General features: G+C 38.9%; 1 protein-coding gene across 1 annotated transcript; it reads right to left on the reverse strand.

Moving 5' to 3' along the window:
• Nucleotides 1-11,949: 11,949 nt before the first annotated feature.
• On the reverse strand, nt 11,950-209,619 carry LOC122808215 (immunoglobulin superfamily DCC subclass member 3-like). The gene is made up of 12 exons (XM_044079178.1): nt 209,577-209,619; nt 188,270-188,575; nt 174,137-174,281; nt 171,292-171,422; nt 163,657-163,794; nt 162,929-163,087; nt 31,410-31,575; nt 29,361-29,611; nt 27,324-27,488; nt 19,614-19,802; nt 18,939-19,043; nt 11,950-12,086 (listed from the first exon to the last, which is right to left on the reverse strand). Exons 1-12 carry the CDS (start codon nt 209,617-209,619, stop codon nt 11,950-11,952), a joined length of 1,935 nt encoding a protein of 644 aa, XP_043935113.1.
• Nucleotides 209,620-288,358: the final 78,739 nt, after the last annotated feature.

The raw sequence follows: 288,358 nt of genomic DNA on the forward strand, positions 1-288,358 counted from the left end.
CACTGCACCTAATATTCACCTGTACTTTTCTCTGTAAAAAATATACGAACACTGGATTAATCCTGCTTCAAATAACTTCAGTTTAGCACAGGCCACATCATTAATCTCCCCCCAGTCAGAATAAAGAAGAAAATTTGTTGGTGAGGAAACCACTTGTGTCTATCTATATATCCTATGTGGAAGGGGCTATGCTCTCTGAATGCACCTAAATACATTCACCTCAGGTTGCTATGGGTTAAAGACAGTAAAAATTCTGACCTGCACCAACCTCCACAGAAAATCTTGCTGAGAGATTTCTAAATTTTAACCATTTCTGCCCTGTACATCCTTGATGCTGGGAGTCGCTACTGTGCAGTAAGTCCAGAAGTGTACCTTATCTCTTTGGCTTCCTGCACAAAGTGTTTGATGTCAGCTTTAGCACATCTAGGATGTCCTAGTTCCAGAGCTAGCAGCTGCTGGGATAGGCCAGTCCACATGGACATGTGACTGATCAACAAATGTAACACCTCCCCTTCGAGTTTTAGCCTGTGGATGTCCTCCCAGTGAGTCCATGCCATATAAAATATCTTAAGGTATACCAGAAGGATAAGCACCTGGGTCTGTCTTTGTCTAATGTTACATACCGATCCCCCTTTTCTAAGTATGTAATATTTATACCACCATGCACACATGATAGTGTCTTGAGTAAATTTTAATACCACTAGTGACCAACAGCACAAGCCCTAAATAGTGACTTAACTCCAAGACACGACTCTTACATTCTGACAACACATAAGTAATATATTAAGTTCTGTCCCAGAACCCGGTAAAGTCCCATTCATCTAGCACATCCTCTTTCTTTGGTTTGTTCCAATAAAACCATACCATATTTTAAATACCTAGGAATTTGGTCTGATCCCAGATTCTTTTATCTCAGAACTCTTGGAAAGATTGCAGTCTATACTTGACAAGGATGCTTAGTAACTAATCAACATTAATAAGACTAAAATAAAAGGAAAATACTGGCAAAATAAAGTTGATTCTGTAAAAAGCCACCCCTCACAACACAAACATGAAAGTGTTTTTATAAATGGGGGGGGACAAAGTCTGTGAGGAAGGATCAAGTTGAATATGAGGGCTGGTGAAATATGCAAAGGATAAATCATCTTTTGTTTTATTAGCTATATTGCCTGTAAACTAGAACATACAGCTGAAATGTTTCTAACTGGGATTCAAATTAAAAAAATAATGAGTCCTACCTATAATAAATCAGTGTGCATAAAACCATATATCCTGAGGAATGTATACAGAAAATACAAACATACCAGTAAATACAGTATAAGCAATCGTAGATATAAGCTGGTAAGTTGCTGATGACATTAAAAGATTGCATGATTTCTTCTGTTGCTGGCCTTGTTCTGCAAAACTGCGTGTCCATTTAGAATAGTATGAACAATGAAGTAGTAGGTTTGGAAGTATGGACGTTAAACTAGGGATCAGTACTGGAGAAACACAAACTGATGAAGTTAGAAAAATGAAAAAATCTCCAAATGATCTGACAGCAAAGGGGGAGCTAATGAAAATGTTCGACCCTATAACTGATACAGACTTTGTGGTAACTTGAGGTGTGCAGCTAAAAACAAATGTGTAGTAGAAACAGAAGACATAGTCCAGACCAGGACGTTTTGTGTGTGTGTGTGTGTGTGTGTGTGTGTGTGTGTGTGTGTGTGTGTGTGTGTGTGTGTGTGTGTGTGTGTATGAGTGTGTAGAATAGGAGAGTAGTTGAGCTAGCATTCTTAGATATAATTTATCAGCCTGCTGTTTCAGAGTTAGGGCAATGAATATGGAAAATATGTGGTAACTCTTCCAGTTCTATTTTGTAATCCTGTCTGGATTGCGTGTAATCATTTGTAATAGATGCAAGACAAGCAATGTCAAATAATATTTGTCTGATTGCTTAGCTCTCTATTTATTATCAGAGATTGTTTAGAGATTTTCATTTAGTTATATTTATTAATTGGGAACTTCTATCTGAACATAACCCAATTCCAACAGTGGCACAGGGTAGAAAAACCCCATGCAAGACTTTTACAACCTTGAAAAGCAAATATATACAAATAAAGTCCATAATAAGGTAATGCTTCCTATAAAGAAAATTAAGAAAAAACAGATGCATTAAAATCTCGCAATGTGAGGCACAGAAGCACTGAATTTTCTCAGTGGAATTATAATTCAGTTTAAAAGTAGGATGGACATTAATAACTATGGATATTTATGTGAAACTAAAGTACAGTAGGGCATTCTGAGAAAACAGAAAGGCTTTGAGACGAGTTACTAATAGCAAAGCTATCATATAACACAGTTTCCACAACAGATGTAAAGATATTTGGTCCACCCAAAGATTTAATTATTTATTTTATTTTAATTTGCATTTCTTTATCGAGATAGTTTGACTGGGCAACATAGCCCCTTTTCAGTGGAGGCACAGGGAGAAAAAGCTCTAAATACAAAAATTAAATTAAAATTATAGCAATGGATAGAATAACACATACAAGAAAATATATAATAATAACTTGTGCACCACTATGCAAATAGATTTAAATAGTAAGTAAAGCAGTATAATAATGAGTAACAGAAATTGTGCTATAAATAAAATAAATAAAAATATCAACATAAGAATAAGCAGCAAAAGAACAAATTAGAAAAATACAATATTTCCCGATACAGAGAAAGATATAGTAAAATAGATGAAAAAATAATTTTTGTGATAAAAAGGTGAGAGATTAAAGGGAAAATGGTAAATTATAGTAGTATAGAAAACATAAAAACGAAATATAACAGAAATTCTTGAAGGGTAATAAATTAAAAGAAATAATTATCAAGATTTGTAAAGAAAAAGAACAGATGGGGCATAAGCTGAGGAAAATGGAAGTTAACAAAAGTAGTCTTGGCATTTGGGTAATTATGCAATAACATAATCCAGTGTATGATTAAATAATAACGTGCTTAGATAAGAAGCTGCTAGCATATGTGGACTTCTCACCATTAAAGGAAGCTTATTTCAAAAACTGGCTAGACCAGGGCATATCAGCCTAATTATTTTAGTTGTTTTGGCAACATAATTAATAGAATAGAAAATAGAGTATAGAAAATTACATATTACCAGGAAATACTTATATAGCAACAAGTATATAATTACACATGAGCCAGAGGCTGTACATGGTAAAGTTTGAGAAAGGGTTTTACCAGTTCAGTATCTGTGTACAAAAAGATCTGTGATATGGAGGGAGACAAGATGACATAAGAGAAGAGCTGGTACATTCTGCTAGTTAACTTGATGATACATTGCAGGATCAATTCAAGATACACACACAAGCACACACATATATCCCGGTAAACAGATGTAAATGTTCAGTAATATATGAGTGTAGTATTTGCCATAAAACAAAGATCTAACTATTGCTATAATTAGATTATTTACTACTTCTATACTGTTATATTGTGATTAATACTCTAAACTGTTTATTTTTTGTTTTAGTGTTGTGGTATTTCACAATTGTCTACTGTTCTCTAAACTGTATTTTTAATTTTTTTTCTGTGATAAAGCTGTAGAACTTTACAACTGCTCACTGTTCTCTACCATCTTTTACTTTCTTTTTTCCTCAGCCCCAATGTCTTATAGAGCTCGCTCCATTGGCAAATAACACCACTAACATAAGTAAAGCCAGTGGGACTTCCAACTGTATTGAAGAACCTTGCAGAACTTAAGTGTATGTCTCATTATAATATAAAAGGCATTAGTAGGTTGTGTTTTTTACTGTAATCCTTAATGTACTGAACATAAATACATGACCCAGCAGCAGGGATTTCAGCCCCTGCCATGTAGAAACATTCTGATTGCTACCCTGCAAGTCTGTAAAAACACTCCACTCTAAACTGTAATTCTAGCCCTTCCGGTCTCTAAAGAAACATTTATACATCTTTTTTATATGTGTTATATCCCCACTACCCCACAGGTACACACATTCTGGTTCCTACACTTAAAGTCTGTAAAACACTCCACAATGAAGTGTAATTCTAGCCCTTCCAGTCTCGAAAAAAACATTTACCTGTTTATTTTTTCTTCTTCTATGTGATGTATCCCCACTACCCCCCCAGTCTGCCTCTGATTCAACAATAGTTGAGTCACTCTCTTTCAGCCCTCAGACAAGGTAATTTCTTGGGGCATCCAACTGGTAAATTTAAAAAGGGCTTTCACTTCTTTAAAAAAAAGCATTGGTAACAAGGACTAACATTGTAGATGTGACTTCTGAGCAACTGTTAGTTTATTTTTGAATTGCACATAACTTGATTGGCTCATCCCAATCTGTTCGTCCTACAGGCTTACTCCGCTCCCCTACCCTGCCCCCAATTCCCACCCACCCCTGCATACAATGAATTTATAGGTAACCTCCTTTACTAAGACCCTCCCTTCATCCTCCCATTATCCAATAATTACATCCATCAGCACCATCTACACATGTCCTTCACTTCCCACCACTCTAGTCCACCTACCAGTTCAATATCCACACCCATATCTCCTACTCTCCCAACTCACACCCTCATCAAATATAAATACCTCCTCTAACTCCACAACCTCACTCCCACTATGTCTCATTAACCCCAGTCTCATCTCCACTATACCCTCCTGGGATTAATCTCCCTATTCACCAGTCTCTCCATAGCCATCATCTGCACTTCTTATCTCCTCACAGTCACTCACTCTATCCACCACAAATCCTTCACCCTAACCCACAACATTACTATCATCCCCACTCATGCAAGCATATACCCCACCATATACACCCCACTCCCCATATCTCATGCCCCTCCCATGTACCACTTCTATCCATCTAGAAACCAACCACGTCTACAACTTCACTACCTAATTGTCCAATACCTAAAAACTATCACCTGTATAACTACCCAGCTACTACTAGGAGGAGACATTCACCCCAACCCCGTGCTAGTAACTGCTAATAAGCCCTGCACCCATCACTATCCAGCTAAACACAAACCCACCGACTTACTGATACTAAATATGAATACCTACAGTATCATGAATAAAACAGAAGACCTTCACGCTGCCATCTCCTTATATAACCCTGATATTATTCTCATCACAGGACATGGCTTAAACCACATATTAAAGATAATTCCATCACCCTACCTGGGTATAACATTCTCAGAGCAGACCGACTACATAAAGGAGGTGGAGGCTTAGCTCTACTTTACAAAACCAACCTAAAACTACAACTCCTCAAAATGGATTCCCCCAACTTCAACAATGCAGAGACTCTTTTTGCAAAACTCTCCCTTAACCAACATAAGCACCTAAACCTACTGGGTATCTATATCCCCCCGGGTGACAACCTAACCACCCTAGAATCCATACTTCACTGTGCGTCACACTCCCTCCCACAAGAAACTATCGTGTTAGGTAATGTAAACATTGACTGGAACTCCATACATTCTCCCACCCCCACCCACCACATTAATCTATATAACTTCACTCAACTTATAGATACTCCCACACACATTGATAAGGCCACAAAAAGAGAATCTATACTTGATTGGATCCTGACAAATCAACCAAATACTGCCTATCAATGTGGCACCCTACCAAACTCTCTGAGTGACCACAGCCCCCACTTTTACCCTTAGGCACAAACTTAAAATAATTAACTCTTTCCTAGAGACCACTTCATAAGAGCCTTGCAACATTGCAACTGGTCTCCCATCAAAACCCTTTCATTAGACAAAGCAATTGATTGCTTCAACTCTGCAATATTAAATATCCTCAACCAACTAGCCCCCTTAAAAACTATCAGGATATGTAGCAACCCCACCCCTTGGCTCCAGAAAACCACAAAAGCCCTACTTAGAGCCAGGGATAAAGCCTGGAAAACCTAGCACCACATCAGATCACCTGGAGCTAGGCAAACTTTTCACGAGCTCTGGAACAAAGCAAAAAAGCTGGTTAAGCTCGATAAATAAAATGACTATATCACTCAACAAAACAAATACAGTACCAAACTGCAAAAATTCTGGGCAACAATAAATAACATCCTACAGCCAGGAAGAACCACTACTCCTTCCCCCAATATAACAGGTACAGACCTGGACATAACCTCCACCTTTAATAACTATTTAATCTCCTCAGCACTCAAAATCTTAAACAACATAACTTCCTCCAACACCCCACAACCACCTCAGGCCCAAATCAATACCATACCTTTCACACTTAAGTCTGTTCCTACCTCCACTATCCAAAAACTCCTAGCCAAACTCAAATCAACCACCCTTACAGCCGATAACCTTCCTGCTGAATACCTCCAAATTGCATCCACAGCTATAGGCTATCCCATTTCACTTCTAATAAATAGATTCATCACTGAACACACGGTTCCATCCCTGTGAAAAACCTCATATATCATACTACTCCACAAAGGTGGTCCCTCCCTAGACCTTTCCAACTATTGACCAATTGCAATTTTCTCGCCTCTCTCTAAGATCCTAGAAAGATGTATTCATCACCAGTTCCTCTCTTATTTCCTCACTTACAACCTTCTCTCCTCAACCCAACACGGATTTCGCTCATCCCACAGCACCACCACTGCCCTACTTAAATTCACCAATATTGTAAACTCCCACAGGAATCTAAGTAAATTTGTCTCAGTTACCTTCCTAGATTTATCCAAGGCATTCGACACAGTCTCACATAATAAACTACTGTCTTGTCTCTCTGACCTCAACCTTAACAACCCCACCCTCCTCTGGTTTAAAAGCCATTTAAATAACTGCCAACAAGCCGTCAAATGGCATAACTCTCTATGCCCCCCACTCCCAACCTCCTGAGGCATGCCGCAAGGATCAATCCTAGGACCTCTTCTTTTTAACATTTTCACAAACCAACCGTACTCAGCTACTTCTAAAGCCAACATAGTCCAATACGCCGATGACCCAACTCTCATATGCTCTGCACCCAACATCCAACTTCTCCAACAAAAAGCCCAAGAAGCCTTCTCTGAAATAGAGAACTGGCTTAACAACTCACAACTCTTACTAAATCCCAAGGAAACACAACTAATGCTATTCCACTCTAGTAAAACGAGCAACCTTACCGTCTCTATACTCTCCACCAGCAAAACCCAAATCACCCATCACTGAGGCTAAACTCCTAGGAGTTACCACTGACCAGCAACTCAAATTCACAAAACACATATCAACAACCATCACTTGTTGTTGTTGTTGTTGTTTGTCTTTCGGCTTTTTCCTGATAAGGGGACACCACAGCGGAACTCCGGTCCGCTAATGATTGGCAGTAGATTTTTACGAAAAGTCCAAAAAAAGCTAAATTCCCTCTATTGCTGTAAAAGTTATCTAACCACCGAATCTTGAATTGTAATAGCCAGGACCCACATATTATCTAGTCTACTCTACTTTATGCATCCCCAGTTCAAACTAATTAACTAATCTTTACAAAATTGACCTTAACAAATTTTCCATCTGTTACAACAAAATCTCTAGATTTGTTACCAATGCCAAATCATGATCCCACCACTGCCTTTCCCTACAAACCTTGCACTGGCTTGAATTTCCGAACCTATTATGGTACCATCAACTCAGCCTAGCTCATCTAATTCTGTACTATCCCAAGAAAACCCCCGACCTGACTGGCATGCTTAACTTCTACAATTCAAATAGACAACTTTGGTCCTCCAACAAAGCCTTAATCAAAAGTATCACATGCAAAAACAACTCCGGGGAATCACTATTTGCCCATGAAATAGCAAAAATATGGAACAACCTTCCCCTGACATCAGACTACAAAACTCCACACACTCCTTCAAAAGCCTACTTAAAACATACCTCTTCACCAATCATCTATGCAACTGTAATTGACCCTGTGAAGCCTTGTCCACTCACTATTTCTACACCCCATCTGTCCTAGACAACACAACACTCTCTAACTATACCTATGTGAGCAGAGGTGGGCATAGAGCTTTATCTGGCTATACAACTGGACCTGACCTCAGAAAAACAATTTTGATCTGCAAAGTGAATTCTGGATATTGCTCAGAGATTATGCCATGTAAATTTACTGAGCTGACTACCTCTGCTGGGGGTGAGGTATATTCTCTTGGAATAGTATTTGAAACTAATTTATTTGGCAACCTAGCATTTTTGCAGTAACCAGCCTGGCTTTAGTTATAGTCATGTTATCAATCAGGATATAGAGAATCTCCAAACACTGGACCCATCTCAGGTTTGATTTGTCAAGGGCAGATCAAGCTGACTCAACCTTTTGAATTTTTTGAAAAGGTCACCAAAGCAATGAATGAAGTTAAAATTATACACACCACATACCTAGACCTGAACAAAACATTTGACACAATTCTCTTTTCAGGCATAGTAGAATAGCTAAATAAACTGGGATTAAACCCCTCTGTCACCTGCTGGATTGCCAATTGGCTTACAGATAGGCTGCAGGAAATCCAAATAGGGGAAGTGGCCTTCACAAAGAGACCAGACACCAGTCGAGTCCCCCAGGGTTCTGTGATGGGACCTCTCTTGTTTGGCATCTACTTTCTGAAGTCAAATACTCTGGATGACTAAGTTTGCAGAGGACTGCAAGCTAGGAACAGTCATTGAATCCCCAAATGACTTAGCCATCCTGCAGGAAGGTTTGTCCCAAATAATTAACTGGGGCCAAAAATCATAGACTGAAACTAAATGCAAAAAATATGTTATTGTATCCTTTGGGAAGTCATCTATTCCAGGGAATTACAACATTGACAATACTCCCCCTAAGAGTTGACAAAGTTGTTCGGGATTTGGGAACTGCGGACAGTGACCTAACTTTTGACCAACATGTGTCCATTGTTGTAATAAAGGCATTTTATATTGCACAGCTTATAAAGAAAGAGATTGTGTCTAGATCTAGAAATGTCACTGTCCCCCTTTACTCAGACATCATTAGGCAAGTCATTGAATATAATGCCCCTTTGGCATGCATCTGTCCAGACACATGCAAAAACTGGAACATCCACAGCGATAACCTAACTAAAAAGATACAAGGCCTAAACAACATGTCCTACACGGACTGACCCAAAGCTCTATCACTATACTGGGTATCCTACAGACTGCTAAGAGGTGTCCTTTGTCTGGCATAGAAGGCATCCTCCAACCTGATGGATTTACTGCATATCAGCAAGTCATGTGGGCTCAGAAATACTTGTTCTAGAGATCTAAACCTTTTCTGTAACATCAACAGAGCAGTTTGGAGAGTCAGATATATCTCAGAGAGGATACCACTGCTCTGGAACAGACCCCCCATCTACATAAAACAAAGTTTATGCCTGTCCATATTCATTCATACTTTGATACAACTGTTTTTGTAGACCCAGCTGATTTCAAAACCTAAATAACTAGGCAAAACTGTCAACACTATAAAATGTCATCTAGAAATGCAGAGCAGTGATTAGAGTAGGGCAAAGGGGTGGTTGCCCCAGGCACAAGTTGTTAGGGGGCACAATCAACAGGTGCCAGTGATACAGGAATACAGAACTTGAATTAAATTCTGAAGCTGAGAGAACATTGCAGCTTCAGAATTGAATGACAGTATTGCATTTTCCAGCTGAAGTGCTCTGCGTGGTAAATTGACTGTAGCGAGCTGCTTCTTACATATGTCAGAAACAGCTTGCTTGCTACATATTTTGTGTGTGTGTGTGTGTGTGTGTGTGTGTGTGTGTGTGTGTGTGTGTGTGTGTGTGTGTGTGTGTGTGTGTGTGTGTGTGTTCCTAAACAGAAAGCTGATGGGGTGCCAGTTCAGGGAACTTCACAGGGCTCCAAATGGGCTAACTACAGTTATGAAGACATGGAGTATGCAATTTATCTGAGATTAAAAATATTCTCAGATTACTTGATCAATAACATTTAAAAAACTCACCGACTCACTTTGCACACTGTTGCAATTAAATCATGTTTAGTATTGAAATGCAGAAAGCAAATGCTGCATGGATCACTTAATAGATTTACTCATAATATTTGAAATATGGACAAGGATTGCCGTATTTTGTGTAAAAATTTGCCGCACATAATGGAAACTATTAAAGAACTTGTAAGTCCTGGAAAAGTGAACCCATGATTTTGATTTCTTTCTACTGTGTTTCCATTTCTCTTGGTGTATGACTGATTAATTAATATAAATAGATATACTCACATTGCAGAAAACTATCTAACATGTTAAAATCACATTTCTCCAGGATACAAGAGTTACATTTCTTTTCTAGTTAAATAATGAAGCATACTGTAGCCTAAATGAATGTCTTCTTGTACTATGAAAAAAGGACCAATTTCTTACCTGGTTGACAAGTTCGATCAGTTCTGCTGGCTTATTTCTGCTTTCCTTATTCCCAGTCTGTGACCGCCCATTGCAGTGTGATCTCTCAGAATTTGCATGGACACTATCATTCCTTTGCGGCACACTCCAGCTATCTTGTGCTCCCTTTCTACAGAAGAGACTAGTACAAAAAAAAAACATAAAGATGTCAGCTATAGATAACGACTACAGGAAATTACAACGAAAACAAACACATAGCCTGTAGTCCAAACACTTATGCTTATTTGGTTGTAACCCTAGCAAGCAATTCGCTCGCAGTATGTTTTGGTTCCTACCTATTATAAGGCAAAGCAGATGTAACTCATATGTAAAGCAAAAAAAATGATGTGGTTATATAATAAAGATATTCACAAAGCTATGCCCCTGCACATTTGTTTAAATGCAGAATTTTAACAGGATCGAGAACAACAATATTAGGTGTCCTATGTTCATGGAAAAATGGCATTTTTTGGTTATTTGACAGAAGTCCCCTGAGAGCTTTATACGCTACTGAGAGGTAACAATTAAAAGCTGACAAAATAGTAAGACACTTGTAGATGGATGATGAGCTTTAATTTGATACCCATATAACCCCTTCCACTCACAAAGCATATGGAGTTGCCTGCTTGATCCTTACTTGTAGATGGATGATGAGCTTTAATTTGATACCCATATAACCCCTGCCACTAACAAAGCATATGGAGTTGCCTGCTTCATCCTCCATAGTGTCGAGTCATGCCAGAGAAGGAATTGTCCCCCCTGTATACAGCTCTTATTAGACACTGTACCACCCTTACCATGTATGCTAACACTAGCCCAGTCACTGCCCCTAACCTCAACTTTACACATAACCTTATGACAAACCTTTTCTCAAATGGTACCACTGCACAAGGCACTAGCGCACACACACACACATTTCATGTACAAGAACATGCACACATTTCACATAAAGCATCACACACGCTCACACACAAAACTCTAAATCTATCCCATTACCAAGACCTTACTCTAACCACTCCAACCACCAACCTGGAAACATTAGCGCGCAAACTCCAATACCTTAACAAACATAAACACGCGCAAATACACAATACTAAATCTATCCTTTTTCCTAGTTCTTATTGTAACCCTAACAATCAAACACTTGCAGACACACTTCTACACCTAATACTGAAACTTGTGGTATACTTATAAGTTTTGGATTAGAAGAAAAAGCACATTTCCTTGACAGAAAAAATCAGGCAACAAAACATTGAAGTCCAATCAGTCAAATCACCACAATGAGCTGTAACATGGCTCCTGCAGGGGGTAAACATATCCTATGCAAAAAAAAAAAAAAAACACATTAAACATCTCTGGAACAATCTTCAACATGGGTCAATGACAAACTGTCAGACTTCTATTACATGGTTATTGGTGCATTAAATGCTACTTCCTTTGATAATTTAGAAAGCCCAGAAATTGTTTAACTTCTGTGTGCTGTCTGTGTTCACTAGTAGTGCAAGCGCTATGATTGCATCCTGTTTTCAAAATGATTTATTGCAGTTTTACCTCTTGCGATAGCCGAACATGAGGAAGAGGACACAGAAGATGATGCAGGCCATGCCAATGTGAATTCCGACAACAATTCCAGTCAGTGATGTCTCACCTCCCTGGTTACAGTGGCAGATGGGATCCGTATCTGCTGGGACATACAATACAAATTGCTAGTGTGCATTCATTGCTTATGATTTGCTAATGACTCCACAAACATTTGTTAGCCCCATAAAACTCTCATCCTTACATTTATTATCTGTGCAACATTCATCAGTATACAGAAATAATATTATCATTCTTGTGGCATGTGATACCTATCAGTCATGCTATTACAAACTATTCCATTCCTGTTTTTAATAAGCATAAAGAAATATACTAGAATTAACTATACTGAATTACAATGAATATTACATAACCACATACAGACAGTAACACAGCTTTATTGATTATTTTAGTTATGTGACTCACAGCTCAACAGCTAGAAATAATCATACATTCCCCTTGTCACAGGTAATCTCTGTTAATCCCCCCAAAGTCCAAAACTGTCATCATTTATCTTTCATTTTTGTCCTGGTTATACCTACCAACTGATACACCTGGCCATTTACAGAGTATCATGTCACTGATATTTGCGAGCATCACTTATCATCCGTAAATTGCCATGAATTCCTTACCACTACCCGGTTAGGAAGTGCATCTACCACCCTTCCTGTGACTGAATGTCTCAACCTTCCTTCACTCACTCAGCTAAAACTCTAAACTGCCACCATCCAGGAACTGCCACATTCACATGAGGTTATAACTGTCACTCATCTGATACTACCCACTACCCATTACTGTCACATACATACACTTTCATCTTTCAGTTGTCCATTAGTAATCACACCCAGAAACTTTTACACACACACACACACACACACACACACACACACACACACACACACACACACACACACACACACACACACACACAGACACACACAGAATTACACATACTCATACACATATTCGCACACACACACACACACACACACACACACACACACACACACACACACACACACACACACACACACACAAATATGCATGTGCACGCACACACACACACACACACACACACACACACACACACACACACACACACAAAAAACACAAACACACACACACACACACACACACACACACAAAACACAAACACACACACACATATATATATATATATATATATATATATATATATATATATATATATATATATATGGGTACACTTCACATAATCGAATTACGGAAATCTCGAATTTTGTATGGTCGAGACCATATGATCGAGATTTCAGTAAATCGAATATGTGTAGTGTTGAAAAATAAAAGTTTACTTACCTTAATACATTGCGTACACACAGAGGCAAGGATTCTTGTACGCTCTGTGTGTACGTAATGTTTTATTTTTTTGTGTGGTGTTGACAGGAAATGAGAAATCTCCTGTTTTGCTTCGCATACAGCAAGACGGAGATTTCCATTTCCCACTGTAGCGATCTTGGAGTTGGTATATTTAAGTATGGGGTGTGGGGCACAGCCCCCACATGGGGGTGCAGTAAGCCCCTGCAAAAGCGAAGTTTGTCTTTTTTTTTTTTTTCATTTCATTTCAGAAGTTCGAGTTTACAAAACTCGATGTTTTGGTTTCGGTTATTTGAAGTTCGAGATTTTGTAAATTCGAGCTTCTGAAGTGAATCCATATATATATATATATATATATATATATATATATATATATATATATATATATTTATTTATATGGCTAAAACTGCTTCATCCACTAGTACTCTGAAGTGGTCACATTTAGATATGTACCCTTATTCCTATCACTCAGTACCCACAAAATGTCAAATCCACCTTCACATTCCTACAACTACCACTCACCTGCCAGCACTTTGAAACTGTCACATCCAGCCACTCTCCCTTACAATGTTGTCTGAGCTACCAGTATACAGAAACTGTTGTATCCACAAACCTACTCCTATACTTACCCAACATTATCTAGAAAACTGGCATCTACATTGATAGTCTGCCATTGTGTCCATCAGACACTTGTCAGTACCCAGAACAATGGTATCTGCTTACATGCATGCCTTTTTGTCATTCTGCAATCAGTAGTCATACTTTTACACCTCTCATGCAGTGGTGAGAATCTATGAAATGTCACATCCTTTTATGTACCCTTATACCTGTCATGTACCTATTGCTTTCAAAAAATCATTATACTTACATAAATATTTAGTGCACATATCATTCACTCACTGCAATCCTAAACTCCATCACAAATTTGCATTTCCTTACATTTTTCACACATTTTGGTATCTACAAACTATCCACATACGTACCATTATATCTCACAAACATCGGTACCCAGAAACTCTTATCCACGTATGTACCCTTACCCTTCATGACCATCAGTACCCACAAGCAGTCTCAAACACGTTTGCCCTCACAAATCACAGCCATTGGTGCTCCCACAATTATACTTTTCCATATCACAAACATCAGTACCCAGAACCTGTCTCACTTACATTTGTACACTTTCACTCAGCATCATTAGAGCATGGAAACTATATATAAAAACTTAGTATACCCCCAAGCACATTCTTAATAAAGTATTAAAAACTGGCTATGACACTCATATCTAGAAGCAAGCTATTGTGGTCTTGATCCCCAAAGAAGGTCCTTCCACATACCTCCAAAACCTATAGAGAGATCGGCCTGAGGAGATATTCTATAAGGTGGAGGACAGAATCATCATAACAATTATTCATACAGACACTGGAAGCCTCTTTCTTTGTAAGCCCTGAGCTTGATAAGCAAGCCTATGAAGCTATGCCTAATGACCAACTTCAATGTGAAAGCCCAATGGTGTTATGATTGCCTGAAATCAGAAAACCTAGGAAACATCCAGATGTGTAGCACATTTGAAACTAAGAAAACACTAATAAAATATTTGCATTTTTTTACAGGTAGCACCCCATACACCCTACTAGTTTTAAAAACTCTAAGACTGCAGTATTTTAGCACTATTCGCCCATCTTTTATTAATACTATTCCATGATCACTGCAACTTTCAAAAGAACATTAAATAAATAAAATAAAATAATAACCACCGTGAAAAACTTTTCAAAAGCAAACTTCATGTTACTTAAGACCGAGGTGGAAAGTTTCAAGGCCCCCATGCTAAAGGATAATGCTGTCCTAGCTGCAAAATCCCTTACAAATGCATTCTACGGGCACCTACAAGAATGCATGGATTGTGCTATCCCAAGCAAAACCAAGACTCACTCCTCCAAGAAAAGGAAACCAGTCTGGTGGACCCCTGCCATAAACAAGCTATACAATAGAAGGAGGAAACTAGTACAGAAAAGAGTAAAATTCCAAGAAGGGAAGACATCCCTGATCAGTATCAGCAAGAAACTACGATCCCTCATAAAATCATCCAAGGTGAGCTTTAAAAGAAAAATTGCCAGGGACTCCAAAGATAACCACGAGGCATTCTTTAGCTATGTCAAGAATCTAAGTAGCAATGCTCAGATCTGCCCGGAGTTAGTGCAGAATGGAACAAAATACACTGAACCGACTGATCTCGCCAACATCCTGGCAGACAGGTTCAGTGCAAACTTCAACCCCCTCTCACCCCCAAAAGGGCCCATAATCATATCAGAAGAATGTAGAGCCCCTGAAATCACAGACACTCAGGTTAAAACAGCCCTCTCCAAAGCCAAAAACACAGCATCAATGGGACCAGACGGTGTTCCAGGCTGTGTCCTACACAAGCTCAAAGATGAACTATTCCCTCACCTAAACACACTGTTAAAACTCAGCCTCTCCACAGGCTACATACCCATAGAGTGGTGCACAGCAATGGTTATTCCGCTCCACAAAGGTGGAGCCACAACAGACCCTGGGAACTATTGCCCTATAAGCCTGACTAGCTTGGTCTGCAAGGCTATGGAGCGCATCATCATGGAACTCATTAACAGAAACATTGGGAACCTCCAAACACTGGACCCTACCATGTTCAGCTTTGTTAAGGGCAGATCATGCCTCCTAAACCTGATGGATTTCTTTGAGACAGTTACCAAGGCTATAGATGAGGGAAAGGTTGTACAAACAGCCTACCTATACCTCGCAAAGGCCTTCAGCACCATACCGCATTCTGGTATTATAGACAAGCTCACCAGCCTGAACATAAACCCCTATGTCACAAGATGGGTTGCCAACTGACTCATGGACAGAACCCACATGGTGAGAGTTGTGGGAGCTAGGTCCGACTCTAAACCGGTTACAAGTGGCGTTCCCCAGGGCTCAGTCCTAGGACCCATCCTGTTCGGCATATACTTCTCAGAGGTACAGGCAAGCACAGGAGGACTATGGCTGACCAAGTTCACAGATGATGCAAACTAGGGACTATAATTGACTCTCTGGCTGACACAGACATCCTCCAAAAGGGTCTCAATGAGACAGATACCTGGTGTCAGAATCATGGTCTCAAGCTAAATGCCAGAAAGTGCATAGTCATCCCCTTTGGAAAAAAACAAAGTACCCACAAACTACCACATAGGTGGTAGTCCCCTAAATATGGAAGACGTACTAAGGGATCTGGGGACTCAAGTAGATAGTAATCTCTCCTTTGATAATCACATTGCCAAAGTGGTTAGAATATCCTTTTATGTGGCCCACCTTATCGCAAAAGGGTTCGTATCCAGATCAAAAGAGGTCATTGTGCCCCTCTACTCATCACTCATCAGACCCATCATAGAGTACAATGCCCCATTTGGGATATACCTTACAAGACACCTGCAACAGCTGGAAAGACCATAGGATCAGATGCCCTATGCAGCTCGACTGAAGAAACTCCAGCTGTACTCGGTTGCATACTGCCTACTCAGAGGTGATTTTTGCCTGAAATACAAGGCCATGTCCAACCCAGAATTGATGGACATGCTCCACCTAAAGAAAACCATATTCCCTTGAGCCACATACTCTAGGGCTCTAAACCTCACCACAACAATAAATAGGACATGCTGGAGGGATAGATTCCTGTCCCAGAGACTTCCCATGCTTTGGAACAAAATTCCAGTCTACATTAGATAGAGCTCCTCACTATCACTCTTCAAGAGAAACCTTGACCATGGATGGGAAACATAAAGTTTACCCCAGGGATCACTTCAGTGGCTCTGCTGGACAGAGGCACAAGGAACTAATCTAAGGGGGCAGCGAAAGCCAACACATTTTGGCTAGGCTTATAAATGCCTTCGGGCAGATAGCCTAGTACCTACCTATGAACCTATAGGTTCATAGGTTAGTACTAGGCTAACTGCCTTGGTAGCCATTTTAGGCCTAGCCCAATTATCCCTTGTGAGACTCAAACCCTGTACTTTGTGTTTTTAAGGGAAATACCTTAACCATTAGGCCACCCTCCCAACCCCTATTTACTTTTTTTTGGAGACATTGAGGTATCAACATAGTAATAATGTGTACAAAAACATATGTGTGTGTGTGTGTGTGTGTGTGTGTGTGTGTGTGTGTGTGTGTGTGTGTGTGTGTGTGTGTGGGTGTGCGTGTGTGTGTGTGTGTGATGACGAGCTACATTATTATATGCCTGTGTGTGTACTTCATGTCCTTTAAAGAAAAACAAATCAAAATGGAAATCTTGTGTAACTGTATATGTATGTCTACACATAAATACACACACACACACACACACACACACACACACACACACACACACACACACACACACACACACACACACACACACACACACACACACACACACACACACACACACACACACACACACACACACACATATGATGTGTGTATAAAAATGTATGTAGCATATACAATACAATATGTAGGATGCAGTACTGTGTTTAAATGCATGTCTGTCTGTGTGTGTGTGTGTGTGTGTGTTAACTACTTCTGATTTCTTTTTCTTAGTGTTTTAGCAAATAGTAAACATACATTAAAGTAAATTCAGCTGTATATTGCGGTTACCATCAATGGGCACATTTCATTTATGGACTACAAAATGCTCATGCACTCTAACAGCATAAGGACTGACTCAAAGTCAGTGGGTAACTCTTATCATGGATCTGCATGTCCCCCTCTGTAAGGATGTCACAAAAAAGCATAAAATACCTTTTTATGAACATTATCAGTGCACCTAGTTGACAGGGTTGCCACTTGTCTCTCTCTTTCTGCAGTTCTGTCCTGTGTGTGTGTCTGTGGGGCTTGAAAATGGTAAATGTGTTGATACTTTACAATAAAAAATATTTTCTGAGTTTTCTGTAAATATCACAGAAATCTTTGATACTACATTTAAGTTATCTTAACGTATAAACTATTATAAATAACCAACACTTAAAGCTTAGCATTTCAATAATGTGTTGCTGTAAATTTGTCAAAAGAGGTGACAACTGTCTTTAAACCCCCTGACTAATCTAATTGCTTTGTTTTGCTATGAAAGGGGAGTGTTAAGTTCTCCTCCCCTCTACAATAAAAACAGTGAAAAACAGTTTAACAGTTTTCTACCTTTTTTATATCAGCTGCTGTGTTCCAGACATTAGCAGGATTAATTGCCCATCTAAGATTGACAGCAGTACCTGACAGGGTAAACTACGGATTTAACTGTGTCGATGATATGTCATGCAGGTGGAGACGAATTCCTCTGCAAAGTATGTGAGACGTTGAGCTTAAAAAAAGTGGGTGCGCTTTCCCTTCCTTTGATTCCAATACAAAGAAATAAAAGTTTTAAGAAGTACAAGCAGGTTTCTGGTACCTACATAATACTGGAACCATATTGCAGGGAGAAAAGAAACCTAATGATTGTCCAGAGTGAGCAGAAACCACTAGAATCTTATCTTTCTTCTTCCGTCTTTGTTTAGTACTTTGCAACAGCCTAAAACATACCTCTCCTACACTGCATAAGTTACACCATTTCAAAGTTACTTACCAGTCTTACCCGTATTCCCCTTCAGAGAAACGAAGCGCACTGTACTATTCCCATCACCATTTCCGTTGAAGGCCTGAAGTTTGATCTCATAGAGCCCTAAGGTATCTGGAAGGCAGTCGAAGGAAAACAGATGAAAAAATACATGCAAATGAGACACCAGGAATATTATGTACATCATATATACATTATTTAAAAACAACTCATAAAGATGCTTGACATCCATTGCTTTTATTATCATGCAGAACACAGAGCACTGTGATTGTGCACTGAAGTTTGGAACCAGGCAAACTAATTAAGCACCTTTCTGATATAAGAAATGCCCTTAAAAATGTTATTAAGTACCTTTCAACACTGTTAAGCTCTAGTCTTGTGCTATAGCATTGAAAGTGATCACTGCAGAGCAATGGAGATAGGCTCACAGCTTAAGAAGCAGTCTGGCACACTTTGATGACTTTGAAACAGTCAACAAACACAAGTCACTCACTCACCTCAGAATAAGTGAGCTGGCATTTGCCATTCACTCCTACCCTCCCCTGCGCGCCTCTTTCAGTGCCCAAAATGCTAAATAAACTTGGGTCAACTGGATCATAGGGCTTTATTCCTCTAAACAAAATAGTTTAGATTTTTTTCTGTAGAAAGAATTCCTGGCTTAAAAAATACACATTTTGAACATACCTAGGTCAATAAATATGAAGGAATTGGTGGTACTTGGCAGGATCTCTGGACCATCAAATTCTGTTGCTGGCATCTTCCTGTGGTACAGCTTAAATCCTTCGATTTTACCAGGTTTGTGTGGGAGTTCCCAAAATGCCTGTACTGCTGTTTCATTCAGGACTTTGGTGAAAAAACCCAATGCAGCTGGAACTGAGTACATAAAACAAAAAAGGTGCCACTAAGCCTTAACAGAAATAATAACTTTTATGTCTAATGAAATTATTTTTATGTACAATTTCTTGAAACCTGAATTATTCTAATTCCAGTAACCAAAAGAAGTTCTGTATAGAAAACTGAACAATTTATGGGAATTGTTAGAAATTTGTGTACCTTACATTAAAACTGAGGTAGTATTGGGTAGAAAATAATATTGTAGTTTAGACTGACATTCACATTTGTAATTGTAGTACTCTCTTTAGAAAGAGTAACCATTTCTTTTTTAATTAATTATATAATAGGCAATCATTTTTTCAGTGCAGTCTAATTGCTATGTTTCTGTTAGAGCTGCCTAAGGGAGACACATAAAATAATTTGGCTATAGCCATCTTTTCCCCATTCAATATGTGCAATAAGACAATCCAGAGGTGTGCACGAGTACATTAGACATTTGTAATGTATTGCCAAAACAGCTATCAGACACTCAGATGTTACCCTCATACCATACCATGTGCTGCCAGTAAGTCATTAAAATATTTAGTATGCATTTCATTATAAGCCAAATCACGAACTAAGTCCCAACAACCAAAAGGAAAAAAGCAGTAAGCACCGTGGTAGTCCAATGAACCTCTCCAAGCTGTAACTGTAGATAAATCCTTTATTAAACACGAACAACACAATAAGGTAAACGAAACACTGATAAATCAAGCGCTTTCACCTGCATAGATGTCAGGCTTTTTCAAGATGAAACAGCAGGGTAACCAAGTTCATTTAAATAGAGACTTTCAGTGGTGATTGTTTCGATTAAACAATTACATTAATTAAATTAATTGAATTAAATTGATTGAAATACTTTGACCAACACCAAGATGCTTGATTTATCAGTGTTTCGTTTACCTTATTGTGTTGTTCGTGTTTAATAAAGGATTTATCTACAGTTATAGCTTGGAGAGATGCATTTCATTATGCCCAAGTACTAATATAAACTGTTGCCGTTTATAATTAATTATTCCTGAATTAAAATGTTTCATGCATTAATCTGGATGCTCACATATGACAATGCTTGCAGTTATTATTAACATTTTTAATTTAGATAGTACCGCTGGAAAAGTGAAGTTCTATTTATAAAGGATAATCAAATGAACACAGATAATGAGTACATTACGCAACAAAAATTAAATAAAAAAGCAGCAATATATTCAGATAAGGGAATACCTCCTGAGGGAAGGGTAAGATATCAGGAAGGTAGTGAAAATGACAGAACTGTCATATGAAGGCAGAATGGGATATAGAAAACCTGCAAGATAGGTGAACAAATTAGTAACATTTGGAGGGAGGCACTATGAAAAGGCAGTAAATGATAGAAAGGGGAAAGGCAAACAGAAAATGAATGCATAAATAAATATGACAAGGACTGTATCAAAGGAATGACATGGAAGTGAAAAGAGATGAAAAAAGGAACTCAAATGAAATGGTTAGGTGTGGCAGGAAATCATAGAAAGACAGAAATGGAAAAGACAAGTGGCCTTGGGAGCAGGAAAATGAAGAGAGGAAGAAACAGAGTCAGGGTGGTTCTCAGCAGTGCCAGAAACTTAGGAAGGAAGATGGCTGAGCTGAACACATTAACAGTGCAGATTAATGCCAGTGTGGTTGTGGTAATGAGTGAAGGGGAATAGGATAAAGTATGTTAATACTAGGGTGCAGATTTTTTAGGAACAACAGAGTAGGCAAGGAAACTAGAGGGGTATCAGTATGTGTGCAGCATGGGAGAGAAACGCTAAAGGAAAAAGAGATGGGCAAAGAAGACAGCAGAGAGAGACAGAAACAAAAAGGAAGGGAAGAAAGGAAGGGGGGAGAATTTGAAGAGCCAAAAGAAAGCTTCCTAAAAATAAAGTTAACACAAAAAGGGAAAGCTTGCACATTCATACTCTTTATAGGCCACCTAGTGTAAGCACAAGGAAAGATGGCAATTGTGAAGAACACTGGACCTAAAGTGCTATTCCAAAACAGCACTGACCTCATAAGAATAGTCATGTTCATCAGTGACCAGTATTAACTGCTGTGTCCTTCACAATCACCAAAGGCTGAAGTGCATTAAGTGAAAAGCATATGAAACCTAGTTGTCTTTGATGTCATTCCTGAGCAAAAGTAAGTCACCATCTGCCTTTTTGCTTCCTCCTGCAGCTGACAATTAGCTGCCTCCAGCACTTGTCCTTGTTCACTGGGTATTCCTGAACTCAACCGGACCATAGGTGAGGAAATCAAGAATGCTGGTGCAGTAAGATGCTGCTTGCCAGGGAGTGTGTCCTAACTCTCATTCCCTCGAGGCAGTCTTGCCGGCTCCATGATTGCTGCCCTTGGAATGTTCCTCCATGCTTTTGTGCATGCACAACCTCCAGACTGAGCTGCTCACCACTCATGCAGCACGGAGCTGGCCTGGCCTGTATGCTCAGCCGCTCACTCCTATCCTCCTCCTGCAGCCTCTCCAGTGCCCATGCTGCTAATCAAACATGGGTCATGTGATTACACAGGAGATGATTACAAAAAATAAGGAGGTTGTAAACAGTCTTCTGAGGAGGTGGCGAGAAAGAAAAGAAGTGGAGGAGCTAAGGGTGAAAAAAAGCATTCTGAGGAAGTGTGTAAAATGGGTTTAAAATGGCAACATGACAAAAAGAAAACCAGTCTGGTTCACTAGGGAGATCAAAGTAGTTAAAAGACAGAACGTGAAAAGTATACATGGAATGAACAGATAAGAGCAAGGAAACACTGTGAAGTTAAACTGGAGACTAAATACAAAGTAGGAAAGTATAATTAGAAACAGGACATGCAAAAAAGGTAATAATAAACATTAAAAGAGAAGAAGACCTTCTTTAGGGGTGTAGAGGAAAGTAAAAAAATCAGGGAGTAGAAACTAGCTTTTTTCACTACGGAAGCAAAAGGTAAATTATAAGGGAAGTCATAAGTCTGGAAAAGCACGCCCAGGCCAGAAGAAGAAGAAGGAGGGACAGATGAGAAGTTAACAGCGAAGGATTTGGAAGGGAAAGTACAAAGACTGAATGAAGTTAAGGCACAAGTGCAAAATGAGATTTCAAACAGTATGCAGAAATGAACTTTGAGATTTTTCAAATCCCCTGACAGAACTAATCAAAAGGGTCATTAATGGTAGTGGCCATGACTCCCCAACCCCAAGTAAAATGTGAAAAAAAAGGGGAATTGCTAATAATGACTGGGAACATCATCCAGTAGTGGTAGGAATGCTTTACAGAACTGTGAAATCAAGTGTATACACACTCTCTGAGGAGGCAGTCCCAGAAGTAGATTGTGGAACTGGGTCAATTTTGGTAGATGAAGTCACCACAGTAATTTCACTGTGGCAAGGTTGTGTGAATAGATGAAGTCTGAAAATAAATATTTAAGGTGCTGGATGCTATTAAAGAGTCATGATTATTCCCCTTAATGATATTTATGGAAAGTGTGTGTAGTACCCCTGGTTTAGCAAACTGGGGTTGCGGTTCCCATTTTTAAAAACAGAAAATGATGGTATGTTCCATTTATAGAGGAATTATGCTCCAAAGGCCACCATTGGAAAGTCTATGTAAGGTTGTTGGAAAGAAAAATCTGTCCTATAGTTAAGCTTGTGATTCAGGAAGAGCAATGCAGTTTCTGTTCTGGCCAGTGAGAATGGATTAACTCTTTGTCCTTGTGCAGATTCATAGATTCATAGACTGTTACTAGGATAATGACCTGCGGGGGGGGCTTTTCTAAGCCTAGCCAAACATTTTCTGAAAGAATAATGATGATGTCCTGCATCCAAATAGGACATTGAGGTCTAGGCATTTATAAGCTACCTCTGTCCATAAAGGACATGGGTGCCAGGCCTGCTGGAAATTTCCTATTCCCCATTCACTTATCTAGGTTGTTGTTAAACTGAATAACAGATGATCTCAGCTGCACATGAATGGGAAGCCTGTTCCAATAGGAGGGACAGTCTCTGGGACACATAGCTGTCTTTCCAGCATGTTCTGTTTAAGTCACAGACAAAATTTGGGTCCTTAGACCTCACGAATATGTAAAAGATTCATAAGTGTGGGGTTTGTGGATGCCTTGTAAGCCAGGCATAGATCACCCCTCAACAACCTATAGGATACTCAGTCAAGGGAAAGGGCTTTAAGGAGCTCTTCATAAGGCAGGTTTACTGTGCCTTGTATTCTTTTTGTAAGGAACCTTTGAGGTCACTCTAGCTGTTGCAAATGCCTGATCAGGTACATACCAAAGCAAGTACTGTACTCTGTGATTGGTCTCATAAGGGTGGAATACACTAGAATAATAACCTCTTTGGACCAAGATGCCATGCCCTTACTTATAAATTGCGAAACATAAAAGGACTTCCTCACCACTGTAGCCACATGGTATTTGAAAGTAATTCTACTGTCTACCTATGTACCCATATCCCTGACCACTGGGCTGTCTCTTAGGGAAGTATTACCAACATGGTAATTAGCTGAGATGGTTGATTTCCCAAAGGGTACAATTATGCATTTCTTAGCATTGTGTTTAAGACCATAGCTTTGACACCATCTGTTAGTCAGAGATAAACCAGATACTGGAAAGGCTATGGAAGCTTGCCATTACTGTCTACATGTGTTTTATGGGTTATGACCGAGTAGTCTAGAATGTCTTCTGGGAATTGTTGAACCAGTATGGGTCCCAGGATGTCTGCTGCATGCCATGCAGTCTCTCTATGTGTGGAATGAAACTTCATCTGCAGTGTCAGTGATAGGTCAAATATGTTCAAAGTACACATAGGAATCTGGCAAAGGTGTGTCTTCAGCCCTTCCTGTATGACATTTTCATGGACAAGATATCAAGGGACAACATTATCCAGTTTAGACACATACATGCTATGGATGATATTGTTCTCTTAGTCTCAAGTGACTATGATCTTTAAAATGTACTGGAGCCATTTGCTGCTGAGAATGAAATAGCTGGGATGAAAATTGCATCTCAAAATCAGAGGTTATGATTCTGTTTCAGAAAATAATATATTGTTCTCGCAAATGAGGTGGAAACAGCTACTTCTAGTGGAACAGTTTAAGTATGTCATAGTCTGCTCAGAAGTGAGGTGTTGGGGAGGGTTCTGGGAGACTGACCAACTGAACGGTGCAACAGCAGTAGTAAATGAGGGTGGGGGCTGGGTGATTGACCTGATGTGTGCTGCAGTAGAATATTGGGGGGGGGCATTGAGAGACTGACTGTCTGATGGATGCAACAGCAGCCACAGAATGAGTATAGGGGGCTGGGAGGATGACTGGCTGATGGGTGCAGCCAGTCAATTTCCCAAACTTCCACTTTCCATTATCCAGTCATCCCTTATGCTCCTAAAGTGGACATTCTCCAAACCGCAGCTGCACCTTGATGTCTAGTCCATGAACATCATGAACAGAAGGTGAGATAAAGATGCTCCCTTGGTAAAGTCTTACATCCACCTTAAATGTATCTGACTTAGCACTGAGTATGTGGACACAGCATATGGTCTGTAAATACAGGGACAAAATGGTACACAATAGCAGTGTCAGAACCCCATATTGTTGTAGCATCTCCCACAAGACATTCCAAGTTACTTGGTCATATACCTTCTCCAGATCCACAAAACACATGTAGACAAGACTGGCAAACACCCATGACATCTCCAATATTTGTACAAGGGCAAGGAGATGATCTACTGTTCCATGCCCACTATGGAATTTATATTGCTCCTCCACTTTCAGATGAAGACTCCTTTGTAGAAACAGATGGACTCTACATTGCTGCTACACTTTCAGATGGGGTCTCATTTGCAGAACCAGATGGACTCTGCATTGCTGCTACACTTTCAGATGGTGTCTCCTTTGCAGAACCAGATGGACTCTACATTGCTGCTACACTTTCAGATGGAGTCTTCTTTGCAGAACCAGATGGAATGAATTTACATTGCTCTTCCACTTTCTGATGGAGTCTCCTTTGCAGAACCAGATGGACTCTACATTGCTGCTACATTTTCAGATGGGGTCTCCTTTCCAGAACCTAGTGAGTGTGACCGCTATCATGCACTGAACCACTTCACTGAGGAACATGAAGCTGCTAAGACGAGAATCATAATTTTTAAATCTTCCCAGAAAAGACTGGTTTGTTGTCTATAAGTGGGAGGGGAACAGCCACCTAAAGTGGATGTGTTTAAGTATCTTGGGGTCTTACAAATTACAGTGGAAGAGACTGGGAGATCACCCAGCAGATGGATAAAGAAACAACACTGGACTGTAATGGGTAAGCAGGAGCTGAGTCCCAGGATGAAGTTCTCAGTTTAGCAGTCAGTCTGTGTCTCCATCCTCATTTACAGTCATGAACTGTGGGTACCAAAAGGATGAGTTCAGAGATATATTCAGCAGAAACTAGGTTTCTTTGAATGGTTATTGTCTCACTCTCTGTGATGCAGTGAGGACCTCAGAAATTTGTGAGGATCTTGTAGTAGAAATGCAGCTCCTTAGGCTTGAGAGGAGTCAATTGAGGTGGTTTGAGCACCTAGTGAGGATGCATCCTGGGTGCCTCCCACTAGAGGTGTACTGAATGGATTATATATCTCAGGTATGTTAAGTTCTCTTTGGCCTCCTCCAGGAGGACCTAGAGATTTTTTGTGGTGATGGGAACTCTGGTCTGCTCAACTCAGCTTGCTGCCACCACAATTTTCACCAGAAAAATGATTTATAAAAATGGGTGGATGGGTTTTGATTTTTATTCATGAATGTTGTAAATGTAGTTATTTGTAATTAATCTTTTATCCATTACTGGCACAATAATAATTAATTTCCTTTCTTAAATTTAGTCCTCCTTCCCTGTGGGATATTAAATCTTGTGTGCGTATTCATGCTGAATTATTTTATCTGCTGTTGCATCTGCAGCTAGTGCAAATTTATAAAGGTAAACTTTAGAAAGACATTTCTGGAAACAATGCTCACATTTTAGGGGGTGAGCTGTAGTTTAACACAATACAGTCACTGTGTAGTAGTGCTAGTTATGATGTACAGATCATAGTTAACACAACTACCTAATAACCATCATCCACAACATATTTAATACATGCTAAAGCAGCTTCACCATAATACTACCAGTTTCAGTTTCATGCACTGTTTATATGTCAATCTTGTCCCTAGTACATGTTCAAATATGAATTATGTTCAAATAAGCAAAACGGATCTGAAACGTGACCATTCATCTATATAATCTGATGCAGGCTCAAGTAATTTATTAAGGCCAATCAAACTATTTTTTTATAATTCACATTTTAAGATCTAATTCAAAGTACAAATAATCAATAAGTACATGTTAATGCTTTAATTAAGATAATACATTTAATAAATGAACAACCTGAAGGCCAAAGTAATGACTCATTTGTGCAATTGGTCCTATTTAAGTGGCTCATAAGGTTCCACCAACTTAGATGTTTCAGATCCAGTTCACGCTTTGTAGGAGAGGACTCACCACTTCCCAAGGTTGTTGCTACAACAACCTCTGATTCCTTGCTTGCTCCAAGGGGAGAGTATGCTTTGAGGTAAATGGAATAGGTGGTAGAGGGTTCCAAGCTTGTGAACGAGTGTTGAAAGGTGGTCTTACTGACGGCCTCTTGTAATTCCCTGCTGTCTGGCTCTGGAACAGATGAGATAAATGGTATTACAAAACAGAGGGCTTCTTCCTCCACTCACTACAGACACAAGCAATAAAATAATGTATTAGAAAAGTGAAAAAAATGCTGTGCATATACTGTCAGCAATCCAAGTGCATCCTGGATTATAGTCAGTTAGGTAGTTTACATTTCCCCATACATTTCCCTGTACTTTCTACCACCCAACAATCATCATGAGAGTCACAGCATGATGGGTGGCTACCCAAATCTCTGTATTTATCTTCTTTAACAAATATATGGTTATAAATAGATCTGTAGGAAGGGAGTTTGGTACCCATAGCAGCATACCCATTTCTTCCTTTTAATCATACCACAGCCTATATCACACACAACTCCCAGCCCAGAGTCCACTGCCAGCTCTAACCCTGCAGCCCAAGCCAGACCATGTTAAACCCAATTAGTGCTCTGTTCCCACAAAAGCTGTGTGGTTGTATCATTACCTGCATGCCAGAAAAGCATGCAAAAATATGCCAGGCAATAGAAAAGATTCCAGGGGTACAGCACCTTATATGTCAGCAGAAATTGCCCTTGAAGCAATTCCTTTTGCTAAATATGGTTCTTGGTCATAATGCCAAAAACTACAATACAGAATGGTACTCCTGTGTATAAACTGTAAATAAATGTACAACAATGTACAACAAATAAACTAAACAGAAAACCTGAACCGTGAGAAAAAAGGGAGAAAGCAGGGATAATACTTGTCTCATGAAACCGCTTAGTAACCAAAGGCTCCTAAAACAAATAAATTCATGCACTCAGTTATTAGCAATTAAATTAAAACCACTTTACTGTATAGTCCACTTCATCAGTTTTGTCAGCAAACAAAATCTAAAACTAAAATCATAAATGCCAGAATAATCATAAATACAGGACAGGGTAATTTTTTTGTAGTACCTGACTTCAGATAATACAACCAGTGTTCGATAAGCAGAATTTCTTGAAGCATTCAGTCTTTAGGGGACAGCAAGACACATAAGGTTTAGCTGAGAAATAATAATGATGCTATCCCACTTTTTTTTGGTTCCAAACAAGGGGCTACCACTCAAATCATAACTCAGAGCATGGCAACAGTACAAGTCTGAGCTTATAATGAAATCTGAGCTTTTGTCTTCTCTGAAAATCTTTTTTTTGTTTTGTGACCTGCCTCTAAGTTGGTAGTGACAGTTTTCATTTATGAAGACAAGTTAAAAGATCACGTTTTTCAGGTTCTCCTTGCCCCCCGGTTGCATCAAGTACCCATATAAAGTTTGAGCTCCAGACTCCTGAGGGCCTTAATCCAGCACTGCCAAGGGGGGCTAGAGAAGGTGGGGTAAACTGTAAAAAGAAAAGAGTGAAACTACACATTATAAAAAAAAAATATTGTTTTCTCTTGTCGATTCCCCTCCATAACCTAGCACCCATGACAGCAGATTCATCCCCACTGCCCTTCCTGCATCTCTGACTTTAACCTTTGAATATTTCCATAGTGTGAAAAAGTACCCCAGAGATGTCTCTGCAGAAATTCCATTATTCTGATAAACAAAATGCTGCAAGGGTTGATTTCATTAATTGCAATGAATAAGTCCTTATTTATGATGTACGAAATGTTGTGGGTATGAGAAACTGATTGACTACACAGCTATATAAATACAAAGGAGAGATGCCATTTGAGTACCTGGCAAAAGAACAGGTGGCTAGCATAATGCTGAATTCTGCATAAATTTACGTAATGTGGAATTATACTTAGGACTGGTTTCTTAGTGTTACACAACATGGAAAAACACAACAAACAGCACTTAGTACAATATTGCATGATGCTCTCTGTCTTTGTCTCTTTTCTCCTCGAAGCCACTTACCTCCCATTTTTCGAATATGCAACACATATCCAATGATGCCCTCTGTCACCTCCATTGGTGGCTCCTTCCATGACACTTCGATGGAGGTGGTAGAAAGTGGCACTGCCTTCACTCCCTCTGGACTGTCTGGTAGCTCCTTGGAAAGTGCAACAGCCAATCGTGCGCTTGCCTGGTTGGTTCCAGCACTGTTTTCTGCTATGCACTGATAAATGGCTTCATCTGCTGATGTGATCTTCTGAATTGTTAATGTGCTGAAATTTAATAAAACAAATCAGTCTGATGCACAGGAAATATGTGGCAATAATGACCACGTTGTATGAATGGGCACATTTCAAAGAAATAGCTAATCTGTTTAATGTATCCAGCTTTAATAGCCTCATTCTACTTTTAATTACATCACTGCACATCTGAGCTCACAGTTAGCGCAGTAGCAATAACAGCTAGACTACCAGGAATAAATCTTGTGTTTTCAGTCTCACTGCTATATTTCTAAATGTCATGAAAAATGTCTTGCTAGTTTGAGGTTCTATCCATCAATGTTGCATTACTCTTCATTTTAAACATGGCTGCAATGTACTTATGCTACATTTTTGCATAAATTTGCATATTTACATCATTGAGGTACAAATCAGCAAATAATGACTAAGCCCTTCCAATAGCCACAAGTACTAAAAATCAGATCACATAAGACAGTTTGTAAGAATTTAGCTCAGTCGGACTATTTCGGTCAACAAATGTCAAATAAATAAATAAATACTCATACTCATTTTATCCCTTTCCATTTCTCTCACTGTTTCTTTTTATCCAGCACTGATGTGACAGCTACTATTCTGAAATTAATATTCCTTTAGTAGCAAAAAGTTAATAACACCATATCTCCAACCTGTAGTCATTATCTTAAGCCTTTCTTTTCTCTCTCTCTCTCTCAGCTTTCACTTCTCTTATAATCTTCTTCCTAGCTCTGTTCTTGCAAAGGCATGCTCCTCTCCTCAGCAAATGCATATGCAAGTCATGCCAACACTACACCTTTTAACTCTTCTCACCATCTCTTCATTGTTTTTCTTATCCATCTGCCACCGTCACGTAAGCCTTGCTTTACTCACTTTTCCCATGACAGTACATAGTAGCATCAGACCAACAGTAGGCAAGTGGTCACAGCGATCCTAAAAGGCCTCTCTATATACACTTTTAAGTACAGTACTTAATAATACATTGCCAGTTTTATTATAAACCCTCTTTGTATAGCCTTGACTTTTTGATCTATAATTAACCAGCCCTCTTTACTAGTATCAGATGCCACTTGGTTTGCTACAGATATAAACTTCATTATCTCCCTAAGCATAATAGTTATTTCCTCAAACCTAAATTATTCTCTGCTTTTATTAATTAAAAATAAAACCTGTATATTTCAGTATCCTTCCTAAGCATTTCAACGGCTCTCCTTTTGATAGTTAGCAATATTGACTATAACCCCAATAATCTCCCTTTCCACTCACTGTGAACTTTTTTCCTCCATGTAATAAATGTCTCTCTCTCTCTCTCTCTCTCTATTTTACACCTTAAATGATTAAGTATTAATAATAAAATGGATGCACTTGAACCACAGATATACAAATAAACATACCTGTGATGTACTTTCAGTGTCTCTGAAAGTGACTCCTCAGCCAAAGGCATTCATTTTCTGATAAATATCTCAGTGGGGATGCAGAGAAAACTTGCTTACAAAACTGAAAAGCAGTTCCCATGAGGGTATAATTCTAGTGTAGGGCTTGTTAAAAGTCATGTAGTGAACTTGGGGCAATAAGGAATATTACCCAATATCACCAATATCATTTGCTGACCAGAAACACCATGCATATTTCCTCTTAATATGCACACAGCAAGATTTGATAACTTCCTTTGACTGAGAAAAGCCCACTTGGGCAATAACGTACCTTTGTCAGGATTGTATGTATGTTAAATATCAGTCACCATTATCCCCTTAGAATGTGAATCTGAGCTTTGGGCTTCATTTGTTGTAGTTCATGCACAGGTGTATGTTTACCATACCTGTTATTGTCTGAAATTTGGATGTTTTCTCCAGGAGTTAGGATCTTGCCATTTTTCAGCCAAATGAGGTGGGGTTCTGGCACTCCCTGTGCCACACAGCTGAACACAGCACTGCTTCCTGGTGGCTTTGAGATGGACTGAGGCCACTGGACAAACTCAGGTGGTGCTGAAACAAAGTAAGACAAATGAAAAATGGATAAGCAGTATCACATAAAACTTTCTATCCTATAACTTTCAAATGATGTCATCAGGTGTTTTAAATTCTGTGCATAACTTCTGTCAGTATACCATAAGCTTTATCAAGGTGTAGCTACCCTCACATGGGAAATGCTGAGGTCCAGGTAAATCACTATTATCAGGCTTTGCATTCTGCCTGTCTACTTATCTCCAATAATTGTTATAGTTAATGGGAATTATCAGTTCAGTTTTCAGAAACCACAATACTACAAAAGAGGAGTTTATAGGTGTCAAGGCATTCAGAACATTTATTCAGCACAAGTGAAGTACAGGTCTCAATAAAGAACGGGAGCTTTTATGATGGAAATCTGTGTACTCTACAAACATGCATATATAAAATTTAAACAGCTACAAGAAGCTATAAATATGTATTTCAGTTTATTCAGTGGAATACTGACACAATTGGTTACGTGCAAGTTAGACACGCATCTGTGGCAGGTCATGAAAATAACTGCAGTTTATGAAAACCTAAATGAGCTACAATACCAGGGTCGAGACAATTTAAAACCTAAATAATTTCAGTCATCAGCTGGACATTTTTATATAGCTAAGAAAAGTATTACACATCTTATGAAATATGCAATATATCTGCTTCAGAAATCATTACAAGTAATACCATGCAGAATGCATCATGGATGTGTGATCAATTGATTTCCTTTCACTACTTTCCATCCAATATGTCACGTCCCTACCAGTATCACCCTTGCTACAAGTCACTCGATATCAGTCAATACAATTGTGTGCCCAGAAAAATCTAATTCTTATCTTCAAGAGAAGACTCTGTCCCTATGCATGGTGGACAAGCAGAGAACAAAGCTGAACACTGAGAATGCCAGGAATAGAGTAAGTGCATTTTAGAGGTAGTGATTTAGGGGGATCTAGACTGCTATCTTTTCATCTTTTTGTCATACACTTCCTCCAGTATTTTGTTCAGGCTCTAGCTTACACCCTAAAGTGGAAGGTCAAGTGTGTGGTCCCTTTAGTGTCAGAACATGAAAAATCGGTAACATACCCCTGTTAGCCCTGTATGAAAGAAAAAAAAACACTAAGGGGATGCTTAAGATAACTTCAGTGTCTGCCTTTATTCTTCATTTGTAGTTTGAGCTGATACAGCTTCAGGTTAATTAACAACACAATAACCAAACAAACATTAAGTCATTCCTTAGTGCCATGAAGTTAGTAGCCAGTGCTTATCCAGCTGATATGGGCATGTGAATGAAGCCAAACAGACATGCCAATAAAGATCTTTGCTAATGCTTAGTCAGTATCAACAGCCAGATTCACTTATGGATTACAAGATGGAGACATTAGGACCACAATGGGAAAATATGGTCATTTGGAGCTGTGTCTGGGACAAGCACTGCCCAAGCATGTTGCTGGAAGATGGGATACTGTAGACCATACACAATGCTGGCAATAGGCTGTAATTGGCTTGGCACTTTTTTAAAACTAAAGTAGTACATTATAAAATGACAAGCGTCTTACAATTCTGAAGCATGCTCTTAGTCTACAGACGACAATCACTTATTCCTGTTGCTTCTAATATCCTACTCAATGCACTTGACTCTTCCCTTCTTATCCCCTGTTCCACCAAAGACATTCCAGTCCTTTTTGACAATGTACATTTACTCCACTGAAGACACCACATTATTTTCCTGTAGTGTACCAGTGTGTGTCAACCTACTGGTTATTAACTTGACCGTTGCTCATTTTGTTATGCAGAATTATTATGTTGACTTGTAATTCTGACCACGTATTATATTCTTTGTAAATTATTACGGAGAATGCAACGTAATGTTAATAAGCAGCCTCTGACCTATAAATCTAGTAACTATAATGCATAAATATAACGTCTTTTCTGCTATTACATATTCCGCACAGACGTGCATTTTATGTTGCTTTGTACAGGAAGCAGCAATTCATACTTCAAGGCATGACACTGACTATGTTTCAGTTCCCATAACCTCCCTACAGTGAAAAAATGGGCAGGCAGAACACTGTCTTAATGTCATAATTGCAGATATTGGTAATCTGCTTTCTTATTAGTGACATCATTACTCATAGGGACCTCAGAAACAGTGCCAATAAAAAAGATTTACAACAAAGAATATTGTCTAACTATAAAATAGAAAAAGTAAAGATTATGAAACAATTGTTTTGGTCTGGCTCCCAGTGACAGATTGACTTTGGCACTGAAACTTGCATGATAATAGGAAAAGGAAACTGAGGTAGACATAATTTAATTTATTAATTTTTTAGTTGGGTAGGTGAGCAAACATCATCACCTCCTTTCAGCCATAACCAAGGCCACATGGGCAAGAGTAAATGCTATGTACATGGACAGTTTTGACTAGCCAGTTAGCCTGAATGTTTTTGAAATGCAACATGTAACTAGGTTACCTGGAGAAAATCCATGCAGGGACCGGAAGAGCATGCAAACTGCGGTCAGGATTGAACCCCTGGAGCCTTGAGGTAGACATCTTAGGCATTCATTCTGGTACTAAAGGGCAACACCATCATATGGATACTCACACAACATCCTTTTTCATGGTGGTATGGTCCATGCTTTTTTACAAGTGCTTACACAGTCACTAGGACCATTAAGAGACTAGCCAAAGAAGCTGCTTAAATTACTGTTATTCACCCCTTTGTTGAGAAGGGCTATGCAGTACAACCCAGAGATTTATGACCGCCCATTCAATTATTGAGATTAACGTTGGAAGCAGCCATAGTACTGTTTTGTATGTTAATTATGGAGAGCTTATTCTACAGGTGTGAAATTCATTTGTGGTAAGTACATATCCCACCAGCAGATCTTATCTGTTGATATAGATTGAGATCCTTGGTAGAGGGGTGTGAGGAGTATTGATTATGGAGAGATGAAATGAGTAAAATACGGCAGGGTATTTCATGGCTCAAAAAAAGTAAAACAAAGGTCACCACAATGGACACAGTAGGAAAATAAGTACAAGGAGAGGGCTACTAGTCTATGTGAGTAGCTAAGGGACCTGAGACTGGTGATCTTTTTATTTAAGAATCTCTTGATGCATTTCAACTTGAGCAATCTGCATGGAAAAGTGCATGCCAAATGGACTGTTTTATTCAGTGATAGTCTTGGACTTTACAAAGGATGAGTACATATGAACTAAAGCTTATTTAGCTCTATAGGAGATGGAAATGAGATGTGCCAGGTAGAAGGATTTACAAACTATTGATGTAAAAGTGATGGCCAAATGATCTTGAGCTCTCAACGTATGTTTTGAAGTCCATGATAAGAGTATCAGTTTAGAAGGGTGTTGGTTATATGATAATGGGGGGGGTGTTTGCTTGCCAAACAGACTCACGCTACATTTCTTAGCACTTAGCTTAAGAACATTTGTTAATTTACCAGCAGTTGGCAGTCAAGCTTTTGCTGATGTAAGGCTATATATCAGAAGGCGAGCTCACAGCTGCACCCAATTTGCTGTGGTCAGCAAACTTAGATCATTCCACACTGGAACATTAGAATGGAAATCAGAGCAACACATTCTGAAAAGGAGGGGCCAACAGTGAATCATCTGGGATATCACTGGTAATATTTTTATGTTCAGAAGATGCTTCTGCAACTGGTTACCCAACAATTAGCTATCCAGTAGACAATGTGCACATTTACAGTATGACTGGTAAGTTTATCAGTAATACCTGCAGAGGGTATTTATAGAAGGTTTTGGTAATGCCAAGGTAGGCAGTGTGAAGAGAGTGATCACTGTACACACTTTCAGTGTTGTTTTGAAGAGGTGAACAAAATTAAGGAAGCAGTATCTTCCATTGACAAATCCAAATTGGTTTAGGTCAAAGGCTAGGAGTTTACTTTAGTTTCTTTGTGTAAAAGGTAGCATATTTTTAACTGAATTTTGTAACTCCTGGAAGGTTTTGTACCAAGGCGCTAGAGAATAAAATACTTTTGGGTCTGAACCAGTGGTCTTGATTTTCTTATTGTTGCTAGTTGTATGGACTAGTTGTCTTTATGGCTTCAGACCGTAACAGAGACATTCCATGAATTTTTGGAGAAGATTATCTGCCTGTACTGGGTGCTGCTGGTGTTTCTGGACATTCATCTGGGTCACAGAGAACAATGGAACAATGTATCCAGACTTCACAGATTCCTACTGGTGAGAACAATCATGGTATGTCCAATTTTGCCCAGCTGTTTGATCAGTGTATTGAGGAGAGATAGAAACGTGTGAATAATCCCTTTTCTGCGATGGGACAGGTGCCCAATTCTGTCCCTTTGGGTATAAGAGAACTGTATGATAAATTTGAAATGGTACTGCAGAAGGAAACTAAGGTACATTTTAACATTTTGGGCTTAAAAAGATATATGGAGTTGAACGTTACACCTAGAGGTCTTCGGTTTATAAAGAGCCCTAGTGAACCTTTTGATGTGCAGTGTGATTCTGATAAAGTATTTAAAGAACATTGGGTTGCAGCAGCCCACAGATGTGTTATGGACTGGCTTGCTATTTTTCTTGAACATGACCAACTTAAACAAAAACTTAAGCAAGAACTGCAGTCCTTATCTTTACAGATTTAAAGTTCTCTGAATTCCTCTAGTATGAATTCTTTGATGGAAAATGTAAATATGAAGTTAAATTCATTAGAAAAAGATTTAGTGGAATACAAAAAAAAAAACCTTTAAGGGACATCAGAGAGTATGAAAATGGGTGGGCTTTTGTGTCTTCAACTAAACAGCAGTGTGGGAAGGGATGAAGTAACAGCAAAGGTTTTAAAAAACTCTTGCAGTTTCTTTTGCTTCCTCAGAAGAAACAGACCACAATGGCGGCATAAAAAGCGACGAGCATGATTATCTGGCTTTGCTAGCAGCCAAACAACTGGAGGAACATGAACACCAGTTTTGGAGGGAAGGAGAGAATGATAGGGAGCAATTTAATCAGAAAAGAAACCAAAATGGCTTCTACACCAATGGCAATGGGTCTGGACAATTTTCGAAATTGGCACCATGGCATTTTAACAACAACAGAGGCAGGTGGCAATGACTTTGTTAATATGAACTGTAATATGGTTGTAAATCTCTTTGGATGTATTTTGTCAGATGAACAATTTGCCATTTTGAATTTGGGGCTGAAATATGTCCCTATTGTGCTACCTAGGGATCATATTTAAAACCAGGAAATTTTCTGTTTGGTTCGTAAGTTGCACCTTTAGGTTTTTTATGCTAATAGTGATGTTAAGTTACCATGTGCTGATATCTCTATGGAAGAAAGTTTTCATTCTTGTTTTTTTTTTCAGATTTGAATATGTCTATGGAACATGTGAAAAATAATGCTTATTGTTCTATTGACACTTCTGTTGTGCCTATGAAAAGCAGATATATTACCCCAATTCTAATGAAAAAATTATACATTTTAATTCAATGTTAAAATTTGCCATGAATGAAATGTGTGATAAGTTGTTATATAATAAGAACAATAAACTGTCTTTTGGCTTTTCTTGGTTAGGGGTCGCCACAGCGGAACTCCGGTCCGCTAATGATTGGCAGTAGATTTTTACGTACTGGCTTGCCGGGCCTAACGCACAACCTTCAATGAAGGAATGCCCATTCACGCATGTCGACACACAGAAGACGCTCTAACTGAGAATCGAAAGTGCAACGTCTAACTGTGAGGCGACAACGCTACCACAGCACCACCACCGCAGTTTATATTATATAATAAGAACAATATTTATTATAATTTGAAATTAAGAGAGTGGAAAGCAAAATGTGCTTGGAGCATTTACAGAATAAAGATGTATATGAAAATAGTGACATGAAAAGTTATAAACAATCTATAACTAAGTTTCAAGAACTGCTACAAAAAGGTGTGAGGCTAGGGTATTTTACAGATGATGAAATATGTAAAAAATTTAACAGTGAAGGCTGTGTTCTACCTATATTTTTCTGTTTGCCTAAACTGCATAAAGACATGAATAATCCACCAGGATGTCCCATTATTTCAGCTTGCAAATATTTCTTACATGGAGTTGGGCTTTTGTTACATAATATTTTTTACCGTATGTCTTGAAAATTCCATCCTATATTAAGGATAGTTTTGATTTTTTTGGATAAGATTTCTCATGTTAAGTGGAATAAAAACATGTATTGGATAAAGTTGGATGTTAAAAGTTTATATACATCAATCCAACATAAGGATGGACTTCATGCTGTAATGTATTTTGTGGGGGATATTCCTTTAACAAATTATTTGGTTGATTTAACTTATTTTTGTTTAAGTAATAATTATTTTGCATATATTAATGAAATTTTTAGCCAAAAACAGGGGCACCATTTTTGCCCATGTATGCAAACTTATTCATGGTTTATTTTGAATTAGTATGTGTGTATAAATGTAATTTTGTTAAGAATTATGTAAAATATTATTTTTGTTTTATAAATGATTTAATTTTTATATGTGAAAGGTGCAAGACTGAAATTTTGCAGTTTGTTGCTGATTTACAACAAAATACATTTGATTTGTCTTTTGATGGGCTACAATATGGAACCCAGGTCTCTTATCTAGATCTGACACTTAAGGGTTTGGATAATGGCAAACAATTTACTGGGATACAGAGGAAACATGTAGATGGAAGCCAGTATCTGTATGCTACTGGTTGTCAGCCCCTCCATGTTCTATCACCTTTGTCATATTGTGAATTTCTAAGATTATCTAGAATATGCAATGTTGAGAACAATTTGTTGGAAGGAATATACAATGCTTCCATTGTGTCTTACAATAGAGGTTATAGTAGGAAATCAATAGAAGAAGCTAATCAAAAACCTTTTGTGTTAAAATCAAAAAATAGTGACAGATTGTAGGTCAATGGGGGGGTGGAGAGACTGATGAAAACAAGAATGAACAAATGTATTTTGTTAGCACATATAGCATTCAAAGTGAAGAAGTTAGTAGTATTGTAAGATATTATTAGAATTTTCTCCACAGGGATCGGGATTTGAGTACAATTTTAAGTAAGCACCTTATGATGTCATACAAACGGGGAAGAAGTTTGAAGGACATGCTTGTTCATGGAAATTTTGTCTTACCGAAAAGTAACTTACGTGTTTGTCCAACATCTATGGGCACTTACAAATGCAATGTTGTTCAATTTGCAAATATATAATATGTTCCTTTGAATATATGAATAAAATCAAATATGTACCAAGGGGTCATTTTTTCATGTAACAGCAAGGGGGTTATTTATGCCTTAAGATGCCGGTGTGTTTTTTTTCATATTGGTGAAACAAAAAGAATTTTTAAAGTGAGGTTAATGGAAAATATCACGGACATAAAAAATCAGAAGGAAGACGATTTTGGCATGTCATTTCAGAGATGTACATGGCAGTGATTTTTATATGCTTCAAGGTTGTATTTTAGAGCAAGTATTTGTTGAAAATGATGATGAAATTATTTTGAAATAAAAACTTATATACAAAGAGTCTGTCTTTATTCTTAAATATGATACTTTGGTCTCTATGGGACTGAATTGAGAGGTTAATTGGAAGTATTTTATTTAATTGTGTGATTATATTATTGAGTGATTGAGTTTGTGTTTTTTGTACAAAAGGTAGCATATTTTTAGCTTAAATTTGTAACTCCTGGAAGGTTTTGTACCGAGGCACTAGAGAATAAAATACTTTTGGGTCTGAACCAGTGGTCTTGATTTTCTTATTGTTGCTAGTTGTATGGGCTAGGAGTTTACTTATGTCTGTATTAATGAGCACAGATATATTGTTCTCCATAGCCTTGTATATAAGACTGATGAGACTAAGGGGTCTCTTAATAGCCTGGACAAGTGGTATGGCCACCTTTACATAGTGAGGTCACAGTAGTAGTGTTCCAGTTGTCATTCATGTTACCTATGATGAGAATGAGATTAAAAAAGTTAAGAAGTGATTTGGCCAGGTAACATTTACTTCTTATAAGAAAGAGACCAAGTACATTATCAGTTTTGGATAAAGCTAATAGAGCTTGGTCTGTAGTAATTTTGGACAGCAGGATTTGGGGGCTAAGGACAATAAATGAGTGGGTGGGTGTAATATAGTTAGAGATAAATGTATTTGCCAGATTTGTGATGCCCGTGCCCTGGCCCAGCAATCAAGGAGCCTCAATCCTCACCACTAACACCAGGGAGGGTGTCTCATATAAGAGGAAAGGATAACAAATACACACAGTAAAGTACAATTTCCCTTAAGTGCACACATAGATCACAGTCAGTTTGGGGCTGGTTGCTCCCTTGCTCTCCAGGTCCCCAATAAGACTCCCCATTGGCACAGCTATAGGTCCAGATCTCAGCCTAGCTGGCAAGCTAACCTCCAGTACCCTCTCTGTCCCACCAGTGCTTCATGTCCCTGTCCAGGTAGGTGACACACCACACTTTGAGATAAGTATTTATACAACTTCACAGACACTCCTAAGAAAGGCTGACACAGATTCTCCAGCTGTGCCCCTTTACCCAGACTATACGGTAGTAATTAGTGCCACCACCAGCTAATACTTATCAGCTACCCAAAAGCCCTTAAAAGGGTGTACAATTATTACTGTGCAATATTATTATCCAATTGGCAAGTGTGACTAATCAGTCTAAGGCTTATTAGAGTGCCCTTGTACAATAAACTCTATAAATATGCAGTGTACTCTAGAGCTTAACTTAACTCTACACAAACCAGCCACAGGTAAGAGTTTTTTAAAATATTTAATAATAATTAAAAACACAAGACAATACTACTACACCACAGTGCTATCCAAGAGTTCAGAGATCACACAGAAACTTAAAACAATACAGTAGGAAAGTTCTGATATAAAAGAAAAATACTTAAGTCTAATCTTTATAGTCCTAGCTATTTCTACAAGAAAACATACTTCTAAGATACTACTTACATAAAGAGAGCATAAGGCAGTGCTGAAGGTTGGGTATCAAGATCAAAATGCTTACAGTCTCTCTCTGAACAATAGTTTTTAAACTCACTAACAAACATCTCTGCTGGGCCCTCCCAGATTAGATCATTTTAACACTTAGTCTGGAGTTCCTAGGCCAACAGGCTACATTATTTAGCAAGCTAACACCTGCTCAGGAAACCACAACAATAAAGGACATTTCATATGTACACTCTAGTAATTATTCCTTAAGTTAAAACAATACAGATAATGTGTTCAGCTAGCCTCCTCGGCAACACTATTTAGATCAAAGGATATACAAGACATAATTTTAACTTCAAAGAACATTTGAAATGCTTGTCTTAGCTTTCCATACAGCAGATGGCAATGTTACTACAGTCTTGAAGTTCACATTTTACAGTGTTTTCTTTCATTTAGGAAACAAGGCTGAATTTTACATTTATATTTACAAATGCCAGAATTATGTATCAAATTCCATCTGGCTAGGCTGGCAGCCTTCACCCATCTCCACAAGTCTTCACAAGGTTATTGACAATTGTCTTGGTATCCAAGTAGGTAGTTTCACTGTAGACAAGCTCAGAGCATAGTTGGTTGTTACTTCTTAGCTTCCTGACGTGGATGAAAAAAGTTTAAACTTTCCTTTGGCAGATATGGGCTACCTTAAGTTCATATTCTGTATTAAACTTTCTAATGGTACATTTAAGATTTCTGCCAGCTTGTTTCACTGTTTTTTTTTTTTTTTTTTTTTGAGGGGGAACCAATATTTTAACTCCAAAATATATGAACTTAAGCAAGAACAAAGCACTCTGAAGAAGTCTCTGTCAGTTTAGAGATGAAAGAACTAAATATTTTTTTCTTTGCTTTCTTTTAAACAAAGTTCTTAGAGTTACAGTTCCTGAAGTTCACTCATATTGTATATGACCTTCTGGCTTTTTGAGGTGAGATGATGGAGATTTACTGCATGAAGTGAATATTTTCTTTAATGTATCAAATAATTTACTGGTACAAGTATCACACCATAAGGATTTGTTCTTAAATTTCCCACTGCTTTCAGAGTATGCAACTATTTAGGTGTAAAAGGAAATCAGAGGTATAGGGGACAGTTTTGGTGATGATGTCAGTATATGCAGTGTTACTTTAATATTTATTAAGGTGATCCATAAGTTGATACAGGTTTGTGTTTAAGAAATCCCTAAAGACAATGGCATTTGTATTGGGGTACCAAGGGTTGTAAAGGAGAAGATAATGGATTCTGGACAGATTTAACTAAGATGGAAGGGATACATGGTGGAGTGCAAGAAGAAGCCATGTTTGTGAAGACAGTGGTTGAAGCTGTGACACCCATGCCCTGGCCCAGCAATCAAGGAGTCTCAATCCTTACCACCAACACCAGTGAGGGGCATCTCATACAGGAGGAAAGGATAACAAATACACACAGTAAAGTGCAATTTCTCTTAAGAGCACACAGAAATCACAGTCAGTCCAGGGCTGGTTGCTCCCTTGCTCTCCAGGTCCCCAATAAGACTCCCCACTGGCACAGCTATAGGGTCCAGATCTCAGCCTATTGGGCAAGCTAAAACCTCCAGCACCCTCTCTGTCCAACCAGTGCTTTGTGTCCCTGCCCAAGTAGCTGACACACACACACACACACACACACACACACACACACACACACACACACACACACACACTTTGAGAAGAGTTCATACAACCACAGAGACACTCCTGGGGAAGGCTGGCACAGGTTCTCCAGCTGTGCCCCTTTTTCTCAGACTATATGGTAGTACCAGCTGCCACCACACACTAATATTTATCAGCTACTCAAAGGCCCTTAAAAGGATGTCCAATTATTACTGTGTAATATTATTATCCAATTGGTAAGTGTGACTGAACAGTCAAGGCTTATTAGAGTGACTTCTTACATTATCACTATATACATGCAATGTACTCTAGAGCTTAAATTAACTTTACATAAAACAACCACAGTTGAAAGGGTTTTAAAACTATTTAATAACAAATAGTCAAAACACAAGACAATACTTTTTATTACACAGTGCTAGTCAAGAGTTCAGCGATCACAGAGAAATACTTAAAATAATTCAGTAGTACAGTTCTGACATCACAGAAAAACACTTAGTCTAATCTTTCTAGTTTCTATCTATTTCTAAGAGAAAACACAATTCTAAAATAACTTACATATAGCGCAAAGACAGAGTGCTAAGTTGGATGGTCAAGACAAAAATTCTTAATGCTCTCTGATTTTCTCTGTTTTTAAAATCACATTCCTGGTTTACATTACATCATTCTTCATACTTCCCTGAGTTTCCCAGGCTCTCAGGCTACATTCTTTAGTAAGCTCACACCAGGTCAGGAAGCAAAGCCATTAAGGACATTTATGCATGCAAATTCTGGCCATTAACTCTGGCCTTAAAACAATAGCAAGAATTCCTTCATCTAGACCGTCCAGAGCCATGTTTACATCAAAGGGTCACAACATGCTTTACTTGGTCAGCACAGTGCAACTGTTGTTACATTTTTTTCAGTTCCACATGTAACACTATTTTTACCATTTAAGACAGAAAGCCTATGGTTTACATTAATATTTACAGATGACAGAATTATCTCCAAAATTCTATCTGGCTAGGCTGGCAGCCTTCACCTATCTTCATCCAATCTTCACAGAAGCATCTAGTGAAATGGCACCTATCTTCACCCAATCTTCACAGAAGCATCTAGTGAAATGGCTGACAATTTGTGCAACAGAGTTGATATTAACAAAGTCTATAAACAAGTTTTTACTTACTGTCTTATACAAGGTACTGCTTATAAACACTACAATATAATTTCTGATGGGAGTCACATTTACTTTAATGCTCATATGGCTGATACACATATAGAAAAATGTGGTATAGTTAGTCAATGTTCTGCAGAACACACGTAGAAATATGTAGAAATATATGAAAGTGTTTATCTGAGGGATAGTGAATATAGCAATTGGTGTGACCTATAGATGACCACTGCTTGTAGAGTTTCCATTTGTGCCCTAGCAGTGAATCACAGTGTGTTGCAGGTTCTCTTTTCTCCATGGTAGTGCAACTGTGGAGTTAATATATTTATAAAGGGGGCAGTGGGGAACAAAGCCCTAATCCCCAAGCAAGAAATACTATCTAAGCTAATTTCAAAGTCAGCTGTATGTTGTGTGCACTTATGGTATATCTTTAATATGAGTTTTCCGTCAGATGTGTTTTCTACCAGTTAGTTTTACTCATTTGTGATTCTACCTAATACTGTGTTTATATGAATATATGTATATATACATGTATGTATACTCCCCCACACCCCCCACACACACCAAGTTGCTCTGAGTTCTGTCAAGTGCACAGTTTGTTTACAGGTAAGACAGGAGTTGCCAACTATGAAATGCACATGCATATGTTGTTGATTAGTACTGTAGCTGACTCACATTTTGTTGTCTGTAGCATTTTGCTTGGTGTTTCACTTTGGGCTTGGTTGTGTGACTGTGGAATTAGTACACTTAAGTTAGGAGTTATGGGGAAGGACCCCATTTTGAGGGGTGAGGGCAGCAGAACCTCCCACAGCAGAACCTCCTACATAAAATGTTTGGGTCTGCGTTACTTGACCGTGGAAGTTAATGACTGGGTGGACGTAACAAGCACTTGCTATTCAGTTACCAAAGACTTGATATTGTAAATGCATGCTGGTATTTTATTAAAACATGCCATAGTATTGTCTGCACTGGTTAGGCTATGTGAGTAGTTGAGTGGGTACAAAAGGATGCCAGCTTTACTTTTGTAAACAGTTATATTTCACTGCTTTGGACAGTTGACAGTTTGTGTAGTCATCTGTGTGGCATTGACTACATGACTTTTGATAATTGTTTTCATCATCCAGTGATGACATACTCATAAACATAGAAATATGTGAGTATAAGACTAATAAACAAAAATGCACCTGGTCAAAGCACAAAACATAAAAAAAATGAATGCTTGATTCCAGCAAGGCATAAAGAGCCGACCAAACTAAAAGTTAACTAAAACCAGAGCAAAAAGAATAGAGTGTGTTTCTTTCTTTTATCACTTCATGTTTTGAGGTGTTCAAGTATCAAGATTTTCTTGTCAACATGTTTAGAAGGGTGTAATACAGCCACTTGAGCCCAAGGAGCTCAAATTCCACTTCCTCGCAGCCAGGAACTCAAATGAATGGTAGCTTGTATAGCTGTCGACCGATGCCAAAACTCAAATATCATGCTTGAGTGCGGTGGGGAAGCAGTGGGGAGGGAGTGCAGCTGCTGTACTTCACCCAAATACAGTTTTTGAGTACAGGCAAGGTTAGTATGGTAGCCGTGAGGCAGGAGTGCAGGCTGGTTTGGATATTTATCGGGAGTGGGACTTTAGGTTTAGGGTGCAGGAAAGGAGGCTTTAAGTTTGGGTAGTGGGAAGGGGGGTTTGGGAGCAATCAGGGACATTAAGGTTTAAGGAGTGCTGAGAGGGTTTTAGTTTGGGAAGCAATAATGGATGTTTAGGTTTAGGGAATGGGGAAGGGTTAGGTTTCGGTAATTGCTATGCTTAGAAATGGCTAGGAGCTTTCGGTTTAGAATTTAGTGTCTGATATGGCTATGCATGATCACATGTTGGGAGGCCTATGTAGGATGAGGGATCAAGCTTTTGAGTAAGTTTCAATGAGCAGGTGTATTGCAAGCTGCTATCACACAAGCAACTACCGTAGACCGTTTCAACATCTAATGGTTGCTCTCTGTTTTTCTTTTATAATATGATGACAATATTTAAAAAAAAATCTTTATTGACATCACTTGTAACATAGGCAAACTTGCATTTATATAAAAGTAATCAAACCAGATTAACAAGTTCACATTTAACGAACATTATACAACACATATAATCTTCTATACAATATAGTCAATCCAACATTGCATAAATTGTAGTATATACATAGTATACATAGTTGGAGCTTTTCTCCCCGGGCCTCTGCTGAAAATGGACATGCATCCAGTCGGACTATCCCGGTCAACAAATGTAAAATAAAAATAAATAAATAAATAAAATAAATTGTTCGATTCCAGCCTTCTGTTAAACTCATTCCTCCTCCAAAACATTTTTCTGCCTATATTGTTCCCATAGTTTTCAGTTTTTTCCTACGTAATTTACACCTACCCTTTTCTAAACATCCCACTTCCTGTTCTTTTATCTTTATTACAATTTTCACTACTTCAATAGATTGGTTTAGACTTTGATTTCTATTTTCTAATAATTGTTCTTAAAAGTATTATCACCCCCTTCCAGAACCTCAAAACACTCAGGTCCTCCAACAAAATGTTAGATTTCACTTTCAAAACTAACAACTCAGCTGGGGAAGCTCTGTTCACCAAGTCTGTTGGTAAATCATTGAACTCGATTCCTGCTGACCTAACCTTAGAACCCTCACTGGCAATGTTAAAAAAAAAAAAAAACTCACACTATACTTCAAAAAATGTTGGCTATGTCCTTGCTCCACCCCTGACTAATTGCAAGCCTCCTCTGAGGTCAGCCTAATAAGGACTTCTTGTCTTAGATATTGGTTTTCAACCTAATAGTACACGAACACAACACCAGCAGTCCACAAGTGTGAGTATCTTGTTTAACTCAATTCTGGTACCTCGGCCTTCGCCTTCTCAAGGAATACCTTTGTGATAACAAACACCACCCCTTTTGTAACACATCCATATTAATTTACATACTTAATTGATTCAATGAAACCATTAAGCAACATTTCCTAATTGCACTGAATAGTTACCAAATATTCACATTTTTCTCATATATTGAGTAATACAGTATCAAGATTATGGCCTATTGTTTCTGGAGATGACAAAGTGGAGAGACTTTTTCCAAGCACTGTCACTTTTTCTTATGGCAGATACCCTAATTTAAAAGAAATTTTAAATACTAGAAACTTTCTGAGGAGTAACACCAAAAGGGGAACCTTTAGATGTGGCAAGTGCAAAGTATGTACCAAAGTTAGACGTTTGGATGGGACAAAAATCAATGGTGTAAACTACAAGGCTTTGGAATATTTTGATTGCAATTCATCTGGGGTAGTTTACATCATAGGTTGTGGTTGTGTTAAACTGAAATGGTATATAGGTCAAACTAGCAGAAAGGTCAAACTTAGAATTCTAGAGCATTTGGGTGACATCAAGCATAAAAGATTAGATAGTCCGGTGGCCAAGCATTTTTTGGAGCAGCACAGGGGGATTCCTGAAGGGTTCATCTATTGTGTGTTGGGAAAACCAAAGAATTTGGGTGATGATGCAGGTTTTCATGACAAACTATTAGAAATGGAATCTAGATTTATCTTGAATTATAAAACTCTCTTTCCGAATGGGAGGAATATGGAAGTTTGAACAGATTTCTTTATATAAAAAATTTTTTTATATAAATGATTTTTCGCAAATGAAATTTAGTAGCTATATTTATATGAAGTAATGATTATGTTTGAACACAGAGATTTCATTAAGCAATTTGTATGTTTTTCAACAAAATTTTATGAAAGATAAAGTGATGTTGTTGTATTTTTGTACAAGATATACTTTTTAAATGAAGTTTGAGATTCCAAGGTAATGGAGTTCAAGTACAAAATGTCTACAGGTTCAAGCTGTCCTATTCAGTGCAATTAGGAAATGTTGCTTAATGGTTTCATTGAATCAATTAAGTATGTAAATTAATATGGATGTGTTACAAAAGGGGTGGTGTTTGTTATCACAAAGGTATTCCTTGAGAAGGCGAAGGCCGAGGTACCAGAATTGAGTTAAACAAGATACTCACACTTGTGGACTGCTGGTGTTGTGTTCGTGTATTCTTACATTTTGGAACTTGGAGAGTGTATTTTTGGTTCACATGTCGCTGAACACTTCAGCAGTTACCCCATTGGGTACAACTCATTTGATTCAATCAGTCAACTTCATTTCCATTTGGAAGGAGAGGGATGAAAAGTTGGCATCAAGTGACCCTTGGGTAGGTGCTTTTAATGACTGTTCAACAAAATATGAGGAGCTCGAAAAGTCAATGGTTAAGGAGGTTACCACCTTCTATGATTTAAAGTTACTGGAAAAATACATCAGTGCGAACATTACTCCAAGAGGTTTGAGGGTGGAACGCCTGCCTGCCTATGAGTTTGCTGATGATGAAGCTGACCTATCTGCTGAGTGGAAAGCTATTTCCTTAAAATGCACTTTGAGCTGGCTGGGTGTTCTAGTTAAGAGAAACGAAAGGATTTTGGATAGAGTGCGTGCTTCTATCCTGCAGTTGCAGAAAACTCTTATAAAAGAGAGCTCTGTTGGTGCCTTCGAGAGAAACATGATTGATATTAAAGGAAGGGTCGCTAAGGTGGAATCAGAGGTGATTTTACGTAAAAAGAAAAAATGTATTCATGATACTAGGGATCACGAATCTGGCAAGTTGTTTTCTTGGCAATACAGCTTTAAAAAAAAGCGCAACGCAAGACATGACGTCAGAGGGGGTCCAAGGTCAGGATCAGCTGGAGATACATCGGCGTCTTCAGTCGACATGGATTCCACAAGCAGAAAGAGCGTTTCCTTCGAGGATCTTAACTTGGAGCAGGAGTCTGTTTCAGGTTTAAATGGAGGGACCAACAGTTCAGGGCAAAGTCCAGTTCAGAACAAAGGAAGGGGTCGATGCTTTCAAGGCAAAGGTAGGCGGAGATAATAGTGACTTTTTTAGAGATAGCATTTCTAACAGACTTTGCGAGAGTGATTATTTACAGCAACTCAGTGGGATTGGCCATATTTCTCATTCACAGCATGATGAAGGTGAGCATTTTCGTATTTTGAATTTATCTGACATTTGCATCACAGATTTAGCTAAAAGGGTTTTGTACAAGGGAACGAAGTTCATTCCTACGAGGTTTCCTTCTCTGGCTGACATTCTTTTGGATGCGAAACACTTTTGCAAAAAATTATTTTTGAGAGCATTTTTCACTGAGAAAGACAATTCACAAAAAGATAATGAAGATTCAATTTTAGAGAGTTCTCTAATGAATATGTCGTTACATGAAAATGATTTAATTGACATTTTTTCTGATGATGAAAACTGTGTAAGCTCTAATGGTTTCGAATTTAACACTGGATATGGTAGATTTGATGTTCCCAAAGTTCCTTACCAAAGTAATTTCATTCCGCCCAAAAGTAATCTAGCAATTTGTGTTTTTGAAAAAACCTTGTTCAAGCAATTGGAATGTGAATATGGAAAGTTTGGTAGGGGTAGAAAATTGTATAATTTAAATAAAGATGAATGGGATGCTTTGAAAGCTTTGAAAGAATCTAATGAGCATCATGTGTATACTCAAGCAGATAAAGGGGGCAGTTGGGTAATTTTGCCCAGGGAAAAGTATAACTCAGTTGCGTTGGGATTATTGAATGATGCTAGAACTTACACGAAGTTAACTTCTAACATGACTAAAACATACAATTCCCTGTTGTTAGAGATTTTAGAGAGGGGTGAAAGGTTGGGTTTCTTTACAGCAGCTGATGTAAGGAGGTTACACATTAAAAATCCAAGAAATGCTAGATTTTTTATCATTCCGAAAGTTCATAAGGATATGAGGAACCCTCCAGGTCGCCCCATTGTTTCAGGTAAGGGATCGTATTTGCAGAACATAGGAATTTTTTTAGATTCTGTATTAAAATGCTATTTACATAGAGTACAAGCTCATGTAAAAAATAATAGGGAAATTTGTGAGGAAGTAAAAAACATCTTTTGGGAACAGGATTTTTACTGGGCCAGTGTTGATGTAAAATCCTTGTACACCAGCATTAATAAACAATGGGGATTGGAAGCCATTGGGAAAATTTTGGGTGAAGGGCCCAGGACTAGTTACATCATAAATCTTTTAGAATTTTGTTTAACACACAATTGCTTTGAATTCGAAGGCAGGTTCTTCATACAAAATGAAGGCACAGCAATGGGGGTGCCTTATGCGCCCTCATATGCGATTCTCTTCATGGCACACTTTGAGAATTCTTTCATTTATACTAAAGATTTTTTCAAAAGGAAGGTAGTTAAGTATAAGGGATTCATAGATGATCTGTTATTTCTGTGTAGAGGTGACCCTAAGGAGTTTACGGAATTCGTTTTGGGTATCAAGAACAATCCATGTGGTCTGGATTTTACATACACAGTAGGTGGAAGGAGTATTCAGTACTTGGATATTGAACTGTATGTGGGGTCAGATAATAGGGTTCAACATAAACCCTTTTATAAAGTTACAGCTGCTGACAATTTCTTGCATGCTTCAAGTATGCACAGTGACCATCTATTAAATTCCTTACCACTAGGAGAGTTCAAACGTATTGGTTTCAATACTTCAGAACTAGACAGAATTGGGGGGGAGTTTGATATAATTGAGAAAAAACTCATGGAAAGAAGTTATTCTAAGGCAAAAATCAAATCAGCCAGAATAAGAGTTGAGCAGGAATTGGGTGTAAGGAATTATGATATGAGCAAGCACTCACTTTTGTGTGCTTCTCAGAGTGGCCAGGTGAAATATGTTGAGTTGGAAGGAACAAAAGAAAAAATATTTTTTGTTACCAAATATTCACATTTTTTTCATATATTGAGTAATACAGTATCAAGATTATGGCCTATTGTTTCTGGAGATGACAAAGTGGGGAGACTTTTTCCAAGCACTGTCACTTTTTCTTATGGCAGATACCCTAATTTAAAAGAAATTTTAAATACTAGAAACTTTCTGAGGAGTAACACCAAAAGGGGAACCTTTAGATGTGGCAAGTGCAAAGTATGTACCAAAGTTAGAAGTTTGGATGGGACAAAAATCAATGGTGTAAACTACAAGGCTTTGGAATATTTTGATTGCAATTCATCTGGGGTAGTTTACATCATAGGTTGTGGTTGTGTTAAACTGAAATGGTATATAGGTCAAACTAGCAGAAAGGTCAAACTTAGAATTCTAGAGCATTTGGGTGACATCAAGCATAAAAGATTAGATAGTCCAGTGGCCAAGCATTTTTTGGAGCAGCACAGGGGGGTTCCTGAAGGGTCCATCTATTGTGTGTTGGGAAAACCAAAGAATTTGGGTGATGATGCAGGTTTTCATGACAAACTATTAGAAATGGAATCTAGATTTATCTTGAATTATAAAACTCTCTTTCCGAATGGGATGAATATGGAAGTTTGAATAGATTTTTTTATATAAAAAAATTTTTTATATAAATGATTTTTCACAAATGAAATTTAGTAGCTATATTTATATGAAGTAATGATTATGTTTGAACATAGAGATTTCATTAAGCAATTTGTATGTTTTTCAACAAAATTTTATGAAAGATAAAGTGATGTTGTATTTTTGTACAAGATATACTTTTTAAATGAAGTTTGAGATTCCAAGGTAATGGAGTTCAAGTACAAAATGTCTACAGGTTCAAGCTGTCCTATTCAGTGCAATTAGGAAATGTTGCTTAATGGTTTCATTGAATCAATTAAGTATGTAAATTAATATGGATGTGTTACAAAAGGGGTGGTGTTTGTTATCACAAAGGTATTCCTTGAGAAGGCGAAGGCCGAGGTACCAGAATTGAGTTAAACAAGATACTCACACTTGTGGACTGCTGGTGTTGTGTTCGTGTATTCTTACATTTTGGAACTTGGAGAGTGTATTTTTTCAACCTAGTAGCTCAGAACCAAGTAGATTAAACAAGTGACGTCTTGATCCCCTTTAAATTATGCAAATTTGTAAGGAACCTAGAATCTGATATACAAATATACATGCAACGTATACAGAGACATAACTTGGTACATGAAAAGAGATTTATATGTAAAATTGTAACAGCTTCTTACTTTGAGTTATTTTGCTCTAGGAAATGTATGTGTGTGGGTGTATATATATATATATATATATATATATATATATATATATATATATAAAATACCTGTTTTTTTGCATGCTTTCTTGCATTGTTTTTGCATTGTTATGTTTTTGTATTGTATTTTTGTTCATTGTATCTTATGGAGCTTTTCTCCCTGGGCCTCCGCTGAAAATGGATATGTATCCAGTCGGACTATCCCGGTCAACAAATGTAAAATAAATAGATAAATACATTGCTTTTTTGGCAGCCACCAGAATTAAACTTAAAAGACCATACTATATCTGGGCAGTTCATATCTTATATCCCAGCTCAAAAATATAATTTCCTTAATTACACTCATTTGCTTGACCAGTATTACTGACAGAGTACTTTGTAGGGAATTTTTACAGTCTGCCAACTGATTACACACCCAAAACATATGCTCCCAGTTACCTCTTGTTTTCCCATTGCACCTACAACATTTGCCGTCTACCTGAGGAAAAATTCTTTGGAATCTGCTTAGGGTATAAAAGTACCTGTGCAAACACTTTCAGACATAAATCCTAAATCTTCTAGACTTTCTTGCATATTTGGGAGCCATAAACTTGTAATATGATAATGATATTAACCTTATCTGACAATTGTTTATTTCACAAAGTTATTTTGGTGCTTACATACTAGTGTCCAAAAACTTAACTTTCCTTACACAGGAGTATAAAATAATGTGTTTATTTTTTAATTGTAGAACTATTCAGATTATTATTATTATTGTTATTATTAGGCACATATTCTCAAACCGTGTTAAGCTTTCTTGTGACAATTTAAATTATACAGAATTTCAAAAAATATTTTCTTTGTATTTTTGCATGAAACATGTATATGTACAAACCATACCATACACTATAGTTTTGCATTCGTATTATGCTAATGTTTGTGAAAAAGTGCTTTGTCCCCTGTTTATTAATGGGGTAAACACATTAGGTGCATGCCTCTTTTTGGGGGTCACTTTGTCAGAGTCCCAAAGTAGACAAATGTAGACTGAGGGACCCAAACCATGGACTACAGGATGAAGTTGTCAGCAGTTGATAGCATTAATCCTCATTGCCTAATTGCTAGACAGTTTAAAAAACAGCAGCTGGCCAAAAGGCACATTTGTTGAAGCTGGTCATTGTGGTTTTACCTTTGACCCAAGGTGCAACAATTTCATAGTTGTTTCTATTAAATTCATGGGTGCAGGGAGTGACATCAACTGTGCAGGGGTGTAAATGCCATGCTCTCAATAAAAAAAATGGGACTATCTTGAAATCGAGCCAATCCCTTTGTTTCTGAACTCTCTGTGTCCCTGGAACTAGCCTTCAACAAGCTGCCACACAGCCATAAAATCTACCCCTCCTAGATACAAGAGGTTTTAATTCACTCACTGATTCTGTCAGTGACGCAGTTTTCTGCAGAAATTGGTAGCACATTGAAAATAGTTCCTTCACAGCTTCTTTGTTACATATATCCATGTTCACTGGCAAGATCATTTCTTGTCATATGTTATATAAGTTTATCTGGTTTTCTGATTCAATTTGCTAATGTGTTAAAGGAACAGATTCAAGAATTTCATTGTCGAGTGAAGCTCAGGAGGTCAATTTTGTACATCCATTTCAAGAATTCATAATCCGTAGTTATGGTTGAAAACCCAGTCACAATAACTTCTATTACATGGGAAGTTTTAGCTATCCCAATCTATTGCCACTTTAAAAAATGGTGGCAGCACAAACTACGGCATTAAAAGCTGTAACACACCTACCACCACAACATAAATGGTAGTCATAAGCAAATTACAGCTCTAGTCAACCAAGTGCTTTAAAAGCTGTAAGACGCTTTGTACTGCTACGTTTTGTCTTTGTTTGTAGGAATACAAAGCGTGTTAACATCTTCTAAATCTGACAAGATAAAGCACACTAATAGTAAGGTTCTGATGTCAGAACCTAGTTATAACGAGGGGCATGGCCAAGGATGAACACAGGATAGCAGCAGATTTCTTCAGCTCCACCAATTTCACTGCACTGACAGGAAATAATTACTTAAAAAATTAATTTATGAAGTAATTTTCTTTCTAAATATGTTTGTTTTATCTATTTCTTGAACTATATCTAAAAAAGAAAAGAAATTTTAAAAATATTCCTGTCAGAAATCACCTTGGAAATTTTCCTGTCAGTTTTCTCTGTTTGAAATGAGTTCCAGTAAGACAAATTCTCAAGACTCCAGCATCAAGAAGAAACTTCAGTCTCTGATATCTACAATCCAGCAACTTACTGCTAAGATGGATAAACTGGATACTAAAATTGATACCTTCATAGAAAAAACTACAAAACAAATAGACTTGTTACATATAGATTTACAACAACAGAAGATCCAGATTACAGGCATAGAAGAGACTGTAAATGACATGGAAAATAGAATCCAAGAAGAGGAAATCAACATTGAGTTTTTGCTGAAGCAAAATACACATCTACAAACAAAGCTTGATGACCTGGAAAATAGATCTAGGCGCAATAACATTAGGATTTTTGGACTGCCAGAAAATATTGAAGGTAACAATATTACTTCTTTTTTAACAACATGGCTCCCTAAAGCTTTAGACTTACCAGAAGCATTCTCTTTTGGTATTGAAAGAGCACATAGAACTATAGCTAATACTAACTCTAACAAAAACTATCCTAGATCAGTTATAGTTAGATTTCTATCATCTTTTGATAAAGAGATGGTTCTTAAATCTGCTTGGGCTAAAGCTCCTGTTAAGGTTAATGAGATAACTGTGCGTTTTGACAATGACTATTCTTCCTTGGTAATAGCCAAAAGAAAAGTTTTTCTGCCACTAATAAGGGAGCTTAAAAAAGCACAGTTTAAAACATACCTTCTGTTTCCTGCCAAGCTAAAAAATCTTCCTTCCTGATGGTCCTAAAATTTTTGATGACTTAGACTCTGCATTACTGTTTATCAAAAAAAATAAGATTTTGGATAAAATAGAGGAAATGGAATGGGCTAGTCCTTCATTAAAGAGGTTGGCAACTGAAACTTCGTGGAAGACTTCAGAGAAGAAGAAGAGACTAAAAAACAAATGATTTGTTCTATGTTTTTTTTTACTTTTTTTTCTCTTTATATTTTTCTTCATTATTAACCTTTTTAAATATAGTTACTACATTTCCAGAAAGCCACAAATATTCTGAAAATGATTTAATCAAAGTTATTTTTTGTGTGCAAAGAAATGTTTTGTTTCATAATCAGTCAAAATATCTGAGGAACCAATAACAAGCTATCATTCAGTTTGTTTCTCTTTCTGAAAAAGAGAAGTAAGGTTAGTAATTTGATACATTTTTTTTCTCCTTTTCTTCTTTTCTTTATTTTAAACAATGACATTCTATTTAGATTATGTAGTGGGTAAGGGGTGGGGGAGGGCAGGGAGAAAAATGTAATGAATATATGATAAATGGAATAATAACTTATTTATTCCTTATAAAAAAGTTTATATGTTGTTTAATTACTATTGCTAATTATACCTTCTTGATTATATTGCTTATGCTTGTTTACAAATAATCTGACATGCTTTAATTAATAATAATTAGAACTAAATAATAGTAAATAATATGTTTTATTTCCATCTTTATTAATATAAGCAGTAAGTAATATTCCATTGTAAATACTTTTTATAGCTTCCTTTTACATTTTTCTATCTCTGCTTTACTTTCTTTTATTTTCTACTCTTTTTTTTCTTTTTTTTTTATTCTTTCTCTTTATTTTCTTTCATATTAATATATTGAAATGCTTTTGATCATACAGGCATAGTAAATAATAAGATTTGTATAAAAATTGAGTTGGGGCAAAAATATTGAGCTTTATTACTTACTAATAACCTTGGGATTAATTTCACTTGCATAGAGGCTGTATTAACCTGTAAAATACTTCGTGAAGGTTTTGTTATGTTTAGATGCATTTATACTGCTAAATGAATGTTTGTCACTAGTTTTTAACAAGATTCCCGCCAAAATGTTAAGGGAGACAATTTGGGATGTGGGTTACCTCGTGAACAGTGTCCTTGAGTTGTTTTAAAAGCTTCAACTCTCAGAATGCACGCAGAGAAGCTGAAAGCAGTCAATTTGACCTTTGACCCAGAATCCACACTGACACATCGCAGATTCAGGAAGAACACTCTACTAGGAAGTAGAATTGCTGCAAATGCGACTCTGTGAAGGAAAATGAACTCTTTAACATTTAAATGTGAGTTATTTTATATAATTACTTAAGTATTTATGTTATAATTTATAAAATATGTCAGTTATAATGATTTTAAATGATGCAGTTTTTTGTAGTAAGTAAATGTGATATTTTAGAAGGCATAGAAAGTGAAACATTTATACAAGTGTTTTTGAAAGTTTACTTGACTGCAGCATACTAATTTATGTTAGAAACTTATGATTTAAACATATACATTACTATAACTCATTTGATTTATCTGATTGACAAGCATAAATAATTTTATGACTCTATTCTGGAAGAAGTTGTCATGTGATATATTTTAAAGCAGCAGTATAGATATACAAAATACAGATGGCTTTCTTTACAATAATGCAAGTGTTTCTGAGAATTTACATAACTATGCAGTATGATTTATAACAATCTTTATAAATATAATATTTTATTCTACTGACAATAACAACTATGGGAAAAAAAGCTCAGATACAAGTAATTCAAGGTTTTTTGGAAGCTGTTAACTACATTTACATGACAGTAAATAGATGCATCTTAATATATGTAATGTCTGAACCATACTAGCCAAAGTTTTTGATTTAAATGAATATTAGAACTTATTTTTACAAACTTTGAATAAATTAATATGTAAAAATGCTCTCCCTTTTTTTTTTTTTTTTTTCTTTCTTTTGCTCTCTCTTCCTCCCTCACGTCTTTTATTTCTCTCTCTCCTCTTGGTTCCTAATATCAAGTTTATTTGAATACTATTTGAATACAAATGTATTATATTAATTAGATGTGTATAGTAGTATGAATAGTTTTTTAAAAAAAATTTTATCTTAGTTTATATGATGCTGTTCTATCAAATGTGTAGTTTTCTCTTGCTAGATAATCTAATTGAAAGTTGTTAATTTAATGTTAAATATAACTAGTATTAAATTGATAAGGTGGTAGCTGAGGTACTGCTGCTTAGGGTAGGGGGTTAACTTGAGTGGTATATACTACTCTAAGTTGGAGTTTTTAACTCCAGGCTGGGTGCAAGGTTTAATCCTTACATTATTTTCTCTTGTTCATTGTTGTATGTATATAGTTCTGACATCCACAATACATTTTGTAAACTCATTGCCACTACAAACAAAATTGAATCTTATACAAAATCCCATAAGAGATTCAATAAATACAGCTATATTTAAAGGTACACCTAAAGAAGGAGATGTAACATTACTTATTTTGTTAATTGTTATTTTGATCATAAGATTTGTATGTTTTAAAAATACCAAATGACATCTCTAAAAGGAATTTCTTTAAACATTAATGGATTGAATAATCCGTGTAAAAGGGCAAGCCTAATAAGATACATTAATTTACATAAGGCCAACCTATTCTTCCTTCAAGAAACTCATCTCTTGAAAAAAGACATTGATAAACTAGCCACAAACAAATATACAGTATTGGTTAGTTCAGAGCACACTCAGAAAAAAAGAGGAGTGGCTATTTTATGGAATAAAAGTATGCCCATTCCTAAAACTATTAAGTCTTATCAGGATGATAAAGGAATGTTTTGTATGGTTACAATACAAATTAATGGGAAGACTTATACATTAATTAATGTATATTGGATACCTGGAATTGGTATTAATACAGTGAAACACCATCTTGATAAGATCATATCATTCTCTATAGGAGATATTATTTTAGCTGGTGACTTCAATTGTATACTACATGAAAGTGACACTACCACTATAGGAAAAAGGAAAATTACATCTAATGCAAAACATTTAAATGATTTTGCTAATTCTTATCATTTAAATGATATTAATAATCAGATAGATTCAAAATCATTACCATACACCTTTTTTCTAACAGATACAAAACTTATTCAAAAATAGATAGGGTCTTTATTTCTAACCAGATGATAACAGATTTAATTAATTCCAAAATCATTTCATGTCCTATATCTGATCATAATTCAATTGTTTTTGAGTTCATGATAAAAAATACTCACAATGTTCAGATCAAAAGGATACCAGCATACTTAACTCAACTAAAAGACTATAAAGAATATATACTTTCAGAAGTACAACATTTTTTAGACATAAATAATACTCCTGAAGTCTCCATTGTCTATGTTTGGGATGCCTTAAAATCATATCTATATGGACAAAGTATCAGATGGTATAATAATAAAAGGAAATCCTGGGATAAGGAATTGTTAGATATTCAAAGTAAATTAGACTCTTATAAACATAATAATAAAGAAAATATTATGGATAAGAAAGTCATTGAAGAAATAAACAAACTAAATGAGAAATACAAAGAAATTTTAACTCATAAAGTTAAAATAACTCTAGAGAAATACAAGTTTTGTCTTACTCAATAAGCCCCAAATACTTACATAGACTTAAAAATAAAACAAAAGGTTGAATAAACAAAATCATATCAAAGAAATCTTTTCTCTAAGGAAAAGAAGAATGTTTCTAGTCTACCAGAAATACTAGATGAATTTAGAAATCACTTTCACAAAATTAACCATAATAACATTAACATGGAACCTAAAGATAAAATAAAGGAGTTTATAACCACAAACATGAATAAAAAGCTTAATAAACAACAGATTAAACTATTGGACAAAAGTATTTCATATACAGAGGTTGTTACACAAATAAACAAGCTTAAATCAAACAAAGCACCGGGTAATGATGGTATTATACCAGAGATATATAAAATCCTTTCTAAAAGTACATATTCATTAATACATAAGGTTTTTATTTTGGCCCAAAATGAGCTAATAACCCCCCCATCTTGGCAATATACATTTATTTCGCCAATTTTAAAACCTAATAAAGATCCAACTAGATGTACTTCATATAGACCCATCTCATTACTTAATGTTGATTATAAAATGTTTATGAGTATTTTTGCTGATGGATTGAAGACAATCATCCCTGGCATTATAGATATAGATCAGACAGGCTTCATTGTAAATAGAAATACTTTTGATAATATAAGGAGAACTCTAACATTAATTGATTTTGCAAATAGGAAAAAGAAAGATTTAACACTTATTAGTCTTGATATAAGTTCAGCATTTGATTCAGTAAGTTGGGACTATCTGTTTACCTTACTGAAGTGCACAAACTTCTCAGATGCATTTGTAAATCTAATTGAGCATTTATACAAAGGAACATTGGCTTATATTAAGGTAGGAACATATGTCTCACAAAAATACCCATTTTAAAGGTACAAAACAAGGGTGTCCACTCTCTCCACTATTATTCACTTTAATAATGGAGCCTTGGGCTAATTTGATCAGAAACAGTACTGACATAGAGGGTTTTGAAAAAGATGAAAATACATCTAAAATTCAACTTTTTGCAGATGATGTTATAATTACATCAGCAGGATCTAATTCTTCTATGCAGTCTCTATTTGATAAAATGATGAATTTTAAAAGTATTTCTGGTTTAATATTCAATGAAGAAAAAACTAAAATACTACCTATATATACACGAAAAAATATTCTCATTAGTGATTTTACTAAATATGTACCCAATTCAGGTCAGATAACTTATTTAGGTATAATATTATCTAAAGATATTAAATCTATTATATATAATAATTATAATACCTGTTTTCTTAATATACAAAATCTTTTTAATACCTGGAATAATATGTTTTTACTATGGAAGAGAGACTTACAATTATTAAAATGATAATATTCCCCAAGATTTTATATTTAATACAATCAATAATACTTCCACCTACAAAAACAATTATCAAAAAACTGAATACACTAATGTTAACTTTCCTATGGGCACCTAATAGACCTAGGATTGCATTAAAGAAACATACTAATAGCTGGTCTCAAGGGGGTATTTCTTTTCCAGACTTTAATTTATATACTATCTCTTCTATTGTAAAAGTTATTACTTTATTAATAGATCAGTCATATGTTGCAAAATGGAAAGATTACTGGGAGCTAATTAGTATGCACTTCATGAAAATCTCCTTAACACATAAAAATATGATTGTAAATAACTCCATGTTATGGTTACTAAAGGAATTTTGTACTTCACCTATTACACCTAAACATATAGCTAGTTACCCATTAAACATTATTATTAGCTATCGTAACTTTATATTCATGCATCCTAAATATAGGGAATGGAATTTTATTATATTCCCTATAATGTATACTCGGGGTATGCTTTTGTCATCTACTTCTGAAGGAACCCATTTAGCTATAGATAATGATCTAAAGTACTGGTATCAATTGATATCTGATAATAAAGTTAAAAATCTAGACTTCTTAAAACAAGAATTTGATCTAAGAGAAACTTGTTGGTTAGAGGTTCAGACCTTTAGACAACATCTCATTGATAAAATAGATCTAATGTCTATAACAGTTAAAGAATCTATTCCAACACTGATTGATTACTTGATATTAAATTTACAACATAAAGTTTCTGATAAAGGTAAGCTTTCATACATACATAAAATTATCAGACAAGAAACTTTTTACAGTGTAGATACCTACTGGAATTATTTCACTTCCATTAATGGAGACCCACCAAATCAACAAGATAAACAATATATATTGGAATCTGCCTACACAACTACGTCTTCCATTGTCTGGAGACTTTTTACATGGAAATTTTTACATAGATCTTTTTATACACCTTTGATGATGAATAAAATAAATAATAAAGATAATCTATGTAAAAGATGTAATGTAGAAATTAATGCTGACTGGGCTCATATGTTTTATGTCTGTATAAAATTGAAAGAATATTGGAAGTCAATTAATGAATTTTTGCAGGCTCTTTTTACAGACAATTTCATTATTTCTAAATCTCTTATATTATTTAACACACCTGTACCTCAAAGTGTTAAAAAGATTAAGCTTCCCTTGTTATGGTCTATTCTAGCAGTGGCTAGGAAAATAATAATCAGAAATTGGATTTCAGATACACCTCCTTCGTTCAATGAATTTAAAAATGTTATGTATATAGTGTGCCATATGGAAATAAACACAATAAGGTCAAGAACAACTAGGAAAACATCTTATTATATTGTATGGGATAATTTACAAAACCTGTTAAAAAAATCTTAACTTCAATAGCATGGTACTTTAGTTTAATTAATTGATCTGATTGTAGTGGATGTCTTTGTAAATACTTTGGTTGTTTTGTTGAATGTTATAATCATATCTATTTTAATTACTTGTATAAAATTGTTATGATATTTTTCTTGTATGTTAAAACAATAAACTTGTTTAAAAAAAAAAAAGAACCTAGTTATAACAGCATTTTATTTTTCCTGATTTTGGAATATAATAATCTGCTCCATGTATTATGTTATCATATTTTCTGAGTTTATGTTGCATAAACATTTATAATGCTAACAGAAGAAGCTGTGCATTTATTTATTTATTCGTGTGTATGTTTAACAGATAGATTGGCAGGACTAATAACTCTTTTCAGCCGTGAACTGGGCACAAGGCACTGACACAACTTGCAGAACAATAGCATCAGTGCAATGTGAAAAGCACAGTAATTATTTATAACTACTAAATCAGTGTTGCATACATTCACCAAACAGATACAGGATATATTACATAATGTTTTTACAATTGCTGTTTGTAGTATGCAGTCTAAACCAAGAAATTGTCAAAATAGGGGTTGGGAGGGAGGCCTAATGGTTAAGGTGTTTGCCTTACAAACACAAGGTGCAGGGTTTGAGTCTCACAAGGGATAATTAGCTAGACTTATAATGGCTCGCAAGGGCAGTTAGCTTGGTACTAATCTATGAACCTATTTTGTTAACATAGCAATCTTCCTTGTCACTGCATCTTAGCAGAATATCTCCATTTAGGGTAACAGTGCATATATTTAGGTAATATGGCAATGGCTGCTATAGGGTCTAGATGCTTCCAAGCTGATCTGAGCCCATTACATCACTTACACTGTAACACTGACCAAGGCAATATATTCCAGGCAATACCACCCTCTCATTGAACTAATACTTCATCCATTTGTGATTGCTTATTCTTTTGCTGACCTGGTAAATGGGCTGATTTTAGTATGTTATTTGTGTACATATCCAAGGAAAAACTAAAGTTCAGAATAGAAATCGTTTCACATGTATGAAGTGGTAGCATTAATAAGATACTTGTATCTAGCAATACAGATCCATATAGTGGGCACAGGGTTATAAATATATATGTCAGATTAATCTATAGTTAAATAATCACCATGTGATTTCTTAAATAAGCAATACAGTTATGTGAAACATCCATGTCCTTCTATGGATATATTTATGCTACCTATTATGGACCATCCTCCATCCAGTTACGATCATGCCCGCTCTCAATTCTCTGCCCTTTTTTTTCAACTCCACACTCCACTCCTAAACAAGGAGAAAATTACAGTCAGCTGCCTGTTGGGTGCCAGGATCCGCCACATAACGCATGCACTCAAGTCACTCCACAACAAGTACAAATATGACTCTGTCATTGTACATGTTGGAGTGAATTATTTGAGATGTACCTCAATGGACTACATGAAAAGAGGCATGGAAGAGCTTTCAGATCATGTGGCCCAGGCAGGTATGACCCTGGCCCTGAGTAGCATCCTGCCTTCACACAGAATGATATCACAGTATAAGGACAAAATGATTGACTTCAACAATTGGCTAATCTTCTGGTGTCATTCAGAGGGGATCCAGTATCTGTCTGCCTGGGATGACATGATCGACAGACCATGATGCTTTGCCAGAGATGGTCTGCACCTGTCGACCCTGGGATTCAGGTTACTGGCTAAGGCTCTTGCCACCCCTATAGTTCCTTTTTTAGGGAAAGTTCAAAGGACAAAACCACAACCGTAACAGTTGCAAGCATGCAAAATCTGAAGGTAATGCTACTCAATGCTAGAAGTCTAAACCTCAAAATGCACTCTCTCCAGGGACTCCTAAAAAATAGAGAACATAGATATCTGTGCAATAACTAAGACATGGTTCAAGGCTCCAGAGAGCACCCCAGCAATACCAGGCTACAACTCTTACCACACTTTTTGACCACCAAATCAGGACCGAAACAATAAAGGTGAAGGAGTGTCCATATTCACCAAGGATATTCACAACACCAGGCTAGTTGCCCAACACAATGCGTCTGAAATTTTCCAGGTACAACTAACACTAGGTAAGACTGCAATCCAAATTGTAGCTTGCTACAGATCCCCCACCATGCCCCAAGATTCTCACTACACCTTTCTAAACATACTGTAAAATGTTAAGATACAACCAAACACCCTAATACTGGGTGATTTCAACTACCCTGCCATTAATTGGGGAAACTACTCATGTACCAACACCTTTGCCCAATGGTTCTTGGAATTCATAAATTCCAACGCCCTGGATCATCTAATCCTTTGTCCCACCAGGGACTCCAATATCCTAGACCTGGTCATTACCAACATGGGAAATCGATGCTCCACACCTATGGTCATCCCCTCGTTGGTCAGCTCTGACCATAAGCTAATCACCCTTGACATCCACATGCCACCCCCACCCCCTAATAAGGAAACCTCTGTAAAAAACTTCTCCAAAGCCAACTTCATGTTACTCAAGTCAGAAGTGACAAACTTCATGACACCCATGCAGACGGGAACTGAAAGTTCAACGGTTGAATCCTACACTAAGGTATTGTAGGACCATATCCACTTGTGCATGAATCATGCCATCCCTAATAGAACTAAGATGCTCTCCTCCAAAAAAAGGAAGCCAATCTGTTGGTCCCTTGCCATAAACAAACTTTACAACAAAAGGAAGAAACTGTTGAGGAAAATCCCAGGATGCAAAAAACTCCCTTACCAGCCTCAGTAAGAAGCTGAGATCCCTTATAAAATCCTCCAAAGCTAGTTGTTGCATCTTTCGGCTTTTCCCGGTTAGGGGTCACCACAGCGGAACTCCGGTCCGCTAATGATTGGCAGTAGATTTTTATGTGCCGAGTTGCCAGCCCTGATGCACAACCTTCAATGAAGGTATGCCCATTCATGCATGTCTCCACACAGAAGACGCTCTAGCTGAGAATTGAACAGGACAACGTCTTACTGTGAGGCGACAATGCTACCGCAGCACCACCACTGCAGTACAAAAATAAAATTGCCAAAGATTCCAAAGACAACCACAAGGCATTTTATAGCTATGTCAAGAATCTAAATGGCAATGCTCAGATCTGCTCTGAGCTACAACAGAATGGCATTAAATATACTGATCCCAAGGAGATTGCCAATATCTTGGCAGATTGATTCAGTGCAAACTTCACCCCCCTTTCACCCTCTAAAGGGCCCATCTCAATACCAAAAGATTGCCAAATTCCAGTAATATTGGCCTCACAGGTAAAAATGCACTCTCCAAAGCTAAGAATACAGCATCCATTGGACCAGTTGACATCCCAGGCTGTGTACTACATGAACTACAAAGTGAACTGGCACCTCACCTAACTGCCATGTTTAATCATAGCCTCACCTCAGGCTTTTTGCCCACTGAGTGGTGCACAGCTACAGTTATCCCACTCCACAAGGTGGGATCCACCTTGGATCCCGGGAACTACCGCCCCATCAGTTTGATGAGCCTGATCTGCAAGGCCATGGAACGTATTATCATGGAAATGATAAACAAAGACATTGGCAACCTTCAAACACTGGACCCCATGCAGTTTGGGTTCATGAAGAGCCGATCTTGTCTCCTGAACCTGATTGACTTCTTTGAGTCAGTCTCCAGAGCTGTGGACAAGGGTAAGGTGGTCCACACAGCCTTTCTGGACCTTGCCAAGGCCTTCGACACCATCCCCCACTCTAGAATCATAGATAAACTTACTAAGCTGGGCATTAATGCCTACGTCAATCGATGGGTTGCCAACTGGCTTACTGACAGAACCCACACTGTAAAAGTAGCCGACTCCAACTCCAGCTCAAGACAAGTGACAAGTGGAGTACCTCAGTGTTCAGTCCTGGGACCGGTCTTGTTTGGCATCTACTTCTCTGAAGTACAGGCCAACACTAAGGGACTCTGGCTAACAAAGTTCGCAGATGACTGCAAACTGGGAGCCATTATTGAATCCCCAAATGATGTGGATATTCTACAAAAGGGCCTTACAGAAACAGATGCTTGGTGCCAGAGCCATGGGCTCAAGCTCAACGCCACAAAATTCATAGTTATCCCCTTTGTGAAAAGACATGTACCCATGAATTACCACGTAGGTGGCAGTACACTAAACACCAAAAGTGTCATGAGAGACTTAGGGACACAGGTGGACAGTGGTCTCACCTTTGATAACCACATCGCCACAACAGTCAGGAAATCCTTCTATGTGGCTCACCTCATCACTAAGGGCTTTTCATCCAGAAAAAAGGAGGTCATTGTCCCACTGTACTCATCCCTCATTAGACCCATTATAGAATACAATGCCCCATTTGTTATGTACCTCTCAAGACATCTGCAACAACTGGAAAGGCCACAGAAATACCTCACTAAAAGCAGATGCCCTATGCTGACCATCTAAAAAAACTCTACCTATACTCTGTCACATATTGTCTACTCAGAGGTGATCTCTGCTTAACATACAAGGCCATGTCAAACCCAGAGCAGTTGGACATGCTACACTTAAAAAAATCCCAATCCCTCAGAGACACATGCTCCAGGGATCTAAACCTTGTCATCACAATGAACAAAACATGCTGGAGGGATAGGTTCCTGACCCAGAGACTCCCCAGACTCTGGAATAAACTGCCCATACATGTCAAGCAGAGCGCCTCTTTGGCCCTCTTCAAAAGGAACCTTGACGACTGGATGGCAGATAGGAAATTCACCCCGGGGATAATGTCAGTCACCCTGCTAGACAGGGGTCCAGGGAAGTAAATACTGTGGGAAGAAATAGCCAGGGAATTGTTATTGTTATATGTATAGGCCCTAGATATGTATTTATATATAAGTATAGGGTCGATAGCCTAGTACAAACCTATGAAACTATGAACCTATGAACATGCTCCCACAATGCAGTGCTTCCAAACTGTATTTTTCTTTCTTCTTGTACTGTTATTTGTATGGATTATTGGTCTTACTTGTGCTCAGCATACAACATTTATTTATTTATTATCTGGTTGCAGACAGAAAACTCTGTATGTTTTGCAAACAAGTCTGCCAGCATTATGTATATTTGTATTTTTTTTTTTGTAAGATAAGATTGCTTTCTGCACAATTTACAGTATCATTTGATTATTGGTCTTATCTAATAGCTTCAAGCAAAGCACTTGAAATGTAGATATGCAAAACTGGAATTCAAGCTGCTACTGTTTATCAACTCAGAGGTGCAGAACTTCATTAGTTTTCTAGGATACTAACCTGTCAAATGCCTTGGCTACTTCATTCAATGTAATAGTCACAAAGACATTCAGAATAATATTGTGAAATGCACACAGCATTGTCAGCCCTGATCCGATTCTAAATCCCTACTTAAGCTTCAAATCGTCTGCTATATGATAGTGCTAAAATGAATCTAATATGCTGTTATCTGAGAACACAGAGATTTAATATGCTGTTAACAGAGAACACGGAGATTTAATATGTTGTTAACAGAGAACATGGAGACTACAGTAGCTGAGCGGTGGAAGTCCAAATGTCAACCAAGTGTTTACACAGTAATGGCCTCCAAGACTTAAGAGACATTGTACAGTGCTTAAGGGTATGTCTCCTACACTGTTTTGTAGTTGTCTCACAGGGATGCTACACCTTGCCTGAAAAAAGCTACTGCCTTTTATTTTGGCTGGAAAGGTTATACTAAACATCATGACAAATGAGGAAAACAGCATGCTTCCACTAAAACTTCGGTCACATGTTTGGCACTAGATTTGTGTTTAAACACGGGGTCCTAGCTCTGCTTACAGTTACATTAAAAGTATGCTTTCCTTAATTAGTGATATTATGGAGAACCATTGCGTTATCACAGCTGCCATGTTCTTCACAGTTATAAGATAGTTAATACTGTTTAATTCTTTTATACTACTCTTAGTCAAAATGCCAACAGAGCTAAAAGTTACTGATTTATGTACGTGTAAATTACAGATTTTAATTTTAAATAAGTAAAACACTAAAACATCTTATTGTTTTCACATTTCAGTGTTTTTTTTCATCTGAAAGAGTTTAATAGAGATAAAATATATTTACAGGGAATATGGGTTATAAAACACAACATACATCAAAGGAACAAGGATTTCAGTGGCTGAAGGTTACACATTTGCTCACAGAGACACCTTGGTACTGGAAAAGGACAAAGCAAACTTCCTGGAATCTGACATTTAAAACACTCATTCATCATAATTTGTATTTTTTCTTATATTCATTGATTATACAATTGTCAGGTCACATTGTTCGGTATTTTGTATTTGGAGCCTGTTTTAATTTTTCTTATATGTAGACTAAAATTACACTGAAAATCACTTATAAAAATTTCTGGAACAGCTCATGAAAATGGCATTTTGTATTTTTAATAAATGTAAATGAGTGAGCCTGTTGCTGTTTAGTGGCATTTTAAGGGATTTATTCATTTTTACATAGGCTGGAATTAGTATGGTGTAATCCAATGATCTCTGGTTTGAAAGCTATAATCATAACACATGACAGTAGACCAGATCAGATAATTTCTATGCACAATATCACATGCAGACTTTAATAAAGCACTGCAATGTCCAGAACAAAAGGCATAGCTAGTAACAATAAAAAAGTCTTGTGAGATATCCTGACAACTTTATTTAGTTCATACACAGATGCTTTTGTTACTATTATAATGCAAGTGCTGAAAGTGAGATGAATAAAAATAAGAGGGAAAATGCCTTACAAAAGAATGATTTAAGTTTTAACCCAAATGGCCACCGGATGTCAGTGTAACACTATGACTCCAAAATCAAAAGTTAACTAGTCCAGATTCCGTTTTGAAAGTATTTTATCACCCAGAATATATTTCAACAATTTTTTTTTTACTTTTTTCATTCATAAAGTTTTTATTTTACCATGGCTGTCTAGAATAATTCTCTGTTCACTAGTGAATATCCTTTCTTTTCAAACTGCGTATTCTGTGACATCAATAACACCCTACAGAATCATGATGAACAGATGAACAGAACTGAAGGACCAGTTGGCTGTAAGGGGAAAGGATCTCTTCATCAGCTCTGAGGCCACCTAAAAAGCTTAAGGACTGTAAAGAACTGGTTAAAGCAGGCTTCAACTTAGAAGCTTCTCAAAACTGAAACTGAAAGGGATGTTTATTATGTAAAAATGTATTCCCCCATCTCCTGAAAAGTTGGTAATTACATTTCTGCAAAAAACTACAAACAATATAATATCCATGCAAACCTAAAGGTTTAGATTCTATATGTCAGCTATAGTTCTTTTTCTTTTTGACTTCAAAGGGGTGTATTAGCCTACAATGCAACTAAGTCATCAAATTGTCTACGAAACAAGAGTCAGAGTAAAGGGTATATTTGCAAGTTAAGTCATATTATTAGTAACAGCACTGCACACATCTATACTTTACATGAGTCATACCAAATCAGGGAGCAAGGTAAGCAAATTTCAATAAAAATCTTACCTAGATAGTAGAACAATTGGTAGGCAGTGAGAAAATAGAAAGGCTACATATTTAAAAACAAAACTAAACTTTTTTTCGGCCATTGTTGTGTATATATTTCACTGTTATATTTTCCTTTCAGATCTATTGCATTTTAAGAAGTGACAGTTTTCAGTAAGGTAAGTACTTCAACTGTGTAAGATAACAATAGACTAAGATTATTTGTAAATGTGACCTGAAAATGTGAGGAAATGAATTAACTTTTTCAGTGGTGCATAGTATGCAAATGTTGAATTGTGGGATTCAATCCCATGTCTCTAGAATTTTATTAGCATCTTTTTTGCTTGGTAAAGAGTTGCACTACCACAAAAAGTATTAACATTTCAGCAAAGAAAGAGGGTGCAGAATTTAAACATTTGCAATAGGCAAATGTTTAAGCAACAAACACCTCTCCTCATGTTGGCTGTGCACATGTGCTACACCACATCTTATATAACCTAACTTCAACCATCACAACTATTCTCACCCCCACCTTACTATTCTGGCATCCTCCTTTCACATCCACCTGTCTTTTTATTTACTCCAACTCTCCATCCTGGCCACTTCCCTCTTCTACTAACCCTCATTATCCTACCATTAATCCCTCCTGTCTACTTCATTCTCTTCCTAACCCTTACAGACCCAACAGTAGTAATTCAAAAGGCAGAAACCACCAGGCCAAGCCAAAAAACTATTTATTTAAAACAATAAAAGTGCACCATGAGCACTTTCAGGTACAACCCTTATAGACCCTCCATTGAACCAGGCGAGAAATTCAGGTACTCTTGCAGCCTACCTTAATATCATACCACCACTTATATCTGCAACAATATCCACCGATTTTGCTGATTCCTGCAACAGGACTCGTATAGCCTATTGCTCAGCTATTACACCTCCTAAACATGTGAAAAGTTTAAGCACCTAGTCTCTGATTAATGCCTGTATCTGTTTTGTACCCACTGCATGAAGTGTCCTATATACATTTTGTTGGCTGAAAACTACTCATATGGAATGTTGTCATGTATATATTCTGTATTGCTTGTATAATATTTTTGATTTGAGAATGATTACTTATGTACTGTTTTTTTACCAATTGTATAAGCTGACAATAATATGTATTAAATGTTTTTATTAATGTTAATTCTGTATTGTATGTGAAATGTCTTATATGTGGAGCTTTTTTCCCTGGGACTCCACTGAAAATGGGCACTTCTGGCCCAGCTGGACTACCCCGGTAAACAAATGCAAATAAATAAATAAATAAATAAATAAATAAATAAATATCTTGTTTCCATACAAATGCAATCTACCTTTTGTCTTAGGCTCTGAACAACTCATATGATATACAGAACCTGTTTTATCTGTATTGCATCTTACAGGCTGAGAGATGGAAAAGTTAAAAAACAGACTACAAAATACAGGCAAGCTGAGCGTACAGTTAGTTCATAAAATCCACAAACAGTTTACTAGATCACAAAACTTACGGGAATGACCCTTCTCAGCACCTTTAGTGCAAAAGGCTGTGGGTTCTATTTCCACTCCAGGGAGATGGTTTTCTGACACTACAGTGCAGTATAAGGGGGGTGCTGCACTTCTGAGTGTGCCATCCTTTGGATGAGACATTTATTTATTTATTTATTTTACATTTGTTGACCAGGATAGTCTAACTGGATACATGTCCATTTTCAGTAGAGGCCCGGGGAGAAAAGCTCCAACACAAATACACAATATACTATAAATGCTGTAACAGTTCAAGCTTGACGCAACTGTTATTAAAAAAAGTCCAATACTGTTGTAGCAGTACAAGCTTGATGCAGCTGTTATTAAAAAAGTACAATACTAACGGTGAGCATAATAAATGACATTAAACTGAGGCCCCACCTACCTGAGTTGGTGGTAGCTCAGGTGGATGTAAAAGATCACATGGCATTTTTCAAAAAGAGTAGGGAAAATTCCCTGATGCCCTGGCCAAATTTCCCCTTGTAATATAAATACCTCCTCAGGTCCATCCTGAAAATAGGCTACTAGTCTAGTGGGACTATTTCAGTCAACAAAGGATAAATAAATAAATACTATTTCCATGATTTAATATAGAGTTAATTAAGATCTGGGCCTCTCTATATATAATTGTAGAGCAGGTACAGCTACAGGTCATTTTCACCCTTTTGTAAAAAATATTGCTTCACAAAGTCTCCTGGTTTTGGTAACCCTGTATTTTTTTTAACCTGAACCCAAGCCTTATAAACAGATGAACTGAAACAAATTAAAGTATGTCTGAGTTTCCCACAGAAGAACATCAACTAGGAGGCACAAGTTTCCATCAAAACAAAGCTGTAACAATTAGTTGTAACCTGCTCGTGGAGTCTTGTGCTGCACAAATATGTAAGAGAACAAGACTTGCTTCTTCAGATCACATTTTGTTAAGGTGGAGGAAGGATGGTGTGTGGGTTAGTGCACGACTGTGGAAAATGACAATTATTATGTGGTACAGATAGTGACTTTAGCTTATCAACACATTCTATGGCCTACAGCTAAGGACCACGTAATAAGCAAAAGCAACCCTCCCCCATTAGTAACACAATAAGGATGCAAATCCAGAATCACAAAGGAGCTCATGTTAGATTAGGGAAGCTAAGCAAAAATTACTTATTTTAGTTAATTATAAAATATAAAAGTTGCACAGTAGCATTATAAAACCAATATTGCTTCAGTGATTTAACATACAGAGACTTAAACAGCGGGACAGTACCTCTCGGTACAGCCGCCAAGTCATTATTCATGTATTTTTTGTTAATTGCATCAGTGAACTGATCTAAAATAGGCCCTTTTCAGATATACCCCAGGTGAAATGTAAAACATAATTAGAATACAATGATTTAAGTGATTATATTACTGATATGCAGTAAAATAGAGTTGCAATACAAGAAAGAACTCATCCAAAAATAGGACAGAGATCTCCAAGGGAAGGTTTTAAGTGTATGGTGGCAAGCGGCCGTTGTAGGTGCGTTATCATAAAACAGCCAGTTGCAGAGCACTATGCCTGTGACCAGGTAGAAAATGTCTTGCACCTTATGCCTAATAACTACACTAACTTTAGTGCTTTACTGAAATGTCTTGACCACACTTACATGGTGTCCAAAACCCTCATTTTAATAGATGAGCAGAGAAAATATAAAATGGAACACCCTTTTGAAATCTGACAATGTACTGCTTTCATAAGTTTTGTGCTTGCAGTGTGAAGCCCTCTAATGTTTTGATTCTGAGTCTTAATTCTGCCTGGCAAAAAAAAAAATGTAACCTCATCATAATCACATGTTCTTGACCTAGAGACAACAGTGCTACCCGATGGGTCACTGCCATGGAAAATTGTGATCAATTCACATGGAATTTGATAATTGTGGTTCTAGGTGCTGCCAGTGAGTTTTCATATTCTGTTAATTAGCTGACCTTTGGATTTGTTTGGTCTGCCCCGGGATCCCAGTTCCCAACATAGCCTAAAATGCACAACTGGCAGTCGAGCAACTAGGTGACTTGCAGTGTCTGTTAGTGCTAACAGTCCTTAAGGGAGTCTTTGTGTTTCAGACCCCATTGTTGAGAAAGGGCAGGCAGTGTAACACTAGGGCTCAATTTGCAATTCACCCCTTTTGTGAAGGGATTAGCAGAACTGATCCGACTTGATTATCAATTTGCATCTTTAAAGAGATGTTATTCTCCTCCCATCACAGCAGTCTGCTCGCGTTTATTCACCTGGGAATGACCAGACCAGTCTCTTCCACTGAGAATGCTCACAGCAGTGAAGAGGGGGTGGCTACTTATGCAGGACCACTAAGCCAGGGTGGCCCTGGTGCCCTCTCTGCTTACTGCCTTTCTCTTCTGTTTAATGAACACATGCCATTTAAACAGACTTATCCCCTCCCCAGGTCTACAGCTAGACATAGATTACACAAAATGATATGAAACATTCTTCTTTCAGATAATATTATCTGATTTTTTTCACTTGTTTTTAAATTAAAATACTTTAATTTGGGGAGTCAGTATGTGCTACATGATAAAAGCTAATTGTTAGCAAAGTTGCCAACAAACTAAATAATACAAACTCCCCTCCCTAAAAGTCAGCAAGTGGAAATTTTACTTGTGATTTATCAAGTTTCTAGTTCTTACATGAAATGATGCATCTCTCCTCCCATACACACACAGCTATATAATAACTATGCGTTCTTTCATTATGCTATTGTTAACATACTAGTATTATTATATTTCTATTTGTGCTTTTTTGGTCCCATTTCACTGTCATATAAAGGAAAACAGGCTGCTTGCCCTGAGTACTTATTTTGTTAACATACTTTCAATAAAACAGATGCTGTCCAGGCCGTTCCCTCTTGAAATGCTTTGCCTTACTAATGTGAAGCAATGACCTTTAATGGTGCTGTTTCTTATAATGATGACTAGACTTCTAGAGTTACAGTCAAATTAAAATGCATTTGTTTACTCAATTAGCAGGCAGTTTTACTGGACCAACCTGATGCTTATATTTTGTAAGGCAGTCTGGTGGAAGAATATAAAATATTTCAACATTGGAATGTGTTTTCTTTTGAAAAAGTAATGGATGCAGAGGGATGCTAAATATTATCTGATATATCACTGTCCACACCTGACATCCTCTGAGCATTAAAACCATAACACTGGCCTTTCAAAATCACAGCAGAAGGCCAGAAAGAGGAGCAGTTCTTTAATTTTCATAACAAAAGATGTATGTATATATATATATATATATATATATATATATATATATATATATATATATATATTAGATCCTATACAGTTATTGATAGGGAATCTTTATATAGCCTTCAATTAGGTTATTTAATAAGGTATGTACCAATAAACCAGTCTGACTTTATGAGGAATATCACTAAAAATAGGAAGAGCAAGGGTAAATCTGAGGGTCAAAACCATAGTGTTATGGCTAGATCATGGTATCTGAGAGATATGCCAAAATCTAAGTCAGCAGAAGGAAGGTATAAGACAGAGAATAAAATGACAACATTACATTGTGAGAACAGTTAATATAACATTAAGTACAGCATGGTCATTACCACAGATGTACTGCAATAGTGCAAAACCAGTCATACTCTAAACAGGGTTAAGTACTGGTGAACAAAAAAGAACACTTCAGTGTATTATACATACAAGCCATGCTACAATTAGCAGTATGTCTCACACACTTCAATGCATTATACATACAAGTTGTGCTACAATTAGCAATATGTCTCAAAATTACCAGTGTCGGAGGAGGTGGCAGACCTTATGGCAGTCTGGCAGCCCATTTTCAGGAATTATCCCCTGGGTCATTTGGGGGATGGGTGAGAAAGGAAAGGACTGACAGTCTAAAGAACAGCTGTCCTCTCTTACAAGGAGTAAAGATTCCATTTCCCTATGCTTGATTCTCCTAGTGGAAATTGGAGGGTATAGCACGTGGGAGAAAATAGGAGATGAAATGGTGGACAACCGGTGGCTGTTGGAAGTTTGCCCAATACTATAATGAGGTATTTGCAGATCTGCATTCCTGGAGAAGTGTGGAGAAAAAAAATGGTGGCTAATACAGCAACACCTGTTTGGCACATGCCTCACAGCTAACATTTTGGTGCCTCGATAAGTACAACCCACAATACATAACTCAGAAGATGTTTGTGAGGGCTGGATAGACCAGTGACAGGAGAACAACCAACTGGGGCAGCTAAAAAGAAAATTAAAAATATATATATATTTCTCTTATACTCTTCTGTTTTGTAAGCAGTAGACCATGACAGTTCAGAATCTGTCCATGTTGACACCGCTACTTGGTATGCTCCTCTTTGCCCAAATCATTACTGAGTTTATGTTTCTTCAGGTAAGTATTCTGATAATGCATAACTACTGTGCTTGAAATGTAGTCAGCTGGAATGGAACCTTATACCATGAGTAGGATATGCTATATATTAGTACATAAAATGACATTCACATCTCGTGCACTGACTCAGTGACCTGCACACTCACTAGCACTTTTTCCACAGCTACTAGAAAGGAAGGCACCTTTTACATCTCCCCTTAAGTGTACTACTTCATGTTTTCTGATGTTCAGAGACAGCTGACCATTTCTTTTTCTTTTTAACTGCCAAGGTCTTTCTTTATTTGTATTTACACTTTTTTAACTAGATTAGTTTCACTGGGCCAATAGCCTCTTTTCTCTAGGGAAGCTCCAAAGTGGTGTTCATATGGACTAGGGGTAATTTGACCAGGGCTTCCCGGAACTTCCCCTACTCTTTTTGATAACTGCCATTTTCCTAATGGCCTCTCTACTTTACTGCAACCCGTGTTGTCATAAAGCTTCATGGGCACTCTAATGTCAATGGCTTTTTTGCTTTGGCATTCCTGATGTTAAAAATATTATATAGCATTAGGATGGTTACTATGTTCCATGAGATTCTGCAACTGACTTGTGTAGTTCTAGAATTTTCCATTTTAATCATAATGCTGCACTTTCTGATGTTTTCATGCTAAAAATGAGAGACCCATAATTATGAATCCCACAGCTTAGAGCACAAAGCTGCAAAATGAAATTACAATAAATATTTAATCTAACTTTAATACCATTGAAGCACTTTTGCAGGGGCTTCATCCCCCGCACCGTCGATGTGTCCACACTTCCATTACTTGCATACACTAACTCAGTGTTTAGCACGTCATGAAGTAAAATGAGATTACTCTGAAGTACAATAACCTGAAACCCCCTGTTCACAATTATGAGTTTCATATTTGTGCTCTTCCCACTTTTTTGACCTGTAACTCAAATAGCAATTTTCATTTCTTTTAGTTATTTTTTTAACATGGTAAAGACAACTAAGCGTAAATGTCAGGTAGCTACCTTAACAAATGCCCAAAGTGGTACATTTCTAGAAAAAATGTGAGATTTGGAAGAACAAGCATGTCCATAGTCAATACAAAAGACCAATTTTTACTTTATTACCATAATAAAGCCTTACTACTGTAATAGAACTGTGATTGTTTTTACTGTTTCAAATTGTATTAAACTGTTTCAGGCAAAGAATCATGGTTTTCTTCAGCAACTAGAAGAAAGTCAGAAAATGTTGTATGTGTAAAACTCCCCAGAGAAGATGAACCAAAGCAGTAGAGTGGAGAACCACAAAAAAACAGCTTCAGCAATAAAACAAGTAGAACTCCACAATGTCATGTATTTATTCAAACAACAAAGCTTTCAGATAAACTATCCTTTATCAGTGTCGTGTTTGAATAAATACCTGACGTTGTGGAGTTCTACTTGTTTTATTGTATTCCTAAAAATCACAGGATGTGCACCACTTTTTATATTTTTCATAAGATGCAGCTCCAAAAACAGGGAATGTCCACTATAAAGATGGAAGGACAATAACCATACATAATCTGTTTTAAGTGGTGACACAGAAGCACTGCTCTGGGTAAGTGAGCTGCTCATAATCATGCAATATCTATGTGGAGAGTGAAGGAATCAAACTCAGGACTAGAGGATGAAGCTTATTATCAGCTCATACCCTAACCCTCTGACTTATTACACACACTGTCATTTTATTAACGTTTCTAACATTCTATTTTCTGGTTAGACTTCTGAGGAAATCCACTCAAGTATTTTATTGAATTATGTGCACAATACATTCAACATTTATTTAGGGTTGCTTTTAACACTGCTTCACTCTGGCCGTCATCTCCAGTGCCCCACATCTAAAGCCAGGTCTACTGGTTTTCCTCTGTCCCCAGATTATCACTGAATTCCTGACTGTGGTCGATGTGGATTCTAACGGTGTCCTGGAGGGGGTCCTATCCTACATATGCTGGGGGGAGGTCATTGAAGGCCTACCTCTGGGTTTTCCTTTCTGTCTTCTTCTTTCCCTCCATTGTCTATATGGTCAACATCAAGGGGGCAAGTGTACAATGGGAGTATGCAACATCTTGCCCTGCCTCTGCGGAATCTCATCCAATACTCTTACCCTCTCCCCTCTTAGACTACTCCCTCCTTATACAAACCCTGGCCTCTGCCAGGAACATTAAGGAGAACTCCCATATAACCACCTCCCATCCAAGAATGGGCATGCCCCTGTCCCACTCTGCTGCTCGGTCAGACATCTGAGCCTCTAATCAAACTTGGGTTGCCTGGGCTGCACTCAGGGCTTTATCCCTCTATGCTGTAGGAATAGCTTTTCATTCAGTGCATAATCTTTATTCACTGCCCGTCTATAATCAGAGAAATCAGTTACTGATCAATGGGACAAGCATATCTCAAACCCACACCACCTCCTGCTCTGGTGATAACGATTATAAATAAATACGACATTCTGGTGGGGTGGACATAAGTGTACATAATACCTACAGAGCTTTCCTTTGGATTGATCTCTGTTATTTATGACTGTATCATAGTTCCATTAGCTAGTCCATTTTTAGTTATACCTTAAGCCACTGTGAAATGCCAGCATTGCACTTTTGTTCTTACAGAACCATTAAACTGGTTTACAAGACAGCAAGTCTGTATATCTTCTATTTACTCCAGACCCAATTGCTTCCAGTGGACAGGCATCATTCCTTTGTTGTGCATACCCTTTTGCATTTTTTTTTTCTTTTTGTTTTGACATTGTGTAAATAAGTAATTCTGTATGAAATGTATTCACTATGCCCCATGACATAAAGTGATTGATCACTATGATCCAGGTGAGCCAGACTTGAATAGCAACCTGCACACCAGAAAGGTTGACCAGACAGAAAGAGGAAGAGAATTAAGAGTGAAGAGGCTAAGCCTGCTGATAGAGGATAGGAATATCTTTCCGACTAAAGGCATGCAAGGACCTTGCAGTATCCCAGTGGTGATGATGGAGCTTGTCTGCTGCTAAGGCAATGGGGCAATGATGACAACACTCACAGGAGCAGGTGACTTGTCCAGGGCATATGGCCAATGCACATCAACCCTTGGAGCTCAGCTGCACCACATGGACAGACCTGTTAAAGCCCCTAATGTCTGTGTGGCTGATATCATGGGAGGTAGGCTGTCTCACAATGTGGCGAATGAGTAAGGGCTAAGCACCTGCCATTGCATAAAAATGAATAACATTACAAGATCACATGGGACTGATAGTCAGCAGGCCAGGGATGATCCAACGCAGGAGTAAACTTCAGGTAAAAAAAAAATCTTACATTTCGATGGCAGCCATTTTATTCTAACCACTCCTAGAAATCTAGGCAATCTGAAAGTTACGTTATCAAAGATTTATGACAGGTTTTATGATGGAGAGGGGAAGGAGAAGTTGCGACTAATATATTTTGGGAATAAGTTTTTTATTCTCTGGCAGCAGACAAGAAATGAATGAGGAAGCAGGAGGTTAATGCAGAGACAGTTTTAAAACTGTAAATGACTCAGTCCTTCATTGTACAAACTGCACAATATTCCTTGTTAGCTTCAGATAATAGGTATTTATCCACATCTTTCTTGCTTCATGGCCTTGATCCACACATTTTGGCAATGTGTGTTTTAGTCAATTAAGCATCTGTTGTTAGAAGCAAAGGCTATGCATTTCAGTGGTGACTGTTGTCATCAATGTATTTTATGGCCCTACATGTATTAGTTTCATATATTCATTGCACTTTTCTCTTTGCTACACCACTTGATACTACTAAAGGTGCTAAGGCTAAGAGTGGAGGACATCCTATGATAAATGGTGGTCTACAATAGGCGAGGTTTATTTCTATCATTCACTCAACAATAAAATTACAGGACAGGTGGCAGGTTTCTTGAACTCCAATTAAGAAACAATGGGGGCAATGCCAGATTAAGGGTCTCATGAGCCTGGATCTGTAACTTTGGGAAGACCTTAACTCAGGAAGTATATATTATAATATCTATGATCTGATGGATAACTTCATGGGTGTGACTCAGTCAAGGTGAAAGAGTAATTTTAACTAAGCAGCATATCTTTAGATGAAGAGAACTAAGGCTACTGAGGGAAAACCCAGGTAAGATGTGGAAACAAATGCCTTCTTTTCACAGTAACTTGTTCAAAGTCAAGTTTGCAAGTTAAGACTGGCCGAATTCAAGCCAAGAGCGCAAGGGAAAGTGTGTTAGTCATTCATAGCCATACTCCTATGTGCTGTAATATCATATTGTCAGGCTTTATTTAAGAAATATCTCATAGGTAAAAGTATGCAAAAATACCCAGGCAAGCCACAGACTTCACAGTGCAATACCTTTAACATCCAATGAAGGAGGCCCATGGGAAATATGCAAATGACCCTGTAAGGACATATAACTTTTTCTAAGTGTATATTGAGGCATACAGATAATTAAAACCAAAATCAGACTCCACTAACTGTAGACATAACATGTTTTGCCCTTGTTATGGCCTCATCAGTGCAGTATAATTGAATGCTTTCTCCATTTACTGAAAACACTCAGCTTATAAGAAAGCCTTATGTCCATAACATTAGTGTGACTGCAAAATTTCTCAATTAAGTAAAAAGGTCTCACAGAAAAAAAAACTCATATACAAAAACATCCAAAAGACCATGACAAATCAGACACATCACTGTGTAATACCTTAGAATTCCTGGCTGAAACACTTATATGACCATAATGGCCATTTGCATATTTCCCAGAGGACCCTTCACAGGTTCATCGGTCTGAACTATTAATATTATTGTGAAGTGAGAGGCATAGAAACCAGCTCCATGTCATAGAGGGATGGAGCCCTGTCCCGATGACCAAAGTTCATTTAGCCGCTTGGGTATGGGAAGTAACAGGTGAGGGTGCTGAGAAGGAACAGCTCTTTGTCAGCTCAGCTAGTACATAAGGAAAGGGTTTCTGCTTGGAATGTGACATGTATCCAATGATGGCACAGTGTTGCAGTCATGTGGCAGGTTGCAGTAAGCAGTTTAGCCTTGAAGAGGGGGCTGGATCAAACTGACATTACACACAGTGATACAAGTGACATCAGTAGCTCCACACAGTTAGACCATTCAACAAAAATCCCCTACTTTGCAAGATATTATATGTGGCACTGTAAGCTTCTTCTATAAAATGACTTTCCCGTCCCCATCTGCCAGTGATCTGGTCTCAGCTAGGGGTGGGGTGAGGGTTAATACCAGGGATAATAAAGGAAGATGGAGCGATGGCAACAGAGTCAGAGTAGATGATGGTCAGCCAGAGGACAATCAGGGGGCAAAAAAAGGAGAGGCATAGAGTATATATATATATATATATATATATATATATATATATATATATATATATATATATATATATAGATAAAGAGACTGAGAGGGATGTATATGTATGTGTGTGTATATATATATATATATATATATATATATATATATATAAAGAGACAGAAAGAGACGTATATGTATATATATATATATATATATATATATATATATATATATATATATATATATATCTATATAAAATAAATATATTATATATATATGTTGTTGTCTTTCGGCTTTTCCCAGTTAGGGGTTGGCACAGCGGAACTCCGGTCCGCTAATGATTGGCAGTATATTTTCACGAACGCTGAGGTGCCAGCTCGATGTTCAACCTTCAGCGAAGGCACGTCTTTTGAACGCCCACTCAACCACGGGAGGACATGCAGACTCCACACAGAAGGCACTCCAAGCACTCCAGCTGAGAATCGAATATATATATATATATATATATATATATATCTCAAGATGCAGGCACTTGATGCACTCCTCAGCATGGAGAACATCGACGTCTGTGCAGTAACTGAAACCTGGTTCAAGGCTCCTGAGAGCACACCAGCGCTACCAGGCTATACCTCATATCATGCTTTTCGGCCCCAAAACCCAGGCCGAACCACAAAGGGAGGGGGAGTGTCCATATTCATCAAGGACACCCACACCTCCAGGTTAGTAGCAACACATGAAGCATCAGAGACCATACAGGTGCAACTAACCATAGGCAAAACTGCTATACAACTGGTAGCATGTTACAGACCACCCTCCCAATCTCAAGAACTCCACTCAGCCTTCCTGAAGACATTGGAGGATATGAATGTATCACAAAATACCATCATACTGAGAGACTTCAACTACCCAAACATAGATTGGGTACATTATTCTAGCCCTAATGCCCTAGCCCAAAGGTTCCTGGAATTCATAAATTCAAATGCACTGGAACAATTAGTCACCTCTCCCACTAGGGGAGATAATATACTAGACCTGATCATCACAAACATGGGGACAAAATGCTCCACACCGGAAGTATACCCCTCACTAGTGAGATCTGACCACAAACTAATCACCCTGGATATACATATCCCACCACCACCCCCAGCACAAAAGACCGCAGTGAAAAACTTCTCAAAAGCAGACTTCACTCTTCTTAAGACTGAGATGGTATCCTTTAAGCCCACTGTGCCAGTGGATACCACATCCCACGATGCCGAATCCTTCACAAATGCTTTCTATGGACATCTCCAAGAATGCATGGATCATGCAATCCCAAACAAATCCAAGTCCCTCTCCACCAAAGATAAGCGTCCTGTCTGGTGGACCTCAGCCATAAACAAATTGTATAACAAAAGAAGGAAGCTACTGCACATCAGAGCAAAATCCCATGAAGGGAAGACATCTCTGATCAACATTAGCAGAAAACTACGTTCTCTTATAAAAACATCCAAGGCCAACTTTGAGAGAAAAATCGCTAAGGACACTAAAGATAACCACAAAGCCTTCTTCAGCTATGTTAGAAACCTGGCTGGAAACCCTCAGATATGCTCAGAGTTGGTTCACAACAATAAAAAATACACTGAACCCACAGATATTGCCAACATTCTGGCTGACAGGTTCAGTGCAAATTTCTCCCCCCCTTCACCCCCAAAAGAAGAAATACTTATCCCAGCTGAATGTAATCTCCCTGTCATCTCAGATGTCCAAGTGAGAACCGCCCTAAACAAAGCAAAAAACACAGCATCAATGGGACCTGATGGTATCCCGGGTTGCGTGTTACGTGAACTCCAAGAGGAGCTAAATCCACACATAAAAATGCTATTTAACCTTAGCCTTACTTCGGGATATGTACCTGAACACTGGCGTACAGCAACAGTGGTCCCACTCCACAAGGGGGGTGCCTCTACAGACCCTGGAAACTACCGCCCCATAAGCTTAACCAGCTTGGTCTGCAAAGCTATGGAAAGAATCATTATGGAACTCATAAACAGAGACATAGGGGACCTACAGACACTTGACTCCACCTAGTTCGGCTTTGTAAAGGGCAGATCCTGCCTTTTAAACCTGGTTGACTTTTTCAAAACAGTCACTAGAGCCACTGACGAGGGCAAAGCAGTCCATACAGCATACCTGGACTTGGCTAAGGCCTTCGACACAATACCCCACTCAGGCATCATAGATAAGCTCAACAGCTTAAATGTAAACCCTTATGTCACTAGATGGGTTGCAAACTGGCTAAAGGACAGAACCCATAAAGTTAAAATTGCTGGAGCAATGTCAGACTCAAAGCCAGTCACAAGTGGTGTCCCACAGGGATCTGTCCTGGGACCCCTCTTGTTCGGCATTTAATTCTCAGATGTTAAAGCAAACACGGGAGGGCTGTGGCTGACAAAGTTCGCAGATGACTGCAAACTAGGCGCCATAGTCGATACACCAGCAGACACACACATCCTACAAAAAGGCCTCACAGAAATGGACAACTGGTGCCGGAGTCACGGCCTTAAACTAAATGCCAAAAAATGTATAGTCATCCCCTTTGGGAAAAACAAAGTACCCACAAATTATCACATAGACAGCAACCCACTGAGTACTGAAAAAGTAATCAGAGACCTAGGGACCCAAGTCGACAGCGACCTCTCATTTGATACTCACGTTGCCAAAGTGGTTAGAAAAACATTCTACCTTGCACACCTCATCATGAAGGGATTCACATCCAGATCCAAGGATGTCATTGTACCCCTATATTCCTCCCTCATCAGACCCATGATTGAGTACAATGCCCCATTTGGTATGTACCTCACCCGGCATTTGCAACAGCTGGACAGACCACAAAAGTACCTCACCAAGAGGATCAAGGGTCTCCAACATATGTCTTATTCTGCCAGACTAAAGAAACTTCAGCTCTATTCAGTATCATACCACCTGCTCAGAGGTGATCTCTGCCTGACGTACAAGGCCATGTCCAATCAGGATCTGATGGACATGCTCCACCTCAAAAAATCCAAGTCCATCAGGACCACGAGAGCTAAAGACTTAAACCTCGGCACAAGTATGAATAGGACATGCTGGAGGGATAGATTCATAACCCAGAGGCTTCCCATGCTTTGGAACAAGATCCCAGTTCGTATTAGGCAGAGCCCCTCACTGGCTCTCTTCAAGAGAAATCTTGATGAGTGGATGGGAGATCGTAAGTTTACCCCAGGGGTCACATCTATGTCACTGCTAGACAGGGGCACAGTAAACTAATTCTATTATATAAGGGGACCTTCATTGTGTCACTACTAGACACAGTATTCTAAATCTATTCTGTACATTTTTGTACCATTTCATGGGGTGGCAAATGCCACATCACTATGGCTAGGCTTACAAATGCCCCAGGGCAGATAGCCTAGTACTATACTATGAAACTATGAAACTATATAAAATATATATATACATACATATATATATATATTTTATATATATATATATATATATATATATATATATATATATATATATATATATATATATATATATATATATATATATATATATATATATATATATATATATATATATGGAGAGAGACAGAGATAGATAAATAGATAAGTATGTGTGTGTGGTGTGCGTGTGTGTACATGTTCAGTCTGAAGAGTTTCTTAGATAAATTGTTAGAAAATTAGAAATTTTAGGGTTTGAACTGAGAATGCATTTTTGCTAAATGTTAGTTTGTTCTAAGGACAAGAAAGAAATGTAATACCTGAGCTGATAGTAACATTTGTTGGAGTTTGGATGTATACAGCCTGTGTAAGAGAGCCAGGCAGACGTCTTCATACAGTAGTTTATACATTAAGAGTGTGACCCTGAGAAGGAGGATGGATAGCTTTTTTTTTTTTACATGGAAGGGATATCATGGTGTTTGGGCAAGTAATAGCACAAAATGAGAATCTATTTTGCAATAGGCACATTTACTTCCTGTTTCATTTTAATTTGAGGACTATACCTCTTAACTGTCCAGATGTTCACAGAATGTCCAGACTTTTGCCTCACATTTTTAGTCTATTCCTCATAAAATGTTTGGTTTTCTGGGAAATCATTGAAGACTGAAGTCAATAAATAATGAAAGAAATTTTAGTTTTAGACTTCATATCCATTAGAAAATGCATGCTAATTGAAAAATCTGTTATTGTATCAACTTTCTAAGTTTATAAGAGCAATATTTAAAATTTGTCACTGATTTGAGACCTTTGTTCTCATTATTTTAAATTCTTGTGCTGAGAGGTTGAGAGGTATGTTTGAGGGACTTAGAGGAAAAAGCTGTATTCTAGTTGGGAGGCCAACATTCATTTGATGTAGTTTTGGCTTATAAAGTGAGAAGACAGTTAATTTCTAAAACAGCTTTACCACAACATACTTCAGTGCATACACTGTAAAATGGTAACCAATAAAAAGTTAAGGATGTGCTTCTTTAAAACTGTCAGCTAATAATCTTCCTTAATACAAGCCTTTTACTCTGAACATATTACATTTTGTACCACAATCATTTCTCATTAGCATATATTTTAACTGACATACCTCTCAATTGTCCCTGATTTCCAAGGATGTCCCTGATTTTGACTTCAAAATTTAGCTCTGCCTCTCTTAATCCCTCCTAAAACTAGTGACTCTTGGAGGAAAGGTGGTGAATTATATAGCAATAACCCACGCCTGGGTGTGGGTAATGCTAAATTTACCCACGGTTGGCGTGGTTTGGTCCCGAGGGCGAAGCCTGAGGGACCAAACAAAGCCAACCGTGGGTGAATTTAGCATTACCCACACCCAGAAGTGGGTTATTGCTATTATACCATGACATTATTTAAGAAAAGAAACTATTACTTTTCTTAAATAATGGCATAGTATAATGCCTGTTTACTGCCCTTCCGCAGATGTCTGGCATCCACGGCAGTTCTGATGTACTGCGCCACTGCCCAGTACATCAGAGCTGGGGGCAAAAGCACGGAAAAGCAAGATCTCCGTTGCTTTTTTTTTGTGTCTCGCTATGTTAAATGAGTTTAACATAGCGAGACAGTTTTAAAATAAGCAACGGACATCTCCGTTGCTTATTTTAAACTGTCTCGCTATGTTAAACTCATTTAACATAGCGAGACATAAAAGCAACGGAGATCTTGCTTTCTCCGTTGCTTTTTTTAAAACACTGCATCGCTATGTTAAATGGGTTTAACATAGTGAGACAGCTTTAAAATAAGCAACGGAGATCTCCGTTGCTTATTTTAAAGCTGTCTCGCTATGTTAAACCCATTTAACATAGCGAGGCAGTGTTTAACGGAGAAAGCAAGATCTCGTTGCTTTTTAATCTCGCTATGTTAAATGAGTTTAACATAGCGAGACAGTTTTAAAATAAGCAACGGACATCTCCGCTTATTTTAACTGTCTCGCTATGTTAAACTCATTTAACATAGCGAGACATAAAGAGCAACGGAGATCTTGCTTTCTCCGTTGCTTTTTAAACACTGCCTGCTATGTTAAATGGGTTTAACATGGCGAGACAGCTTTAAAATAAGCAACGGAGATCTCCGTTGCTTATTTTAAAGCTGTCTCGCCATGTTAAACCCATTTAACATAGCGAGACAATGTTTAAAATCGAGTTATACTAATGGAAAAAGTCCGGGCGACGGACCTTTTCCATTAGTATAACTCGATTTACAACGGGCACGCTGGCCAATCAGCGTGCACGTTTTGGGGGGATCATGGTATAATACTCAACAAATAATGGCAGGAAGTAAGAGTTATAGATTTCTTTTATTTCACTAAATGTATAGTAATTAACATTCTTTTATTCTGCCAATGTCTCAAGTTAATAGCTTTAATATTTTACAAATGTCCTGATTGTCCCTGATTTTTTCTGGGTTTGTCCCTGATTCTGTTCAAATATGTCCCTGATTATTTAAGAGCTATGGTTATTACTTCCAGGCATACAAAGTATTGCTTAGTTCTTTTTAACTTATCTGTAACAAGTTCCTGGCTGAAAACTGGGCTTCATGGTCCAGTCCACCTACTTATTAATAAAATTAAAAAAGTCTGCAGATGTCTTCAGTTGTTTCTGTAATTTGTTACATAAAGGGAGAGTGCTTTAATCATATTTATTGGTTTTGACTGTTTCATTTGTGGTGCTACCTAGGCTTTTAGGACTGCAGGTAATCTGTTATTTCTTAGGTACATTTAGATAGTGGGTAAAATGTACATCCTCACCCTGAATGGAGTATGAGTGCTCTCCAACAGGCTGTACATCCTCACCCTGAATGGAGTATGAGTGCTCTCTGACAGGCTGTACATCCTCACCATGAATGGAGTATGAGTGCTCTATGACAGGCTGTACATCCTCACCCTGAATGGAGTATGAGCGCTCTACGACAGGCTGTACATCCTCACCCTGAATGGAGTATGAGTGCTCTCTGACAGGTTGTTACTGTACAGGTAAAGACAGGGAAAAACAACTCTGCTTCTTCATGGCAGAATATTGAATTGCAGTAGAGCAGGGATGGAAAAAAGCAAACGGACACTATTTTTATGCTAGTTTTGCTTTTAGTGAGCATAAAGTATTAATAATAATAATAATAATAATAATAATAATAATAATAATAATAAATACAACTCAACTAGCAAAACTCCTGCAAAAAACAGTTACAAGGACTTGGCATTTTACTTAAACCTCACTAAGCATGGTTTAAAAAGAACTAATTAGTGAACTGAAAAAATAAAAATTAAATGTGTCACTGTATGTGTGTGTGTGTGTGTGTGTGTGTGTGTGTGTGTGTGTGTGTGTGTGCGTTTGTGTGTATGTGAGAGAGACAGACAGACACAGAGAGAGAGAAAATGAGAAACAGAGAGAGAGACAGTGTGCAAATGGGATAGTGAGTGAGAGAGTTAAAGAAAGAGAGAGAGAGAGAGATTCCTCAATAATTTCGATCCTTATAGGCTTTTCCAACACTCATTACTTGAGCAATAAAAAGTATGAAACTAAAATGTCTTTATTGACTAACTAATCTTCAATGATCTACCAAAAATAAAGGAAGCAACTCAGTCATGTTCTGCAAAATCAAGGACAGTGCTTATGTATGGTGTGTGTGTGTGTGTGTGTGTGTGTGTGTGTGTGTGTGTGTGTGTGTGTGTGTGTGTGTGTGTGTGTGTGTGTGTGTGTGTGTAATGGTTTGTACTGTATGATTTTTTCATTAATTTAATCACTATAACAGGGGAGGTATATTCAGTCAAGAAAGTGGCTTTAATTCTGTAATTGCTGGGCATATTTGTGTGTGTGTGTGTGTGTGTGTGTGTGTGTGTGTGTGTGTGTGTGTGTGTGTGTGTGTGTGTGTGTTTTTCTATGTATACCTCATTGTGTGTATGTGTGTGTGTTCCTGTGTATATATATATATATATATATATATATATTTATGTGACTTTTGCTACCACCGAATATGCTTCTATGTGACTTTGTTTGTGTTTGTGTGTGTTGACATTAAATACTGTTAGTTTAGATGCAAAATACTTCCTTTAACATCAAAATCAAATGTGGAATTACATTACAAACTATAGCAATTTTGAAACATTAGGCATAGGAACTATTCCATCAAAAATATAAAAATATGTATACTAATTAAAAAAAAACAAATATAAAATCACTTAAGAGCAATAAGGTCACCCAGGGTGGATATTATTAGGAAATAATGCCCTTCCAGGGGTGTAGCAGCCCATCACAGCTTCTGGGCTCAGTAACATCCACCCCGGCATGCATTATTAATTGCATATTAGACCGTCAGTGATCCCAAAGAACAGGATGATAAGTTTTTTTGAAATTAACCAGAGGTCTAGAAGTGTCAGTTTTCAGCTAAGCACCTATCTAATGATAAAATTATATCAGCTCCTTTTTAGTAATGCAAGAGTGTCTGTGTGCACACTTATGTAACAGCAGGCTCCAAGCGAAGGAATTGCAAAATACAATAATTCGTAGTGGTCCTAAGACTGAACCTTGGACAGAACCTGTAATACAACCTCAAAGTCAATTGCTCACTTGCGTTAGAGTGAAACAAGTGGGTGACTGAAACTGCTGTCCACTGTTTTGCGGAATTTTTCCATTTCCCAATGTTGGATTATTAGTTAGTTAAAAATGTATGTTCAGAACCCTTTCTATATCTAAGTAGCTTACATTTCCCTTCAAAGGCTGTAATATGGGTTACTTAATTTTCCTGGGAGATACTCCATTTTGCATAAATCACTTACTTTACTGCAGAATCTGTGTACCAAGAAGTAAGACCCCCAGTTTCATCCTTTGTAATAGCATATGTAAGCCACTAGGTGGCAAAGTTACTTAGGTTCATAGGTTCATAGGTTCATACTAGGCTATCTGCCCTAGGGCATTTATAAGCCTAGCCAGAATGTGTTTGGCTTTCGCCACCCATTTTAAATTTATTTTGCTATGCCCTTTTTCGAGGTTAGTATACTGTGCCTCTGTCTAACAGTGACACAGAAGTGATACCCGGGGTAAACCTACGATCTCCCATCCACTCATCAAGATTCCTCTTGAAGAGAGTCAATGAGGGACTCAGCCTAACCTGGACTGGGATTTTATTCCAGAGTGAAGGGAGCAGCTGGGTTATGAATCTGTCCTCCAGCATGTCCTATTTATTTCAGTGCTGAGATTCAAGTCTCTCGAGCGCGTAGCTCGATGGGATTTGGATTTTCTGAGGTGCAGCATGTCCATTAATTCCAGGTTGGACATGGCTTTATACGTCAGGCACAGATTGCTTCTGAACAGGCGGTATGCCACTGAGTAGAGCTGGAGTTTCTTTAACCAGGCAGCATATGGCATCTGTTTGAGCCCTTTGATCCTCTTGGTGAGGTACTTTTGGGGTCTTTCCAGTTGCTGCAGGTGTCTGGTAAGGTACATCCCAAAAGGGGCATTGTACTCAATTATGGGCCTGATGAGGGATGAGTAAAGAGGCATGATGACCTCCCCTGATCTAGATGTGAATCCCTTCATGATTAGGTGGGCTATATAAAATGTTTTTCTAACTACTTTGGCCACGTGGTTGTCAAATGAGAGATTGCTATCAACTTGGGTCCCCAGGTCCCTAATTACTTCTTCTGTACTTAATGGATTACCACCTATGTGGTAATTTGTGGGCACTGTGTTTTGCCAAAGGGGATGACTATACACTTTTTGGCATTTAGCTTGAGGCCATGGCTCTGGCACCAGTTGTCTGTTTCTATGAGGCCCTCTTGGAGGATGCTTGTGTCGGCTGGAGAGTCGATTATGGCACCCAGTTTGCAGTCATCTGCGAACTTGGTCAGCCACAGTCCTTCCGTGTTGGCCTGTACCTCCGAGAAATATATACCGAACAAGAGAGGTCCCAGGACTGAGCCTTGTGGGACACCACTTGTAACTGGTTTGGAGTCTGACATGGCTCCAGCAATTCTAACCATGTGGGTTCTGTCCTTGAGCCAGTTTGCAATCCATCTAGTGACATAGGGGTTTATATTTAAGATGGTGAGCTTATCTATAATACCCGAGTGGGGTATTGTATCGAAGGCTTTTGCAAGGTCCAGGTAGGCTGTGTGGACCACCTTCCCCTCGTCAATGGCCTTGGTGACTGTTTCAAAGAAATCAACCAGGTTTAAGAGGCAGGATCTGCCCTTAACAAAGCCGAACTGGGTAGGATCCAGTGTCTGTAGGTCCCCAATATCTTTATTTATGAGGTCCATGATGATCCTTTCCATAGCTTTGCAGACCAAGCTAGTCAGGCTTATGGGGCGATAGTTTCCAGGATCCGTTGAGGCACCACCTTTATGGAGAGGGACCACTGTTGCTGTACGCTACTCTTTGGGCACATATCCTGTAGTAAGGCTGAGATTGAACAGTAGTTTTATGTTTGGGTTTATCTCTTCTTGGAGTTCATGTAGGACGCAGCCCGGGACACCGTCTGGTCCCACTGATGCTGTGTTTTTTGCTTTGGAGAGGGCGGCTCTTACCTGAGCATCTGAGATGTCAGGAGGGCAGCACTCTGCTGGGATAGATATTTGCCCTTCTGGTGGGGAGGGGGGGAGAGAAGTTTGCGCTGAACCTGTCAGCTAGGATGTTGGCAATGTCTGTGGCTTCAGGACTAATTCTGAGCATATCTGGGAATTACCACCCAGGTTCCTAACATAACTAAAGAAAGCCTTGTGATTATCCTTAGTGTCCTGTGCAATTTTTCTCTCGAAGCTGGCCTTAGACAATTTTTATGAGTGCCCGTAGTTTTTTGCTAATACTGATCAGTGATGCCTTCCCTTTTTGGGATTTTGCTCTATCATTTAGTAGCTTCCTCCTTCTATTATATAGTTTGTTTATGGCTGGGGTCCACCAGACAGGACATCTGCCTTTGGAGGATTGGGTCTTGGTTTTATTTGGGATCGCATGATCCATGCATTCCTGAAGGTGTTCATAGAATGCGTTTATAAAGGATTCTGCGGTCTGGGCCGTATTTTCCACAGGCCCAGGGGCTTTGAAGGATTCCACCTCGGTTTTGAGGAGTGCGTAATTTGCTTTAGAGAAGTTTTTCACTGTGGTTTTCTGGGCAGGGGGTGGGGTCGGGATGTGAATATCCAGTGAGATTAGTTTATGGTCTGATCTTACCAGTGAGGGATACACTTCTGGTCTGGAGCATAGAGTCCCCATGTTTTGTTTTTCCTATTTGAGACATTCTCCTGCTCTCTGCCTGATAAAAAATTAGTATGCATTTTACATAGATTCCAGTTAATGAGGATGTTAAATTTTGTTTAAAACTTGTTAACCCAAACTTGCTAAACATTTGTATTTTCACTTAATTCACTTCATATGTTGATAGTCCAAAAAAAAAAAAAAAACGGATGGGTGGCAATGTTATGTTAATGTAATTACAAACTGTTTCCTCTCTTTGGACATTTTATCTGCATTATGAGTGATATAGGTCCTAGTGATTCAGTCCAGTATCCTGGTTAACAAATGGTGAACAAAATTAACAATGTAGAATAAAAAGAATAAATTTAACATAAATTAAAAAAAAAACAAGTAAGCAGTACTAGAGGTGAACATTTAAGATATCAGTACTTACAAGACGTAGTTCTAAGCCTGCAGTGCACATATGTGTCTTATACCCAGCTGTAACAATTCCTTGTGATTAGCTGCAAGGTATTATGGTTCCCCCCATGGTCTCACTAAACTCAGTGCAGAGTGAGCTGAATCTTGTGAAGCTATTGAGTAACTTTTTACATGTGGTAATGAATATAATTTATTTTAGTTAAATTTTATGTTACTTCTAAATTAACCACTTTGAGGACAAGAATGGTTTAACAATTTCCTTCCAGTACGAATAAGTACTTAAGACCATATACGTTCACAAATACATTTAAGAAATATTATTCTGATCTCAAACTTCATGGGAAAACTTTAAAGGAAATTATAATTTTAAATTATTAGTACCGATTAAGTTCTATAATTTTGTAGCTGCCTATTTATGGGCTTGAACAATTAACAATGCCATGTTTATAATTTTTTATGTTTTTGACTCTATGGCTGCACAAATAACTTTTCTTAATTCCATAGAAGATTATTCCATATTTTATTCTTTGTATCCTAAGTTTTCCCTTTCATTTATTTATTGGTAAAGATGTGCACAATATGTGTAGTTATGATTTTGAAGAATTGTTTATTGCCTGGCCACCGTTGCCATATTTTCTTTTCCTTTTGGCTTTTCCTGTTAATGGGTTGTCACAGCAGAACAACAGTCCACAGAACAATTGGCAATGGAGTTTTTATGGTGTCAAACTGCCAGCCCGGCACCCAACCTTCCAGAGAAGGCACACACATGCACACACTCATACCTAGGGCCAATTAAGTGTCCAATCCACCTTCAGCATGTCTTTAGGATGTGGGAGGAAACTGGAGCACCCAGAGGAAACCCACGTGACTGCAGGGAGGACATGCAGACTCCACACAGAAGGCATCCCAGCTAAGAATCGGACCGGAGAACCTCTTGCTGTGAGGTGGCAATGCTAACCGCTGCAGCACTGTGGCCATCCGCCACTGTTACCATGTAATGTTTACAGTTCATCATGTTACAAAATTAATAAAACTATGTTTGAAAAAAAGGAGTTATGTAGCCTTTGATCAAAAATGACATATTTCTAAGAAACCACAACATCATGAGTCTTCATTAAAGTCTAAAATATTCGGTTCCTTTAATGCTAAATGCAAATGCTTATGCACCCATCTCTGGATAATTCTGCCCAGTTTGTGTAATCTGAATAATTTTTAGTTTATGTTACTGAAAATTAGGATGATAAGTATGAACTATAAGCATATGCTTCAATAACTATGAACTGAACAAGTAAAAATGTGTTATCCTGGTTAGCATATTCATTAACGTGTGGACCAATGGATTTTGTATTACATTTGCTTAAAGACATTGGGAGACAGTTAAGCTAGTCTATTTTAAAAGAGTGCTCAAGCTGGGACATGGCAAACACCCATCAGTGTCAGAGCGTTACATTTAAAGTTTACTTACCTCAGGTTACACCCCATGATTGTGTTCAGTGTTTCCATAACCCTCACACTTCAAGATCCTAGTGACCAATCCAGGTGTGATCAACACCCCCATATTTTCCTGCTGTGCTACCAACTATTCTGTTCTATCCAGCTGATACTTCATACCAGGGTCAATGTGGTCCAGGTATTATACTTTGCATTTGACTACATTAGATCTCTACTGCCATCTTTCTGACCAGTTGGTCAGCTTTCAGAATTCTTCCTTAGTCTCTGTGCACCACCTTCACTGTTGTAATTATAGTTGTGTAATTAAAAGTTATGCTGATCCTACCATCTGGTTTAGAAGATGTATATGAAATTACCACAGTGAAGGGATCTGGACCAAAGATGACCCCCTGTAATACTCCACTAATCACTTCCCTCATATCTGATCCTGTTTCACTCACTACCACTTCCTCAGTGTCCTTCTTTTCCTCCAGACCACAGTCCACTTCCTCTGTCTAAGTCCTATGCTCAACCTCTGTAGCTTTCCAAGCATTTATCTATCTGGGACTGAGTCAAATACCTTAGTGAAGTCCAGGTGGTCCTTGTCTACTGGTGTTTCTTTGTCTATTTCTCCTTTAACCCAGTAAAAAAAATGGATCAGGTTTAGCTGACAGCTCCTTCTGGGTGTGAAGGTATGTTGGATGTTGGCTGTTGTCCTAGAGATTGTTGTTTGCTAGGGTAGGAACAAACCTTTTATTCAGGGGATCTCTCCATGACTCCATGAGTTTCCCTGATGTTGCTGTCAAGCTAACAGGGTCCAGTTCTCAGATATTTCCTACTCCCCCTTGTATGTGGGTATCCCTCATCATAATAGTTCAGTCCTCAGGCACTTTAACAAATCTCTGGGTAGCCAATGTCAAAGAATTCCATTACTGGGATATGCCAACAAAACGGACATATTTCTGAGGAAACAAGAGGTAGCCTATCTGGTCTATTTGCCTTATTGTGCCTTATCCTCTCTTAGCTCTCTTAGGACAGACATTGTTGTGCCTCACTGCTTGGGCTGTGATTGAAAATGGTACTTGACCAACTTATGCTTTTAATTTTTCTGCATTCATTGATGGTTTTATCCAATAAACAGTAGACACAGGTTCACCAAGGTTATGTTAAACGTACAAAGAAATCCTGTTTTTAAACAGTTGTTCAACATTTCTTTAGTGTGTCTCTATCTCTCAGCTGTCATTCTGAACATATTTACATCTCACCTTTTACATACTAATTGTTAACCATGCCAGATTCCACTTATGTAAATATTATTGGGTGTAAGCACCGTAGTACTACATCCCTCGGCCTGCTTTAATTCTTGGCTGGAATACCTGTGTGGGGTCTGTGTATTCTCTCCACTTTTGGGGATTTCTTTTGGGGTCTTTGGTTTACTCCCATATTCCAAAGGCATGCTGGCAAGTTGATTGCCAATGTTATTTTGCCACTAGATCTGTCTAGGAGTGTGTGTGTGTGTGTGTGTGTGTGTGTGTGTGTGTGTGTGTGTGTGTGTGTGTGTGTGTGTGTGTGTGTGTGTGTGTGTGTGTGTGTGTGTGTGTGTGTGTGTGTGTCTGTGTGTCTGTGTGTCTGTGTGCGTGTGTGCGTGTGTGCGCGTGTGCGTGCGTGTGTGTGTGTGTGTGTGTGTGTGTGTGTGTGTGTGTGTGTGTGTGTGCCTGTGCGTCTCTGTGTGTGTGTGTGTGTCTTCTGTGATGAACTGGCACCTCCTCCAGATTTCCTTTCTTGCTCTTCTGGTGTTTTGAAATAATAAGTTACAGATATGAGTCTTGCTAACCCTAAAGTGGGTAAAGAAAATGGCTGGATAGATGGATTGCTGGGTGGATAGGGCAATCGGGAACAAATACATTTTAAAATATAGGATAATTTAATAAGATGAATCTATACTATGATGCATATTCTGTGTTTTACTTTAATAAGTTAAAATACATGCTGGTCTGCAGATGCAGAGGCAACACATCTGTGTGTACCACTGCCAACATGGGTTTGGTAATAAGTCAGGGATGCTGGTAGGATTGGCAGAGATGGAGGTGATGCTGTAACCATCTTGTCAACCACTTGCCAACTCTATTATGGCTAGGCTTGTATAGGCCCTACAGCCGATAGCCTAGTACCAACCTATGAACCTATGATTGTTGTAAGCATTAGCCATAATCTTGTCATCAACCTTTGAACATCAAAAGGTACACAGAACAGTCAAGTTTTTTTTTTAACTTGGGTAAATAAACCTTTTTATTTGCTTTAGTTCCTTCTAGAAGTCTTTAGTCATGCTCTATTACATTATAAAAAGACAGACGCTGAGATGTAGAACTGTATTTGTTAATTTTTGTTTTTATATATTGTTGGATATCTCATATTGATTATAGAATCTCTGTTTTTATTATGAAGGCTTGTAAGTTCACTTGACAACCATGATGGTCATTTGGTAACATTGCCTGAGTCACTTTCCACCCAAATAGTAATGTATTATTTACAATTTGCAGTAGTGTGTTATAAAAGCTGGTAAAAGTAATTTCTTGCTTCTTCTCCAAAGCTCTCTGTTCCGATTAGTATTATTAACTTATTACTAATGAGGTACAGCCAGTATCTGAATAATCTTTAAAAAGTAGATATGATATTAAAGACTAATACAATGTATCCAAAGTGTTCAAAGAACAATGTGCTGTGGACAGTTGTATAGAAAGGGGACTGTAGGTATGTTCTTAATTGTACTGACTATCTCACAGAACTTCAAATCAAGTACATGATCTCACCTTGTTGTTGCACGGATAAGAGATTGGACAAACTACAAGTGAGCACCTGTTCCAGAAATGCCTGTGAATATACAGAACACAATGATGAAGACCCAATATAAACTAAGGAAGAGAATACAGGAACATCATTACTGCATAAAGTCAAGGGCATGCTGAATAGTCTTTCTAAGCATTCTGCTGTTTGTGACAGTTTTAAGAAATGCTCTTTTTTTACACAAAGTTCCACTTGATGTGGTGGTGGGGGGTGGGAAACAGAGCTGCTATGATTAGATGGAGATGTATTAGCAAATTTTGTTGAATAGTGATGCTGCACCTGGGTTGAATTATTACATTTCTATTGGACCAGGCCTCAGGAAATGACATAATAAGCTGGGCTAATAACTGACAGCTTTTGTTCTACCTCACTTCCTTTGTTAGTTTGGTTCAGCAGATGATATTTTTATTCTGAAGAAGTTCATATTCTTATGAATGAAAGCACCCAATAAGTCATTTTCCTCAATCCTGCTGTGTTTTGTTGTCCTAGATTAATCATGTTGGGGGTTAGCATAATGATTAAGGTGTTTACCTCTCAGACGCAAGATACAGGGTTTGAATTTCACCTTTGAGGAAAATTGACTAGACTTAAAACAGCCCATAAGGGCAACAAGTCTAGTACTTACCAATTCAATGAATGAGTCAGAGAACAGAAAGAAGATGTGTTTTAACTCTTTGTATTCCACCTTCTTTCTCTTCTCTGAGTTTGTGCAAGTTCTGAGCAGGTATGATTTAGACTTGGCATCTCACATCTTTTCTCTGACTTCTCCCAATGTAACCTTTCTCGCAACTATTCTAACTTGCCTCTTGTAATGTCTTCATACCTAATGATATGCTGTTATCCCTGTATCATAAGCCATCTCAGTCATTATGGCTACATCTTATCCGTAAAGCTCTGTTAAGCATAATTCCATTTTTACATCAATGTTGTGACATTGTTAACTGCTTCCTGACCTAAATGTTGTAGCATATGGAGGTTCTCCGGTTCGATTCTCGGCTGGAGTGCCTTCTGTGTGGAGTCTGCATGTCCTCACTGTGTTCATGTGGGTTTCCTCTGGGTGCTCAGGTTTCCTCCCACATTCAAAGACATGCATCTGGAATGTTTCTCCCCGGACTTCTGCTGAAAATTGGCTTTGTTCCAAGTCGGAATTTCCCAGTTAACAAATATTAAATAAATAAATAAATAAAAATATTCTTGCACCTGTAAATAGGTGCACATAAACTGTGTTTACCAGCTTGAATCCTGATTTCTTGTTTTTTTATTAAGAATAGAAAGTGATCTTTAACATGGATCTTACATTAAAATTTATGACAGTCTATTTAAGTAACTTGTGTTCCAATATATATATATATATATATATATATATATATATATATATATATATATATATATATACATATATATATATATATATATATATATATATAATGTGTGTGTGCGTGTGTGTGTGTGTGTATTTCATTTCTAATGTGATCTTATTCAGCCTGCAAATGGTTCACTGAGATGAGTGCACTACCCTGGTAAAAAATATAAATAAGTGAATAAATAAATGAATAAATAAATGAATGAATAAACTAGGTGACAAATGTAGCTATGTTTATAATTTTTAAAAAATAATTTAATCTTAATGTAAATTCAATTTTCCAAAATCAGATCTACTGCCTTCATGTTAAAAGCTTTAGCACAACATTTAGTTCTCATCTGTTACATACTGTTCATGTAGTAAAGATATTTACAGGTTCATAGGTAGGTACTAGGCTATCGGCCCTGGGGCCTATACAAGCCCAGCGAAAAAGGTACCCTGGTTTTTGCCACCCAAGAAAATTATTTTCCTGTGCCACTGTTGAGCAGAACCACAGAGGTGATCCCCGGGGTGAATTTCCTATTTCCCATCCAATCATCAAGATTTTTCTTGAAGAGTGCTAATGAGGAGCTTTGTTTGATATAGATAGGTAGTTTATTCCAGCGTATGGGAAGTCTCTGGGACAGGAATCTATCCCTCTGGCATGTTCTGTTTATTGTGGTGACAAACTTTAGGTCCCTAGAGCATGTAGCTCGGAGGGATTGGGATTTCTTTAAGTGGAGCATGTCCGACAGCTCTGGGTTTGACATAGCTTTGTATGTTAGGCAGAGATCACCTCTGAGTAGGCGATATGCAACGGAGTAAAGATGGAGTTTTTTGAGACGGTCTGCATAGGGCATCTGTTTGAGGCTGGTAATCCTCTTTGTGAGGTATTTCTGCGGCCTTTCCAGTTGTTGTAGATGTCTTGTGAGGTACATACCAAAAGGGGCATTGTACTCTATAATGGGTCTAATGAGTGATGAGTAGAGGGGAACAATGACCTCTTTTTTTCTGGATGAGAAACCTTTTGTGATGAGGTGTGCCACGTAGAAGGATTTCCTGACTACTGTGGTGATGTGATTATCAAAGAAGAGACTACTGTCCACCTGTGTCCCAAGGTCTCTTATCACACTTTCGGTGTTAAGTATACTACCGCCTATGTTGTAGTTCATGGGTACAGAGTTTTTACCAAAGGGGATGACAATGCAATTTTTGGCATTCAGCTTGAGGCCATGGCTTTGACACCAGGCATCTGAAGTGAAGCCCTTTTGTAGGATGTCCACATCGTTAGGAGTTTCAATTATGGCTCCTAGTTTGCAGTCATCTGCAAACTTCATTAGCCAAAGACCTTCTGTGTTAGCTTGTACTTCAGAGAAGTAGATACCAAACAGGAGAGGACCCAGGACTGAACCCTGTGGTACTCCACTTGTCACTGGTCTGAAGTCGGATTTGGAGTCTGCTACTTTCACAGTGTGGGTTCTGTCAGTGAGCCAGTTGGCAACCCATCTTGTGACATAGGGATTTATACCTAGTTTAGTGAGTTTAATGTATAATTCCAGAGTGGGGGATGGTGTTGAAAGCCTTGGCAAGTTCTAGATAGGCTGTGTGAACCACCTTACCCTTGTTTACGGCTTTGTTGACTGCTTCAAAGAAGTCTATCAGGTTTAGGAGACATGATCTGCCTTTTACAAACCCAAACTGGGTGGGCTCCAGAGTTTGGAGATTGCCAATGTCTTTGTTTATAAGTTCAACGATGATACATTCCATGGCCTTGCAGACAAGGCTCATCAGGCTAATGGGGCGGTAGTTCCCAGGGTCTGTAGTGGCTCTCCCCTTGTGAAGTGGGATAACCGTCGCTGTGCACCATTCAGCAGGCACAAAGCCTGAGGTGAGGCTATGATCGAACATGATACTTAGGTGGGATGCCAGTTCATTCTGTAGTTCATGTAGAACACAGCCTGGGATGTTGTCTGGTCCCATGGATGCTGTGTTCTTGGCTTTGGAGAGTGTGTTTTTTACCTGTGCAGCCATGATTACAGGAACTTTGCATTCTTCTGGTATAGAGATGGGCTCTTTAGGGGGTGAGAGGGGGGGGTAAAGTTAGCACTGAACCTATCTGCCAGGATGTTAGCAATATCAGTTGGGTCTGTATATTTAGTGCCATTGTGCTGTAACTCAGAGTAGATCTGAGTGTTGCCATTGAGATTCTTGGCATAGCTATAGAATGCTTTGTGGTTATCTTTAGAATCAGTGGCAATTTTGTTTTCATAACTAGCTTTGGAGGATTTTATCAGGGATCACAGCTTCTTACTGAGGCTGACCAGGGAGCTCCTCCACTCATGGGATTTTACTCTCTTTTGCAACAGTTTCTTCCTTCTGTTATGCAGTTTGTTTATGGCAGGGGACGACCAGATTGGCTTCCTTTTTTTGGAGGATAGTGTCTTGGTTCTGTTTGGGATAGCACGATCCATGCACTCATGTAAGTGCTTATAAAGTGCAATTGTGTAGGATTCAGTAGTTGTAACTGTATTATTCATCTGCATGGGTGTCATGAAGTTCACCACTTCTGTCTTAAGAAGCATGAAGTTGGCTTTGGAGAAATTTTTTACCATGGTTTCCTTAATGGGGGGTGGGGGCAGGATGTGGATATCTAGGGTAATTAGCTTATGGTCGGATTGGACCAATGAGGCGTTGACTTCAGGTGTGGAACACCAGTCACTCATGTTGGTAATGACTAGATCTAGGATATTGTTGCCCTGGTGAGGGTGTGGATAAGTTGATCCAGGGCATTGGAGTTTATGAATTCCAGAAAGCACTGAGCGAAGGAGTTGGTACACGAGTAGTTTTCCCAGTTAATGGTGGGGTAGTTGAAATCGCCCATTATTAGGGTGTTTGGTTGAACCCTAATATTTTACAGTACATCAAGAAAAGAGGAGTGGGAATCCTGGGGCATGGTGGGTGATCTGTAGCAAGCTACAATTTGGATTGCAATTTTGCCCAGAGTTAGTTGCACTTGGATAACCTCGGCTGCATTATGCTGAGCAACTAGCCTGGAGGTGTGGATATCCTTAATGAATATGGACACACCTCCGCCTTTGGTGCTTCGGTCCAGGTTACATGGCCGAAAAGTGTGGTATGAGTTATATCCTGGTAGTGCAGGGGTGCTCTCTGGAGCCTTGAACCAGGTCTCAGTCACTGCACAGATATCGATGTTCTCCATTTTAAGGAGTGCCTCGAGTGAGTGCATTTTGAGATTTAGACTTCTAGCATTGAGTAGCATCACCCTCAGTTTTTGTGTGCCTGTTCCTGTTATGGTGGTGGATTTGTCATTTGAACCTTGCCTAAAAAAGGCACTATACGGGCAGCAAGAACCTTAGCCATTATCTGGAATCCCAGGGGTGACAGGTGCAGGCCATCTCTGGCAAAGCATTGTGGTCTGTCGACCATGTCATCCCAGGCAGACAGATACTGGATCCCTTTAGAATGGCATCAGAAGCTTAGCCAATTGTTGAAATCAATCATTTTGTCCTTGTACTGCGGCATCATTCTGGGTGATGGCAGAATGCTACTCAGGGCTAGGGTCATACCTGCCTGGGCTACAAGATTGGAGAGCTCTTCCATGTCTCTTTTCATGTAGTCCAGGGAGGTACATCTCAGGTCGTTCACACCAACATGGACAATGACAGAGCCATATTTGTACTTGTTGTGGAGTGACCTAAGTGCATGGATTATGTGGTGGATCCTGGCACCCAACAGGCAGACTACAGTGGTGGAACATTTCAGAATTAACACAGATAGTCACATGTATAAACACTGCAGTACTTAAATAGACTAAGAAGTAGTTATATACGAAATATTCTAAGAAAAGAATTTAGATGTTGGTGTCCTTGTGAATACTGCTGCACAAAGAAACCTTCTTTAAATTTAATACATATGTATGCAAACAAGTATGGGCAATTGGGAAGAAGATGTTTGCAACCCAAATATAAATAAATAAAATATGCACTAAAATGTTATCTTCCTTACTAAAACAAGATTTAAATACATATATAAATGATGAGCTCTTTCATGCCTACGTATGTGCTTTGTCTAGATAAATATATAATAAAACTTTGAAATGCAACACACACACACACACACACACACACACACACACACACACACACACACACACACACACACACACACACACACACACACACACACACTTATAATGTATCCCAATATTGCATCCCAATGTTGTTTTTTTTGAGGTTAAGTATATGTGAATATAAACATCATATTAAAGTTAATGCAAACAGAAAACAGCTGATAGCCAGAGAGTAAACTGGTGGGGAAACAGAACATATACTCACCAGTGTATCAGAAAAGGGAACAGGTGACTACAAACATTTCTCAAATGATAATGAGGTTGTGGTATCACAAACATTCATTAACTACATATAATCTAACCTTTAAAGTAACAATTTTTTTGTGATATGTGGACCATCATTATCTGCTTTCAAAACTAAGTTGACCGAGCACCTGTATGTACGTAAATGCTTTAGACACAAAGGTAAGTAAATTTATATATGCTGGCCTATAGGTATGAAATGACATTTTTGAAAACCATGCTAAGGGGAACCAGCTGATAAGCAATACTTGAAATGTAAGTACTGTTTAAATTATATTCTTAAAATCTTGCAAAACGTCCTTGTAAATAATTAATGATTTTTACATTTCACGTTATTGTAACTGTTATGATATGAACTTGAACCTTATTGTGTGTATGAATATTCATCATATGTTAATACAGACATTGCATTTTGTTTTATAAATACTGCCATTCTTTGAGTCCGCATCATGGCCGACCAGCCAACCTACTCAGTTAACCAATAACTAAATAACATTTAAAAAATAAACAAATTACCAATAATTGGTATATGCTTATGGGCTAGGAAGAGGTAATACCACTCATTGGTGGTACCACTATATTTAGATATCAGAAAAGTGACAATATTAAAAACATACTACAAAAGAATAGAAATATAAATGACGGGGAAACTTATGCTCCTAAAACAGGTACATATGTGTGTATATTTCAATTATACTAAGCAAACTAATGATGTTAAGCATCTTGTGAATAATGTACTGACTGTGGAGATTGTAAACTGACTAAAACAGTATAACTTGCCAGCTACATTACCATGCATCAATATGAAACATTTGCACAAACAAAGAAAACTGAAACATTGATAGTGTTAATTAGTCATTTAATATGAGTGAAAGGTATAACAGGATCCTTATATTTGACCTGTACTTTTGTCTGAAGATGTACCACATACAGGAACAATGGTGCTCAGCACTTTCTTATACACTTAAATGTTGTTTTAATACAGGAGTTGAAACTTTAGCATGTATGTATCTATGTACTTAAATAACTTAATGCATTTTTGAAGAATCATTAGTGTTGCCTATTTCTGGAAGTCTTTCAACCAGTAAGTGCTATAATTTGGTAGTATACACTTACTGTGAATGATGCAGTTGCAAACATTTTTATTTTTTTTATTTTACATTTGTTGACCGGGATAGTCCGACTGGATATATGTCCATTTTCAGTGGATGCCCGGGAAGAAAAGCTCCAATGGTTGTAACATATACATTTATCACAATGTACAGATAAAACAAGAGTCATAATAACATTGTACAAATAAAACACACTTTACAGTCACAGTTAAATTTATACAGTCTAACAAACTTCTAATCTGGCTTAACAAATAAAAAGATATTTGGGTTCCATTTACAAACACAGTATGAGTACACTAGTATGAATAAAGATTTAGTCAGGCTTGGAGCAGGGGCATATCCAGTGAGACTTGAAATACTTCTTGAGTGCTTTTTTGAAATGAGATAGGGTGGTATCTAGGATAATGTTAGCAGGAGGTGAGTTCCAAGTTTTGCCAGCAGAGCTGGCAAACAGGGAGTCTCTGGCTAAGTTGTTAGATTTGATGGTTTGCACTACCAGTCTATTAGATGAACGGAGTGATCTGGAGTTGGAGTGGGGATAGATGATGTTTTTCAGTGAAGGTGTAGTTTCTGGTTGGTTGAGTGCTTTGTGAGCCACAATAAGTTGATTATACTAAATCTGCCTGGGTAGCTCTAGCCATCTGAGATACATTAGATTTTTACAATGATGCATTCTATAGGGGAGACCAGTGGCAAATATAGCAATGTTATTATAGCAGCTTGAGAGTTTGTTAAGATCAGTTTTATTTAGGTTGGCAAGTAAAGGGGAAGCATAGTAGAGGGCAGAGAGTGAATGGGAGTGGGCAATGGCAGTCCTAGCAGGTGGGGTAAGGAATGGCCTTATCCTATATAGTGAGCCCAGTGTTCTATTAATGGTTTTGATAGTTTTGTTAATATGCACATCGAACTTAAGATTGTTATCTACAATAACTCCTAGGAGCTTTGTATGGGCATCTGGGGAGATTATGGTACCATTATTAGACTTAATGGAGAGAGTTAGCACCATGGATCTTTGGGAGGGGAGAAAAGTAGGAGCTTTGTTTTGTTAGGATTTAGAATCAGACAGTGAAAGGCAAGCCAGTTCTCTACTAGGTTAAACGTACTCTGATTTATTGATAGCAGCTCTGTTTGTGAGGTGCCAGTGTAGATCAACGTTGAGTCGTTTGCGTATTGAATACAGTTGGCTTAAGGGATGACAGTGTGGAGGTTATTAATAAAAATGAAAAACAGAAGTGGTCCCAAAATAGACCCCTGGAGGACACCTAGGGTGTTGGGTAGGAGGCTTGAGAGGTTGTTCTGCCATAAGACAGATTGTTGTCTATTGTGCAGGTAGGATTCGAACCACTGGAACGAGTGATTGCCTAGAGACATTGTTGCCAGGGTGTTGATGAGAAGATGGTGGTTAACCATATCAAAACCCTTGGACAAGTCCAAGAAAAGGGCTGAGGATAGCTTGTCGTTGTTCCTGTTATAGTTTATTGCATTTGAGAAGGTGAGGAGAGCTGTGGTAGTACTATGATTTGGCCTGAAGCTATGCTGAGAGTTAGCCAGAAGGTTGTTTTGGGTTTGAAAGTACAAAAGCTGTTTATGGACACATTTTTCCATAATTTTTGCCAGAGGTGACAGGATGGCTATGGGTCTGTAATTAGATAATTCAGTACAGTTATCACCTTTATAGAGGGGTATGACACAAGATATTTTCCAGATAGTGGGGAGTGAGGCTTCTGATATGATCCGGTTAATTAGAATGGAAATGGGGTACACTATGGTATCAGCAGCTTTTTGCAAATATTCAGCGGGGGGAAGGTCAGCAGCTAGGGTAGTAGGTTTTAATTTTTTTGAGTAGTGATCAAATGAAAGATGTAGAGACGGGTTGGAAGCTAAAGGTGGGCTGGGTACTGGGAGTTAAGGGGTAATTGGCTAGTGAGGGCTTGAGTAGTTTCAGTAAAGAAATTATTAACGGTGTTAGCAATATCCACTGGTAGATTATCAGTAGAGGCTGAGGGAGGTGGAGTGGTGGTTTGACCTGGGTGCAGTAATTTATTTATCCCTGCCCAGAATTTTTGGGGGTTGTTTTGGTTCCCTTGCTGGAGATGGAAGTAGTAGTTTTTTTATCTAATAGAATGGATCGTTTTGTCTCATTTCTTAGTTGTCTAAAATTGGTTTCATTTAGAGGGTCTTTTGTAGCACTCCATGTTGCCCATGCCTTGTTTCTGACTATGATTTTGGATTTGGTTTCTTTAGAGAGCCACAGGGCAGCATTTGTTTTTACCCTAGTAGAATGAGCGGGAGCATGAGAATCGAGGATGGTGAGGAATTTATTGTTAAAGTAGGCGACTAGGATTGAAGCTTTTACTATTTCTTATTGTTCTATGCATGGGCTGATGGAAGTTATTTGATTTGTCCTTGTAGATAAAGGTGAGAAAGTGATCACTGAGGTCATTGGGGATGGCCCCCGATGTATACATTTGGGGGTGGCTATTGATTAGTATCCAATCCAGTATACTATCTTTTTGGTTAAGTTTTCCTATCCTGGTGGGGGTGAATATGACCTGTGTGAATCCATACAGGTTTACATGGGTGGTAGGGGTTTGAGAGGAACAAGTGCTCCAGTCGATGTTAAGATCTACAAGTACAATGGTTTCTTGTGGATAGTTATTAACTAACCATTGGAGGATGTCTTCTAGGGAATTTGTATTATTCCTGGGGGAATGTACACGCAGACAATATTCATACATTTTTTTTTGTTAATTTGGAACTTGGTAGCAATTATTTCTGCTTTATTGACCTGGGGTGGTTGAATGGGGACTGTGGTAACATTTAGTGTAGATTTGACGAGTACAGCTACCCCCCCTCTTAGTAAAGCAATCAGGTCTAAGTATATTATACCTAGTTGGAAGAATTTCATTATCTAAGGTTGATGGTTTCAGCCAGGTTTCAGTTAGGCATAAAATATCAGGGGAATGGACTTGTAGGAGGGCATGTAGATTATGTACTTCGTTATTTATGCTACATATAATTAGATGGCAGACCAGGAGGGAGTTGGGGGACTTATTAATAGATAGTGATTCATCTGGGTTAGTTGCAAATGAAGCTGCCCTATATAGGGTGGCAGGGCCAGGGTTTGGGTGAATATCTCTATCCATTGTGAGGTTATAGCTTATAGTTTCTATAAGCTTCAAGATTTTGTTCATAAGTTTTTGATAGTGTTTAGATTTTGTGCTGATATATCTCGGTCTAATAGGCTGATAGTGTCTAGTGGTTAAGGAGTTGGTTATAATAGTAACTAGTGGGTAGCCTGTCATGTTCGATACATCTGGTATGGTTTGAGATTTTGGGTGGTGAAATCCTAGGTAAGACTGATTTTCATAAGTGGAGAGGAAATATAGAATTAAAAAGAGGGATAGCAGAGAGAGTAGTGACATTGCTTTGGATGGTAACATAGTTGGAGGCTGTATTAGTGTTATTTGCTTAGGGCCCTAAAAATCTTGTGGTAGGATATTAACTACTGAAAGGAGGGGTGGGAGTTGGAATAGTGTAAGCAGTACAGTACTGATTGTTTCAGATAGGAGAAAAATGGAGGAGTGAATGTGGGATGGGTTAAGCCAAGTAGAGGATTATTGATTGGTTCAGCTAGAGGGGGTGTGATATTGTGGCTATAAAGCTAGACACAGTGGAAGCGGGTGGGAATTGGGGGCAGGGAGGGGTGTGAAGGGAGCCCGAGTGCAGCAAGGGATAGCGGAACAGGGCTTAACCAAACACAAGGAAACTGCAATTAAAGGTAAGTATGCTTTGGTTACTCAGAGTAGGCTTTGACTGCTTAATTTTACTGTTTAAATTGTAAGTCGGGGGTATACATTAATTTCCTTATTTACTTACAATTTTTAGTTAAATTTTTGGGGAATTCTCTATATTTTGCTTCCAATTTAAAGATGATAATATAAGGGGGAATATATGATAGGCTACTAGTGTTCCTACTGTGTACTTTTAGGGGTTGGTACTGTAGTTGGGGTTAGGGAACAGGGAAATTGGGGGCAGGGTGGGGTGTGGAGTGAGCCCGAGCGCAGCGAGGGCAAGTGGAGCAGAGCTTAACCAAACAAAAGGAACCTGCAATCAAAGGTAAGTATGCTTAGGTTTCTCAAAGTAGGCTTTGACTGCTTAATTTTACTGTTTAAATTGTAAGTCGGGGGTATACATTAATTTCCTTATGTATTTACAATTTTTAGTTTAATTTTTGGGGAAATCTCTATATTTTGCTTCCAATTTAAAGATGATTATATAAGGGGGAATATATGATAGGCAACTAGTGTTCCTACTGTGTAGTTTTAGGTGTTGATACTGTAGTTGGGGCTAGGGAACAGAGGAATTGAGGGCAGAGAGGGGTGCAGAGTGAGCCCAAGCGCAGCGAGGGCGAACACAGCTGGGCTTAACCAAACACAAGGAATCTAGAATCAAAGGTAAGTTTGCTTAGGTTTTTCAGAGTAGGCTTTGACTGATTAACTTTACTGTTTAAATTCTAAGTTGGAGGTATACATTATTTTCCTAATTTACTTAAAATTTTTAGTTTAATTTTTGGGGAAATCTCTATATTTTGTTTCCATTTTAAAGATAATATAAGGGGGCATGTATGATAGGCAACTAGAGTTCCTACAGTGTAATTTTAGGGGTTGGTACCATAGTTGGGGCTAGGAAACAGAGGAATTGGGGGCAGGGTGGGGTGCGGAGTGAGCCCGACCACAGCGAGGGCGAGCGGAGCAGGGCTTAAAAAAACAACACACCCTCAATCAAAGGTAAGTATGCTTAGGTTTCTCAAAGTAGGCTTTGACTGCTTAATTTTACTGTTTAAATTGTAAGTCTGGGGGATAAATTAATTTCCTTATTTACTTACAACTTTTAGTTTAATTTTTGGGGAAATCTCTATATTTTGCTTCCAATTTAAAGATAATATAAGGGGGAATATATGATAGGCAACTAGTGTTCCCACTGTGTAGTTTTAGGGGTTGGTACTGTAGCTGGGGCTAGGGAACAAGGGAATTGGAAGTAGGGAGGGGTGCAGAGCGAGCCAAAGCGCAGCGAGGGTGAGCGAAGCAGGGCTTAACCAAACACAAGTAAACTGCAATCAAAGGTAAGTATTCTCAGAGTAGGCTTTGACTGCTTAATTTTACTGTTTAAATTGTAAGTCTGGGGTATACATTAATTTCCTTATTTTCTTAAAATATTTATTTTAATTTTTGGGGAAATCTCTATATTTTGTTTCCAAATTAAAGATGATAATATAAGGGGGAATATATGATAGGCAACTAGTGCTCCTACTGTGTAGTTTTAGGGGTTGGTACTGTAGTTGGGGCAAGGGAACAAGGGAATTGGGGGCAGGGAGGGGTGCAAAGTGAGCCCAAGTGCAGCGAGGGCGAGCAGAGCAGGGCTTAACCAAACACAAGGAACCTGCAATCAAAGGTAAGTATGCTTAGGTTTCTCAGAGTAGGCTTTGACTTCTTAATTTTACTGTTTAAATTGTAAGTCGGGGGTATACATTCATTTCCTTATTTACTTACATTTTTTAGTTTAATTTTTGGGGAAATCTCTATATTTTGCTTCAAATTTAAAGATGATAATACAAGGGGGAATATATGATAGGCAACTAGTGTTCCTACTGTGTAGTTTTAAATGTTGGTGCTGTAGTTGGGGTAGGTAACAAGGGATTGGGGGCAGGGTGGGGTGCAGAGCTAGCCCAAGGGCAGCGAGGGCGAGCGCAGCAGAGCTTAACCAAACACAAGTAAGCTGCAATCAAAGGTAAGTATGCTTAGGTTTCTCAGAGTAGGCTTTGACTGCTTAATTTTACTGTTTAAATTGTAAGTCGGGGGTATACATTAATTTCCTTATTTTCTTACAATTTTTAGTTTAATTTTTGGGGAAATCTCTATATTTTGCTTCCAATTTAAAGATGATAATACAAGGGGGAATATATGATAGACAACTAGTGTTCCTACTGTGTAGTTTTAGGGGTTGACACTGTAGTTGGGGCAAGGGAACAGGGGGATTGGGGGCAGGAAGGGGTGAGGAGCGAGCCCAAGCGCAGCGAGGGCGAGCAGAGCAGGGCTTAACCAAACACAAGGAACCTGCAATCAAAGTTAAGTATGCTTAAGTTTCTCAGAGTAGGCTTTGACTGTTGAATTTTACTGTTTAAATTGTAAGTCGGGGGTATACATTAATTTCCTTATTTACTTATATTTTTTAATTTAATTTTTGGGGAAATCTTTATATTTTGCTTCCAATTTAAAGATAATATAAGGTGGAATGTATGATAGGCAACTAGTATTCCTACTGTGTAGTTTTAGGTGTTGGTGCTGTAGTTGGGGCTAGGAAACAGGGGAGTTGGGGGCAGGGAGGGGTGAGGAGCCAGCCCGAGCGCAGCAAGCATAAGTGGAGCAAAGCTTAACCAAACACAAGGGACCTGCAATTAAAGGTAAGTATGCTTAGGTTTCTCAGAGTAGGCTTTGACTGCTTAATTTTACTGTTTAAATTGTAATTCGGGGGTATACATTAATTTCCTTATTTTCTTACAATTTTTAGTTTAATTTTTGGGGAATTCTCTATATTTTGCTTCTAATTTAAAGATGATAATATAAGTGGGAATATATGATAGGCAATTAGTGTTCCTACTGTGTAGTGTTAGGGGTTGGTACTGTAGTTGGGGCAAGGGAACAAGGTAATTGGGGGCTGGGAGGGGTGCAAAGTGAGCCCAAGCGTAGTGAGGGTGAGCAGAGCAGGGCTTAACCCAGCACAAGGAACCTGCAATCAAAGGTAAGTATGCTTAGGTTTCTCAGAGTAGGCTTTGACTGCTTAATTTTACTGTTTAAATTGTAAGTCTGTGGTATGCATTAATTTCCTTATTTACTTACATTTTTTAGTTTAATTTTTGGGGAAATCTTTCTATTTTGCTTCCAATTTAAAGGTAATATAAGGGGGAATATATGATAGGCAACTAGTGTTCCTACTGTGTAGTTTCAGGTGTTGGTGCTGTAGTTGGGGCTAGGAAACAGGGGAGTTGGGGGAAGGGAGGGGTGCGGAGCAAGCCCGAGTGCAGCAAGGGCGAGTGGAGCAGGGCTTAACCAAACAGAAGGAACCTGCAATTAAAGGTAAGTATGCTTAGGTTTCTCAGAGTAGGATTTGACTGCTTAATTTTACTGTTTAAATTGTAATTCGGAGGTATACATTAATTTTCTTATTTACTTAAAATTTTTAGTTTAATTTTTGGGGAAATCTCTATATTTTGCTTTCAATTTAAAGATAATATAAGGGGGAGTATATGATAGGCAACTAGTGTTTCTACTGTGTAGTTTTTGGGGTTGGTACTGTAGTTGGGGATAGGTAATAGGGGATTGGGGGCAGGAAGGGGTGCAGAGCTAGCCCAAGCGTAGCGAGGGCAAGTGGAGCAGGGCTTAACGAAACACAAGTAAACTGCAATCAAAGGTAAGTATGCTTAGGTTACTCAGAGTAGGCTTTGACTGCTTAATTTTACTGTTTAAATTGTAAGTTGGGGGTATACATTAATTTCCTTATTTTCTTATGATTTTTTAGTTAAATTTTTGGGGAAATCACTTTATTTTGCTTCCAATTTAAAGATGATAATAGAAGGGGGACTATATGATAGGCAACTTGTTTTCCTACTGTGTAGTTTTAGGGGTTGGTACTGTCATTGGGGCAAGGGAACAGGAGAATTTGGGGCAAGGAGGGGTGCAGAGCAAGCCCGAGCGCAGCGATGGTGAGCAGAGCAGGGATTAACCAAACACAAGGAACCTGCAATCAAAGGTAGGTATGCTAAAATTTCTCAAAGTAGGCTTTGACTGCTTAATTTTACTGTTTAAATTGTAAGTCGGGGGTATACATTAATTTCCTTATTTACTTACATTTTTTAGTTTAATATTTTGGGAAATCTTTATATTTTGCTTCCAATTTAAAGATAATATAAGGGGGAATATATGATAGGCAACTAGTGTTCCTACTGTGTAGTTTTAGGTGTTGGTGCTGTAGTTGGGGCTAGGGAACAGGGGAGTTGGGGGCAGAGAGGGATGCAGAGCGAGTCCGAGCTCAGCAAGGGCGAGTGGAGCAGGGCTTAACCAAACACAAGGAGCCTGCAATTAAAGGTAAGTATGCTTAGGTTTCTCAGGGTAGGATTTGACTGCTTAATTTTAATGTTTAAATTGTAAGTCGGAGGTATACATCAATTTCCTTATTTACTTACAATTTTTAATTTAATTTTTGGGGAAATCTCTATATTTTGCTTCCAGTTTAAAGACGATAATATAAGAGGGAATATATGATAGGCAACTAGTGTTCCTACTGTGTAGTTTTAGGGGTTGGTACTGTAGTTGGGGCAATGGAACAGGGAAATTGGGAGCAGGGAGGGGTGCGGAGCGAGCCTGAGCACAGCGAGGGTGAGCGGAGCAGGGCTTAACCAAACACAAGGAACCTGTAATCAAAGGTAAGTATGCTTAGGTTTCTCAGAGTAGGCTTTGACTGCTTAATTTTACTGTTTAAATTGTAAGTCGGGGGTATATATTAGTTTTCTTATTTACTTACATTTTCTAGTTTAATTTTTGGGGAAATCTTTATATTTTGCTTCCAATTTAAAGATGATAATATAAGGGGGAATATATGATAGGCAACTCGTGTTTCTACTGTGTAGTTTTAGGGGTTGGTACTGTAGTTGGTGTAAGGGAACAGGGGAATTGGGAGCAGGAAGGGGTGCAGAGCGAGCCCGAGCGCAGCGAGGGGGAGCAGAGCAGGGCTTAACCAAACACAAGGAACCTGTAATCAAAGGTAAGTATGTTTAGGTTTCTAATAGTAGGCTTTGACTGCTTCATTTTACTGTTTAAATTGTAAGCTGGGGATATACATTACATTCCTTATTTACTTACAATTTTTAGTTTAATTTTTGGGGAAATCTCTATATTTTGCTTCCAATTTAATGATGATAATATACAAGGGAATATATGATGGGCAACTAGTATTCCTACTGTGTAGTTTTAGGGGTTGGTTCTGTAGGTGGGGCTAGGGATCAGGGGAATTAGTGGCAAGGAGGGGTGCAGAGCGAGCCCGAGCACAGCGAGGGTGAGAGGAGCAAGGCTTAACCAAACACAAGGAACCTTCAATCAAAGGTAAGTATGTTTAGGTTTCTCAGAGTAGGCTTTGACTGCTTAATTTTACTGTTTAAATTGTAAGCCGGGAGTATACATTAATTTTCTTATTTACTTGCAATTTTTAGTTTAATTTTTGGGGAAATCTCTATATTTTGCTTCCAATTTAAAAATAATATAAAAGGGACTATATGATAGGCAACTAGTGTTCCTACTGTGTTGTTTTTGGGGTTGGTTCTGTAGTTGGGGATAGGTAACAGGGGAATTGGGGGTGGGGAGGGGTGCGGAGCGAGCCCAAGCCCAGCAAGGGCGAGCGCAGCATGGCTGAACCAAACACAAGGAACCTGCAATCAAAGGTAAGTATTCTTAGGTTTCTCACTGTAGGCTTTGAATGCTTAATTTTACTGTTTAAATTGTACGTCAGGGGTATACATTAATTTCCTTATTTACTTACAATTTTTAGTTTAATTTTTGGGGAAATCTCTCTATTTTGCTTCCAATTTAAAGATGATAATATAAGGGGGAATATATGATAGGCAACTAGTGTTCCTACTGTGTAGTTTTAGAGGTTGATATGGTAGTTGGGGGTAGGGAACAGGGGAACTGGGGGCATGGAGGGGTGTGGAGCGAGGCTGAGCCCAGCGAGGGCGAGCGGAGCAGGGCTGAACCAAACACAAGGAACCTGCAATCAAAGGTAAGTATGCTTAGGTTTCTCAGAGTAGGCTTTGACTGCTTAATTTTACTGTTTAAATTGTAAGTCGGGGGTATACATTAATTTCCTTATTTTCTTACAATTTTTAGTTTAGTTTTTGGGGAAATCTCTATATTTTGTTTCCAATTTAAAGATAATATAAGGGGGAATATATGATAGGCAACTAGTGTTCCTACTGTGTAGGTTTAGGGGTTGGTACTGTAGTTGGGGATAGGGAACAGGGGAATTGGGGGCAGGAAGGGATGCGGAGCGAGCCTGAGCTTAGCGAGGGCGAGCCGAGCAGGGCTTAATTAAACACAAGGAACCTGCAATCAAAGGTAGGTATGCTTAGGTTTCTCAGCGTAGGCTTTGACTGCTTAATTTTACTGTTTAAATTGTAAGTCGGGGGTATACATTAATTTCCTTATTTACTTATAATTTTTAGTTTAATTTTTGGGGAAATCTCTATATTTTGCTTCCAATTTAAAGATACTATAAGGGGAATATATGATAGGCAACTAGTGTTCGTAGTGGCTTATGTCTTAGTACATCACGCAGTACAAAATGCACTGTTACAGTTTCAGCAAATGTGAGGAAATTTCAATTCTCCCAAGGTGCAATGAACTCTAAGTTAATTAAACTGAGTTAAGTAAGGTGGTGCAAGAATTAAGCCCACTCCATAGAGTAATTGGGGGGCTTTACCGAAACATAAAAGAAGGGTTCAAATTACTCTTCAGATTCATTTTTTTAATTCAAACAAAATTTTAATTTGTGCCATTTTGACCAATATTATAGGACCCTAAATTTATTTCAATTACAAAACAGTTATCAAGCTAGGCTGAAATGCACTGTATTAAAACAAGTAGTTAAATATATAACATGATGTGATACAGGAGATCATCTGATGATATTGATGTTGCCACTGTAGTTTGAAATTGTATAGTACAAATGACCTATATAATTTTTCATTTACTGTTGCAAATCTGCAGTTGGTCTTATAAGCCTAACCTGTTATAGGTTCATAGGTTCATAGGTTCATAGGTTCATACTAGGCTATCTGCCCAAGGGCATTTATAAGCCTAGCCCATAGTTATGTGGCTTTCGCCACCCCTTTAGTTTGAATAAAAACTATGCCTATCATTTTTCTGTGCCTCTGTCAAGCAGTGACACTGAAGTAGTCCCTGGGGTATATCTGCGATCTCCCATCCATTGGTCAAGATTCCTCTTGAACAAGGCCAGCGAGGTGCTCTGCCTCACATGTACCGGGATTTTGTTCCACAGCATAGGGAGTCTCTGGGTGATGAATCTGTCCCTCCAGCACGTTCTATTTATAACCGTGTCAAGGTTTAAGTCTCCCGCCCTTGTGGTTCTGAGGGATCTAGATTTTTTGAGGTGAAGCATATTCATCAAATCTGGGTTTGACATGGCCTTATATGTCAGGCACAGGTCACCTCTGAGCAAGCGGTATGAGACTGAATAAAGCTGGAGTTCTTTCAGTCGGGCAGCATAAGACATATTTTTGAGACCCTTTATCCTTTTGGTGAGGAACTTTTGGGGCCTTTCAAGCTGCATTAGGTGTCTGGTCAGATACATTCGACGGGCATTGTACTCAATCATAGGTCTAATGAGTGATGAGTACAGGGGACGATGACCTCCTTGATCTAGATGTGAATCCTTCATGATCAGGTGGGCGATATAGAAGGTTTTCCTAACTACTTTAGCAACATGAGTGTCAAGCGAAGACTACTGTCAACTTGGGTCCCCAGATCCCTGATGACTTTTTCTGTGCTCAGTGGATTGTCACCTATATGGTAGCTAAGGGTAACCTTGTTTTTCCCGAAGGGTATGACTATGCATTTTTTGGCGTTTAACTTCTGGCCATGGCTCTGGCACCAGTTATCCGTTTCTGTGAGGCCCTTCTGGAGGATATCTGTGTCAGATGTGTTTTCGACTATGGCCCAGTTTGCAGTCATCTGCAAACTTTGTCAGCCATAACCCTCCTGTGTTTGCTTGTACTTCAGAAAAGTAGATGCCGAACAAGAGTGGACCCAGGACTGAGCCCTGTGGGACACCACTTGTGACAGGCTTTGAGTCTGACATGGCTCCAGCAACTCTGACCCTGTGGGTTCTGTCGCTTAGCCAGTTTGCAACCCATCTTGTGATGTATGGGTTTACATTCAAGCTGATGAGTTTTTCGATGATACCTGAGTGGGGTATTGTGTCGAAGGCCTTTGCCAGGTCGAGGTAGGCTGTATGGACTGCCTTTCCCTCATCAATGGCCTTGGTGACTGTCTCGAAAAGTCAACCAAGTTTAAGAGGCAGGATCTGCCTTTGACAAAGCCAAACTGGGTTGGATCCAAAGTCTGCAAGTTCCCTATGTCTTTATTTATGAGTTCCATTATGATCCTCTCCATGGCTTTGCAGATAAGGCTTGTCAAGCTAATGGGCGGTAATTTCCAGGGTCTGTGGAGGCACCGCCTTATGAAGTGGGACCACAGTCGCCGCGCCACTCCTTGGGTGTATCCTGAGGTGAGGCTAAGATTAAACAGCTGTCCTAACTGTGGGTTTAATTCCTCGTTGAGTTCATGAAGCACACAGCCGGGACACCATCCGGTCCCATGGATGCTGTGTTTTTGCCTTAGTGAGGGCAGTTCTCACCTGGGCGTTGGAGATGTTTGGGGGCTACAATCCTCTGGAATAGATATCTCTCCTTTTGGGGAGGGGAGAAGTTTGCACTGAACCTGTCAGCCAGTATGTTAGCAATGTGTGTAGGTTCAGTAATTTTCACATCATTTTGAACTAATTCTGAGCATATCTGGGAGTTTCCTCCTAGGTTTCTAACATAGCTAAAGAAGGCCTTATGATTGTCTTTAGAGTCCTTGGCGATTTTTCTCTCAAAATTTGCCTTGGATGATTTTATGAGAGCTCGTAGTTTTTACTTATAATGATCAAAGGTGTCTTACCTTTCAAGGATTTTGCTCTATCTTGTAGTAGCTTCCTCCTTTTGTTGTAGAGCTTGTTTATGGCTGGGGTCCACCAGACTGGACGCTTGCCTTTGGTACAGAGAGTCTTAGTTTTGTTTGGGATTGCCTGATCCATGCAGTCCTGTAGGTGCTGGTAGAAGGCATTTGTAAGTGATTCAGCGGTTTGAGTAATGTTTACCACTGGCTCAGGGGCCTTAAAGGAGACCACACTAGTTTTTAGAAGTGTGAAATCGGCTTTTGAGAAGTTTTCACTGTGGTCTTTTTGTTTCAGGTGGGCGGGATGAGGACCTCCAGCGAGATTAGTTTATGATCTGATCTCACCAGTGAGGGGTATACTTCGGTGTTGAACATTTTGATCCCATGTTCGTGATGATGAGATCAAGTATGTTTTCACCTCTTGTGGGGATGGTGACTAGTTGTTCCATGGCATTTGAGTTTATGAACTCCAGGAATCTTTGGGTTAGAGTGTTCGGGCTTGAGTAGTGTTCCCAGTCTATATTAGGGTAGTTGAAGTCACCTAGTATGATGGTGTTTGGAGATACATTTATCCCCTCCAATGTTTTCAGGAAGGCCATGTGAGTTTCCTGAGTTTGAGAGGGTGGCCTGTAACATGCTACAAATTGCAGAGCAGTCTTGCCTATGGTTAATTGCACCTGGATGGTCTCAGATGCATCGTGCGTTGCCACCAACCTTGAGATGTGGGTGTCCTTTATGAATATGGACACCCCCCCTCCTTTCTTGGTGTTGTCCGGATTTTGGGGCCGGAACATGATATGAGGTGAAACCTGTTAGTGCTGGGGTGCTCTCAGGAGCCTTGAACCAGGTTTCTGTCACAGCACAGACATCGATGTTCTCCATATTGAGAAGGGCCTCGAGTGCGTGCATCTTGAGATTGAGACTTCTGGCATTGAGCAGCATTACCCTTAGTTTTCCTTTTTGGTGTTCTAGGGTGGTAGGTTTAGAATTTGAGCCTTGCCTAAAAGGCACTATGGGGTGGCAAGAGCCTTTGCCAATATCCGGAAGCCCAGGGTGACAGGTGCAAGCCGTCCCTTGCGCAGCGTGGCTTGTCCAGCATGTCATCCCAGGCAGACAGACATTGGATCCCCTTTGAATGACACCAGAATTTAAGCCAATTATTAAAGCTGATCATCTTATCACTGTATTGTGGCATCATTCTAGGTGAAGGTAGGATACTGCTCAAGGTCAGGGTCATACCTGCCTGGGCTACATAATCAGAGAGCTCCTCGGCGTCCCTTTTCATGTAGTCCAAGGAGGTGCGTCTCAGGTCGTTGACACCAGCGTGGACAATGACTGAGTCGTACTTGTACCTGCTGTTGAGAGACCTGAGTGCTTGCGTTATGTGGCGGATTCTAGCGCCCGACAGGCAGCTTACTGTGACCTTCTCCTTACTCAGTCTGGTGAGCGGGGCGTCAGTGTGTCTGACTATGGAATCACCAATGACAAGTGTGTCTGGCATTTTGTTTGGCCTTAAGGGCTGTGACTGTTTGACACTCTGACTGTGTGGTCTATGTGTTGCATGTGTTGGGTCGTGAGGTGGTATTTGTTTGGGTGTCTGCTTTGGTGGCCTCTGCTGTTTTGGTAAATTTTGACCAGAGCCTCCGAGTATGTCTTTGTGTGAGTATGTGTATGATTTGAAGTTGTGATGGTACCATGTGTGACTGGGTATGTATTGTGTGTGGTTGCCTTCTCCTCCTGTCTGGTCTTGCCAGTCCTATGTTGAGAGAGCTCAGCCTCCAGTTTGGCCGTATAGTTGCATCTCTCGCATGTATTTGTGTTTTGTGGGAGAAGGAGAGGATTGTCTGTGTACATGAGGCAATTGTAACATTGCCTCAATATTCCCAGGTTCACCAGTTGAGCTGGAGAGGACACTAGCAACTGATCCCTCGACATACTAGAAGTAGTAGATAAAGAACTTTCAAAGGACTCCGGGGGAAGTGGGTTTTGGGCTGGTGGGGTACTATCTATAATAAGAGTGCTTTATCAAGGTGCAAGTACTGTAGGAGTAAGTGCTAGGCTTTACAGATAGAGAATAGTCTACTTGGGAATCAAGTAGAGATGAACTTTTCAGTTATAGGATATGCTGGTTAATGGGGGAGTTATAGGATATGCTGGTTAATATGCCTATCATATATTCCCCTTATGCGACATTTAGCTGTGTGGTGACCTGATCTTTTTGTATTTGTACTGATAATTTATATGTCACCATCTTTAAAAAGAGACATCTCAAAAATGAACAGTGGATTCTCCAGAAAGTTGCATAACCTCTAACATGGCACAGTAAACTATGGAGAATATGTCCTCCTCTGGCATCTTTTTTGTGATACTGCTCTCCCCTACTCTTGTCATAGAAAAAAGTATATGCAAGTGAGCTTCTCTGCTTTGCTTATTCACCGAGTACTGATGGCATAGGAAGCCCAAACAACTAATACTAATAACAGTTGCTGTGAGATATTTGGATAGATTCGCTCATAGCACCCTACCTTGTCAGGGAGATGCTAAAATTAAGAAGGAACAACACAGTAAGAGCAGTGTCTTATTTGAAATAATACCTAATGAACATTATTGAATGCGTTTTAATTTTTTCAGACAAGACATGACAGCATATTAGATGCTATATCATGATAAGATGTTAATTGTTACAGCACAATTTGTAACTTATATCATAAAAAACTAGGCATTCTTTTTCTTTTGTTACATCACTGAATTATACAATAATCAATAATAATTATAAACAAACTAGTTCCACCCTCATGGTGTTAAGCAATGAAGCCATGACTGTGACCCAAAAACACCTGTCTGATTAATAGTATAACTACTGGAGGACAGCTGGGGAGGATGGAGTGAGACGATGCTGTCACTTCCTGATAGGAGGGAGTCAGACATAGCTTGACCCTTGGGTGACATCTAGTGGGATCACTGGGTACTGCATGCATGGAGTATGTGCCTATGAGCACATGCTGCCAAGTGATGTTCCATACTCAGAAATCCTGAGGAATAGTGTGTGTGTGTGTGTGTGTGTGTGTGTGTGTGTGTGTGTGTGTGTGCGTGTGTGCGTGTGTGCGTGTGTGTGAAGGCATGCATGCTTTCCTGAGACAGGCAGCACTCATGTAGCTCAAGAGAGCTACCAATGGGGGTAGGAACTCCAGAGGAGAGGGGGTGTAGATCTACCTGACTGTCACCCTCTCTACCACCCAACTTGGGCTGGCAAGCTCAGTCAGGGGAATGAATGGACCAAATACGCATTTCTCACTCCATGGAGGGGGTTGGTCTAAATTCATCCTTGAAGGTGCAATCTGGGATGGTGTGGCTTGATGCATTTGCCTAAGGGGGATCTGCATCTTTTAAGTCCCTTAAGAGGAAAGAAAGGACCAACTGGGAGAAGGTAGGGGTGGCACTGGGGTTGGTTGAGCAGATTAAAAAAATACAAACTCCTGCAGTACTAAAGTATGTAAAGTTTTTCTGTATCCAACAAAATTATCACACAAGCCCAGTAGCACAACATTGCTTTGGTTTTCATTTGTAAAACCAGGAGCAGCTATGATTTGCAGAGCATTGCCCTCTATACAAGGATCTAAATGTTAAAGAATAGTTCATATAAAGGAATCCTAGTAAAGTCAAAACTACTGTTGAACAGTGTCTGTAAGTAATTGGCCAGTGATATACCTTGCCATCAAGCATTCATAACATGGAATTACACACATACATATCTATCTATCTATCTATATATCTATCTATCTATCTATCTATCTATCTATCTATCTATCTATCTATGTAGTATAGTGAGCCATTTGACTATAATGTCATAATTTATTATAATATTGCTAAATAACAGCAGATGGGCACTTAATATATATGTAATCTTTCTTATCATAATATTTTTTCTTTGTCTTTCTTATGGTATTATTTTTTCTTTGAACTTAATTGTTTAATTAATTAGGCAATTGGATTGGTGCAACTTAAACTGGCATTGATATTTAAATCTCCTGTATTGATGTCTATACTACAAATTTCTTTGAAGGACAGCATGAACTGGGGTGTCCCAGAACATTAAGTAAGACCACACGTCTACTCTGTTTAGTTCTCATGGTATCTTTCCTCATGACGTTAACTAAAACTAAAGGCAAACATGCTAGCACAACCAAACATGTCCCATCTTCACACAGTGATGTGGTAATCTCTCACCAATGGCAGAATCTACATCATGAAATCACCTCATTACCATATTATAGAAATTACTTCCCCAGTCTGTCATCATATCTAAGGAGTGAAACACCCTCCTATGACTGCTGCCAGATAAGAGCACAGCAGTAAAAGGTACTTTAGGTAGGCATGCTATAGATTATTAAGTAACACAGAGTATACCTTACTAAGCTGCCTGTCACTATGTAGCACTATCACGCTATGCAACACATTCCCCATCTTGAGCATAGATGCATATAGTACACAGTGGTGCATTATGAGCACCCCTGTGCAATTAAAGAATTGTATGTATGTTGTACACGACCTTGAAGAACTGTGATTCATGTCACAGAAAAAGGAGATGCATAAGAAGAAGATGAGACAATCTGAAGACACGTGGTGAATGGCTTGAGGGGAGCATAAGAAAGAATTGCTTCAGAAAAATGTATTTCATGACTGGACAAACACTTTAAAAAACAGTACATTCAAACACAACAGAATTCAAGTAATATGTGATAATAGATAGGATTACAATTGAAAGCATTTGGTTTAGTAAAATCTCCAGTTTTACCCTACCTAGCAGGTATAGAGAAGGCAGACTAGGTGAGCCAGGTAGTCCTTACTTGCCCCCATAATCCAGGCCTCTATATTCTTGTCTCCTTTTCTCATTTGAGCCACTGCAGTCTTGCCAAGGATCTGGAAATGCTATCTGTAACTAGGGAGATAAAAGACAGCTACCATTTCCAATGTAGGCTTTTAAATGTGTTTTAGGTAGCATTGCCAAACTCCACGATGGCTGTAATGCATCAGGATATAGAAGAGCTTAGGACACAGTATGGAGTCTTAAGATGTTACGTCACATCATATTACATTTAGCTTAGTTTAAATCAGTTCATCTGCAAGTTCTAATTTTGGTCTCTGTCTGCATGTCACCAAAGCCGTGGACAAGGGTAAGGCAGTCCACACAGCCTATCTCAACCTCACCAAGGCTTTCAACACCATCCCCCATTCTGGTATCATAGATAAACTCACCAAGCTGGGTATAAATCCATATGTCACAAGATGGGTCACCAACTGGCTCACAGACAGAACCCACACTATAAAACTTGCGGACTTCAAGTTTGACTCCAAACCTGTGACAAGTGGAGTACCACAGGGTTCAGTCTTGGGTCCCTTCCTGTTTGGGATCTACTTCTCTGAAGTACAGGCCAACACAGGGGGACTCTGGCTGACAAAGTTCGCAGATGACTGAAAATTGGGTGCCATAGCTGAGTCCCCAAATGATATGGACATTCTGCAAAAGGGCCTCACTGAGACTGATGTCTGGTGTCAGAGCCATGGCCTCAAGCTCAATACCAAAAAGTGCATTGTCTTCCCCTTTGGTAAAAACCCTGTATCCATGAACTACCACATAGGCAGCAGCTCACTTAATGCCAAAGGCATGATAAGAGACCTCAGGACTCTAGTAAACAGTAGCCTCTCCTTTGATAATCACATCACCACAGTAGTTAGGAAATTCTTCTACGTGGCACACCTCATCATGAAAGGGTTCTCATCCAGGAAAAAATAAGTCATTGTCCCCTTCTACTCGGCTCTCATCAGACCCATTATAGAGTACAACACCCCATTTGGAATGTACCTTACAAGGCATCTGCAACAGCTGGAAAGTTCACAAAAATACCTCGCAAAGAGGATTATGGGACTCAAACAGTTACCCTACCCTGACCCCTTAAAAAAACTCTGGCTTTACTCCATAGCATATTGCCTACTCCGAGGTGATCTCTGCCTAACATACAAAGCTATGTCAAACCCAGAGGTGTTGGACATGCTACACCTAAAGAAATCCCAGTCCCTCACAGCCACACACTCTAGAGACCTAAACCTCATCACCACAATTAACAGAACATGCTGGAGGGATAGATTCCTGTCCCAGAGACTTCCCATACTCTAGAACAAGCTACCCATCTATGTCAAGCAGAGCTCTTCACTAGCACTCTTCAAGAAAAATCTTGATGAGTGGATGGGTAATAGGAAATTCACCCTGGGAATCACTTTGGTGGCCCTGCTAGACAGGGGCACTAGCATCCATGGGTGGCGAAAGCCAGGGAACCTTGTTGGCTAGGCTTACATAGACCCTAGGGCCGATAGCCTAGTACCTACCTATGAAGCTATTTATATGAGTTCTGATGATATTTACTGACATTACTGAGCAATGGGGGCAGTTTACAAATATTGTTCACAGATATTCTATACAACTTAACAGGCAGAGGGTCATTCTGAAATAGTCTTACTGTGAAGGGCCTTGGCAGCATGATGCAAACTATGAAAGGAGTAAGCAGAGTAGCATTCTTGTTCTTTTCTCAGTCTGATAGGTAAACAAGGAAGCCATGATGTGTTTTAAAGTCACATGATGCTTAAATGTTTTACAACATTACAATGCCAGATGTAGTCTATAACAAAAATGACAGTGCTTCAAAAAAAAAATCTGGAATTAGTTTTGATGTCTTTGGAGGCCTTTAGCTTTTACATCTCTGTAGAGTTTTGCAACAGCAGAATTCCAGATGTCCTGCTTGTTCTAGAGAGCTAAGTGTTGTAGTTAGCAGTGTCTCCTCCACCCCATCCTGATATTTTTATGCCTATCTTTAATCCACGCCACTGCAGAGTCTAACATGGAGCATCTACCCTACCATACCCTACACATGTGCACTCTACCCTATCCTACACAGGTGAACCCACCCTACCATATACACGTGATCCCTATCCTACCCTACCCTATACATGTGCACCCTACCCTACCCATGTGAACCCTACCCTACCCTACTCTACATATGTGAACCCTACCCTCTCTTTGTAGAAAGATAGGTAGGCATTGCCTCTTCACTCCACTCCCTCCTTCCCTTAACCAACTTCTCCTGGGCTGCTAATCAAATCTAAGTTACCTGGGTCAGAGCCAGGGCTTTATCCTTCTGCATCACAGAGCTGGCATTTACGCTTCAATCAGCTGTAGCACTTTATGTTTATTTGTTAGTGTTGCTGTAGTGCTGCTTACAGTATCATTCATTCATTCATTCATTCATTCATTCATTCATTCATTCATTCATTCATTCATTCACTTAGCCATTTATTCATTCATTCTCTTATACCTGCATTCTCCTATTCAGGTGCTTAGGTGCCTGGAACCTATCTTGGCAAGCACTGGGTGCAAGACAGGGAATCAGTATGAATTTGTAAACTCTGCCCTTCAGTTAATCAACTATCCATAATAAATGGCCAGACATGTTATTATTATTATAGCCTGGAATGCAGTAATTTCCTCAGCATTATATTTTTGTTACCTACAAATCAGCAAACTATGCTAAATAGTATTACAGATGTAAGATGTAAGTTCACTTGTGCTACTTACTTTAATAGTGGCTAATATGTAACTCTTTCAGCATGTGGTTAGCAATCCAAATATAAAGAAGTTGTATGTTAAGAATTACAAAATAGCTTTGCCACTGTCACTAGGAACTGACCATGGTAGAAATGGCACTGTCATAACCAGTATAAATAACTGCAGGTACAGAAAATATAAATAGTGCAAAAATAATACTGCAAAATATATTTTCAGTATAAAATAAATAAAAAAATAAATAAATCACACTTCAACTATTTGTTTCCATGCTAATGCCATTTTGTGAAATAACATTAGAGAATTACGTTTCATTGGGCATGTTATACCTTTGGTTTTGGTTACTCCTAGCTTCAAGGTATGAAGTACGTGAGAAAAAAAATAAGTAAAATAATAAGTATCCAGGAAGATACGACAAAAAATGTGTGCCCCTAGTTCAGGGAATTTGAATGTCAGGGAGAAGTAACGTTTGGGAGAACTGGGCTCAATTTCTGTTTCTATTGATTTCTGCAACTTCTCTCGCTTCCAGAACTTTAATCTCCAGCTGCCTTAGTATGGCTAATACTATGTTGAAAAAGGTGTCATAATTGCTTTTACTGTGGTTCGTTTCATCTTAATGGGAGAATCTAAAAATGTAAGTGCATGAATACAACACAATGCAATGCTAGTAATGCAGAATTTCATTAATTATACTCATTATCATAATGCCATAATGAAATCTTATTTAGTGATTTTAAGTTTGTACCTTTTCAATTATACTGGGTTCAAGATTCCTATCTGCACAAATAATTCAGCTAAAGTGATTTCATGTGTATCACACCAATCCCCTTTAATACGCATTAGTTTTATTTAAAATCTAGCATGTTAAATGCTCCCTGACATTCATGCATGGCAATAATTGATGTAACTGTTTTGAGGGCCCTTGAAGTTTTTTATTCATGTGATATGTGTTTTAGTATCATTTGGTAATTTGGAAAAAGTTTATACTTGTCTGTAGACATGTATAAAATAATAAATTAGATAATACAAGTAAACTGTTTATATCAACATGAATTAAATAATGAACTTCCACTGAAGGAATAAAACTGACAAAACACAAAAAAATACTTATGTCACTACTCAGAGAAGAAATAGGGAGTTTTTTTTATCTGTGAAAGTGTTACAACTTGCTTTCCATACATATTGCATATGTTATACCTAATACGTTTTTCTATTTTTTTAACTATACTTTCTTACCCATCAATAAATGTACATTCATTTTTATATATAATTGTGACAGCCTTTGCAAAGCCTAAAAAAATATATTTTGACTTAATTCCTGTACCCCATTCACATATAGTTAGCAGAAGCTTAACAAGCAAAAACAATAATTATCTCTAAGAGATGAAATATAAAATGCTATAAGCCTTTATTTATTTTTGAAATTATGATTATTAAGTGTAACGCAGTATCATAAATACGCTAAAGAAAGGGGTTGCTGATTTTGCATTAGTGGACTTGTATGTAAAATTTAAAGTATTGATTAGAAAAACAATGAAGCAAGACAAGTTAAGAGATACTATTTGGCTAAATGTTAATACCAGCTATAGGAAAATATTGAGTGATAGTTAAATACCGGCACAGTATTTTTGATATTTATTGGTAGTTCTGGTTGTGAAAATAAGGTTTTATTTATTGTGTGAATAAATAATTTCAATAAAAGATCAATGTGAATGTAAATCACTTTCTGAGCTTTATTTCGGTGATCCCAACACATTGTGTGCCCCTGTGTTCAAAGTCAAAGGACACTCCCACCACCCTGTCCCTTCCCCCACTCTCCTGGCTTCCCAGAGACCAGCTGGTCAGTTCAGTTGTTTCCAGCCTTAAACAAAAGGCCACTGAGTGTGAGAAAAGGGGGGAGAGGGCCCAGATGTTGTTATTCAAGGGTGGGTGACAGTGATGCAAAAAAAGGCAGAGTGTGTGGCGAAAATTCTTCTGACTTTCCTCTGCATCTCATTATGGTGATGGGTCAATCCATCAAAGACAGGCCCTGTGAACATGGCCCTACCATTGCTGATCTGCAATTCGATGGGACCATGGCTCAAAAGCGAGTGGGGGAGGGAGGGACCTATCCATCCATCTATCGTTCTTTTATATTTTGTTTTATGTGAAAGGGGTGTGTGGACTGGATAAATTTTATTCCAGCCTCTGACATTCTCGATCTCTACAGCTGCACACCTCGAACTCTCTTGGCCCCTTTTAAGATGCTGTAGAACAGATCTTTGTCAGGGATATAAAACCTAAGTGAGCTAAAAGCTTCTAGCAGTCTAACCTAAGATTATCTGAAATATTACAAATTATGGAATGTTCCAGCCAGATAAAGAGAAAGAAATTACGTAAGTGCTGCAGCTCACCATATTTTTTGTTTGATTTGCCCAGTAGGGCACTGCTGTCCTCATTTTAGGTGTGACCCTGAAAAAGACTGAATGTTTTTGTCCGATAAGAATATATCTTTACAGCTGCAATATAGTCTGAAAGTTTACAGCCCAAATGCATGACAGTATTTTATAAGGGGAAAAAAATCATACAGCATCCAGTTTTGGACAATATTCACCAAGTACAGAGAAATATAGCATAATGCAGAGGTACATGGAGAAGTTACATTGTGATAATGTACAGCAGCAGTAAACAGTATACACTAGTTCTAGAGATACAAAATAAAATGACACATTTACAGGCAATGTACATAATGTCTATACAGCCAAGCCTCTGCACGGTGAGATTTCCAAGATGGAGTCCAGGTAGTACTGAGACTTTCTGAGTAACTCCATAGATGTACAAAACCTCTTGATGAAACAGAAACAACTACACCTCACAACTTTCAGTAAAACTTCATGCAGATGGGAAGGAAGAGTAGGGCTGTAAATACTGAAGATGAAGGCTGTCTGTTTTTTTTCTTTTCCTGGTACACTAGTTTACACCCATTTCACATGTTGGCTTAGTGGCAGCTCTAAAACTGCTCCTGTATCTTGCATTTTGTCCTTCAATTGTGATATAGATCATGGCTGAAAGGGGGTTAAGACAAACAAGTCTATTTACTGGACTAACAAATAAATAAATAAAATCTCAGTTTTGTTTTAATTCAGAATTGTTTATTTAGTAAGGAGTTGGAAGTCATGGCTATGTCTGCTAGGACATTATACATTATGAGCATGGAAGTCATGGCTATGTCTGCTAGGACATTATACATTATGAGCATGGAAGTCATGGCTATGTCTGCTAGGACATTATACATTATGAGCATGGAAGTCATGGTTATGTCTGCTAGGACATTATACAGTATGAGCATGGAAGTCATGGCTATGTCTGCTAGGACATTATACATTATGAGCATACTAACTTTGCAGTCCTATGAGTCTTTTGCTTTGATCCTAAAAATGAACCAGTACAAGCTGATTATACTGATGGGAGTTTTTTCCATTTCTTTTTCTCATTCAGACAGTATAACATAGACAACTGTTAATTTGCAAGGGTATAAAATATATTGGTAAGGCTAAAGGTATGATAAGGATTGTCACATGTATTTCTCATGCCTCCCCTTAGGTATGCATCACTGCATCAGTCTTGAGCATACCTGACATCTCACTGTGCCAAAACATGGCTTCTTGATGTCATGATAGCAGCTGCATAAAGTACCCAGAAATAGCTGAGATTCAATGCCCGCATTAGCCTGGTCTCATCTCCCAGTAGGACAAGTCAGGTCTTTCCCTCACACCATGGCATTCTTCACTACTAAGTCATACTGGCCCAGTAAAGTAGCCGTTCTCATTTCTTGGTTAAGTATGCAGCCAAATGTATACTCAAGCTAAACTCAAATTTGAATGAGAAACTGCGGTCCTGAGTGAGATGTTTCTCAAAAAATGGCAGTGTTGTCTCATTTTTCCTAGTGAAATTTGATTAGTTCCCTACAAAAATAGAAGTTTTGCCTTAAAATAATTCCATTTTGTTTTCTATGTCTGCCTTCACTACTCATTAATTCTTCCAGGGGCATGAGACTGAAACACAGACTCGTATATTTCTATTCCAGAACAAAATTTAAGATTTCCATGTGCTTCTTTGTCCTGAGTAGATGAGCCTTTTCCTCCTTCATGTGCCTCAAGTACCTCAGGATACACCAATGACACTGAGCACTACTAGGCCTAGACTGCGGCCTCTGTGAACAGATGACCACAAACACTTGGTAAAAGCTTGATTCATTAAGAATTTATTTTCGTCTTTGCAGAAAGAAAGTAATTCATCAGTGCAGCCTGAATAGCTACTCTACTCCAAACAGAGCTTCAAATATCCCTTGACATCTTTAATGCCTTGCAATTAATCAACAGGCAAAAGAAAAGCTTGACACCAGTGGGGTCCTTGTGTCACTTGAACTTGTAAATGACCTCTAGGTATTCACCACATATACCCTGCTTCTCCTAGACCGTGAGATCCCCTGCACCATTTTTTGTCATGCTGTGAATTGCTACCTCTAATTTTCAAATGGTAAGGAACAGAGAGAATAAACTATGGGTCTAAGTCTTGGACTGAGTAATCTGATAAGTCATAATTTTAAAGTCCAGCTTGTCTTTATATTACACCTCTCAGCCTCTTACAGCAAGAAATCTGGACAAAGCCATACATAATGGAGAGACAAAGGTCCACAGATAGGGACATTTTTAAATATTACTCTTACAAACTTAGAAAGTTGCCAGGATAACAGGTTTTGCATTAGTATGAATTTTATAAAATATATAAAGTCTAAAACTCAAATTTGTCATTATCTTCTGACTTTAGTCCTCAATGATTTGCTAATGTTTTTGCCTGAAAACCACAATTTTTGGAGAAACAGACCAAAAATATGAGGCAAAAATATGGACATTCTGTGAAAATCTGGACAGTTGAGAGGTATGCTTTGTATCTGTATTAAATGGTGAGATTCTGAGGCAGAATCAGTTTTTAGAAGTTTAAGAGGTGACAACAGAAACTATAGGAGCTTGATCTCATGCTGTGCAGCATTTAAAATCACCATTCTTGAGGATAAAACTTAAAACATATTTTCTTACAGATGACTTTTGAGGCTGTTGGCCTAAATGCATTGATGAATGCACTCCCAACAACATTTTGGCTTCTGGTCAGCACTTCATACTTTTGAACTTGTTATATTTTTGCCTGTTTTTCTGTTCTTTTGCCTGTCTGGTTATACCACCATTAGCAATAGATTGTAAATTTAGCTACCAAATCTCAGAGACAATATTCAATAAACTCAGTATAGTAGGGAGCTGGTAGAAAGCAGTGTTTGTAAAGGCAAAATTACAAAACAAAGTTTCTAGGAAGAACAACAACTGTGAGTCTTACTTTGGATGGTACAAAGTGTGAAGAAAAGTAATCTGCTTTTGAATCTTTATCAAGCAACAATACAATTTACAGATTTTCTCAAAAAGCCACATACTTCAGAAAAAAATGTGTAATTTTGAAGTAGTCTGTGGGTTAAAAGATTGAGGGCTGTATGCCACATCACAATGCTGGATTTATATTTTATCATAGAACAGCATGGGGGGCAGCTCCACATTTGTTGTGCTGTACTTCAGAGGAAGCAGTAATCTGAGGGGTCACATTTGTCCATTGTCTTTTTATTTATTTATTAATTGATTTATTTATTTTTAGTTTTTGGGTAGATGTTAAAAATATACTTCTTTATATTCGTTCAGGTAGATGTTAAAAACACACTTGCCAGTGGTGAATAGGGGGATTTCCCTACACCATTGCATTTCTCTTCTGAAAAAAAGTCATATGTTTAGTGGGATATATCCATATGTTTATTGGAATATACCCAGTCAGTAATACAGATAAATAACATTTTATTTATTTATTTATTTAATATTTGTTAACTGGGAAAGTCCGACTTGGAACAAAGCCAATTTTCAGCAGAGGCCCAGGGAGAAATGCTCTAAATGCATGTCTTTGTAATGTTGCAACATTTTCTTGTATATCAGCCTTTGTACCAAAACAACATCCACTGGTTGTTCTTAACTATTATGATCATGGATGCTTTGCTGTATTTGTAAGTGTGTGTGAATGTGTGCTCATATGCACACATTCCTATTTGTGGGGGGGGGGGTGCATGTCTGTCTTCCCACCCATTTCCTCTAAAATAGCTTACTGGGTTCTGGACACTAAAATGATTTTCCTGTTTGACTTGCTATTCTATATGAGGGGTATATAATGGGCAATTCTTCAAAAATAAGTTTACATCAAGGTGTAATTTCTCCTTAGCTCCAAAGAGCAGTGACCCCAAATCAATTAATTACATTATTAGATGGGTACAGGGAGCACAGCCTCCCTCACCACACAATCAAACAAGCAACAATCATTTTCAATTATAGGCAAGCAGACATTTGAACATACACTTTTAGTCAAAAAGTTTGTTCATTTTTCTGACCTCTGCAAAGAGAGAAGGAGCCTAAATTGAATACAAAATAGATTTCAGTTGTACTAATTAAGTGGACACTCCTAATGCCAATTAAAGAAGACCATTTTTTCCACTTAGTCATTAGTGAAAAAGCATATATCACGGGCTCTGATTGCTTTTATTATACCAAGTGTATTGTATAAATAGGAATTATACACAAGCAGACCTCTTCTGCCCTCCATTTACAAGTTAGTGACATAGACTGTGTGCTATGTGGCATCAGCCATTAAGGCAATATTTAAAATAAAATGCATGTATTATCTCATAAAAGAAATATGTAAACAGTAACGCTCATATGAGCATACATAAAAAAACTCGTTGCTAGTTTATTGAAAATGACCTTTATATTTTCTATTTTATTTAAGGTTAGTAGATCCACTTTCAGTTATGACATGGTTAAGGATTACTGAAAACATTAAAACTATGGAAGTAATACATTGCGTAGAAAGTGGGGCATATAAAAATACATTAAAAAAAGCCTAGTATATATTTGTTGCATCTTATGGAAAACAAGAGTGTAGTTGTAAAAGTACATTTAAATCAGACTTGGAGCAGATTCAGATGACTGGCTAACAGTGATAGTGACAACAAAATTGTGATAATGAGTGACAGTTGCTATGATAATGATAGTAGCAATTATATTGACTGTGCAAGTGATAGTGACTTTTATAGTGAAACTGACAGAGACCATGGCAGAGCCAGTGATAATGGTAGCTATAGTGACAGTGATTACGAAAGTGATAGTAAAAGTGCCAGTAACTGTGATAGTGACTATGACTGCGATACTGATACTGACAGTGACTGTGATAGTGATAGTGCAAGTGACACTGACAGTGATAGTGAAAGTGACAGTGACTGTGGTATGGATAATGGAAGTGACACTGACATTGATAATGAAAGTGACTGTGATAGTGATTGTGATTTTGATACTGATAGTGGAAGTGACACTGACAGCGACTGTGATAGCGACTGTGACTGTGATACTGATAGTGGAAGTGACACGGACAGTGACAGTGAAAATTACAGTGATTGTGATAGTGATTATGACTGTGATACTGATAGTGGAACTGATACTGACAGTGACTGTGATAGTGGCTGTGATACTGATAGTGGAAGTGACATTGACATTGATAATGAAAGTGACAGTGACTGTGCTAGTGATTATGACGTTGATATTAATAGTGGAAGTGACACTGACAGTGACTGTGATAGTGACTGTGATATTGACAGTGGAAGTGACACTGATAGTGACTGTGCCTGTGATATTGATAATGGAAGTGACACTGACTGATAGTAACAGTAAGTATGACTGTAACAGTGTTATTAAATGCATCTGAAGACGGGTGACATTTCAGTGAGTATAAAAGATGCTAATAATATATATTTTCTTTGTTCTAATAATAATATTCTGTAATGGTGATTTTGAAGGGTGTGCTGGATGATTTACAACTAGTGTTTATTATGTGATGGTACAAGAGCATAGTAAATGATTAAAACACTACTTTTGATGATTTACTATACTTGCTTGGATTGGGTTGTGCAGTAATTGGGGGTGGTAGTACCCTTCACAAAAAGTGCAAGAGAATTTGCATTCTCCAGAATCTTCCATACCCTATGGAATAAATTTCCAGTTTATGTAAGGAGTACTTGTTACCCTGGACTTTGTGCAAATTCTTACTATTAGGATTTCTCTTTAAAGGCATAAAATGCAAATATTTTTTTACTTAGTAACTCCCAAGATTAAATTATGTAACTCAACAACCATTGTTTAAAATCACTGCAAAAGAAAATGAAGTGACCTAAATCTGTACTGCAACATAAATATGACTTGTTGACATGACATATATCTCTCCTGAAGAGATCCCTGCCTCTGGAACAAACACTAGCTTTCTGCAAAGCACATTTCTCATTATTTTCATATCTAACCTAGACAAATTGATAGGAAACTCTGGTTTTACTCTGGGCCTAGCCCCCCAGCCCTTATATCAGCATATGTAAATAAGCCCTTGTAAAACTCAGGCTCAGGGTAGGGTGCATAACAGTCAATCTCTGAGTGAAATAAATCTAGGCAAAATCTAAAATAATAGAGGGACAAATCCCAGAAATAGGGAAAGGTGTTAAATACTGTTCTTACAAATTTAGAAATTTGCTAGAATAACATAATTTGTGTTATTGTGCATGCTTTTGAAGGATATAAAGTCAGAAACTGGAATGTATGCATTATTTAGTGACTTCAGTCCTCAGTCATTTGCCAGAAAACCACAGATTTTATGAGAAATTGATCAAAAATATTAGGCATAAAATCTGGATATTCTGCAAAACTCTGGGCAGCTGAGAGGTATGGTAGGGTATGGATTATGAAAAACATCTAGTAATAATACCAGCACTGTCCTAAACAGAGCAATAGAGTAAGAGGCTTGGAATTTGGCAAGCCATTTTGTAAAGGAACTTTACACAATTCTATGCAGCCAGAGAGCAAAGCATCCTATAGAAATACAACATAATATCACCTCATTATCCTTGTAGGTCAACCAGTTACAACTCATCTATCTAATTTACTGTAATTCCTCCTTGCAATTAAATGGGTCTGAAATATATGATATGTAGTCTGATGGTAGATAACTGAAACACGGAGTCCACTCATTCCGCTGCACTCTGGGGAACATGCTAATCCTGTATAAACAACATCCAGCTTCTGCTGGCCTTCCTAATCATTTGTCTTGCTTATCCTGGCTCTGTGGCAGTGAGGGATAAAGCCCTGACTGCAACCCTGGTGACCCAAGTTCAAAATAAGGGCTCAGTAGCTAAAAAGCACGGGAGTGGGAAATGAGTGGCTATAGTTTGCCCATCTGGGAGGAAGGGTGTGGTGGTTCCCACCTGCCTCAACTGCTGCTCCACTGCAAGTGGAAGGCTTAAAAACACAGAAAGCAGAGAGCCAGTTCAGAGGTAGACATGGGTAGCGAATACCCAAGCAAGCAATGGTAAACCTTGTCCCGGTAGGCGAAGGAGCATGCGTGCATGCATAGTATAGGGAGGCATGGATAATCTTTCTGGTGATGCTGGTACATATGTCACCACCAAGGGCAGAGCTAGGTCCATACTATAAAATGTCCCTATAGCTCATATCCTAGTTGACGTGAAGCTGTAATTCCTGGTGCAGGGAGCAGCTGAAAAGATATAACAGGGCCCAGGGCAGAGGAAAAGGAGACTTACCAGGGCCAGAGAACAAGAAGCCAGCTGAACATAGGCACAAGAAGCCTTTGTGGTTGCCTAGGTAATGGCCCATCCAGATGATCACCTCATGCTATATTGGGTGTGTCCTGACTAGGTGGATTTATGGGCTAAGTCTGAGTGGAGACAGTAGATATGGGGACAAAAACATCCAGGAAAAAATACTCATGTCTCTCCTATGAAATCTGGAATTCTCCTCCTGGTCTGGAACTCACTACCTCTTCAAATATTCTCCACCTACTGTGTGAAACTCCCATTTACCTTAAACATTTCCCACCTTAATCTTTAAACTGTGCCTTCTTATTCTTGTATAATTCATTCTCTAAAAATGAAAGGGTACACTATTGGTCTTTGTAGACCTCTCGAAGACAAATAATTCATTGAGTGAGACCTTTGTTTCTCTGGTTTCTTCTAGTGTACACTTAGTAACGTTTTATACTGTTTGTCTCTCTATCTGTCTGTCTCCACTGTTGCCTCTGCAGGGCTTTTGGTGTGGACCTTGAACCACTTCATTTTCCATGTTCTAAATTTCCACAGTTCTGTCTAAGTTATTTGCTAATGCAGGGTCTCCAAAACTGCAGACAGTACTCTAGACTGGGTTCTTACTGACTACAACCAGTTAGGTAGACTTGTCCAAGAACTACATCAACCTGGCCAGGAGACACAATGTCATTAATAAAGAAAAGGGTATAGGAAATAGGACCAATCCCTGGGCATCAAATCATAACACATTCATCCAAACACAACCTAAAAGGTTCAGTCTATAAGATAGCTCTTGAAACCATCTAAGGAGCATTTGTCTAAGTCAATGTTTTCTAGCTTAGTAAGGAGCAAAACACAACCAACCAATTCAAAGGTTCTTTTCAGCTTAATAAAAATAAAACCAGTGAGAAACTCCTTCATTGCGTTACTGTAAACATTGTCAAGTATGATGTAAGCCATGGTTAGTTTACTGAATCCTTTTCTAAAACCAATCATGCTTGGTAATGTAGCCTAGAACCTCAAGATTCACTACTTTCTCCACTGTCTTTGCCATAAGATCAAGAATGGAGATGTTTTAAAAGTCATTAAGAGAGGAAGTATAAGCTACCTTAAGAATGGATTATGTATTCTTAAAGGGGTAGACTTCTTAAGGGAACGATTAATTATATAAAACTATGAGTTCACTATGATGGAGCCTGCTGTTTACAGGATAGAGGAATGTAGGCCACTATGGTTATGACTACCTTTAACTTGTATTTCATTAGGTAGCTTACAAAAAAATTAATGGAAACTGTTCTGAAGTAAAATTTAGGATGAAAAACAGCTATAAAATCATGGCTGGGTGTTTTTACCAGCCCCATCTCAAGGCCTCACTATCTTAGAAATGTTGGTACATAAAAACTGACCTACTGGGATTCAATGGAAGACAACACATTAACAGGTCTTTCCAATTAAATCAATCTACAATGTGAAGTCCCCGAAGATCTTGGACGACCCTGTAAAATTACCATGGGCAGCCAACCAGTAGAATCTGATTATTTCTAAGATATCTAGATTTGGCTGTTTGGCAGTCTTGCAATTTCTCCTTTTTATGCCTCATTTTTGTTTTCATAATCAGTGTGGTCCTCAGATTTTTTCCATCCTATCCAGACCTTGTCCATGTCCATAAGCTGGGATTCCTATGTACTTGAAAGTCAGGGATATTTATCCCCCTTCAGTCTTCTCATTCAAAATGGGAATTATTCATCTCAAATATTCAGAAGTATAGCAATGAAATAATCTAGGCTTGTAACCTTGTCCTTTTCATGCTGGATCAAATTCCAGTAAACTGCATCTAATTCACCAAGTAATCCCATTTCCATCATGGTAAAGATGACCTATTCCCAATGTAAGTTGGTTTATTTTTTGAAGTCTTGAATAACCACAAAAAATGAGGCAATGCAATGATCACGGGGTGAACAAGGAAACACCTGTCCTGTTGACTGGTTAGTTAAGTAAAGGATCTAATAGGATGTTATCCAATAGAGGACTGAGTCTAATGTACTCATTAATGATTTCAGTAAGATCATAAAAAGAGATGATGGATAGTCACTGACTATTCCAAAATGAAATCATGTAAAAGAATGAAGTCTTTATTTGAGTATCGGTGGTAGATTTGTGTGATAACTTCTTTAAAAATATTAATTGAAAAAAGGTATGATATCACATTATGCCAGTGTTGCAGAGACTACAGTAGTTACCTGTTTGGTTTCATATTCCATACAAAACCTTTGCCTTAGTTTATGTATCCCTTCACAGCTTCTGTTCTGGTACCAAATTGCTCACAGACTACCTTCTCTGGGTCTGACTTACTAGGGACCCTGTCTCAGGAGCCTTCTGCTAGAATGTCTCAGATCAATCCCAAAACATGACAGCTTAAAGCATTCAATCAAAGCATACCTCTTTGGCCTGGTATATGAGGTGTATCCCTATTTATGCTTTTTTCCTTAGTACATTGTCCTATAATAGTGGTTATATAAAAGCACTTAAAAAACTTGAACTTAAATTATAGCTGTCACTTGCTTCATACTGTTAATATGAGTTCAATGTATTCTACAGATTTTTTTTTAGTTTCTTCAAAATAGGAGCTGGCTTTATGGTTATTTGATTTGTGTGTGTGTGTGTGTGTGTGTGTGTGTGTGTGTGTGTGTGTGTGTGTGTGTGTGTGTGTGTGTGTGTGTGTGTGTGCGTGTGTGTGTGTGGGGGTTGGGGCAAGATTGGTGAATTGTGAGGTTGTACAATCCTAGATTTAGAAGTGCAAAGGTATGAAAGGCATGGCTCCCATATGGAGGTGCAGGGCACTTCCCCATACAAAAACACGTAACTCTTCTTTCCTCTTTCAGTGGATTGCTATTTCTTTTACTTCGGGTCTGATAAAATGTTCTTTTGTAGAACTGATATAAATTTCTTAATGTCTCTCCATACACATACAAGCATGCTGTTACCTTATTTATACACATAGTCTGTTTGCCTATCTCAAGATCATACAAAATATAACACTTTCCTAAATTTTCATGTACTATTTCATTGATTTTAACAAGTTATTTTACTTCTTAAACAGCAAAGAAGGGAACTGATAAAAAGAATGTTTATCACAGCAATATACAATGAAACACTTCACCTAAATAAAGAAAAAATGTTTGCACTTAGATCAGATGTTCAGGAAACAATCACAAATTTACCTTTGTTTTGAGACAGAGGAAACAGTTGTATCCTTTGGCATGTGCATGGTACAGTTTATTATACATACTAACAATTGATAACAATATTCCCCTGCACACACAGTGGCATCAATGAAGGCCTTTTGTAAACTTATCTGTATTATATAAACTTGAAAGAATAATCTGAAAATAAGTGTTAGCCAACAATACTGCAAGGGGAACAGCACTAAACTTTTTAGTTGCAAGATTTAAAGGTTCCTAGCCTGGATGGCAAAACTACTATGCAATGCACTCCACATTAGATATAGATGGACTGCATCTGTTTTCAAAGCAGAGTCTGGGGTACTGTACATGTTTAACATAGTAAACACCAAATAATTAATACATATAACAACTAAAAATGAAGCATAATGCGAAGAGAGGTGAAGTAAAAAAAAAATCGACGCATTCTTCTTTAAAATACTGAATAATAGTTCTACGCAGGCTAAAAGAGAGGGAGGAAATAACATCTACCTTCAGACTTTGGCACTTCAAGTGTACATTTTTGTATGTATGTGTGTGAGTGCATGTGTGTGCACGTGTGTGTGTGTGTGTGTGTGTGTGTGTGTGTGTGTGTATTACCTATATCTGTGTGTGTGCATATGTATACACATGGGTCTACCTAATAACATCAAATCCCCAGAACACCGAATCCCATTTCATCGAGACGAATGTATTGAAACAGCAGAAGAGCAAAACTCCATATCATCAAACGACACTTTTACGAACACAAACTCTGCCTATAACTTACCCACCCCCAAAACACCAGAAACCTACACTATCCCATCCTAGATTTTAGCAGGGGGGGGCTGCACCTGCCTGCTCCCCCCATGTGGGGGCTGCACCCCTCCACAGCCTCGCAAATTAAATATACCAACTCCGAGATCACGCTACATTGTAGAAAAAGGCACCACCCATGGCACGCCCACATCTACCATAGAGTCACCCAGTGAACTGTACATATATGGTATCACCGTTCCCTTTAATACAGTTACTATGGAGGAATAGGCAGTCCCTTCAGTTCATGGAAGTATGGTTTGATGATATGGAGTTTCGCACTTCTGCAGTTGCAATGCATTTGTCTCAATAAAATGGAATTCGGCATTCTGGGGTAGACTCATACACATATATATGCAAAGCTGTAGAGATACACATGCATCTCACACAACACATATCCACGATAAAAAGTGGCCTGTAATTCTTGAAGATGTAAAATACAATGCAGTATGTTTATAGCCATGGTAATAAGTTAAGTATTTATTATAAGAAAATAGAATTATGGGTCTTCTTTAATAGGCTGAGACAGGCTACAGCACCAGAGAGTATAGGACCGTTGATATGTACAGGCATGAACTGGTCACACAGCTAAGTACACAGTCACTAACAAAGGGCCTTATCAAATCCAATGGAATTCAGCTGTTGCATAAACAAATTATCTTTTAAGCTGCCAACATTATTTCTCAAATCCACAAAAAAGCGCAAGGTACTTAAAGAATATTCTTGTATTTTAGAAGGTGGTCGCCCCCCCACCCCCACCCCCCCGTCAATATTTATGGCACAGAAGCCAGAAAAAAACACGCTCCATACTTTTGTAAATAATAATGTCATTGATTAGTTTAATAAAAGGAAGAAGTGAGACTGGTCTAAAGTTGAAGACAAAGTCAAATTAGTAAATGTATGTGTAGGAGCAATTGTAGTCAATTTCTAAAGAGGAAGTTACAGGAAGAAAGGGCTATGCTAAAAATATGGAATACAGATTCAGCTTTGTGAGGAAGAGACAGTTTTAGGTACCATAGCTAAAGAAGTATTTACCCAGTGATTCAGAAATAGATAACTTAGAATGAAGCTTAACATCTCTTCAGGCTGAAATGTTACAGAATATTAAAAAAATGAAAAATATGGTAGGTTGTTTGAGGAAATATTAGCATTCAGGGAAGGGATCAGATTGTATAAGGTGAAAGAAAGTGTTCTTTAAAGCAACCTCTTATTCACGCTGTACTAATTGCACCAGTCAGATTATATTTACAGAGGTTTAGTGTAGATGTCTGGCTGAAAATGCACTTACTGCTATATTAACACATTTTACAATTAAGGAAACATGCCTGCTTAATCTTTAAAGTAATTTACCTTGGTATTTTTATGTTACTGTTCTGTAACATTTCAGTAGAAGTAAATGACCAACTTTTATTAGTCATGTATCTGTACTGTCTGGGCATCAGTCTTAAGATTTCATATTCTCCTTCTTCTATTTTGAAATAACTCCACCTACCTGTCTTTCTTGCAGTTAGATAAAAGATATCTTGAATGCCAGTAAGCAGACTAACAAAATGAGAAAGGGCAGAACTTAACTCAGAACATCAAACAACAAGAGAACTATCAGGACTGTGAAAGACAGAACTTGCTGCAGGTGATACTTAAGAACAGAAGATTCTAACTGTAATCTCAACTATTAAATAGAGATGCACAAAAGATCAAATGAAACATATTAAAAGCAAGAAACTGAACATACATTTTTTGCCAGAATTTTGAATGTCTTATTAATTAAATTAGTAATAATTATGCAGTATAACTGTTCTTTTTGGCAGGCGAATTGAAGATAAACTAACATACCAAATCTGTGTGCGTTTTGTATGAGGTGTGAAGAGTTTGTGCAATTATGCCTAAATATGGTAATATAAAGGTAAGATAATATTAATTTAAATATTCCCAATATAGCATTACATTGCTAGTTTATTTAAAATGTTTTTCAGGAAGACAAGGTTCTATGTACTTCCAATAGCCCTGGAATTTGTACATTCTCAACCTCACATTACACAAGTTTTCAGAAAAAGTAATACTTTCTACCTGTACACCCAGCGTGTGATAATATTAGATTGGTGGGGTGGTGCAGTCCCCCAAAGATGAAGGAAATATACTGTATATTTGTACATATATGAGTTTTCTTATATTATTTTCAGTATTATTTTGGTTTGGTTTTGTGTTTATTGCATGTGAGATTTATGTTTTATGATTTTTTTTTAGTTCATTATCCTGTTCTGAACGGCTGCAAAGCACCACCAACATAAATGTCTTTCTGGAGCAGGTCATTAACATAACACAACAGTCACTGAAAGTGCTATGCAGTAGAACTGTATTTGTATATCTGTTGGCCCAATTATTATAATACAGTAAATGGCAGACTTATGTGGTTAAGTCTAGCAGGAGAGCTATTCAGTTCATTACTGAGCAAGGACATCCCCAATGTGACAGAAATGATCGCAAGAAAAACAGAGCGAGCGACAGTTTGGTAAGTCATTAAAGAAGGACATATGTCTCACCCAGGCAGAGTTTGATATGCCCACTCATTTAAAATTCCACAGCAAGTAAGCCAGATCTATGATCATCAGGGTTGGCACAGCAATGTAGAACACCATATCTTACAAAGATTACACCTCTTACTTCACTTTGAATACTAGGTCTGTCCCTATGAAATTGTTGGTAGTTGTTGCAGAGAGCAGCAGTTCATCTTTCATCTGCTGAGCAAGCCAGGCCTCATGTTCGTTATTCTTGCTGCCAGTACTATACAGATTAATGCGGGGCACAAAAAGGCCAGAGTCACATAGATAACAAGGAGCACAACTTATTGGAGTAAACAAGGCCATGATTTCATATCATTTATCTCTTTAAAATAATTAGCAAACTGCCTTAACAGCAAAAAGGGTTAAGAAACAGGAGAGTGGAAAGCCAGCATTTGATGTAATTTAAAGAGGGCATTTCAGAGCATCAGATACATTTCCATTCCAGGGCTGGACATTATATGCAAGGTGAGTAATCAATCAGCTAGGCTTAAAGACTACAGATACTATTTTATATAAGGACTGCAGCAACTGAGCTAATCGTGTAACAATTTTCAGTAGCATAATTACTCACTATATCCATTCTTTATTTTGTAGCATCTGGCTTGTAACATGATGTTATAAAAAAGCACAGCAAATCTTTTGAACAAGTAACATCAAACAGCAAGAAATAGTTATCTTGTTAATGTCTTCATGAAGGTATATGTTTCAGTAATTTGAAAATGTGCTGATGTTCAAATGCAATATTGAATTGGAGTGTGTAAACTATTTTAATGTAGAGGCACCCCTCTCTGCGACATCTCTAATTCTTATATAAGCCCCTTCATGGTCACTCAGAATATCTGAAAGGGGTATCTGGACACTAGGTCATGAGAGAGTTGACCTTTTCTGCATATCTTATGCATTCAATCATTCAAGAAGTTTTCAGCCAATGTTTTTCATGTCTGTTGTTTCCATGGCAGCATTTCCTCATGTGTGCTTTTCCCAGGCAACATCCTGCTCATGCATATTGCTGTCAGCCAACACACACCAACCAAGGTTCACCAAATTCCCCACATCTAAGCTTCTCTCAGCCAGCGACCTGTTTATCTAAGCTGGTCCCAGGCAAAGTTCCCCTTATGTCTAATGTTCCCAGTCAGTATTCCTTTATGTGTACCATTCCCAGGCAGCCAGTATCCCCATCATATGAGCCATCCTACATCACTATTTCTCACCCAAGTTAAACCAAACTGGCATTCCCTTCATCCAAATTTCTCCCAGCACACACATGTGATTTTTCCACTGTGCTGCTAATCAGTACCTCCCATGCTTGCTTCTCCCAGTCATTGCTGGTTTCATCTGAGCTGCATCCATTAAACATTCCCTCATCAAGGTCCTTCCAGTGAACATCTCCGTCCATGTCTGTCTTTTATACTGTACTGCCATTCCTGGACACCAGCTAATTTATTTATTTATTTATCTATCATTTGTTTACTGGGAAAGTCTGACTGGGACAGAGCCCATTTTCAGTTGATGCCCAGGAAGAAATGCTCCAGAAGCATGTCTTTGGAATGTAGCAGGAAACGGAGCACCCAGAGGAAACCCATGTGAACACAGGTAGGACATGTAGACTCCCGAAAGAAGGCACCCCAACCGAGATTCGAACTGGCAAACCTCTTGCTGTGAGGTGACAACGCTAACAGCTGCACCACTGCGCCAGCCACCCAGTATCATTAACGTGCATCATGCTAATAATTCAGAACCAATGCCACTATCTATGTATTAGCATAGCCACTAATGACTCTACAGTCGCTGAGCCAAAAAGGTCATAGGTTCTAGCCCATACTTGGATGAGGTTTATAGCATAAACATTGACACCTGAGTCCAGCCTAAGAGATGTGATTTTATTTTTTAAATAGAAGATCAATGTTCCTTTTTATCTGTCTCTCTAGATGTCAAGGTGAAAGTAAAAGAACAAAAATCATGTTGCATAATAGTAGGAGAGTGACTTTTACACACTTTTCTTGACCACTAACATTATTACAAACAAAAACTGTTTACAGCTACACATGGATGTGGCTGTGAATAAACCCTGACATTCTAAACAGCTGCTAAAAGCACTGTTCACCTGTCATTGCCTGTGCCACACTTCAGGATGTATGTGAAAACAATTGTAAAAGGGCTCACTTTCTGGATGGTTTAAGTTTATGCTGGAAGCTACCTCTCAATCTGTTAGTACAAGAAATCTGGACAAAGCCTAAAATAATGGGGGATACAAAGGTCAAAATACGGACAGATTTTAAAAATTTCACTTATAAACTTAGAAAGTTGCTAGAAGTACAGGATTTGTGTTAGCATGCTTTTTCTCGAGGTTAAGAAGTCTGAAAATCAAATATCTATCATTATTTAGTGACTTCAATCCTCAGTGCTTTTCTAGAAATCTACAAATTTTATGAGGAACAGACCAAAAATATGAAACAGAAATCTGGACATTCTGCAGAAATGTGGACAGTTGAGAGGTATGGCTGGAAGATGATTAATTTTTTTAAATGTAATATACCAGTACATCTGCTGTGAAAGGATGCATAAACGAGCTTTATAAAGTGCTAACTAATGCTACAGAATTCCCTATGAAGGTAGTAATTTATACCATAATCTAATGTATTGCACCTCTCTGGCTCCCTGCAAATGAGTATGTATTTGCCTAACATCAGGGAATTGTAAAGAAAGACACAGAAGAATAAAATAATAAGCAGATTGTGCCATGTAGGTAAATCATGGTTATAGCAAAGCTAAGTATCTAAGAGTACTAGAAATTTTGGTTACTGATGGCCATTGTTAGTCCACCCTCGAAGAATCATTTCAACTACCCCATGTCCTACCGTCATGATGAATAGCAAAGATAATCAGTGCATGAAAGTATATCCAAAACACAACACAAGAGGTGGTAGGACATACGCAGGAGTCCCATCTAATAAGCTAGCAGTAGACATCTTAGCAAAGATAATCACTGCATGAATGTATATCCAAAACACAACACAAGAGGTGGTAAGGCATACGCAGGAGTCCCATCTAATAAGCTAGCAGTAGACATCTTAGCAAAGATAATCACTGAGTGAATGTATATCCAAAACACAACACAAAAGGTGGTAGGACATACGCAGGAGTCCCATCTAATAAGCTAGCAGCAGACATCTTGAACTGAATTCAAGACGTGACTGCAGAGGTGAAAGAAGACCAGCAGTTTCTTTTGCTCTACAGCAGACAACATGCAACATCTTGCTGACTTCCTGTGTGGTTTGCTGGCGAATCTACAGAGAAATAAACTCCTCATACTGTGCATAAAATTCATTCCTACTGTCAGTAACAGCTGTAGTGGAAGAGTTTAAAGTAAACATACTTTGATTGTTCTAACCTGCAAGCAAGGCAACCAACTCCCATAAATTCCTAAACATTCTATAAGTGCAGTTCTGCATTTATTAATGCCTTCCTTTTAGTGATATCACTATGGTACCTAATGGCTGGCAGTGTAATGCATATAGTCTTATGATATCAACAAAGTATGTCAAATGAATTGCAAAGACTTGGATCACGTACATATATTATATTATTTTATATTATATTATATTATATTATATTATATTATATTATATTATATTATATTAGAATAAATCCGTGGATTTCTGACTTATCGTATGGTTACATAATCTAAAGTTATACTTCAACTTCAGACCTCTGGCATAGAGAGATGACACACTAACATGATGATAACCCAGGATTAACGCATCGTTGGGTTCTGGAAGAGGTGACGCAGAGAAGGTAGGAATGAGTAATCAATTTCAATTCACACATCTTGGGGTTTGGAAGGCATCTGCTGCACTACTGTCACCAACAGCAGTGTTGAAAGATTGCTGGTATTACCTGTTGGGTCAGTGTGGTTTGTGCCACATATAACCAGTATGGCATGCCAGGGGATATGTGGAGGTATGTATATGAGAGCTCCAAGGCAGTGGCCTAGCTACCATGAAGAGGGAGTTAGGCAGGCATAAATAGGTCTCTTACCCTAACTGGGGAGTGAATGGGCCGTATGTCTCTTATCCTAACTGGGAAGTGAATGGGCCATAGGGCTCTCACTTTAACTGAGGAATGAATGGGCCCTTGGGCTCTCACCCTGCTTAGGGAACGAATGGGCCAAGGGCTGTCAACCTGACAGAGGAGGGAATGGGCTGGCACCTAGCCCAGAAAAGGAATGACTTATGTCAAGGTTGAGGGACAAAAAATAAATAAATAATAAAGTTACACCTATTTACCTTCAGCAGGGCAGGCCACCATTCTTGGTTTCTTGTTCATATGTCTTACCTCATCTTGATAATATATGATCCACTAGCTGGAACCATTTCAGCCAGTAATATTGCAAGGCCTCATAACTTAGCCAAACAAGATCCACTATTAATGAAACAGCAAGCTACACTGAGGAATATAGACAGGATTTTTTTTGCCTTAGTCTCCTGTGGAAAAGATGAGATCAAGGTTGTTTCTATACTTTCATACTATGGCCACACTTAAGTATCCATCATGTCAGCCTTGTTCTTTCTGCTTTCAGGAGTATCATATCACGGCCCACTTCCAAACTCTTTCAAGGAGTCAATACATTTTATGACATTTCCAGAAATGGACATAATATTCCAAGGGAAATCAAACTAACAGGCTACAGAATGACATTATCAACTTATTAATTTTTGTCTTCTGGGAAATGAGCCATCAAGCAATGACTTTTAGAACACCATTTGTTCTAAACCTTGTCACTATGGAGTATCTGGAGTTATCACTCTAGGTGTTAATGATGACTTTAAAATACTTTTGAGACCATTCTATCATTTCTGCAAATGGTTTAAAGGAACATAGGACTGCTGCATCATAGGTGATTATCAAAAAATGTTATTGTGTGCGTCTCTTAACATATATGCATGTGGGTACAACCAAACACACACACACCTCTTAATTGTCCAGATTTTTGCTTCATATTTTTCATTTGCTCCTCATAAAAAGTATATTTCTTCTGTCAAATTAGTGAGAATTTACATCACTAAATAATGCCTGTCGTTTGAGTTTTAGACTTAATATTCTTCAGACAATGCATGATAAGACAAGACCTATTATTCTAATAACTAACCTATGAACCTATGAACTTTCTAACTTTATAAGAGTAATATTTAAAATGTCCCTACTTTTGGGCCTTTTCCCTGCCCCCCATTAGTTTTGGCTTGTGTTAAGAGGTTGAGACGCACAACACACATACACGTGCATGTACACACATACATACACACATATAAATAATGTATATACACTCCCGGTCAACAAATATAAATAAATAAATAATATGCATGTGCTTAGTTTATGACTGTGTGAATGTCTCTATCTTTGTTCAGACAATTATTCTTTCTTGTGTGTCTAACACCTTTTACTGTACACGTAATTTTATGTCATATATTATTATAGGATGCTTACTACTAATTGCTTTTTAACATGCTTACATTCTTTGTTAATTAGATCATCTATGAAAGTACTTCATTGACTTATCGCATTCCATTAGGTTAGAAAACATTTAGAAAAAGCAAGTAATAATATGACAAATCAGTTTATGAACTGCAGACATGCTTTTCAACTCTCCAGATATTCATAAAATGTCCAGATTTTTGTCTCATATTTACTGCCTGTTCCTCATAAAATCTCTGTTTTTCTGGCAAATCACTAAGGTTTCAGACTTCATATCCTGCAGAAAACTTGCATGTTAACACAATTCCTGTTATTCTAATACCTTTCGATATTTATAAGAGCAATATTTAAAATATCTTTCCTTATTTTTAGGCCTTTGTTCCACCATTATTTTAGGTTTTGTTCATATTTCTTGTGCTAAGAATTTGAGAGGTATGGCTGTAGTTAAATGTCTTAGGGCAGTGTGTTTTACAAATGTGTTTTGAATAATGAAATACTACAGAAACATTTAAAAGTACGGTATTGCCTACTCAGGAAATGCAGACACATAATATGAATCTAACAGTATGTAAAAGCAAGCTGTAATACTCATCTATTTGAAATGAAAAAAAAAATGTATGACAGAGCAAAAAAGGGAATTTGGATGTGCAAGGCAGGTGGAATGAAGAGAGGAAAATTAAGGAACTGAGAAATACACAGAAATCAATAAGGAATAATATTATAGAAGATGCCGGTCAATAGTGACCTTAGTAACACTATGGGGCACATCAGGAGTGTCTTTGCTGGAGCCTCATAGTCAGACTTACCCCTCCCCCAAAAAATCATCCTTAGTGTTGCTGCCTCTTATTTATCAGTCATTTTAGGTAAATTGTATCCAGTCATCTTCTTCACTTGCATTAAAATATAAGCAATAAAGACAGAAAAAAGTATCACCTTCTGGGCTAACAAAGCGCCTCACATTTGTATTTGTTTTCTCAGAAGATCCATGCAGACTCTTAGGCAGTATGGCAATTTTTCAAGGAATTCATGGGAGAAAATTAGTATACAGGTCTAAAGTGGGATCCCAGTTCACTTCTACAAGCTAAAAAATTAAAACTTCTTTGAATTTAAAACTTAATATTCTGGCAGGACAATTGTATCCATTTAAAGTAAATACTACCAATAAAGATACATTTTACTATAAGAAAAGCACTTATTTCTTATTTTCATTGTTGCTGAACTGGACATTCTCTGATTTTTCCCCCACTTTTTATTGTGAGTTTGAACTGTATTATTCTGTTATGCTGCAGGTTTCTGTGTTATTTATAACAGCCAAATAGATTTTATTGATTTTTAGCCCCAGGCTTCCATACTGCAAGTCTGTGAAGGGTAGAACAGGATATCACTGCTGAGACCGACTTTGATTAGCTATTACTAACAAATGCTGTCAAGTGTTTTGTACTCCCCTCTCACTGTGTAGGACCAGAGCTTATCCTCTTGCTGTGAGTTAGGGGGAAGGGACCAGCCATAATTTCTGCTGCATTAAGAAATCTTTCTAATATAGTTTATTTTTGTTTCTGCACAAGTGAATGCTGACAGAAGGGTAATGGGCTACAAAGACCCTGCCGAGGTCTGGGTGAAGGAAGAATGCAGACACAACAGCTGTGAATAACTATGACAGTCAAATCTTATAGACACACACTGCCATATCCGGCCCTCTATTCACCACACTAATCAATCATCTCAAAGTGAAAGCAGTGTCCAGCTTTGTTTACTTAATTCATCCTCCATTTTTTCAGGGCCTCTGTCTCAGGCCAAGGGGTAAAGGTCAGAGTCAAGTGTTCTGCCAGAAACCTTTTCCCTTTCTCTTCCCCTTCCCCCATTCCTCCCACTTTTTATTCAACAATCCTTCGTCATCTGTCTGATAGGAATATAAGAAGCAGCTGCCAGGGCTGTCCCGCTCTGCAGGAAAACCTTGACCTGCGGACCCTTGCATGTGTCCATAATCTTAACCCTCCACCATAGCAAAGCCTGGGAAAGTGATATAGGGTCAGGACCTTCTCAGTCTTTTTATCATTTTTTTTCCTGACTTCATGTTTTGTTTTGTTAAGAATGCAACTTCCAAGGATCAGCAATGCCAACAGAACAATGGTTTGTTCTGCAGTGTTACAACTGATTTAAGCCGAGATACACCATTCTATGATATGCAATGGCCTTTTGTAATTCATTTCTGAAAACGGCTGCCTACAAAAGAAGCTACAAACTAAAGTTCTTTTTCATGCATAATCTGGGATAAAAAGATAAAATGTGACTCAGTCACATTTTATCTGTTATAAAATAAAAAAAGAGTTTAAAAGAAAACGCACACTTTAAAAAGTTGCTTTTAAAATTTTTCAGCAGTACAAGTTTTTGAACTTTTTTTTCAGAGCATAGAATTACTACCTGAAGTTTCTGTTGTTTAAGGTAAATAGTTTATTTTTTATTGTTTTCTAAAAAAAAAGCTGAATTGAGCAAAGTTTATTGAGTCATATTATTTCTTGGGGGATATAAAGAGGACAACAGGAAAATTAAAGTAGTATTAAAATTATTTTTTTAAATATCTTGATTTTACTATAATTTATTACAATGCCAGCAAAACAGAAAAAAAGTAGTGAAGAATTTTATTTAGATCTGTATGCAAATTAGAAATATTTCATGGTTTAAAATGGTCTTGCATAGCTGTGATATCAACTGCCGACAATTATATAACTTTTTAGTGCTACTATCCAACTAGATTAATAGCAACCTTCTGCCCTATTGAGAATGCAAATGCTCTAAGAAGTATTAAAAATACAAAGGGGATATAGAAAACCACATACTATACACAAGAATAAACAGGAAAGCATGCAAAATAAGAAGTATTTTCTCTCAAGAGGCAAGGTTAAGTTGAAACCCCTTGAGTGAACCTAAGATTTTTATATAAATTCTCAGTAGAAAAGTACTTTTAAGAGGATGGTTCCTTATCCAGTATTCTGTATCACATAAAATAAATTTTGGTTAATTAACTAGATAATCATTTACCACAATTCTGTGGAATGCACTGCTGCTTTTTTAAGAAAAATATTCCATACCGGTTATTATGTTGCTGCTGTAACAATCAAACATATCAATATAAAAGCAATGAACAGCTAATGTGGACTATGAAAGCGATAATAAGCATTGTGTGCTAACATGAGCAGCAAATGTATCACAGTTAATGCTGTGCATCAATATGCATGTAACATTGCTTATAGCGCGTTGGGAGGGTGGCCTAATGGTTAAGGTGTTTGCCTTACAAACACAAAGTGCAGGGTTTGAGTCTCACAAGGGATAATTGGCTAGGCTTAAAATGGCTCGCAAGGGCAGTTAGCTTAGTACTAACCTATGAACCTATGCATGGACAGTATCAAACTTTATGCAATATTATATGGCGACGTAACATCACATACTGTATATCTTTATCGGTCTTCTTGCATTGCAGAGTATTACAGAAATCATATTTATTTTATTTATTTATTTACATTTGTTGACTGGGAGTGTCCGACTGGACGTAGGTCCATTTTCAGCGGAGGCCCGGGGAGAAAAGCTCCACAGTTAAAATAAACAGACAGTAGTTACATTGGATTACATAGGGATTAACAATTTAACATAGCCATTACTTACAACATATTTACAGATGAAGAACATAGTACATCAGTAGACAACTAGAATCTTTATCTGTGAAGTACATAACAGGCATTAACAAATGTAACAATGAGAAGTTCCTGCTGTATAATAAGCACTAGGCTTATGAGCATCTGAGCTTGCTATAATCAAGTTAGCTAGTGGAGTGGAAAGAAAGGTAGTGGTTGGATGGAGTGGGTGATATTAGAGTGGGAGTTGCAAGGGCATAGCCAGCATGTTTATAGGTGCACTTTTAGTAAAGTTTTGAAGTGGGTGCATGATGGTACGGAGGTAATTGTGGGTGGGAGGGAATTCCATAATTTGGCTATGGTGCAAGAGAATAGTGCTTCAACAGCAGAGTTATTGGCTTTAGTGATCTGCAAGTGATTTTTGTTGCTGGATCTTAGTGGTCTGGTGGTTCGATAGGGTTGGACTAGATTCTGGAGGGATGGGACATTTAGTGGATGGTTTACTAGTTTGTGGGCGAGTGAGAGTTGATATCACTAAAGGAGGTGAGGGAGTTCAAGCCAGCCCAGTTCAGCAAGTGAGAGACAGTGGTGACTACAGTAGGATGCCCCTGTGGTGAATTTGGTGATTTTGTTGTAGCAGGTCTCTAGCTTGTTTAGATCGCATTGCCTTAGGTTGGTATATATTGGAGAGGCATAAAGTAGGGTGGAGATAAGGTGGGACTTTGCTATTGAAATCTTTGCTGCTTTGGTGAGAAGTTGCTTATTTCTGTATAACAGTCCTAGTTTTTTGTGGACTTTTTTATGGTCATATGGTTATGGATATGTGAATGTCAAATTTTAGTTTATTGTCTATTTCCACTCCTAGCAATTTGGTGTGTTCAGTTGGGTATATAGTGGTGTTGTCATTTGCTGTGATGTTAAAGTGAGAGTTGTTTTGAGTATGTTTGGCAGGTTGGAAGATGAGTAGTTTAGTTTTGTTTGGGTTGAGTATTAATTGGGCATCGGATAATCAAGTTTCAACAGAGGAAAAGGCTTCCTGTGTGACTTTTTGCAGTTTGGGTAGGGACTGGGCTGAGCAGAAGATGGTTGAGTCATCTGCGTATTGTATGAGTGTGCCATGTTTGGTGGCAAAGGCTAGATTATTGGTGTAAACAGAGAAGAGTAGGGGTCCAAGGATGGATCCTTGGGGAACCCCTATGGAGACAGGTAGTTGGGGAGATATGTCATTCTGCCATACAACAGATTGTATATGCTAATAGTTATTCTCTTATCAGGACACTATATACTATACCTGTGTTCATTTTTAGGTAATGTACAATATTTTATAACACACACACACACACACACACACACACACACACACACACACACACACACACACACACGTGATTTGTTAGTGTGCAATACCATGTATAATATGTACTGGCCAATGCTAATGAATAATGTATACCGTCCTGTGTCAGTATGCACTGCAGTCAATGAAACATGATAGCTTGATGATTATGTAATGGTGTAGGGCAGTTTATACTGACTGCATCTAACCCATTGCATTAAGAGGGTCACAGCATACACCACTTACAGTACTACTATGTACTGAAGAGGATACAATACATATTACAGTTGTAATGCTGTGTATTAACATAAATACGGTGTGCTGATAAAGGAATCTCAAAAATAATATACAGTATGAAACATAGAGTAGGTATGTATCTGGAAATAAAATCATCTTTTGTGTCCAGTTTTAAGTTACCATTATTTTTGTTCAGACCTTTGAGAGGTTTTATATGCTTATTTTGTGTGTTTCTTGTGCCACTCTAGGTTTTTATTTTGTTTTTTTTTGTTTGTTTTTTTTGCAGTTGCTACACATATTCAACTGTCAGACATCTATAACTGACATATATCTGTATGTACAGAACAGAAACAGTGCTGACTTTCCAAAGCAATAACCTTACTACAAAGTGCCGCCAAACACAATGCTGTGTGGGATTCTTTAACCCTGTCTTACTACAAAATGCATCTGAACAAGCTAGTATGCAGGCAGGTAATAGACCTGAATTTTCTAAAGAAAGTAAATATTTGCTTGAAGTTCCATAGTTTGTTAGCCCAACTGTCAGGCAAGCAGTATCTCTACAATTCAGAGGTAAAGACTTTCCCCAAGTATCTGTTTTCATTAACTTCTAATTCGCTGGATCATGTGTCCTGTGTCATGTGTTGATCTTGCTTTAATTCATCTTTTACTATTTGGCACATTTACTGGAAAATCATTTGCTTGCTTTTTTATATGGCCTGCAGTTTGTTAGAAGGTTTTGTAATGACTGGCTGTTTGCTTATTTCTGCCTGCCCCTTGATCTCTTGTTATCCCTGTTCCATTCCTTTCAATACCCCCATTCTTTCTGTTGTTTCTCCTAAACGATGTATTACGCTGCCAAACTCCTACAGGTAAATTACCTTCTACCAATGAGAAGAGTCATGTTGTAGAACAACTTATTATTTAATTGCTTCTATAAGAAGATTTTGCATTTTTCCCTGTATAGGACCAACCTTTTATTCTCTACCTCCATCCAATTGGCTCATTCATTCCCTGGACCAAGAGCCGAGCATTTTGAGGTTCGGTGAGAAACCCACAGCACATTCATTCCTGCCCAGGTAGCACAATTGGACTATTTTTTCCCAACAGCAACAGTCAAGAAGTAGAGTGGGGGCCAGCATGCTAGTCCTGTGGAGTGGCCTATACATCCCCTAATGTAGCAGTCCCCCCATCCCTAGCAGGAGCTCCTTGAGTTCCACTACATGCTGCCTGCCACAAGGAGTGCAGTTTTGTATTCTCACACAGCTTATATATGTATGCAGTATGGTAACGTGCTCATACACTCATGCCCCCCCGGGCAAAACATTTTGTACTTTCGCTAGGTGTCACCTAAGTGGTGAGTGATATCTGCCTACCTCTCCTCATGATGGGCAGCCCTGCAGCAATCACTAACTCCCACCCTCTCCAGCCTGCTCCATCACATGCCTAGTTGAATTCAGGTCACCTGAGCTATAATCAATTCTTCATTGTTGTACATCTGAGCTGGTTCCAAGAATTTGCATTATCGTGGATAACATTGGATGGTTATATGGTGCAGAATGCATCACTATTTATATTATTGTTTTCCCCACCAATTTCCAGTGTTTACATGACCGCCTAAAGTATGCCCTACTTAATGCCAATAAAACAAAACAATGTCCATGCTCTTCAGGTCCAAACTGAAGTTCCCTCAGAACTTTGAACCTCTCACAAAAATGCCCTCTACTATATACACTAGTTATTTTATTAGCACTTTAAAATACACTGGGCTTCATTCTTTACCTTGTATTTTTACTCAAGACCTTAAGTGACTACCCTCAATGAAGCCATTAACGTCTGTTATTCATGGAATATGAAAACTCACTTCACCTGATCCTTTGTATGTGCAAGTCCTTTGTCAATGATATTCCTATTTCAGCCATCAACTATCAACTTGTCACCCTTTGTGGGTCATCTCATATCCAGTCTGGTAAACTGAATATAATACATGCACCCCACTTTATTCACATATGCTTCCTCTGCAGTGTTGGGAGATTTTACTGGTTACCAACACACACTTCTCATACTCACCCTACTGTCTAGCCAGACACCAGGATTTCAACCCCCCCCCCCCCCCCCCCGTTTGCCTTATTCAGTTTGGGACACTGGCAGATACCACTGTGTGCAGCCTTCCCCTATCTTTTGGTGTTTTCCCCTCCCTAACACCCTAACTTTCCTTGCTCATGATATCAAAGAACCTACACTGTTAAATTAGCAATCCATGACAAGAAGTTTCTACAGTAAGAACAAATTAGTTTCTTTAAGTGCTGCATACCTCTCAACTGTACACATTTTGGCAGAATGTCCAAATTTTTGCCTCATATTTTTGATCTTTTCCTCGTAAAATTTATGATTTTCTAGTAAATTACTGAGGACTGAAGTCACTAAATAATGGCAAACATTTGAGTTTAAGATTTTGTATCCTTCAGAAAATACATGCTGACACAAAACCTGTTGTTCTGTCAACTTTCTAAGTTTATAAGAGCAATATTTAAAATATGTCCCTATTTTTTTATCTTTGTCCCCTGTTGATTTATGCTTTGTCCAGATTTCTTGTGCTAAGAGGGGAGAGGTATGAAGTGCTGTATTACAGTTTATAACCATTGTTTGTTTCACATAAAATATGTTGTTGATGTAACCAAATTGGCTAACACAAACTTAGACTCCCTACACTATTATGTACACAATGTCAAATGCCATCTAACTGACAGATAATACAGCTATCATCACAATGACAGATTAAGGTCTGATAATAAATGGCATTACCAGTGCCACTACAGTCAGCAGAATAATTAAAATTCCCAAAATATATGTAAACTTACCTGGGTCACAAAACACCTTAGTCATGCCTCCATTTTTCACAAGTAGTCCATCTTTCTTTACCTCAGTACTAAGAAGAAATATCAACTCTACCTACCTGACAAAGATTCCAATTTGAGCCTCTCTCCTTGACAACTTTTAGAGTTTTTAATCTTTCTTAACATAAAATGCATAAAAGACTTTTTAGTTTTTCTTCTGCCCTATTTCACAGCAAGAGGTTATAATCCTATTTTTGACTACACATTCCATTATAGCATTACCGTTCTATGTTGGTATATATTAGATATAACAGGTATCTTTGTACTACAGACCCATGTATTCAGCTGTATTTATCTTCCTCAGCTTTGTTTACTGCTTATTACTTACTTTCTAGCACCCAATGGCTCCTGCCTCACATTACATTCACATTTGTTTTTACTTTGCTTCTTTTCTCCCCTCACTGCCCAGAAATGCCTGCACATACTGTATATAAAGATGCATGCTGGTTGTTTTTGCTGGTGGTTAGTCTCCCTAAAATACTGATACCTGAATATTTGATTCTGAGTATTAGACTGACATAGAATTTTTATAAAATAGAATGTAGAAAAAAAGTATTTAATTCTAAGAAAAAATGGAATATACTTTTAGATAGATCTGTTTCAGTCTGCAGATTGAAAGTGTTCACTTGCTACTATGTTGGGGTACAAGTTTCTGCATCTTTCTGGCCAACAAGTTCCATCCAGCATTTATTGCCATTTCTATGCAATGTTTGGCATACAGTCATAACAATTACCATGTCATAAAGATTATCTCTGTAGGTAGTCAGGGATCTTAATATACATCTGCCAATTTTACCCATACCAGAGTCACATATGATATGTGTGCATGCCTTTTTAGCCAAACAATCATAATAAGTTTTATACTTTCAGCAATGTTCATAATGCCAGTATTTTTGCACTAAAATGTACTCTATTCCAGTTAGGAAAAATGTGAAAAAAATTCTACAAAGATAAAGTGGGAAGAGATAAACAATGCATTAAGACTGAGGGGAGTCCAAAAATAAACAGGAAATACGGGCAAACAGTTAACAAGTGATGGGCATACTATTAGGGTTACAGTGATTCATAACAACTCTGAATATTAGCAATGATAATATTTTCCAACTGATCTAGATATATTTTATTAGAAATCTGCTCTCTTTGCTAATTGCAGTGTTGTACTAATGTGTGAAGTTCACATATGTAGTGACTTTGTATGTCACTTTTATAATGCCTCTAAGGTTAACCTAGGATCATTTGCAGCCTCATCCAGACCCATTACTTACCTTTTGCAGGTCTGAACTCATTCTCTATGTTCTTAAGGCCACCTGCATGGATGAGCTACTGTACAGGATACCTGAGTTCCAGTCAGTGACAATATAGACAGTAAGATGAAACTGAAAGGTGCATATAACCTAAAGTACTGTGATATTCCATTAAAGTTATTAATCTGTCCACAGCAGCTCCTTGAAACTATTGATTACTATGGTACTACTCTTCAGCTGGTTCTGTATCGTTCACCGATCTGATACAGACAACAGATACAGTCTTGCTATATTAGTTGATTTATGAAATGGCCCTCTATGATGTATCCATGGTTAGGGATTTCTCCTCTTCCACTAGTCAGAATTAGGCATCTTTTTCTGCAAAATCCCACATTCAGCGATTTTCGTGCTCATGAACCAATGCATAACAAAATATAATATGCCCTTTATGTAACTGCACACATTATCAGAACCCACTAACTAATTCACCCTATGTAACCAGTCAATACTTTTCCACAAATTTCTTTCTTTATTTATTTCAGTTTGCCAACCAGGTAGGTGGACTGGTCAGCAGACCCTTTTCATCCATTACTTGGGCATAGTGATACAGCTATACATAGGTTAAGTACATGTCATAAGAAAGCAAATGTAAAACTAATGCAATTAGAACATGAGTGTGGAAATGGCAATTTACACATGAGAAAACATTTACAAGTTATAGTCAGTAATATACAATCATTTAAAGGAGTTTAAGAAATAAAGTGCAAAGTTAGCCCTCATCGCTAAAGCAAGAGCAGTTGGTAGCATTAAGCTGGTGTTTTTGAATAAGTCCAGAAAGTTTAGTTGCCTAATTTCAGCTGGCTGGCCCTAGCTTACTAAATGATGCTCTTTGTCCTGTGCAAGGTTTGAATGTTTGTTGTATAACATTTAGCCCTTCCTCTTGACTCTCTTTCTCAATGTGTAGTTAGTTTTATCTGTAATCTTGTTGGGGGGGGGGGCAATGGCCCATTTGGAGGAGTTTATAGCATCAATGCATAGGGAAAACAATAGCTGCCCTAGTACAGATCCTTGTGGTTCCCCTATACAGAACCTTATGTAGATAAAATATTTCCTTCTCTGAAAAGTTTGGTTTTGAACATGCTTTTAAACCAAGTTAAAGTACTCAAGCCAAAGTTAAATTTACTGAATTTACAGAGAAGTGAGTTATGATTAGCTGTTTTGAAAGTTCTTGTCATATCAATAAGTGGTTCCACTGTACTAGTTTCTAAATCCATGCTGCTTGCCACAGTGAAGTACTTGTGTATTTATATGTTCTCACAGTTGCTTGTATATTAGCTTTACAAATACTTTAGTCATAAGACACAGGTTGGCTATCAGCTTGTAATAACTGCCTTCTTTAAGGTTGCATTTTTAGGTAGAATTATGAAATATATAAGTTGAAATGCTATGGGAAAAGTACAGGATATCAGTGAGACTGCAAGAAAAAGTGTGACTGGCTTGGCTATGTGGGATACTGACATTCTTAGGCATGAGGAGAGAATTTTTGATAGCTTAAAGCCTGTTTTGTCATCAAGGTTACAAAGGTTTTTGACCTATTTATGAGTAAGATGTCTGAAGTTTAAAACTGGGCTGAAAGCTGCTTAAGTGTATAGCTGGAAAGAGTGGAGCTGGGAGTCTTGTGTTGCATTGGCATTTCTTCATCTGGCTTTGAATAATATCTGTTGGAAAGTTTCTATATTCATTAGAGAATTTTTGGAAATCTGTTAAAATAAGGCCAGATTGCTTGGAGTTGGTAATATTGCCCGCTAATATTTTTAGTTCTTTCCAACATGATTTGGGTTAGTTATTAGTAAGGACTGTTTGTTCCTAAGGGAAGCTGCCTTTGCTATGTTAGTGGCAATTCTTTTTTTTCTGTAGAGTCCTATATTTTTCTTTAAGTTCTCTGTTACTGGGTTATTCCTTCTACATTTTCCAGTCTGAGCTCCTGGGGACATATTTGACCTCTTAACCTCTTTTTTTTATAGTTGGGAACATCAAATCTTGTACATGACTTAGAACTTCAAAGAATTGTGATAGGGCTTTGTTAGGTATTTTGAGGTGTAGCTGAGCATTTTAGAAGATGCTGTTTGCTTGGTTGCTGAGATAGGTCTGCATGATTCAAGACGGCTTCTTTATGGATTTGAAGGACCAGGTAGAGAGGATTGGGAAGTATTACTTGAGTATTTGGAAGGATAATAACTTCCTTCCATTTTACCTTGCTAGTGGTAATTGTAAGGTTAAGTGTGACATAACTGCCTGTAAATTGGTTTAGTCTTGTGTGTTGATTGACTAGTTGTTCTAAATTAATGATACATTGGCAATTTTGCTAAGTGGGTGAGTTGGTGAAGTTGTGATGATAATATTAAAATCTCCTAGTATAATTGTTATGTATTACAGGGTATGGCTTTATTGAAAGTGTCTTGTAACAGATTTTGTAGCATAGTTACTGAAGAGGGTGGTGGGAGTACAGTAAGTTATATTGGTATAGATATTGGTATGACCTCTTCATATAATTTGCATTAGTATCCACTTACATTTTGAATGTTTGTTTCTGAAGAATAATTTATTGTTTTAACCATAGCTGATGTATTTTTGTTTACTAACACAGCAACTCCTCCACCTTATGTTTTGCCTATTCTGTTGTCTAGATATATTGAATAATTTGAAATGATGTACTGCAATGGGCAGTACTTATCTTTTGTCCAAGTGTCTGTTAAAGCCATTATGTGTGGAGTTTCAGAGTTAAGGCAGGCTTCAAGCTTTAAACATTTGTTGTTAATACTGCCAATGTAGAGAGAGGCTATTTCCAGGTATTTACAATTGTTATTTGGGTTAAAAGTGTGGCTTGAGGGGGCCTTGTTAGTTGTTTGGGTTATTTAATGTGTTAAGATGGTTTTCAGTATTTAGAAGGCTGTGATTTGGGAAGGAAAAGTATTTAAGGGTGTGCCAGGGTTTAGTTGTATGTCTCCATTATGTAGTCTTTTGATAAGAGGGTAGTGTACAGTTTTATGAGTTTGTTGAGGTAAGATAATTTTGCAGAAGGCAGTTTTGTATGATGTAGTATTTCCCACTAGTAAGTTATAGCTTTGGAAAATGTATAGTGAAGTGGTGCAGGATATATATATATATATATATATATATATATATATATATATATATATATATATATATATAGGACTTTTGATCGAAAGATCAAAAGCCCGAATCCATTACCAAAAGTGCCTTCATTGAAAAAGCGCTTTCGTTAAAACCCCCACTTTAATATTTTCACTCCAAGGTTGCACTACAGTGGGGAAAAGGGAATTTTCCATTACCGCACTGTAGCACGACTGGAACAACAAGCATACTTACACGAAAGTGCTGCTTTGGTGAACAGCACTTTCACGCAAGTATGCTCAACAAATTGGGATTCGGTGAAAGATGCAGTTGAGCATCTGTACGGATCCCATATATATATATATATATATATATATATATATATATATATATATATATATCTACGAAGGTTCAATATGCACCTTTGGACCTTGTGCTTGGGATGCTAGGGATGCTATCTGTAAACCAAAGGGTAGTACAACAGTGGGTAACTGAGCTAAGGCTGTGTAAGTCCTGTTGTTAGACAACATTATTGTATGTTAGTCTGAAGGTATAGTAGAAAGTGCAATGATATGTTATTGGGATTTAAATATTAAGTTAGATGTTAATTAGGGAGTGAAGGGAAGGGTGTTAGATGCAGTGATGCAATGTTGCCTTTGGGATGTGATATGGCAGGAAGTGCTCTTGAAGTACAGGAAGTGACAGTGGCTAAGTAGACATAAAAATAATCATTTGTGGGTGGGAGGGAATGGGGGTAGGGTGGATGGCAAAATGAAGCTACACAAGTGCGACTGAACATAGCAGGGCTATAATTCAATGAGACTTCGGTTCAGAAAGCAATTTTTTCTAGCCTATTAGTTTGAGTAGTAAGCAATATCCCTAATGAGCAAGTAATTATATGAGTGGTTTGGAATGTTTAAAATTATGCTCATTTTCTAAAGAAAACTCTTAGTTTCAAATATTTGTGGGTGAGGTCAGCTGGTCAGCCTGAGGTAAAATTCATACACGAGTAAATGTCCTATTATGCTTGTGCCAAACAAGCAATCTGCTCTCTGTCTTACCTAAATTTATTATATTTAAAAGAATGGTAAGCACAATAATTGCTTTCTTTTGCAGTAAGTAGTAGGGCAGGGATGTCCTCTTTAAGATCACATGATCCTTTAAAGCCATAGATATGAAAAAATGTTTTACTGAGCAGTTTATTGCAGAGGAGCTGTGCACTACTGTAAAGCTATTAGTTTTTAAAGAATGCTAAGCACAATAACTGCTTTCCTTTGCAGTGGGTGGTAGGGGGCTAGGACCTCCTGTTCAAGATTACATGGGGTTTAAAGCTATGGATGCAGGAAAACTACTTAAAAAATAAAAACACAGTTTTGGTTATAGATTATTAAATTAAAGATATAAAATGTATGCACGACTAACTTACAGATAATTCCAAAAGCAGCAGCTATCAGAAGACCACTCATCCACAGGATGAAAGAGAGAGGACATTTTCGACTGATCATGCAGGGTCTCTCATAGATTAACTGATACAGCATAGACATATATTTTATATCCAATACTAAGAGCCTTCATACCTAATCCAGGCTTTCTAGCAGCTTCAATCATCTTTGAGATCCCCGCCAACAAGTACACTGAAATGAAAGGGTACATATCAAGAGCCAAGCCCTGGGGTGTCGCAGATACCACCCCACACTAACAGAGGACATCACTAGATAGAACATGTGTTTCTTTATTGTTAAAACTTTATAACCTAAAATGATGCCCTTCTTTACCACCATGGAGGTCATTATTATGATTTAACAATTAATCAGTAGGAAAGGTTAGAATCCATGCAGAAACTGCTAGAGCCAAGAGAGAGAGAACATATCCACCAGCACCTTCCACTTGCTCTTCTGTAATCAGTAGAAGGGTCACATTCTCTCAAGAGTCAAACAGGTTGATGCCTGAAATGCTAATGTCCAGACAATCTTGACCAGGAATGACCTATGAATCCAGAGCTTCAAGAGTAAGCTGCAGCTCTGGTATAGAGCATTCACTCATTTATTCAATTTAGCTCAAGGAAAACCTTTGCGGCATTTTCCTCTTTTGGAGCTGCTCAGGTTGAAACCATGGAGCAAAGGGCTTAATTCCTCCTCAGGAGGTCATCAATAAGGTATTATGCTGGCTGGCCAAAACATACTTCCCCCCACAAAACTTACATCTAAGAGTTTGTTCATGAGTAAATAAGAGTAGAAAACATTATCCACACCATCCTGCATCGACAGATGCTATAGCCCTAATCATAGAATTAACACAGTCAAAATTGCAGTGGGGCATATGTAATTCCACTTTAGTAGACAACCTTCTCAACATTTCTTATTGATATCAGATTATCCAGTGCTTTCCTTACAGGGTAGATCTGAATCTAGGACAGGTGAGGTGACGTGTTGAAAACCCTAATCTCAACATGGCAGATGAAGAAACATTTGCTACACTTACTGAAAGTTCTAGACCCCTTAACAGGTGGCAAGATGGAGAAATATTGTGGCCTTTAGGATTCATGTTGGGCTAAAGATGTCACTCAGGAATCAGCATTGCTATGCTTAGCAAGCTAATAGGCCCAATCAGGGGTTGGTCTTTAAAGGCCACTGGTCTTTTGTGGGAGTGAGGGAGCAGAGTCAATGTGCCTCCAGGCTGATCTGCTTTAGTGGTATTTCTAATGATATGATGACCTAAAGTTCCTCTGGTCTCTTCTTCAGGTGTAAGGACCCAAGGATAGTCTAAGCTGTTCTTCATAAACATGAGGAATCTCAAAGGAGATGCCATGCAGTGGTGATGTGGGAAGGGGGAGGAATTGGATTAATTATACTAACATATCTGTGAGATAGTCTCCTCAGGATTGCATGAATCTTAGCAAGGGCCACAGGGTGAGAGAGTATCATGATCACCCATTATGTGTAGGGTGGCATCGTAATAGGCTGGTGCCATGATCTGAGAGTCTCTGAACCAGTGCTGAGTAATGCTTTAGTGAAGGGCTGCTCAGGGAACAGAGATCTGCACTGGACTTGGTAAATGCTGCAGGTTAAAGTCCCACAACTGTACCTCCTACCAGAAATCAAACATTTGCTTGATTCCCAAGATTTGAGACACAAGACTTGGTACAGGAAGAATAAATGGACACTCCCCTACTGGAACCTTCTGGTCCTGGAAGCCTGGGGGGAAACAGAGAAGAACATTTCCTGATTCTAAACACCCTTTTGCCATGACCTTGTATCTCCATAAATCAGTCTTTGGGATCAGGCTTGTTACTCATGAGCTCCAGCCAATCCTTCACAACTAAGGCACAGCAAAACTCATGGAGTACACCCCCCCCCCCCCATGATGGGAGGTGAGGACTCACCTCCCCAGATCCTAATATCTCTGGCAGGGGATCAAGTCATTGATCAAGCCATTGATAGCTGTGTGTGAGCTCACCACATAAGTGTTCCAGGTGTAGTACATACTGGCATTAGGTCACCACATGAGGCTTCCATGAGTAGTATATGAATACTGGAGTTAGAAGAGATTCAGGTATGGCCCTAACTTCAGAGTGTTTATCCCTGTGGTCCCACTCCAACTTGTTCCTGTGGCTGTGAGGAGGTCCCCCCATAAATAGTTTTTAACCACTGTCATCTTTGCAAACTGAAGTAACTTCTTCCTTCTACATTAGGTTGCTGGCCTGAATCTCTTGTATTTGTGGCAGTTTTCACCATTCTGCTATTCCCAAAGTCAGAACAACCATTGTTATTTTTACAGCCAAAGAGACCATTATTGAGTGGTGTCATGTTAATGCAGCACATTTACTGACAGCAAGTTTCCAGACAAGGGCTATGTAAAGAGCAAAAAAAAAAAAAACAAAACTGTAGGGCCATGGAGAAACATGCTCTTATATAATCTCTGCAATACTTCACTGCAAGCACTAGTACAGAGACATAAACATTTCTGAATGTGGAACTTTGCAAGAAAACTGAAGAACAGTTGTCATAATATCTTTCTTTGTTCAAGGTGAAAGAGCAGAAAAGTCCAGGCAACTACAAGCTTATTAACTTAGCAAAAGTGGCACAGAAGGTCTTTGAGAAAATCTTGAAAGGAAGCCAATAGCATTTCTAGACAACAGTCTGCAGGAAGGAAACTACCATGGGTTCATTGACAAAAGGAGACAGCATTCAAACAGGTTCAGTTTTATGACAGTTTACAAGAGGACTTGACAGGAGAGATAGTGGAGTATCACGGGAGCCTGGACTGGATATTCTTCTGCAAGTTTGTCTCAGACATATCTGAGGGGTACAGAACAGGACCAGCAACATTGCTGGTGATACAAAGATAGCTGCAGTAGTGGAGGATGGGAGAACAAAAGATTTGGAAGGCCAACAAAGGACAGAAAGGTGGCATTTGAGGTTCACTGTAAACAAATACAGAGTAAACAACCTTTGATTAGAAATATCAGCTAGTAAAGGTGGAATTGATGGCAACAGAGCAGAAAAAAAGGATCTTGGGTGTTGATTACTTCAGGACTGGACTAATAGGAGCAGAGAGAGAGGGCAATTACAGCAGTAAATAGAATGCTGGGGGGTTATCCTCAGCGGGTACATTCCAGAAGCAATGAGGTAATACTTTTACTGTAGAGGACATTGCTCACACCTTGTGTACTGTGTACAGCTCTGGGGCCATATAAAGAAATGGGCATTAGGCTGCTCAAAGGAGTTCAGAGGAAATCCACCATAATGACCTGTGGAATGAAGGGGATGACATATGACCAAAGGCTAGAGGAGCTTGGATTCTTCTCATTTGAAATCAAAATGGATGGGGAGACATGATATTGGATTAGAATATCATCTCATGAAGATGTGAGGGGGTCACTCAAAACTGAAAACGCAGAAAAGAAAGGACGAGCATGTGCAGTAACTTGCTGGGATTAACTACTAAGTGTCCCGTAGAAAGTACCTTTTTCACAGAGAGGCAGATAGGGTTGTACTCATTGAATGGACTATTGCAATGAGTGGTGGAGAGAGAGAGAGTCCACCGGTTTGGCTGTCACAACTAATGGGTGAAGGCTAGGTTCTCTTTAGAACTGGAAGGGAAATTATACCTAGGGGGATGCCAAATAAATCATACATAAATACAGTGAGTGTTTACTTCCCAATACTAATTTTATTTAAAAATATAATAATAATTTTATCTTTACAGCAAGTGAATGTGTGCAACTGGAAGGGATACTAGACTGCTAAAGAAGTGCGCTGTTAATTGCCAGTTGGCTGAGGTAGTTGGGGTGTATTAGATAACACATTTTCTGGGTACTAGGAACGTATTATTAACCATATGTTTCTGGGGATTCAGACAAAGAGAGAGAGAGAGAACAGAAACTATGGGATATGTTAATGGCTTCATAATGGAATGAAAACGGAACATGCAAACATGTATTCATCATGCACTGATTTACATTTGTGCCTTTGTACATGTACAGGTAATGCACAGACAGATTAGCCATTTTTCCACTGTAATACAATTCTTCCACAGACCACACCTAGGACTGGAGTGTGGCATTACTGTTTTTGCTTAATCGTTCGTTCCTGCCTGCATTTAGAGACAGGATGCACTTTGGCATATGCTCCAATGGAAGTCAAGCCCAAAAGAAACCTCTGCACAATGTGGCTCTGTGCCCAAGACCAAAACTAAACACTTAACTGCTCCTTGTAAATACTACTACAGATGTTACAGAAAGCTGTGAGCTGCAGATAACAAATCATTCAGGAAATAGAAGTTTTTACATTAGCTTTGTTTCAAACAAATGTGTATTTGTCCTTAAAGTATGCTGTAGTTGTAGTAGATGATTGGTACATTACAATTTTCGTCACTACCTTTTCAGCTGCTATTATTCCTCGACCTAGCTCTGGATTAGGATAGGATTATGATTAGCGTTGGAGATTACTGGATTGGCTACATTTCAGTATCAAGAAACACATTAAAATCTGATGCCTCTACGTAGTCAGCTGCTCATACTGTAAGGCTAAACAGGATGTCTTGCCCTCACATCTCTGCATCGGGTAGCCTGAGATAGTACACCCCTCCTTCATTCTCTCTCATTTTAGGAGACAGTGGAGGGGGGGGGTTGCCATACAGATTAAAATAATGCCTTAGTTGGCTTGGAGACAGGGCTAAGTCTGCAGGGACTGGCATCCAGCTTATTTCTACTTGGTTAAGAGACTAAAAAGGTCATTAGAAAAAAGTGACCGTGATAATAGCTGAACTTAATCCTGCTCGCCGATCATCCCATTTCCATTATTAAGTTGCCTTTTTTTTATAACATCATAGGACAGACTTTACACTTATAACAGCATATGGACACCAAATCTTGGTTGCATGCTTCCACATCTCCACAGCCTTATAGTGGAATGAAAATGTAGCTATCATTTCTTACTGAATGGTATAAGTGAACTTACCTTGCACGACCAGCATTCCCTGGGCAGTACGACGTACACGAGTGCCTGGTCTATTGGCAGCACATACATAGATACCAGAATGCTTCAGGGAAACATCAGATATCATCAGATTCCCGGTTCCCAGAACTTGAATCCCATCTACGCCAATAGAACGCCCATCTGAAAGAAGAAACATGAGAATGTGGTAAAAATACCTTTTCATATTTGAAATATCCATTAAGCAGGTTTCAGACTTGCCCCATGGGATGCAATGTCATTCTTACAAAGAGGTTTCGATACATTTGTTTCATTTTAAGTAAGGTACAACATGCTACCTTATATGAGGGCTAATTGTAGTATAAGTCCGAGCAGAGACTTTGCACACACCTCTTTTCAGGAGTATAACTTAGGAACATTATTTGGTTAGGTGACTTGTTTAGAATACAGCAGATAAACAGAGCAAGAGGAAATCAAACCCAGACCCACAGGCTAAAGCTCATTAGCAGCTTACAGGCTTAGCTATCTGTGCTAAACAGCTAGATATCAGATGATCAAACACAAAATTCATACTAAAGTGAACAAACTCCAGTGACTATGTGTCAGCCATGTGCTACACATACAAGACACATGCAATTGCATTAGCTAACATAAATCTGCTTGAAACATGTGGTTTTCTGCTTTTCCCATTCCCAATTTGCCCTTATAGCTGATAGATCCACAACAGTTCCATTACATGTAATATTTCTTACCTAATCGACTCCAGGACACAATGGGCCGGGGATTCCCTGTCGCAATGCATTCCAGTATAGCTGTCTGGTGGACAGTCAGCGTCAGATTCTGTGGGCCTGACAGAATCACTGGCTCCTTGTACATCTTGCGGACAGGAACTACAAAACAAAAAAGGAGAAAGGTGTTTAAAAATTTGAAAGAAAATATTCATTTGCTGCTTTTAGATAAATTAAGCCACAATTCTGACAGTAAGGCTCCATGTAAAAAGAGCAAAAAATTTTTTTTTCGTAACGTTGGAGCTTCTTTACTTAGAAGAGCCCAAGTGAGATAATATATATATATTCCCAAGTCCCAGGGTCTTTAACAGCATTTAAATTTTGCAGTTGAGTGCTTGCTGTCTATGTTGTAGGCTGTGGTGAGGGTTTGTCTACCAAATGTGACAATATTGCACGTTTTAGCATTCTGGCTGTTTGTGTAATATCCAACTGAAAGAAAATGTATTTCCCAATGCAGTTGTGCTTTTATTTACTTTCATATCTGTGTGTGTGTGTGTGTGTGTGTGTGTGTGTGTGTGTGTGTGTGTGTGTGTGTGTGTGTGTGTGTGTGTGCATGTGTGCGTGTATGTGTGTGTGTGTGTGTGTGTGTGTGTGTGTGTGTGTGTGTGTGTGTGTGTGGCTATATGTGTGCATGTGTGTAGTCTGTGTACACACATAGGTGTTGTCTGTTGTTTCTTGTTTTATTTAATTTGAATCTGTAATCTTTCATATGTTTTCTGATAACCAAAACAAAAGTAAAGGAAGGCCAAGTTTCTAGCTGGGTGGTTTAAAAAAGTAAAGGGAGATCAAGTTTCTAGCTGGGTGGCTTAATGTCTCACTTTACGGCTAATATAATGACTTTGTCAGCTGCCTAGTGCAGTTTCTAAGGTCAGTAGTAGCAATCATTGAGAGATACTACAGTTAATCAAAGTACAGACTTAAATGACCAAATTTCTACTATACACTCTGTATCTCAGTCTGGATAAGGAAGATTTAGTAAGCTTTGGGGGATCACCTTGGATCAGGAGAGTTGGGAATATCCTAGGTTGTGGGTCTCAGTTGACTTGGAAGCAGTAAGAAGGATTGGTTTGAATGACATACAGATTAGATTAATTAATGACTTGCATAGGTAAGAGCTCTTGACATTGTAGCTAACTAGTAAATAAGTGTAGCCAAAAGGAATATTTTAGGAAGGGCATGGTATCCAGTCCATAAGTTTTTAGTAAACTTGAATGTGAGTTGGTTTGTTCTACTGTAAGGATGAACATTCTGCTTTATACGTAAAAGGAAGAAGCCAAGGGAGTCTGCAGTAGTACTGGATAACACCAGAGAAAGTCTGAATTGAGACACCTAGTAAGGAGACGTTCTTGGTGTTGAATATGAATTAACCTATTTAATCTAAGGTAAACTAATGAGTCAGAAGTGTGTTACCTGTCATGCTTTGAAACAGAGATAAATTATGTAACTAGATTTCAGTCATATCTAATGTACTTGGAAATTAAATAAATTACTCTAAGAATAGAAAGATTCCACTTGGGAATATAGTAAAGATTTGGATGGCTCTTATATCCAGGCTATATTTTCTTTAGACCAGTCTTTGGCCTTGAACTAGAAATTTGTGAGTCAAGCTCTTCTATTGCTGCAGACAGAGTGGCCAGTATAGCCAGAAATGAATGGTGATTGTGGAGGACAGAGTGATGGAAGCCAGATTGTTATTAAACAGGTTACAGTTGACTTGGTGAGCAGTGATTACATGCATGTAGGTGCAAGCAAGTAGGATGGCCCCCACCACCATGGGCAATGGAGAAAACCTTGTGATGGACTTTGGTGAAGGCTAGATGCAGTTTATTGCAGACAATTAACCAGCATGTTTATGGAATGTGGGATGAAGTCAGAGTATTTTGAGAAAGCTCACCCAGACAAGGGACAGACATGCAGAACTCTACAGTAATAGAGACCAGAAGTCAGGACTGAATGCTCATCTGACAGCTGTGAAACAGAGTAAGAGCTTATTCTTAAGCTACTCACTCCAGTCCTTCCCACCAGGGTCTACATTCATCTTTGGCTGTCTATATCATGGTCACTGTTTTATATCCCTCTGTGCCCCAGAGCCAGAAGTCACATATATGGTCATTAGCACATTGCTTTTGTCAAACAGCTTGCAATAGCACTCGAGTCCAAAATCCACAACTAAATTAAGCTTTTAAACAAAGATCAGACATCAGAGGCATGCTGATTAACTGAGTGTTAAATGGTGCCTTGCCACAAAAGAAGACAGAGGGATAAGCGGTCTGCCATTAACATTTGTACGTTGGTTAGAAAGTGGGTATATAAGATGGCAACAATGTTTTGGGGAATTGTGACCTCCATTATTATCATTAGTGGGCTGTTATAGGGGTAACCTTTCTATTCTATGTAGCATTTGCATGATTATTTTACGTTGCAGTTGGTTTTAGGTAAGGGTTGTTTATTACTGTTTTGATTAATCTTTTATGCTTTAAATCAGAATTACAAAACACTGAATGACTTCTACTAAGTTACTATGTGTCAAAAATGCATTGATCGATACTAGTAAAACATGAAAACATCAAGCAACTAAAACAATAATCTGCCACTAACACACTATATTAATATCCAAAATTGTGAAGAACCTACACAGGGATCATCTTCTTCCCTAGCAAAATCACCATTATCAGAATAAAATAAGTAAAAAATAAAACAGTGATTGCTTCATTACCAAAGAATTCAACCAAACCAAACGTTTTAGGTGGAAAGGGGAGATTTTATCCCCACACCCCATTACACACACACACACACACACACACACACACACACACACACACACACACACACACACACACACACACATATATATGGATCTAGGACTAATGCTCGATGACACGTTTCCACAAATCGGAAATGGCCCAGCACAGTTTCACGAAAGTGTTTTTCACCGAAAAAGCACTTTTGCAAAACTCAAGTAAAAAAACCACCTAACAACATTAAAAAAAACAAAAGCAACAACAGTAATCATGTTACGCAGAGGGAGCAAGCCCTCCTACACCCCCCAAATGGGGGGTTGTGTGTCCTCACACCCCCCTACTTTTATATTCTCACTCCGAGATTGCACTACAGTGGGGAAAAGGGAATATTCCCTTATCCCCACTGTGCCACGATCTCGGCAACAGACATTTCCTCATTTTTTTTTTAATTACAGTTTTGCGAAAGTGCTTTTTTCTGTGAAAAAGCACTTTCATGAAACTGTGCTCGGCCGTTTCCAATTAGTTGAAAATGTCATCGATCATAAGTCCTAGACCCATATATATATATATATCTATATATATACATATATATATATATATATATATATATATATATATATATATATATATATATATATATATATATATATGTGTGTGTGTGTGTGTGTGTGGGTTTATAATGAATAATCACCAGTGAGTTTGAGTGAAACACAAAACGTTGAACAAATTCATCGGTGATTACCATTAATCACCAATAAAATCATCGAAAAAAGTAATTGCAAATGTAAACCAATAGGTTGCATTTGTGATTACCAAAAATAAAACAAACAAAAAAAACAAGTTTTACATGAACATTGACCATTACATAATGCAAATTCCACAGTTGCACAACCATGACCCAAGAGAATACAAAAAAGGTGCTATAGTCAACAAAACAGAAACTCACTATAGCACATTTCAACAATCTGACACTTTGATGACAAGTGACAGACTAAAAACATTCAAAAAGAAGCAGTGACCGATAAAAAAAACTTCAATACACACATATCTATCTATCTATATAGATATGTGTGTGTGTGTGTGTGTGTGTGTGTGTGTGTGTGTGTGTGTGTGTGTGTGTGTGTGTGTATACCTTTACTTGAGTGACAGACCACTCCATCGACACTCACTCCATTGACACCGCAAAACATCGACAATCCGATGGCCGACGTTACTCACACGGTAAGGAACTGTTTGGAAATCCATAAATAAAAACCTACCATTACAACAAACACACATACCCCCCTTACTAAATATTCCAACTCCGAGAACGCACTACCGCAGGGGTACGGGACAAAGTTTGGGTTCCTGGCCCAAACAGTTCCTTACCGTGCGAGTAACGCCAGCCATCGGACTGTCGATGTTTTGCAGCGTCGATGGAGTAAGTGCTGATAGAGTGATCTATCGCTCAAGTAAGGGTAACCCATATAGATATATATATATATATATATATATATATATATATATATATATATATATATATATATATATATGGGTCCACTTCACTACACCGACATGCCACAAAGCCGACACCCAAAACACAGAGACCAAAAGACCGAAAACACACAATACCGACAACTCACAAAACTGAATACCATAACACTGACACCCAAAACACCGACACACAAAACGTAAACTACACATTACACACAACTATATATGTACTAACCTTAACCCAAACCCTAACCCTAAGGTCCAACACTACCGCACACTTACCCTACCAGCACCCTAACCCTAACTCACTTAACCCACCCCTAAACCTAAAGTCCGTCACTATCGCACACTTACCCTACCTGCACCCTAACCCTAACTCACTTAACCCACCCTTAAACATAAAGTCCATCACTATCGCACACTCACACTACCCGCACCCTAACCCTAACTCACTTAACCCGCCCCTAAAACTACAGTCCGTCACTATCACACACTTACCTTACCCGCACCCTAACCCTAAGTCCGACACTACTGCACACTCACCTTTCCCGCACCCTAACCCTAAATCCCTCACTATCGCACACTTACCTGTCCACTCCCTAACCCTAAATCCCTCACTATCGCACACTTACCGAGTCACGCTCACACGTTGCCCATGTCGGTTTTTCGGCTGACGGGATTTCACCTTGTCGATCATCTGCGTCGTCAGTCTTTTGGTCTCGATGTTTTGGGTGTTGGCTTTGTGGCGTGTCAGTGTAGTGAAGAGGACCCATATATATATATATATATATATATATATATATATATATATATATATATATATATATATATATATATATATATATAAATCACAAATATATAGCAAAAAGCACAAGATATCTTTATATATATATCTATATATATATATATATATATATATATATATATATATATATATATATATATATATATATATATATATATATATACATACATATATATGGGTCTACTACGGTTGATTGAAAACTCACTTGACTGAAAATTAAATTAGTCGGACCACTTCAATGAAAGCTCACTTCACTGAAAACTCGTTTCTTTAAAACTCATTTCATTGAAAGTTATAAATGGCCTTTTTCCCACTGTAGTGTGACCCTGGAGTTAGTATATAAAGTAAGGGGGGTGTGGGGGGCACAGCCCCCCACATTGGGGGGGTGTAGCCCCCCACACATATTATAAACATTTTAAACTATACACAGTGATACTTACAAGTGCAATAAATAACTATTTCCAAAAGAGAATATATAACCAAGATATGTGGGGGGCTGTGCCCCCCACACCCCCCCCCCCTTACTTTATATACTAACTCCAGGGTCGCATTGCAGTGGGGAAAAAGTCATTTATAACTTTCAGTGCAATGAGTTTCAGTCAAGTGAGTTTTCCGTGAGGTGAGCTTTCAGTGAAATGGTCCTAGTAATTTCATTTTCAATCAAGTGAGTTTTCAATCAACCTATAGATTGGGCGGATAGGTGGTGGAGTTTGCTAAAGAAACCAGTATAGTCCAAAGTATAGGAGGTGACAGTAGGTCTTCTGACAGTACATGGGCTGCTGGAAGGTGCTAACTAAAATATGGGGAAAAATAGAGGCAAAGTTGCCCCCCCCCCACTAATACATATATTTGCAAATGCATACAGACATTTGTTTTAGTCTTTGAGTCCAGGTTTAGTGCTTGTGTTGATGAGGAATGCAGGATTTAACTCCTGGTGACTTACATGGTTGTGCTGAAAAAATGGGTTTTCAAAAAAGATGGTACACATGAATAAAAAGCTCTCGGTGTAGTCATGACGGGGAATTAGGAATGATATTAAATTTTCCAGAGGTGTGACTGTGGCACAAGAGATTTTGTGTGTGTGTGTGTGTGTGTGTGTGTGTGTGTGTGTGTGTGTGTGTGTGTGTGTGTGTGTGTGTGTGTGTGTGTGTGTGTGTGTGTGTGTGTGTGCATCCTATAATATTCTAGCAACCCACTCAGAAATGGATCTGTCCCTTGTTCCCACTGCTTTCTAGGCCCTTGCTCCCCCATAACCCCGAGACAAGGTAAAGCAGGTACCTGAGAAAGAACAAAAGAAAATGGGAGGTGGTAATGGTTAGACTGGTGAAATCAGAGCTGAGACTATGCAGAAAAAAAGGATAAGTAAAAAGCAATGTTAGCAAAACATTAGTTAAAAGGAATCAATCAGCAGAGTGGATCTGCAATGGTAATACATTCTAGGGCAAACCAGTAAGTCTGAATGGCTAAAACAGCCTTTATTTACTAAAGGGTAAGAAATGAGTAAAAGTGTCTTAATAGTTAAGCTTTCTACCTCACAACTTCAAGGTCTACTATTCAGTCTTGGTCTCTAGTTATTTTCTTTATGTGGTTTCTATCTTCACACTGTGTTTGCTGAGGGGATTCATAAAGATTATCTGGAAGTTTATACTGTAGGTACACTTTGAGGTAACTTTTCTGAATTCAAGAACAGCTCGAACAGATTTCCTTCACTGTCTATTCACTCAAAAAAGTTACACAAAGCTTAAACTTTGTGGTAATTGTTATGAATCCCCCATGTGTTTTCACCAGGGGCTCCACTTTTCTTCTAGATAAGGGCTTACTGTCTACTCTAAATCTTTCTCGCTTTCCTTCTCTCTTTCACCCTCTCTCTCTCTCTCTCTCTCTCTCTTTCTTTCTTTCTATGGGTTCATCATTTTGTTTGACAGGGAGTTTAGTTAACATTTGTTTACTCGACCAGATATGTTCAGCTGTATAGATGTTGTATATGTGGGGGGTTTTTTTGAAGTAATATTTGCATGTGCCAAGAAGCAGCCTTGGTGCATGCTCTGTAGGAAGTTGTCATTCTGGTTTCGAAGCAGAGCGGTTTACCTTCAGGAAGTTGGTATTCATATTAGTTGACCAAGTGAAGGTAAATCATATAAATCTGTGGTAGTGGGGTTAAATGAGTTTTCCCTTTTCTCCACTGTTATGCAAGTAGCAGTGGCTTGGGGGTTCAGCCCCGCACATAGAACTTCAGGGGCTTGCCCCCTGCAGAAAGAAAGAAAGAAACAAAGAAACAAACAAACAAACAAAGAAAAATATATATTTTTAATTTTTTGCAAAAAGCACATTTGATTGAATGTGCTTTCATTCAAGTGGGTTCCATGTTCTGCATCTCTTATGGCCTGAACAGTTTGCAAGTGACTATTTAATTTACCTAGTTAAAAAAATAAATAAATTAAAATTAAATCTTTTTTCCAGCTGAGAGTTTCTCAGTTTAAATGTATGCATGTAGGTCACGGTCTCCATCCCTATCTCACTGCCCCAATAAAACAGTTATGCGGTATTCATGTTAGGCACTTCCTAAGCTGCTTTACTTACCAGTTATAGTCAGCTCTGCTTCTTGACTGTACCGGGTGTTTGCTATGTTGACAGCTACACAACGATACAGGCCAACATCTGACCGCTGAACTCCAGTAATCTGCAGAACACCAGCTGGTAGGAGTGTGTACCTGATCAGTGAATGAAAAAAAAAAGCATGTGTTACCATTACAGATGACACTATTACTTTCTTATAGCAATATCAGACAGTCACAGAATGCCCTATCCTGCAGACATCTGTCATACTGTAAACAACTACATTTCTTCATTGTTTTGCATTTTATCTTGATCTTGCTTCTTTTAAAAAGTTTTAAACATGACTTGCCTGATCATTATTTAGTCTAGTATAACATATTAGCATCTAAACTGTTTCTGCACACATCTACACTGTATGTACTCTATTTCTCTCTCAGGTTGTGACTGAAGAAATGAAAACCAAATTTGTTGCCTGATAAGGAACTCAGTGCCCATCCAGTCTGACCATCACCTTATTCCAGAAACAATGGTGCCCCTTGTTAATCTATAGCCAGCGGGTCTATATCATATGAGTGACTCGCACACATTGCGAATGCTCAGAATATCGAACATACCGGACCACAAAGTGCTTTTTCTGAGATCGTGGTACAGTGAAGAACGAGATATTTGCCCTTTCCTCACTGTAGTGTGATCTCGGAGTTGGAATATATATTTAGTGGGGGGGGTGCAGCCCCCCCACAATAGAAAGTTCAAGGTCCGGTACATTCGATATTATCAGTGTTCGCAATTTGTGCGATTCGCTCATATGATATAGACCCATATCCAGCATCATTAACTTTTCTCCTATTACAACTGCCTTAAGGTTTCCCCCCAAATATATCTGAATTCTGGTACAGTTTTTAATTTAGTAACATATTCCACAAAAACATAACACTATCTGTAACAAAGGCCATCCTTACATTATCTCATGGATAATTCCTCATATCATGTCAGAGACGACCTTTCTCTATCTTCATATTATTTCATGAAGTGTCAGTGTAGCCCTTATGAAATGGTCAAGTTTGATCAGCTGGTAACACCCACTCAGTTTTCCCCTCAATAATTAAATTAATGAATTAGTGAATCATTTATTCAACAAATTAAAAAGGAAATGATTTAAAATGGTTTTGTTGATAAAGAGGATTAAACTTAAACTATACCACAGGAAACTAAAGTTTGAGTAGTAGACCCAACATCTGGGTGTTGGTATAATAATTAAGATGACTCACAGATACAAGGTACAGTGTTTGATTCTCACCTTGGGAAAGGAAACTGGCTATGCTTAGAATGGCCTGTTAAGAAAGGTAGCCTAGTAATTAGTTACGAGAGGAATGAGTGACCAAGTGCCTGTTTGCCTTCCTTGAGAGATAGGAATTACTGAGCTAAATGCTCAACCATTGATGAAAGACAGGCATAAAGAGCACACCAAACTTACAAATGAATGGAATCTGACAAGGACAGACTTAATATGCAGAAGTGTAACAGTCCCTAAATTTGTCCTATGGCATGCAATACCCTGTTCTTCTCTTTATTTTCTAATTTCACTAACATAGACTCTATTTCAGTTGTAAAAGCTGCCTTCTATCCAAAGCAGTTTTGTTGTTAAGGTTTCATCCTTACATTGTTTTTATAAAATTGGCTCCCTCCCAAATGTTTTTATTTATTTTTATTTAACATTTGTTAACCAGGAAAGTCTGACTTGGAACAAAGCCAATTTTCAGTGGAGGCCCAGGGAGAAACACTCCAGATGTATGTCTTTGTAACATGGGAGGAAACTGGAGCACCCAGATTAAATCCACATGAATGCAGGGAGGACAAGCAGACTCCACACAGAAGGAACCCCAACTGAGAATCAAACTGGAGAACCTCTTGATGTGAGGCAACAACACTACCACTGCACCACTGTGCCAAATTCATTTCCTAATTCCAAAATTGTTAGATCCTTCTGAGCAAACCTAAAGATCTCACTGCTACACTGAGCAGGGGAGGATGGGAATAAATGGCCAGTGCTGGCTAATCTATCCTGGGGGAGGGATGCAACCTGGGTCAATAAATTCTCGGCATGAAGAGCCAGGCAAGCTCCATGCTGCAACCAGTGTGCTGTTTGGTTGGGAGGTAGCACATGCACATCTCATGTCCTCAGGCATCAGACGTGCAGAGCTCAGGTGAAGCTAAGACAGGTTTAGGAGACCCAGTGAATGAGGAAAGGAGCTGGTGGTAGCTGATGGCCAACTTCAGGGAGTGGGGAAAAAAGTCACACAGCTATAACCATATCTCTTGTCCAATTGTTGTCATAACTGTGCAACTGGTATCCCCCACACAGGTGAGCAGTGTTGTCACCGCCATGACAGCTTGAAGAGATGAAAAGGGTATCTCTTGGACATGTAGGTCAAAGAATTTCAGGCATGGGATGCCCCACAAGTACGTAAGTAATTTTACCTCTGTTTCACCAATATCTAATATGAATGTTTGCTAAACTAGTATGCATAATGGTGTGCTTCTCTCCCAACAGCTGCAGAGGAGAGGGCTCACAACATTGAGGTGCATGACGGGTGCTTGGCCAGGCCTTTCTCCCATCTACAGTCATTAACTTACAATACTCTACCATTTTACCTTCCAGGCACCTAACACAGATCATCACATCCTCTCAGTTTATTCCTTTAGCATATTATAACAACTACAAACCTACATCAAGATCATTTCCAGACTGTTTCCCTTGTATGCTTCCACCTCTCCATGCCAAAGTCTCAGCTTTATCTTCACACCAGTATACAAACAAGGTGCCCTCTGCTAAAAAGCTTGCCCTAACAAGATAGCTCTCTGCACTTACCTAAGATTATTGGAATCCAGTGCAGTGCGATTGCGCTCCCAAGTGATCACAGCCTCTGGAATGCCATGGATGAGACACTGAAAACGAGCCATACTCCCTTCTTCAACTGACATGGATTCAGGATGCTTCAAAAATTTTGGTAAAGCTGAAAAGTAACAGGACATATGTGAGCCTTAATTTCTGCAGCCTGTTTATACCATTAAGATATACATAATCATACTTGTTAATTTATACTACTTAGATATAACACAATGACTCTTTCTTGACAGGAAAGCGGGACTGATAAATAATAATACTGTTATAGATGAACATTTATTGTGTTATAGAACTTTAATTCTAACTATACATTTGAAGTAAATTTGGAGTAGATTTAGCTTTTTTGTTTTATTTTTAAGCAAAGAAAAGAGTCAAGTAAGATTCAAGTTTTTTTTTTTTGTTTTTTTTTTTTTATAAGAAAACAATTAAATCTTGATACTGAAAATATTTACCTGAGAATTCATTAAAGTTCCTAGTGCAAACTGTATGGCTTGTGCTAGAAAAGTCCTTCCAGTATGATGTGCCCATTTGCAATTCAAGAGCATCCCAGCCACAATGAGGTAAGACCTCATTACTGGCTAATTGGTGTGTTTCCTGAATTGCAGTTATTACTACAATGTGCAGATCATGGCTGATCTGCATGTCACAGTAGTAACCTGCTCATGCAGGCAATTGAATCACCTCTCCAGTCACTCTCACATATATAGGTGCACAAACATGAACACACACACACACACACACACACACACACACACACACACACACACACACACACACACACACACACACACACACACACATCACAGTGCCTGTCCCTACCCTCCTGTGGTTACCTCCACCTCCAAAATACTTCAGTGCCATTACTGCATGTATGTATTAGGCCCTGGTGTCTAGTGTATCTCCTCCACCCCCAATCCCTGTTACAATCTAGGTGCCATTATGGATTTTTAAAGAGTCACCACTGGTGGTGTAATCTTTCTTCCCAGTCTCATTACCCTTGTGAAGTTTATGTCATTATGGCACTTATCCCTGTTGTCCAGTGGCTTCCCCACCATCAGATTCCCATAATACTGCTGGTGCCATTCCAGCACTTTAAAGTGTGTCATGGCACTTAATGCATTCCTTGGTGTCTATTGTACTTCCCCACCCCCAGATCAAACTTATGATTTATGTGCCATTACAGCACTTCACTCTGTCCATGGTGGTCTACTGGTTCCCTTCATCCCTAGTCCTGGTGGTAACACTAGTGCCAGAACAGTACGTTAGAGATTATTTCCTAATGTCTGGGATATATCCCCACCACCTGTCCCCATTTTGAAGTTGGTGCCATTATGGTAATTTAAAATTAAGCCCTGGTGTCTAGTGGTTGACCCCAGCACTTTGTTGTGTTCAGTAGTTGAATATGACCTTTTGACCATGTCCATTACTGCAATTCAGTGGGGATGGTCATGCTGATCTACATGACCAAATGCTTTCTTGAATCACTCAGCCATGTGGCTGCTTTCCTGGTGGTGGTACCAGGGAGGGAGAACACATGAGCAATTAGCGTATGCCTCTCCTCCTGGAATGCTGCATGTCTTTGTGTTGGAGGACCCTGCATTCCCACATAAGGGTGATTGCTGAATACCAAAAAGGTACAGTGACATGTACATGGCCATGTACACTTTGCAGTACTTTTCTGAATCTGGCTCCTTAATCCACTCAGATTACATGTTTCCTCTCAATATCTGATGATATGAAGTCCTTACTTCTTGAGAAAGTGTGCTCAGGAACTAAAATTTCATAACTTCAAGCCTATAAAGCAGATTAATGCACTTCCCCCACCACAAATAACACAGCACCACCAGAAACAAATGACTGTGGTATTTCTCCCTTAAAATGAAGAAGCCTAACATTAAAGAAAGAATGAAAGAAAAAAAATGTTAATTTCATGTGCAGATGTCAAAATTTGAACATTGGTCCACAAAACTTGATCACTGAGTGAATTGACTGCCAATACCAAGATTAAAATTTTAATCTTCATTTCCTGCAACAGATCAGAAATTATCAAAGTGGAGAGCAACTCACAATTCAACATTCATCCTTAAGTGCTATGGCCTGACTGTGCCTATACTAAGCATCTATTAATACTGCGCACAATAGCAGATTTTCTATTTTAAAAAAAGTTAAAGCAAGAAGACAGAAATGACTGAATGTGCAAAAGGATTCTCTCCTTTATGAGAGGGGTACACAGTTTTGCCGAAGGCTGTGTTTCAGGATAGAGAGTGGCAGTATAGTGCCCAAAACTGTAGGCATAAGTCTAAAGCATACTGCTTCATTTTAACTTCTGCATTGTAATATTCATGTAGGAGTGTTAAATGTAGAGTGTCTGAAGTGACTGACACCTACATCTCACCATAACTTGTCTATGGCACCAGCCTCTATTACTCCATTATCTCATCATAATGGACACACCGACATGTGCATGAAAGATGGACATTATGGATGAAAAGGAATAATGAGGTGATTATGCTCTGAAATGTAGAATAGTTGTGCTATTCCTGCCCTGTTGCATTAATTAAAACACTCAATAATATACAATGGCATGTGAAGTGATGAAAGCAAAGAGGTCCCGTTAGTCAAACCTCATACAAGGAGCATTACAGAATACAAAGGCTCCAAGAATTCTGCTGACTCTGGCAGTCCAGAATATGGCTCATATGACCTGAGCTGGATTAGTGGCTGGGACATTGAAAGAAGCAACCAGTGAGGATGGGGTGCATAGCTGCTACTGAATCACTAATCATGGAGAAGAGAGGCTGTGGCTCAATTTACTGCAAGAGTAACACCCAGTGAGGGGTCAGTGCAATAACAGAGGGCAAAAGGGCTGAAGATGCAAACCCACTGAACAGCATATGTATTGCATCTGGTGAATACATCCACAGACACAAATGCGCATGGTCTGTGTCCAGTGCTGTGGGACTACTACTGCAGGCATAAATCTACTTCAGTAGTAACTAGGGTTAGGCTAAGGAAGAAAATCCTGTCAGTTTAGTGGATGATGGTTCTAACTAGGAAGCTGAAGGGAAGAAAAAAGCTTGAGAAAAGAAAGCTCCAGGAAAGGCGGTATAACACAAGTAGTTTTTATTTTGCTAGGTCTTTTAGTCTGCCTTGTTAAGACTTTTCTTGGGTGTTAGAAGAAGGGCATTACCAGATATTTAAAAAATAATAATTTCCCCAAATTGATTAATTATCTGGCTTGACTGTATTTCTTTAGTCATACACAGTGTGGAGGAATCAGATGAAGTTGAAAATAATGTCATTTGAAATGTGATGGTTTCTTCAAACAACACATTATTTTTTTTAATGCAGTGGGAACGCTTGTTTATTTTAATTACCATAAAAATTCTTAGTTGTCTAAAATACTTTTTAATGTGCACTTGTTTTATACAACATCAGAAAGTTAATTTTTACTAAAAAAAAACAAAGAAAACATTCATTTTTTTTTCAAGGGGGTAACCCCCCCCCCCCACACACACACACACATGAACCTTTATACCCTAACTTAAATATACTAACTCTGAGATCATTCTGCCTTGGAGTAAATGGGAAATTTTCCTTACTCACAAATTTTTGCAGCCTTGAAATGGTAAAGTTCCAAAATGCAACTATCACACATTTGACTAAACTGCTTCAGGTAACACCATTCTGCCAAGGTCCACATTGATTAAAGACATGTATGATATGTATAAGACATGTATGATATGTATAAGACATGTATTTTTGTTCCCTTTTCACCATTGACCATGACATCTCCATCCCAGACATCATATGAACTAATTTGTTTCTTCTCCAGGTGAAAATGTTATGCCCATTCCTTCCTATCAATACAGGAGTCAAACATCAGGAGTGGTGCTCTTCAAAGAAGTGGCCCTGACCCACACATGTCTAGTGAATGTTCTTCCAGAAGTACATGTAGTAGGTATGGTTCTGGACTGTCATTCACTTCCACAAATGATATCAGCCTATGAACAACGTTTTCTCCTAGGATGAGTATACTGTACCTATTTCTCTGGCCTCCACTGAAGAAACCGGTGTTGTCTGTACACTCCTGACATTTGATCTACCCATCTCCTCAGAGAAAAATAAATGGGCTCATTCTCTTCACTCATTTTCCCTAGCATCAGTCCCAACAAGTGCCTGAACTGTTAATTGTACTCTAATCACCTGGGTCATAGTTAGAGTTTTGTCCCTCTAGTGCAGCAGAGCTGGTCAATGTTTCCCATTTTTGCAAATTTAATTTGTCATGATAGTGATGCATATTTTGAAATATTTATTTTACTATGTCATAATGTTTGCAGTAAAAATAAGAGAAGTATTTGTCATACCTGTAAAGAAAGCAGTCTGAATCCTTGATGTGCTTGAACTTGACAGTGGTTCTTCTACATAAACAATTCACTTATAAACAATACAACAGAATGAATCTGTGACTTCTTGTTGTAACTGCTGCTCTGTGCTACATGCAACAATACCTAACTCCACCAAGAATGGTGCAATCCCTTCAGGCAGCAACCATTACACCTCGAAATCCACATAAAAGGACACATTTGGGAAGGTAAAGGCTGATAGACGCTTTAGATAGAGCAGGAAAAGGTGGTGGGTTAGCAGGGATAAGGTTGTTTCAGAGAACTGGAAGAAAACATTGTGATAATTAAAGTATAAGAACAGTAAGCTAATAGTATGGAAAGTAAATGCTTTATTCAGATGGAAAATGACACTCAGGTACTATTTTGACATTGAATATCCCACTTGACATCTTAGTGTTGCATTCTAAGGCTGTATATTCAGTGCAAGCATCAGACACACACACACACACACACACACACACACACACACACACACACACACACACACACACACACACACACACACACACACACACACACACACACTGTCCACACACACACACACACACACACACACACACACACGCACACACGCACACACGCACACACACACACACACACACTGGATACAGTGATATACCACTTTTTTGTTACACATGAAGTAGCTTTAAAGCAGAATCTCATTATTCACAACCTTGTAAGTGTGCGATTCTATTTTCAGTAAGGTGTGACCAATACAAAATTGTAAGCATACAACAGAACAATGATCATATTATATGTGGAGCAAAACTGACAGAGTAGGTAGACAGGATGGTCTTTACATCTCTACAAATTCAATCTTTTAATACCAAAAATTTATATAGATGTAGTCAGTGCTTATTAACTATTTATATGCAATGTGTTTTTGGCTATACAGCCAACAGCCATACCAGTACAGTCCCTTTTCTGTGTAGGTAATTAATAAAAGTTGCCTTCTATTTGAATTACTCAAATAACAGACTGAAGCCAAAGTGCTGAGAAATAAAATTACTGCTAAAGCTATTGTGATTATAATGTATTTACCTTCCAGACAAATTCTTTTATGATCTGTTAGTTATTACCTGACAACTCCATCAGTGAATCTATTTTCTAATATATCACATTTACTTAGCTATTTACCATGTATATAAAACTATTATCTGTAGGAGTTATGTCTGAAATAGTATTTAGAAGTTATCAACTAGGATCTCTCTCGTGGAAATAGGTGTAGTCATTTTTCTGAAAAAAGGAAAGATTAATATTATATTTACCTAAGAATGCTAATACTGCATCAACAAAAAAAGTATTGAATTACTTGCACCTGAGCTCTTCAAAAAACTTTGTACGCTTTCATAAAAATAAGTTTAAGCATGGTAATTTACAAAACTCATCTAACCTGCCAACACAAAAGGGGAAAGCCTGTGGTCCTTCAAAGTTATTTTATAGAGAATCTGGTTTCGGCCCATAAATTTTTACATCAGACACAGTTGTGTCCAAATTGAAATTTAAATGTACCCTTCTGATAACCCCTCTCCTTCAGTCCTTCAATCCTTTCCTTTGGCAGGAGGGGAGAACTATTTTTTTTTTCTTTTCTTCACTTTTTTTTTTTTAATAATAACCGAGAAGAGAAACAGAAAGGCCAAATGGGTTAGCAGCCTCTTCTCAGGTTATAAAAAGGTCACCACAAGCAAAAAAATGAAATGCAGGTCTAAGGAGGAGCTTTGCAGAACTGTGAACAAAGGAGCATAAAATAAATCTGGGTAAGGCCGAAAGAGATCTTTTATTGCTCATGAGGCCAAGATCAGGCCAAGCGGAATCTTAATAAGATGGAGAGGCAGATTCTGAAACCTGACTGAGTCCACTGTCCATTTTTTATTACAGAGGAGGGCAATACCAAATGTCACACCACATGTTCAGTGAAAGAAGTGAAAATATGAAACTTCTTTTGTCTACCATTTTATTAATGGTGGATGGAAAGGGAGCACTGAGAGAAGTGAAAATATAAAACTTCTTTTGTTGACCATTTTATTAATGGCGGATGCTGACAAGGAGCAAATGAATGATAAACTGATGAACAGGAAGCCCACAGACTGAAAAGTCAAAGCACTTTAAACATATACCTAACAGGAAAGTGATTTTTTTTACACAATGTTAGGAAAACATGAAATGATAGAATAAGAATAGTAACCCACTCCTGCCGTTTCCCAGTGAACTGTTCAAATAATGATTGTGGCTTCTGCTTGAATCTGGGTTTATCTGAGGAATGACAGGAAATATTATACCAGTCCAGAGTTTCTTCTTTCCCCCTTCTTATGGGCAAATTTGTATCATACTTAGTTTGAGAGTAACTAATTTGGATCACTGATTGTTTGCAGCAGTTACTCTATATGCTGAGTCTTTCTTTAGTGAAACTTATGTAGACTTTTCAGTGTAGGCTTTTTTGCAGAGATACTGGGATTTCCTGGTATCTCTTTAGCCCGAGCATCACTTTTTTTCTACATGCATACCTTTCAATCACTGAGCACAAGAAATCTGGATAAAGCCTAAAATAATGGGGGGACAAAGATAAAAAAAATTAGGGACAGATTTAAAAAAATTGCTCTCATAAACTTAGAAGGTTGGTATAATAACAGGATTTGAGTTTGCATACTTTTTCCTGAAGGATGTGAAGTCTGAAACTCAAATGGCTGTCATCATTTAGCGACATCAATTATCAGTGAATTGCCAGAAATCCACAATTTTTATGAGGAGCAGACCAAAAATATGAGGCCAAAATCTGGACATTCTGCGTAAATCTGAGAAGTTCAGAAGTATTCCTACATGATATCCTGACCTTCTACTCTGCTGTTGAAGAGTGTTTTGCAAAAACATAAGGCTAGAAATCTATGCTGAAAGATTATTTACTTATCTTTCAATTTAAAACAAATAATTTTCAAATGTAACCCAATGCAAAATACAAAAAGTGCAAAGGAAGCACAAATGCACACCTAGAGACAATATTCAATATGGGACAGAAACACCTCTCTCCCTAGACTGATTTTGTCTAAAAGGTAAGCATATGTGAAATACTGGAGGTTCATTTAAAGTGAGCATTTATTTTGCCATGCAGTGTCTTACTTTGAAAATAGATGTAGAATGTTTGGTCTGTGCATATTTGTAGCTATTAATGCCATTTAATCATTTCATTTTGCATGTCTATATTAAGTTGCAGGGGGTACTATTTGGGGAAGCCTGTCCTAAGGTACTATTTCCAGTTTTTTGTGTTAAACCAAGCAGTGGCTGTACTTTGTAGTGTACTATGGTCAGATACAATAATAAAACAAAGCAGACCTAAATTACAGAGGACAGTCAACAGGACAGAGTGCTACATTTTTATTTGCGAAGCCCGGACTTGAGTATTAGTGTAAAGAAACAAGTAGGCCCCTAAAACTGTAGATTGGGGTGCACTTCCAGTAAGCTACAACAAGGAAGACAAAGTTTTACCTATACAGGCAAGCAAAAATGTATTACTAAGGTAGTTAGAGAACAAGTTTTCCTTACAATGATCAAGCTTTTATTTCACAGTTTCATGAGAAGTAAACAGTGAATAACAAGATCAAAAGCCTTTTTTTAGATTAAAAAACAGTGCTATTGAGGAGGTTATGATCAAAGTTTCTATACGTCACATTAGAAAGAGTGAAAGTTAATACAAATGTTGCCAGGTCTGAAGCTATGATGTTCACATGTAACTACAGAATACAAAGTGTCTATCGATCTTTTCAGAGTCAGTAGTTTCAAGAAATTTAAAAGGTTGAAAACAAGCAGGTAATTCTCAAGTCTTCTATGCATGAAGGAATCATACTTTTGGATAATGATCTAATTACGGTTTGTTTCCCAACAGCAGACATTACATCAGTGGTTAAAGTGAGATTCATAACCCAAGTGAATAGCGTAGCAAGATCTTAAAGGTCAATCTAGCCATGACTAGTAACCAGTGCAAAACCCACAATGCTACCTTAATATGGCCGGAAACAGCAATACATAGTAAACTTCTGACTGGAGAATTTTGCATATGTTGCAATTAGGCAAGATTATAATTCACAAGCTCAAGAAGACTGTACTGTAATAATTGAGACAGAAAGACAAAAATGCATGGATCACCATTATACTAACCACTGATAGTACAAGGTGTTTGTTCTAAGCTATATTATTTAGATGACAAAATGGCCTCATAATTGCCAATATTTGGTTCTTAAGTGTAAGCACGCTATCAAGAATCACCACCCTATCTTGCATAAGAGTTACAAACTCCAGCCTGTTCTCCCCATAAACACATGGGGTAAAAGGAATGCCTGGGACATACAGACAATGGCATTCTTAACATCACCCTGGTCAGTAGACTGAATTTCAGATGACTAATACCTTTCAAATGGAGGACATCTTCCAAGCAGTGTTCCAGGATAGTAAGATCAGACACATGCTCCTAAAAATGGGAAATGTATGAATGAATAGCCCCAACACAGCACTGGTAGGTATGCTTCTGCCTAGGATATCCTCTGTCTCAGTGGCAGAACATACAATGTGAAACATAAACCAGCGGCCCAGGTGTCAACAGGTAGGTGTCACACAAATTAATGTCAGAAACAGCGCATCAAGTGTGACTTGAAAGGACCTCAGTGATAATGCAGGCACTCTGTCAGGCATGCATGATCTGCGGTATCAAATACTAACAGATCGAGGAAGATGACGGTGGAATACAAGTGATTCCTTGTCATAAGGACGTTACTCAGTACTTGTGTGGTAGTATTTTCACTTTTATAATTTGATTTAAAAGAAGGCTGACAATAATCCAAGATATCTTAAGATATGCAATATCATGCAATTGCTACTAAATACTATTTGTCCTCGGAGACAAATGAACAACCTGATAAATCAATAATCTAAAGTTTCAAGGCAATATTTCCCTTGCCTCATAGATCCAGGGTCCATCTCACAATAAGAAGGATGCAGTGTAATACACAATATTCATAACCTTTTTATAGTCAACATAATTAACCCCAGAACAGTACAATTTCAAGTGATCCTTAAATGATCCAATATAATAGACTATGCTTGCATCCAGGGGAAAGATATTGACAACTTTAGCTGTAAAACATATTAATAAGTTGAAAAAGCTATTTTATTCAGCTGCTTTTACTGTAATTGTGTTCTTCCTACTTTATCACCTTATTTTGCCTTGCTGCTTGCTCTTAAATGTTCAAGTGTTTTATTCTGTTGCATTTATTTCTGCTTGTTAGTAGCCTGATTCAATTTGTCTGTTATTCTAACCCTCTTAGTTTTGGTTTTATCACTTGGGCTTCATTCCAGTTAATTTACATTTAAGAAGGTTTTTGTGGTCTCCACTCTTGTGGACAAACCCTTATCAAAACCTTCTCTTCATAAGCCCATCCAAGTTTTCAGAACACTATGTTTGGACAATTCCCATCAGTTTCTCCTGCCAGCCTGGTTGACATGGGCATACTGAGACAGTGTAGCAACTGCCTCATGTTCACTAACAACCCTCTTTTCCTAGCAAATAATTCTTTTATTGCCAGAAATGCATCTACATCAGTAACCTGGAATCCATGCTCGCTCGCACCACAGTCAGTACTCCTGACAAAGAGGACATTACCAGTACAAACACCACACCACCCACATCACATAGCCAAGCACAACACACACCCACCTATACAGAGGTCCTCAATAAAAAATTACCTAAACAGTAGAGACCTCCAAAACACACTCACAAACATTCCTCGCACAACACCAAACACGTCACACACAGCAGACAACACACCAGTGTCTCACAAACACAGCCCATGAGGCAAAACAATAAACCATCACAGCCCATAAGGCATAACAATAAACCAAACATACTAGTCATTGGTGACTCAGTTGTGAGATGTTGTGAGATACTCTAATGTCCCCATCACCAGGCTCGACAAAGAGAAGATCACGGTCAGTTGTCTGTCAGGTGTCAGAATCCATCACATCACGCACATATTTAAGTCTCTCCACAACAAGTACAAGTATGGCTCTGTCATTCCATGTTGATGTGAATGACTTGAGACATACCTCCCTGGACTATATGAAGAGAGATGTGATTGAGCTATCAGAGTATGTGTTCCAGGCAGGTATGACCCTAGGCCTAAGCAGCATCATACATTCACCAAGAATGATACCACAATACCAACAAAGAATAATTGACTTCAGCAATTAGCTTAGTTTCTGGTGTCATTCCAAGGGGATCCAGTATCTGTCTGCCTAGGAAGACATGGTTGACAGGCCTCAATGCTTTGCTAGAGATGGCCTCCACCTGTCACCCCTGGGATTCCAGATTCTGACCATGGCTGTTGCCTCCCCCATTGTGCCTTGTTTAGGCAATGTCCCAAAGACAAATCTTCCAACATAAAAGATCTGTCAAAAAGCAAACTGAAGGTCATGCTGCTTAACGCTAGGAGCCTTAACCTGAAAATGCACTCACTAGAGCCTTTCCTTACACTGGAAAATGCCAACATCTGTGCAGTCACAGAAACCTGGTTCAGTGCAGTGGAGAGCACCCCTGCCTTACCAGACTATACCTCATTCCACACATTCTGATCCCAAAATGAGGTTGGGAAGACTAAGGGTGGTAGAGTCTCTATCTTCATTAAAGACAAGCACACCTCCAGACTGGTTTGCCAGCATGATGCACTAGAACTATTCCGGGGGCAACTGACAGCTGACAAGACACCTATCCAAGTTATAGCCAGCTACAGACCCCCATCAATGACTCAGGACACCCACTCCTACTTGACTCCATCAAGGTATCCCCTAACACCCTGATCCTTGGTGACTTCAACTACTCCACCACAGACTGGGTGAACTATTCCTGCACTAATGCACTCACCCAATGATTCCTTGACTTCATCAGTTCTATGCACTAGTCCAGCTCGTCTCATCTCCCACAAGGGGAGATAACATTCTGGACTTGGTTCTCACCAATATGGGTGACTACTGCACCACTCCAACAGTAAGTTCTTCCCTGATGAGACTAGATCATTGGTCTGTCACATTCAAAGTTTCTATCCCACCCAACCCCCTCCCCAGCCGTAAGCAAGCTAAAAAACTTCTCAAAAACTGACTACAACCTCCTAAGGGAGGGTATCAATAGCTTCACACCATCCCCCCAGAGGATGCAGACAACTATGCTGAACAGTACTCCAGTGCAGTATACAAGCACCTGTACAACTGCATGGACTCAACCATACCCAGCAAAACTAAAACCTGCTCCTCAAGGAAACACAAACCTATCTGGTGGACATCCTCCATCAACAGGCTTTACAACAAAAGGAAGAAACTGTTGTCCAAAGGTGAAAAGGCACAAATTTCCATTTGGAAAAACTCCCTCCATAGCCTCACCAAGCAAATTAGATCACTAGCAAAAACCTCAAAAGCCAATTATGAATCGAAACTAGCCTATGAAACTAAGGTAAACCACAAAGCCTTCTTCAGTTACATCAAGAACCTCCATGGCAAAGCCCAGTTTGTTCCGAATTAGTACTTAATGGTACCACTTACACCGATCCTGTTGACTTAGCCAACCTGCTAGCAGATAGGTTCAGAACATACTTCACCCCCCCTCGTACCCCCAAAGGCCCATTTGGCATCCCTGATACTTGTCCTGCACTCATATCTCCATAGTTTATGTGTTAAAGGCCCTATCAAAGGTACAGCTTCCATGGGACCTTATAGTATCCCAGGCTGCATTCTGCACCATCTCCATCAAGAACTAGCTTCACCATTGAGCACCCTATTCAACCACAGCCTAAGTACAGGCTATATTCCAACAGAGTGGATAACTGCCATTGTCATCCCCTTGCACAAAGGTAGTGCCACTACTGACCCTGGAAACTACTGCCCCATTAGCTTGACAAGTCTGCTCTGTAAAGTCATGGAGCATATTATTATGGACCTCATAAACAAGGACATAGGCAATCCCAAACACTTGACCCCACCCAGTTTGGATTTGTCAAGGGTAGATCTTGCCTGTTGAGCCTGGCTGACTTTTTTGAGACTGTCATCAAGCCCCTGGAAGAGGGAAAGTCAGTACATGCAGCTTACCTTGACTTGGCCAAAGCCTTTGACTCAATCCCCCACTCGGGCATCATTGAAAAGCTAACACAACTTGGCGTAAATCCTTATCTCATCAGGTGGGCGGCCTCACTGATAGGAACCACAGGGTCAAAATAGGCACCTCCATCTCCAACAGCAGACCTGTCACCAGTGGTGTTCCCCAGGCATCTGTCCCGGGACCCCTACTGTTTGGCATCTGCTTCTCAGAGGTCCAGGCAAAGACAAAAGACCTGTGGCTGACCAAGTTTGCAGACAATTGTAAGTTGGGTGCTGTCATTGACTCCCAAAATGATGTTAACATACTACAAGAGGGTCTCTCAGCAACAAATGACTGGTGCCAAAGTCATGGCCTTAAGATAAATGCAAAAAAAATGTATCATCATACCATTCAGCAAAAACCTGGCCCCTGCTGATTACCACATCAACAGCAACCCCCTATGTACACAACCTGTGATGAGAGACCTGGGTACACAGGTTGACAACAATCTCACAATTTTCCATCATGTAGCAGCAGTGGTCAGAAAAGTCTTTTACCTGGTTCATCTCATAATTGAAGGGATTGCATCCAGAAAAAAAGGAGGTCATTACCTCTCTATACTCCTCCCTCATTAGACCAACAATTGAGTACAACGCCCCATTTGGTATGTACCTCTCCAAACATCTGCACCAACTGGAAAGACCACTGAAATACATCACAAAGAGAATCCATGACCTCCAACAGCTGTCCTATGCAGACAGTCTGAAATCAGTATCACTCTGCTTGGTATTGTACAGATTGCTCAGGGGTGATCTGTGTCTTGTCTACAAGGCAATCTCGGATCCTGATCTACTAAAGATGCTCCATATCCATAAGTCTAACTCCTTACACATTACCCGCTCAAAAGGCCTGAATCTAATATGCGACATCAACTAAACCTGCTAGAGAGATAGGTCTGTCTCCCAGAGGCTGCCCCATCTCTGGAATATAATTCCAATACATGTCAAACAGGGTACCTCACTGACCCTCTTCAAGTGCAATCTTGATGAGTGGCTGGGAAACCACACATTTGCCCCAGGGGTTCCACCTGTGTCCTTCATTGACAGGGGTGACAGGTGCTGACTGAGGTTTCTTTTTGGGGATAAACTCTTGGTTAGGGTTGTAAGGGCCCCAGGGCCATTAGCCTAGTAACCTCCTATGATCCTATGAACTGCATTTCCTTGCTCTACTGTGTTGCAAATTCAGAAAAGGAAGACTGCTCTTCCAAAACACAAGTTCTCAAAAATATACTGACTCAAGCTGTTGTATTTTAGACACCTGTCTATGTATCATCAGCAGAATGACAAGGCTGACTGAATTTCATCTCAGGCTAAAGGAAACATTGTTGTTTTGCCATACTGATAAAACATTGGGTACCATAAATTCCACTCTGGGACAGATGAATTAAGTTGCAATCTTGCTGCCATACATGACAGAAGACTTCCTGGGCGTAGAAACTAGAGTTTTCTTTTTTTTTTTTTTTACCAACTGTACAACAATACATTATACATGTAAAAAACTTAAAACAAATGACTCCACACTTACATGCCATCTGTACTCTTGCTTTGCGGCTGACCAGTAGTCCATAACGGTTATGTGCCGTACAGTCATATTCTCCTGCGTCTGTCTCATTGTTTCCTCGCTTTTTGTGGAAATTGTCAATGAGCAGGGAACCATTGTTAAGGATGAAATAGCGCAGTCCAGTTTCTAAAGGCAGTCCATTTTTTCGCCAGGTGATCTTAATGGGCTCTTCCCCTTCTACTTGACAGTGCAAAAGTAGTGGACGATCCCTCACTGCAATAACATCTGCAGGTTCGACCAAAAACGACAGCTCTGAGGTTTCACCCCAGCCTGAAAGACAAAACCCATAACTGTTACAAGAGGAATGAATATTCATGAACAGATAGTATGTTCTTTACATGATAGTTGTATTGTGATGCCCAAATGTAAGCAATTATACTCCAGGCATTCTGTAAAACTTATTACATATATAGTCTGTGTAATGCTTCATGTACATACATATTATATATATGTATTTAGCAAAATTACATACAATTTTACAAATAAAAGTTAAGTGAAAGACTGTGGTGGTTTTAAAAGAGTAGAGAAGCAAAACAAGAAAATATGCTTATTTTGGATATGCTAGTTATTTACTGAGAGATGTTATCCATTTCAGTAGATGAGGTTAATAAAGAGATTAAACACTTCCACTGTGGCAGCAGTTTGGGAGTTGATAAGATCTGCCTGAAATGCTGAAGGTGCTGGACATTGCTGGTGTGTCATGTTTAACATGCTTTTTTATTATCATGAAGAAGGTTGAAAGAATATCTCTAGAAAGTGAAACTGGCGTAGAGGTCCCAATTTTTTGAAAAAGGAGCAAGAGTTCCAGATTTAGGAAGGATTGTAGTCTTCAGCTTCCATGGGAAAGCATATACTAGGATATAGGAATGGAGCATCTAATTTAGGAGAAACAATGTGGATTCTTCCTTGGCCATGAAACAGCTGATGAACTATTTATCCTTCTACAGATGTGGAGGGATCATAGGAGTCTGACACTACTGTACACATGAATATGTACACTGGAATGTCTTGTGGGAAGTGTTAAAATGGTATGAGGTCCCTGGACCCCTGCTGTATACTGTTCTGTCCCAGTATCTCAGAGGTGAAAGATGTGGTAGCATTCTCAGTGTTTCAGGGTTGGCATAGGACTCTATCAGAGGTGTGCCTTGTCTCCCCTCCTGTTTGTGATTTTCCTGAAAAAGATATTGAGGTAAGTCAAGGTGTGCAGAATATCCAATTTACTGTTATGAGGGTTGCAGATTTGCAGATTCACTACTGAATGTGGAGCACCTGGAATGAAAATCTTCACCTCCAAATAAGACATCAGTGTTTTTGTCCTAGAAAAAAGTGGACTGCACTCTCCAGGTTGAGGGGGGGGGGGGGAGTAGCTACAAGTATTTTGGGTACTTGTTCATTAATGATGGTAAAGGTGATCAGGAAATGGAGCAGTGGATTGGTACATGGATACCAGTCCTGCAGTCACTGTAGCAGTCTGTGGTGGGAAAGGGAAACTATGAATCATAGTCTGAGCTGTCATTTTACCAGTCGGTTTAAGTCCTCATCCTCACTTATGGTTATGAACTTTGGGCTGTGACCAAATGGGATAAGATCACAGAACGAGACAACAGAAATGGGGTTCTTCTATTGGGTAGTTGTGTACACTTTCTGTGATATGCTAAAGCATTTGGACATTCATGGGATCCTGAGATTACAGCCACAGCTCATTCCTTTTGAAAGAGGCTATTTGACAGTGTTGGACACCTTGTGTGGATGCTACCCCAGAAGCCTCCCAAAAAGGTGTGATGAGGTCTGCCAACTAGGAAATGACCTCAAGGTGGACCATCGTTGTATCTTTCAGAACATTTTGTACAAAATGGATATCATGGGACACTATATGATGACATGGACAAGCATTAAAGAGTGTATGTGTGCCACTAGTCACAACCTGAGAGCCTTAATCCTGCAATACAATATTACAGATGTTCACATATTCCATTTGCCTGGTTTTACCCTATTTTCTTTTTAGTTTGGATTACTGTTTCACATTCATTTCAATGGGATGCAGTAAAATGTCCACTGAAGGGGGTTTATGTAGTTTACTTAGTTTATTATTTACGTGACTAGTTATTTTGACAGTTTTCTACTGTAGCTGTCAGGTTAGTTGTAATTCTTTTTTTAATAGTGTCATCTAACTTTAGGTATTATTTTAGTAGTTTAGTGACAGTTTTGTTGAAATTTGTTAGTTTTGTATTAAATTATGCTTTTAGTTAGTTTAATCTTAGTGCAGGATTTGTAGTCTAGTCCATTTTGTTGGTAATGCTGTTTTCCGATTGGCTAACTGTGTTTTATATTTTTTACCATTTTAATTTTAAAAACATTAAATGTCATTTATAGGGGAGTGATTTAGGTTGGTAGTTTTGATTTTTAGAGTCAACATGTGAGTTTGTGTGTGTGTGTGTGTGTGTGTGTGTGTGTGTGTGTGTGTGTGTGTGTGTGTGTATATACAAGCATGTGTGTTTTTAATGAAATTTACTTAACCTTTAGGATAACTTGTATAGTGTTTGGTTTCTGTACCTTAGAAGTATCCTAAAAAGAGCAGGTGTAGTGGGGTTGGGATTAGGGGCAGGGACGCGGTTAGGGTTAGTTCTCATTAATAAGGTGGAACAGGGGGACGAGCAACAGTTAACTGGGAGGTACCATTATAAAGGCAGACATCAAAGCTGCTTTGGATTTTGTGCCTTTAAGCCCTAAACCCCACCACCATGCACACCCAGCAATAGTCTGTATATGGACATGTGATATACATCAGTGTTATAACACCCCTCTTTTCTGCAAGAGTCTAGCATCTGCAGGACACCCTACTCACCCAGAGAAGGCACTGCCTGGTGGTTTCCTAAGGTCCACAAGGGGAAATCCAGCTAACATACATATACCCCTATTCACACACAATCCATTCCTCCCTTCCCAGGATGGGCATACCACATTTCCCCATTCTGTGGCATCAAGCTCTCAAACCACTATATTATATTTTATTATATGACATACATTGTTTCAGTCTATTTACTCAAGTGATTTAAAAATGTGAGAGACTGCATAACTTACTTGTTCTATCAATGTATGTGATATGACTGTCAAATGCAATTATTTTCTGACTTTACTGTATGTTTTTGCCTTGGAGCTTTTCTCCCCGGACCTCCACTGAAAATGGACATGTATCCAGTCGGACTATCCCAGTCCACAAATGTAAAATAATATTAAATAAATAAAAATAAAATAAAACCACTAATCAAACTCACCTATGCCACAGTCAGAGCATTATCCCTCTATAACAGTGGTGTGGGGTAAGATGCTGGCTACATTAAAATTAAATCATTGCTGGCAATTACTGGAGTGAACACAGCAATAGCAAATGAGATTGCCAGTGTCTCTAAATTTACTGCATTTTTGATCCATCTTGGAACTTACCCAAGTACCTACTTCAAGTGTCAGAGACAGGGAGATGCTCAGGATCTGCACTGAAGAAAATACTATTTTTTGGACACTCACCAGTATTCAAACAAAGCAACCTTAGCAAATACAGAGGATGTAAAGCATATATTCGATCTACTTTTGTCAGCATAAACACTAATTTCATTGATACTCCTGTGCATCATCATTATACTGTTACTTGGTTGTAACAATTCATAACTTAGTGGAAGATATTTTAATTGTTTCTTAGAAAGACGAAACAAAGGTGCAGTGGTTTATTTTGTTGCCTCGCAGATCAGTTCTTCACTTCATTTCTTGCTTAGAGTGCTTTATGTGTGGATTCAGCATATCCTTCTTTTCGCTGAGTAACCTAGTTTCATTCCCATCTCCAAAAGATGTACTATAAGTAATTTGGCTATCTTTCAAACTGCCCACAGGAGTGTATGCCATGTCTGAGTGATTGTGTGTGTGTGTGTGTGTGTGTGTGTGTGTGTGTGTGTGTGTGTGTGTGTGTGTGTGTGTGTGTGTGTGTACATCAGTGGAAGGGTTAGGGTAAAGGCTGAGTAAGAGGACAGACTTTAGGAATGTCTGTGCAAGTGTTTCCTGGTTAGGGTTAGGGTAGGGGCTAAGTTGTGCTTTAATATATCAGAAATGTTATGAAGGGTAAACTAATGGATCTTTAAAATAAGTCTCCCCAAAAAAGACAGAAGAAGGAATATGGCAAAGGTTATTAACATGCATTAAGGGTTGAGATGCAGGTTAGCAGAATACCATTTTAATTGACTGGGTTGAGTATAATAAAACAGTACATTGTGAGACTGGAGTTAAGAATATGTGATAAACTGGATTTAATAAAAACTATTGAACATTCATTCCTATTATCGACAGTGAACTTACCATGAACATCCTATTTAAATGGGTATTCATTGAAAATGCAACACTGAATGTCACATCATTTCCCAAATTATATTAGCACAGCAATATACTATATGATTTTTAGATAGGGGCTATGCCCCATACTCACCCACACACCCCTAACATATATACATAATTTCATGGTCACACTACCACAAAGAAAAGCAAAAAGTCCACATACAATTGCAGCACTACCAGAACAGTTCTAGTCTCAGACAAGACAATGTACCAGTAATTATTACAATGAAAAACTTCCTCTGAAACACACCTAATACAAAAAGAAGGCACTCCACCTGTATATGCTATTACTGATAAAACCACCTTCGATAATATACCAATAAATTGCACACTTGACAAGCTGACATGCTAAACAGTCTCAACAAACTGGCCAACAACTGTCAGGGGTACTGAAGAAGTTTCTTAAGGAAACATTTTTTCACAGAAAGGTTACTGCTGTATAATATAATTTCCTAGGAGTGGTGGTAGCGACAAAAAGAAAATAGGCTATAAAAAGCATGATGGAGACATGAAAAACCTATGCCAACAAAAGGACGAGAGTAAAGTCACAGACTGTATAGCACAGGTAGTTTACGAAACAGGCAAGGGAAACTGTTCAACTAGATCAATAAAATTCTATGCCTTTGCATTTCTTGTTCCGAAAAAAACTGGTGTAGATCCTCAGGCAGAATTTAGCAATCATAACTGGTAAAGAAATATACTTATTATAAATGGAACAGAGATTGTCCTGTGCTACAGGAATCACTGCGGTTTCACAGAGATATCAATGAATAACACACAAACACATTCAGTATTGCCCACCATGTAGAAAATGCTATTCATTTAAGCTTAATTGCATACATTTAACTACTTGTGTCTAGGTTAAACTTGCCAGTATGTTGTCAACCATCTTGCCATTTGTCTTTGTGTCTCTTTTACCTTCATTATAAGCTCCCTGTTTTACGAGAGACAAATGATTATACTTACACTGCACTCTTTCTTCTTTTTTTTATTCATAAATCTGGGTAGCCTTTTCTTCGTATATAACACCATAATCTTCCTGTCCACTTCTACTGCTCATTCAATCTAACCACCTTAGTAGAGCCAGCTGGCTTGAGGGTAATTTAAAGATTTACAGCAGTACGGAGTCAAAAGCAAAGAAATACTTTTTATTTTTGCACACACTTTTACTAATATATCTGTGAAACTGCTGCATTAAAACAGGATTATGTCTGGACCTTCAATTATAGCCAAGTTGTTATATGTTTCAGAAATGGATACCCATAAATTCACCTCAAAAGAAAAGAGAAGATAAGCTCAAGAGGTGGATCCTGACAGCCATTTCTAAAATGCACAACCATGTGGTTAAGACTTAAAAACAATTAACTTAATTATTTTAGTTTTGGGAGTTTTGAGGTGAGTATTTCACAGTGAAGGCATGGTCTTGTTATTTTTAGCTATTCTGATCTACTATTTTATTTATGTATGTATTTATTTATTTATTTATTTATATCCATTTGACTGAGATAGTCTGACCAAGCTAAAGCCTATTTTCAGTGGAGGTCTGGGGAGAAAAGCACCAAGGATGATATAAATATAACAAGAACAATCAACTTTAGAACTAAATGATTAAATAAAATACAAAACTACCAGTTATAGAGACAACAAATGTGAGAGTAATAAATGTTTTACAGCTTTGAAACTTGTAAAATACTTAGTGCTGCTACACATTTCTTTTTGGTAACTGCAGCTTCAGCTACCCTAATAAGCCACTAGTTACAGAAAAAAATGTTGAGCATATGGTGATGTGTTTGACAACATTCAGCTTTGAAAGCTGTCAAAGGCATAGTGATGCAGGACAGATAGTGGCCAGAAGCAAAGGTCTTATCCCATAACAGTTTTAAAAGGAGTAAATGTTTCACTTTGCTACACTTTTTTTGTGGCATAGCAAAGTGTATTACAGCTGCGATAGGCTTCTGAAGCTGTTTTGTGGTGAGTACCATGTGAGATTACAGCTAAATAAAACAGACAAAAATGTGAGAGTAATAACTGTTTTACAGCTTTGAAAGTTGTAAAAGACTCAGTGATGCCACACATTTCTTTTTGGTGCCTGTAGCTTTAGCTGCTCCAATAAGCAGTAAATGGCCCTTAACAAAGTTTGTTATGCACCTTTCATATCTCATGGAAGGTGCATAACAAACTTGTCTTTTCGCTGAATTTAGAGCACATTCAGTCCACTCCATATACTTCACACTGATTCTGTACTCTTAACTTGTTCTAAGTTAACAACTCTCTTTTTGCCCCTGCTGTCAGTTGGTCATCAACTTTGCTGAATACAGGTTGCTGTTAAAATGGATTGAGTTCCAGTGGGTTAAAATAAACATTTTAATAGTACAACTGCCTTAACCTTTTCATGCATACACTGCGTTTATGATTTGTTTAGGAATCTCCTCAACACTTATGTGAACAAACAGCACGTTATTATATGATTATATGTGAATCAACCACAGATAAAAACAGGCTACAGCTCCATGTTTCAATAACTTTAGATGAAGATCTGTGCAGTAAATGTCACACTGTTTGAAACTGAAATGAAATTAATAAAGAATGCTAAATCAAGGAAGGCTAAAAGAACAAAAAAAATGGTTTAAATAGTGCACTGTGTCAACAGCAAGGCAAACTAGAAAAAAATGCTGTACCTCACAGAGCTAAAATGAATACTTAGTTTTCTTGCAAAACAAAGTATTCCCTTGAGAGATGTCAAAATTAATATATTTATTATTGTGGTGATATAGATAGGTAAATTTGTGTATGTGTGTGTGTGTGTGTGTGTGTGTGTGTGTGTATATATATATATATATATATATATATATATATATATATATATATATATATATATATACTGTATGTAAACGGCTCCTTCCTATCATAATATCGATGTTCTGAAGCATCAGACTTTATACAGTTGAGGCCATCTGTTCGACGTTTCATAATGCTGAAACCAAACAATCACCAAAATCTCTGTTTTTGCAGGGGGCAAGCCCAACTGCACCCCCATAACTACTGCTCATTATATATACCATCTCCGAGACTGCACTATAGTGGGGAAAATAATATAGTCCCAAATACACTCTGTACCACATTCGCCATAAAAATCATAGAAATACTTAAACTTTTCAGAAAGTTGATCATATTGTCACAACCATATGAAGATGACTTTCTGAAAAGAATATATATAATATATATATATATATATATATATATATATATATATATATATATATATATATATACATCATCATCAGCTCCCCTTTTCCAATTTTCTACATGGGCTTGTGGAATCATGTTAACTGTGGCCATCTTTCTCGATTCAATGCCACACTCCTGCCTTCTTTGATGCTCATGCCTAATTGTTACAGATCTTCTTTCACACAGTCCATCCACCTCTTTGCTGGACATCCTTGCTTCCTCTTACCTTCTTTCTCTCTGTCATATGATCATAGGTTCATAGGATGATACTAGGCTATTGGCCTGGAGGCCCTTAAAAGCCTAGCCAAGAATTTTGCTCATGTTCACTCAAAGTCAGCACCTGTTTCCCCTGTCCAGCAGGGACACAGGTGGGATCCCAGGGGTATATTTTTCTGTTTCCCATCCAGTTGTCCAGGTTCCTCTTAAAGAGGGCTAGAAAGGTACTCTGCTTAACATGGAGAAGGAGTCCATTCCACAGATGGGAGAGTCTTTGGGACACAAATCTATCCCACCAACAAGTTCTGTTAATGTCACAGACTGGGTTAAGGCCTTGCATGTGGGTTGCACGAGTGGAGTTTGACTTACTGATATGCAGCAACTCCATCGAGACTGGGTATGAGATGCCCTTGCATGCCAGACACAGGTCACATCTAAGCAGTCTGTACAAGACTGAGTAGAGGAACAGGGCTTTTAGCCTAGCTGTATAGGATAGGTGTTTGAGACCCTGGAATTTCCTAGTCAGGAACCTCTGTGGTCTCTACAGCTGCTGCATGTGCTTGGTAAGGTACATGCCGAAGGGGGCATTGTACTCAGTAATGGGTCTGATAAGGGAGGATTACAGGGATGTTATGACCTCCTTGTTCCTGGATGAAATACCCTTATTTATGAGGTGGGCCATGTAGAAAGCCTTTCTTACAACGGAGGCAACGTGGGGGTCAAAAGTCAGGTTGCTATCAACCTAGGTGCCCAAGTCCCTCACAACTGATTTCATGCTTAGTACTTTGTTATTAATGTGATAATTAGTGGGGATGCCCTTTTTCTCAAAGGGGATAATGATGCATTTCTTGGCATTCAGTTTGAGGCCATACTTCTGGCACTAGTCATTAGTTTGGGTAATGCCCTCTTGGAGGATGTTCACATCACTAAGGGAATTTAAGACAGCATCCAGCTTGCAGCCATCTGCAAACTTGGTCAGCCACAGACCACAGTCCCAAATTGTCTTCTGCTTTTCTGCACGTGTCCAAAAGACCATAATCTGTTCTCTTTGATCTTTTCTGCTATTGGAGCTACTTCGGTTTCTGTTCTTATGTCCTCATTTTTTCGTCTGTCCCACAGAGTATATCCTACCACCCTTCTCAGGCACTTCATTTCCATCACCTCTAGCTTCTTCATCTGTTCTGCCTTTACTGCCCAGGTTTCTGTTCCATGCAGTAGTACTGGTTGCACCACTGTCTTGCACACCTTACTTTTCAGCTTCTTTGGCATTCTTCTGTCATAGACTACACCTGACACTCTATGCCAGTTGGCAGCAGCCCCTCTGATTTTAGCTTTGACCTCTTCATTCAGACTTCCCTTCTCCGCAACCACCCCTTCCAGATACTTGAAGCTATTTACCTGTTCCAGTATCTTTCCTTCTATCTCAGTTCTCAGCTTCTTCTGATTTTCCCAGTTTGCTGCCATTACCACTGTCTTATCTGTACTTAGTTTCATCCCATATGCCTTCAGTTTTTCATTCCATTGCTCCATAGTTTGCTGGAGTTCTTGCTCAGAGTCTGCCTGTAATAACACATCATCTGCTTACAGCAGCTTTGTTAATCTGTTCCCTCAAACCTGTTTGCTAATGTAATCCATCACCAGTATGAACAGCAGTGGCTCAGAGCTGAACCCTGGTATACACCCACTCCCACTGGGAAGCCCTCTGTGAGGCCGAACACTGTTCACACTTGAGTCATTGGGTCCTTGTACATAGCCTGCACTAATTCTACCAATATTTCTGGGACTTAGAACCACTGCAGTACTGCCCAGATCTGCTTTCTTGGGACCTTATCATATGCTTTCTCCAAGTCTAGGAATGCCCAGTTGGACTCTTTCCTCATCTCTAGCTTCTTCTCAAGTATCTGTCTGACTGCAAACATCAGGTCAGTTTAGCTGCATCCTGATCTGAATCTGAACTGCTCAGCTTCCATCTTACATTCTACTACTCTGCATATCCATTTATCAATCACCTTCTCTAGAGCTTTCATGCAATGTGATAGGAGTATGATTACTCTGTACTGCCCACAGTTGTAGATGTCCCCTTTGTTCTTGTACACTGGCACAAGTATGCTTATTCTCCAGTCATCTGGGATGTGCCTTTCTGTCCACACTGCTAGGAGTACCCTCAGGAGCCATTTCTCCCCTGTCTCACCCAGCATCTTTACCATATCTGCTGTGACCTCATCTGAAGCTGCTGCTTTCCCTGACTTTATTTTCCTTAGTGATATTCTTATTTCTTCTATGCTGGGCTCCTTTTCTTCTCATATTGTAGGCTGTTTCTGGGACTGTACAGCTTCTGTGGGGTTTTCTTTATTCAGAAGCTGCTGGAAATACTCCTTCCATCTGCCATTGATGTCCTGTGAACTGATGAGCAGGTTGTTGCTGGCATCCCTTATGAAGGGTGTTTGACTATCTTCTTTATCTTTCTGACTTTGCCTTGCAACCTGATATAGTTTCTTTGTGCCCCTTACTGAGTCACTTTCCAGAAGCTGATAGAGTGCCTCTGATGCCCTGTTCTTTGCTATTGCAACTCCTTTCTTAGCTTCTTTGTTAGCCAGCCAGTATTCCTTCCTAGTCTGGTTGGTCTTTTCTATCCCCCACTTTTTCCTGCACTCATTCTTTCTTTGGATGACTTCTTAGAGATCTGCATTCCATCACCAGCTTTCCTTATGTACCTTATTTCCATACCTGACTTGGTCACATGCACACATGCAGTTTTGAGGTGCTGCCATTCTTCTTCAACTCCACCTATTTCCTCCTCTTCTTGGGGTGCTAGGGCTCTGAGTAATTTCTTGAACTGCTGTATTTTCTCTCCAGTCAACATCCAGGTCTTCAGCCTGGTCTATGTTGACTTTAGAGCCTTCTCTGACCAATACTTGCAGCTGATTGTGGCAACCAGTGGTTTATGCTATTTGATTCTTCCCCAGTGCCTTTTCCTTACTAGGAGAAGTCTACCTGAGTTGCATGTTGGCCACTCTTAGACATGATCTTGTGACCGTCTCTCTTTCTGAACCATGTATTGGCTACAATCAAGCCACTTGCTAGGCAGAAGTCTAGAATGGCCTCTCCTTCTTTCCTGTTGCCCCACCCATGTGGACCCAGGCAGTCCTCATATCCTATTCTTATTGTCCCAGTATGTGCATTCTATCATTACACTGGGGTTTGATTGCCATGAGTCTGTCACTAATTCTGATGATATCCCTCACTGCCTTCTGAAGCCTCTCTCTCACCACAATTCCCACACCATTTTTAGCCTGTCCCTCTCCTGAGTAATAGACCCTGGATCCCAAGCCAAGTGGCTTTTCTGCACTCCCCTTCCATCTTATCTCTTGGATACACAGGTTGTTCAGCCTCCTCCGTATCATCATGTCATCCACTTCCAAGCTGCATCCCATCAGTGAACCCACATTAAGTGTAGCAATTTTTAGTTTATGTTTGGCAGGCTGATTGGTTTTGCATCCAGCTTTCACTCAACAGAGCTATCCCAGGTTACCCAGGCTGGGCAACTAGACACCAGCCAGCCAGTAGTTTACTGATCAAGGGCTGCTGGGCTTTACGGTAGGCATACACTGGCCAAATGGGGTACATTCACCCCTCCCACCGTTAATATAGGTCCCTGGCATAGGCCAGAGTAGGCCGGGTCCTCAATCCACTTATCACCAGTGACTACCCATTCCCATTTGGTGACATTAGTCAACAAGATTTTACACTGTCGAGTGGCTAGACCTGCCATGGTGCACAGTCTGTGATCTGTGTTCTCCTATCTTGAGGATACTGTGCACCACAGTAGATGTCCCAAAGCAGTTGGTCTGTACAACTCCTCCCCCAAAGGGCTCAATACAGAGTCTGTGCTGCTGCCCACAGCTTCATTCATTGGTGCGTTTGAGTTGGAAACACTCAGCATGCTTTTTGGAGGTAATAGGAACCCTGAAGAGACACAGGGAAAGCATGCAAACTCCAAACAGACATTGGTCAGTGTTCAGGATCGATCCTTGTACCTTGTAAATGGGAAGCAAAGACTTTAACAATTATGTCAAATGGTCTCTCTCTTTCTCTATAAAGATATATATATATATATATATATATATATATATATATATATATATATATATATATATAATTTGGTCAACACTATCTTTCGTCGACAAAAAATTTGATCTACTAAACAGATGATCAACAGGTGTGTGAGACTGCTTTGTTCTCAGTGTAAGGAAATATGCCCTTTCTCTTAGATTGTACGATCTCATGATTAATATATATATATATATATATATATATATATATATATATATATATATATATAATTTGCAGGGAATGTGGAAGGTGCAGGGGGGCTTTCCCCCTACAAAAGGACTGTTTTAAATTATTTTTGGTTTTACAGGTTCTGCATGCACTGGGATTTTTGCTCAGCACATGCATAGTAGCATGTCATCGTTTGCAAAGTTGACTTTCGTGGTCAACCTTGTGAACATCAATGTTTGAGTCATTTGTTCTTTTCCAGTATACCTATATATATGTGTGTGTGTGTGTGTGTGTGTGTGTGTGTGTGTGTGTGTGTGTGTGTGTGTGTGTGTGTGTGTGTGTTTATATACATATACACATATATATATATATATATATATATATATATATATATGGGTCTACTTCATAATGTGGAAGACCCATATAGTCGAATTATATGACATCAGGACAATAACAGCAAAAAAGCCTTTTAATCGAAACCTTAAAATAACGAAACCTGGAACATCGAACTATACAAGTTACCAGAAGTCTGGTCTTCACTTAAAGGAACACTGCTCCGTTTAAAGACAGCCTTCACTAAATAAGTATTAGCGGTTTTGCAGGGGGAGAAGACCCCCTGTACCCCCATACCCCCTCTAAATTTTATATATTTTATATATATATATATATATATATATATATATATATATATATATATATATATATATATATATATATATATATACCAACTCTGAGCTTACACTACAGTGAGAAATGGGTAACTATCCCGATCCTTACTGTACCACAACCTCCATTTCAAACTGCTGATACTTATTTAGTGTAGACTGTCTTTAAATGGACCAGTGTTATTTATTTATTTTATTTATTTCCGGTTTGATGACCGGGGAAGTCCACTGGGCCCAAGGAGCCCATTTTCAGTGGATGCCCAGGGAGAAGCGCTCCAACAATAAAAAATACAGTGGGATACAGAATACAATACAAAATACAGTAGGATACATATTCAAGTAAATACACAGAATATAAGTACACAGCAAATGCAAAGTAAAAATACAAAAATATATGCTTTTTAAAGAAAACTATTTACAATATTGGTCTAAAAACTGTTGTAGTTATCAAGTTGAGGACATTAGTTAAGTTTGGAGTTATATTTATAATAGCATATTGGAACAAACAAGATTTTCTAGATATGGAAGGTTGCAATGTAGAAAAAGACAGAGTATTGACGAGAGTTATTATTCCTTTTGTAGAGAAGGTTAGTATAGAGCTTAGTTGTTGAAGGGTCAGAAGTCGGGGGTGAGCTAGTTTGGGAGAATGCAGGTACATTTCCAGATAGAGGAGAGGTAGGGATGAAGCTGAGTTTTCCTTTAAGTGAGTGTTCCTTTAAGTGAAGACCGGGCTTCTGGTAACCTGTATAGTTCGATGTTCCGGGTTTCGTTATTTTAAGATTTCAATTAAATGGCTTTTCGTTGGTATCATCTCGATGTTGTGTATTTCGACTATATGGGTCTTTGACATTTTGAAGTAGAAGCTATATATATATATATATATATATATATATATATATATATATATATACACTTACATATATACATACAATTCAGTAAGTGGTACTTCCTGCAAGAATTTAGAGGTACCAGACACTGTATAGATTTATACATATTGATGTAAATATTTTATTGTATATACCTATCTTTTAACTATGTTTGTTTTTCTGAGAAATGTAACTTGTTTTTCCCGACAGCTATCTGAAATTCACCTAATAATATAAATAGATTTGTCAGAACTTTTCTGTGCAGGCCACCAATGAAAATCATCTGTGCCCTGTCAGATTTTCCCATTCAGCAAAGACAAATAAATATATCTGTGGATAGGGCCATTCTGTAAGTTGATCCGTTATCAAGATATTACAAAAATCCTTCCCATTAAGTCACATTTATGTTAGCAGTGTTTTATGACCAAACCAAAGAATATATTTTGTGACATGGTATTTTCCTACTTTGAGTGACATCTTGCATAACTTATCAATTAATTTAATTATGAATGAAGTTTTCCATTAAATGAGAAGGTATTACCAAGGTGTGCATGTGTCAGGGTGGGAGCTGAGGAAAAAGGATTCAAGGTCAGCTATAAGTCCAACCAGAAACAATAAACTGAATACAGAAAAAACAACAGCATCCCATATATACAGAAAATAAGTGTGTGTAAAAATGTGCTGCTAATGTGAAAAATAACTTAACACACTGGAAATAGTTCAAAACACATGAACAAAAACCAAAGCTGACATGTTAAGTGGTACTTAGTTAACCAATGATAAATAAAATAAGCAAATGGATTTTTATATCAGACACAACTTTCAGATGGAAAAGGTGGCACTAAAGTTTAAAATAAGTCAGAAAATGTGATTTGTTTTCACACAAAATAAGTGAAAGGAATTTCCATTAGGTAAAGACCATATTATCTGATCAAAATCTCTGAAGTACCATTATGTTGTGGAGTGTAAAATAAACAAAAGCAGTGGAGGAAATATGAAATGCAATATATCATATCTCAGAAACCAGAAATTTGACTGAAATAAAATGATCTGAACATTTGGTATATCAGCCTGGTATATTGTAAATGTAAATGTGCCTTTTTGGCCTGGGTTGTGACTGAAAAGGGTCTTTGGACCAGATTACTTACCCAGGCAAAAATTGAATAAATAAACAAGCATGTACTAAATTGTAGAACGGGAGTTTTTGACGGGTTTAACTGAGAAGTACTATTTAATTTTAACAACTATGCTGTCAGTGTGTGTGTGTGTGTGTGTGTGTGTGTGTGTGTGTGTGTGTGTGTGTGTGTGTGTGTGTGTGTGTTTGTGTGTGTGTGTGTGTAGACATGCGGGTCGGTGTGTCTTTGTGTTGGTATTGCAGCATCAAGGCTTGCAGTATACCACTGCTTTCTATAAAGACTCCCCACAGGCTACGAAACAGATCTTTCAAACAAGCATTCCCCTGCAATAAGAAAATGGAAGATTTGTTTTACATTTATTGCCAATTATACAGTAACTTGGCACCAGGACATTCATTAACCATTTAAGTTTTATAGACTGACAGAGCGTTCTAAATACCTAACTTCTCAGCATATCAGAAAAGCCACATATCCACTCTTTATATGATTCTTTTAGAACTATCTCTTCTTTTTGTGTTATAAGAGTTATGCGTTTTTGGAAGAAATAAGAAATAAAAGAGGTACCTGGAAAAATACAAGACAGTAATAATCAAGGATAACTGCTGCAAATTTTGTTTCAGTTTATTAGTAAAGGATAGTTTACTTCATCCTTGGATTAAATGTTTTAAAGACAGAGCCATCTATAAGTTGAGCAGCATGCTAAAGGGCACACATAGTGCTACACACACACACACACACACACACACACACACACACACACACACACACACACACGCACGCACGCACGCACACACACACACACACACACACACACACACACTATAGGTGTGCAAGTTGAGTATCTCTGGTACACAAGCATATTCAAAGATACTTCAGGAGTAAAAAGAAAGGAAACCTGACCACATATGGAATGACAAGGGATTTCACTGTATTAGGGCTAGTATAACTAAATCCCTTCCTTGATACAGGTTTACTACACATGTGACATGTGCTAGGTTAAAGAGAAAATGTGTGTGTGAGTGTGTTTCTGCAACAGGTTACTGTGATACTTTTGTAGAGTGTCGTGCCATTTGAGTGTAGTTCTGCCAGTAGGTTGGTTGTATATGTTGTATGCGTGTGCAGACAGTTCAGCATGCATTGCATGATTGCATGCTCAGTATGCATTGCATGATTGCATGCTCAGTATGCATTGCATGATTGCATGCTCAGTATGCATTGCATGATTGCATGCTCAGTCGTCCCCATCACTTGTTGCGACCGAATGTGTCTCAGTCAGTATGCTGCATTATTATACGACACATGGTTTTTATATATATATATATATATATATATATATATATATATATATATATATATATATATTGTTTTATTCTCCAGGGTACAGCATTGATCCATATCGACCAATTTCAAGCTCAGCCCAGGGCAACAAATAAATAAACAGAGCCTGGAACACATAAGTGTGAGCAAATATTAACATGGTGCAAATGTGTTTTATTTACTTTGTGTGTGTTTTTAGATTATAGTTGTATTTTTCATTGACTTCAAAACACTTTGTTAATTTTTTAAGTTTGTATTGAATAAGCCCTGTACAGGTTTGCTAGCTTAACATGAGTAGACTGTCCCATAGGTAGTTTATGAGGCAATTTTAACTTTTTTTTTGGGGGGGGGGGGGCTTTTGAGTTGAGTATTTCTTGATGCTGGTAGGATCTTGTTATTTTTAGTTAGAACTGCAGGTTAAGGATTACTTTTAGTAAATGAGTTGTCAGTAGCTGCAGTTTCATATCAGATTTACTAGTAATGTAAAATTCTGTTTAGTTAGTTGTGGTCCTTTTTTAATTGGGGTTGTACTATATAGTTCAAGGTTTTTATTTACTTAGGGAAGGGTTTCATAAGGTAGCTTAATTTATGTAGGGGAAAAGATCTGTCAGTATAGTGTGTGCATGCTTTTATTTTATTTATTATTATTTTTTTAAATTAGTGTGAGGATTCCTGTGCCTAAATGTTAGATGCCATGCTGAGAATGAAGTTACGCTTTTGGCAATGCACCATCGCATAGATTAAAAAATATCTACGCAGTGCTGCAAATACGTGTTTTATCACACCCTTTATCAAGGGTCTACCATTAGGGAGAAAGTATAACATTTTAAAATGCCGCTGTAACATAACCAGTGAATGTCTTTCTATTTAAGTGATGTTAAACGTATGTTAAGCCACTGGATAGGGTGTGTTCCTGCTTCACAGTATTGCTGTCACTGAGATTTGTGAGGCAAGAGATTGTGGTCTCGCTGACTCATCAACACATAAAATATAAATCCAACTCTCTATTTCTAACACATGATTCTATTAATGTACTGCAACACCCTAAACTCAGATGTTTCCCTGCTATAATGAAAGCCATGTTCTGCATCTACATTATATTTAATGAAGTTCAGTATGTGTAGAGTTCACTAGCAAAGTTTGTTGCATGTCTGAATACATTTCTGATACTTTTGGATATGTTATATGTATGTCATATCTGATGAGTTATAAACCCTGTTGTTTGAGTGGATGAATAAACTGCCATTTTAGAATATAACAATACAATGGCTGTGATACCTGAAAATGCCTTTATGCACTAGGCAGAATATTATTATTAAAATCACTTTAGTTTTATTGTAATGCTTCAACGTCTGCTATATATTTGAGTGAATGCTGATTTGGGTTGTCCACAAAAAGACATTGCTTTTTTATTAAAAATGGTGAGTATTAACTTCCAGTTTGTTAAAAAGTCATAATAAATGTCAGAACTGTCTGAGTCAGGGCCTTGATTAATGAATAGAATATTCAGAATAATAAGCAGTGGAGTCGGGAAAGAGTAAAATACAAACTTTCTGCTCATAAACTGAAAAAAAAATGTCAGAAATCACTTGGAATCTGTCTTTTTATCTTTCTTAGGTTTTCTAGTATATGTTCTATGTTTCACATGTGCTGATAATGATGTTATGTGTTAGACAGGACCAGTCACCCTACCCCTTATCATATGAGCTTCACTGCTATCCTTATTGCGTATCTGTTGTGGCAGAGCCTAAACATAGTCAAAGAGATGCTCTCCCCATCTACATATTAGGGTAGAAGAAGGCTGCAACAGGTGGCGGAGGACTCCTGACTCATCCTGTGCTAGCAGGCGTTTATAGTTTTATCCCCCTTCTCAGGAATGCTGGCATGCAGTCATTACACCCATACATACTAAGTGTGCATGTCAACCCTGCTATTTGCATTCCATTAATTACTATGCACTGTTAATTGTTGTTTCCCAGGAGACATGGCAGCCACAGAGGCATTAACATATCCTCCTTGAAGTCAGCCAGCCTTTGAGATGCTAATTGCCCAACTACCGCACCCTCATCACTGCCCTCAACAACCTGCTTTCTTTCAAAAATCCATGTAAACATCAATACAAGAAGGCATACTCATGTCTCACATAGCAAAAGACTCCACTAATATAAGTATTAATTCACCAAACCTATACAGCAGATGTGTGTAAGATGAAACACTCTTTAACTGTCTAATGTGAACAAATCGCATCATAACAGTAAAGTTTAAAAGATGAATTTCCAAGTGCATAATGTATGCTTTTACTTGCAGAATGCAAAATAAATCGGCAACACATTAATTAATATATGCTCAATAATGGATTCAAAAGAGAAATGCACCAGTGCTTCAACTAACATTAGGTCTATGACAGGAAGTCCCTCAGTATTCATTTTCTGGCATAGCCATTTATATCATTATTCCCCATAGTGCTGGGCTTTTTCACTTATTCTTTGTGGGTCTTGCTTGGTTACCCACCTGCTGAAGACCTGGCTTGCATGTACATGCATTCTTTCTTATTGTGAATCTACTATTACATCCCCTGTTCCTGTCACTAATTTTTCTGTTCCTGTGCCAAACATTGAGATCACCATGGCCACCCACTTTGTCCACATGGGAATGAGCAGGGAATAATTATTTTGTTGTTGCTAATGTGTTAATAAAAACTGGACAAAGTATACCTTTCCCCTTGCCACTTGGAATCACCTGGACCTACTGCTGTTCAGTGGGTTCACCAACAGAAAAATCTGCAAGTAAATTGCATTGGCACCGTATTCATCACTTTTTGTCAAGTCTTCCCCTGTGCACCCCTTTCATATGGTCATAGTATGTCATATTAATTTATGAATCTTATGACGACAGATCTGTCTTGAGTGGCAGAAAATAAAATCTGTCACACCATAAAATTAAGTTCTTTAAATGGCACTATTTAAGTTTTCTTTAAAGGCTGTAGCACCCTATATTATGTTCAACTTTCATCAGTCTAGGATACAGCAGTCTCACAGCATTTGCAGCTGAACCTGGATCCCAAGAACATCTGCCATAACTTTTTTATGGTTGATTCATTAATCCATGCAAAGATGTAACAACAACTGCGAACGTGCATCCCAGAGTTACTCATATTACAGTACTGCACTTCAAAATGAGATTGAGAGCTTGCACTGGAGGCAGAATAGAATACAACAAATGCTGAGTCCACTGTGATCACCAGCAAAGAACATGGCCCACTGTCAGAAATGCCTTAATAATGTTGCAGGACAGCTTCCTTTTTTATCTTGTTTCTGCAAGGCAGTACTTTGATGTCTTAGAAACTTTGGTTTTCCCTAACCATATCTCTTTCATACTTGAGTCTTTCCAGCCTGGTTGAGCACACATTCCATGCTAACCATCCTCTGTGATGAGGTCAGCTTCAACCCACCCACTCAGAAGTCTTGAATTTAAAGTGAAATTCAACAAACCATAGCATAACAGGAAGAAGGTAGCCAAGACTAGAAGCCCATGACCATTTTCTTCCTCCAATTTTATTACATTGTCAGTGTCTCTCAACGTCCTTGTATAACCCAATATGAGAGTAAGTGTAACACAGAGCAATGCTGATGACACCACCTGGCTATGACAAGTCATGATCCATCTCTAACAGATAGATGTGGGAAGATTTGGTAGGCAAAACACAAAAATACATTCTCTTTTCATTCCTGAACAAAAAAAAAACTCAAAAACATATCCACAGAGGAAAAAATGGGAAATGTGGATCAATACATGCAGAAGAAGAACAAGGTTTAAAAGAAGGCAAGATTTGAATGAGCTATGTAGTGTTTGATTGACAATGACTGGATACATTAAAAGTGATATGTAATGTTTGCAGCTACAGTTATGTTGGCATGGTTTGTAAGGTATAATGTTTGCAACTGAGATTGTGTCATTATGATTTATTTCCATTTATATAAATGTAAGATTGCTTGTGCCATACATGAAAGTTTAATAAATATGTTTTTTGTTTAAAAAAAAAAAAAAAAAATACCCACAGCCACAGGAGACAGATACACAAACAAATCTGCAGTCATCAAAAATATGACTGTCTCATCACTGAGTGAACTATCACTTGAGTGAATACAAAAAGAGTGATCTTTTTAGATAGAATCTAAAAAGAAACAGAAAAAAGGTGAAATTATATTTTTTTGCAGGGGGACAATATACTCTGCACCTCCCACTCTCTGCTATTTATATATACCAACTCCAACATCACACAACAGAAGAGTAACTGAAAATTCCCAGACCCCATTGTTTCATGATCTCTTGCTGAAAAACAAGCCTGTAAGAGTGCTCTTTATATATATATATATATATATATATATATATATATATATATATATATATATACATACAGGTTTATTATCACAATCTTGAAGCCCACAGTTCTGAAACACACAATTCCAGGATCGTAACACAGAAGATCAAAATGATGAAGACCACAGTAAAGAACTTCTGGAATTGTCCTCCCACAACAGCAATGTTAATACTTGTTACTGTGTTTACACTGGTAATGAGATTCAGTATTCAAGATTTTCAGATATTGTGGCCTGCAGTGTTTTTGTCTTTGATATTATGGTCCTAGGACTGTAATTTTGACAGTAAACCAGACTGAATTGCTAGAACAATGAAATTTAAATTAATGAGATGAGAACACTGAAATTGCTCTTAGAATGAACATTTACCAAGCTGAACTTAGGAATAACATAAACCTACTGCACATGTCAAACAGCACTCTAACTTATGAATGGCAATAACTGGCCATTCACAGAAAACAGCTACTATATTTAAACAGATATTTTAACATGGAAATGTAATTTTTCAGTGTTTTGGCAGGGGGGCAAGCACCCCTGCACACCCCCCCCCCTTGCAAATTATATATACCAAGTGCAAGATCACACTACAGTGGGGAAAAGGGTAAATTTCCCAATTCTCACTGTATCTCGATCGCCATACAGAACCGTTTAACTTACATTTCTGTGTTAAAATATGTCTTGAAATGGAGCAGCTGTGTTTTCTCAATGCTCAGCGATCTCCTTTCGGAAGTTCGACTGCTGTTTGACATGTGCAGTATCTTTTCATTCTTCCTAAATTCAGCATGTTAAACATTTGTTCTTACAGGAATTTTGGTCTTCTTCTCTTGATAATTTAAATTTCGTCATTCTGGCAATTCGCTCTACTAAAGTAGATCCATATATACACTATATATATATATATATATATATATATATATATATATATATATATATATATATATATATATACACACACACACACACACACACACACACACGTTTACACACACACACACACACACACACACACACACACAATATATGCGCACAGCATACAGGAACACACATGCGTGTGCAAACACACACACACACACTCGCACGACATAAAACAGACCACTTTAAAATGGGATACATCACACTTTTGATTAAATACTGAATGTAATGCAATCAGAACTATGAATACCCTAATCACCTTTAAATAATAAACCAAATGAGCTATTCAGCCCTGTGACTTTCACAATTAAATAGTACATAGCAGTGTGATGAGTTGAAACACATGGGTTAAACTAGTAAGTTCTAAACATGCAGCATGCAGAGGAAAGCACAAACTGCTGTAGAACATAAAAACACAAGCAGATGTTAACTTACTAGTTACCACAGCAACCTCACTCTGATGGTATCATGCATTGCAACCATTTAGAAGGCCAGAGTAGTGAATTAGCACTTACAATACATGTACACTAAATACTATGATTAATAAATAAGAAAAGCTGCATATACTAGAAAGACACTGAATTTACTGTTTGCATTACATCTAAGGATATAAATCTTTGTATTGCTTGGAGGCTGAAAAAGCAAATTATAGTACAGTGAATATAGCCACAGCAAGGAGATTTAGTAATATTGCACATTGTGTTTTTTTCTAGAGGGATTTTCCCCACTGTGCCCCAAACCCCTGCTAGTTAAATAAACTCCTAAGATATCTATATGTGTGTGCATCTATTTGTTTCTCTCTCTCTCTCTCTCTCTCTCTATATATATATATATATATATATATATATATATATATATACATATACATACATGCACACACATATAAATACATATATGAATATACACACATGCTTCCAGTATATGCATGCATAAAGTATGTCTGTGCGAATATTGCTCTCTCTCTACCACTTTCTCTCTGTATGCACACATGCATCACACTGTATGTATGTATGTATACAATGTGTGTGTGTGTGTTTCTGCATATATACAAAATAATATATATATATATATATATATATATATATATATATATATATATATATATATATATATATACAGAAATAGAGGTGAAGCAATACTCACAAACACACACATCACACATTAAAATTACTTTAAACAATATATTGAAATGATTGTAGGCTTCATTACAAGATCATAACCACTAAGAGAGTGGGAAAGGTCCATGTTCAACTCATTAGTGGAGTCATTAGTCGAGTGTTTCTTCAGCCATATCCACTGCTGTTATTTCCACACACCTCCTTTCATATTAATAAGTTTGTTGGCTGTGACTGTTCCACTCTTTGAAAGGACAGCAACAAAAGTTAACTCTGCCAGTGACAATAGAACAGCAGGGGAGGAAGCTGCCAGATATTGGCTTTCCAAGCCTGACAGACTGATTGATGACTCTTTCACTGTGCCCCCTTAGCAACCGTAGTCCAGAACGGACATTTCAGAATGTCTATAGTCTGATGACAATGGGTTCTGCAGAGAAAGCAGTAGAAAGGGACAATAAAGTGGGTCATGAGGTGTCAAGCCAGCCAGTTGTATAAGGCTCTTCCTCAATTGTCCTCACACTCAATGGGGGCCCACCTTTGCCGCAACACTTGGTATCCATCTGCCCACTCCAATGGACACGTGACTTGTTTGGGGTGAAGTTCCCATGCCTACCTATCACTCAACAGGACCATCTCCCCTCCTGCTTCTTTTGTGTAGCTATTCATTTATCTTGCCAGCGAGGTGCCCTCATAACCTCACCCTGCCAGAAAAGGACCCCTTGGCTGACAAATTGAATTTGGACTTGAACCTGCTCAGTGTGACGTGAAATTGAGATGTTCAGATCTCAGAAGGAACTGTCTGCCCTTTAGCCCTTTCCTATTAAGCTAATAGAGACATCCCTTCTGTGAGGTGAGAAGGCATGGTCATGCCTGGTGGGTTTCACACCACTATTTTTTTGTAAGGAAACATTATTTTGTCTAAAATCAGAATTTCAAATTCACTAGCTAATGGTTTGGAGAATGACCATCACCTTTCCACCAGTAAGACACTACAGAACGAACAGCCGCACAAACAAAGGAATTCTAATTCTGAATTAAAAAGATGCACCATTTTTATAAAGGTGTTTCTTTTGTTTCAAGATACCAAAATGTGTACAGCTATTAAATGGACATATATATAATGTGAATGAAAGAAAGCACTATTTATCTTTGCTTTGATGACTATAATAGGCATAACTTTTCATGTATTTAGCATAACTTTTCAAGTATTTAGATCTCTTCAACAAATATTTTCATTTTAGCTGTCTCACTCTAAAATTCTCAAAGGGAAATTGAAATCCAATTTTATAATACTTGATTACATCATGAAGAGTATCTCCCTGTTGAAAATAGTACAATAAAATAAAAGAAAAGAATTTATGGCTTTGTACAACTTTGGGAGAGAGAATAAACTAATCTAATACGTCACTCTTCATATGAGAACTGTAAACAGTTCTGTAGAATCAATTTTGCTCTAAACTGCAGAAGTGTTTCTAAGTTTATCATTTAAATTTTATACAGACAACAAGCCATTCAATATGTCTCTTCAACAATTAACAATATTTGAATTTGCACTTTTTCTTTACTCTACCCCTTTCTACGGTTTTCAGGGTTCTGCATGTTTTGTTAAAGAATGGATGCAAGAAGCCTGTATTAATTAGTATTTTATTAGAAAGATAAGAAAAAAATGTTTTCCAAAGTTCTATGGTATGTAAGAAAATTTTCACAATTTTAAGATTAAATAAAATATCTAAAATTTACATCTGTGCCAGTGATTATTAATTTTATCAATATAAGGGATACTAAAGGAATGATATATTAAAACTGAGTTCTTTGAAAGACGGGGGGGTGTATAAATACTAAACAAAAAGAAGAAGAATTGAGGCTAATTAGTTTCTTTTGTTATTCAGTGTGGCACAGCTTGAGTGGTTTGTTTTGGGATGTAGCTGATAATTTGATGACATCAGACCATGTTGCTGGAAGCATGCAGTCACTAAAGCCAAGACAAAGTGTAGTAGTCCCAGGTGACAGCCTAGTAATTACTGTTCTCGACACTTATAGGGAGAGAAAGGGAGATAAAAAATACAGGATGTCATTTCTGATGGCCAAAAGCCAGACATTGATTATTGTAGTTGACATCAGTCAGTAATCGAGGGGAAGGATTATTTTGATTCTGCAAGATATGAGCAGGTGTAGGTGTCCACTTGGCTCTATATGTCATGAAAGTCTACTATTGATGAAGTGTTTATAAGATGTAAGGTCCCAGATCCCTTCAGTTTCCTCTTTGGTTATGATCATAGGAGAGTGCTGGCCCTTCTATGGCTGATATGTTTCAGGACCCTTAGTTTTTCTCTTTCTAGTACTTCTGAGGAGCTTTGGACTTTCTCTGCCTACTGACAGTGTATGCTGTTACTGTGGAACTCTAGTCCTTTTTTGGCTACTGTTTGTGGAGCTCATGCATTCTGTTAGAACATTACTAAACTCTGGCACATAGCTGGCTGCTGTCACACTACAGTCTTAGACCCTTTTTTGGCTATTATATCTGTGGTGCTTTGCTTCATCTCTGACTGCTACTTCTGCACAACTTTGCCCCTTCTCTGATTACCAACTCACTGAAGCTTTATCTCTTTTCTGACTACTTCATCTGCAAGAGTACAATTCCTTTTTCTCTGAAGAAGAAATAATCATGTATTTGATGTCAGGATAAATATTAACTAGAGTCAAACAAGTATAAACCTCTTATTGCCCAAGAAAATCATTCAGAGAGCAGCCACAGATTACAGTGGAGTCACCTATGATTTATACTGCTCCGCTTCTCTCTGTTGCAGCTATAAACTTAAGTGTTTCTTTATCGTTTTAACTATAAATATGTGATGGAGGAACTTTGTAATTTCTATCATTCTACTGAAATGTGCTCTTGCAATATTTGTAATTTTGTTGAAATTATGTACTAATGCCTTAGTATACAAGTATAAAACAAGTTATCACAATGCGTTGCTTACCTCTCAACCCCTTAAGTGCAAGAAATCTGGACAACTCACAAAGTAATGGAGGAAGTAGTCTCATAATTACAGACACAGTTTAAATACTTCTCTTATAAACTTAGAAAGTTGCTAGAATATTATGTTTTGCATTACATGCATTTCCTGAGGGATACGAATTCTGAGACAAAAATGTACGTTATTTAGTGACTTCAGTCCTCAGTGATTTCACAGAAAAGCACAACTTTTATGAGGAACAGACTAAAAATATGAGGCAAAAATCTAGACATTCTGTGAAGACCTGGACAATTGTGAGTTGTACTGTCCTTTTCATGGTCAAAGATTACAAAAAAGGGTGATATCAGTTTTCACCATGGTTTGTCATCTCTTATTTTATCTGCAGCTCTTTTGGTCAGTGACACATTGGAAGTTTGCTTAAACTTCTAGTTAGGTTGCTTGAATTGCATTCCTGACCAACCTGCAGATTTTGTATACAAATACACACACACACACACACACACACACACACACACACACACACACACACACACACACACACACACACACACAATCTTATATCAGTATATATACATACACACACATGCGCACATATGGAAGTACACAAATACATACTCACTATTGGAAAATGAGGCTTTAATACATGTGAACCATATTCATACCTCTCAACTGTACAGATTTTTGCTGAATGTCCAGATTTTTGCTCATATTTTGGGCCATTTGTCATCAAATTGTGTTTTTTTTTTTTTGGCAAATGAGTGGCAAATTATTAAAGACTGAAGTTAGAAAACAATGACAAACATTAGAGTTTCAGACTTCATACCCTTCAGAAAATTCATGCTAATTCAAAACCCGTTATTCTATACATTTTCTAAGTTTGTAAGAGCAATATTTAAAAACTGCCCCCATTTTGGGGGCTTTGTCCCACTTTTCATATATATATATATATATATATATATATATATATATATATATATATATATATATATACCTTTGTCCAGATTTCTTGGTTAAGAGGTTTGACCATATTAAAATGCTGGTGGTATTTAAATGAAAGGTAATACATTAATTAGCTAATGAGAGACTATAGGATTTGTACTGTTTTGCAAATAAACGTTTACAAACAATATGATTTCTTCATAGCATTCTGTCTAAAGGATGTGCCATGCTGGGTATATAAAACCTTCATTTAGGATTGCATCAGTTATGGAACCAGAAACACTTAAACCACAGATAACTGGGGCCTGCTGCCTTTGTTGGTTTTGGCTTATGCTACCATCACTATCAAGTTTATAGGCTTCAAACTCAAGACAAAGCAAAGACAACGTTTTTCACTGTCTTAGTCCAGTTTAAACCCACTGATATTTCTGTTATCCACCACCTCAAGTGACAGATTGTGTATAAGTTAAACTACTCTTGATGAAGAATAAAACATTTGCACTTCTACTTCCTGAATCTCCCTCTGCCCGTTTTCACACATGTAAGTACTAATAAGTAGGTGTTTACCTCATTTGTTCTTGCCTGTGCCATAAATACCTATATCATTCCTCTCTTCCATATGTGTTTGGTATATAGCTCAGTGCTTCAAACGGATGTATTTAAAAGCTGTCTTACTGACTTGGAATTAACCCTGTTATCTTTCACCATACTCTATCTACTTTGTCCTGTTTCCTTAGCTAAAGATTCTAGAATTGGATAAATTATGACAATAACAGTCTTGCAGTAGTCTGTAGAGAGGTAATACCTCATTCACTTTATTGTCTGGCAGTGCAAAGCATTAAGGCTTTGAGCTGCTTACTGTGGCCCTGGGTTTGATTCCCTTCAGCTGTTTGCTTACTGTGTGACTCTAAGCAAGTCATTTAACCAGACGTGCTGTGGGCCAAATCTGATAAAGGTCCACACTGATCAGTGCTCCACCCCACAATATATATATATATATATATATATATATATATATATATATATATATATATATATATATATATATATGTGTGTGTAAATAAATACTGCCACGAGTTTTTAGCGCATACTTCAGTACCCTACCTACATTAGATGCATGAGAGGTCCCTAAGGATTACAGAAAGACCTTTTTGCCAGTAAGTTGCATGTAGCTTTAATTTCCTGCCAAAGGCCCATCCCTTATCCAATGCATATTACACCTTATCTTTTGAAAAGTGCATTTCAATGTTTACTCGTCCACTTGAACTTGCAAGTCTATCTGAAATTTCATAACCTATTTACTGCTGTCTAGCTTATCAAAGATTATTATGGCTTTTACAGAGTGATACAACTTGCCCTTGTGTATACTCATGTAGACACAATACTAACTGCCTTTTTAATGTGTGTGTGTGTGTGTGTGTGTGTGTATGTGTGTGTGTGTGTGTGTGTGTGTGTGTGTGTGTGTGCAACATTATTTTATTCTTAGTACCCTTCTGTGGACCCCCTTCTCAATAAATTTATGTTTCTGGAAGAAAAACATCTGTTTAACTTCTTTTTTATGTTATGACCTCCCAGCTCATACTGAAATAAAGCAGTTTACTTACAAGTATGTAAACACTGTTAACATATTTCTCAGTCATGCTGACATATAAACTGGCAGACATGATGAGGCAGTGAGCCCCTTTGCTTTTGTGATTCCTCTGTAAGAATGTACTTGTCACAAAGGGACATCAATGCTGACAAGTGAAAGAAGGACACTGACACTGAGATAAAAGTTGGGATACATTAATACAAGCTGAAAGATTTTAAATGCAACCATAAACCTGGCAAGAAATTTAAATCCATTTTACTATCCCTTTTACAAAAGCACACTTTCATCACATAAAGATTTTAATTTTAATAACAGTAACTGATATATATGATCTCCTGCATTTGTTTCTGCGAATAATTTAGAATTGCTTATACCTTTCTTTCACTGCCACACAAAAGATAAGGCTGTCATAGTTCTACAGTACAACTCTCATATCCTTTTTAAAATAAAATAGCTGCAAGTTATCCCATACAGACTTTATCCATACCTCTCAAATATTCCACATCACAAAACAGCCCATTTTATATCACATATTGCCATACCTCTCAGCATCCACACTAAAGGATGTTATTTATTCTGATATTTAAGGTAATTCTGTTTGCAGCTTGACAAACTCACACATGGGTTGCAGTAACCATCTATTCACCAGTAATTTATGCTTTTCATATCTCCATATATAAATCAGTCATTCCGTCTTTCTTTTACATAAATACTCTTTCTGTGCTTTTCACCTCTAATGCTTGACAAGCTGTCCTATACTAATTCATTAAGAGGACTTGTCTTCGTTTCTTTTAACAGTAACCCATCAGGAGGAGTACTCTTCCCTTCATCACTAAGAAACCCACTTTGTTCAAACCTGCCATATGCCCGTTATACTGGGGAAAGCATCACCTCATTTCAAATACTGGGGAAAGCATCACCTCATTTCAATATTCAGAACCCCTTAATACATGCATTTCTACCGCTTCATACTGGAGCAACTTTAGAAAGATTTTGAAAGTTTCCACAATGACAATGGGCAACTCATATTTAACCACACTGGATCCTTTGGCTCTCACTTTCTAATTGCCTTATGTTAGGGTCACCTACTCTCCAGTTTAATTGTTCAAAATACATATCTCCATTCCATTCAGCTGTTCCATATTACAAGGTATAGCATCCCTTGTTTTGCCTCTCAGAAATATTATGCCTCAGATATTGAGTAATATGTAATATAATTTTAATAACAGATCAAATGTATTTGTGCCATTCAATAAATACAACTGCTGTGTTCCCAGCATTGCTTGTCCTTAAAGTATAATGAACTAACATACATTTTGCATTTTTGATGTCTGAAAGGTACTTCTCTTGCAGAACATGACAGAGTAACAGTTATAACAAGGTTGCATAGTACACCTACAGTTCAAAATATCACTCACCCAGTGTTATCCCCAGGACAAATAGTGTTATCCACAGCCTCAGCATCCCGAATTATCTTCCCAAACTGACAGCTTTTTTTCAGTTTTTTTTTTAAACCAAGATACAGAATAGGATCCCCAAAAGCAGTACTTTCCAAAGCTTTTAACACCAATAATTCCAAAAAAAGACTGTCTCCTTTCCTCAGCTCAAGTCCAAAGCATTCTCTGGTTCCCCCTTCCTCAAGTGAGTAATCCTGAATTTCTTCTTTCTTTTGCTCCCCTTTTCTCTAAGGATAACCCTAGCGTTGTAGTTTAGTCCGTCTTTTTCTCTGCTCTGATCATCCTAGCAGGGGGACAGCTTGAAGGTTTGTATTTCTCATTGTTTGCTACCCCCTGACACTCTGTCAATGAAAGACACAGATACAACAGCGGTGGGGGTGGGAGGCAGGGTGAACACACTCAACCCAATCAAAGCACAGCAAAAGATTACGAGGTAGCATAGATTATGCTAGTTCTCTGACTAAGACATTTTTATGCAGTGTCAAATATATACAAATTCAAATACTGGGTGTTTGGTGACACTGCAATGTAAAAATCCTACAATTTACAGATGACAATAACATTGCTCTGTTTATAAGGTTTTATTTTGGTAAATATTCAGTAAATAGAAACTAGGAGATATCTGCATGCAACAGTACTCGGTATGTGTGCCTTTTAATGTATAAAGACCTGTCAGAGTTCTGACGGAAGGGGGACCAGACGAATATTAAGACCATGTCAACACATTACTCAGAATAAAACTAATAAATATTTTTTTTAACAGAACTGTGCATTACTTCACTTTCAGAACGTACTTTAGCATTTCCAAGATCCTGATGCATGAAAGAAAAAATAAAGACCAAGGGCATGAAATATAAAATCTGGTGGATTCCGTAAACCTTGTTGAACTTAAACTTGACAAGGTGCCATCTGGCCAAATTCAACTCAGCAAAGCTGACCTCTCTAATTGCTGCTGTCCATAGGAAGTCACTGCTAGTGCAGTTCCTAAGTGTGTGTCCAGTGATTCCTTTCCTTATTCATGTTTGCCCAACCATGGAGCTGCATATATAAGTTGGAGGATTTAGAAAGTTTGCCCTCCATATGGGAGTGTAGGTTGACCCCCTCCCAAAAACACCTTATTTTCTTATTTTTCTTCCAGAGAAGGTTATGACTGGTCATTTTCTCATAGTACAAGCAAATGTATTATGTGTACACCTGCCCAGGTACAGTGTATAAGCAGAAAAAATACTTTATGTGGAACTTAGAATATATGTAATGGAATATATGTTGTTTTCAGGCACAGCCTAAGAAAATAGGAAGAACATAGCTCCACCTCTGAATTACAACTTCAAACATGCCATTTTAAAGGAGCATTGGGTGTTCCAAATTACAGATCAAACAATCCAGCTTTACAAAAATGTCAATGTACAGAAATAAGAATGCTATAACTTTATTCTTATACATTATTTCATTAAGCTCTGCAAGGATGTTTATAGCTTTCTCAATAGAATTAGTCCATTTCTCCACAGGGAACCAGGTTTAGGACTTGAGGTTACACTCCTATTTAATTTTGGGCTCAGTTCTCTCCACCTATATATACCACCTGTGGTATGTTAATTGCAAAGTCTCATACAAGGGCTCTAGAATGTCTCACTATGGACTATGAAGAAGCCAGTTGTGGCACAGAAGCTGTACATCCTAATCTCTAAGAGGAAAGGTGGAATGACTATAGTGTATAGTTAACACCAGCGAACCTTAGTGACCAGATATTTCTAGTGCCATGCTGGCTTTTACTGTGCTGTCTGTTTGTTCATTCCCCACTCATCCTTCTTGAATAAGAACATAACTGTAACTTCCCTGCACAAACAGATGATGTTACATTTGGGGAGTAAAGACTGTAGCAAGAGTTAAGCAAATAATAATAATAACAAACAGCAAATGGAAAGGAGACAAACAGAAAGTTAGCCATCTGAAACTTTCTTTAACTTACAGCAATATCTCAATATATCATTATGATTCAAAACTGATTCTCAGGATCTGAAATTTTCTGACAGTCTGGAATCTGTCTGTAGTTGTACCTACACTTTAGCAAAAGTAAAAGACACAGCATCAATGGGACCAGACGGTGTCCCAGGCTGCGTCCTACATGAACTCCAAGAAGAGCTAAACCCAAACATAAAACTACTGTTCAATCTCAGCCTTACTACAGGATATTTACCTAAAGAGTGGCGTACAGCAACAGTGGTCCCTCTCCACAAAGGTGGTGCCTCAACGGACCCTGGAAACTATCGCCCCATAAGCCTGACTAGCTTGGTCTGCAAAGCTATGGAAAGGATCATCATGGACCTCATAAATAAAGATATTGGGGACCTACAGACACTGGATCCTACCCAGTTTGGCTTTGTTAAGGGCAGATCCTGCCTCTTAAACCTGATTGACTTCTTTGAAACAGTCACCAAGGCCATTGACGAAGGGAAGGTGGTCCACACAGCCTATCTGGACCTCGCAAAAGCCTTCGATACAATACCCCACTCAGGCATTATAGATAAGCTCACCAGCTTAAATATAAACCCCTATGTCACTAGATGGGTTGCAAACTGGCTCAAGGACAGAACCCACATGGTTAGAATTGCTGGAGCCATGTCAGACTCCAAACCAGTTACAAGTGGCGTCCCACAAGGCTCAGTCCTGGAACCTCTCTTGTTTGTTATATATTTCTCGGAAGTACAGGCCAACACGGAAGGACTGTGGCTGACCAAGTTCGCAGATGACTGCAAACTGGGCGCCATAATCGACTCTCCAGCCAACACAAGCATCCTCCAAAAGGGCCTCATAGAAACAGACAACTGGTGCCAGAGCCATGGCCTCAAGCTAAACGCCAAAAAGTGTATAGTCATCCCCTTTGGCAAAAACAAAGTGCCCACAAATTACCACATAGGTGGTAATCCATTAAGTACAGAAGAAGTCATTAGGGACCTGGGGACCCAAGTTGATAGCAATCTCTCATTTGACAACCACGTGGCCAAAGTGGTTAGAAAAACATTTTATATAGCCCACCTAATCATGAAGGGATTCACATCTAGATTAGGGGAGGTCATCGTGCCTCTTTACTCATCCCTCATCAGGCCCATAAGCGAGTACAATGCCCCTTTTGGGATGCACTTTACCAAACACCTGCAGCAACTGGAAAGACCCCAAAAGTACCTCACCAAGAGGATCAAAGGGCTCAAACAGATGCCATATGCTGCCCGGTTAAAGAAACTCCAGCTCTACTCAGTGGCATACCACCTGCTCAGAGGTGACCTGTGCCTGACATATAAGGCCATGTCCAACCCGGAATTAAGGGACATGCTGCACCTCAAAAAATCCAAATCCCATCGAGCTACATGCTCGAGAGACTTGAACCTCAGCACTGAAATAAATAGGACATGCTGGAGGGACAGATTCATAACCCAGAGGCTCCCTTCACTATGGAATAAAATCCCAGTCCAGGTTAGGCAGAGTCCCTCATTGACTCTCTTCAAGAGGAATCTTGATGAGTGGATGGGAGACCATAGGTTTACCCCGGGTATCACTTCTGTGTCACTGTTAGACAGAGGCACAGTATACTAACCTCGAAAAAGGGCATAGCAAAATTAATTTAAAATGGGTGGCAAAAGCCAAACATACTCTGGCTAGGCTTATAAATGCCCTAGGGCAGATAGCCTAGTATGAACCTATGAACCTATATAATGTAGAAACTCAAATGTCCAAAGTTTGCTGTAGCCAAGATGTTCCTCGCTGCCTACTCCCTAGCATGTCATCACATATGGATACATCATTAAACACTGTGCTGCTTTGAACATTTATTTATTTACAGAAGGGTGTTAAATGTTCCGAATACACACTTACTCAGGAGTGCTGAATGCACACTTACCAAGGAGTGCTGAATGCACACTTACCAAGGAGTGCTGAATGCACACTTACCAAGGAGTGCTGCATGCACACTTACCCAGGAGTGCTGAATGCACACTTACCCAGGAGTGCTGAATGCACACTTACCCAGGAGTGCTGAATGCACACTTACCCAGGAGTGCTGAATGCACACTTACCCAGGAGTGCTGAATGCACACTTACCCAGGAGTGCTGAATGCACACTTACCCAGGAGTACTTTCTGGTGACTTGATGCTTTGTAGTTTCATAGGCGATTACTAGGCCAACAGCTTAATAGTCCTTATAAGCCTAGCCAATATAACCTGATTTTACCCAATATATGGCTCCTAGGGGCAAGAGGATGGTGGCAAGGATTTGTGCCTGTGCATTGAGTATCTTGCAGATTGCCTGTGTCTATAAAGAACATAGACACTATCCCACTTGTGAATTTGCAATTCTCCATCCATTGATCCAAACTGTCTTTGAAGAGGGCAATGGAAATTCTCTGCTTAGTATGAATATGAAGCCTGTTCCAAAGAAGGGGCAGTCTCTGAGACACAGATGTCTCTCCAGTATGCTTTGTTTGAGTCACTGATTAAGATTAGATCCTTAGATTGGGTGACCCTCATGCTGTTTGACTTGCAGATGTGTAGCAGCTCCATCAGGGCTGGATTTATGAGTGCCTTGTAGGTCAGGCATAGGTCACTCCTTAATAGTCAGTAGGAGACAGAGTAAAGGGATAAAGCTTTTAGTCTATCCGCATGTTGTTTACACCCTGTGTTTTCTTTATGAGAAACCTCTGAGGCCACTCCAACTGCAGTAAGTGCCTAGTCAAGTACATACAAGATTGTACTTGATTATTGGTGTAATGAGGGCTGAGTACAGCGGGACTATAATTTCCTTGGCTCTGGATGCCAACCTTTACTTATAAGTTGTGTACAAAGAAAGACTTCCTCATCACTGTGGACACATGGCAGTCAAAGTTCAGTCTAGTATCTATTCGTGTACCTAGATCTCTCACCTCTGAGTCTACTCTTAGGGGTGTGCTATTGCTGTTGCAATTTTCAGGGATATTTGACTTCCCAAAGGGTATGAAAATGCATTTTTCATATTTAACTTTAGGCCATGGCTCTGGCACCAATCATTTGTCTGATCTAGACCATCCTGAAGGGTATCTACATCACTGGGGGATTCAATGATTACCCCCAGCTTGCAGTCATTGGCAAACTTTGTCATCCAGTGGCTTTTCACATTATCATTGAATTCAAAGCAGTATATTCCAAACTGAAGTGGTCTCAGCACTGAGCCCTATGGCACACCACTAGTAAATGGCCTCATGCTGAATCTGGATTCACCCACTTTAACCACATACATCCTGTCCATGAGCCAATTAGCTATCCATTTAGTGATGTACAGATTTTTGCCCAGTTTTGTGAGTTTATTTATAATACTTGCATGGGAAATTGTGTCAAATGCCTTGGCCAGGTTGAGGTAGGTGGTATGTACTATTTTACCCCGATCCATGAACTTAGTGACTTTCTCAAAGAGATCCACGAGATTCAGTAGGCATGAACTGCCCTTGATAAAGCTGAATTTAGTTGGGTCCAGTGTTTGGAGGTTTCCTCTTTCATTATTTATCAGGTCCATCATTACTCTTTCCACGGCCTTACATATAAGACTAGTCGAACTTATGGGTCTTTAATTTCTTGTGTCAGTAGATAGTCCCCTTTTTATGCAGAGGGATGACTGTTGATGTCCTCCACTCTATTGGGACAAAGCCAGTCCAAAAGCTTAATTGGCATGATAAGCCCTAATTTAAGCTGTTTAAGAGGCAAATGTGGAATATTGTCAGGCCCTACTGAAGCCATGCTTTTAGCTTTAGAGAGCACAGTGGCAACCTGTTCTTTGGTGATAATTGGCGGTAGAGTGGTGGTGAGTATTTCTTGGGGGAGAACTGGGGGTGAACGGGAGGTACAATTTGAGATGAATTTGTCGGCCAGCAGATTTGCTATATCTTTTAGCTGAGTATAGGTGATGCCATTAACAACTAATTACCGCACATTGTTAGGTGTTGCCCTTAAGACTGCAGACATAACTGAAAAATGTCTTATGGTTATCCTTAGCTTTGGAGGCTATTTTTCCTCAAAGTCTGCTTTCAGGGACTTGACTAGTCCCCTGATTCACTTGTTTAGACTAATGAGGGAATTTTTGCTTTGTTGTGCACATTCCCTCTTACTTCTCAACAGGATTTTCTTCCTTTTGTTGTACAAACTATTAATACCAGGGGTCCACTAGGGTGGCTTGGTTTTGCAGTTTCACCTGGATTTATTTTGTTCTGGTACTGCTGTTTCCATGCAGTTGTTTTATATGGTCATACAGGGCTTTTGTGTATGCCTCTGCATAGTTTTCTGTGTTTTCAGGATTTGTGGGAGCTTGGAAACTATCTATGCCATGCATTAATAAGGGGTAATTTACCTTAGAGAAGTTGTTAAAGTTTTGGGTTAGGTGGGGTGACTAGTTTTAGCTTTATTTCAAAGGAGACTGCTTTGTGATCTGATCTTACTAGTGAGGACATCACATGAGGGGGAGGGGGGTGTAGCACACTCCTATATTTGTGAGTACCAGATCTAGGATATTTGTTCCTCTAGTAGGAGTGCAGACTAGCTTCTCCAGTGCATTTGAATTTACGGAGTCAAGAACTCTTTGAGTCTGCATGTTAGTGGTCATGTATGCCTCTCAATTAATGGAAGGATAGTTAAAATCACCCATGAGTATGGTATTGGGCTGGTTAGTGAGTGATTCCAGTAACTTCAAGTATGATATATGGGTTTCCTGGTTCATGGTGGGGAACCTGTAGCTAGGAAGAATATGGTAATGGATTTTTCCTATGGTTAGTTGGATATGGAGTAGCTCAAGTACATTATATTGTTTGACCAGTCTTGAAATGTGCTTATCCTTTATTTATTTATTTATTTATTTCAGTTTGATGACCGGGGAAGTCCACTAGGCCAAGAAGAGAACATTTTCAGTGGAGGTCCAGGGAGAAAAGCCCCAATAACAATGGCAATAACAATAACAGTAAAAAATATTTAACAGTAATAATAATAAACATGCATATCAAGCAGAACATGTAAGACATGATGATAGTACAATTAACAAAGTATGAAGAAAAACAAACATGTGTATATAGAGTATCTGTAGCAATAGCAGATATATATTCAGTATGCAGATATACATTCTGTAAGCAGAGTAAAACTTGGTAAGAATTTACAGATGCAGGATTTGTGCATCAATGAAATTATGGGAGTTCAGAATGAAATATTAGAGATGCCGTTCAGGCATAGGATGTTGTCCGTGCTGAGGGTAAGTTAATACATAAGAAGAGAATGTTTCTCATGCTGAGGGTAAGTTAATTACATAAGAAGAGAATGCTTCTGGTACAGGTTGGTAGTAGAGATGGTAAGCAAATAGCTTTGTAAGGAAATACTACAAGCACATAGGAAATTCCATTTATGTGGATAGACACGCCTCCACCTTTTGCATGTTCATGTTCAGTGGGTGATCAGAATGTATGAATGGCATTAGAGCCATGCACTGCTGGAGTTTAAGAGTTTTAAGAGTTGTTGGACATGCTCCACTTAAAGAAATCCCAATCCTTCAGAGCCACACGCTCCAGGGATATAAACCTTGTCATCACAATGACCAAAACATGCTGGAGGGATAGGTTCCTGACCCAGAGACTCCCCATACTCTGGAATAGACTGCCCATACATATCAAGCAGAGTGCCTCCTTGGCCCTCTTCAAAAGGAAACTTGACAATTGGATGGGAGATAGGAAATTCACCCCGGGGATCACGTCAGTCGCCCTGCTAGACAGGGGTCCAGGGAAGTAAATATTGTGGGAAGAAATATCCAGGGAATTGTTATGGCTAGGCTTGTAGAGGCCCTAGTGCTGATAGCCTAGTACCAACCCATGAACCTATGAAACATGGCCCCAAACAACCAAAACTGCACAAATCGGAATAAATGGTACAAGACATGGCAAAAGGACCCAATACAAAAGTACATCAGGATGGAGTGCAGTGTTATAATAAACAATTCCAACTTAATAAGGAGCAGGATTTTTACTTCAGTCACTAGAATTATTTAAATCACCTCTCATTTGGTTGCATTCTGGTTTCATCTGTTTTCACACTTAGCTATTTTAAAATGTTACATCATTCAAATGGCTGTAGACCATGACAGTTTTGGTCTGAGCACACCATACCATACAAAGTATCCATTCCCATATCAAGCTCAATACCTATCAACCAGCTATAGGAAGCAAACCACCACAATGCTGGTAAGGAAACAATTCTAGTGCATCTGCTAGAAAGCAACTGCTAATACCGTACCAAAACTAGGATACTTATACCATTATTCATAAATTCTATATTTTATTATGTTTGAAATGAACACATATATGTATATTTGCTTTAAATGTCATATTGTCTGCACAGGGTACTTTATAATCACAGTAATCTTATCTACAATTTAAAATATCTTGAAAAATGTATCGCTCAAGCAAATTGCCCTGTACATGTAAAATTATCATTACCAAGACCCCATCTTATTCTGTGTCATGTCCTGTCTATAATTTGCCATCCTATTTAAATCATATCTACAATCCTTCTGAAATCATACCTGTCAATATAACAGTACTGTTCTTGTACCACTCCCATTACAAATTCCCCAATTAATGCAGTCAAATCAAGCAAATATCACATAATTTTCACAATTTTACTAAAGTGGTCTCCTGGTTATGGGTCTCAAGTGAACTGAACTGTTTGTGTAAAATATGTATATATTACTTAGCTGCGTGTATACAAATATTTCAGCTGTAGTATTTATATACACTATAAACTAATGTCAAAGGTTCTTGTGTTGTATATAGTGTGTCCTATAGGTGTGTGTGTATCTACCATGATGACCATCTGTTAAATTATATAATCCTGAGTGTTACAGTATATATTTTTACTGTTAGCTCATTATAATGTATGCAATGTCAAGCTTTTCTCTTTTGGCCTTTACTGAAAAGTTGCTTTACCCAGTTGGAGTTTCCTGGAAAACAAAGGCAAATATATAACACAAATATGTAGGATACATAAATGTGTGCATAGTTTAAAGATAATCATCTTTATTAAGACAAGGAATGACTTAGTTTTATCTTCTGCTTCAGCTCCTCACCTATGGCTGGGCATTACTCAGCCAAAAAAAGACCCCCTGCTCCCATGCGCACACACACACACACACACACACACACACACACACACACACACACACACACACACACACACACACACACACACACACACACACACACACACACACACCTTGCCTTACTGCTTATATAAAACCCTCAGCAAACAACATAATGCATTTGCTTTCAAGTGGCAGGATGACTTCTGTAACAAGTGTCAGTTAAACATTGTGACATAACCAGCGCTTTATAGTACAATATAAAATATTAAGTCAGCACAGAGAGCGTATTTTAAATGTGCATCTGTTCATAAGCACCCAGAAAGGACACAAGCTTAGACATTCAATGTATGCATAGTTCTGTTCAGATTCAGGTTTACAGCTGAACACACAGAGCAGTCAGCCACACACAAAGCCTGGGATTTGAACCTACAATCTCTTCGTTCACTCTTTTATTATGCACCCTTATACAGCACAGCATGCAACTAATTTATGTAAGTAAGCATGTGATTTGCATATTATTTTATGTATGCTGCTGATAACAAGACAAGGCCAGTAAGTGACGAATGCCCTTTCTCATGACTGTCCCAGGAACTTTGTTGCATGAAGTTAAAGTTTTGTACAGTGAGTAGCTAGGGTCTATGGAATTCAAACCCACATCTGCAGGGTGCTGCTCATTCAAAATTCATTATTCTACATTTTAGGTCATACTTTCAGCCTCTTATTATCATGTTGTCAGCTTGTAGTTCTGTGCATATAACTTTAATTATTTATCAGCTTTAGAAACAAAAATACTTAAAACCTGTAATGGAAATATCTTTAGAAAGGCTATAATTTCACCCCAGTCACTACTCATTCTCTTGTATAACGAGTGACCAACAACAAAGAATGAACAGAGGACTGGATGCTTGCTTGCTTCTGCAGTAGTAAAAGAAAGGAAGTCACAGAACAGTATGTAAAATTTTAAAAGATTTAACAGATTCTAGAGGATAAGGCAGTATGGCTACAGATACTGCTAGAAGTAAAGAAATGCAGATATCTTGGACATAACACATTGCTAGAGTGTGCACGTGCCACAAAGTTACCATGTGACAACACAGTTACCCTATCGTTGGACAAAGACTGATTTTTCAATTGTCATTTGACTGAGGTTCAAGGTACAGAGAGTTAAAGCTCCTCGACAGAAAATCAATGTTGGGGAGTTGTGCTTGCAGTGACGCTCTTTTCATAGATACCTCCCCTTCTTCAAGTTAGTTCAACTGTGGAGTTGGTATAGATATATATATGTTTGGGTATATGATAGGTATAGGGGGCTAGAACCCTGCAAAAAAAACTTAAAATGTGTTTTCTTGGCCTTTTTTTTTTTAAGGAAGTGGAGTTCAAGGATTCGAGTCCTCGTGGGTTGCACTTCTAAAATTCACAGTGGAAACAATCAGAATCAGTCAGCTCTTTTTAATTTCTGACTAAGATTGTTGTCCAAACATTTTCACCCTTGTCTGTAACAAATTCTCCCAGAAAAAGAAAATAACCAGCATAATTAATAATCAATGGCTAATCAAGAAAAATCTACTTTTAGAAAATACTATCTTTTAAAACTGTTTCAGATTTATTTGTTCAGAAATGTATGTTTAGCCTTCAGTTCTTAATGAAGTACAGTAAGGTGGCTCAAAGGGTGCAGAGAAGAGCACTCTTGGCTAACATCAAACATTGAATCAATACTAATTTCATGAACTTTTCATTGTAATAGAAACCCAAAAGACTAAGAGAAATTAAATCAGGAGAGTATATGTACATATATATATATATATATATATATATATATATATATATATATATATATATATATATATATATATATATATATATATATATATATATATATATATATATATATATATATATATATATGGGTCACCTTCATTTGCCTGACAGTTCATTTGCCTGACAGAAATTTCAGGTAGCCCAATTGCCTGACAGTTCATTTCCCCGACAGTTCATTTGCCCGACAATTAGAAAAAGGCAAGTAAAAGGTTTTCATCCTTTTCCCCACTGTAGTGCGATCCTGGAGTTAGAATATATAGTTGGGGGGCTGTGGGGGGCACAGCTCCCCACACTGGGGGATGTGGAGGGCAAATCCCCCCACCTATGTTGGTTTTAGTGAACAATATAAAACCAATGTAGGTGGGGGCTTCACCCCCCAACTGTATATTCTAACTCCAGGATCGCACTACAGTGGGGAAAAGGACTTATACCTTTTACTTGCCTTTTTCTAATTGTTGGGGAAATGAACTGTTGGTCAAATGCACTGTCGGGCAAATGAACTGTCAGGCAATTGGGCTGCCTGAAATTTCTGTCAGGCAAATGAAGGTGACCTATATATATAAATATATATATATATATATATATATATATATATATATATATATATATATATATATACACACATATATATATATATATATAGACAGGGTATAAAAAAAAAAGTTTTAAGTAATGTTTACTTATACAAGACTGGTTAAAAAATTACATGCCTGACATTTGCTTTAGTAAGTAGTAAGAATGCTGTGACCATAGTTTGAAAATTTTCTTCACCGAGATACATTTTGAATAACTATTCATTGTTTTATACACAACAGGTACAGTTAATAAAAAATAAATCATCCCTTTTTATCTTGGTTTTGTTTGGTTCAGTGTGTATGGAGTAGAGGATACAGGAGTGTTCCCTGTACTTCCCCAAGTAATATGAAAATCTCCAGAACAAACAGAAAATAAAATCACCCATTTTTCAGTGAACTGTAGTTTTGGTAAATTATCCTGCACTTCTTACACACAGTACTGCACTTTCATCATTTCCATAACTGAATATTGTAGTTTTGTAGTGCTTGTCATTATGTTGCATCTGTGGTGTGCTCGTTTGCATTTCTTTACGTAATTGTAAGAATTCCTTTATTTGCATAACTTCTCTTCCACAGCTGCTGCACGACAGGGAATCCTGCCCTCCAATCCATTGTTTCTGCCCCGTCACTCTTGTAGGAGAATGTTAAGATTTTGTTGTGCTGCTTTCATACAACATCAGCATTTCTTGTTATGCAACAGCATTTGTGTTACTTAAAACGTTTTTTCTTTGTTAGTTTTGTATGACCTTATAACAATCACTGAGCATCAGTAACAATTTTTTAGTGGTGACCCTAGAAATTTGGACGATTTAAGTGTATTGTTCAGAGTCACAGAAAGGGCAAGAGAAGACTGTTGAAAGTAAACTGTGAATACAATGGAACTTGTAGCTAAACATCTAAGACATTAAAATGAACACTCAAACCATCATGTACACACAAAATCACCATAAACTACAAAATAACTATTTTGGTTTGGGTGAAGCCCTCCACCATAAGCCTCCATGTGAAGGGTCTCTGCTACCAGATATCTCTTTTTCTCTCTCTGTATGTATGTATATATATATATATATATATATATATATATGTGTGTGTATATATATATATATATATATATATATATATATATATATATATATATATATATATATATATATATATATATATATATATGGGTCTGTGTCACATGATCAAGCTTTCAGAAACTCACAATTCATACGGTCTCAACCATATGATCGAGTTTCCAAAAATTCGAACATCAAAAAAAAAACACAAAAATCTACATTTTTTAATGTTATTGTAGGGGGACAAGCCCTATGCACCCCCCACATTCCCTGCAAATTATACACACCAACTCCGGGATTGCAGTACAGTGAGGAAAAGCTTTTGGTTTCTTCATTCAAAAGCTTTGGGTTTTCAAAAACTTGATCACATGGTCTCAGCTATATGAATTTCATGTTTCTGAAAACTTTATCAACTGATAGGGACCTTATATATATATGTGTATGTGTGTGTGTATAAGTTTAAGGTCACACAGACTTGGAGAAAATGGAAAAGTTGTAAAACAAAAATGAAGTTCACCTTCACCATTTCTTCCGAGTAACCTTAAGTACAACATCTGTGACAAATGCCATTTCAAGGTAGTAAAAAAAGCTTGACAACATGACAGCTGCAATATTTTGTGGTATGATAACAAGCCACACAATAAACAATAATGCTTCTCAGTTTTATAATTCTTGTTGAGTGTGGAAAGTACTCTTTTCAAAAGAGGTTGCTATAGGGACAATTCTCCTTTCTCCAACATCCAGAAACCCCAGAACTGATTACATTTATTAATAGGGGTAAAACCTCCTTCATGGGAGAAGTGAGGGTCTTTTCCTTCAAATGAATAAAGGATCGCTATTTCACTTTGAATTCTTTTTTTTTAGTTTGGGTGGCATTCAGTCTCCTGAAGTCCATGATCATGATGAATTAATAACAAAATAAAATGGCTGTTTTTTTGTAGTATATCTATCAGACTGTTAATAACCAACCCGATTTAGCTGCCCTCCATCTACTTAATCTGAATCAACTATTAAACAAAACTATCTGCAGCAAGACAGAAGATAATGCTGTAAACTTTCTGTTAAAAAAGAACATAATGGTAAAACATTTCTGCAATAAATAGCAAATTACTAACATAAACACTAACTAAGCCATTATAAGAAAATAAGCCACATTCTCACAAGCAAACATTTGCCATACTTTGTCTCATAACATAATTAAAGTGTGCAGTGGAAGGAAAGTTCTTTCAAAGGGGAAAATATTGAAATAGTCCTTAAAGAACTTGTGGTTTTAAGAGAAGGTAAAGGTTCATAGGTTCATAGGTTGGTACTAGGCTATCAGCCCTAGGGCCTATACAAGCCTAGCCATAACAATTCCCTGGCTATTTCTTCCCACATTATTTACTTTCCTGGACCCCTGTCTAGCAGGATGACTGACGTGATCCCTGGGGTGAATTTCCTTTCTCCCATCCAATCGTCAAGGTTCCTCTTGAAGAGGTCCAAAGAGGCACTCTGCTTGACATGTATGGGCAATCTATTCCAGAGTCTGGGGAGTCTCTGGGTCAGGAACCTATCCCTCCAACATGTTTTGTTTATTGTGATGACAAGGTTTAGATCCCTGGAGCGTGTAGCTCTGAGGGATTGGGATTTCTTTAAGTGTAGAATGTCCAACAGCTCTGGGTTTGACACGGCCTTGTATGTTAAGCAGAGATCGCCTCTGAGTAGACGATATGCGAGAGAGTATAGCTGGAGTTTTTTAAGGCGGTCAGCGTAGGGCATCTGCTTTAGGCCTGTGATTCTTTTAGTGAGGTATTTCTGAGGCCTTTCCAGTTGTTGCAGATGTCTTGAGAGGTACATACCAAATGGGGCGTTGTATTCTATAATGGGTCTAATGAGGGATGAGTACAGTGGGACAATGACCTCCTTTTTTCTGGATGAAAAGTCCTTCGTGATGAGGTGTGCCACATAGAAGGATTTCCTGACTGTTGTGGTGATGTGGTTATCGAAGGTGAGACCACTGTCCACCTGTGTCCCTAAGTCTCTTATCACACTTTCTGTGTTTAGTGTACTGCCACCTATATGGTAATTCATGGATACATGTTTTTCCCAAAGGGATAACAATACATTTCTTGGCATTGAGCTTGAGCCCATGGCTCTGGCACCAAGCATTTGTTTCTGTAAGGCCCTTTTGTAGAGTATCCACATCATTTGGGGATTCAATAATGGCTCCCAGTTTGCAGTCATCTGCAAACTTTGTTAGCCAGAGTCCCTTAGTGTTGACCTGTACTTCAGAGAAGTAGATGCCAAACAAGAGCGGCCCCAGGACTGAACCCTGAGGTACTCCACTTGTCACTTGTCTGGAGCTGGATTTGGAGTTGGCTACTTTTACAGTGTGAGTTCTATCAGTAAGCCATTTAGCAACCCATTGGGTGACATAGGGATTAATGCCCAACTTAGTAAGTTTATCTATGATTCCAGAGTGGTGGATGGTGTCAAAGGCCTTGGCAAGGTCTAGATAGGCTGTGTGGACCACCTTACCCTTGTCCATGGCTCTGGAGACTGATTCAAAGAAGTCAATCAGGTTCAGGAGACAAGATCGGCCCTTCACAAACCCAAACTGGGTGGGGTCCAGTGTTTGAAGGTTGCCAATGTCTTTGTTTATAAGTTCCATGATAATACGCTCCATGGCCTTGCAGATAAGGCTTGTCAGACTGATGGGACGGTAGTTTCCGGGATCCAAGGTGGATCCCCTTGTGGATTGGAATAACTGTAGCTCTGCGCCACTCAGTGGGCACGAAACCTGAGGTGAGGCTATAATTAAACATGACACTTAGGTGAGGTGCCAGTTCATATTGTAGTTCATGTAGTACACAGCCCGGGATGTCATCTGGTCCCATGGATGCTGTATTCTTGGCTTTAGAGAGTGCGTTTTGTACCTGTCTGGCGTTATTACTGGAATTTGGCAATCTTCCGGTATTGAGATGGGCCATTTAGGGGGTGAGAGAGGGGTGAAGTTGGCACTGAATCGATCTGCCAGGATATTGGCAATATCCTTCGGATCAGTATATTTAATGCCATTCTGTTTTAGCTCAGAGCAGATCTGAGCATTGCCATTTAGATTCTTGACATAATTATAGAATGCTTTGTGGTTGTCTTTGGAATCTTTGGCAGTTTTATTTTCGTAACTAGCTTTGGAGGATTTTATGAGGCATCTCAGTTTCTTACTGAGGCTAGTAAGGGAGTTTTTTGCATCCTGGGATTTTCCTCTTTTCTGCAAAAGTTTCTTCCTTTTGTTGTAAAATTTGTTTATGGCAGGGGACCACCAGATTGGCTTCCTTTATTTGGATGAGAGCATTTTGGTTCTATTTGGGATGGCACGATTCATGCATGAGTGGATGTGCTCATACAGTGCCATAGTGTAGGATTCAGCAGTTGAACTTTCAGCTCCCGTCTGCATGGGTGTCATGAAGTTTGTCACTTCTGACTTGACAAAGTGATGTGTTCATTTGCTTCTCTTAAAACCCTCCTCTATCCTACTTGTTATCAAATCACTATTTCTCCACTATTTCTAACCTTTCTCTTTGTAATTAAACCCAACCAGCAACCTTCCCTGCTTAAGGCCTCATTCTTATTTTCCTTATTTCTGCTTTATGAAAGTATACCTCCCACTTTCTTTTAATCTTCTATTATTGCAATTTTATATATCCTACGAATACTCCATAACAACAATCCTTCAATAATTTTTCCTCATCCTCTTTGTGGTTGTCTTGTTTTATTCCCATGAATATATACATTTTAATCTTTTTTCATGCTTTAATTTAAAATCTAAGTATAATTGTCTTACTGTTGATTTTCACTGTAAAATTGTATCATGGTATTCTGTTGATTTCTATTGTATAACTGCATTTGAACATTCTGTTATTTTTATTGTAAAACTGTTTTGGAGCTTTTCTTCCTGGGCCTCCATTGAAAATGGGCTCATTTTTGGCCCAATGTACTTTCCTGGTAAACAAATTGCAAATAAATATAAATACAGTTTGCATTTCTTGTTGTTTCTTACAGAATATGTTTTATATCTATATGGTGTAGGTTCATAGCTTAGAATGAACATGAAGGTATATTAATTGCAACTTAAAAAGATAGACTCAGCACAGAGAAAATAGATGTGCTCTAGGTGATTAAAAGTAGGCAGATAAAGCTTTGTGTCACAAATACAGCAGAGGTGAAGAAGTGTATCGAGGTGTGTCTTAGTAATAACACAGGAACAATGCCTAAATTAATATGTCTTTACATGTTTGCAAGGTTCATGTCGTCAGCCGTAAGCAACCAACATTTGAGACAGGTGAATTAAAGAAAAATATCACTGATTGTGCAATGCTGATGGCTTCTTGGTTTTCATTAAATCCTGCTATACAAACCATATAGAAAACTGACAAGCAAACTAGGCAGCTCTGAGCTGGAGTGCAGCAAGGCAAACTGGGTATGAAACTAGTTAGCTGCTAAGTACCTTAAGGTGGCATTAAGCAGTAATTGCTTTGAGGATTGGATAGTGGCAACATAGTCATCTCATGTATTATTACAAAAGACATCTATACCATCACAATGAATTAAATGCACAGCAATTACAGTGTAGTATCAAGTGAACCTACCCTAACTTTCCGATTGCCACTTCATGTCCACTGCTTTAGTAATCACTTAGCAGTCTGTAAGGGCTTCCTTCAGTACTGTTTTCTCCCCATCTCGCTCATCAGTCTCCTTTTTTCCCCTATTCCAACTATATGTGCCATTTGCAAATGTACCAGTACAGATCATTGTGCTTTATTTTGGGACCCCGCATTCCATCTCATCTTCTCACTCTGACCTAAAGTCCCAGCAATAGTCACCCTGCTTGACTCTTACTACTCTGAAGGTCCACTGGTGGACCTGGTAAAGCAAGTATGCTTTGCCAAAGTCATATATATAGATGTGTTAATAATGAACATTTCTTAGTGCCTTTAGACTTGTTCTGTGCATGTTTATTTCATAATCAATCATAAATACATATATATAGGTCTACTTCACATTTACGAATCTCACTTACCTGAATCCGAAATCACAGAAACAGTGCCAGAAATTAATTTTAATGAATGACCAGATTGCCGAAACTTTAAGTAACCAGTCACCCAAAATTAAAAAAAAAAAACACCACACTACCTCCAACATACCCCTCACCCCCAATTAAATATACCACCAACTCCAAGAGTGCACTACATTGGGGAAAGGGGCAAAGTTCCTCATGTTGGATGACTGGATACTTCCCCTGGGTAAAGTTTTGTCAATCCGGTTGTTAGTTAAAATCTGGTTTCGGCAATGTTGTCTGGGTGATTTTGGGCTTTCATTAATATGAAGTAGACATATATATATATATATATATATATATATATATATATATATATATATATATATATATATATATAGTGAAATCCCACTGCTTACAGAGTTCCTTTTCAAGGTCCAAGTATGGTTAAGTAACTTGCTCAGAGTCCGGTAGCAAGCAGGCAAATGCAGGCTGTGGGAATCAAAATCAGGACTACTGCAAGGTCTAGGGCTAGCAGTACAGAACCTTAATTTGCTGTGCCAAACTGCCTATGTATATAAATCTGGACCAGGGCAGCATAGTGGTGCAGCGGTTAGCATTGCTACCTCACAGCACTTGGCTCTCCAATTGGTTCTTAGCTTGGGAGCCTTGTCTGTGGAGTATGCATGTCCTGTCTGTGCCTGTATGGGGACTTCACTGGGTACTCTGATTTCTACCTACATTTCCAAAATATGCTGTGAGTGAATTGGCAGTACTCCAAATTGCCCGTAGGTCTGCATGTTGTGTGAGATGAATGAATTACCTGCATACAGCAATAGGGCAGCACCATGCTTAGAACTGGTTCATCTGTCTTGCACCCAGAACATGCCAAGATAAGATATTGCTCCCCCATGCCATTAAAATGATTGAGTGGGTTACTGAAGAGTGACCGTATCAATATTTATATTACCCAGCTTTACTGTCTTCCTTTGCATGCTTTTTAGTGACCCAAGAATACTGTGCCAACATGTTTTAATGTGCTAGTTATATTCAGTATTGTAACATCCCCATATATGACTATGTGCAGGTTCTGCTACATCTGCTCAATCAAAACACATCGGCTTGGTTATATTATCAAGTACATAACAGCCTAACTACACACATTCTTGTAATACATATACTTGAGCTTGGTATTGTATGAGCTAATGTACAAACTCTTACTTTATTATTCTCACTTCAGGAGAATTACACTTCTAAGAAAAAGTGATCATTGACAGATCTTGGACTACCCAAAACTTGCTATAATCTGAGTATTTGCAATTTTCCCTTAGTTAAAAATAAGCAGCAAAACATAAGGAAATGATATCTTAAGCCACATTGTTTGAGCAACTGTTACACAAGCTTATATGCTCTGAACAAGTGACTGAAAACATATTGTTTATTGTTTATTTTATGCAAATCTCTATTGTTTTTTGAAATTCCACCAGTATTCAGTGTGCTCTTATTGCCTGTACTGGACTGCTTTCTGTATTTTCACCAGATACAGATGTTGCACAGGTGTGTATTCTGTTTCCATTCCTGACTATGTTATAAATGAGTATAGTTTCAGTTCCTCATATCAGTCTTTGATTCTAGTATGTGTTCTTCTTTTTCATACCTTCTTTCTGTTATCTTATTCATCCAAATGAGGTTTGCAGTGGGAGCTGAAACTTATCCAGGCACTCAGTGAACACAAGGCAGAGCAGCAATACTGGACAACATGCCAGTCTATTATGACACACACACACACACATATCCATAGACACAGATCTACAGGGGATTTGAAAGACATTGAAGGAAGGAAATGCACACTCCAAACAGAAGCCATTCTAGCATGAATCAAAAGCAGCAAGAAGCACGACTGGATAAACAAGTGCCATGAGGCAGCAATGCTAATTCTTCACTCACTTGTGTCTTTCGGCTTTTCCCGGTTAGGGGTTGCCACAGCGAAACTTCGGTCCGCTAATGATTGGCAGCAGATTTTTACGTGCCAAGTTGCCAGCCCTGACACACAACCTTCAACGAAGGTACACCCATTCACGCATGTCTCCACACAGAAGATGCTCTAGCTGAGAATCGAACAGGACAATGTCTTACTCTGAGGTGACAATGTTACCGCAGCACCACCACCGCACTGTTTATCCTATATTGTTTGCAAATGTATATCCTCTTAGCAAGTGCATTAGCTTTTCCCCCTCAACCCAGGTCTCCATTGTATATGGTCTATGCCCTCTTGCACTAATCAAATCATCACAATGAATCAGTAAGTAAATAAATAAGCAATCAGGTGATTGTCTTTAATGCATTTATAAATAGCAGTAAAAATGTCTTGAGAGCAAATGTGTTGCAGTTAGCTTAAAGTCTTGTAATGCAATGACATTCCTTGAAATGGCTAGTGAAACTGAAAAAAGAATTAAACAAACCTGAAAAATGCATAAATGTACAACAGATGGGTTTCAGAAGAAATATGCAAGACCTTATGCACCAAGACTGTAGGCATAGAAACCTTGACCTAATAAATACGGCAGGAAACAGATGAGGATGTTCATGAATAAGGTCAAGCTAACATACTTTAACAGCAATTTATGTTTACATTACTTCCTTTTTTCTTAATTATATGTTTTGATATTAAGGGTGTTGGTCATGCATACTTTTCTTGATATTTCTTAAAAAAGATGGTTGTAATAAGTATGCCCCACCTCCATTAAAAAAATAATTAAAAAGTGAAAAAATACACCCAAGTAGCTAAATATTTTGTGTTCTTAGTGATGTTAATGTCAAAATCAGTTTATAACAGCAGTATCCAATTTACAAACTGGTGACTTATCATTATGTCTGACCATCACGGGGAGCACTTGTAATCACTAACGAGGAAATGGAGCACAAGGTAACCAGACCCTGCAGTATCCTCTCAGTTCTTAATATAGGTTGCTTCTAAGTTATAATGTTTCATGAATGCGAATCTTTAAAATCAAAAAAGGTAAAGACCAAAGAAAGTTAAACCTGCCAGTTCCAGTGGCATTGAAGGATAAAGCCCTGACTGCAGTCCAGGTGACCTGAGTTTGCTTTGGCATTTGACAGAGCTGTCAGGGAGGATGAGCTTAACCATCCTACGTGGGTGGTGTAGGACGCCTACAACTGCAATCCTGTGGAGGAACCATTATATTGAGTATACAGGAGCATGCTGTCGAAGGGAGAGGGCATTGTGGGTCCCTCAGTGATGCAAGCAGCTCACATCCCATGTAAGAGGTGGTGTTAGGCCATACAAGTACCCTCTCTGCTAGAATGGTGGCAAGGACAGGGCACAAACAACCCTCATGGTTGTCTGCATGATTGCCCCTCCTAATGATCTCACCCCTGTACTGTACTAGGGTAATTTTGTAGTACAGAGGAATGAATGGGCAAAGTTTGATTAGGACAGGCCTGAAGGGACAAAAAAAAACTACTACATCTGTGTAACTTACCGCTTAGCTGAAGCGATTGAAATTACAAATAGAATCATTGTTACTGTGTCTTCAAGCCAATGAATACATAAATAAACCTCATCTAACTTCTTAACTATGGTATGCCATACTCTGATAGGCAGGGGAACTATTTCTATAAATTCTGATGGCCAACAAGGGAAACATAAGGCTTCATTCACAAGGACAAAAAGATTCAGAATGATTTAACTGATTTAATGATTAATGGCACATATCATTTAATTTGTTCTGAATCTGTAGTAGCTATACATGAACTTGAACATAGTGAATAACATATTTAAGTGGTTACGTGTATATGATACATACATAGTATCATTATAAACTACCTCATTTCTCCATGCCATTGATCAGGTTCACTGCTGTAATTATCTTTTATATCAGTCTGTAATGTGTTAAATATAATCACTGTAAACAAAGGAGCACAAAATCTGGAGCCGCTAAGCACTGTCCTAAGTGCTCAGTTCTGCACATAGTCCCAACTGAAAAAAGTGCATGATGAAGGAGATCCCACACAAATATGTGTGGGCACTGATCCTCTTTTACTATAGTTTATGTCTTTGCCTGCACAGTAAATGTGATTTATTCACCACTGCTTACTTCATGTCTGTGTTTGCTCTCTTTTAAATGCAGGTCTCTAGATTGTATCACATTGAGACATAGCTTGTTCCCTACTGATGAAACATTAGAAGATGTCACAAGTATTGTGGGAATGCTTCACTCCATATGTGGATACTTCCAGCAATATAGTTACAGAGAAGGAGATATTGCTAAAGGGGGTGGGGCAAAAAAAAGCATAATGGAGAATGCACTTCACATATGCCAAGTACTCATCTGTTCTTCTACATCTTAATTTAGATTCATCATGTCACATCTCTGTTCCTTTAATGGGGCACAACTCCATTGGGTGAACTATAAACAACTTGTAAAATACCTTGCAAAGTTCACATCAGCCACTTAATGCAAAAGCAAGGCATCTGTCCATATAACTGTTGGTAAGGTCTTAAAGACTGGCACAGATAATGGAGGTTGGCCAACAGGAGAGGCTCAAATAGCTGAGGGTCAGTTCTCCTTCTTTTGTGGTAGCGGTGGGCATCTGCTGAAAACTAGAAATTGGTCTTGGGCACACAGGGATTACACATTTCTGGGCAGATAACATAATAGCAGATGCCTCTCACAATGTGTGGCAGTGAATACAAGCATTATCTTTATGATGACTGATAGGCCACTGTAAGCCACCATCTCTTAGGTACATGGTCACCAAATACAGAGGCATTAAACAGCCCCCCCCGGACTGTGAGGACCAATTCACAAATGGATAGGTGGTGATAAGCAGCTAAGACTAGAAATGTATACGCCTGGAACAGATATACTGCTTTAAGTAAAATTGAACTCAGTGGGACACAGAGCCACATATATTTAAAAATGACACTGCTGCAAAGACAGAGAGCCCTTGTTGGCTTCCTGACACAAACAGATAAAGCCCTAATGACTCAAACATCCCAGGATCGAATAGTGGTCTGAGCACTGGATGGATTGGTTGTGGATGATGGGAATGAATAACTGATGTTAGCTTACTCATCCTCAGGGAAAGGGAAGTCAGTTTGGTCCATTGATAACTGGAACTAAATGGGTGCCACTGGTGCCAGTACCAGTGAAGACTGGTGTCCTTGCATGTGGCATGAAGGCCTAAGATGCCTATACCCTCCTAGCTGTGCACATGCAAACTAGCAAAAACAGCTTGCACTCAGGAGTGTGCAAAAGTCATAGTAGCAATACTAGGGGATTTACACAGAAGTCACACATAAAAGATGGTGCAAGGTGAGGGAATATAAAAAAAAAACATTCATGTTCTATGTAGGTTTAATGTATTACTGTGACAGGGAGAAGATGCCATGTAGTTCTCTGGTCTGGGGAGAGTTAGGGTCTGCCTTTAGATTGGACTTGCCCCACGCAGGGGGATAGGGAGATAAAGCCAAACCCTTAGGCCTCTTAGACAGGGGATTTTCTTCTATCTCATGAAGAAATCTGATGCCTTAGTACACTGTGTTGATGGTAAGTATACTGCAGAGGACCAAAACCTTTTCCACAGCTACCTGGATAATGTACCCCTCCAACCAGGTGTCACTCATACTACCAGTCTCTGTGAGGTCAGTGCAGCTGGGGAACAAATGGGGTCAACAATCTTTGGAAGGGGTCTGAAGAATGGCAGATTTGGATGGACAAATTGCATAAAAAAATATGGTGGAGCCCTGCACTTTCAGTCTCCAGAGCTGTGGATGAGGGCAAGGCGGTCCACACAGATGATCTGGACCTTGATAAGGCCTTCAACACCATCCCCCATTCTGGAATCATAAATAAACTTACTAAACTGGGCATTAATCCCTACATCACTCGATGGGTTGCCAACTGGCTTACTGACAGAACCCAGACTGCAAAAGTAGCCGACTCCAGATCCAGCTCGAGACAAGTGACAAGTGGAGTACCTTAGGGTTCAATCCTGGGACTGCTCTTGTTTGGCATCTACTTCTCTGAAGTACAGGCCAACACTAGGGGACTCTGGCTAACAAAGTTTGCAGATGACTGCAAACTGGGAGCCTTTATTGAATCCCCAAAAGATGCGGATATTCTACAAAAGAGCCTTACAGAAACAAATGCTTGGTGCCAGAGCCATGGGCTCAAGCTCAGTGCCAAGAAATGTATAGTTATCCCCTTTGGGAAAAAACATGTCCCCATGAATTACCACATAGGTGGCAGTACACTAAACACCAAAAGTGTGATAAGAGACTTAGGGACACAGGTGGACAGTGGTCTCACCTTCAATAACCACATTGTCACAACAGTCAGGAAATCCTTCTATGTGGCACACCTCATCACTAAGGGCTTTTCAGCCAGAAAAAGGAGATCATTGTCCCACTGTACTCATCCCTTATTAGACCCATTATAGAATACAATGCCCCATTTGGTATGTACCTCTCAAGACATCTGCAACAACTGGAAAGGCCGCAGAAATACCTTACTAAAAGAATCACAGGCCTAAAGCAGATGCCCTATGCTGACCATCTAAAAAAACTCCAGTTATACTCTGTCATATATCGTCTACTCAAAGGCGATCCCTGCTTAACATACAAGGTCATGTCAAACCCAGAGCTGTTGGACATGCTACACAAAGAAATCCCAGTCCCTCAGAGCTACACACTCCAGGGATCTAAACCTTGTCATCACAATGAACAAAACATGCTGGAGGGATAGGTTCCTGACCCAGAGACTCCTCAGACTCTGGAATAGACTACCCATACATGTCAAGCAGCATGCCTCTTTGGTCCTCTTCAAAAGGAAACTTGACGATTGGATGGGAGATAGGAAATTCACCCCGGGGATCATGTCAGTCACCCTGCTAGACAGGGGTCCAGGGAAATAAATATTGTGGGAAGAAATAGCCAGGGAATTGTTATGGTTAGGCTTGTATAGGTCCTAGGGCCGATAGCCTAGTACCAACCTATGAACCTTTGGATATGCCTAGCACTAGTGCATTTAATAATGGAGTTTCATACCCAAAGTGAACTCATTTGCATACATTAGCAACTCAGAAAGCTTCGATGAATTATTTTTAGCAAGAATCACCTCCTTGTATTGCATCAGGGCAAGAGCACATATCAGATATAGGTGTCTTGATTCTACATTCACAAACATAGAGCCGAGGAAAATCATTTAAATTGTGTCACCTAACAGCACCACAGAGTTTTAGGCAGTGATACAAGCATGTCTTTGCTGAATGATGTATTTTAACTATTCTATAAACTTAGCAACCTAAGTCTCAAATTAATTCTATAAACTTAGCAACCCAAGTCTCACATTAAATTCTTTCTTACAGTCATATAAAAGCAAAATAGCAATCCCAAAAATTCGAATGAACAGTTTTCTTTAACTTAAAAAAGAGGAAATGCTCCTTAAATCAAGAGATTTTAAAGGTGGCCCAGATAAGAAGTCTGATAAATAAGTATATGCTTTTTATACTGTTGCTTTCAGTTTATTTTTATCATCTTCAAAAAACTTAAAAAGGGGGAAAGAGGTAAACCAGTATACCAGTATTGGCTGGTGTGTGTGAATACACAAAGAATGTGACAGTTATATTTATATTTTGAAGAAAAGGTTTGTAAAAGAGATGCTGCACTTTCAAGTGTCTCTGTGCTGGCTTTTGTCAGCCCAGTTATGGGTCCTTATCCCATTAGCTGTATAATCGCTCTTGCAGTAACCCAGGGCGACGATCACAGTCCCCTTAATCCCCTCCGATCTGCTGTCCCTCTCGCCATTCAGGGTGTCATTTTCACAAGCTGTTAACTCTATTATCATGAGGACAAAGAGAAGGGGGATGAGAGAATGATACACATACAAATTAAATACATACTATTGCTTTTCCACTCTGACATGGATAACATCCATACAGGCTAGGTAACTCTTATTAAAGTATTGTTTGGTTTCCTTATAAGCTTATGACATTAGAGTCAAAACACATACGGTACAAATTAGAAGCTAAAATCCAGTGTGTTTAATTTACCATAACAGAAGTCTGATGTCTGAAAGCTTGTAAAAAATACATTGTTTACAAAAGGAAAATGTGCATCCTTTTTTTATTTGGTGCTTGTCAGTATGTACAAGGAAATACAAAATGCAGCCAGGAGGTTGTCTTTTTGCAAGTAGTTTACAGAGTTTATTACACCTTTAGAGAGACACGTTTTAGAAATAGCTGATATTGCATTATATATTATTTTCACTTAACATGTGGCAGGGAAATAATATTTTATTTACTGTTATGCTAGTCTTTACTAACTAGTAAGAATCAATAAAATGAACTTCTCATGTTTAGAGGAACCTGAGGACTTTGGTTGGGTTAAGGAACTTGTTCTAAGATAGTATGTAAGTGGAAGTTATGGGCATCAAACCGATGTCTGAAAAAATTATTGAAGCAACAGGCATCAAACCCATGCCTGAAAAAAATATTATTATGTAGCTCATTACTTTAGCCATTATCCAATAATGCCATGAGCTAAAATAGCTGTCCTACTTTGCCTGCTGAATAGGCCTGCCTTCTAAATATGGTCTGTGAATGCTAAATTTACCTAGAATCGTCAGTAGAAGATAGAGAAAGGCAGGTTGAAGTTAATACCTGAGGAGGAAGGGACTGTAATATTAAGGCAGAATACCCTGATGCAAAATCATTCATTCATGCATCTTGTTTTTCTTATTCTAATAGTTAAGGAAATAACTTTTAAGAGAGATATATTGAGTTAACGTGTATGACTGAACCGGCATAACTTAGCAATGCCATGCTGAGCAGAAATGTGTAGGTAGGGATTTTGCTATTAGCTCATCAGCTGACCTAGTATACAGCACTGAGAAATTATTCATGCACAGCTTCAGGTTTGTTCCTGAAGCATGCATTCTAACCAGCTACTCTGTAGGTCACCATGTTAATTGTGTATAAATCTCTCAGGCAGGTGCCTCTCTCATCTTCTCCCCAGCTATTCCAGCACCTGAGCTGCTAATCATACTCCATTCATCTGGGTCACCATCAGATCTTTACCCCGCTGCATTACAGAGCTGTGGAGAAGGTACACTACTTGGAGTGTGCTCCTACACCTCATCCTGCAGGAAAGCAGGATGACTAACTTTCTGATCATATTTTTGAGGTCTCTCTGCAGTGAGAGACAGCTGGAACCACCTTCAGATAGCTGTCTCCTCAAAACAGTTCTGTAATTCTATCGCTCCCACATGCATGCTTTCTACAGATATATATTATGACATCATATATCAAGCTAAGATGACATGCCCAGTTTCATTCTCCCTCCCCTTCTTTATTACTGTTTACACAGTTCAGATCTTGGTCCTAGTCAGACTTATAGAAAAGTCTTTAAATTCAATGTCAAAGAAGCCTGTGTCTTCCAAGAGTACCCATAGTCATCAGATTATGAGCCAGGGCTTACATGGGTAATACCTGTAAGTAGTGCACAGGAGTGTTCAGGTTGCTGGGCTTTCAGTATAGCTATGTGACAAAGGACAAAACGGAAAATCAAGCTCCACCTCTTCATGAGCAGGAAGGCAGCATGGGAGGGAAGCCAGTGCAGGGCATGGCAGAAGAATCCCTCATGTCATCCCAGGCTGTACACAAAAGAGACAGGAAAAGTGAAGAAGAATGAAGGGATACATTTGCCAAAGCTTCACTTACTGACATCTTCTATTTTGTTTGCTTCCAGCTGTTTGTCATCTGTGAGCTCTTCCTTGGTTAGCAAGGGAGGAAGTAACTTCATCTCCATCTCTGGCTGATGACCAAAATATTAGTAAGAAAGGTGTTCCCCAGGCAACTCTGGAAAGTGTGTCCTGTGGTCCATATTCAGCAACTCCCTCACTGGATCATGGTGTAGACCAGCCTTCTCATCTGTATTTGTTTTCTCCTAAGCAAGATCCTTGAGACCACACATGGGCTTTGGGAGCATTTTTCTCTCAACTCCCCAAAAGTTCTTGCCTTATCAATAAAGGTCAAAGAAGAAATCATTAGGCTTTCCTTGCTTGGTGGGCCAGTATTCAATCCTGTGACCCTGGGATTGCATTTACTTTTTAATACCTGAAGGGATATGAGCAGAGAGTTGTTGGAGCAAACTTGTAAAGAGTACAACTTGATGCCATTGCAAGGCCCTGTACATAAATGTCATATATTAGTGTGACCTTTGATGAGTGCTTCATCCAGTCTACTAATTTTTTCCTGTAGCCATCATCTGCCTTAGCTGCTCATTCATTGCCTACTTTAGTGAGAGCTCTGGTACCTGTTTGTTTTCTTTTTGGGTAACAATGATAAGTTCCCATTTGTTCCCCAATCAGTTGAGAGCATTCCAGTGCATGGCTATCACACAGGTAGCCACAAGGGAGGTTTGTATAGTATTGCCTTAACTCCTCACCCTGGTGGTGATGTGAGCAATTACTTCACCACAGTGGCTACCTATGTCCTTCTAAGGGGGCATACATGCTCCCATGCACACTCATAAGGGCTACTATCACAAGCTTGGGTGGTCATGCCCCTGCTGGTCTGTGAATTACTTTGGGCATGACAAGTTCCTGGCTTAGTTCTGAAGTGACTTATACCACAGGGTGGGTGCCACCATTTCTCTTCTCTCAGGCAGGTGCCTCTCTCATCTCCTCCCCAGCTATTCCAGCATCTAAGCTGCTAATCATACTCCATTCATCTGGGTCACCATCAGATCTTTACCCCGCTGCATTACAGAGCTGTGGAGAAGGTACACTACTTGGAGTGTGCTCCTACACCTCATCCTGCAGCCAGTCCCACTTTGCACTAGTTCAAGCAGACTATCCTATATTCCTTCAAGTTGTATTTTATTGGGAAATCAGAGGCCTAAGGTTCTTGTAGATGAGATGGACACTTGGTCTGTTATGTCTCTACTCTAAGTACACCACCAGATGGCCTTCCTTTGTAGAAATGCTAATGCTCATGATGTCTCACATTCTCCCGAGATAGGCTTTATTAGTATCTTTTGAGTCTTGTGTCATTCCTCTCACTGCAAACTGTGGTTTGATATTTTCACAGTCTGGAAGCACCCAGACTCTGGATCTCTCACTTTTAACAAGACAGTTGCCCTCTAAAGTCCAACAACAGAGAAGAATAACGTGCTGTGTAGGTATTCTAGGTTAGACTCCATCTGATCTCCTTGGCCTTGTTGTTGAGAAAATATCTAAAGCTAGAAACAGGTTGAGTGAGAACTGTTTTTCCTTCTCTGCTATTTTGGGCATAAGAATCCTTAATCAGCTGTCCCATCTTTCTTATTCCCAGTTCTCTATCACCCCACAGGTGACCATCAGCTGTCACTAGTACCTCTCCTTATCCACCAAGTCTAGCAGACTCTCCTATATTCCCCCAGACTTGCTCTACCCCATGTTTGGGTCTGATGAAGTGAGTGGGGCATCCTGGTGCAGTGCCAAATTACTGCCAGGAGGCTCTATTTATGCCCTAGGTTCCCATTTCCCCACTTACTCATTTTTTGATGTACAGTGGGTGGGCATGCAGTAGGAATGAGCTGACATATCATCTTACTTTGATCTTTGGTCAAAATGTAGAGGATTCCCTTCATCATGTGGAGTTGAACATTTTCTAGTAGTGGTATTTCTTGCCCAAGGTCAGGGCTTGAAATCTCATGTAAATGGTATTATGGTTGAAGTTACAGAAATATCTCTGAATTTCCACTCTTTTATGTCTCTTGAGCCATGTGAAAACCAACAGATTCACAGTACCAGTGACCTATCATAAGATGAAGGTGCTTCAGTGGACACTGAGGTGTTAGAGGCTACATAGTCACCAAGGCCTCTTAAAACTTTATTTCTATATTTGACACCAGTCACCAGGTTGTGCAGTTCTGAACAATAATCCCAGTAGGCAGTTTCAATTTCTGCTAATAAGCCTGTCAAATATATATTGGCAAGTTGAAAAGCTTATTTGTGACTTTAACTTATACATACAAGACAAGTTAATTCCATGTGTTCGGGGGGGGGGGGGGGGCTCACACACAAATCGGTTCAAGTTGTGTATAGTGCTCCTTGTTTACCATTGTAGAAGGCCAGGCTGAGTTTGGTGAAAAGGCTAGGACCCTCTCACTAGTTTGAAGCAGAGTTGTCTCAGGTATGACTCTAGACCCACCACATGCAGGAACCCTCCTGGCCCACTAGAGGTGACTGCAGATTCATTTGCCTAACTAGCACCAGTCATTGAGCCACCACATGGTGACCAAGGCCATGTCAATGGCCAACCCAGACCATCAGCTGGTAATGATACCTAGTAGGCTGCTCTCTGGGTTGGATTGGCAGCCCCCTGTAGTCAGCACTCCACCTTATACCTTTTCAGGTATCACCACTTCTTATTGTGTTATGCCCCATACCTTGTGCTTGATCCAACCTTTCTTGTCACCATTTGTCCACCCCCTGTGTCTGTGCATCCATCCCTTGTCAACCTTGCCTCATGTGTGGACAACCACTACTATTTGTTGTAGTGCTGAATTTTTGTCTGTCATGCTCCACAAACTCTCCTACCCCCTTTTTCATAGGTTCATAAGTTCATAAGAAGTTAAAAGACTAGTGGCTCTAGAGCCCTTACAAGCCTAGCCATGTTAATCCCAAGTTTCCCCATTTGTCCTTATTAAGTCAATGTATTTTTCAGAGCTTGTGTATGGTCAACACAAACTACCCCTGTCCATGAGGGACACGAGTGCCATCCACAGGGTGAATTTGTGGTCTCCCATCCATTTGTCCAGGTTGCGCTTGAGTAGGGTCATTGAGAAGCTCTGCTTCATGTGAAATGGAAGTTTGTTCTAGAGAACCGGCAGTCTCTTTGAGACATATTTGTCTCTCCAGCATGTTCTGTTAATGTCACAGGCTAGGTTAAGATCCCTAAAGCAAGTAACTCTTGTGCCATTAGATTTGCGGATGTGAAGCATATCCATCAGGGCAGTGTTGGAGACTGCCCTGTAGGCCAGCCACAAGTCTCTTCTCAGAAGCCTATATGATACAGAGCACAGTGACAAGACTTTTAGTCTATTCACATACGTCATGGTTTGGAGGCCCTGTATTTTCTTGGTGAGGAACCTCTGTGGTTTCTCCAGCTGCTGCAGGTGTCTGTTGAGGTACATGTAAAATGGAGCATTAACTCTACTAGTGGTCTGATGATGGTCAAGTAAAGTGGGGCTATAACATCCTTAGGCGTGGATGTGATGTTCTTACATATGAAGTGCGCAATATAGAATGCTTTCCTTATCACAGTGGACACTTGGTGGTCAAAGTTCAGATTGCTATCTATCTGTGCTTCTAGGTCTCACACCACTGGGCTTGAGCTGGGGGGGTGGGGTGCTGTCAATACTGTAGTTAGTGAGGAATTCTACTTTGCCAAATGGAATAATAATGCACTTTTTTGCTTTTAGTTTTAGACCATGGCTTTAGCACCAATCATTTGTCTGTGTAAGCCCTTCTTGTAGTATGTTAACATCATTGGGGGCTCAATAATTGCACCCCAGTTTGCAATCATCAGCAAATTTGGTAAGCCAAAGGCCATCTAATTTAACCTGGACTTTGGAGAAGTAGATTCTGAACAGTAAAGGAGCCAGCACAGAACCTTGTGGTGCACCACTGGTGACAGGTTTACTGGTAGAGCTGGAGTCACCAATTTTGACAGTGTGTGTTCTGTTAGTAAGTCAACTGGGTACCCATCTAATGATGTAAAGGTTAATCCCCAACAGGTCAAGATAGGCAGTATGCACTGTCTCACCTTCATCCAGGTCTTTGGTGATTTTCTCAAAGAAGCCTACTAGGTTTAATAAGGATGATCTACCATTAATGAAGCCATACTGGGTTGGATCTAGAATTTGAAGGTCGTCTATGTCCTTGTTGATAAGGTCCATGATGATTCTTTCCATGGCTTTGCAAATGAGACTGGTTAGACTTATGGGTCTATAGTTCCCAGGGTCTTTTGATGGCCCCCTTTGTGCAAGAGGGTTACTATTGCTGTTCTCCACTCCACTGGAACAAACCCAGTTTTCAGGCTATGGTTAAAGAGGGCACTAAGTGGGTCTACTAGGTCCTGCTTTAGATTGCTTAATAAGCATACTGGGATGTTATCTGGTCCCATTGAGTCTATGTTTTTTGCCTTAAAGAGTGTAAATAAGACCTGATCTCTGGAGATACTAGGCAGAGGACTGGTATCAGGTATGCTTTGGGATATGGCCGGGGGGGAGGGGTGAAATTTGCACCACATCTGTCAGCTATCAGGTTAGCGATTTTCTCTGGTGCAGTATGAGTGGTACCATTTATTAACAGTCTTGCACAAAGCTGGGAATTCCCTTTTAGGTTTTGGAGAAGGCCCTATGATTATCTGTAGCTAGGGACAGTATTCTAGTTTCATACTTAGGTTTAGAGGGATTTCTGATTTGCTTGTTAAGCTGAGGAGGGGATTCTTCATCTCCTGAGTGAGCTCCCTCTTATTTATAGGCATCAGTTTCTTCCTCCTGTTATATAACCTGTTTATACTTGAGGTCCACCAAAGTGGCTTGTTTTTTCAAGAGGACCTGGTTTTGATCTGGTCAGGTACAACAAAATCTACACAGCTGCTTAAGTGCTTATACAGGGCATCTGAGTACACTTTTGCATAGGAGTCATTGTTGTCTGTGAATGTGGGAAGGGGTATAAAATATTTTATATCATCACTTAATAGCCTGAAGTTTGCTTTGGAAAAGTTCTTCAGTTTTTTTTTTGCTCCTGTGGGGGTGTCAGGTCCAATAGTTACTATGAACAAGACAGTCTTATGGTCCGATCTTACCAGGGAAGGTATCACACAGGGGAGAGTGCAGTACCTCCTCATATTGGTGAGTACTATGTCTAGGACATTTGAGCCCCTTGTAGGGGTGCAGACTATCTGTTCCAGAGCATTTGAATTAACTAAGTTCAGGAACCTCTGGGCAAGCATGTTTGCAGTCACATATGTCACTCAGTTGACAGGAGGATAGTTGAAATCACTCATGGATAAGGTGTTGAGCTGTATGGAGAGCGATTCCAGTAAGCCCAGATAGGCAGTGTCCTTTTCTTGGTAAATTGTGGGGGACCTGTAGCTCCTACCTTGTTTTCCTTTTGATTGCCTCATATTCAAGTCAACCCCTCTTTAATTATATGAAACTGTGACATCCATAGAAAAAAATGTTACCCTACCTTCTTACCTTCTACCTGCTTCTCAATCTGTTCAATGTGCTCTCCTTGTGTGCTTCCTCTGACTGCTACTAGCTCCTTTCTTACTGTTCGATACACCCCTTTTCCACCTCAGATTGTTGCTATGGATGGCTATAATGTGTCCTTACTATTAGACACTATAGTTTCAGACAATTTTTTTTTCTACGGCACCTTCTGCTGCTATGCTGTAAAGCCCACTACAAGGTATGCTACCATACAGCTCCTATGTATGAGCAAATATATGTTTCTCTGCTCTGCTAAATAATGCAAGACCTGCACAGCTTAGTGGAGTAACAATGAAAGCTCTGCTCAGGATATCACAGGTGAACAGTGAAGGTTGCTTAGCAATGCACTTTTGTCTCACTGTTACATCCGTAACTCTTCTTACCACACATCAGATCTTTATGAATTCCAATCAGTGTGTTTGTGGACTAAATTACTCTAGGCTTGCTATTAGATTTTTTAACACATTATGGCTCTGCTCCTTTATCACAGCTTGATTTGGCCAAAATGACTATTCATCTACAGGTATGACTTCTTTTTGGTTTGAGGTTGTTTTTGTGATCCTTTTTCATGAAAAAATATCTATCATCTGGTATACTATTTTTATAATTAACTTCATTGCCTCTGTCCTAGTGGCAAAAGTACTACCCATAGGGCTTTCTCTTTCTCTTTCTTCCTTTCTGTATTTTCTTCCCTACAGGATATGCCTGATATCTCCACCACCATCACACAGTTGGCCTATGTATTCTACCAGGGCATAGAGAAAGGCATTCCCAGGCTGCTCAAAACCCCTACAACAATTTCTTTCCCACTTGGGTGCCTTCTTAACCCATTTGTTCTCCTCATTACAAGAGATGGGTGGTGTGGAGCAGGCCAGCTTTCTGCTTCAATGGAGCCACCTACCCTACCCGTTGGAGCATCCTCTTCCATTGCAGTGGTTCACTGAGCTGTGCTGGACACAGAGATCAGGCCACCGCATGCTCTGTATGCAGGCAATGTGTGCTCACAGGCTCATGCTTCATGAGTATAACACCCAAGTGAAGGGCTAGAACCCCCTCCACAGGATAAGTAAGCCGAATGCAGCTGCTTACTGTTATCCTCTCCTACCATCTCCTACAGGCACCCAAGCCATTAGTCAAAAGCAGGTTTCCTTTTGTGATTTTGCTGTTCTATCAGGACATTCCACATTTCCTATGACAATGGGGGCGTTTTTGGTATTTGCAATCTCCTGTTCTGTATTTCTTTATGCCTGCATATTAGCTACTTAAGTGAGGTATGGTCAATAAAGATATTTATGCCGCTAAGGCAAGCTATTACTACACAGGGTCTTCTCCTTAGTGCTTTCAGAATGAGATTAATGTTATTAATTTTATGATTACTCCAGAGCAGTTGAACATTATAATGTGATGATCTACATTTTACACTGTTTTTGACCTTTACTAAGTTGACCATCTAGCACTTGCAGTACCTCAGTACCCCTTTTATTCACTCCATCCCACCTGGCATTAGCATTTCACATCATCCATGGTGAGGTATCCTTTTTCCTTGGGAGGGTATGGGATACCTTCAGTAACCTTGTCTTATGTGCAGAAGATGGGGCCAACGATCTGATGATGGCTGATGATCATCTATGGGTAGCTCAGATTTTCTTACATGGTTCAGAATTCAACCCATCCAGTCCTACATACAAGAAAGTGCAGCACATCTAGTGTCAGTACCACTATGGCACATTCCCTCCACTAATTATTCAACAAACAAAATGAACCTAACTACAGCGATCCAACACATTCTACACTAAACCACCACTACACAGTAAAATACAATGTATTAATAAGTACCAATGTAAGTTAGACCTTTCATTTTTTATTTTAAAACTTCTTCAGAAAAAAAACACCTATTTTAAAACTTCATCAGTTTTTATTTGGTTCCTTTGTGGTGCTTAGTTTTTGTTGTGTGGACCTCCACTAATTATGCTATCAGCACCATATAAACCAGCCACAAATATTATTGTCTGCACCTGGAACAAAATCACCCCTGAAGGATGCTCTTGTGGCCAGAAATCCCTTTCCCTCTCCCAGAGATAGAAGAACAGACATTTAACCACTCAAGTCTAACTACTCTTGTTGGACTCAGAGATGCAAGTCCTTCTTTAACCTGGGTCAGTGGTTACCTGTAAAATAGTTAGGGCATTAGCTTCAGTGCCAGCTTGTTTTGTTTCACATTTGGCAGTGCTGTGTCTCAAGCTGAGTTTAATCTTTACTTTCCCCTGTGAATTACTCTGATTACTTTACCATTCGTCAAGCCCTCTTGTTAGGCACTGCCTGTATCACTTAAGGAAACTTGCGCTAAGATAATAAGGCAGTACCTCTCATATCTTCCTCCCTTATATCTCTTGCAAATGTATTTTTTTTTCTTTTGTCTATAAGTTTAATGTTGAGACAAACAGAACATCACAATTAATTGTATCTATTATATTTCAGAATTCAGAATATATTATAGAACAAAGAACCATATAACATGCAGCTAAAAGAACAAGGAAATAATCTATCTAAAAATGTATACACACACACAAAATGCAGAGTACCATGAATGCAGCTTTGCTAAAGTGCTGTGAATGCAGTTTTGCTATATTCAATGTGTTGTACTACATGCTTACTTTGATTGAATGTAATATCCCACTCTTATCTTTCTATAGGGCATTATATGTATTTTTATCTAAAAGCAAAGTTAATTTTGGCAAATACTTTCAATAAATGATAAAATACGTGTCCCTAATTGAAATACATTTTATTTCTCTATTGGAAACTGTATCAACTAATTTAATGAACAATACTTTAATAAAAGTGAAGGAGGAACAGGTTTTCCAATTTCTCATAATTACTTTTTCGTATTATTATCAAGATATGTTAGTTGTGTATAAATCAGATAAAATGTATCCAAGTATAGTTTTAATGGCATATATTTTCAGTGTCAGTGGTGCAACAGGTGGCACAGTTGTCTCTGGTACAGGAACAGGTGGCTGTAGGTTCTATTCCCATATCTGATATATGGATTGCTGACACTGCAGTGCAGCATGAGAGGATGCCACATTGCTGAGTATATCATAATTGAAATGAAATATTAAACTGAAGTCCCATTTGCTTAAGTTTGTGGCAGCTTAGGTGGATGTAAAAGATCCCATGCCATCTATCGAAAAGAGTAGGGGTCTTTTATATACGAAAAATAACTCTTATTTACAAAATATTTAGATAGTAACAAATATTTACATATGTACAAATATATAAATGTACACACCTGTTTTACACATATTCAGAATTTCCTTTACAATCATGCAAAATTTTCATCCCTATTAGACTCCCATTCATTTTTCCATACCCATCTGATTTTACTTAACATTTTTGCTGAAATCCATTTACCATTAAACATAATTTAATTTTTTCTTTCATTCTGTATAACCCATATAATATAAAATAACGTTATTTATTCTTATAACATATTCTTTACTTCTATTCTTATATCAGTACTTAATCATATCCATGTTTATTTTATCCACTTCTTTTATATCTTCAAAAAATCTTCTTTACATAGTTTTCCCCATAACATTTTTACTCTTTTACATTTTAAAAACACGTTCCATAGTTTCTTCTTTTTGACAATGTAAATATATTATATCACTTTAGTTTTTTATATAGCAATTTATATATTACCATTCCCCACAAAAAAAAAAATCTTGACATTCTTCTTTCTGATTACACCATTTGCTTCTTATTTTTATAGCTTTAATTTTTTAATCTGTTAGATTTTCTTATATCATACTTTTCTGTTTTTCTATATCATCATTTTTTATTTTCCACAAAAAACATTTTTCTTGGTAACATTTTATTTATTTATTTATAGACTCTATTTCTCTTTTGCTCTTTTTTTTACCATTCCCTAAAATGTATCATACTTATATTTACACAGTTTTACTACTAATCTCTCATCTTTTTCATTTATCTACTTTAGCACTTCATACAAAGTTAATGAAGCAGCATATACCACTAGGTTAATTAACCCTAAACCTCCTTCTTTATTTACATACAAAGTTTCTATTTTTACTGCTTTTAATCTAGAACCCAATATAAATGAAAAATATATCTGCAATAATTCCTTTTTCAAATACTGTTGGAAACATAAATACATTTGCTAAGTATGCTATTTTTCCCATAGACACTGAATTATAGATGTAAGTAGAATTCAATGGTAAAAAACAATAGAAGAAATAAACATGTCTTTTCTGGAGAACATATAAATTATCATTCAGAAAAAAAGGCTTATTTCATAAATTTGGTGTCCACTATTCCCCATAAGACATCTCTGAAGCTCAACCCAAGACCTATTAAATGTATACAAACCCCAAAACTAAAAATGGTTGCAACATATATAGCTACCACCCATCTATTACATGGAACAAACTTCCTCTAGACATAAGGACCCTTACTCACCACAAACAATTTAAGTCAACCACAAAAGACTACTTTAAAAAACAGTGGACCTACCACTGCTTGGACCTCCCCTGGCTGGAAACCACCTACAAACTACTGTCTATGACATAAATAATCTATTCCTTAAACAACTTACACCCTATGCTTTCCTTGTAAAAATCCTAAGTTTTTGTAATATACTGCTTATTGCTCTGAATAACAAACTATTTTTTTTATAATTAATAGTATTTTATCTCCTTTCCTTTTATTGTTATCTTCCATTTGCTTTTAGTCCTGTATAATTATTAACTGATGCATATAACCTATCTACTTTAATACCTTAATTGCTTGTTTAATGTTTTTCTATAATTTGGAGCTTTTCTCCCTGGGCCTTCACTGAAAAAGGGCATTAGCTCAGTCGGATATTCCTGGTCAACAAATGTAAAATAAATACATTTTATACCTAACACAGAAATTTAATTCATTGTAAAATACATACCCCTGATCTTTACTACATCAGCTAAACCTTTACTTTTCTCTTTAAAGCCATCACTATCATCTCTAGACACTCATTTGTGCAAATTATTACTTCTTTTATCCACATTTTTTTTTCAATTATTATAATGTCATCTGCATATGTTAACAGAACTGGAATTCTTAACCCTTCAGGTGTTATATACCCTGCCTCCTTCATTTTGCAATTTATTTTGCATACTATCACTTTCATAACTATTGCAAAGAGTATACAACTGAATGGCATTCCTGTCTTACACCACTTGTCATATGTACCTCTTGGCTTAAGCAACCATTTACAAGTATTTTTACTTTATTATCGCTGTACACTGACATACATAATTTCCTAATTTTCTAATTGGTATTATATTATTTCATTACTAATTACTACCCATAAGATTTCATGTCCAATCATGTCAAATGACTTATTAAGGTCTCCTATCATGATTTTTGCTTCTTCTTTTCTGTTCATAACATCATCCACAATTTCTCTAACTATCATTAATAATTCTTGACAACCTTTTCCCTTTATACTATATATGCTATCTTCCATAATATCTTGCATTTTAGTTTAAAATCTGTTTTGTATTATTTTCATAAATATCTTATAATCATTATAATTTAATAATATTGGTCTCCAGTTTTTTAATTCTTTTCTGTCTTCCTTCTTCAATATGAATTTAAGTATTCTACCACATAACTCTTTGTACATAAAACCTTCATTTAACCAGTCATTAAAAAACTTTAAAAAATATTTTTTTGCCATTCCCTTAAATTTTGTATACCTTTCATACCCTATTCCATCTGGGCCTGCAGCCAAATCTATATATACCTATCCTAGTACTTTACCTAGCCCATTTAAAAAAGTCCCCTTTCCAGTTCTTTATTCCCTTTTTCTGTTAACTTCTTTGCTTTCCATGTTTTTTACTACTTTCCTTTTTCTTTAAGCATTTCTTGTACATATTGTACGGTACTATTCATAATCTTTTCCTGAGTTTTTTTCTATTTTTCCTTTTATAGGTTCATAGGTAGGTACTAGGCTATCAGCCCTGGGGCCTATACAAGCCCAGCCAAAAAGGTACCCTGGCTTTTGCCACCCAAGAAAATTATTTTCCTGTGCCACTGTTGAGCAGAGCCCCAGAGGTGATCCCCAGGGTGAATTTCCTATTTCCCATCCAATCATCAAGATTTTTCTTGAAGAGTACTAATGAGGAGCTTTGTTTGATATAGATAGGTAGTTTATTCCAGAGTATGGGAAGTCTCTGGGACAGGAATGTATCCTTTTTTTCTGTCATTACATTTCTGCCATCTACAATTTTTTCTATCATTACTCTACCATTTTCTATTACTAATCTGCTTAAGTAACTCAATACTTCTCTTTTTCCTTGTAAAATATCTTTGCTTCTATAACAATTCTTGTATTTTTTCTTGATTTCTTTCATATAATCATTTTTCTTTGTCAAAGTATTTTCTATCATCATGTTCTAAATCTTTCAATGCATTGTTATATGTTCTTTTATAGTTTCTTTCTCTACTTTTCTGACATCATATTTTCACTGTAAAAACATTTTTATATTTTTCTTTAAATATCTTCTACTATTCAGACCAATTTTTCTAAAATATTCTCATAGTAATATGCTCTTAACATAATTGTATTAATAATCTTTCTTCTTCATTCCATGCTTTCTCATTTATCTTTTGATTCCTTTGCCTATTTTTATACATGCCTTGTTTTCTTTTATCTCTAGCCACATTTCATGATGATCACAAACTCCTGTTTCAACTACCTCTCCTTCTCCTATAACTAAACCTTCTGATACTATAAAATATTCCAGTTCTATACATACCCATTTTGTATGCCCATGAATTTTTGTCCCAAAAGTTTAAATTACCACAGCTTATAACTTTTAATATTTTTCTTATATAATTTCCTTTATTTTTATGCTTGCCTCTTAAATCATAATTAAAGTCTCCTGTTATAATATTCATATTTATCACTACACAGTCTACAATCTGAATAAATAAGCTTTCCTTTTCTTTACAGGAATCTTACTTCCCTCTGCTCAGCTAACAAACTGCTAGTAGCTACTCTCAAATCACACAATAAATCTGGTGACTCCTTGTTCACAAATGTAGTTGGCTCATACTGGAATAAACTTCCCACAGAACTGACTACTTTAGGCTCATCACAACTTTTCAAAAAACAATTAAAGAACTATTTCAAATCACACTGGCTTTGCCCTTGCTCAAATCCTGACTGACTACAGCATCCAACTTTTATTATAGTTCTCTCTATTACCTGTTGTTATGCATCCACCTCTTCTACTTGTCTCTTTCACTAGTACTCTCCTCCTCTGTAGCTCACCTAGCATCCACTTGGATATCTACTATTCCTATAATATCACTTTCTCTTTACACTGGATATATTACTGCAACCTGTCATCTCATCTATTATTTAAATCATCTCATCTATTATTTAAACCTGTATGTTGCTTCCTGTTGAGCAAATCTGGTTCTTATAACTATTGCCTGGCACAAATGTTTATCATAATTGTTAATTCTATAAATATTGTACAAACTCTATTGTTTGTTATTATTTTTTCATTTACAATTCCTGCTTCTGCAAAGAATATGGGATTAACGATCCTAGCTATATTTTATATCTGTTAAATTGCTGCTGTACTGTCACTATGCTACACTAGAATAGTTTTTTTTTTTTTTTTTTTTTTTTGTTTAGAGATTTTTTTTTTATATTTGTCTCTTACTGTGCTGTTTTTTCTTATGTTTATTAACTAGTATATATAGTGGAGCTTTTCTCCTCGGGCCTCTGCTGAAAATGGATATATATCCAGCCAGACTAGCCCAGTCAACAAATGTAAAATAAAAATAAATAAATAAAATTTAAAGCTATTATAAGCATATAATGTTATAATTCTATATACTTGTTCTTTCCATTTTAAATCTACAATGGTTAATCTTCCAATTTTTGCTAAAGTTACATCTAATATCTTTACTGCATTTCTACAGAATATGGATATTCCAGAACATCTCTCATTTCCCAAAATCTAGATTATCTTTCTTCCTCATAATTTCAATGTTTGCAATCTTTCATGTGTTAAAATTATTATATAATGACATATACATCACATGCATTATACTACTCCAGAATTCCTATTCTTCTCACTATATTCTTAAAGGAAAACTCCACCTTAGAACTCAAAAACATTTTTTCATTGTATCTTTGTTTTTGAGCTATTTTAATGCCTCAAAATCACTCCAAGTGTTTCTTTTACAATTTTAATGTGTTTCTCTCAAAATGGCAGATGATGGGGCCTGCCTTGGTAATGTGATCTTATTTTCTTGCTTTCCTTCCTTCTTCCCAGAATACATTTCAAGTCCTCTTTATATGACTCATGCCAGACATAAGGAAGTGGTGCTGTTTTCTCATGCCATTAAAATATAATGGCAGGACTGTTAAGCACGGTCATCTAAACACACCTTCAGTAGTTGCTTCTCTGTTTACCTGACTGAGCCTCATTTATCTGTCTGCCAGAGCTTGTTCTATGCTATAAATAGCTGTTAGCTACTTGCAGCAAAAGAAAGCAGATAGAAACAGTTTTTTATAAGAGGAGACTTTTGCATTCCTAACAAACTTAATAAATCCTCCCCCATACTCTCATGCTGAGGTGTGAAAACTCTCACTGCAGTAAATAATCCTTGATGTACATTTACAAGTGACAAATAGTAGGACTCTAAACTTAGTCTGTCTGCTACTTCCCAATGCCTTCAGTGGAAGGATTTTTCTCTCTCATGAATGATGAAGACTTAAAATGTGCTTTACTAGTTCTTCGGTTATTTCTGTCATGTTCCTCCTCCTTTATTCTGTTTCATATTTATTTATACTTTGGTAACCAGGGAAGTGAACTGGTCCCAGGACTCTTTTCAGCCACAACATAAGCTACACTGGCAAAGATAACAATTATTAAATGCACTTATCAATACAAATAAAAAAATACTGACAGAAAGACATTGACCAAGATTACATTTGGAACACATAGCCAATGTGTGACAGTGACCAAGTAAATAATTGAGCAACATTTACTAGAATGTATACATTAACTCACACTTTAGCTGCACCTAGTTGGAACTTTACTGGAGCAGGTTTGTTTCAGCTGTTACCATTTCTTGTATTGATGTTCTGAAATCAATGTCTGTTTAACCTTGTCAGCATTTGACATCTTGTGTTAGAAGCTTACTGTTCAGTTATTTGGTTGGTTGTTATGATATGTACTTTGTGGGACAGTTAAGCATTCATTGAAGTGGAAATCCGAAAAGTATTCTAGAAAATAAGATGCATTAATTGCCGTCACTTGATTTGACTTGGATCTTTTCTGTTTGTAATGTGGGAGCAAATGTGTTTCATGTCACACCTTCCAGTGATGCACTGATTTCTGTTTTCATAGACATTTACTTGCATTTGTTCTCTTCAGATGCTTTATTGTCCTGAATGTCTCCCAAAACATATTATAAAATATCCTGTATTTGAACAGTATTGGAACCTTGAATCATAGTAAACCTCAACTGAGATTCTTGCCCACCCTTGATTTCATTGCATTCCAATGTTTTTCACTCTGTGATGTTCTGTCTCTTCATTGGCTTTATTACTATCCTGGGAGAATATCCACTGTCTAAACTAGAGACAATCATAAAGCCTTCTTTACATATGTCCACAACCTCAAAGGAAGCACCCAGATCTGTTCAGAACTTTTGGTCAAGGACACTACATATACAAAAGCCATAGATATAGCAAACTTGCTGGCTGACAGATACAGTGAAAACCTTACCCCTCTGTACCCCCCCATCAGTAAATCAGGACATCCCCAGTACCTGCCCCCTTTCCCCTTATATCTAGGAAACCGGTCATCACTGCTCTCTCAAAGTCAGAAAATACAGCCTCCATGGAACCCGATAACATCCCAGGCTGCATCCTGTGTGAACTCAGGCAGGAACTTTTAGCACCATTAGGCACCCTCTTCAACCAAAGCCTAAGTACTGGCTTTGTCTCAGCTGAGTGAAGGACAGCCACTGTCATCCCTTTACACAAAAGTGGAGCATCCACCGATTCAGGAACTTAGTGTTGTTGGAGAAATACAGAGAAGGTCAGAAGGAGTTGCATTGCGTCTTTATGGACTTAGAGAAAGCATATGACAGGGTGCCTAGAGAGGAGTTGTGGTATTGTATGAGGAAGTCAGGATTGGCAGAGAAGTATGTAAGAGGGGTACAAGATATGTACGAGGGTAGCGTGACATTGGTGAGGACTGCGGTGGTAGTGACAGATAAGTTTAAGGTGGAGGTGGGATTACATCAAGAATCAGCTCTGAGCCCTTTCTTATTTGCAGTGGTGATGGACAGGTTGACAGATGAGATCAGACAGGAGGGCCCCGTGGACTATGATGTTTACAGATGACATTGTGAATATGTAGTGAGAGTAGGGACCAGGGTGAGGAAACCCTGGAGAGGTGGAGATATGCTTTAGAGAGGAGAGGAATGAAGGTCAGCAGGGCTAAAACAGAGTATATGTGTGTAAATGAGAGGGAGGGTAGAGGAATGGTGAGGATTCAGGGAGAAGAGTTGGTAAAGGTGGATGAGTTTGAGTACTTGGGATCGGCGGTTCATAGTAATGGTGAGTGTGGGAGAGAGGTGAAGAAGAGTACAGGCAGGGTGGAATGGGTGGAGAAGAGTGTCAGGAGTGATTTGGGATAGACCGGTACCAGTAAGAGTGAAAGGGAAGGTGTACAAGAGGGTAGTGAGACCAGCTATGTTATATGGGTTGGAGACTGTGGCATTGACGAAAAAGCAGGAGTCAGAGCTGGATGTGGCAGAGTTAAAGATGTTAAGATTTGCACTGGGTGTGACTAGGATGGACAGGATTAGAAATCGGTATATTAGAGGGTCAGCTCAGGTTGGACAATTTGGAGACAAATCAAGAGAGACGAGACTGCGTTGGTTTGGACATGTGCTGAGGAGGGATGCTGGGTATATTGGGAAAAGGATGTTAAGGATGGAGCTGCCAGGTAAGAGGAAAAGAGGAAGGCCTAAGATAAAGTTTATGGATGTGGTGAGAGAGGACATGCAGGCGGTTGGTGTGAAAGCGCATGATGCAGGGGACAGGAAGAAATGAAAAAGATGATCCGCTGTGGTGACCCCTAATGGGAACAGCCGAAAGAAGAAGAAGATAGACCCATCAGCCTAACTAACCTGATCTGCAAGGCCATGGAATGGATCATTATGGACCTCATTAACAAGGACATTGGCAACCTCCAAACACTTGATCTCTCACAGTTTGGCTTTGTCAGGGGGAGGTCATGTCTACTAAATTTGGTAGAGTTCGAGACAGTCACCAAAGCCATGGATGAGGGGAAGACTGCACATTGCCTACCTTGACCTGGCCAAAGCCTTTGACACTAATCGCCACTAGGGTAAAATAGATAAACTCTCTCAACTAGGCATCAATCCATATGTTACCAGATGGGTAGCAAACTGGCTCACTGATATAACCCACATAATCAAAATAGGGGAAGCCACCTCAAGCAGTAGACCTTTAACAAGTGGCATACTCCATGGTTCGGTCTTGGGGGCCTCTGTTATTTGGGTTATACTTTTCTGAGGTGTAGGCTAAAACCAGTGAGTTGTGGCTGACCAAGTTTGCAGATGACTACAAGCTGGGTGCGGTCATCAATTCCCCTATTGTTGTGGACATCCTGCAAGAGGGTCTCACTCAGCAAATGACTGGTGCCAGTAACATGGCCTCAAGCTGAATACCAAAAAATGCATCATTATCCTCCCCTTTGGTGATAGTGACATCCCACATTTTATCACATTAATAACGTCCTAAGCACGCAATCAGTCGTGTGGGATATGGGCATCTAGGTTGATAGCAACCTGACTTTTGACCACCATGTTGCTTCCATTGTGCAGAAAGCCTTCTACATTGCCCACCTCATAAGTAAGGGTATCTCATCCAGGGACATGGAAGTCATAATATCCCTGTATTCTTCCCTTATAAGGCTCATTATTGAGTACAGTGCCCGTTTTGGCATTTACCTCATGAAGCACATGCAGCAGCTGGGGAGACCACAGAGGTTCCTCATCAGGAGAATCCAGGGCTACAAACATCCACCATACCCAGATAGGCTAAAAGCCCTATACCTGTACTCATTAGAGGTGATCTCTGTGGCATACAAAGTTATCATGGACCCCACCTTGATGGGACTGCTGCATATCCGCAAGTCAAGCTCCACTTGATTAACCTGGATGCACAGCCTCAACCTGGTCTGTGACATCAGCAAGACTTGCTGGTGGGACAGATTTTTGTCGCAGAGACCCCCATTTACGGAATAAACTCCCTATCCACATCAAGCAGAGTATCTCTTTATCCCTTTTTAAGTGCAACCTGGATAACTGGATGGTAAACAGGAAATATACCCCTGGGATTCCACCCATGTCCCTGCTGGGCTGGGGCATCAGGTGCTGAGTTGTCTAAACTCAGGGCCAACAGCCTAGTAATCTCCTATGAAAAATCTTCTGCCACAGTTTCCCAGTTCTGAAACAAACATGTCATCACTGCTTATTCTTCTCATAGAACTTTTGAATTAAGAACACAATTCATCAAATATGTTGGCTGACAGCTACTGGCTGCTGCTGATTAATTTTTGGTAAATGGTTTAAGATAGATTATTTTTAATAAACTTCGACCTGTTTTTTTAACTAATATATTTAATTATTCATTTTGGTAACTGGGGTAGAACACTGACCCAAATGGGACCTTTTTCAGTCTCAGCCTGGACAATAGACAAGAATGTTAAGTATTATTGTGCATATAGCAATGAATCTATAACCATAATAATAAAAAAAATGCAGTATAGAAGGCAATAGAAAGGGATGGTTAGAGTAAGGATGGAAGAAGACTAGAGTTAAATAGTGAAAGGATAGAGCACAAAGTATAAATGATAGCAAAAGTGAGGGTACGTAGACATTTTTGCTATATACAGTATATACAATGTGGAAGAAATGTCACACAGTCTAGGGAAATAATGTGAGAAATATAAATGTGCCTGACTCATGAAAAAAAATAATTTCTTTCAAATACTTTGTCAAAACCTGTATTATATGCATTGCTGTTGTGAAATTTCATAAATACATCCAGTTGCTTTCTTTCACCATCTCAAATCAACAAGAAATCATCTAGAAATGTTTTCCACATAAGTATATTCCCTTTACATTTGCTGTCACTGTCATTAAGCACATAAATGTGTTCTAGGTAACCCAAAAATTATCTGCATAAGTCAGAACTGTTCCATTTAAGTTTGCAGATATGGTTCACCATTGCACGCACACAATATTTTTTGATAGTACTATTTCTAAACTAGCCAACAAAAGTTCTGTATACTCAGCTTGATATAAATTGAGTGTTTCAAGAAAAAAGACAATTTTCAAATCCTTTATTTAGTGTTTACTAGTATCTAGGCTGGTGACCTCCAATGTACATAAATGTGCGGAATCAGGCGCATTAATTCCCTCAACTTATAAAATATCAGCGATATCTTTCAACCAACCAGAGACGTTAATAGTTTGAAATATGAAACATTCACAAAGGTTAATTAACTATAGCTCTATCAGAAAGGTGTTCTCTCTGTGAAGTATTGTAAGAAGGTAGAAATGTTAGTTTTATTTTATCCATCCACTGTCAAATTCAAACTGACCTTAAAAAAATCACATTGCTCTCAACAGCTTTCTCCAAAAATAAATCAATGTATATATTAAAAGTAGGAGTGGGGTGGGATCTATTACCATCTGGTGATAAAATTTCTTATCAATAAGTTGTTCTAAGGCTGCTGCCTCAATCTATACTGTGCTATAAAACTGTTGCACCAACTTGGGGTGTGGCTAGCTCAAACAAAATGAAAGCTTAGCGTGCGAGTTCCCAACTGCCTTAGGAGATAATAGTTCTGTTTTGTTCAACATGTTGGTGTTACAAGTAGTTGACGTAGGATTTGGAAGACTTTGAGTGGCTTCTGTGGGTGATAAGCAGGTATTGTGTGAAATATTAACCCTTGTCTCTGAGACTGAAACTGTGAAGTCACATCAAGCTGCTAGATAAAATATTTGGAGAATTAGGTGGAAGCATACAGCATTAAATCGATTAATGCCACACTGTCAGTGTTTTCATCAGCCAGTGTTGGCTTCGCAAATGGCCACGTTGGACTTTGAAAACCAGGCAAGGAGAACAAATCCCATATCTCTGGCATAACTATTGACATTATTGATTGTGAGTCATCTTCACAAAGTAATTCATTTACCTACTTTTTTTGGATGTGAGTATTGAGCAGATTCATAGGGTAGGCATTGTACACAGCCCCAGATGTTCAGGAGCCAAGTCCTAATGGCCGTGCATTCAGGTAGGACCCGGGACTGGCTCTTGTCATACAGTTGAACTAACAGAAGCATACATTGGAGCAGGTATACCTTGCTCTTTTGGCAGATTTCTCCCAACTTCTTTTTAAGCTACATAAAGCTATGGCTCCTTTTTAAGACAAAGTTGCATCATTTGTGATACAGGGCCTCTGTTATATATCCATTTTTGCTGATGGTGGGCTAGGAAAGAGAAAGGGTTATTCTGCATAGACCTGAGGATGCTAGAGATTTTGTGATTGAGTGTCAAGAGCCATTTGAAATCACTGGACATGGACATTGAACTGATAAGGAGATGGAACGGGAACTAGTAAAGTAAAAAAAAAAAAAATGCCAGACACAAGCTACACTAAGTAGATCCTCTGCAACCAGTAAACAAGAGCCAAACAGTGAGTACTGAAGAAAAAGTCACAGAGGGTTTGGCACCAGCAAGTGGGTCTGGTGATGTACAGCAGCAAATCAACCGGTTATCCTCTCCCAGGCCCACATTCCACAAAGTGGGAGAAGCATATGTGCCGTGGTGGTCTTAGCAGGGCCCAAGAAGTTTCAAGAAAAATATTTGAGTTTCACACCACCTCTGAAAAGTGTAGTTCTAGCAGTCATACCTGGTCCAGTATATTTTCAAGGTCCTCTGATTTCTGCTAATGAACATTGCTGGAGTACCAAGGGACTTCAGAAATTAGGTTTGCCTTATATCTTCTCATTTTCTTAGGACTGATTCCATTTTGAGGCTATTGCACACTTGTTATACATCTCATCTTATAGTGTACCTGTCATATTTGATCTGTGATGTATTGTGGAAAAGTCATGGTTATACTGGTTGTAGTGGTGAGACTTTTAATTTGTATGGAGTTTAGTATTATTTTATTGGTGTTTGTGGAAGGCTTGCAGTAACAGGCTCCAGTAATGTGTTACATTGTTGTATGCTTTATCTATACATCTCCTCTATCCTTTGTCTACAGGTTGCCCTTTGGTCCAAGGTGCGACAGCACATGACAGAAGAGGTAAGTGATGCTGTTATATTTTATTTTGATACAGTATTGTCATTTTTCTAGCTAGGTAGGTTCCAGTGCTATCCGTGTCATTATTCATCACAAATGGGTCTTGGAATCAACCTCCGATCTGAGCAAGCAGCTGTCAGACAGATCCAGAACTCAAGATCTTCCCCTTCCCATGATCCTTTACTACCCTCTAACCCTCAGATCTCATTTGCCACTGATGTGATCGGACGTGATCCACAAAGCTCAGACTGTTACTGATAAGTGCCTCCTTTTTTGGGTTATAGATTAATTTTACCTAGTTTTGAGTAGTTTTAGTTGGTTTAGCTGCATTACCTACTCTCCTGTCTTCTAACTAGTTGTTTAGTTAGGTTTCCTACCACTTGCAGTGTTTTTCCAGCCCTTCTTCTAGTTAGGTTAGTCAAAAAAAAAAGTAGAGGTTATAATGGTTATAATTTTTTCTTTAGGTTAGTCTAAAGTTAAACGTCTTTTGGTTACTGGTTGTTGCTGGCATGCGTGTTGGCATGGCTGACAAAACCCTCTGGGTTTAAGAGATACTCTTCGTGTGGTCCGAAGATGCCATGTTCTGACTCGCACGAAGAGTGTCTTTATTGCTTAGGATCTGGGCACCTGGAGGTTGAATGCCCCATTTGAGCTGCATTGAACCCCGCCTTTGTAGAGCTCCATAATAAGCTTCTACTGAAGGGCTTTGCTCAGGATGGTCCTCTGACTTCTGATTCCCCTTCCAAGCCCTCTTAGGAGTCTAAAAAGATGCCACCTCAACCTTCAGGGGGGTCCTCTTCCTCCTTTCACTCTAAGAAGCGAGGCTGTCAGAGCGCAGATCCGAGCCCAGTCTTTTCAGCTTTCAATCCAAGATCTGGCTTTTGATCCCAGATCTTCAGGCTGTCAGATCCAAGATTTCCATGGAGCAGAGGTCTTCAGATCCAGGTAGGCACAAGCTGTCATCAGATCTGATGGGAATGCCTTTGAAGACTTCAGATCCTACTGGACTGTCAGATCATATAATAATTGCAAGTTCCCAGATCCTCTTCCCAGGAGCATAGGGCTTACGGGATCCAGGGTCTGAGCCCCTGTTAGATCTGGTCACTCTTCAGTCTCTTACAGGTCATCCAGAAGTTTCCTTTCCTCAGACATGGATAGGATGATGAGGAGCTTCCTCAAGACTCAAATTGAGTTGGGCTTGCTAACTTCCCCAGCCCAAGTGACCCGGGGGATCCTACCAATCTACAGGACTCCACTCTCCTGTTCCATTCCATCAAGGTTTGGAATGTCAGGACCAGGGAATTTCCAGTGAGAGGCTCCTTCTTGGCTCCATTGGGGTCCCTGGTTGGCTCTGTTCCATTGCCCTCGGATCAGGGGGCGCCTCACCTCCAAGGAGTCGATTAGTTCATTGGGTGAGTACTGGTCTGGATTTTTCAGACTGTTCCCTTCCCCTGGGAGGCTTCAGAACTGGATAGCTTGGGGCTGATATAGTCGGGTGGCATCTGTGCTGCGTCAGGGTCCCTTCCCCCTTCCCAGTTGGCCCTGGTCGTGGGGGGGGGGTGCTTCATCCAGCCCGACGGCCTTCCGGGTGGTGAAGAGGACCTTCTCCAGTTTGACAGTTACCTTTCCCTCTTCTCTAGGTTTTCCTCCAGCCTTTCTCCGGTTTAGGTGCTGAGGCCTCATCATCCATACAGGGTCAGCCCTCCTGAGACCGCCTTCAGACAGGAATTCCCCTACTTTGGGGTACCAGTCTCTTCAGAGTCCTTCCAGAAGCCCACTGTGGAGGAACCCCTTTGGAAGAGGTTGTGCAAGAGGAGGCACTTAGACTCCTCCAGAGAGTCCCTCACTGAGGACACGGACTTGAGGAGGGAGACAGGGCCCCCAGACTCCCACTTGAGGAGGTTTCCTTCGGGGCAATGTCTTATGCAGAGAGGCAGGTGGTCTTCCTCATCTTCAGAGGAGTCCATGTTCCTGAAGGCCTTCTGGAAGGAACCAGACACAGTGGAACCAGTGTCCAAGAGAAATGACAAATTCCTCAGTCCTCCCAAAAATTGCTCCATTTGTCTATGCCATCGTGGTGGTGGCTGCTACTAAGAAGAACCTAGTGGAACAAAGCTCCTCGGTCCATCCTCTGAATGGAGTCATGGTGATTGACAGTTTTGGAAAGCATGTGTTTGCCTCGGCTACCTTTGGTCTGAGAGCAACTAACTACTTGGCCCATTTTGCCCAACTTCAGAAGGATTTTGTTTTGGAGATCAGTACCTCCCTGTCCAGAGTTGTTGCATCTGGAGAGACTTAAAGAAACCTCTCGGAGGCCGTCTATTGTAACCTCCTTGGCTAACACTTCAATGAGGCTGATCTCCAATAATGCAGAGGCCACCTCTCAAGCAGCCATTACTGGCATTGCCATCCAGCAGCATGCCTGGCTTCGCCTGTGTGGATTTGCAGAACCTTTCAAGGAGTCTTTCACTAATGCCCCCTTTGACAGATCCACCTAGTTTTGACAGTCTGTTAAGGAAACCTTGACCTGCAGTGAGCAGGAAGGCAAGACTCTGTCTGCAGTAGGGATTGAGTTTTCTCCTCCCCAACAGTCCTTTTCTAAGATCCAGAGGGGAAGTAAGAAATGCTGGTTCCGGAGGACTCAGTCTTCCTTTCAGGATGCTCCTCAGGAATCCTCTTCTGCAAGCCATGGCAGGGGATTCAATGGCAGACGCCACCCCAGGGGCAGAGGGGGCCCACAGGACCAGGGCTCCTGGGAACTCTTCTTGGAGAAGCCTTTTCAGCAATCATGAGACACTGCCTGACTGCTTTTCCCTGGAGGCAGTCGGGAGATGATTCTTCCTTCAACCACTAGCTTGGAGAAGTCTCACCTCCAAATCATTGGAGCTACAAATTATTTCCAGGTGTTGCTCCATTCCTTTTCCCACCCCCCTCCAATTTGAAAAATTCTCCCAGGCTTTCCACCTCACCAGAGAGAATTGGCCTATATCGTGGTGCAAGACCTCCTTTAAAAAAGAGCCATCCAAGAGTTCCCAACAGGACAATGAGGGTCCAGAACTTTTGCTTTTTTTTGGTACCAAAGATGACCGGGGACTTGTGTCTGATTCTGGACTTCAGCAAGCTAAATTTGTCCGTCAATAAGTCCAAGTTCCAGATGGTCACTGTACAGTCCATTTTACCTCTATTACGCAAAGACATTTGGATGTGCTCATTGGATCTCAAGGATGTCTACTATCCTATAAAGAATGACAGATGCTCCAGGAGACACTTCTGCTTTTAGCTAGGGGTCAGTCATTACCAGTTCAGAGCCCTACCCTTTGGACTCACCACCGTCCCCTGGGTGTTTGCCAAATGCATGGCAGTTCATCTCTGGCTGCAGGGTTTCCAGGTCTTTCCATACCTGGACGATTGGCTCCTCATGGCATCAATTATCTGAGATATGTCCTCAGCCTTTTCCAGCATCTAGGCATCACACTGAATCTTCAAGTCCAATCTTATTCTGTGCCAAAACCTGGAATTCATTTAGGCTCAGCTGGACACTGTATCAGAGACTGCAGCACAGCCTTCCTGCAGGATCCAACTCATTTGAGATCAGGACTCTCTCTCTTGCTGGAGCTAGTGTGCCCATCAGTTCTCTCTTGCTGGAGCTAGTGTTCCCATCAGTTCTCTCTTGCTGGAGCTAGTGTGCCCATCAGTTCTCTCTTGCTGGAGCTAGTGTGCCCATCAGTTCTCTCTTGCTGGAGCTAGTGTGCCCATCAGTTCTCTCTTACTGGAGCTAGTGTGCCCATCAGTTCTCTCTTACTGGAGCGAGTGTGCCCATTAGTTCTCTCTTACTGGAGCTAGTGTGCCCATCAGTTCTCTCTTACTGGAGCTAGTGTGCCCATCAGTTCTCTCTTACTGGAGCTAGTGTGCCCATCAGTTCTCTCTTACTGGAGCTAGTGTGCCCATCAGATGTTCATCGTGCATACAGCTGCAGTCATAACAGATGGGGTTCTCCTGCAATCAGGCGGGTCCTCGGTCGGCCGAATTCCAAAGTCTAGGTCCGGCGTCGGTTGTCGTCGCTTCTTCCCTGACATCAGTGCAACAGGGGTATAAAAGAACCAGCCGACGCCATTTTCTTCAGTTGTTTTTGCCGCGCGGTGCCCGAAGCAGAAGCAGTTCGCAAGTACCGGTTGGCCAGCTCCTGAGATTACAAAAAAATTGGAACCGAAGTCTTCTTAAAAGCTAAGTACCCCGTTGGGGAAACTTTTTCTTGCCTCAGACCGATGTCAGACACAGTTAATAATTGTATTTCTTGTGGGAAGCAAATACCGCATAAGGATTTCCATTCCCTCTGTATACCTTGTTTAGGCCCAGACCACGACATCTCGGTCTGTCGCTTTTGTGCTACATTCAACAAACGCACTATTAAGCGTCGGGCGGAGTTCGCCCAGCATTATTTTGGGAAAGCATTTAACTATACTATGTCATCGGATACTCCGACTCCGGTTTTGTCTAAAAAATGCAAAGACAAGGACCGACACTCGAGGTCTGCGGCCTCTACCGACACCACACCAACGCCGACTACACGTGGTTCGGTTCTCAGCGAGGCGCCTACGCAGCCCCTGATTACCGACGACTCATCTTTGGCGGTGTCTCCTGTACCCGAGGTCACAGGCTCCTCGGCCCACACCCTGACTACAGATACCGAAGCCACGCTTAGCATTGAAACACAGAATGTGGACAGGTCCACCTCCACTCAAGGTGTCTTCAGACCTTCCTCTTCTTTCTCCATCAAGGCTTTCACCAAGTCTAAAGCTGCCATGCACCCTAAGAGACCAGCTACACAAGGCCCATCTCCAGGCCCCATGCCTAAGAAACAGATGCTTAAAATGGCTGAGGATTTAATTACTCTAATCAGAGGTTCTCAGCCACCTCCGGAAAAAAGGCCCAGAGTGGAGGAAGATTCCCCCTCCTCTGATCAGGGCTCCATTATTTCAGAGCACTCTGATGATCAGGAACAGTCTTACTCTCTTTTTGAAGACTCTGATGCAGAGGAATCTATTCCTTCTGTATCCCCCCCTGAGGATTACTCATTTGGTGAAACTCTGCATACCTTAAGGGAACACTTCCACTGGGAAGGCCAGGATTATTCAGATTCCAAGAAAAGGCTCAGGGAATTTCTTTTGTTACCCCAGCACAGGCCTCTGGCTATACCTCCTGTCCTGGACATCCTAGATGATGTTTACTCAGAGGCCTGCCTTAACTCGGACTCTCTCCCTCCAGCTCCAGTTAAACCTGACAGGTACTACAGGGTTCCTGACTCACACCAATTTCTATACAAAAGCCATGCTGCTGACCTAGAAACCATCTCACAGGGGCCCAAGGGAGTTAAGGCCTCCATTGCCAAAAACCCATTGCCTTCCGAGAGAGATTCCAGATCCTTAGAAAGGTGGGGAAAAAGGTATATACCTCTGCTACCTTATCCATGAGGGCCTTAAACTGTCAGTTTCATATGCTAAAATACCAACAGTTTCTGTTATCTCAACTGAAAAGTAAAATGTCACAACCTGAACAACCAGACATGAAGGAGTTGCAGGATTTGATACATAGTGCAGAACAAGTGGGTAAACATACCTTACAATGTGGTTTTGATGCTCTAGAGGCCTCATGTAGAGCTGCTGTTACGGGCTCAGTCATACGTAGGCATGCTTGGCTCAAGGAACAAGCCTTGCCTGATCATGTCAAAGCTAAATTACTAGACGCCCCTCTTCAAAAGGATGTACTATTTGGGGCAAATGCTGAGGAAGTATTATGGAAAATGGAGGAAAAGGCTAAATCAATGCAAACTGTGAAAGAATTTATGCAGGTTCAACCCCCACGTTTTAGTAGAAATTGGCCTTCCAAAAACTGGTCCTTTCCTGCCACAGACAGACCCCAAAGAGGCAGATACAGGCACCCGAGGGGCAGAGGACAGACACAAGGCTCGTACAGAGGCAGACAATGGCAAGCTCCTACACAAAGAGGTGGTGAGGACAACTCGCAATCTTTCAGAAAGCAAAACCAATGACTTTCCCCTTTGCATGCCAACCAGGTCTCAAATGGCAGCACCCTTAGGAGGAAAGCTGGCACTATTCTCAAAAAATTGGCATATTGTCACAAAGGACAAATGGATCCTGAACATTATAAACAGAGGCTACAAATTCCATTTTCATACCCTTCCAAAAATGAAAGGCATGCCAAACCTGCCACACAATCAAAGGGCAGAGGCACAAAAGCAAATTTCAGATCTTATAAACATGAAAGCTATTCAAGAGGTACCTACACACGAACAAGGTCAAGGTTTTTATTCCAGGCTATTTCTGGTGCCAAGGAAGGGCAAAGATTGGAGACCTATTTTGGATCTTTCCACCCTAAACACATTCCTACTCATACCAAAATTCAAGATGCTCACTCTACAGCAACTTCTTCCCATGCTGGGCAAGGAGTCTTGGCTGGTAACATTGGACCTCAAGGAGGCATACCTGCATGTCCCAATCAGACAAAATTGCAGAAGATACCTCAGATTTCTTGCAGGTTCAATACATTATCAATTCTCTGCATTGCCCTTTGGTTTATCTACTGCACCCAGAGTATTCACGAAATGCCTGGCATCAGTAATTGCCTACTGCAGACTTCAAGGGATACAAATATACCCTTATTTGAACGACTGCCTGATCCAAGCGGACAGCAAGCACATTCTTCTGAAACATCTGGCTTATGTAATAATGTTATTAAACTCTCTAGGATACACAGCACAGTCAACAAAGAGAAATCAAGACTAATACCCTCTCAGAAGATAATTTTCCTGGGTGCCAATTTGGACACAAACATCCAGATGGCCTACCTCATGCCAGAGAAGCAGGGGCAACTAATTCAATATTTCAGAACACTGGCAAATTGCACCAGGCTGACTGCAAGGAAAATCCTGCAGGCTCTGGGATTCATGGCATCTTGCATCTTACTAATTCCTTGTGCAAAGCTGCATATGAGAAAACTACAATGGTACCTAAAAAACATATGGTCTCAACACAGCCACAGTTTGGAAACAATGATACCACTAATTCCATGTCTGCAAAAGGAATTTCTGTGGTGGGCTCAAGCATGCCAAACAAACACAGGTCTTCCATTCAGCAAGCCTCAAGCAAATCAAGTCATCACAACAGACGCCTCGGACTACGCCTGGGGGGGCGCACATGACAGACCGGTGCATTCAGGGCAAATGGACCCAAAAGAAAAGCACCTTCACATCAATCAAAAGAAATGCTAGCAGTGATAAATGCTATTACAGCCTTCAAGGACCTTCTACAACCAGGTCAGCTATTGATAAGAACAGACAACACCACAGTTATGTGGTACATAAACAAGCAGGGAGGAACACATTCTTATCCCCTATGCAGACTGGCCATGTCACTTTGGAACATGGCCATGGACTTACAAATGGAGCTACAAGCACAGTACTTGCCAGGCAAGGAAAACACACTGGCAGACAACCTAAGCAGGAATATGACAGATCCACACGAATGGAAGTTGCATCCAAAAGTTTTTACAGAAATAATCCAAGAATGGGGAAGGCCAGACATAGATCTCTTTGCCTCCCAGAAAAATCATCAATTGACAAAATTCTGCTCAAGGATCTTCCATCCAAAGGCCTGGAGAGTGGACGCTCTCTCTTTCAGTTGGACATCAATGACAGTTTATGCCTTCCCACCTCTTCCTCTGCTGCCCAAAGTCCTATTGAAGACCAGAGCAGACAGACCAAAGATGGTCCTCATTGCTCCGGACTGGCCAAGGCAACACTGGTACCCACTACTAAGGAGCCTGACGCATTCCCCACCATGGACCCTACCTCTAATGCCTCTTCTTCTGACTCAGCACAGCTTCAAATCTCTTCACAGTCAGCTGAAGACACTCAATCTAGCCACATGGAAGATTCCTTAGCATCACAGCAGGCCCTGCTCTCCAAGGAGGTACAGGATGTCATTTTGGAGGCCAGAAGGCCATCAACTAGAAAAGCTTACTCTGCAAAATGGAAACGTTTTTGTGTTTGGAATGAGAAAAAGGGCCAGTGCCCTGGAAAACTGAATTTACCTCAAATACTACAATATTTGGCCGAGCTGCTAAGCAGTGGACTTTCGTTCTCCTCCATCAAAATCCATGCCTCAGCCATTTCTGCAGAATACAACACTGATCCACCTTTGTTCTCTCACCCTCTATTAAGACAGTTCCTCAGAGGGGCTAAGAATTTAAGAACTCCAAAAAAACAACCAATACCTGCTTGGGATCTTAATTTCATTCTCTAAAAACTGACTTTGCCCCCTTTTGAACCAGCTGCCTCATCAGATTTACAATATTTGTCCTGGAAAACAGCTTTCCTTCTGGCTATCACTTCAGCTCATAGAGTTTCAGAACTACAGGCTCTTATGGCTGTCCAGCCTTTCATCATCTTCCATCCGGACAGAGTTTCATTATGTACCAACCCGTCCTTTATGCCTCAAGTGGTAGCCAGGGTAGCATTAAATCAGGCTATACATTTACCTACTTTTTATCCTAATCCTCAAAACAAAGGGGAGAGATTACTGCATTCCTTGGACATCCACAGACAACTGCGTTATTATTTGGACAGAACAAAGCCTTTCAGAAAATCAGAACAGCTTTTTGTGGCCTATGCGGTAGGAGCTCAAGGAAAGTCAATATCCAAACAGACAATCTCAAAATGGATAGCCCACTGCATACGCTTTTGCTATTCCTTTCATGGCAAAACTGTACCTACAGGCATTAGAACTCATTCCACCAGGGCCACAGCCACCTCTGCAGCCTTCCTCAGAGGAGTTCCTACCAAGGATATTTTAGAAGCAGCCACTTGGAGTTCTGTGCATACCTTCTCTAAGCACTACAACCTACCATTATACTCCAAGTCTAGAGCAGGCTTTGCCACTGCAGTCTTGCAGGGCATTTTGGCTCCTCCTAGCTCCACCTAGTGCCTACCACCCCTTTCTTAGCTTTGGGATTCTACCCATCTGTTATGACTGCAGCTGTATGCACGATCAACATAGTACAGTTTTGTACCTACCATAAATGTAGATGTTCTTGTGCTAATACAGCTGCAGTCCAGGTTTCCCTCCCACCTTCCCCTCTAGGGGTATTCTTTTATGGTGTATTTGCTTGCAACTACTGTTTTTTGATTATATTGCATTGCATTATTACATTATTTTATGTATTGCCTTCCTTCTGGGGGCACCTGACATCTGGGGCAAGAAAGACTGAAGAAAATGGCGTCGGCTGGTTCTTTTATACCCCTGTCGCACTGACATCAGGGAAGAAGCGACGACAACCGACGCCGGACCTAGACTTTGGAATTCGGCTGACCAAGGACCCGCCTGACGGCAGGAGAACCCCATCTGTTATGACTGCAGCTGTATTAGCACTCTAACATCTACATTTATGGTAGGTACAAAACTGCACTTTCTCTCTTACTGGAGCTAGTGTGCCCATCAGTTCTCTCTTACTGGAGCTAGTATGCCCATCAGTTCTCTCTTGCTGGAGCTAGTGTGCCCATCAGTTCTCTCTTGCTGGAGCTAGTGTGCCCATCAGTTCTCTCTTGCTGGAGCTAGTGTGCCCATCAGTTCTCTCTTGCTGGAGCTAGTGTGCCCATCAGTTCTCTCTTGCTGGAGCTAGTGTGCCCATCAGTTCTCTCTTACTGGAGCTAGTGTGCCCATCAGTTCTCTCTTACTGGACCTAGTGTGCCCATCAGTTCTCTCTTACTGGAGCTAGTGTGCCCATCAGTTCACTTGAATCTCCAAACATTAGGTTCTGTGGCACCTGGATTCAGTTTGTTCCCCTCGCCAGATATCACATGCCAGTTCTTCAGTGGATCCCGGAATTCCAGTGGTTCTCTCTGGTTCAGCCCCTGTCCATGAAGATAATGTTGACTCGTGTATGCAGGAATCATCACGTTTGGTGGCTTTACTCTCAGGACCTATTCCTAGGCAGGCCTTTTTGTCTTCCTCTGCCCAGGGCCGCAATGACCACAGCCACCTCCTTGGCCCACATAGCGGTCTGGTACATCACCAAGCAAGGGGGGAGCATGATCTTATTCTCTGTGCAGGGAGGGTATGAAAGTGTGGGAATGGGCAACATCTTCCAGGCGCTTTCGGGAATATGAGTTGCAAGAAGAAAGTTCCAACATGCTGGACAATAATCTCAGCAGGTCTGTCTCAAGTCCTCACGAGTGGTCTCTGAATCTGTTAGTGACAAGACAAATGTTCAACCTTTGGGATCAACCATGCCACAATCTTTCTTCTTCTCCAGTCAGCCACAAATGCAGCAATTACTTTGCCCTGATCCCTCTACCAGGGGAGTTATTCAGGGATGCTCTGATTCACTATTGGCCTCCGGGTCTCCTCTATGCTTATCCTTCAACTCCCCTAATGCCCAGAGTTTTGCAGACAGCTCGATGCCTGAAGACCCCTCTCATCCTCATTGCCCCATTCTGGCCTTGCCTAGGCATGGTTCTCCTTTCTAAGGTCTCATCTGAAGTATCCACCTTGGATACTGGATCCCATTCTGGATCTCATTTCTCATCCCTGGGGGCTTCCACTAATGAATCTCCAGACACTTTATCTGACTGCAGGGTTTCTGCAGTTCCAGTAATCCTTTCACAGTTCAGGCTTCCTTCCCTAGTGAAGAGCATTATCTTGGCTTCTCAAAAGCCATCTACAAAGAAGGTCTATTCTAGTAAATGGAAAAGGTTTTCTGTTTGGGCTAGATAACATAATCTGGATCACTTTTCTGCCCCTATTCCTGCTATTTTACTCCTATTATCTTCCCTTTTTCAGGATGGGGTGAGTCTTTCTAGCATTAAGCTTTAGAGGCCATTTCTAATTTCCTTCTGAATGAGGAGCCTACCTTTTCTTCTAAACTATGCAAAGCCTTTCTGAAAGGCATTTTTCTCCATAGACCTCCTATTAAAGATCCATTCCCTTCATGGGATTTGACATTGGTGCTGCAGTCCCTGACGCAAAAACCTTTCAAGCCGGCTACTTCTTGTGACATTAAATTCCTTACTTGGAAACTGGTCCTTTTTAGTAGCCGTTACCTCTGCCAAAAGGGTCTCAGAACTTCAGGCTCTAAGCATTAAGCCTCCATTCATGATCTTTCATAAGGACAAAGTGTCCCTTAGAACAAATCCTTCCTTTCTTCCCAAGATGGCTTCGAAGGCTAACCTCAATCAATTGATCAACTAGAGGTCTTCTTCCCTAATTATTGTAATAAAGGAGAATATATCTTCCATTGTTTAGACACCCATAGGCAATTGCATTTTTATCTACAGGACTGAGAGATTTAGGAAGTTGGACCAGCTCTTTGTGGCCTTCTCTCAAAACGGAAGGAGCCAGGCAGTTTCCAAACTGACTATTACCAGGTGGATTGCTAGTTTGTATTTTTTTACATTTATGATGATAGGCATTTGGAACTATCCAGATCAGGTAAGGCCCATTCTACTAGGTCTGTTGCTATGTCTTCAGCCTTCTTGGCTAGACCGGTTTGAGATTTGTGCTGCTGCAACTTAGTCTAATAGACACACTTTCATTTTGCACTACATATTGGTCTTGGTGTCTAGGAACAGGGCTTACTTTGGTTCCCTCCATGCTCTGGCATATCCTTCCTTGAGGCCACCCAGGGTACATAGTAACTGGGGACTCTGACCCATTCATGATGAATGACACGGGTAGCATCAGATAAGAGGTATGTACTTACCATAACTTGGCATCGGTGCTATCCAGTGTCATTATTCATCACATTCCCTCGCTCCTTCCCCCTTCCTTCTGGGGGTTCTAGCAAGGCTGAAATGGCTTGTGTTGGTGGAATGTTTTTTTATCTTACACAGTTTGTTCTGTGTTTCCACTAATTAGCAAACTCAATCGAGGGTTAGGAGGTAGCACAAGGTCATGGGAAGAGGAGCTTGAGCTCTGGATCTGTCTGACAGTTCCCGGCTCAGATCTAAAACCCATTCTTGATAAGTAATGACACTGGATAGCACAGATGCCAAGTTATGGTAAGTACATAACTCTATTTTACATACTTCTGTTGGGATGTGTTCCCTTGACCATTAGGGTGGTAGGTTCGTAGGTTAGTTAGTACTAAGCTAACTGCCCTTGCGAGCCATTTTAAGACTAGCCAATTATCCCTTGTGAGACTCAAACCCTGCACCTTGTGTTTGTAAGGCAAACACCTTAACTATTAGGCCACCCTCCCAACCATGTAAAGTTTATACTGGTGATGCTAACTGATGACGTAAGGTGGTTGGGGGGAGTGGGTGGTTGGTTGCAAGCCCTCTCAGTTCTTAATAGTTGAAAGATGATTCTAGACCAGTTGTAGGTATTTTATGTCCCCAAGGAGTTATCTAGCCCAATAGATGACTAAAGAATTTTGTTTTTGGGAAGGGGGGGGGTGCCTGACTTTAATCGGATAATAGTATAGTTCACATTTCATATACAGGGACAGGTCTGCTTTTAAATTTTGAAATCCCGAAACCTTGAACCTTCTAAATGCCGATGTTCAGAAGTTTGAAGTTTTGGAATTTCAAAACATATCAAGGGAGATCACCTTATAGTGCAGAACGGGAACTTTACCATTTTCTTTACTTGTAGTGTGATCTCAGAGTTGGTATATTTAAGTAGCAGGGGGTGTGGGGGGCAAGTGGGCTTGACCCCCTGCAAAAGCATGATTTCTGAGGGTTTTTTTCTTTTAGGTGTTATGTTTCTTTTCGAGATTCCAAAACTTCAAACTTCTGAATGTCTGGATTTACAGGTTTGAGGTTTTGGGACTTTGAAATTTAAATGTAGACCCACAGGGGCATGTAATTTTATTAGCTCTAACTTGAAATTGCTTTTATGGAATGTAGGGGAAGTTCTCACTCCATCCAATCTGCCTGTATTCTTCAGCATTTGAAACGAGGGAATGCATATTGTGTGTCTACAAGAACCTTGATTTAAAATATGGGAAGCTTCCATTTTGTTTCTCTCAACCCTTTAACTTCATTACTGCTGACCATACTCCCAGTATGGGGGAGGGGAGGTCAATGTTTCACGGTTCTTTGAAGGTGGTGACTCTGTGGACTTGTAATGGGGTGGAATAATCAGTGATTTGGTCTTGTTTGGTTAATGATTATCATTGCGCCATAAGTAATAATAAGTCCTTATAGGAAATCTTTTTGAAGGCATGGATTGCTGTTTATCCTTTAACCTCCCTGTGTATAATGGTGGGGGATTGTAACATGTTCCTTGGTGATGAACTAGATCAGTTATAATGTGCAACATAGGCAGTGTTAATTTACAACACTGGATGGCTCGACAAGGGTGGCTTTGGTAATGTCCTGGTATTACATACCTTACCTTTTCCAGACATATGGCTAAGTAGGGTAGCAGACAAGACTTCATGCTGATTCCACAAGAGTGTAGGGAGGAAATAAACTCTCCTTTGATTAAGCTATTAGCATGTGTGACCATGCACCAGTTACCGTTATGGTCAAAGAATTACAAGGGCCAAAGTTCTGAGCTTGGAGGTGGAAACATTTTCACTGGGATTCTGCCAAGAGTTGAGATAGGTTGCAGGGTGTAATCTAAGATGTTATGTTACATCCACTTCTTAAAGGTCTGTGTCCAGTTCTTTGGTTGGAGGGATGCAAAGCAACATCCATGGGGGACAGTATGGAGTATGAAGGTGTGACGACCGTGCCCTGGCCCAGCAATCAAGGAGCCTCAATCCTCACCCCCTAACACCAGGGAGGTTGTCTCCTAGAAGAGAGGAAAGGATAACTAATACACACAGTAAAGTACAATTTCCCTTAAGTGCACACAGAGATCACAGTCAGTCTAGGGCTGGGTTGCTCCCTTGCTCACCAGGTCCCCAATAAGACTCTCCACTGGCACAGCTATAGGATCCATGTCTCAGCCTAGCTGGGCAAGTTAAAACCTCCAGTACCCTCGCAGTCCAACCAGTGTTTCATGTTCCTGCCATGTAGCTGACACAACACACACGCATGCTTTGAGATAAGTATTTATACAACTTCAGAGACACTCCTGGGGAAGGCTGACACAGATTCTCCAGCTGTGCCCCTTTTACCCAGACCATACGGTAGTAATCCCTGCCACCACCCACCTAATAATATCAGCTACTAAAAGGCCCTTAAAAGGGTGTCCAATTATTACTGTGCAAGATCATTATCCAATGGTAATGTGACTAACAGTCAAGGCTTACTTTAGAGTGGCCTATTACAATAACCTCTATAAATATGCAATGTACTCTAGAGCTCATCTCTACACAAACCGGCCACAGGTAGAAGGTTAACAATAAATAATTAAAACACAAGACAAAACTACTATACCACAGAGATATCTAAGAGTTCAGAGATCACACAGAAACTTAAAATAATACAGTAGGACAGGTCTGATTTCAAAGAAAAATACCTAATTAATCTTTACTAGCTTTAACGGTTCCTACAAGAAATCAGTGTTAGAAACTTGCATGTGCGCTTAGGCAGATTGCGGAGTTAGATATCCAAGATCAAAATGCTCTCTAGTCTCTTGTGAGAAATAGTATTTAACCCCCTCCCCTCCAACCCACACCTTCAACTAGTAATATCCCCACTGCCTTCTCTTTTTCTCCTGTACCTACCTCCAACATAAAAAAAACTCTTACCTAAACTTAAGCCCACCAAGTTAGCAGACAACTTCCCAAGTAAATACCTACAAATTGCAGCTGATGCTCTGGCCTACCCAGTATCCATCATGATTAACTGATCTCTGTCAGAAAGTTATGTTCCCACACTGTGGAAAGTATCACATATAATTCCCCTCCACAAAGGCGGACCCTCCACAGAACTAACCAATTACCGCCCCATAGCTATTCTCTCTCCACTCTCCAAAATACTAGAGAGATGCATACACTCTCAGGTCTCAGACTACCTCCTTTCCAACAACCTCCTTTCCAATACTCAGCATGGTTTCTGACCAAACCATAGCACCACCACTGCCTTACTCTCCTTGACTAACACTCCTTCAGCATAAAAACAATGGCTAGCTCTCCTCTGCTACTTTCCTAGACCTATCTAAAGCATATGACATGGTCCCACACAAACAAATTATCTCTGTCCTCAATCTATCCTTCTCACAATCAGTCACCAACTGGTTTCAGAGTTACCTGTCTGACCGCCAACAATCCGTTGTATGGCAGAATGACATATCTTCCCAACTACCTGTCTCCATTGGGGTTCCCCAAGGATCCATCCTTGGACCCCTACTCTTCTCTGTTTTCACCAATAATCTAGCCTCTGCCACCAAACATGGCACACTCATACAATACGCAGATGACTCAACTATCATCTGCTCAGCCCAGTCCCTATCCAAACTGCAAAAAGTCACACAGGAAGCCTTTTCCTCTGTTGAAACTTGGTTATCTGATGCCCAATTAATACTCAACCCAAACAAAACGAAACTACTCATCTTCCAACCCACCAAACATACTCAAAACAACTTTCACTTTAACATCACAGCAAAAGACAACACCACTATATACCCAACTGAACACACCAAATTACTAGGAGTGGAAATAGACAATAAACTAAAATTTGACATTCACATATCCATGACCATAAAAAAGTCCACAAAAAACTAGGAGCATTCTACAGAAATAAGCAACTTCTCACCAAACAGCAAAGATTTCAATAACAAATTCCCACCTTATCTCCACCCTACTTTATGCCTCTCCAATATATACCAACCTAAGGCAATGCGATCTAAACAAGCTAGAGACCTGCTACAACAAAATTGCCAAATTTGCCACAGGGGCAGTCTACCATAGTCACCACTGTCTCTCACTTGCTGAACTGGGCTGGCTTGAACTCCCTCACCTCCTTCAATGGTATCAACTCTCACTCGCCCACAAATTAGTAAACCATCCACTAAATGTCCCATCCCTCCAGAATCTACTCCAACCCTATTGCACCACCAGACCACTAAGATCCAGCAACAAAAATCACTTGCAGATCACTAAAGCCAATAACTCTGCTGGTGAATCACTATTCTCTTGCACCATAGCCAAATTATGGAACTCCCTCCCACCCACAATTATCTCCATACCATCATTCACCCACTTCAAAACTTTACTAAAAGCACACCTAAAAAACATGCTGGCTATGCCCTTGCAACTCCCACTCTAATATCACCCACCCCATCCAACCACTACCTTTCTTTCCACTCCACTAACTACCTTGATTATAGCAAGCTCAGATGCTCATAAGCCTAGTACTTATTATACAGCAGGAACTTCTTTTTGTAACATTTGTTAATGTCTGTTATGTACTTCACAGATAAAGATTCTAGTTGTCTACTGATGTACTATGTTCTTCATCTATAAATATGTTGTAAGTAATTGCTATGTAAATTGTTAATCGCTATGTAATCCAATGTAACTACTGTCTGTTTATTTTAACTGTGGAGCTTTTCTCCCTGGGCCTCTGCTGAAAATGGACCTACATCCAGTCGGACACTCCCGGTCAGCAAATATAAATAAATAAATAAATTACTAACAAACATGTCTCTAAGGCCCTCCCAAACTACATCATTTTTGACACTTAGGTTTTCCCAGTATTCATATTGCATCATCTTAACACCTGGTCTGAGTTCTCATGTCACAAACTGCATTATTTAGCAATCTAACACCTGCACAGAAACTTACAACAATATAAGTCATTTCATCACATGTATAGTCTAAGAGAAACCAGAGCAATAAAGCACATTCCACATCTAAATTCTGGTCATAAACTTTAGCCTTAAAACAATGGGCATGAAACCTTCATCCCGACGCACTGGAGCCGAATTTTAATATGAAAGGGTCACAACATGCTTCACTGGGCCAGTAGAGTGCAATGTTGTCACATATTTTGCAGTTCCACATTTCACAATATTCTTTTACACTCAAGAAAACATGCCTGTATTTTACATTTATTTACAAATGCCAGAATTATATATCAAATTCTATTTGACTAGGCTGGCAGCCTTCGCCCATCTCTCCCCAGTCGTCACATATCTTCCCCCCGGGGAACACAAGCAAGTTTTTCAAGTGCCCCTTGAGAAACATCGCTTGAGTGTGTCAGGTCTATCTGGGTGTACCTCACCCCATTCCCTGTCTTGAGAGCCCATTTGCATTGGCATTGCTTCTCCCACTGCGGTGCTGCCCTGACACATATATGCTTGCAACCCCAGACTCCATCTTAGCAACTTGGCATTTTGCTGACTACCTCTGTTTAACCATGTTAGAGGGTTGTGAGCTGTCATCACAGTGAATTTTCTTCCATACAGAGAAGGCTGAAGTTTTTGTAGTGCCCAAACTATGGCTAGACATTCCTTTTCTACCGCTGCATAGCATTCCTCCCTGGGTTGGAGCCTACGACTGAGATAAACCACTGGGTGGGGTGCTCTTCTCCCTCTGAAGAAATTTGGCTAAGTACAGCTCTCACCCCTTAGTTTGAAGCATCCACCTGCACAACAAAATCTTTGCTGTAATCTGGACTGGCTAACACAGGGGGCCCTCCCAAAGCTTCTGAAATGCCTGCTTACATGCTGGGGTCCACACTACCTTATCTGGCCTGTTTTTCCTTGTCAGGTCTGTGAGGGGAGCAGCTATGGTACTATATTTGGGAACAAACTTTTTGTAGTACCCTGCTGTCCCCAAGAATGCCCTCACCTGCTTTTTGGTAACAGGTGCAGGCCATGCCTGAATAGCTTCCACTTTGTCAGGTTCTGGCCTTAGCTTACCACTCCCCCACTCTATGTCCTAGGTAGGAGACCTCTGCCATACCCACCTGACATTTGCTTGGCTTAATGGTCAACCCTGCCCTCTGTAGTCTGCCCAGCACCTCCCTGACATGCTGAAGGTGCTCTTGCCAGGAATGGCTGTAAATAGCAATATTATCCATGTAAGCAAGGACTAATCCTCCTGCTCCTGCTAAGATATGATCCATCAGCCTCTGGAAAGTCGCTGCGGCATTCTTCGTCCCAAAGGGCATCTTTGTGAACTCATACAAGTCAAAAGGAGTCACAAAGGCTGACTTCACTCTAGCACTGGGAGTCAGGGGCACCTGCCAGTAACCCTTGGAAAGATCAATGGTTGTAAGATACTTGGCCCCACCCAGCTGCTCTAGGGCCTCATCTGTCCTAGGCATGGGGTAAGCATCTGACTCTGTATGACTAATTTCCTGTAATCTACACAGAACATGTTGCTACAATCCTTCTTTGGCACCAACACCAGTAGTGAGGCCCAGGGACTGTTGGATTGTTGAATCACCCCTAGTTCCAACATCTCCTGTACCTCCTCCCTCAGTCTGTTTGACTCTCTCAGGCACCCTATAAGGGGCCTGCCTGATAGGCCTTTGGGCTCCTTTGTCCACCTGGTGCTGCATCAGGTGGGTGCTCCCTGGTTTCCCGGTGAACATGCCCCCAAACTCCTGCAACACTGCTCGTATTTCTTGAACCTGGGTAGGAGATGGCTATTGGGACATTGCTACCCCTTCCACCGAGGTGTCAGCCTGAGCCTCACTGAGGAGATCAGTCCCCAGATCTCCCTCAGACTCCACCTGCAATCCACTGCAAATGCTCAGCACAAGGGCCTCCCTATCATGGTAAGGTTTCATCATGTTAACATGGTACAGTTTGTGCCCCTGCCATCTGTCTAGCACTTCCACCATGTAGTTAACATCACCTACCTTTCTTACCACCTTGTAGGGTCCATCCCAAGCTGCTTGCAGCTTGTTGTCTGACAGGCATGAGAACCATTACCTGCTGCCCTACAGCATATTCTCTATCTCGAGCATTCCTGTCATACCACACCTTTTTCTGTTGGGCTTCTGCCAGGTTCTCCTGGGCCAGGCCAATGATTTCCCTGAGCCTTGTCCTGAGGTTCAGGACATGTGCCACAACAGACTCCTTGTGAGACTGACACACACCTTCCCACTCATCTCAAATTAAATATAGCGGTCCCCTCACCCTATGCCCATACAACAACTCAAAGGGTGAAAAACCTGTGGATTCCTGGGGAACCTCTCTGTAAGCAAACAACAGATAGGGCAAATATTTGTCCCACTCATTCTTAAACTGATCTGCAAATGCCCGTAGCATGGATTTGATTGTAGAGTTTCACCTCTCAACAAGACCATTAGTCTGGGGATGGTAGGGGGTGGTCTTCATGTGCTTCACCCCACAGGACTTCCACAGACAAGCTAGTAGGTCTGACATAAAATTGGCACCTCTGTCCAATTATTACTGTGCAATATTATTATCCAATAGTAATGTGACTAACAGTCAAGGCTTACTTTAGAGTGGCCTATTACAATAACCTCTATAAATATGCAATGTACTCTAGAGCTTATCTGTACACAAACCAGCCACAGGTAGAAGGTTTTAAAATATTTAATAATACATAATTAAAACACAAGACAAAACTACTACACAGAGATATCTAAGAGTTCAGAGATCACACAGAAATGTAAAATAATACAATAGGACAGGTCTGATTTCAAAGAAAAATACCTAATCTTTACTAGCTTAAACTATTCTTACAAGAAATCACAGTGCTAGAAACTTACATGTGAGCTTAGGCAGAGTGCTGAGTTAGATATCCAAGATCAAAATGCTCTCTAGTCTCTTGTGATAAATAGTATTTGAATATTACTAACAAACATGTCTCCAAGGTCCTCCCAAATTATATCATTTTTGACACTTAGATTTTCCCAGTATTTATATTGCATCATCTTAACACATGGTCTGAGTTCTCAGGCCACAAACTGCAATATTTAGCAATCTAACACCTGCACAGAAACTTACAACAATATAAGTCATTTCACATGTGTAGTCTAACAGAAACCAGAGCAATAAAGCACATTCCACATCTAAATTCTGGTCATAAACTTTAGCCTTAAAACAATGGGCATGAAACCTTCGTCCAGACGCACTGGAGCCAAATTTTAACATGAAAGGGTCACAACATGCTTCACTGGGCCAGTAGAGTGCAATGTTGTCACATATTTTGCAGTTCCACATTTCACAATATTCTTTTACACTCAAGAAAACATGCCTGTATTTTACATTTATTTACAAATGCCAGAATTATATATCAAATTATATTTGACTAGACTGGCAGCCTTCTCCCATCTCTCCCCAATCGTCACAGGTGGTTTCTGGAGGAAGCAGGAAATGAACTTCCTGAAAAGTTTCTATAGCTGATATTAAAGTTAAATGTGCTCATGAGGGAGAGGATTACTCACTGCACTCTCAATACACATTGATATGGAGAAGCTTTCACAGGCGTAAGCAAAATTACTAAGAAAGGGTCAGCTCTGGTGGCTTAAGAGGGAAGGGGATGCCATTGGTATTGCACTTTAGCCAAGAACCAGCAGTTCCATCTCTGTGGTTAGAATTACCTCTGTTCATCTTTGTAGCTCTGATCAAAAATTGTGAGAGGCCTTTTGGGATTTTTGTACCTCATTATATGAACCTGAGTTTGGGTCAAGTTTGACTCTGGGATTTTTAATGCTGCTCAGTTGTTTGTTAACTGAAAAAGAGATGAATGAGCTAGAGAGACCTATGTCATGGTTGGAAATTAAAGAAGCAATCAGTCACTCAAAGTTGCATAAATCGGTTGACTGTTTTCTAATTGAGTTCTACAAGTGGAGGACCTGTTACAGTAGATGTGTTGTGTGACTTGAATACTGAAATACCTATGCCTTATTTTCTAATCAGTATAACCAGGTTGGCATTCCATTTCTGCTTAAGTTTGAGTTTAAAACCATCTTTAGGAGATTTTCATCCTGTTTCTCTAATCAGTGTTGACTTTAAGATCTTGGCAAATGTTTTATCAAGATGTTTGGAGCCTAAGCTAGAGAAATTGGCAGTTATGGGCCAATCCGGTTTTGTCAAGGTAGGGAAGGAATAGACAATTGGTTGAAACTATCTTGGTTCTTGTGTAAATATGGAGGAGGATCTGGATGGTCGTGCAATATAGTGTTCAGTAATGCGGAATGGGCTTTCCTTTTTGCAATTCTCTGTCAAAGAAATTTTGGTCCTCATTTTGTGGCTTAGATTTGCAGCCACAGTAATGTGCCTTCATTTAGGTCCTGGTTAATGGTAGTTTAAATGAAGCAGAGGGTGACTGGTAGATGAATGAGTTAGGGTTGTGACCTCTCCTCTTGTCTTTTTTGTTAATTACGGAAGAGCTGGCAGGTCAGGTGAGATCTTAGCTAGAGGTGTGATCCATGCTTGATTGCTCCTATCATGCCATTTTGATGATTGCAGATGACTGCATGTTTGAGTTCAGACCTGACAGCAGTTCCTGAGTGTGTTGCATACTTTCCAGCTTTTTGGATTGGCCTCTGGGTTGAATTGCAGTCAGAATAAGACTTTTTCTCTTGAGTTTGGGAGTTTTGTTGTCATAGAAGAATCAATTATAGATTCTAAAGCCAAATATCTAGGGTTAACAGTGAGACCTACTGTACATGACACTGTAGAGAATAATTTGTGTGAAGCTTTAACAAGAATCAAACAACTTGTTCCCAAAGTGGCTAATTTCCACTCGCTAATGGGCAAAGCTATTGCTATTCAGTTTGATTCTCCTTTTGGTTCTTTACCATCTAAGGAATTTAATAGTGACTGTATTTCACCCCCTTTTGTTACATGCTCGAGACTTAATAGTGCCGATTTGGGTAATGGGAATCATAGGGTTAAAGTATCCTTGGTCCGTCTTCTTAGGTTTTACTGGAGGTATAGGTATTGCTTACTTGGTTTGTTATGCTGTCATATCTCATCCTATTATCCACAAGACAGGTAAACACACTAGTTCAAGGCCGATGTCAGTGTCCTGGCTGATAAATTTGCAGATGATTGCAAATTAGGAGTTGTCATTAAATCTGACATTGACAAATATTCTCCAGGAAGGGCTGACAAAGACAAACAGCTGTTGTCAGAGCCATGGACTAAAACTAAGTGCCAAGGTATGTATAATAATATCCTTTGGGAAGTCATCCACCCCTGATAAGTATCTTATTGACAATGCACCTAAAGAGTAGACCCAACAGTCAGGGACTTGTGGACATACGCACAGTAATCTACATTTTGACCCCATTGCATATTTACAGTAATGAGAAATTCTGTGTTGTGCAACATA

The sequence above is a fragment of the Protopterus annectens genome, chromosome 8.part0 (assembly GCF_019279795.1).
Source record: "Protopterus annectens isolate FY-2018-M chromosome 8.part0, PAN1.0, whole genome shotgun sequence".
NCBI classification, from domain to species: Eukaryota; Metazoa; Chordata; order Ceratodontiformes; family Protopteridae; genus Protopterus; species Protopterus annectens.

Bases quoted from the DNA above. Each gene is read 5' to 3' on its own strand.
- LOC122808215 (XM_044079178.1), bottom strand. From the start codon at position 209,619: ATGACGAAATTTAAATTATCAAGAGAAGAAGACCAAAATTCCT. The intron at 171,423-174,136 runs GTAAGTGCAGAG...TTCACTGATCAG, and splicing joins CTGGATTCCAATAATCTTAG to GTACACACTCCTACCAGCTG. The intron at 19,803-27,323 runs GTGAGTCCTCTC...TTATGTACTCAG, and splicing joins AGCAACAACCTTGGGAAGTG to TTCCAGCTGCATTGGGTTTT.